This window comes from Bactrocera oleae, chromosome 6, assembly GCF_042242935.1.
Source record: "Bactrocera oleae isolate idBacOlea1 chromosome 6, idBacOlea1, whole genome shotgun sequence".
NCBI lineage: Eukaryota > Metazoa > Arthropoda > Insecta > Diptera > Tephritidae > Bactrocera > Bactrocera oleae.
Window position 1 is genome coordinate 50758594 of NC_091540.1, and position 241179 is coordinate 50999772.

A 241179-nucleotide genomic window follows, 5' to 3' on the forward strand; every position below is an offset into this window, starting at 1 on the left:
AGCGTCTTCATCAACGGCGCTTCCTGTTTACGCGCTTGATTTATGAGTTATCAGCGCATTGATGAGTTGAACGTTTACGACAACACTTGTGCGTGTGTGCGCGTGATGCGTTTGTGACGGTTCAAAATGGTCGAGAGAATAAAAAAAGTATATATGTAATTAAGAAAAAGAAAACAATACTTGAGGTTCCACTGCAACTCTAACTCTGCTGCCGTCTAAACCAACTGCATTGTTGTTTTTGTACTGACTGTTATACTACTTGGGCACTTCTGCACGTACTTTCCTGCATTTGCCTGATACAAATAGACACATATACTTGTACATACATACATATCATATACAGCGTTGCATAGCATGACATATGTATACTGCCACATATCTATGAACACACATATCCGTTGCGCTCGTTGGATAAATAAACAATTAATTAATTAATTGGAATATGACAGCTGGTGATTGGTGTGTTGATGGCTCTTCTTCATTTTCTCTTGCGTTACATTTTCGAATATGAATAACTTTACTTTGGTAATAAGCATTTAATGTAAGTGTATGTGTAAAGTCGCGTATGTATATATTCAATATATTAGCGGTATTAATTTCCATTTGCTTGCAGCGTTGAAATTGAGTTCCTGAGGTACGAGTATTAAATATTTATTAATATTCAATTAAATCGAGAGAAGGGAATAAAAAATCTATATACTTATGTATGTATATTAGAGTGAAACCAAAAAAAGTTTTATTTTTTGCTTAGCCTTTACAAAAAAAAAACATTTTTGTTTTAAACTCTTCACGTTTATATAAAATATACCGAATTTGACGGTTCTTGACTAAAAATTTATTTTAACGCTTAAGGAAAGCATGTGGTTATTTAAGACTTTTTTTTTAAACTCCAATAATGACCACAAAAAAATTTTTTAAGTTGATAAATTTTAATTGGCCAGAAAGGGGACTCTCCACAGCTTCTAGAACACTTATCAAACATCTTTTACGAAATAAAAATTTTAAGTCGAAAATATACTTTTAAACTGAGTACGCCGCCTATTGGTGTTAATAAAAAATTTTTTTTTTTGGCCAACAAATTTTTTTTAAATCTACAGATTTTACCTCCAGGTTAAGCCAAAAAAAAAAAAATCGCTCCACCCTAATGTATATTATATTTCAAATTTTTAGATGGTAGCATTTTATGGATGTTGTGTGCTCCTCATATGCATACATATAAAAGTGTAGCGTTGCCACGCACAATTATTTATACCAAATCTCCAAAAATCTTTTGAAATGAATAAATTTCCCATTCAAGAACTCAGTAATTTTGATTCCTCAGCATATACGGCTATATGCTATATTGCTCCAATCTGAATAATTTATTGTAGGGCACCTTTGCGATTCCGATCGTTCAGTTTGCATAGCACCTATATGCTATAGTGGTCCGATGTCGACAGTTCCAACGAATATGCAGCATCTTGAAGAGGAAGGGACGTTGGCAAAATTTCAGATCGATATCTCTGACATTGTTAAATCGACTCAGCTTTTACTTTACAGGATCTTCTTCTGAGAGCAATTCAAATCTGTAATTAAACAAAATTCCTGTTAACAAAAAATACAAATATACAAAATTCTGGAGCAATTTAAACTTTCCAATGCTCTTGAAATCATAGTACTATAAGAATAATTTAATCAAAAACTGTCAACTGTGAGTGTGTCGTGATGTTGGCCAAAGGTACATGTAAAATTAGATATTGTCTGCTACACCGGAGTGAACTAAAGTTTTAATAATTGGGGCGAACTCACGGCACTAGGTCTAGGGAAGCTCGGACATGAATGCGAGAGGAGCAAAATCACTTGTTGATTTCATTATATGATAAGATCTATTTATTTTTGTCAGAAGCAATACCTCATTTGTGTAACTGAAGTCTTGACCTCGCCTTCGCCTTCTGTAGGTATGAATATATGCAAATACTTATTATATCAGTTTTATTGTAGTTGACTTGTATTGCGGCAAGCTTGGATCAGCGCAACTGCGCAGTGTGGTCTTGGGCATGGAGCTACTTCTGGAAGCTTTTTTGAAAGTAAGTTCTTTTTTGAGAGCCTTCTTAGGAAGTGGGACCTGTTAGGGTGAAATTTATTTGTTTGTGCGCTCAAAGCTAGTAATGGAGTACTTGACGCCACTATGTAATGCAACAAACTACTCGTTGATTAAACTTGTTTGGGTATCTGATTATTGCGGAATCGCTGAAAATTACTAAACCAATGAGGTTATAAGAGAGGATACTCTTGGTGGAAACATTAATACCCTTTCTCCTTCACAGTCCAACTTTCAATAAACTACGGTTACAACAAATCGAATCTCATAATATCGGTAAATAAATTTGTTATATTTGTACGATTTCGTACGACGTCTCACTCCATGAATTTGCATCAGTTCATGGGTATAATTTCATTAAATGCTGCTGTTTTTGTAACAATGTAATCTATTTTCAAAGTCTAAAAAATGTAGTTGTGAAATATGAATACTTATTATACATTATTCGACGCATGTAATTATACCCTATGGAACTAGTCACTCAGTGGTTTAGATATCAACCTACAATTTTTCCTCCTCAAGAAGCTTCTTATTTGTTGGAACCGCCGATTTGGAACCACTATAGGATATAGCTGCCACTCAAAATGATCGATCAAAATCAAGTTCTTGTAAGTAAAACTTTCTTATTTGAAACGATATCTTCAGGAAATTTGGCATAGATTATTTTTAGAGACAACGCTAGAATTACCAAATCAATAGTTCAGATCGGACTACTATAGCATATAGCTGTCATACATCCTGATCGATCAAAGTCAAGATCTTTTCTCCTTACTAAGTAACCTTAATTCGACTTGAAGGTTGTTACCGTTTTCCGTTGGATGCAAACCGTTAACATGTTATACTTTCAGATTTAGCTAATACAGTTGCTATAAGCAACGCACCTGTAAAGGGTATTATAGTTTCGGCGCAGCCAAAATTAAGTTTATTTCTGGTTTTATAATTATTTATTTCAAAGTAGTAATAATATTTATATAACATACATACATGTCTGAAATAAATATTCAAATTTTGATTAAAAAAAACTACACGAATATAGTTAGACCCAATAATTATATATGAATAAACGATCAATTAAGAGAACATCCAAATAAATTTATTTGAACTCTATGTAATTTTATATACAAATATGTTTGTATAAATACAGTGCATCACCAAAATAAGTATGCAGTGTGTTTATCTGTTTTGTAATGCGAAAAAAAATCCTTAAAACTAATACTATTAACCTATTTTTTTATATTTTCAATTATTTCATATATTTATATTTCTCCAATAACAAAAAACCCAAACTTAAAGTAATAATTTTTCAAATTACAGAAAAGAACGTTAGCTTAAAATTACGTCACTAAAATATGCATGCACTAAAAATAAATTGCGAAAAAAAAGTTCTAACGGGTTTATTTTTGAGCTTTGATGGACGGTCAATATTTCGTTGAATAGCCTTTCGATTTTTTAATTGCACTCAACCTGGATGGCATGGACTTTACCAGCTTTTGGGTCACTGCAAGTGGAATCTTGCTCTTTGTTGTCTTCTGAAATTTCTTTCTAAATAATCCCACAAATGTTTGATAGGATTGACATCAGGAGTTTTTTTTAATTGTTTGGGTGTCTTCTAAAGAAGCCATTCCTTAACAATGCGAGCGGTGTGTTTTGGATCATTGTCCTGTTGGAAGACAAATTATCCTTCAAGTCTCAATCTAGCCGCACTTTCGTTCAAATTTGCTTTTGAAATGTTAAAGTAATCATATTTGTTCATTGTATGCTTAATGAACACAAGGTTAACTACTCCAGATGCTGCTATACATCCCCACACCATGAGCGACCCACCACCATGTTTTACCGTGGCAGTCATATTCCGTGGTTCAAGCTCAGTATTAATTTTTCTCCAAACTTTTTCATGTCCATCCGAGCCAAAAATATTGTATTTACTTTCGTCCGAGAAAATAGCAGAATTCCAGAAATGTTCGTCTTTATTTTCGTGCTCTTTCTCAAACTTCAATCTTTTTTGTCTCTTAGTGTTGCTTATGAATGGCTTTTTACGGACATTATGACCATGGTAGCCAGCAACATACAGTACTCGTCGAATAGTTTGGGGATTGCAGGTTTTACCAGTCTCGATTTCAATCTCTGTACCCCCTTTTGGTGCACTCTTCTTTGGCTTCATCTGTATCTTGCATGTTATAATACACCGCACGTTTGCATCAAATATATTTGGCCTCTTTTTTATATTTGTACATCTTTATATCTTAAACAAAAAATAACTATTTTATGATTTTGGAGCGAACAAATACTGTGTGCTAGTCAAAAACATACTGAAATGGTAAATTGCATACATACAAGTATTTATGTGACGTGATTTTTGGTTTTTACTGAGAAAATCAAACGGTTCTTAATAACGGAAAATGTGAATGACATCGATCTATCATAGGAAGGCGATGTTATGTATAATTGTTATTGTAAAAAACACGAAAAGTTTTATTTAAATTTTGCAATTGATATGACTTTTTTTACGCATATACATATGTACAAAGTATGCACTTATTTTTGTGATACACTGTATATCCGTATATGAAGAGTACGATTTGTTTAAAAGTACCAAAAACACAAACGGAAATTGCTCTAACAAATAACAAAAAGGAAATACGAGTGAATAAATATTTAAAACTATAAAAGCAAGTTCGTACAATGAATGGCCATGTAATGAGTTGATATCCACCAATATAAACCAGTGATTGAGTGACTGTGGCTCCCACAATAGTGACAACAACAACATAAACAACTACAATAACAATAAAGCACATGTGCACCGCAATCGATATTACTTAAGTAAATTGAGAAATTGCAGCCAAAACTGCTTCCGGAATTAGATATTATCCATGACAGGCGTAACACAACTAGCAGCGTAATTAGTGCAACGCGTCCGTCCGATAAATCAATCAAACAACCAAAAATCGAATGAAATGCTACAAATTCCGTATTGTCAAAACAACGGCCAACAATTAGTTTACCAAATTACATGCAACAACAAGCAAAAGTATTCAAATAACCAGAGTATCGAACAACAATCAACAACACCAACAGCAATCGCTAAACAGCGCACATGTGCATGGTGTTAGTTAGTACTCGCGTCTATTTGTTTTCCATTAACATATGATTACGCTTACGCTTTGTGGCATGAAAAAAAGGAGCGAGTGTGTTCCGTATACATTCACCTCTGTCCCACAGCCGTAATCGATCCGTATCCGCGTACATGAGGTTACAATAACATGACATCGCATACCATAACACGCATAACGGTTTGGCGGCCGTATAGTGGGGGCGTTGGGGGCAAATCTAAACATGCTCCTGCTGTCCGCTTGCACTCTTGTATTAATGGGCCAAATGGATCATCCTCTTTTGGGATAAAAATCGCGCATTAAATAGCTGCATCATATCAGCGAAGCCACACGCACATGCAGATACTCGCACACATACACATACGCGCGCTTTTAAATGATTTTCAGGAAAACTAAACGTCAGTCGCGCTGTCACTTTTGGAAAATTGCTGCGAGTAGTCCATCTGTGGTGTTTTATTTTATGCTTATTTGGCAGTACTAACTCAAACCTGGCAATATGCACAACACATACACACACATAAAAATATATACACACATACACACATCTCATACTCACACCCACCCCAAATGTGTAACGGCATCTGCATTCCAACTCCAACTAGCCACGCTGTTATTGCCGTTGTTATTGTTGTATGCTCTGGGAACCGTGTGTTTTATTTCAATTCGGTTGAACTGTTAAATCAACACACCATGGGGAGTACATCTCGTAAATTGTCAGTGATTGCCACTTTCGTGAGATTGCCACCGCTCTCGGCTCCCAGCTTTGAGTTCCCAACAGTGTAACCAATCTGCACATTCCGAAGCTTCGGGATCCGTGAAATTTCTCAATGTCATTTCAGAAATGCACAGCAAAGCAGTTCGCAACCATTTGTCAGTCAAGTATTTTAGAACTCGAACTGGAACATTTTTCAGTGTCACTCAAGTTGTTAGAAGCGGTATTGTGGTGTAGCTTTCTACATACAGTTATGTGAAAAATAATAAGAACAGTGGTCTGCAGTTAATGAAATAAATATGCATCCAGAAATGTAAGGGAATCAAAAGCAATTAACTAAGTAAATTTGTAAGGAACAAATTTAAAAAATTTCTACCCAGGTTTTGCAAGGTCCTATATATTATGTGCATTTTTTTATAATAATGTGATTTTAATATGTGAAAATAAGAACACCTCTTGTTGTACTTAAGAAAAATAAAATATTATATTAAATAAACGAAAAAAACAAAATGTTCATTAAATTTTGCTAATATAAGCTGACTTCGATTCGCCAAGCCAAGTAGCGAATCGAATAAACTATAACAGATGCTCAAACAAGCGGTCAGCACAACAATAATACGGGAGGTCAGGAAACCCCTTTCAATAACCAATCGGGAAATAAATTTCAAGAAAAAGTTAAATGTATTTTATTTCCATTAAAATATTGTAGACTCTGCCCTCTTAAACATATAGGATTACGGTCTGAAAATATGGTTTCTGATACAAAGACAACTATTGACTAGAATCCAAAGCCATTTCCAATTGTTCTAATTGAGAAATAAAAACAAAAAACTGTCACGCATAATAAATCTCAAGGATCAAATATAATTAACTCCCCAATGAACTTTCATTTGGTTCATATACATAATTAAATTCGATCAGAGAAGCGAGACCGATGTTGATAATGGTTTTTCAAGTATGGGCGGGGGTGAATATTTTAAACTGGACACGACATACTGACAATAATATATAACTTCAGAAAGCTTTAGAAGTAAAGAATCACGAAATTTGATATACAGCTCCGACTTTTGGAAATCACACATCATATTTGTATATATGACTCAATGTCAGCCAATTTTCATCATTGTTCTCATTTTAGATAGCACCTGATAATGATCACACAATAAAGAATAACCAAAGAACAGGTTCATATTTCTAGCATAACAGTTAATCTGACATTGCCTAGAAAGTGCCATCGAAATTTGTTCCAGGAATTGTAAAAGCTGATTGCTCACTTCGTGCGAGATTATAGTATGATTTTTTGAATTTTTCGAAAATCTTGACATACGTACATATACTCGTATACGACAGCATTTGATTCAAACGATTTTTCACGAGAATTTGAAAATTCTGTAGTAAGAGATTAGCGAATTTTTATTTCTTTCATTCGAAAATCATTTCAGGCTTTCATACAACTTCGATGATTTAAGATACTTACATGGGTGCATGTCAGGAATGAAATGTTTTAATGCCAATGTATTCGGTAGAAGACATATAAGACATGAAAAGCATTATAACTGTTACTCTGTTGCGAATACAATTGAAATACTCACAATTAGGCAATTTCGGCAATTGTTGCATTTCTAGGTGAATGCGCTTTTATTTTGTGCGTAGCATGAAGATGAATCTACAATCTCGGTGAGGGATTATTGCATAGCTGCCAAAACAAATCCCCGCTTGGGGTGCGCTCTCTGGCCTGTGAACTACTTAATCGTGTGCGAGAACAGCGTTACTTTTTTCTTCGTCAATTTGTGTCGGTGGTCGCCTTAGCATTAGCTGCTCAGTTGCCTGGTTCCATTACAATAGACCCATTTTATATTACGGCAGATGAACGTAAAGCACCGTTTGTGATGCAATCAAGCGCATGCAATACTTTTTATATAACTGGGATAAGCGTATGTAACCTTTGGATGAAATTTGCGAATCTTTATGCATATATTCGCTATTAAGATTATTTCGATATTTTAACGCATTTTAATTCACAGGTGGCGATCTACCGCAGTTTCAGTTGGGTGGTCTACAATTTGCCACCAGAAAATTGTCTTGTCAAACTTATGTATTGTGTTTGCTCAGTTGCCGAGCATAATTTGAGGTTATGTTTGGGGAAAGACTACTGCCATCAATTTACACATCCAACACTTCACATTATTGCTTATCGTTGTATGGACAATTGCGCTTACCTTCTGTGTCAACATTTGCGCAGGATTTACGCACACACATACTTTTGTACATATACCTATATATGTATATCAACTTAGACTGCATGCATTTGCACAAGTATTTGACGACTCCTTTTCGGTAATTTTCTTGATTCAGACTTTACCGTTGTATATACATACATACATGCAAATATGTAGCTTCGTGTAATTGAATATGTATGCATACGACGGCGGTCCGATAACGACTTGGCCTCACCCCCCGATAGTTCCACTAGTTTTGTTTTGACCGCGTGTGGAAGAGGCGGCGTCTGCGGATTTTAGGAAAAAACCTAAAGGAGACTATGTTGTCAAATTGATCGCCATTTTTTTCAAAATTTTCGTTTTAATTTTTTACTAACCACATATCGCAACGCCCTCGTACATGTAAGCGTGTGTATGCCCATCATGTGGGCGCAGTTCAAAGGGGCGAATCCAATTTCGTATTAGCATAACAATTGTTAACAACAAATCGCAAACAACCGCATGCAAGCAAACACACACAAACACAGTTAAATGCAATCTTATGCTGTTGCGAATACACTCCCATACATATGTACATGGAATCATACGTTCACACCAGTGAGATATAAAGTCTTATGGTAATCAGTTGCACCCTATCCAATAACGCTTTAGCTACGCAAGTACCAACAAAACCGTTAGTGTTGCCTCTTCTTTTGTTCCATATGCTATTGTTATGCAGAGTTTTTGTTGTTGTTGTTTTGAAAATCCTGCCTGCGGCCTGCATTTACATCGATATGTCAGAAACTACTTAATTTTATAAAAGTGCCAATGCCGAAGTACGTCAATGCGTCAGCCGAACAGTGTATTGATGCATGTGTGTGTGTCGGAAAGTTTGACGTCCCGTGAAAATTACTTCATTTATATGCGTGAAATTTTTGCTTCAAAGGTATTAAAATGTTATCAGCCCGGAGCAAACGTCTATTTTTTGCGGATTTTTACTTTATTGTTGCAAACTTTAAAGTCAGTCTTGGTAAACAAAGACTTGCTCTTTTAATTTGGACAGCAAGCAGCTGGTTGAGGTTTTGGAAGTTTTAATTTATTTAATCTTGGGAAGTAAATATGCCGAAACACTGTATTTAAAAAAGTTATGGATAAGTTTCTGCGATATTTTAAACTTAAATTATATATACTTTAAATTTGGTTTTATTTATTACTATGATTAGCATAATTTAAGAATTCCATAAATGTTTTTCGTTTACAATTCAAATCGAAAGTATAATCTCAAAATTTTATAACACGTGGCAACCACTCTCAAAAATATTTCGGACAAAAATCTTTTTTAAACAGTCTAGTAGTCTGTCTGTCTGTCTGTGTACTTCAACATATTGAAATATTTCAATTATTTAACTAACAATATTTAATAATAATATTAAGGCCACTTTTTTTCAACTTGAAGTCTCGATAGACATCTTTGTAGACTCCCAGCCTCTAGCCGAGTAATTTTTAGATCTTTCTGAAATCTAAACATATTGCTTAAACTTAACCACCGCGGGTGCTGAAAAAGTACTTTAGAATCTGATTAACATACTTATAAAATTGAATGGGACTTCCAATCTACCGGACTCGAGAACATATTCCGATCGCAAAAAAATAATATCGTTCGCTTCACAGCAAACTATGGCAAAAAAGCACTCCAAGCAAACAAGCGCTATGAGGAAGCAGTGACCCATAATATAAAATTTAACAAGTTATATGTATGTAATATAATATATTGCAACACAATTTAAATTTTTGCTGCTGGTAAAGAACTTGTTCCATGGATCAGACTGACGTTACTTCACTTGAGAGCTAATTAATACCTAATTACATCTCAAGCTTCCTCTTAATAGTACAATTTCTCTATCTATTTTCCACTTTCAGTGTCATTATCCACACTTTTGTCCCTCTGGATTTTTCTAGTAGACAACATCACTTCAATTTTTACTCTTCTTCCTAGTTATCACAGATATAAACCTTAAAATTTTGCAGTTTTTTTTACATTTTTAGGAACATAACTATACTAGTATCATAAATATTCCATAACAACCACTCTATTTACACACAATTCCATTAATAAATTGAGGTGAATTTAGTTGTTACCAAGTGTTTAAATACTAATCGAAATTGAGCACTTAAGTACATGTTTCAGATTCACAAATACCGAAACGATCATGTGGTCATAACATAAATCCAAAGGCCAATTAGAAGTGACAAGCGATGTCAAAGCGTATTAATTCGAATACAAATGTTCAAAAACAATTTTCAAATTCCCCCATTTCACTAAATTTATAAGAGCACACAGAGCGCAGTGCTTCACGAAAGTATATGGCAAAATCTATCCATTTAAAGTCGGAACCTACTTATTCATTTGGCTTAGTGAACGAACTTGACAAGAGACAAGACGTGTTGACAGCGTAACGAGACACGAAGACACCCGCGTAAGACTAATGGCAGGCGTTTAAGAAGGTAAAGAACTGTTAATGCAGAGGTTTTAAGTAAAATGGAGATTAATTGAAAAATAAGCAAGAGAAGGGGAGCCGTTCACGTGTCATTGTGTGAGCTGTGTCTTTTAGAAGTAGTAGGAATTTTCATTGAGTTACGCACAAACGTTAATTAGTTTAAATCCATAAAAAATATTGGATTTTCATTGAGTATGTGTATTAAATATATATAAATTGGATTCATTCAAATATAATATTAATAAAGGTTGAAGCAAAAACATATATCATATATACATGCATATGTACATAAAAACTTCTCGTTTTACATTCGACCTATTGGTTTTTGAAGTTTAAAGATTTTAAGTTACAAAACAGTTACAAGTTTGCACCCAAGTAACTCCACAAAATAGATGTCAAGGCTAGTCACATCTGAAGATCAAAATGACCAGCCTCTTTTTAAAATTTTCGGGGAATTTATGATGCAAAACTCGAAATACTAATTTCGCAGCCTTAGGAACCTTGTCATATGTCCTTTTTTACGAAACTCATATTGAAACAATATCTATAGCTATGAATTTCCCTCGAATATTTCGTTTTATTTGAAAAATATAGCCCAAGATAAATGGGCTGTGTTTTGGCACACTGCACAAATGGTAACTTTTACACATTCAATGGTATTTCATGGATATCTACTGGATTTTCTCATCTCCAAATAAAATTTTGATTATTCGTCCAGTGCCTAGACGACTATTTCCAATACGGATTTGGCACTAAAGTGTTTTCTTTTTCAAGTGATGTCCGTAAATTTTTAGTAATCGTCATCTAATGTTGAAAAAAAAATTTCAATAAAAGAGCGGAATCAGTATAAAGCCATAAAAGATGAAAGTTTTGAAACAAAAAGTCAAACCAAATTTGGAGAATGCATTTGATAGGCAGCAGTACGTAGCCTAATATAATATACATAATACACCCACACCGACTAACCACACCATATCTTTTCCATCTCTTCCATCGCATATTATTTAATTTTTCCATAATATTTTTATTGCTTATTCGCATATTTTCCGCCAATGCATTCACACCCGTCTGCTTAAGCCCAGGGCAATGCAATGCACAGCTCACCACTTTGTTGAGCTGAGCGTCGCTCCAAAGCGGCAAAGCGCGAAATTGTTCAATCAAACGTATAAGTGACGACAAGTACACCCATGCACATATCGACATGTCACATATTTAACAACGAGGTCTGGTGTTATACATACATATGTACATACAATATAAATGCATCCGAATGAACGCGTCGACAAAGTGCCATAAATGTCCGCTGGGTATTTGAATGGAAATTTAATTAAGCACTCATGCTGCCAAATATATCCGTGTCGTGTATTCCCCATTGACCACTGGAGTTTGACATGTGTTGGTCAGTAAGTGTCTACCACGAAAAGTGAAAATCCTCCAAGAGAATACGTGATTGGTTTGGAAGAAATTATATTCGGAAAAATCTGATATAAACAGAAAAAATCATAACAGAGAAGATATTAAATCCCATCCACTTTTATCTCATGCCATATACTACCATATATGTATGTATGTATGTATGTACTTCTATTTATATTAAAAGTACATGTGTGTATTTGTATTTTCTGTGAGAAAATTTGCAAATTTCCATAACCGCAAGCTAAATTTGCAAGCACGTTGGGTTTTGAAATAAAGAGCTTTTTTCGTACATTTGGAAAAGGAAAATCTATTTCTCATAAAAAGCGACATAAGCTGAAAATTAAAAAAAAAAATATATGATATATATATATCTTTATATAATATAAACATAAATAACCGCATGGATACTTCATACACTCTGTTGCAAAAGTATAAGACCGCCACCTCTTTGCTTCTATTCTGTGGATTTTTATGAAACTATTGTATTTTCTAGCGTGAGTGACTTTGGATTAAAAGTCGTAAATAATAATTTATTTAAAATATCTAAACGAAAGGCAATAACGAAGTTTTAGAAAGGATGGGCAGTTATTCTTTATTATTCTTGATAGATATTTTCAATAAATAATTATTTACTATTCTTATTGCAGAAAAGTCCGCAAAACAGAAGCAGAGTGTATACGAGCAGCTTTCAGTTTTAGAGATAAAATATCAGTAAAATTTTTTTAAAATTTAAAGTTTTTTTAATATTACAGCAATAAATTATAATTGATTATGTCATAAAAGTTTCTTAAACCCGGCTAAAAAAAACTATAAATCGAGTTTATATACACCAAGTCATAAGTTTGAGTATGTGCCGAAACATAACCTTACAATAACCATTTAGAACTTGATCATTTTAGGAGATGCTCATAAAATATTTGACTGTATAATTTATTAAAAAAAGAGAGGGAAAAGAGATGTTCAAAGATTGCCCAATTCCAAAAATATAAATAGAGAATAAAAAATTATTCAATAATCCTAACCGATCGTTCAGTTTGTATGTCAGCTATATGTTATAGTGCTCCTTTATCAGGCGTTCCGACAGTAGTGCAGTTTCTTGGTGAGAAAAGAGCTAGAGAAAAACTTCAGCTCGATATCTCAAACACTGAGAAACTAGTTCGCATATATATAGACAGATGGATGAACGGACGGACAGATCAACAAGCATATGGATGAGGTTGAGTCGACTCAACTCGTCATGCTGATCATTTATTATTTGTAAATATATGTATATACACTATATAGGGTCTCTGACGTTTTCTTTTGAATATTAAAAATCACTTACAAATTATGCGAAATTGAGTTTCAAAAAGTCCTTTCTGAAGTATTTAGTATAAATTAATATTATATTTTAAGGTGACTTAATGGAGCTAGCATTTACTTAGCTTACCTTACTTCTGGGTTTTAGGTATATACATATACATGTATGTATAAGAGATTTTTTTGTTTTTTAAATGTGTACACCACATATCTAACCATAATGTAACAGTTGTAGGAATTCTCACGGCACTGCAAAATATTAATCAATAATATACGGTCATACATACAAACCTGTTTTACCATTATGAATGGTACCTTCAATAGGTAGATATTTCTTCAAAATTTGCGAATTCAAGTACATAAAATAGCAAATGTAGTTATAGATAGAGTAAAGTACGAATTACAAAAAATTGTGTGTATGTTTGTTACTACGTATAATATAAATTATTGTAAATGCATGGCCTCCACACTCTTAAATTTCTTACATTTATTTCCATAATTTCAAGCACTTTTAAATGGTTTTTCCCAATCACCACTATCAACCAAGTGCTTTCTAAGATCCTCGGTTTAGATACATACCATATTCCACCTATTCTTTATATACCACCCAAGAGCAAAGAATGTTCAGAATTCTCAGAATGCTGCACAATTGAAACAATTAATGTTATATCAGTACGAAAACAATAACGACTATGGTTTATTCAGTTATATGTAAATATTCGTCCGAAGGCTAGTATTTGAGTCCCTCATACAAGTCAACTAAGCACAATGATCTCAGCTATTGTATGTACTCAAATATCAACACTGCACACAATTTTATAAAAAATGTCGAAGTTATGGCAGCCTTGCTTGGTCATCACTATTTCGGCTGTGACAGACTTTGTCACTTTATTCAAGGGAATTTTAACTGTGTTCTCCAAATAAGATCAAATATAGAATATATTAGAAGCTGTAGGAAAATAGTCGATAGGTTATGAAAGCTAGATAGGTCATGTCTCTCGGCATAAATGTGCCGAGCATGAAAGGCTTCGAGAGATTAATTTAACTCAGGTCCACTTTAGATTACTTAAAAAGAAAAAGCGGTATTTAATGGAGGTATGTATCTTGATTTCGATCGGTCATTTGTATGGCAGATATTGTAGTAATGCAGATGAAAAATTTTTCCACACAGGAACTTGATTCCGATTTTTCAGTTTGTATGGCAGCTAAAAGCAATAGTGGTCCGATATTGGCGGTTCCGACCAATGAGCAGCTTCTTGTAGAGAAAAGAACGTGTGAGAAATCGATATCGCGTATATACAAACAGCCGATCAGACGGACATGACTAAATCAACTTAGCTGTTTATGTTAATCATTTATATACATGTTTATATTTTTTTTAGAATCTCCGACGTTTCCTGCTGAGCATTACAAGCTTCGTGGAAAATTTTAATTTACCCTGTTCAGGATATAATGAAATGACAACCGTTTGACTACATGGTCATACTGTCAGTGAATTTGACATAGTAAAGACTACACATTAAAATTGACAATGAAACGATTGATCCGCAATTGAGAATTCAGTTTGTTGTTATTTTGAAGCTTATTTTTGACACGGAAATATTTATGAGACATTTATCTGAAATACATATACAAATATTTTTCTAAATCGTTCCGGGTATACTTAGTTCGATTGCGCTCGAACTTAGACTTCCTTACAAATTTAATTCTACCTTTCTCAAAACAATATCTTTATAGATATGCTTGTCTGATCTGCCTTCATATTTAGTTCTATGTGTAAACACTCCTTTTTCGTGACGTCATCGCCGACTCTTTTTAATCCTACAGCCACATCGTCTACAAATTCGTCGCTTATTCAATAGTCTGTTGTAGTAAAGTAACTGCATTCGATTTTCAATCACCTTGGGACAAGTCATCGCAGTCTATAGCCATACCCTCATAACAATTTCCAAGAATTTCTACATAAATTCAAATGAAATTGGAATTCCCTCTCTGCGTAGTCGGGGTAGGAGTGTCCATTTGTATTTCGAAACCGCCTTGCCGCATGTCAACTCAATAACATAATCTCAAGTGGTTACTCAAATGTCACCATTGCATAAGTGCACTATTTTTAGGCGACTCCTTATAAAACTCTAAAAAATGTCAAAATTATAGAAACCACGTCCGGTCCGCAAAGTCTCGATCGTGCCAGACAGCGCGGCGACAATTTTTCTGCCCCTCACTTCCTTCGAGCGACAAGTGGCATGCTCTACTTGCATGTATATTATATAAGGATTTGTGTACGCCCAAAATGCTTCTTCTTCATTTGCTTGTTTGTGTGTAATTGGTCTTTCGTTTCAATTATTTATGGCTTTTTGAATGAGTTTCTGTGCCAGTTAATCGTTTTTTGGTTGCATGGGTATACAGTTGTAAGAGGTCAGGCGTGTGTTGCTGCGCATGCGCGTCGAATTGTTAATGTTGTAGCAAAAAATCAAGGGAGTATTTGAAAGTACCATTGAGTACCAATAAATTTAAATCGTATCGACAATTAATGGACATAAATGTCAGTTTAGTTAAGCTCTGAAATATGACGCTTATTAGCACTTTGTTTACAGAATTGTATAATTTTGTATGTATACATATATATGTATAGTATATACAAACATATGTTCATAATAGCAAATTGTATGGAAGCTTAAAAATTTATTTTGCTAATTTTTTGTATAGTTACTTTTACAAAATAAAATTGCATCCGTAAATACACGCTTTTCGAAACTGCTTTCAGTACATACGTTTCCGTGACAAGTCCACTTTGTCATAGAACATTCATTACAAAATATGGATTAATAGTTTTTTAATATTACTATAATAATTTAGATCGATACCAAACTGAACTGGAAAGTTAATTTTCAAAACCGAAAAAGCTGATATGGTCTAATACACTTTTAAGAGGATACTCAGCAGCAACTTGGGCCTTAACCGAACATATATGCGCCCATAGACGTTTTCATTCGGAAAGTAACAGTATGTTCTGCTTGAAACCAAATGAATTATGAACATAATGATGTTCTGGACCTGCTCATATCAAATTCAGACAAATCAGACTATATCCTCCCAAGTTTGGATTTCAATAGTCACTTCCAGATGAGGATACCCTCGAGATGTAATTGGTTTTTTATGGAATAAAAATACAGACTCAACCTAAACCGACTGGTCCAGAATGAATTGACAGTAAATTGGTCCAGGAAAAATATACTTTCAGCTACTATAACGGAGTATTGGTCATTTGGAGAGCAATGGCTAAACATGGGTCTGCCTTGTCTAAGAACTTTTCCGCAGTTTAAAACGAGCAGAAGGTAAGTCAATAGTTTTCCACTTTCTCTGTGAATACCAAAATCTATCACAAACCGGATATAGAACACTTGAAATCCATCAGGATTCAAACTTTGAAAGGATATCTACAAAATATATAACGAACGCAACGATGACGACTATACATAAAACTGACGCATCTAGCGCTAATTGAGCCCGGTAGGGTGCACTCCAACCTACCTACCTTCCATAACAGTCTAGTTCTGTCCTCTTCAACATTTTGGGGCCCTGCAATACCTTTACTCACAATTTTTTGGAATTTATGTAGTAGTCATGCTCCAATCAATCCCAATATGAGACAGCATCCTGTCGCTAAGGATTTTCCAATGGTGTAATAATGAATATATTTTGAATCTATGTCACTATTTTTTTAGCTGTCTGTTAATATTTTATGTGTTTAATAGAACGCGTGCTTACCGCGCAATAAAAAAACTGTTCGCACAATATTAAAAAAGCAGCATTTTCGTTTTTTCACACCACAGAAATTCTAACAATAATTATTGATACCCACATGCTCCATTCGAACAATGAGAAATTCGGGCAATTTAATCCAAAACAAAGTTACGAAACAATATCGGCGCAGCTAAAATAATAATGTAGATCATTAAGGATCATCGCACGATCTGCCACCGAACAATTTGTATTTGGGGATGATGTTTCAATTAGTTGGTGGCATTTCATTTACAACTCGTGCATTTCCCAGTTGTTGATGTTAATCCGCGCCTGTGGCTTTAAAGGACTTTGTCTCGCGCAGACACAAAGGTTCTTACTAATGCTATCACATCAGCTGAGAGGATCAGTGAGTGCATTGCAATTGTTGCGAATTTTCCACAACACCGAACTGTACAAATATTTTTTCGGATCATGTGCGGGTATTGTGTGGTGTAGACAAAAATTACGTGAAGCGTCCTAATTTCCATTGTTGCACATTTTTTATCGTTTTTTAATAGATTGTTCATTTTTATTCTGATTAAATGCAGCTGGAAGATTTTGAAGGTTTTTAAATAAATGTCTTGTAGTGTTGTCTTTATAGATATGTATGTAATAATATATAGGTATTTGAATATTTATGACAGCTATTTATTAGGTCCTTTAGTGCCGTATTTTCTCCGATTGATCAAGTTTAATATTATTAATTAAATAATAATTGAAGTTTCTGACTGCGGAGCCACCACCGATCCAACAGTAAACAACAGCTCGAGATATAATAATATTCGTATTTTAATAGCGTCCTCATTATCATTCGTCACACCATGGCTATTAAGTCTTTAAAATATGAGGGCTTGATGACTTCCAATTTTTTAATTGTCTTTATAGAAAGTTATAGTTTATGTAAGTTATACGGGTCACAATTCGTTCGAATACCGCTTCCAGAATATACAAGACATCATGAAATCTAAGGGTTCGCAGTTCAAAAGTAGAAACACTGGCCCTTTGTGACGACAAAATTCCTCGCTACACATCAAGAGACCCTCATATCAACAGAATCTCATGATTCCGCGAAGCGTTTTGAGCGTACCACAAATTTGATAAAGCGACTAATAACGATTCGAGTCAATTCGCTCGACTCCGATTGAAATGAAAAATTTTCAACCTTAGCTCCAAATTAAATTTCGTCATATTACTTGTAGTTTCTGAGACCATCAAACACATACACCTACAAACAATTCCAACACTGTTCATGTTATTTGCCAACAATTTAACCGCATAAATGTCTCAGTTAAAATCCATATCTCAATCATTGGCATTGATGTGGTTACAAAGTGCCGACATTGCAGATTACGCCACTTTTCTTCCTTAGAATTTTCACACTTTTTCACAAATGTTTGCAAAAAAAACGACAACTGTATATTTATAAAGCTAAAGGGGCGTTTTGAAAAGCCGCATAATGAAGCATTTGACGCCTTTTCTTAGTCTAAATAACTTATCCCGAAGTCTATTTTGATTCACTTGCTCATGATCATATTAACCCGGCACAGTATTGGAGAGCAGACATTCCCATGACTAGTTTGTAAAGTAGTAGTTGTGTTACGATTCATTGTTTTTTTTTTTGTTTAAAGGGAAGCCTTTTAAAATAAAGGAAAATACATTCCTTTAAATATTGATAATGAGGAAGCTTTAAAAATATCCTTGTACATTATGTACATACCACATTTGATCACCGAGAACCGTGTAGCTGCCGCTGAATCAAAATTCTGGCCTATATGAAAATATAGCCAAGTATTTTTTAATGGTGAGTATTCTTCTACGTTTTTTCTTTAGTCATAGCTTATATTTAACTTGAAACCCTGCACTTCCATCTAACTGAATACTATAGCGCTGAAGTTATATCTGGCGATCATATATTTAAAAAATTCTTAGAAAACTACTTGCGAGAGATATTATTAACTACTATTCTCTCGGCGAACCAAAATAATGAACAAACGCATCGAATAATAAGATTTACGCGTTATTGAAAAATCGCTTCAAAAATTGTAGAACCATTTGAGAAAATGTATAGTTAATTTCAACCAATTATTTGTAGTTGAAGACCACAATTTTAGTAAACACTCAAAATTTGCCAGATTTGCACTAGTTCAACGTGATACCGGGTATACATTCATACCTTTTTTTAGTTATGTAAGTATGTACAGTAAGAATTGAGATTTTTATTACAAGTCGCACGATCGCTCGCATCATTTATCCAAACACAGCCATTCAACGGCTTTGACTCACTCGAGCGTTAAATAGCCAGCTATTGCGATTGAGGGCGATAGGTCGAGAGTGTTTGTAATTATGTATATCAACAGTTTGCCTGTAGCAAGCAGCGATCGCTAAAGATCAAAGCAGACTGTGTTAAGGCAACCCCTTCGCGAAATCAGAAAAAAAGGAAAAGTCGAATTAACACGGTCGCAGTAGACGGCACGCGTATGCCACCCGCTATAAGCACTTGTTCATGTATGTATTTGTATGTATATATTTCATGTATGTGTACCTATGTATATGTATGTTGTGAATATTTTCATACTCAATTTGCTTAACGGTATAATGCAATCATGCAGCAAGTTCGCGACAATCTATATATGCAGTTTATGTGAGCACCGAACTCCCGCATGTTTAAGGGGCGATGTCTCCATAGATGTGTGTTTGGATGACTGTGTGAAGCACAATAGAAGCGCCGACGCATAAACGTTTATAAATATAAATACCATAAGTCCATAAATTTACAACTTCATAGTATAGAGCTCGTGTCAGCTAGCAGTCGAATTTATGATTGCCCGGCGTCAATGTGGCAGCAGTGGATCATAGAGATCCACCAGTAGATCAGCGATCGAAGACGATCATTACGCGCTAAATTCCATACACATAAACACACACACTGCCTCGACTCTCCTACACCAGCACGTTTCGTGAATTCTGCGAATTCATACTTATTGCTGTTTTTCTATTAGCTCCTTTCCGCCGTTTTAGACACTTCACTCCAGAGCTCTTCGTAAATTTTCTTATTTATTCATTAAAAGATTTGCTTTTTTTAAGCAAAAGTGTTCTGTTTTGTTATTCAGTTTTTAATTTTTATTTAGCGATTTGAAGTGTGCCACACGATTTTCACCTTGAAAACGCTTTGAAGCGTAATGGTCCCCAACACCCACTTCGCGCGCCTGTCTTTTGACTTTAGGCCGCTAAAGAAGTAAAGTGTATCAATCAAAGGAAAAATCAATAAAAATCGTTTTTGTTTTGAAGAAAAATTCGAAAGATCCATAAAAAATTCCACTTAAAATGTGCGTTGTCTTTAAAAGTACAAACACAAGCGCGTATACAAATTAAATCACAGATAGCACAATATGCATATATACTTGTACATATATAAATATATGTATAGGTGTATAGTACTTGAATTGAAATTGTGCCTTTCTTTTTATTTTATTGCCGAAAATGCGGCCACAAACCACCAGCTCATTCATGAAAGTGTTTTCAAGCAGGTGCCACCAACAACCAAACAACTATTGTATTTATGTATGTATGTATGTATTTCGAAAATATACATTTGAGCGTACGAATAAATATTGAAAAATATACTTTAATACATTTACATATATGTTATGTGTGTATATGTGTGGCGATCGACCCTTTTTAATGTACCTGCAAACATTTCACACACATTGATTGACAGATTGGCGTTTTCCCATAGCCCACCTTTTCGATTTACAGTAAATTCTCTTGAATGAACGAATTTTTTCGAACGAATTCTATGAAATTTCTCTGTTGGCAAGTTGAAATTGTTTTGATTGTGCTAAAACGCTATAAACCGGATGTTATTTTTTGTAATATTTATTGGGCAAGTGCATTTTTGAAAATCTTCGGCAGAGCTTTTGCTCCAAGTGAAAGGTATATATTGTAGAATATTATATTATATAAATACGTGAACAGTAAACATATAAAAATATAAATGTGTGCTATGCTGGAGAAAAAATATTGAGCTGAAAAGCTTATATTTCTAAGTTAGGTTAAGACAGTAATTTAAGGTAGAGATTAATTGGAGAGAAGTAACCTTCAGTGACATACAAGTATGTACATGCTTGCAGCAAAACACTCCAATTGCCTTGTCATTGGAATTTTACAGCGATTAACAGCTATTTCTTAAAGATTTTTCTATGATATGAATTTACAATATATGCTGGATAATGTTTGCAATGTAAAGGACTGCACATTTTAATTCGAATTTGATGGTTAAACTTGAGATTGTCCAATGTTGTGCTTCCATTACTTAGAAGTTGGTTAAGAGATAGGATTGCAGATTACTCAGTTTCATTTAGTCTGAGTCGAAAATGATCCATCTAACATATAATTGGTGCTGATATTTTGTATAAAGTCCACTCTTTTTCGAGTTTTATGCCGTCGATGACGTCATAGAGAATAAATATATATTCTGCAAGCATCTGAACGACATCATCGACACTTGTGAATCTGGTTCATAAGACTATAATGCAAATTGTCGGTACTTGCGGTCCTTGCTTATGACAGCTTTAAATAAACCCTGATTTAGAGAATTTCAGCAAAATTTTTAACTCTTACGCTTATAAAAAAATTAATTTTATATATGCCATTACAATAGAGCACCTGTTGCAGCCGATGAAGCCCATAGCAGAACGCAAAAAACGAGTTCAAATAATAATGATTAGAAGATGTCATAAAACTAACTATGTAATCTGTGCAAGTTCTTTAGTTGTAACTCGATTTTGATTTAATTTAATATCATTACCTAAAAGCCCGTAAAGCTGAAAGAAGAGAGAGCTTTAACAATGAATCCACTTGAATTTTAATTTGCTCTCATTAATTGCTTCCAAAAGATCATAGATCGAGTACTCATTAATCCATACTTCCGTTTAAATTAAATCTTTTTCTTCTTAGTCATTGTCATTAGATCAAGACTATTATATGCCTAATACACAGTTGTTTAAGCATATAACCCTCTTTGGCTTGTCCCTCATGCCTATTCCCATATAACTTACTTCCTTATTTAATTTAAAGTAGGTGGCGTTTGCCGACAGACTTTGATTCAATTAATTATATTCTCCAATATAAAGAAGTTCTCTTCGTTTATGATATTACCTGTCATGTCTCTATCATTCTACAGAAGGAAACGTCGGAGATCTTATAAAGTATATTTGCATATAAATGATCGACGTGACCAGCTGAGTAGCTCCGGCTGTCCATATATGATATGATATGTCTGTATATATATATATGATATGTCTGTATATACATGAACTAGTCGCTCAATTTTCGAGTTATTGATCTGAATTTTTCGGAACCACTGATACCTGACCATTGTAGGATATATCTACCTTAAAAACTGATTGATCAAAATCAAGTACTTTAATGAAAAAATTTTATAATAGAAGAAAAAGCGTGACGAAATTTGGCATAGAATTTTGTCCAAAGTAACACTAAAATATCCAAACAAATTATTCAGATCGGACCACTATATCATATAGCTGCCATACAAACTAACATATCCAAATCAAGATAAAGACCTTCATAAAATATCTCTTGTACTTTTTAAGTAACATTAGTTCGATTTGAAGGTTGCTTATATCAAATAACATAGCTAGAAAGAAGTAGCAAAACCTTTTCCGATGGATGAGAACCGTTGCTTTAAGGAATGCGCCTGCGAAGCGTATTAAAGATGCGGTGCAACCAAAGCTGAATTTTTCTTGTTCATTTACCGAAACTTACTTTTTTAATCATTGCTGCTGTTTGATTAATTTAAAACTACGACAGTTCCCTTCGTTTATGACGATTCCTGTAGCAATTTTGACTATATTATTCTTAACCAATACTTGACTTACCTAAGTTTTAATACAAAATAATAATAATACAAAAACCTATCTTAAAGGCTCTTATATTTGTAGGAAAGCTTCAGCATTTTTAGCGCAATGTACTGAAGCTTATGGAAAAGCTATTTGAACCTATGACTTTTGAAATACATCCATATATTCAAAAAATCCCTATACATATACATATATATATATATATACATAGCGTTTGTACGAATTTCACAAAATTTTTATAATCACAGATGTAATGAAAATATGAAACTATCGCTCATAATCCATAAAACGGAAATTACCAAAATTAAATAAAGTTGGAAAGTTGAAAGTCAATCCAAGCTAAGCTTAGAAAATCCAAAACACTGCCAATTCAAATAAATTAAAATGCGGAAAATTCCCACTTGTCCGAAAGTCAAAACATATGTTTATGTTCGGACAAAACGTTTGGCATTTCGCAGTCGATTCTAATAGACACGCAAATGGCATTAAAATATGCACATACTGACCTCAGTACATGTAAGTATGTATGTCTGTATCAGGACAATGAAAATTTGGCAGTCAAATCCTTAAGCCATGAAAATAGAAAAACAGAAGATTTGTTTGCACAAAATGACCTTACAAATAAGATTCCCGCTAAGAATTGAAGTGTTGACCAAGCGGCCCAACACAGATACACATACATATGTACATATATGTGTTTGTACTTGCATAATCCACAGTTTTGCAAATGTGAAAACGATATTAATCCCTGCCGCTGTACAGACAGGATTCTTGGCAGCGGAAAAAGATGCCTGCGGCGTTAATTTTGTTTATCTAAGCGTTGGCGATCGACCGCAAGGATCTTCCTTTTAAGGTATCAATTCATATTTTAATATCGCATAAATATTTAAGCAAAAACATATGTACACATATGTATATATGTATGAATCTGCCCGCATATGAGTTCCATTTAACCGACATAAGGTGTGTAAGTCCACGACCCGGGCGCAACGTGACCACTGCTACTGTAGGTGGCTTTATGACTGTCTAATGGTGTGCTATGTGTCGCTTTGTCCCGCTTAAAGGGATTAACGAATGCCACCAATACGACGGGGTAAATAAGTACTTACATATGTACCTAGGTATCGGTATTCAATATAGGTATGTACGTGTATGTGTGACTTCTACAAATGAAAATGTTCAAATGAAAGGAATCAATCATTTTTTCCATCATCGTTTGATTGTTATGATTGCTTGTGATTGTAGTGAACTCCCGCCTATAAAAACTTACCAGTCTCTTAGGCCGATTTCTTAGTGATAAATAATTATAATTAATAGAGAACTGGCGTGCGGTTATGTAAATAATCCTTATTTCCTTACGTAGTCAAAAAAGTACTTTATTCATCAAAAGAAATAAAAGTCTGTGAAAATAAACCTTATTCTTATTTATACTATGAAGAGCGAAACTTAATATTTCCCACGAAGGATATATAATTGGTCAGTGTGACAAGTTGAGTCGATTTTGACATATCCGTTTATCCATGTCTCTGTTTTTGAGATATTCTGATACCGATCTAAAATTTTGCACACGTCCTTTTCCAAACCTTTTGACTACGGAGTAGGGGCGGGGATATACTTCAATAATCAACTCCACTTATCCATAATTTGGGTTCCGGGTCACAGAAACATGTTCGGTTTATAATTATGTTTTTATGTTTATAACCTACACTTTAGGTCCAAAAACAGTATATACAGACTTACAGCTAACACAACGGAGCACTGGCCTTTTGGGGAGCATGCGCTGAAAATGAGCCTGCTTTATAACAGTATTTGCCGCAGCTGCAAGCTAGAAGGAAATAAGGTAACGGATTTCCACTTTCTCTGTGAACGCCCAGCTCTATCTCAAACCCGACACAAAATACTTAGAACCCACCAGGCACCAAACCTTGAATAATTGTTCACAAAACCGTTATCATACCCGAAAGATATAGAGAGAAACCGGAATAGTAAAAGGGACTATTAAATTAGACCTGCAGGAAATTTTTCACATAAATTAATCGAAGCATTTATAACTGCAACAAGACGGCGTAAGAGTTTGAAAAATAATTACTAAATTTATTATAATTAATCCTCCTAATTACTGCATGTATTCTAATTAAACCAATGACTGAAACAATACAAAGTAATTAGCAACACATTTGGAATGCACTGCAACTGAATGACTGTTGAAGACTGTCTAAGTAGAGGGCAAAGGAAAACACTTGAACGTTTTCAATTCATAGATTTTATTATAACCTTCACGAGTATAGTAAATTCAAATGCTTTATTTCTCCATATAATAGTGGATCAGCGGACGACGCTCTAAAAGTGGCCGTAGAATTTCATTCAATAGCTTCTTGGCAGTCAACAATTTAACGCCTTTTCGTTTAATGCCACACACAAGACCGATCTGCGCGAACAATGGCACGATCGTTGGAGGTGAATGATGACGCTGCGAAAATTTATGAACTACCCTATTATCTGTTAAGAACGAAATAAAAACCAAATACAAATAAACAAATATCTAAGTAATGCCAGTACAGATCGACACACTTGGGTCTACATGTTTTTGTAAATACGTAAATACGGCGGGTGTCCCCAAAAGGGACTGAGCCATTGGGTCGATGAAGTGTTGCCTTCAATCCACTTCATGCCGAACAAGTGCATTTAAGTCCACAAATGACTGCAAACGAGTGTCGTGGCGATCACCAACCACACTAACACACCAACTTCGCGGCTTAGTCATCGTCATCGACACTGATCATAGTGATATGCGTACCGTTGTAACAGCCTAAAGCCCTCAGCAGTCGCTAAGGCACTTGTGCGGATGGATTGCATGAATGAATGAAGACCGTTGAACGCTTCAATGCTTACAAGTCGCTGTTGTGTGGGATGTGCTGCTGGGACTGAGTACAGGGGCAGGGGCGCAGTTACGCTGACACGTTGATGACTTGTCCCACTGACAATTAACGCATTCGTGCTATCAATGCACATGAATTGGCACAAATTTACCAAATTATTCAATGCTGTCATTATGTGCAACAACAACAGCAATAACTACAACAAGCGTTTAAGAGTGATCGTGCTGAAATGAAGTTGGATAATTTTTTGGATTTGTTTCTGAAAGTGTACAACTTTTTCTACACGCTCGTAGCGAGATCTGCTGCTTTGTTGAGCGAAACGTGATTCGGCTTAAATTTTCAGTTAAATAAGTTGCCAACCAAATAGGCGGTAATAATATGGCACTCGATCGAGCTAAGTGCAAGTGATCCCGTCTACACACTTCAGAGTGATCAAGCAAATAGGCTCTCACTTGCCACACCGTAGAGACGCAATGGCTGGGTTGATTTGTTAACCATCATACACATATACAAATGTACAAGTATAATCGTAAATATAACGCTCGCTTAGTTGAACTTCGAGCCATGAAGTGTCGCTGTCTTCGGTAGGATCCTGCCGCAAGCGAGTCAAGGTGTTTAACATAATCCTAATTCCGAATCTGGCAGTTTGGCTTGGGGTATCCGCCGAAGTGCTTTACGGCGCTCTTGCGTATTCATTCAGCTTTATTTTTTCCCCCACATTCAAGTCTTGCGGCAAAATGGTCAAGTGTGGCATTATCCGGATTGAGTGATGATGCAGAAATGAATTTAGACATTCCTATAGTTGCCAGAAACGTATATGGGCTTGTACAAATATGAAATTATGCAGGTATTTGCTATCGCGATGACCTGTGTGTTCACCACTAATGATTGATGGTTTCTCGATGTGTCAATGTATTTGTTAGTGTTCTTAAATATTGTGTTAAAAAATTGAATGCTACTGTCGCGAAGGCTTTGTTCAGGTCTATGCTGTCAAAGGACGTGGTTATTAGATAAATCTGTAAAAATCAACAATCTGCTTAGATCACCGGCTTAACTGGTACTCCTTCTGCTGCAAGAAGGTGGGCTAATTGATCGAAAGAGTTTTCTGAATTTTATATTTGTAATGTAAATGAATATAAATGTTTTTTTTTCTAGCACACAACTGCCGATTATGTTATCTAAAATGTCAGATGTTGTCGGTTTCAATCCGAAATCTCTTCCTTAGATTCCAGACACGCTAGGCTTTCTCAAGCAAGTGTCTACAGGGAAGTCGTCGTCTTCGAGTAAATATATTAAGCATGCATCAAGAGACATCTGAAGAGCGTTCTTTTAGCAGATCCATTTGCAATCAGTCTCGAAGGATTTGAATCCTTTAGTCGTGTTATCAAATAGCCCTGATTAATATTTGTGTATTTTTAAGATTGATCTCTAAAAACTACTAATGACTTTCGACCGCTCAAATGGTTCTTCGTCCACTTTCTTAGCACTGGAGAATATGGTTATGGTTCTCCTCTTCGAACCTTTGCCTTCTCGCGGAGACCCCTGTTATCACTGAAGAAGCTCTGGCGACCGAACATTCAGCGCTATAACATAGTATAATGTCGAGCACATCGAGATGTTGATTTACCTAAAGAACGCATCCACGCATCGCGGCCTTTTAGGGTTATGGGTGTAGACTACTGTGGACCATTTTATTTCGAACCCGATACTCATAAGAAAGACTCTCAAAAATGCTACGTTCGCGTCTTCATTTGGTTCACCACAAAGGCTGTAGAGCTGGAACTAGTATAAGATCTTTCAACGGGCTCTTCTCTTGATGCACTTAAGCGCTTTAAAGCCACTCGTGGCATACCAAGTTGCATATGGTCGGAGAAGGCTACAAATTTTGTTGGCGCCAAGAGCGAGCTGAACGCGATCTATTCCTAGTTAAAATCATTGCAACCAGGTTCACGCTTACTGCCTCAATAATGGAGTTTTATACCATCTCGATCAGCATATTTTGGTGGTCTGTGGGAGGCAGCTGTAAAAATGGCAAAAAAGCACTTCTATCGCTCTGTTGGTTCATCGCTTCTTGATTTCGAAGAATTACATACATACTAGGGTAGGTCAAATCTCAGCAGTAATTACTTTAAGACCGCTTGTGCCACTTTCAGATTAGGTGTTTTTTGGATGACAAAGCAAGCTTGAAGGTTTCGCAACGTATAAAACGCAGAAGTAGCAATCCTAATATCAAGATATATTGTTTTGGTTTAATCACCAACTACTACAAGTATTAAGGGGTTCATCCCATGTGATAGGCTCAAAAATCGATTTTTTTTTTTCATGAATTGCTTTCTTAACATGTCGAGAATAGGTTCCGAACTGATTTTTAAAAATTCGAAGTCGTTTTAAAGACACAGCAGTTAGAAGAAGCTGTTCGGAGCGCTGAGTTGTTAGACTTGAAACTTTAAACGCGTTTTTCTCAAAACTGTGTTTTTCAAACTTTCCTCTATTGTATCTCAAAAACGGCACACACGCTTGGTATGAACTTTTTCCCAAATTTTCGATTTTTTATAGTAAAAAATAAAATAAGGGACAATTCGCAACTTTTTTTTTCAAATGTCTACCAAAAGTCCAATTTTTAGTATATATACTAGCTAATAGTCCATTCCGTGCATCTAGGCTTACAGATTAAAACGACGCTAATCTTTTGTTTCAGATAAGCCAATCAGACGAAATCGTGGTGGAAGTACGAGCAAAATTGGGCTTTGGCTGAAATTTTCTTCATGTAAAAGTAATGAAAAACTCCCAGCAAAAACACTTTTTCAAACACAAAGTTCGACATATTTGAATGAAAACAATTATTATTGTTTACACTTTAAATTAATGATATACATACATACATAATGTACTGACAAAGAAGAAAAATTAAATTTTGGTTTTTTAATCCAAGATGTTTGGGATTAAAATTTGTATATTTGTTTTTTGCTTTGAATGAGTGTGAAAAAATGTCAATTCTAAAACAAATTATTTTCTTAATCTGCTTGAAATTAAAATTTTTCCTTTTTATTTGCTAATCCGGTATCTGGGATTTAATTTTTTTATATATATTTTTTAATTCGATGCCGCATTAAAATTATTATTTTTTTTAAATAAAAAATTTAATTCAATGTTAGTTAAATTTATTATTTGCATTATTGCAACCCTGATTCCAAAACGTTTCCCTTACAAACAAACGAGAAATTACATTTTATTATACGCATTTATTTGTGTCCACATCATTTCTTTTAGTTGGTTCGTAAGTATTTTTTGTATTTTATCTCTTGTATTAATACATATTTTGCCATTCCCAACCAAATAAAAATAACTGCTTTCTCTTTCATTGCAATAGCAAGCAATAATTTACTTTTTAAGTCTGAACAAAATGTAAACAAATCGAATGCAGCAACAAATTACATAATAACTATCAAATTGATTAAATAAATTTTGTAGAAATTTGAGAAAACAAGAATTGTGTAGCACAGTGCAATGGATAAATATTAAAAGCGTTCGGCCATTTAGCTCAAAGCGTGTTGTCTGCTTAACAATTACACACTACAATTTCATATACATACAGATACGAACGTATTTGAAGTTCATACAAATCTAAGTGCCTCATATATTTTAAATGAGTTAATAAATATGTATATAATTTTTTGCATAAAAGTATAAATTTATATATTAAGGTTAAATAATACAATATAATATTATACATATATAGTATATAAATATCGACCGCCACAAAGTGATTTTTTTAAATGAGAATGTACATTGTTAATATTTAATTTTTTTTTTTTTAATTTTTGGTCTCGTTTTCGAAATTTTTCATTTTTATTGTTGTTTTCAGTGGCAAATTAAGTGATGCAACCCATTTCAAACTGGAAAACATACATATACTATACATATTTTGTACAAATTGGCGAACTGACAATGGTTGCGCCTTCTTCAACACTTACGATTTCTTTTTCGTCTACTTCAATAAGTTCTAATCGATTATTATAAATATATTTAGACTTCCACGGAAAGTTCTTGCTTTCAAATATCACCTGAACTATTAAATATATGTATGTATGTTGAAGTTCGAAACAAACTTTAATTGCAACTTTGCAGCAGCGTGTGATAGAATGCAAAAACAAAAACACATTGCCAGCAAAAAATATTTTCTTTCGTTCACATTTGCAATTATTTTTTAAACTCGAATACAAGTATCATAACGATGATAAAAAGTATTACCGAGAGAACGCCGATCAATATGAGCTTCTTCTTGCGCAGTTTGTTCTGAAATTGGTAAAAACAAAAAATATTATTTTCAAATCTTTACTAAAAAAAAAAGAAAACACGTTAACTTTTGTTGCACCTAAGCTCTAATAACCTTAACAGATACAAAAGTTTCCATACAAAAGCATGATTTTTATATTATTATATAGCAGCTATATGCTATATGCCAATTTGTTCCGAGATTGCACTTTCAACAATAGCGCATGCCAAATTTGGTGAAGATATCTTTTCAAATAAAAGAGTTTCTGAATTTTTATCTTAATTTTGATCCTACAGTTTGTATTACAGCTATAGTGATCCGATATCGGCGGTTCCGACAAATTAGCAGCTTCATGGCGAAAAGAGGATGGTTCAAAATTTTAGATCGATATCAAAAAAACTAAGAGACTTGTTCGCATATATACAGACAGATGAAGAGACAAACGGGCATGGCTAAATCGACTTAGCTCAACATGTTGACCACTGATATATATATTTTATAGTGTCTCCGACGCTACTTTCTGGGTGTTACATACTTCGTGGCAAACTTAATATATCCTGTTCAGCGATAGGTGCAACCACTGACTTACTTTATACGAACTGGCTTTACGCAGATTATCAGCACCCTGTGATACAAATACACTAGTCTGCTCCACAGACGATTCGATCGAGTCGACGGTTAGACCTTGTTCGTATACCATAGCACCCAGTTTCTTGTAAATCTCATTTACGCCTACAATATTTTCCTGTATAATATAAGTTAGTATAAATTATAAGTTGAAATTTTCTGCTTTATTTTTTCATTTACCTCCAGTTCACGTATTTGTCGCTCTTGCTCTTCCAGCGCTTGCAAATCGATTTCTTCCTGCATTTGTGTTTGTTGCTGTGATTGATTCGATTTACGATTGAAAAAATTATCCTCGAAGAATGAACCGCTATTGTTGCTGCCACTGGTACCGCCACCGCCACTGCCACTGCTGCTATTCGTGCCCGGTGGTTTACTAATATTATAGCTGTGTGCACGTGCTTGTCGTACAGCATTCTTTTCGATATCGACCGTCTTACGTTGTACGCCCTTTAAGATTTATAAATGATTTTAGTTAATTTATATTAAAAACAATTATATATCGAATTATTTATTTAAAATTCAAAAAAAAAACTTGTAACAATTTTTTTTCAGATAACCATATGGCTAATGTCTGAAAATATATAATATATAAAACATGTTTTTGTTGTTGTATGTACTGATTTCTTATAAGATCTAAATTATGACGACGAAAGGTAATTAGAGCAAGTTTTTTGGGATTAAAAATTTAATTTTATTTATAATAATAAATTATGATTTTTGATTCCAAACATCTTCGATTGAAAATTGAGAACATATTTTTAAATTTTAAAATTGGAGTAACAAATGGAAAAAATATTTTTCAAATTAAAACGCGGTATGGTAAAGGACTAAAACTAATAGCAATTTAATACAAATAAGACAAAAATAGCTTAACTATGTTGATATTTTGTTAAAAATAAGCTTTCCTTTTCAAAAGATAATTAAAATGCTAGAACACAAACGTGATATAATGTAAATTCTAAAAAAAAATTTCTGGTTTTTTCCTCTATTGTGTGGTGTATTTTTATTTACGAAGTTACATTTTTCGATGTTCTCTCATGTGAATAAACTATGGTCTAATGAAATAATTTATTTGTTTATTAGTATAATAATTATCGCCAATATATAAAACACACAATAAAGATAGCAGCGAATTAAGTTAAAACAGATAGTGAATGAGTAATGAAGACCAAGTACAGGAAAAAAGCGATAATAAGCATAAACACAAACGTTGAAAACAATGAAACCATATTTGCTTTTTTAATAAGTATATGCAATATGAGCAACTGCTTCGTGTGCTTCTTGCTAGCATACATATGTACATTGCTTTTACCTGAAATGCTGTTAAAGCAGCAGTGAATTCGTCAACCAAACGATCACGTTGTATTTTTAAATGACGTTCTTTGCACTTATCCACCTCTTTTAAGTGATTATTTGTATCCGAAACCAGCTGATGCGTGTAGGTCATTATTTGATGTCTACATTAAAATAAAGAAAAATATTAAATTTATAAACTGTTGTTAAAGTAATTTGGTAAACTCACAGCTGTTTCTTCAAATCGGGTGAATCCTGTGGGGTATTAAATTGGTTGACCATACGTTGCATGGTAGACACTGCAATTTGTTTACACACATTAATTACAAATTTACTCCAAAAAATTTATACGTTATATTTACCATTTTGTAATATTTTTTGTATGCTTGTTGCAATAGTTTGGGCAAGTCGTTGAAAGTCGGTTTCACTGAAACCAGCAGTTTGACCAGCAACAGCACCGTGGCCACCGCCACTGATGCCATTCTCCATATGCTGCAAATCCATGCTCTCGTAAGTAGACACTGTGGTTGAGTGTTAGTTGACCAGCAATGCAATGAATATTATATGTAAGCGCGTACGAAACAAAAATTGCTTGCTTGTTTTGTTTGAATGGAAGCCTTGTCTTTATTTCTTTATTGCTGTTCCTTTTGTGGTGTACAGATAAGCTATTTAAAGCAGTTATGCTTTTTATAATTACACCTCACAATATTACGTCGCACACACCTTTCTTTGTTGTACAAAATTCAATTATGGTGGGGGTATTTCCTTCAAGACCACTTACGTCGCCCACTTTCTATATGTTTTTGCTTTTTGGTATCATACGACCACTGGTACTATGCTACTGCTGTCTTTTAAGCCCTAACTTTTAACAATCAATGCCAAATATTGAATAATCTTTATTTATTTTGCAACGCATCTACAATTTGCTGCATTTACAAGTTCAATTAACTTTATATTTGCAATAAATTCAATATAAAAGTGAATCACTGTCTATTATATTCAAGTTTCAATTTTTTACAGATGATAAAACTTTTTATTTTCTTTGCAAAAAACTTCGTCAACTGCCTACTGTCAATTTTGAATAGAGATACCATTACACCTAGTCCAATAATTCGTAACAAATAATACCTAATTAAAATACATATAATTTCGATAAATTGTTGTGTTAAATTTACTTGTACCCTTTTTAAAAAATAACTTGTAGAAAAACAAACTTTTGTAATGCTTAAATATAGATTTAGTTAATATTTGTACTTATATTTTGCAAATAAAATATTTTCCTCCCCAATTCAAAGTCTTCTGGCAATGCTTTCAAACTGTTATATTTGTTTTTTCCCATTCGTTGTCAATTGTCATCGTGACGCATTGACAGAATCATTAAATGTCAGCGATTTTTTTTCGTTTCTCGATAAAAGAAGGAAAAGTGCGTTGAACAAGAAATAAGGTGTGGTTGAAAAACATAAATTTTACTATTAGATTAATGCGTTAGATTATAAAAAACTGTTAAAGTTATTTGAGAAAGTGTAAAATTTAAAGATTAAAGTAACAGCATAATGGCAGGACGTCTACCGGCTTGTGTGATCGATGTTGGCACAGGGTGAGTGAGCGAACATTTGCTGCAAAAAAGGAGGTCGCTGGTTCATTGATCACTGTATGTGTACTTAGTGGTGTACAAGCGGCCCCCACCAAAGCGATGTAAAAAAGAAAAAAAACATGCAAATATACTCCATATTTCGCACATTTCTCATAAATTAAAAAAATTCCATTTTACAGCTATACAAAGTTGGGGTATGCGGGCAACAAAGAGCCGCAATTTATTATTCCCTCGGCCATTGCAATTAAGGAGACAGCGCGAGTTGGTGACACTAACACCCGGAGAATAACGAAAGGTGTTGAGGATTTAGATTTCTTTATTGGCGACGAAGCATTCGATGCTACCGGATACTCAGTTAAGGCAAGTAAAAAAAAAAATTAACGCAATGACTAATGATGACTAATAGCACCATTTGAGATAACACTACAAAGAATTCATTAATTTAATAATGTTAACTTCGCTTACAGTACCCAGTGCGTCATGGATTGGTGGAAGACTGGGACTTGATGGAACGTTTTCTGGAGCAGTGCATTTTTAAATATCTGCGTGCAGAACCGGAAGATCATCATTTTTTGCTAACTGAACCGCCGCTCAATACACCAGAGAATCGCGAATATACCGCTGAGATTATGTTTGAAACATTTAATGTTCCTGGTCTCTATATCGCTGTGCAGGTGTGTATATGTTTTGCAAGAAAAGGAAATGTGGTCATATATGAATGCATATTTGATTTTTTCTAGGCTGTACTTGCCTTGGCCGCGAGTTGGGCCGCCAGGCCTGTAGAAGGACGCACACTAACAGGCATTGTTGTCGATAGCGGTGATGGTGTAACACACGTTATACCTGTGGTATGTGTTCAAATGATATATATGTAGCTATGGTCGTTCAATTGCTAACAGCGACTTATTGTATTAGTGCCTTTATCTTATCTGAGCAAAATAGCATTCGATTTGAACGTTCTATATGTCAATATTTATTGTATTGTTAATGGAAAAAGTTGCTATACACAATTGAAACTTTAAGGTATAATTTTTTCGTATATTTAATACTTTTCAGGCTGAGGGCTACGTAATTGGTTCTTGTATTAAACATATTCCCATTGCTGGTCGCAATATCACCTCGTTCATACAGAGTTTATTGCGCGAACGTGAAGTAGGCATACCGCCTGAGCAAAGTTTAGAAACTGCCAAAGCGATTAAGGAGAAGCACTGTTATATTTGTCCAGACATTGCCAAAGAATTTGCCAAATATGATACGGAGCCGGGCAAATGGATACGCAACTATACGGGTACTAACGCGGTCACCAAGAATCCATTCAGTGTCGATGTAGGCTACGAACGTTTCTTAGGTATGCAATATATGTTACATATATTTATAAATGGTCAATTTGACATTAATATATAATTTTTTTGTACATATGATAGGACCTGAGATTTTCTTCCATCCCGAGTTTTCAAACCCCGATTTCACCACACCACTATCAGAAATCGTAGACAATGTCATACAAAATTGCCCGATTGATGTACGACGACCCCTATACAATAATATAGTATTGAGCGGCGGTTCGACAATGTTCAAAGATTTCGGACGTCGTTTACAGCGTGATATTAAACGATCCGTTGACACACGCCTCCGAATCAGCGAAAACTTATCAGAAGGCCGCATTAAGGTATATATAGCTGAAAATTTCATAAAACATAATACTTCTATGACACTTTTCCTATTTTTAGCCAAAACCAATCGATGTTCAAGTCATAACACATCATATGCAGCGATATGCCGTGTGGTTTGGCGGCAGCATGTTGGCATCCACGGTAATTTTTCTTTATTGCTAACACATATAAGGCTTGTCTATGCTCATATGCTTCTTTTTTAACTTACAGCCTGAGTTTTATCAAGTGTGCCACACAAAGGCTGCTTATGAGGAATATGGTCCAGGAATTTGTCGTCATAATCCTGTATTTGGCACCATGACATAATCATATATGAATCAGACTGTGCTCGCAGAATTGTTTTCCACCTCTACCTACTATGCAATTTATAAAATTCCACTTATTTTAAAATTTCGTTTTAAGTACGTCGTACGTGCAATTTGGCATCGTTTACGAAAACTCACAACGGTTAGCCAGATCAAGTTGAGATTAACGCACACATCAACTTTTTTTTACGGATGAAATGTTATGTGTAAATCTTCGTAATACAATGAAATATATCTGTGTAATGTTGCTAAGTTGTAATGTAACTCGTCGTATGTAATACTTAAAGTCAATAACTAATGATCAAGCCGCATTTTTTGTCGTATTATTATAATTAGAAAAGTCTTATTATTGCTTATTATAATGACATAAAAGATAATTATTTGAATAGTGCCGACGCATTTATTGTAATGTTGGCACTTTTATACACATACATATGTATTTACGCTCTTTCAGCTGCTGAGCGCAAGTGCAAGTGTTGCAATTGAGTTGAATGTTCATTTTTTCTACGAAGTTAATAAACTATTATATTTAATTGCATTATTTGCATTACTTATGCAAGCGTTGCAAGTGTATGTTATTCTATTATTAACCTAAATTTTCATTTTTATGATCAGCTATGAAAAAGTGAAACAATATAGTACGAGAAAGTATATAACTAAATATTTAACATTTTGGCCAATTACAATTAAATTGAATAAAAACTATTAATGAATAGAAATGTGCGAATACACTGAAAAAAATATATTGTGTGAAGAATGTGATTCTTTAAGAGAATTAAATAAAATCAATGTGAAATAAAAATGCAAGTTTCATTTATTCAATTGTGATTTATTTAATTCCATAATACAACGGTTTGTATAGTTATGCTATATTCCGTTGCTTACTGTAAACTGAAGTCAAAGGAAAAGTTAGTGCAATAAATTTAAAACGATTTGTTTTGAGAATTCCTAAACAAGATGTCGTTGATAATATAATAAACATAATAACTTGAATGCCAACAATTATGTCCCAGCATGGATTTTTTGAAAATACTGATTTCTTCAGGCCTTCAGTGTCCTTGTAGGCCAAAACAGGCATGCAGCATCCTCTGAATCGTTCAAGAAAAGCTGCTAAGCTTTTAGGGCTTGACAAACCAGAACCGAAATACAGAGTCGATTTCTCCACGTAAATAAAAATATATTTTTGGGGGGGTTAGTATTTATTTTTATTCAAATTTGATGTTATGATATTACCTTAACAAATTTTAGTTAGAAAACAGGACGAAAAGAGATTTCGTCAATTATAAACGTCACTCGCTATTTCTTTGAGCGCCGCTTCACACAATTTTCTTTCGAATGCAATTTTGCAATAACAGTACACTTATTTCATGTTATTTAGCTGTTTATAATATGTCAAAGTGACAGCAATTGAATTAAATTGCAATTTTAAATTCTTCACATAAATAGAATAATTATGTATGTTTGTATGTTGTATGTATATGAATAGTTATTAAAAGTGTTGTAATAAAGTCAATAAATTGGTGGTGCTGACGTTAAGATTAGAGAACACACATAAATTTGTTTGCGAGTTTATAATTAAAATGTATTTATATTTGTTAACAGTAATTCATTTATTTTTCTTTTACATATATTTCTAAAAGCCATTGATTTATGCATATTTCTTTGTGTACTTTAGCGCACGCATGTGTACTATCAAGTAAAAGTGCGATTACATTAAATGTTACTTCTCTTCCTTTCCTATTAAAGTATTAAATTTGTTTAGTTATAAACAATTTTTGTTCATAATTTTTCTTTTTATCAAATTTAAATTCTTTTTCTAGTTTATATACTTTATAAAAAGTAAGTTCCAAAAGGCTTTTCCATTCGACGGGTATTTGTTCTGCGTTTAAGAGGTTGTTCTCCGCTTGATTTTTATAAACTTTGATAGAAGTGAATTGAAGTAAAGTTTTTGATTAGAATTGAATTGAAGGGGAATTGTAGTAAGAATTTTAACAGAAAAGTAGAAAATTAAAGGGAAAAGAAGTAAAGGCGCGACACATCAATTCAATCAAAGTAATCACTAGTGTCTTCTTCGGAACTGCCATTTTCTTCACCATCAGCCGTCTGCATGGGCTCGACAATACGGAAATTTTGCAAAAAATCACGCATAGCATCTACGATATTTGTCAGCGATTGTGTGAGTTCTCGATACGAAGCGCCACCTTCAGGATTGGCGACAGGATCTAAAATAATTGAAAAGATAGATTAATATTTTGAAGCATTTCGAAATGTGTGATTAATTATGTAATAAAAACACATTTTCTGTTTCTAATTATAATGTTAAAGTTTTCCGTTATTTGAAAAATAAGCTTTCCTTCATATTAGGCATGCCAATGAGTTGATATCTATATATATCTGCTATATTTTACTCTATGAAAACTTCAATTTTTTTTTTGTTTTGCAATTAACACACCTTCACCTGCGGCATTTTCCAAATTCGCATTCAATGCTTGAAGATGGCGATCCACCTGCGCTACTTCATCATCATCATGACCTAAATTGGCTTGTGGTGCGGGCAAAGCATGAGCACGTTCGGCCACAGCTTCTACTGCGGCATTTTGTTGCTGTTGCTCACCACCACGATTATTTAAATTGAAGGTCGGCATCAGCGATTCAAAAAACATGAGAACCGATCGATTTGGACCAGTTGTTGGGCTGCTAGACGATGATTTTCTATAATATAAGAATATTATCAATAACTATTTCAATGAAAGTCGCTGCGCTAACAAAAACAGTGTGCATGTTTTTATATGTTTTCAGACGAACAAAAGAACTACAGTTTTTGTTTAATTTAAATGAAAGCAAAAGGAGATAAATTGATAATAATCACAAAACTCCTTTTGTTGGCGCAGGCACGATGTACATTAAGATACTAGAGTTTGACTTAAAAAGAATGTTAATCACAATGTATACGTAAAGATAATACAAAGTCATATTGCCGAAATACAAAATGTCAATGGTGCAACAGTAAAAATATTAATATTTTTTAAGGATATGTTGCAAACCAAATTATAAATGTAATTGTATAATTATTTATTTCGTTATTTGTCAAATGTCGGATTAAAATAAAATAAATAAATTCAATAATTTAAAAATTGTGTGCTTATGTCTAGTTTTTTGTTGTTGTTTTGAATCCATTATTTTCAGATTTGTTCCGAATTGATTACATTAATTTTAAACTATGGCAAATCAAAAAGTATTTCTATTTAGTTTTATGTAACTGTACATCTTTACTATACTGTACTGTACATAGTATACAAAGTCTAACATTACTTGTGTACAAAGTTTAAATACCGCACAAGCATTGTATCTAAACTTTGCATTATGATAAGGATTTATCCAATTGTTCTTGTGTATACCGCTCATAGCAGTTCATCGAGTCCAGTGGCGGCAAAGGGTCATACATCATTATCGGATCCTTCTCCGCGCTGAGGAATGGAGCTAATGGTACTTTTTCCTTATAATCCGATAGTATCACATGACGTAAAATGGGGCGTGGCGGCGAGACATAACGCACAGCACGCTTCTTATTGTAATCGTTAATTATTTCATCCTTTTTATCAACTAGATCCAAAACTGCATTAACATTATGCTCCAACCAAGGCAACATATTATCCACACGCCACACCACTTTGGCTCGACAGACGTATAATGACACAAGCTGATGCAGTGAAGGTGATTGGCTATGAAATAGCGAGGGAGAGAGAGTACAGGAATTATTACAATTTATACAAGGTTATGTTAATAAAAATTATCAAATTTACCTGCTAGATATCGAAGAGTTAAAGTAAGATGATGTTATTACACGCATATCTGTCTGTACAGATAATTCATCCAGAAGCATACGCAGCACTCCAGGAAACATTAATAGTGCATACTGCAAAGCTTTATTTGATTTTTCACAATCTATTAGAAATGTAAAAATTTAATTATTAGTACAAAATATTTATGGATGAAAAATTATATCCACCTCCTGATTGGCAAAATAATGCCAAAGCATATGAGTATGCCATATTTGGTAACTGAGATAAGTTGCGCGCGACATCATATTCCTCGTAGAATTTTATAAGCCATGCATATTGCTTGCTACGCAAAGCATAGTAGTCAATAATCAGTACAATAGCAAGCGGATCAACTTTCGGATTCATATTCAATATTAACTTGGAAATTTCAAAAGCGGTGCGACAACAAGCACGAGCTTCCAAATATTGCGAATATTTAAACAGCGTAATAAAGAATGCTCGATTTTCTTGACGACGGTAATCAAGGCGACAATTGCCCGATGTCAAACTGAAACAAGGATGTAGTGAGTACTCTAGCACAAGTACGGCTCGCTCAATAAGTTCAGCTGCTAAGCTATAGTTCTCTGTCATTTTACCTATACATGGAATTATTATAGATAAATATATATATATATATGATTTTTATATAAAGTTTATACGTTTGTGCATAAAATTTTCATATTCGCTTATCACTTACATAATTCACTTAGCTGTATTAAAGAATCCACGTGATATGGGCAACGCCTTATCAAACTAATAAAGAATTCTGAATCAGTGCGTTCAACTGCTTGCAAAAATAAATTTTGTATTCCCTGATAGTATGCGCTGTGTTCGAAAGCAAACCATTGAATTTTCTCTAAAGGATTAATGTGAGCACGGCTAGGGCCTGCCAACTGATCCGGTGGCTGTACAGCTTTCATCGAAATAACGTTTTTCGGGATACGAGGCCATGAATCTTTGGCAGTTACCATGTATGTACACTTCAATGTCGATTTTTGACGGCCACGTTTGTTCCTAAAGTGAGAAATAAAAATTATTTATATGTAGAAGGCAACAAATAAATAGTAATACTTACTCAATTTTAACAACTCGTTTACCAAATGTTCGACGCATCTCATTTTGTGGATTTAAGTGTCTTACTTCTACCCTCAGCAATGAATGATCGACCTCTATTTTAGGAGGTTCCAAATTTTCGTTTTGGTTTGTGGCATCATTTACTTTGCCGATAAAGGAATCTATATCGCTTAGGTATTTATCTGTGAGCTAGAATATATTTTTGAATTGAAAGTACATTTTCAGACTGTGTAATACTAAGCAATATTCAACATTTTAGTGTCACATATAAAAACTTCATATTTTTTTGTATTTATATCCCTTTTTATTTTTATTATGCTCGCTTACTTGACCTAGTGCACTAGTAATATCAGTTTGCAACGACGGCAGGCAGTTCAAAATAAACAATCATTCATTCACACTTTTCTGTTCTTTATCTTACCTCATTATCCTCACTGCTTATGTGGTTGCCGGTGTACTTTGTCTTCTTCTTGCGCTTCTTCTTCTTCTTTTGTTTGGCTGCACCACCACCACCTGCCCCACTTGGTAGATTTGCCGCCGTTGAAGCATGCTCCGTTTCGTTGTCATCCTCTTTAACTTCGCTCTCCGAGAAACTTTGTTGATTCAACTGGTGTGATGTAGGTGGCATTTAAATGTTATGTTCGAAAGTTAATGTGAAAATATAGAACGAAAATAAAAACAAAATTGATATGCATCAAAAAGTTTCCCTCACTTTATAGTGTCAGAGTAAAATATAACATTTGAGAAATGATATTTAGCACCAACACTTGTATATCGTATTAATAGCAGCTTCCATCCGTTTCTGTGACTAATCTTAAAGGTGTCTGTTGCTAGTTGTCGTCACATATAATTGTTGTGAATGCGTGTCATTTGTCTCTATACTTTGACGATTGTTACCATTCAGTTGCTCCATTTTTCTATCTGCTTGTGCAATGAGTTATTATAATTACTTACCAGGTCAAAGGGATTCAAGTGCTTTCCCCGTGTTGTTTCCAGCTCATCATCGTCCTCACTAAGTTGATCATCAACGTTGCTAACTTTGCCATCGATTATTAAATCCTTTTCTATACCACTTTGCAATTTCTTAAGTGCGCGAGATGACATTTCAAACTCTAGGCCTTCGCCTTTTCAAAATCTAGGTACTTCACAAATTGTTATTAACACGCTTTTAAAACTGTGTATACGATTTAATTGTTACTAATTTTTTTAAATTTAATTTCCAAAAGTATTTGTATATTTATCTTCTACTACATAACAAAACTCGTCCAAGTCAATGTTAAGATAATTTGCGTGTTTTGATTGCAACCGATGTTGAGAGAAAATCAATATTCTTGAAAATTTTGTTGCGACCTCGTCATCAGCTCTACACTTTATTTTACTTCGTCAAGAAAGATGTGATAAAAACGAAATGTTCCGAAAAAAGTTATGTGTGTTTCTGTTTACAAATTTTGAAGTTTACTAGTTGATGCCATATCTATTGAAAATTATTCGAAAGACTTTAGCGAACGCTGCAATCCGCCCATCATTGAACGTGAGCTTATTATCCCAAATATTGTATTAAAGAAATTATCTTACTTTACTTTGTTGTTATAGCATGTTTTTTTTCCCCCACTATAGTGTAATGTGTAATTGTAATAAAAACATGAAATTTAACTGACAAAACGATTTATTGATTCTTCGCATGCAAAAGCTATCATGCTATTAGCGATAAGCGGTTGCCGCCAGCGATTTATAGTAGCAGCTGATACGTAAAATAAAAAAAAACATTGTCACAATATATTTGTACATATTTTGTTGATCATAATAAAAAAGAAATTGATTATATTAAGATAGTTAAAAACTCTGTTCCTCATCTTGTTTAAAAATGGACGAGTCTAATGGATTAATTTATGGCTTAGAATTGCAAGTACGATGTTAAAAAGCATTAAAACAATATCGTTGAAATACATTTATTATGCTATTTGTTCACAAAATAGGCTCGGGCATTAACTCCTCAATACGGCGAAGGAAATGAGGTACGCTTTTTTATAGCGACCAACTCATTAAAACCTACAAATCAAGTTCATCTACTGGAGTTTAATGAGGAGCAAGCAAATGTAAAATCGAAGGTAAATGCATATAAAAAAAATGTCTGTAGCACCTCAATTTACTTCTAATCTATATAGATCTACGAACATTCGCTTGGTGAAGTGTGGAAGTTAAATAGTAGCCCACATGATGAAAATTTGATTGCCTCCTGTTACAATGTACTTAAAGGTTCACAAGTGCAAACACAAGCGGCATTGCTTGAAATGCCTGCTGAAGTGGATGAACAAAATTTAAAAATGGAATTTCTACCTTGGCAGCACGTTGAAATACTCGATACGGAGGTAAAAATTATTAAATACATGTATACAACTTATATTGATACTAGTTACTTTTAGAAATATGGTGATAAAGTGAAAACTGTTGAGTTTCATCCCAGTCAGAAAAATACTTTAGCTTGTGTAGTAGATGGAAAAGTTGTTATTTTTGATCGTGCTGAGTCACAGACTCGTGTTGTAGCAGAAGCTGCGGCATCAAATGCTCAGAAGAATTCACCTTCTTTTACAACAGGAAAGTGGTCCCATCATCATCAAGGTCATCAGTTTTTTACACTACATGATTGTAATGTGCGCTCGTTTGATATACGTGACACCCAACACTGTGCGTGGTCCATTGAGGATGCACATAATCAACTAGTTCGTGATCTGGATTGCAATCCAAATAAGCAATGCCATATTGTAACAGGCGGTGATGATGGTGCAGTAAAAGTTTGGGATTGTCGTATGCCAAAAGAAGCAGTATTTTCACGTAATGACCACGCTCATTGGGTTTGGTCGGTACGATTTAACACATTCCATGACCAATTAATATTATCGAGCTCAAGTGATTGTAAAGTTTTACTGACATGTGCTGGTTCGGTAAGTTCAGAAGCATCTACTGATGCACTACCTGAGGAACGACGACGTGTACTCTCTGATGGTTTATTACAAACTTTTGACCAACATGAAGATTCGGTGTATTGCGTCGAGTGGAGCAATGTCGATCCTTGGATATTTGCGTCTCTGAGTTACGATGGACGTGTTTTAATCTCAAAAGTCCCAAAGCAATACAAATATCAAATAATATTGTAAGTTGTATTTATTGAACTTATACTTTTTGTATATTGTTTTAGTTTAATCTTAAATAAAATATATTAATGTACTAAATTACCTAACACCATTGCCTATCCCGTGTCCTCAGATGTACAGTCTGATGAGTCATTCGGGTTTGTGGTTTCAATGGAGCATACACGTTTGATTAACTCGTTTTCAATGGGTTTGCCATTATCCACGGCTTCTTCCATTTGCACATATTCAACAGTTGTGCTTTTCTTTAAAGAATCTTTGTTGGTTTTCGAAGATGTGTCATCAACATTAGCATAACATTCCACATTTTGTTTCTCTATACTCGATTTGGAACTCATCGCTTCGGTCTCATCTTCTGCTTCCTCTGCTAAACTGCTTCGCTGTGGCTGAGCCTCGGCGTATGCTAAAGGATACTGTTGGCTTAGCTTTTGTTTTATGGAACGCACCTTCCTAAAAACATAATCCAGATCCTTTTTCATTTCGGTTAATAGTTTCACATGTTTTTTGAAATCATCATTCGCATTTTTAAGACGACTTTGCGATAACTGGTTACAGTTTAACATCATTTCATTCGTTTTTTCAAACCGCTGCAGCCTATATTTGTAATAACCAACATTTAGAGATTGCAATAATAGTGCTGGAATTTGACTCACATTTGCTTTTGCGCTCGTATCATAGTTTCAACGTCTCCTTGATTGACTAATCCAGCCAATCCTTGAATAAAAACTTCAGCAGCCGTATAGTTGTGGAATCCTTCAAATTCACTTTCGGGCGTAACATTCTCCGTTGCGTTACCATTATTACTCTTTGCGGAAGGAGATTGCACTCCTTGAAAAGGTTGAGCCATTGAATCCCGATGTCCAGTTTGAAAACAAAGATTTACTTTATTTTCTTTTACGTTATTTATTGATTTTGTTTTCACTCTACTTTGATAAACCTAACATACATGCACTGCCAGAGATGTTACTACATTTCAATTGGTTGGACACCCCACAAAGCAATTATAATCATAAACTATAGATATATTTGTTAAGTCGTGAATTTATAAGTATATCCTTTTAATTATTAAATCTCATATTTAAGTAATGTAAATATTATCTTCGATTTATTATTACTTAAAATAACTTTTTTATTTCTTTGGGCTTGTCAAGTTAATTCGCTAGTGCCCAGTAGGCGTCTCTGGCTGAATTGCTGAATTTGTCTCCTTTCAAAATCTCCATTTTGTTTATAACTGTCAATTTATACAGCGAATGCGAGAAGAAGTAAAATAAAAAAGTCATCAAATAGAGAAAACAACTTAGTTGCGGAAAAATTTATCACAACTAAAAAAAATATTTATTGGCGACGAAAACTTCAAAAAATTTTGCAGATATTGCAATCGTTTAAGCCAGTGCTTAAATTACATATATCTAATAAAAATTCCCAGTTTTCTAAAATATAATGGCTCAGAACATCAGTCCAGAGCATAGTGGAGTAGACTCTGCGAAACAAGGTGCCAACTCCTGTGCAGCAAAGCATGGGCATGCAGTTAGTAAACGGTATGGCTGATATCATACCCCCAATATATATATATATGTATATACTAATAATTGATATTTTCTCTGTTTATAATAGTCTCCAAAAAGAGTTGATGAACTTAATGATGGCAACAGAGAAAGGTATATCAGCATTCCCCGATGGTGAAAATATATTTAAATGGATTGGTACGATTGCTGGTCCAGCCAATACAGTATATGTGGGTCAAAAGTATCGTCTCTCGTTGGAGTTTCCAAATTCATATCCATACGCACCTCCAGCAGTAAAATTTTTGACACCCTGTTTCCATCCAAACGTAGATCTAGCTGGCTGTATATGTTTGGATATATTGAAAGATAAATGGTCGGCACTATATGATGTACGCACAATCCTGCTGTCCATACAATCGCTATTAGGTGAACCCAATAATGACAGTCCGCTAAATGCTCAGGCGGCAATGATGTGGGCGGATCAAGCCGAGTACAAAAAATACCTGGATGCCTTTTACGAAAAACACAAGGACACATAAATTCTTAAACCCTGGAATAATAAAAGGCAGAGCGTTAGACGCTTTAATACAGAAAAAGTACGTTACATTGTTCATAATTGTCGGGTCGTGGTGTTGTTCTCGTCAGAATGGTCAAAGTCAACGAAAAAGTGTCTTCGCTGTGCTGATTCATACAACACATTTATACATTATTAATACACCATCAAACTGCATTATTATGAAATTCATCTGTAATCGATTTTATTTTATAGTTTAAAAAGTTTCTACGATCTGTTGTCAGTTCACTGCCGACGCTGCCATCGTAAGCCTGTGAGCAACCACACAACACAAAACATGTTAAGTCGTTTATTAAGAGATACATATGCGCTATTTATAAGAACATTTTAAGTAGGTATAATTAAATTTTTTAACAATGCTTTCATGTAATTATTTGCTATTATTTAGTATTTAAAAGTTTGTTCATACTTTTACATGACTCAATTAACACAACTATTCTTATTTAGACTTATTCATATTTCTGTAAAACACACTTGTGAGGCGGTTTTATAGCGAAACAGTCAAATAGTTTAAAATCAACATGTCTATTTGTTATTTATTTGTTTAGTTTCATATTTGATTTCCTTTTCGTGGATTTTACATTTTAGATGTGATGTTCATTTATAGGACACGCAAAACAAGCGCACCTAGCGTCTAAGTGGAATACACAGTTAAATAATTCATGATGCCCATTATAAATTAAATTGCTAAATAAATAAATAATTGTCAACATAAAATTAATTGAAATAAAATGAAATGTATTGATTAAATAATAAATAATTGTAACGGTGATGACCAACTTGGAAATGAAGACATTAAAATAGAATTGTATATCTGCACGACAGCTGAATTGAACTGTTTTTTTTTTCTGGGTGATATCGGTGATTTATTTAAATCGCTTTGTGGCTGGACCTTTTATATGCCATTTTTGTAGTTTGTACAATCTTTTTGCACTAATTCTCGTGTTTTAATAATAAATTGCTCATGATTAGTTTTGTAGAGTTGCGCTGCTTCGCTATTCAACGGATCGTCTGGGTTAGGAGAAGCTAATAGTAATTGAATGGAGAGTAGCATTGACTCTAGTGTAATAGCAGGATTGTAAGAACCGGCTGGGGGCATACGTAACAAATCCAAACAAATCTTGCCCGCTATTTTAAATAAAATAAGTTATGTTTAAATCAAAAATGTCAATAAACTCACAGTTGTCTATGTTTGGATGATAAATGGGCGTAGAGAACTTGAAAGTTGGTGGTTGGAAAGGATATTGGGTGCCAAAACTTATCTTAATTTGGAATACGCCGCCTTCGTATGGTGAACCTGCTGGTCCTGGAACTCTCGCCAATAAGTTTGAGTAATCGTCCTCATTTGATTCCGGCGCACAAGAAATACCTTCAATCAGTGGATCTCCAATATAAAATGAGAATATTCATTTACTACACTCTTACCATGATCAGCCTGATTCTTCAGCAATTGTTTAAGTTCAATTGGGATTCTCATTTTTTTAATTTTAACATTCATATTATTATAGTTAAAATTTAGTTTTTAAATCCTTTTATAAACAGCTGATTAGATTTGGCGCCACAATGTAAGTAGAGATAAGCGCTTGGTTGAATCCAATGATAGTTGAATCGATTATTTAGAAAGAGAACGGATTTTTTTTTAAATTTAGGAACAAGGATGTTTTCTGATGAAACTTATTGTATAGCTTGCTACATCATGTATCCTTCTAACCTGTAGAATTTCCGCAAACAAAATTTATTCGAAAAGTGATTTAATAAATTTTGTTATTATTTACTGAATGCAACCGTGACGAATGAAAACAGAACACAGCTGTTCAGTTCAAGGTTCAAGAAATTTTCTTACCGGTGAAAAAACAACACAAAATGTAGAGTATGTGGTAAATGCGGTAATTTGTACACAAACCGTGTAAAGTAAATTAGGGCATTGTTATTAGTAGTGGGAGGGCATTGAGAATTACCGCCTCATCACCTTAAGTTTGCACATGGCCAAATCAAAAGGTGACGAGTGCACAACTTTGAAAAATCGACACAGGTAAAACGTTTTTGTTTGAGAAGTTTTCTGGTAATATTGAATTTCATAATATGTATTGTTTATTATGTGAGTCTTTGGAGTGTGAACATAAATTGTAGGTTTACAATAGTGCCTTTTCTTTTAAAAGCATATGTTTATGGAATTTAACGCATAACTTGCACAACATTTCAGTTACAAATTGTGAATTACGATTTTGATCACAACTATAAATTGAGTGTCGAAAAATATAAGAACGGCAATAACTTTGATCCGTCCACAAAAAAGAAAAAAAAACAATAGTTAAAATCAAAATATCTTTGTATCACATTTTTGTTACTTTGTTTGGTGACATCAGTTTTTTATAAACTGCAAATGCACTGCCATATAATGGTCTACGTACGCATTGTACTTACAACATTATTGACTATCACTTGTCTGCTGGGAGATAATTTTGTTGAGCTGACGCAACATCCTTTATTAAAAGCATTGGCCGATAATGCTACACACGCTATAATTGGTGCATTAACAGGCATTGCGTTCGCTGTACAATTTCACGAGCGTACCAGCAATTTGCTGGGATGGTTCCTGATATTCACCTGTTTCGCCGTATCTTCTTTGATTGATTTGGATCACTTTATAGAAGCGCGTTCATTGTACTTAGAGGTGAGAGAATCAAGTTTTAAAATTGGAAATGTAAATTACCATATGTATATTCAATATTACATTAAAATTCGCAGGATGCGACTAATTTACCACGGCGACCTTTTCTGCATTGTTCGAGTATAATTTTTCTACTACTCATATTCTACATATGCACAGCGAGTTTAAACTATTTTAAGACATCTTTAACCTTTGGAGTGTTGTTTTGCGCTTTTGTCACACATCATACCCGTGATGCCGTGCGTCGTGGTTATTGGTTTTGCCCGATTGGACATACTGGCCGCGTGCCGAATGTGGCTTACATTGTGATAACCGTTTTGACGCCACATTTGGTGGCATATTTACATGGCATTTGTCGTAGCGGACCAGTGCAATACTTCCTGGGTCAGTATATCAAGCTGAGCGATAATTATCGTGTTGGAAGTGGCGGCTACCGTTATATGAATGTGTAATTTTTTTAAAATTAATATTTAATTGTTAAAATTGTTGATTAGTCGTAACAATATACAAAAGTAGTTGAAATCAGGCGTAAGGTTCGTGGCGAACTTAAAACCAGTGATAGCACAACACATTTAAGCTTAGCTTATTTATCTAACGAATTATAAAATGTATAATAATTATCTGCTAATTATATATTTCTAGACTAAATAGTAATTTTATTATTTACATTTCAATATTTACTATGTAAAGAAATACAGAGTAGCTCTAGAGATATTTAGTACGTTTTCCACAGAAATAACTAGTTACACTATTGAACAATGAATAATACGCTCATCTTCCAGTCAAATAAATTTGACGAAACTTAAATATTTAAAATAATATATATAAACAATTAAAAATAGTGTATTCAATAGCAATTACAAAAGTGAACATGTTGCTCCACAAACTATATTTTACTTCGAATTAGATTGACTACGTTCAATGATATCCGTGACATTGTGATATATAAGACATTAAATAATACATATTTATATACACTAATACTTACATATATAACACTTTAGGCAATATTATATGACACGAATAAAATAATAAATAATAAAGTCAATATATACTATATCACAAAACGTAGTTTTCCATTTTTAACATAAAATTATAAAATCACAAAATTATTAATTGCTACGCAAAGTTTAAAAAACAAGTCTGAAAGTCAATACACATTTTAAACAAGTTTGCAATGGAGTATATGTATGTACGTATCTTTAATATATTTAAATTTTGTGATTCAATATATGGCATTAATTCAAAAAAAAAAGTTATCAACTTTTGTTTATGTAAATCAAATCAACAACGAATTATGATTGGATTTTCGTATAACGTTTTTAAATACAATGTATTGACATTTTCCACAAAGAAATTAAAGCTTGCCTTAAATAATAAATAAAATGCTTTTAAACTGAATGTGAATAATATGTACTTTCAATAATTTTTGTGTCTAAACATCAGATACTGGATACCTATTCCAGTATTGTATCTTTTATGTTTTCAGTTTTTTTATACTTTTGCAACATGTTGCTACAGAGTATAATAGTTTTGTTCAAGTAATGGCTGTTTGTATCCCCTAAAAGTAATCGGTTTAGATATAGAGTTATATTAATATAAATGATTAGGATGATGACACGTGTTGAAATTCGAGTGACTGTCTGTGCAAGCTGTAACTTGTGTAAAAATTGAGATATCCTAATGAAACTTGGTATACATGTTACTTGACATGACAGTGAGCTTGTAGATGGGCCTAATCGGACCACTGTCGCGCCCACAAAACGCCATTAATTGAAAACTTATAAAATGCCATAACTAAGCACTGAATTACGATTTAAATCTCTATTTGGTACAGGAGATTGCAGTAGCAAGGGGCACCTGTGGGCTAAATATTTTGAAAAAATGGGCGTGGCCCCGCACTCTAACAAGTTACATAGCTCCTAAACCACTTAAGCTACAATAACCAAATTCGATTAGGACAAATACCTTAAGAACCCCTACCGACAGTGTAAAAATAGATGAAATCGAATTAAAACCGCCGATATCGACCCTGTTACCTGTCAATTCCCACGACAGCCGAGTTTACGGCAATGGAATTGACCCGGATTTTATTCGGCCAAGGGCTGTTATTTCGGCGATCTAACCCTGTTTGGATCGGTAAGTTTTAGGTTAAGTTTGTGATCACTGCCAGCTGACCCATGCTGGCATTGGGTTTAACCCGAGCCCTGAGGAATTTTTCTGCCGCACATGCGCTAAAAGGCTCCATCTAAACTCCACCTCGGTTAGGTGCAATACATGCAACGGATGGCCTTAAGACACATAGGGAGTGGACCACGAGTTACGTGGCCCCATACCACCAACGCGCTACTGCGACACTAGTCTCTAGGGTCGTGTAAATTATACCCAGTTACCGCGACGACATCGACCGCAGAGATACTATCCTTCAGGACATATATATCCTATCAGACAATATTGCCCAACAGGATATTATCCGAACATAAGTCCCCTACTTCGTGGTAAAAACCGTTTGGTACTGAGCGGCTTAAACGCGCACCACGATCGGTATCACAAAATCTACCAAGAACACCTTTACCGCACCCATTTCTACGTACGTAATCGTTGGAGAACTTCAAATCCGTTTACACTGCACCCTACGACAGACAAGGCTGACCGGAACGGACCCGGAGTTATTCCACCCAAGGACTGTCAACTCGGCAGAATTCTGCCGCTACAACAACAACTACAACAACAGACAAGGCCAAACGATGTGTTACCCGACAGCTGCGCAAAATGCCAAGAGAGAGCGCCTCTTACTTTCATCGATAAGGAGGTTCGGAGTGTCATCAACTAGGCTAAACCATCCAAGTTCATTAGCCCAGATGGATTAAACATGTTGACGCTAAAGCATCTAGGCTCGACGGGAGTAAGCTACCTAATCCTGTCGCTGACCATTCTACAAATATCCGATGTATGGAATGTCGGAAGAGTGATCTCACTACTGAAACATGTGGAACCCATAGTAGTTGAGACACTTGAGGTCTTGCTACTCCCGACATTCACTCGTCACCTGAGTCTAGCAGACCATCAACATGGCTTCCGCAAAGTGCACAGCACCATCACAACATTTAGCATCATAAACGCCCAGATAGTTCATGACCTAAATCAAAAACTACCCTGTGAGAGGACGACCCTCGTAGGGTTGGACTTGTCAAAAGCTTTGGACACATTCAATTATACTTGGGGACATAAAACCATCCACGCTCCTTTCAGTGGTGCACCATGAGTAATCTGAGCGGTCGGCATCCGTAATGTTTCGAAGTCAAAACTCTAAATAAATAAGATTTAACGGGGGGGTTCCACAGGGTGACTGACCAACTGGACGAAGGAATACAGACTAGATCTTACCATTGCAGTCGATTGCGTTAAAATTCCGATTGTCAATAACCCTGCGATTTTTTCATCCTTGCAGTCGTCTGCTTGAAGCGCAGCCGTCTCTTAGGAACATCAAGAGGCCTTTCCTTGATTATGTCGACAACATCGAACAGTACGCCGATCAGATTTCAAACGCAACTAACTTTAGACACACACTGACCGCTATTCACAACGAAGCCATTAACACCTTCACCGACTCCCTCTCAGTGAATGGTGCACTTAGAGTCAAACCACTACACATTACAGACGAAGCGACCGTGTTGCCTTGAGGATCTAGAGTGACCCTTTTGGAACTTCGTTCTGGATACTGTAGCAAGTTAAACTTTTACTTATCCAAAATCGACCCCGACATTTCATATAATGTCCAGCGTCCAATGAGATCTACCTCGTCAAAACAGCATGTTTCCTGCGCCTACCGTTAGATGACTCCGATGTTAACCAACCCGAACCTGACCACCCAAGCGGGGATTAGATAACCTATGCAATAACAACAACAACCTTGTTACCTGTCAAATTGTGTAAATTTATGTAACCTCGAATGTTTATTTCGACCGGAATATTATTGTGTTTGTTTTTTTACTTATAAAAGAATAAAAGGTAGGCCACTCTGGACCCAATGAGCCCTGAATGCGCCATTTTGATGCACCATCATAGGACCTTTATAATATAGCTATCTCGTTTCATCAAACCATTCGGTGCTCTCAATGAAACTACTTATATCCGTTATGCTTTTTTGGACAGGCATTCAAGGTTTGCTGCCTATTGAGTTCCAAGCATTCTGTGTCTGGTTTGTGTTCGAGCTGGGAAAGTAACAAAAAGAAAGCGTATTATCTATATTAACAATTTTTTGTATGTACCATAAATAGGTGTACAATTTTTTAAAGTGTTTCTTTGATATAGATGAATGGAACACTTCAACATTTTTTGTATCATTTTTATTTCTACTGAGAAAAATCTTTGTGTGAATCGAAATATGAGAGAAATATTTTCTAAAAATGCTTGTTGGCGATTAGAATAGTCTCACTAGCGAATACCATTAGCCACCCGGACGTATGATGAACATCAATTTTGGCTATGCAAACATACACACATACATACAAACTACATAACATTCACAAATTCAATATAATTAGCAACTTAAAGAATATTTTCCAAATGCAGTTGGCGCAAAAATCGAAAGAAATAATATATGTATATGCACAGTACCTATGCATATGTATGTATGTAAGTGTGCTACTTTAAGCGTCAAATTCGAAATAAATGCTAAGTGCATTTGAATTTTGTTAATTAAAAAATCTGTCATAATAAATAAAAGGCAAAAGTATAATTGTTACAACAAAATTTTGTATATTGTACATATTTTTTTATTTACATTAAATTTTAAACGACATTTCCTACATTAGCCGTTAAAGTCAGCAAGGGGTTTCGTTTCCATCCATTTTTGGTTCGGCATATCATAATTGTTTCTATATCGGAATTGACTTTCGAACTATCTATTATAAAAACAAACAAGCTAATGGGTTTTGAAATGGCTTTATATACTTTAGATATTAGGGTCGATACCACCAAATTTGTTTCAAATTAGTTAAGTAACTTTTGAGTTATAAAATTTCCAGGTAGATAGTACCACGCCCATTGCCCAAAAGCCACGATCAGTTTTCGCCATTTGCAATATCAACTTACATATGTATGTAGGGTGGCACTGAGCACATTTGCATGCCATCATCAAGGTATCTCCAGTGGTACTTGCGTTAACGCTTGCCCGTAATGACGGACAGACATAGGGAAATCAACATGCAACATTTCTCGAGAGTATAAAAATCAATTTACAAAACTGTCATTGATGTAAAATACTAAAATAAATGTCAGTGTGTGCATCTATATGTATGTGTTATCTGTGCAAAAAGCAGCATCTGCCCGCAAATAATATTATCGCTCGTAAAAATAAATTTTGCAAAGCATTTTGAGTCTATTCGCAATGCATGTAAATGCATGAATGTATGTGTGTATGCAGGTATTCTCCCTTGAAAATAAACTGAAACAAGTAAGGAAAGGCTAAGTTCGGGTGTAACCGATATTTATTTATATACATTTAAATTTAATATATTGAGATGGTGTGGAAAAAGTCAACCAGAGGATAGGAATTCATTATATTAGGGATATGAGGCTTAGACCAAGACCAATGCATATAAATATATTGATCGCCAAACCATTAATAAAATTTCATAACTTTTAAGAAAACGTGTCCACTTAATTTCATTAAAATATCACACATTTGACCAACCTAAATGGTTTCAAGTCAGGTGGAAAGTCGGAAATCATTATATAGGATATATTGGAAGCAGAGAAATGGAAGGGCTGAGTGCATTAATTTTTGACATTGCCCAAGCATACTTGAGAACTTATTTTCAAGTAATTTTATAACTATATAAATACATATAAACATATATGTTTATGGAGTAAAGTCAGCCGACGTTTTAAAATTCTTATTATCAGTTATATGGGGGCTAGGCAAGTTTTGTCCGATTATATATATTTTAGGTACAAAAATTTACTGTTAGTATAAAAACAATATCTCAATTTTATTAAAATAACTAGCACTTTGGCCGATATACATACTCATATGTATGCGGTATAAAGTCACCCGGAAGTTCGAAAATCTTTATATTAGGTATATGGGGGCTTAGAGAAGTATTGATCCGATTCAACCCATTTTTGGTACAAGGGTATACAGCCATACTCACTGGGGCTTACTTATTTGGCGTCTAGGTTCTTGAAAAATTATAGTCCGATTTCGAAAATTTTTAGCCATAAGATGAAGTTGATGCCACTCATATCGTCCAAATGTGATACCGGCTCCTATAAGCCCTCGTGTACCATTTCGGATGTAAAATTTTGTGTATCTGGCGCATTTATTATGGCGTTATATTGGGAACCCCAGCAACCCCGCCCGCCAAAATGAGTTTCCTTGAGTGAATTCGGTTTTTGTAGTTTGAATGGTTTAAGAGATATGTACATTAAACTTATTAGAGGGTGGAGCGACGCCCATTTTTTTTTTAGTTTTTCAACCATTGATGCCTCTTCATAATGAAATTCGTCGTACTAAATAACAGCCTTGTTTCTTATTGTGGAACTTAGTTATGACACTTTATAAGTTTTCGTTTATTGGCAATTTGTGGGCGTGGAAATGGTCCAATTCCGCCCATCTGCAATACTGACCCTCCCTTGGTTCCAAAAAACACGTGTATCAAGTTTTATTAGGATATCTCACGGATGGACGAACAGACAGTCACTCGGGAATCAACTCGTCTCGTCATCCTGATCATTTATAAAACTATTATACTCTGTAGCAACATGTTGCAATAGTGTAAAAAGTTGGTTTTTTGCAACATATGTACATATGTATATTTTAAAACGAAAATGTCTCTTCTTTTATATACTCGTAAAACGAAAATCCAACAGAAAAAGAAAAATACGAGAAATTTTGTCAAAAATGTTTTTCTGTCAGAATTTGACGTTGTTGCATGTAACAAATGCATGACAGCGGTGCAACAATCGGTCGTAAAAGCAAAGTGCAATAAATTTATGGTGGGTATTATTACCTTTGTGGGCGAGTTGTTAATATTTTGCAGGAATACATTCTTGTTTTACTACAGGCAATAACGAAAATTTTACAAAAAGCAAAAAAAAAAAAAACTATATAGACAATCTCAATTTTTCGCCATTAAAAATATTTTGTACTTAAAAAATGTTCACTCCGCTGGTGCTTTTCCGATAAAGTGGAAACATTGGCGAAATGTTTATATTTTTGCATTTTATTTACCATCTTATAATACAAACATATATTGCAATGTTTTTGTATCAAATATTCAACAAGTAATTGTTATTGCGATTTTCATTGTTTTTGCTTTTCGCACGCGCCCACGACCGAATAAAAATATTTTTTGTTATTGTCCAGTCATAGTATGCTTGAGATTATCGCCATATATATATAGATATATGTATATATACTATTGTTTCTATAGGTACTTATGTATGTATGCACGCATGTTTGTTTTAAGGAGCACACCTAATGTGAAAAAAAATTTTTTTTTTCATATTTTGATAGAATCTACCCTCAAATAATTTTTGAGTTCCAGCCTTCTGAAGTGTAGTCGCTTAGTTCAATTAGTTTATCTTTCAACGTGTTTTTCTCGAACCTATATTTTTCTAATTTGCTTTAGTGATTACTGGGAGAGAAATGATCCGATCACTATCACGTCTTTTCTGCATGTTTCTCCATACAAAGATCTACCTTTTTCTGACCAAGCAAACCAAAAACGACAAAAAATTTAGAATATATTAATTTTTTTAAAACGACGTAATTTTGTAAATTTTTAAATTATTTTCAACCGTGACTTGTAATATATGTAAATACGCTCTTAAGTGAATTGATGTAATAGTTTTTATATCCTGAATAAGGTATATTAAGTTTTCGGAGACATATAAAAAATATATATAAATATCAGCTTGGCGCCTGAGTCGGTTGAGCCATGCTCGTCTGTCTGTCCGACTGCCTGCATTAACGTGAATTAGTCCCTCAGTTTCTGAGATGTCAAATTGAAATATTGCACACGATCTTTTCTCCCTAAGAATCTGCTCTTTTGTCGGAACCGCCGATATCGAACAACTATAGCATGTAGCTGTTATACAAACTGAACAACAAATATCAAGTTCTTGTACGGGAAAGTTTTTTATTTGGAAAGATATCTTCACGATTTAGCAAATTATATTGCCTATGTCAACGACACAATTTCTGACGAAATTGTTCAGATCGGACAACTATAGCATATAGCTGCCATACAAACCGACCGACACCTATCAAGGATATTATAGCTTGAGTGCAGCCGAAGTTAACATTTTTTCTCGTTTTTATATCCAAAAATCACTTTATTTAGGCTGTCAAACAAGGTATACCTCTTAATTTCGAGAAACAAAAAATTTTGAGACTGGTACACCTCTTTTTAGGTTCCTGTGAAGTTTCATCACTGATGATTGATGTTTGGCAACTGATTGTTTACGAGACGTATGGTTTGTTGGTTATTTTTATCATGAAAATAATTTAACCACGATTTTGCTTGAATTTTTGTGTTTCTAACAAAATTACGCTTACGGTATCGTTGAAAATGTTGCAGAAGTATTTTGAAGAGCTTAATTTATCATGAGTTAAAGTATTTGCATGGCAACAAGCATTCGGTGAAGGTCCATCCGCCTATGTTAAGGATGACAATATCGAAATAGGTAAAGAAAGAGTGCTTGAAAATCGTCGTGTTGGCATTGCAGATAGACTCAACACATTTTGGTTAATGTTTTGGGTATGAAGTGTGCCGCACCATAAGACCTTAAATTTTTGCAAAATCGACGCAGAGTAGAGATCGCTTTACAACTTAGCTGAGAACCATACATTCATTAAATGTATCATTACGGATGACGAGACGTTGTTTTATGAATATGTCGTCAAAACTGTCCAACAGCCTAGTGAATGGTGCTCCAAAAACAAGCCGAAACCCAAAAAAACTAAACATCACTGAAGGCACTAAGGCTAGGATGGCCGAGGCTAATAGCAACTGTATGAGTAATTCTATTTATTGTTGTCATGCTTGTACTCGCTCAGGACCCTATTTTGAAGGCGAAAATGCAGATTTTTATTAAAATACGTGAATTTTTTTTTGTCAGTCTGGATCAAATTGTTTCAGTTTGTATTGTCGTTGACCAATTTATTTTTACTGTAATTTCTAGTGCTAGGAAATATTGGTTAATCTATGCGATACATGGAAACATTTAATGAATCCTTAACAAAAATTAGGCTTTGGTGTAAATATTTGCGAGTTTGTCTTTGACCCTTGAATGGAGGAATTTAAATGCTATACCACAAAGGTATTGAGAAAAGCTATTTTCATAATGTTTTATTCAGGATATGCAGACTGCCAACAAGGCAAATTAGTAATTCTAGATTTTCTTAAGTAGAATAGAATAGTTGGTTGCCGTAACGAGCTTTTGGAGTAAGCCAGTGACAAAACGACACCTGCAAGTGATCCAACTATTTCAAAACTATAAATTAGACTTCCCGTAATGAATTTTGCTAGGACTCTCTTCTTGGTATCTTCGATATTCGATTTTATCTAGGTGCTAAACGCTGAGCTCTTTTTACCTGACAAACAAGTTTAATCCACTATATTTAATGGAGTTAGCTGATCAAGTAGCTTTTAACCGTTGGTCCTAAAAAAAATAAACTATCTCCAAATGGCTAATGAATTTTTATGTTAAAACTACTCTCGGAAATTGTAATATCACTGTTGATGTTGGATTCCTCCTTCTTCTTGGATGTTGCCGTTATCGCATAAGTCACTTTCAGCGAGTCCCCAATAGTCTGCAGAATCGCCAGTTCGAAACATTATGGCGGCCCATCCAGATGTATCCTTTGTCTTTCATGTATCCAAACAGTACTAAGTGCAGCACATTGAATACGAACAAGTCTAGAGGGACTGCATCCATTTCAAGTCACATCTTCGCTGGATATTTATGTCGATGTTCGTCACTCCGACTTATACGATTTCTACCGTTATTAACGTAGAGAGATGTAGGATAATTCTTTCCAATAAACTCTAAAATATAGTATATGTTTTTAGCTTAAATAATCCAGAAGTTATTTTGTAATTGTGATTTCTTAGACAATAATTTTTGGTGGAAATCAAACTGCAAAACAACAAAATTCCAAGCAACAAAAATGTGTCCTCTAGTCTAACACACAAAAGTACATAATTTTACACCAACAAAAATATCAACCAAATGTATTGAAATCCGCTGCACACCCGTTGAGTTTTAGTGATAATCGACACGACAAGTCATCAGTTGCTACTAACGGCAGACAACAAACGGCCAAGCAATGTTTTGTGCCACGATCGGTTTCTCAACAACAACAGGCATTAGCAAACCTAATAAACAAAAAAATCAGAATCATCAGCTCATTAAGCTGACAAATAAATGAACGAAAACCACAAAAGTGTCGCATTCTGTCGCAATATTCTGGGGTTTTATGCGCTTCACATAGCAAGGTAATTACCGGCTGCTGGCTGCTGGCTGCTGCCCGTCAGCTGCTGGTTAGTTGGTGGTGAATCGAACGCTTGGTGTGTGATAAACTACACTACTCAGTGTGTCATTGTGACAGTCGCGTACAAACTCGCACGCTCAGCTGACTGTTCGTTTGTCTGTCGGTTTTCGTGAGAACATTTATGAGGTGGCTTGTATTTTGCTTATAATTATTTGTTGCCAGTGTTTGGGAAAGGTTTTCCAGCGTTTTTCTGTTGTGATTTTACCGTTGAAAAGAAGTCTATACAAAAATCGCTATAAAAATAGCAACCGTTATAAGTGAATATATATATTTTACATTTTGTGTGTTTAGTGAAAAAAATCGATTTTTTAATTTAAAATATAAATTATTGAGTGCAAAGTTCGAAATTAAAAAAACCAACAAAATTTCGTCGTTAAATTCAAGTTTTGAAAATCTCACAATTTCGGATCAAGAGGAAGATCTCGAACCCATTGCAGTAAGTAGATAAATCCATGCAAACAAATATACATACGTGTGTGTAGGTATGAACTTAAATAATATATACATATACATAGAAAATGAAGTGTAGATCCTAATTTAAGCTGAAAATTGTATGCAAAATATATATTTACATTTTTTAAACAGAATTCATAAGAAGATTACTCAATTATTTGTGTTGAATTAGAAAAACTAAAAATAAAAATAATACGTTTTTAACGACTGCTCAAATGTTCGTACTAATTAGGTAATAAATTGGATGGATTGATTGAGTGCATTAATAAAAAATTTGAAGCTGTCATCAGCAGGTTGAGTTGGCACAATTGGTTTTTGTTTTCATATTTTGTATGAAGTGTGTTGGGTGTATGAATTCTCACTCAGGTCGTCGAAATTACATTCATATTATTATTATATATAATTATATAGGTATATAATTGAGTTTTACAAGATTTCCTGGATGCTTAGCTAAGCTTCTCTTTGATGCTAACCAATTAATTGAGTACACGTTATATATCAGATATGAAATGTGGATGTTTGCCGGTGACCGCTGAAGGGCCTGCCAAAGGCAGACTTTTTGATATTACTCAGGAACGAAGTCGAAACCTGTGTATTGATAGTCCTTATTTATAATTATTATAAACGTTGCGTTCATCGGTCGACGAACATATAACATATATGTATGTAGAATATAGAACCAGTGTCGTATATCTTATGTGAAATAACACAACGTGAACTAAAACTCGTTAGTAAGAGCGATATATGCTTTCAATTCAAAGAACATATCGGTTTAGTTTAAGGATATTTACTTGGCAGGTAATTTTAATTTGTATTAATTGAAACGTATGTATATAAAAAGCTAATTTGTTCAAAAATCATTAAAAATCTTTGGTCGCAATTTTTTGTAGTGTTAGTTAATGACATGTAGATAATTTAATAATACCTGGTATTTACCCGTGATGTAGAGTTCTTTGCACAAACTGACTGAGACATACATAACATTAGATGCTTTATATATTATTATAATCACATGTAATGTAGTTTATTAATAAGTACATACTATGATTTGAAGTACAGCTTAAGTAACACATATAGAAGCAAATATTTCCAACTTTGAAATATGTGTATTTTCCATATGCTTTTGGACTTTTATAGCAATATTAAAATATTACTCATAAATTATATGCTTTTCCGCACTGTAAATTCTTTATCAATTTACAGCAGCTACACAGATAATTAATTGAACCACTTAAGCGTTTTTGCGTTTATTAATTAATTACACTATTGCTGTGTACTGGAGTTCACAGCATATAACCTACTCGGATTACATGCATTTCTAAATAATAAATGTACATATGTACTCGTATATTAATGTGAAATAATATATAAAAATATATCAATGCGATCATATATGGAACTCCAAATAATTTTGTATATGCAATAAATTTCTAAACTATATTTGAGCATACAAAAATTTAAATATTGTTTTAAAAAATTCGATTTATTTTTTGTAAAGGAAAAATAGGAAAAAAAGTGAAAAAATGTTTGAGGCTAATACAAAATTTAAGGCATTATATTATATATACAATTAGATATACATATAGTAGATACTTACACGTTTTCTAGATATTTGATCAGCTTTTCATCTGTTTTGCTATGTGCTTTTCTCTGTTATTCCAGAAATAAACCGAAATGGTCGCATATGTTGGTAATATTATATAATTAAAGGCGTGGTATTACCGACAGAGAGGCGACCGATAATGGAAAACATATGTTAATACGAGTATATATTTATGAGTAAACATATATAAATTTCTTTGATTGGAACTGAATAATACGATTCAACTATAAGTTTGCACCACCAATACCAGTACCAGTACATACTATGTACACATATCATACTTTGATACTCAATTTTTATATTTGTTAAGACCATCAACACTTCCATAAAAATATTTGTAATAGTTGTTATTTAATTGGGTTTTTAATAGATGAATACAAAATATTTTCGTTTAAAAAAATTTTACGATTTTATGTGTTTTCCGTTGCTATGATCTTACATGCTAATCATTTGGTTTTTGGTGATGAAAAACCTGATAACAATTGAACTGTAAGATTTGAAAAGTTAAGCGAATTTCTAAAAAACACTTTCAAAGTCTTCACAAATCATTCTTCTTTGGTACCCAATGGTGAGGAACAACTGACTTTTCGAATGCCAGTATATAGATCTTAAAAGCGAGTACCAAAGCAAAATAAAAAACAACGATAACAGGTTCTCCTGTTATAAAATGTACATACATATGTATATTTGGTCTACAATTTTCCGAAAATTTTTATGAATCAAACTAAACTGATTAAAAATATGCTTACAATTAATCATTATCTATTTTTGTATATAAATATCATTCTTAATAAAAATTGTGTTATTATTAACAAGTAAGGAAGGGCTAAGTTCGGATGTAACCGAACATTTTATACTCTCGCAAAGTTTAATGGTATACTCGTTTGAGATTTCTTTGTGGATTGACTGATATTTTCGGTAGAAGGTCAACTATAGGCACTGGGGTCCACATATTTAGTACTTAGGGGCTTGAATAGTTTTGGTTCGATTTAGACAATTTTTGGTCACAACCCCGATATAATCATTGTTGCTTGATATGCATAGTAGAAAGTGAAAGAATCAGATGGAATTGAAAATGTTGATATATGGTTCCTATAAAGTCATCTTATACTATCCCAGGGATAAAATTTAATGTCTCTGGCGTGTTTAGTGCTTGATTTATCGCGCTTTTAGTATTTTTTAACAGTACCGTTATATGGGGAGTGGGCGGAGTTGCCACCCGATTTTCACACTGTAGGTATAGGTTCTAAAAACATTTGCTTCCAGTGAATTTTGTTATTATAGCATTAGCGGTTTAGAAGATATGCACATTAAACCTATTAGGGCGGGACCACGCCCACTTTTAAAAAAAAATTTTAACTGCAGATGCCTCTCCCTATTGTGATCCTGTGTGCCAAATAAGAGTCTTGTATCTTTTTGTGGAGCTTAGTTATGGCAATTTATTTGTTTGTGAATAATGGCGTTTTGTGGGCGTGGCAGTGGTCCGATTACGCCCATCTGCAATACCAACCGTCTCATGGTACCAAGAAACATGTCTACCAAGTTTCATAAAGATATCTCAATTTTTACTCAAGTTACAGCTTGCACGGACGGACGGACAGACAGTCACCCGGATTTCAACTCGTCTCTTCATCCTGATCATTTATATATATATATAAACCTATATCTAACTCGATTAGTTTTAGGTGATACAAACAACCGTTAGGTGAACAAAACTATTATACTCTGTAGCAACATGTTGCGAGAGTATAAAAATATACATAACAAGAAAAACGTTAACTTCGTTAAACTATAATACCCTTCACAAATACAAAATATTCCTTACAAGATCTTAGATCGGTCAGCTTGTGTAGCAGCTATGTGCTAAAGCGATCCGATCAGAACAATTTCCTCGGATTTAATTTCGTAAATATATCTCCTCAAATGAAAAAGTTGTTCATACAAGTACTTGTTTCCGATTGTTTAGTTTGTATGGCAGCTATGTGTTATATTATATATATATTATAGGTTTGCCGACTTTGTCTTCTGGGTGTTAAAACTTCACAAAGTTGATATAACCTGTTCAGGGTATAAAAATATAAAATAATTTTAATAACGTTATCAAGAGTATAAAAACGTTATTTTTCAATGAGCAAGAGTTCTTTTCAAATAAGTTCAAATAAGAGACTTCTATAATTTTATACCAATTCATTGTACAGAGTCAAGTCGCTGCATTGACAATAATTCTGACCATAGTAAGGGCTCTTGTGTCAGTTTATTTGTTTTTTAGGAGATATCTGCAAACATACGTAGATAGGCTGTCAATAGTGTGCTTAAAAAAACTAAAAATTTAGTGCAGTATATTCCTTTGAATTATTTTACTAAGAGACAATGTAAGAGGCAATACAATGTAACCCGATTATGTCACTTGTTTATTTTGCATTCAAGCGTATATATGTACATATGTATGTATATAATTTACAACTAGTGATTGCAAATAATATTTGGGTTATAAACATTTTCAGTTGTTAGCTTAAATGCATGACAATAAAAGCGTCTCGAAAATTCCCAAGCACACAGGTTCAAATGTGTGTATGTATTTTAAGTAAGATCTTGTAGATAAATAAAATATTGTATAAATACCATATGTAAGTAGTAAAATCACAAAGATCGAAAAATTAAAAATAAAGCAAACCAGAATATAGCAACCAATATATAACTGTATACCCCACTTAATTGGCATTAAATTAATTGAAATATTTTGATTTCGCCTAATTTATAATTTCTCTGCATATTTAGTTTATACTTGTGTTATTAAAAGGAGGCTTTTAATGAGGCATACAATAACCGTAAAAATCTAAACAAACTTTGCTATTAATGGCCTTACTATTCGTGTAATTGATACATACAACTTTATTCCGCCTTTAGAATTTCTTTTTTCATAAATCGTTTTGGTGTCGTGACAACTAAACTGGTTGAGCGGACGAGTGTAACAATAGACGGCTGGAGGCCCAGGCTTCCTGCGTTTGAATAACTCTCCCTCCTTCTTTCTATAAGTTCAATGAGAATATTATTGATACTATAGTAAAGTAAAGTATTTGTCAAGGCTGCATTTACTGGAAAAATAAAAAAAGGCCGATTTCAGTCGATATCAAGATTGGAAAGATAATAAGGGAATAAGTGGCAAAGGCGCTGAAAAATCGTGATAAAAAAAATTAATGAGTTATCTTTGTATTATGGAGAAGTACATGTAGAAGACATGAATCGCGAAATATGGGTTACGTACTTTCATAAAAGTTCTACAGATAAGAAACCTCAGCACACAAATTGTCCACCTGAAAGAGTTTACCCACGAGGATCCACCTCTAGCTGATAAGGTATTGGAAGTTTTGAAGCCTATTTACGAAAGCCTATCGGATGATTCACTGTTAAAACGTTGTTTGGGTTGCGAAACTCAAAATAATAATGAGTTGTTAAATTCTTTGATTTGGACATTTGCACCCAAACATATTCATGCCAGATCCCAGACAATTGAAATAGCTAATTATTAACCTGTTTGTATTTTCAACGAAGGTTCTATCCTATTTTAAATATGATGAAATTGATGGGAATGAAAATTGGTCTGAAATCCCATGGGTTTACTGTCAGGCGCAACGCAGTACGGATTCAACGGTCAGAGGTTCGAGATTCAGATGCGTCAAAAGAAGAACGAACTGCACGTTACCAGGAGCGAAATGATCAAATATATCAATATGAAGAAGTAGAGGAAGGCCCAATGTACGTAGCTGGGATGGCTGATTAGAAAATGTAACTACTATTCTATCAGTTAAGCTGCCTGAAACTCAACGTAAAACTTTAAACGCGTTTTTCTCGAAACGACTTTTTTCGATGCAGTCGCTACGATATCTCAAGTTCTAATCAACCGATTAACATGAAATTCGGCATGAATATTCTCTAAATATATCTCTATCTAGTAAACCAAAAAATTTAAAAATATTAATATTTTTAAAAAATTCAAGAAAGTTAAAAATAAGTGAAAAAGTCGATGGCGACGAGGTCGCGGTCTTTTTTCCCCCTTCACTTCAAGGACACAGAAGTTCATGGAAAACATTTTTTTTTAAATTTATTTTTGTAGTCCTTAAACATGAATAAATAAATAGTAAAAAAATGGATAGTAAAAATATTTATTGCTTTTTTTTATCAGCTCCCAAAATATACTCGAAATTCGGGCCGCTAGACTAGAATACCTCCTTAAGTAACGTTAACTTAAAGTTGTTTATGTCAAACAACATGGCTAGCAAGAACTAGCAAAGCCTTTTCCATTGAATACGAACCGGTGGCTGGTTACATTTTCAGATTTAGTCACATATAATATTGCTACATGAAATGCACCCGTGAAGGGTGTAATAGCTTAGGTGCATCCGAAGTTTATTCTTGCCTTTTTTCAGTTTGTTACCAAAATAACAAAAGTAATTGTTTAAATAGTTTGTATTGGTACTATTTTAATGATCACAACGACGTGATAATTCCGTATTATTCGATGAACTTGTGCACTTAATGGCCTTGGTTTGTTTATTTTGAATCATATTTTTGCTTTTAGGCATATAAGAAAATTAGGTACATGTTCCTAGGTAAGAAAATAAAATTTACAACTATGTATGTATTTGTATATAAGCACATTTCAGGTAATATTTTTAACCTATAAATGTCTCGGCAATTAAAAAATATTAAACACGCTTTAAATATTATAACCTAGCTGATGCTATAAACAATTACCTCATTTCTATATTATGGTCAATACAGTGTTTCATCCGCGACATCACCAAAAACGAAAACATTAAAAATTTATGGGGCCTAATAAAAAGTGGAAATAATGTGTCAGACGGCATACGTACAAATGTATAATGGAAATCGCTTCAAAGTTGTACAGAAAATATTTATCAAACATGAATATTACCGCTTATATCAAATATCTTCTTCGTCAGTTGTTCGAACTACGAGTACATATCTTTCAAATCTATTTATCTCACACTTCAGTTCGCGAGCATTACAAGAGAAACTTCAATATGATTTCTTTTAAAACATGGCGCAAGACTCTTGAGCCTAATTTAGGAATTCTCATAAAATTTAGGGTTCTCTGTTCACCTCTGTAGCGGGTAAAATTTTATCTAAAGTTACTTCATGATTCTTAAAAGAAAGCTTTGAACTTAATATTACTTCGGTTCTTATTATGATTTGAATGTTGGTACACGTAATTTACAGTGGTTTAAAAAACAAGAAAAAATGTTAAATTCGGTTGCACGAAAGCGAGAATACCCTTCACAGGTGCAATTCTTATAGTGACGGTATGCGTAGGCAAATACTTGTATGTAAACGTAACCGGCCAACGGCTTGCATCTAACGGGACCCCTTTTGATAGTCCTTTCTAGTCAAGTTGTTTGACATAAAAAACTTCAAGTAGTAGTAACAATAATTTACTTAATAAGGTATTGGGCCTCATTAACAGATTTTTATTCAAAAGTTCTAACTACAAATAATACGCAGTTATTTTAGATCTACTAGCGCGTCTTCACAGGAAATGGATTTAAAAATCTGTTTTCTGCAAAAACATCTTTAATGTACAAAAAATGATTTGACTTTGAATTTAGTCAAAATCGATTTGGAGCTTCAATAGAGGATCGCCAGCTTGTTTATAGATATAAAATAATAAATAAGCTGTTCAACGTCAACGATCTTTGAATCACTGTATATAAGTGTATTATTTTTGTTATGACGCATCTTTATCTTTTTTGTCCAACAAATTCTGTCCTATTTTTTAATTTTAACTGCAACTGCATGAATCTATAAAAAAGTCAAAACAAATTCACATTTTTGCCTGAAATAAATATTGACAATTTGTTTTGGCGGACTCTTGCAATGCGTTGGCAAACACATATGCATTTGATACTCAATATATATGTATGTACGTATGTATGTAATCATAACACCGATCTATATTCGCTTCACATTCGTTCTCACTGACGCGTCATGACGTCCGGACCTTTATTTGCCTGCTTTCATATTTACATAAATGTGCTTAAACAAAATTTATTTGTCTGTTTGTTTTTCGTTAATTTTATGTAATTATTGCTGATAAATGCTTGTACACATATACATACCTGTATGTACAATCTTGTTTGTAATAAAATTGACGCTAAAATGAAAATATTTTATATTCCATATTTTACAGTGCACATTTGGCTCCCGTATATATAAATTGGTATTTTGTACAGTTCTATATATTATATAATATTATATGTAGGTATATAACTCCATATTTATCTTGATTAGTTTTAGGTGATACAAACAAGTGTTATGTGAACAAAACTATTATACTCTGTAGCAACATATTGCGAGGGTATAAAAACAAAAGAAAACGGCCAACGGCTTGCGTCAAACAGAAAATGTTTTGCTAGTTCTTTCTAGCCAGCTGTTTGATATAAACAACTTTTAAGTCGAAGTGAGATCACCTAATCAAGGAAAAAATATCATTATTTTCATTTCGATCGGTCAGTTTGTATGGAAGTTATATCCTAGGGTGGTCCGGTATTGATGGTGCCGACAGCTTCTTGGTGCAAAAAAGACGTGGTTTTTTAATTAATACTTTCTTAGTACAAAATAACAAAGTTCCCAGAGTCAAACTTCAACCGATAATATCTTTAACCATTTAAGTTAGGTTTACGAAATAATAGTACTAAATCTTTTTTGAGGAGCATTCAATTTCTTATGAAACGAAATATGTTTTCAAGTAGTTGGAAGCGATATATGAATTTTTTGATCTGATAGACGGAGGACCTTTCCGTTACAATTGAGAGCTCATATTTGCAGAGTATTTTTTAGAAGTGTCTATCAACCAATTTTTCAGAGTACGAAGCGAAAAAAACATTTTTTTTTTACCCACCCTTATATATACATATATAAATATATATATAAATATATATATGTATATCGCGATTAGGATTATGTGAAACAACAGTTAGGTGATGTGGACCGGCTCACAATAATAGGTGTATCTTCTTCGAAATAACATAGTATACTTTCTAGATGAGTCATTTAAAAACTCATCGGTGCTAAAGCTTTGATTCAACAAACAAACTATTATACCATAGGTTTTAAAGATTTGGCACGTTTCTGCCTAAAAATTTAACCTAGGGTCCTTTTATATTTTGTTCCTCTTCAGCGATTCTAATTTTAGTGAGAACTGCAATACAATTTTTTTTTGCCTTCTTCTTTGCTAAATATTTAAAAATATTTTAAAATTCTGCTTTTCGATATACATATGTATACCTCACAGTATTTTATATTTACATTAATCTTCTAAAATACATTTAGGTTGATTTTATTTAAAAGATTTATTTGTTATTTCTTTAATTTTTAATTTTTTTGTCACAGATTTGACAATTATTTTTGTATTTAGGTGTTAATCACTGCTCGTATATTTTGAATAATTAATATCTACAACATATATTTTTTATTAAGCTACAGGTAGTTTTCCTTATTTATTGTCCGACAATATATATATATTATAATCCCAAAATCATATATGTATGTATTTCCAAAAAATCTTTTAACTGGATTAACATTTTGGCAAAAGGCTAATAGAGAATTCACAAAACATTGACTTCCGCCAAAAAACTTTGAGCTTATAACAACATATATACGTATGTTGAATTTGCAAATATCTAAAGCATACATAGATGAGTATATATGGATGATGTATTACAATACATACTTATAGGGTGTTTTGCTATGGACGGTGAAAGTTTTTAATTCAAATGTAAAGTTTTAATGCGAAATTGATTCACCAGCCTAATTCCATCCCAAAAACGCACGTATTGAATATTTCTGAAGAATATTTTACCTGATGAATACAGTGTGACATTTTAATTAGCATTTACAATTCTTCTTACAGAAGACAACTATTTGTCACATGTGTGATTTATAGTTTTTTGTAAAATTTCCTTTACAAAATTGTAGAACCAGTCTATAAGCCTCGTAAGCACACAAATGCAAAGGATTCTTTATAAGAACTTTGATCGGTCAATTTTTATGGCATTTACACGCTATAGTGATCCGATCTGAACCATTTCTTCGGAGATAGTACTATGTCTTAGACAATATTGTCAAATGAAAAAGATTTCCATATAAACACTGCTATTCTTTATTCTTCCGGAGAAACTTGATATTAAATACTTTTTAATAAAAAAAAAATTCAATATACGAGTAAATATTATATTTTGAGAAGTCTGTAAAAATTTCACTAAGAAGCAGTAGACATTAATCCATTTATTAGATACCATATCTGGGTGTTTTCGACCATCAATTATCATGTATTATTAAGAATGCTTATCTTACATTTTAAATAAGGTATGAAAATACTAATACGAATTAAAATCTTCTTTATGAATATTTGAAGTTCAGGTTCGAGAGGTGGTTAAATGGAATTTAGGCTAGACTTTGGTGGAGTTTAATCTATTTTTACACTAAATATGCCCTCAGAAATTTCTTTTGTTTGACAAATTTCTTGTATTTTATAATATACATAGCTGGTGCTATAGATTGCACCTTTAAACTGCAGATTATTATCCAAAAAGTTTGAAATCTTTACTTCCTTTATTTAGTTCCGTTGTCTCAAATGTTACTCGAGTCATCGTGTGCAAGGATGAATCTCACCATTCAGAAAGGTTCTTAATTGACAAACTATCTTTGCTTATTCTCTTAAAAGCAATTTCCAAAAACAAAATCCTTCCTCTCTCTTATCACTACTTTTTTGCAACATGTTTGATAATACAATTTAATATCAAATCGAATTCAACTAAAAAAAAAGTTTTGTTAGCTCTTTCTAGCTATGTTGCTTGTTTTTTTTTTTTTTTTGGAAAAAGATAAAAAATAAAAAAGTTTATCATAAAATAATGTTTTTTTGATCGGTCAGTTTGTATGACAGCTATATCGTATACTATAGTGGTCCGATATATCAGCATCTTCTTGGGGAGGAAAGGGGGTGTACAACACCTTTTAGGGTCTCCGACGCTTCCTTAGATTACAAATTTCGTAGTAAACTTAATATGCCCTATTTAGCGTACACCATACATAAATGCTTATAGTCTTCTATTGACTTTACAATATGCACATACCCGATATATCAAAGATTAACCCAAAAACAACACCCTTTAAATACCATTCAACTGTGCACAAGAACTTATTTATTAATTTATTAATACTTTATCACATTCACAAAGTATTTATAGCTAATATACACATCATATGATTCAAATGACGGCGTAAATTGCCAAATAAATTATACACATCACTGAGAAATGTAAAATTCGCGATGATATGCTCAGACCACACAATTTTTCAAAATACATTTAAAAATGTATGATATTAATTAAATAAGATGTGTTTTTTTTGGTGGCAGATATACTTGCATTTTATTAGTGTATACTTGCATATAAATAAACGAACCATAGATATGCAGATAATTTATATGTAGATACAAGAATTTGTATTTATTGTATATAAACATGTCCTTGTGCATGATAAACAATTTTATATTTCGAAAATAAATTACCTACATGTTATACATACATATATATTTAGGTATATACCTATGTTAATGTTTTTGTATAAGGTGCATAATCTTTCTTTGAGGCGTTTGAACTGTGTTGTTATACTATAGCAACATCTTACATAGAGTGAGTATAATAGTTGTATCCAAAAGCGATAACTTGAGTAAAAATTGACACTTAGGTGAGATAGATAATGTAGATGGGCGAAATCGCACCACGTCTACAAAAATAGGCTTAATGTCCACACATATTTCACAAACTAAAAATCTACATATCAAACACCATATCGATTAGTAAGAGAGATAATTAAAAATAATTGTTAAAGTGTACCAAATTGGAGCGATACCGTATGTATATCCAGTATTTAATTGCATAAAAATATCTTCTTAATTTATATACACAATATAAGACAACAGGAGGGCTTGAGAACTTTTGTAGGTGGGAGCCGGTAAAGCTATATAACGTTTTCGACTGTTGAATGTTGTCTTAATGCTATAGAAAGTGGGCGCAGTGAGTCCTTTATAAGACTCAGTTTAAAATTTGGTTTATCATTACTCATTACAACATTTTCAAAATTGAGCGACAAATTTAGGGGACTCACATTTCGCCTCCAATTCATGTTTCTGGCAGCGTTGTTCATAGGGTTATTGCACTTTTAAAAACAGTATTTTACCCACGTTGTTCCAGTGTTGTTCAGATATATATATATAAAAGTCCATGAGATACGAGCACAGTTATTTTAGAAAGCGGTACCACGCCCATTTTATATTATTTTAAGCCAAAAGGGCTTCTTGCTCCAGTGAACTCATGTGCATGACTTGAAAATGTTCAGCTTAATATGTTTATGGATTATAACAGTTTAAATTTGGATTACATCATTTTGTGGGCATGTGCTCTTATTGTGCCTATTTCAAAAACAGCCTAGTGCTAAGTTCTCACATACACGAATTATGATTTGAAAATACGAAGACTCCGCAGGTACACAAAAATCGTGATTTAAATTTGTGCTGTCAGAGTTGAATAGGGTATATTAAGTTTGTCCCGAAGTTTGCAACACCCAAAAGAAACCTCGGATACCTTATAAAGTACATACATATGTAATTGTAAGTGTAAATGATTAGCTCGACGAATTAATACGATGTAGTCATGTCCGTCTGTTTTTACGCGAACTAGTGGTCACAAATATTGCACACGTTCTTTGTCCTTAAATAGCTGCTCATTTTGTCGGAATTGCTGATATCGATCCACTATAGCACTATAGCATATTACAGACCAATCAAAATTATGTTGATATATGGAGCAAGTTTTTATACAATATATCTTCCGATACTTGGCAAGGGTTATTTGCGCAGGCAACGCTATGATCGCCGAATACATTGTTCACCACTTTAGCATTTAGCTGCCATTTAAACTGACCAATAACGAAACAAAAACGTTAAATTGGCTATAGTAATCACCTTGACAGGTGTAATTTTTATGGCATAAAAGCGTATAAAAAGAACTTTATTTTGACTTCGATCGGTCAGTTTGAATAGCAGCTATAAGCTATAGTGGTCCGATCTGAACAATATTTTCGCAGATTGCAGCGATGCCTTTAGCAATAATCCCCTGATCGTTGAGTTACCCTCTGGGTGTTAATAATATGCTTACATACAAATATTTAATTATGCATTCATAATAGTCCAAAAATCAACTAAATTGAATATTTTTGCGAATTAATAAAAATCACTTAATTCTTGTAATGTTTATTTTACAATGAACCCAATTTTCGTGGAAGCCATTGATGTATGTATGAAAATGTATACAAAATTAAAATAAATAAAATAAAATAAATCACACAATGAACCCACCTGCCATCAGATTTGGAAATACACTGCCACGACAAAAATTCGAGCACAAAGCGAGCTATAAGCGTGTACATTGTTGTAAGCAATTTGTCCATTATGATAAATGCCAATACTTGCATAGCCACCTTCAGATCTACACATTTATCTAATTAAAAAGTCTTCTCGACGTTATAAACATTAATTTTCCTTGAAAAGATTAACACATTATTACAAAATAAACGACTAAACGGGTGTAAATATAGTGAATAAATGTGTTATATGTGTTTAATAATACACAATGAGTGTCTATTTGTAAATTAGTGTGTGATGAAACATACAAAGTCTGGAGGGATCGTCAACGGGATTGATTAGCTGTAGTCTGAACACGAAAATACAAAAATAGACAATTCAATATTTATATCGCGTAATGTTTTCTCTAATGTCTAATTATATATTATATACACACAGATAATATAGTTGTATATATAAATGTATATTTATCTATATATATATATGTATATATATATATGCACATACACATGTTAGAATTTCGATCAGTTAACATTCATCGCCAATTTCCGCCTAAAGTTCGCATGAGCACAAGTTTCGCATGAAAACATTGAATTTGCTGGCGGTTTTCTTTACGCTATCCTACCCAATGGTGGAAATTCTCAGCGAAGCGAGAACATAGTGTTCTCTAAAGCTTGCTGTGCATATATATGGTGAACAGAAATTGTTATTTTTTTCAATGAAACAATATGAAGTAAAAATAAAATTACTCTCAAGTACTCAATTATTGTATATATGAATGTGCGTACATATCTGTTATTATTACATGTAGGTGTGTGTTGAAATACCTATACAGCTGTGTGAAGCAAAATATGAGCTTAATTTGTTTTTGCCGGCTTTATGTTCAGTGTTGCCATCTCTTCTGAAATTGAACCCTGCAGTGCATTTCTATACTGAACCCGATTAATATTTTCGATTGAAATTCTCGATCTGACACCTCAAAGCTTACATGATTATTGATATGTAAGCTATTATCAAAGAGAAAAATTTATACAACTTTAAAGTTCCCATATGTAGGGTATGTAGGTATATGTACCTGTGCCCAGTGACGCGGAAGTGAGAGCGTGACATGAAAGTGAAAGCAGGAAATATATATATATGTGGTCTGATCCTCGTTCACCAACCGACCTACCTATAATTCACTGCTGCAACTATTATCTTTAATTTAAGATTAACTAAATTTTCTAGCGTAAATCTCTTAAATTGCAAGCCAAAAGTTAGATAAAATTACGGTCAGATTTTGCGGTAAATATTGCTGCGACAACACTATCTGATTCGCTCAAATTACCGTTTGCTCTTTGTTTTTCTCAATTGTGTATCTTCAAATATTTATTTTTTACACACATGTGCTTACTATGCTTACCTACAAGTAGATACATACAAACATATTTACATATATTTTATTTGATTGATTAGTCCGTGCAATTATGAAACTTAATTTGAAAATTCAATTTGTAGGGGTATTCACAATATGTTACACATAATTAAAATATACTTAAAAAAAATTAAACTTTGAGTAGTTTTCGCATGAAACTTTTTTCTTTAGGTGCAACATGGAAACTTGAAAAAAAACTCTAAAGCGTTATCTAAGTTATGTAAAGAAACGATCGGTATAGTAGTTTTAAAGTTATGAGGGCCACCGATTTTGAATTGTGAGGAAAACGCTTTAAACTTTTAAAATCTGATGTAACACGCTCAACAGACAGGTATAAAAGTACTCATAACTTCGTCAATTTTGCTCCGATCGTCTTGAAATTTAGACATAACTCTTTTAAGTTATTATGCATTTATTTAATGCAACAAAATATTTAAAAGCCTTACTTTATTGCAAACTGGATCACACAATGAATGTTGCAACTCAATTCAAAAATCGTTTGGATATCGTTTGGTACATGTTTCCTAACATTTGACGCATAATTAGTTTTTTTCTGGTGGTTACTCTATTTTGTAAAAATTTCTACTACTTCGAGATGATTGATGGGATATAGATATATTATTAAAAATTTTATATTTCTTGAAACATTTATTTTCGCAATCACATTCGTTTTTCACATGTTTCTTGTAATAACGAACTTAAGTTTTAGAATTAAAAATAACCTTTAATGAATACTTGTTTGAAAGTAATAAAATATATAAAATCAACTAAAAACCCCTAAGGACTTTAGAATTTCCAAACAAAACAGTTCGATAGTTCGATTGGTATTTTATTATTTAAACTTATTATGTTTTCGCAGTAATAGGAGACATAGTGACTTACCATATGTTTCGTAGATTATTATTCAGTGATTCTAATACAATTTTGTATTGTCTCTTTTTCTTTTGTACCAACAATTTGGTTTTGGTTCATACATGTTTAACTTTTCATTTTTGTTTCCGACTCATTTTCGACTTCGCCATCACATTGTGCTTTTGTTTGTATTCCGACAAGGGGCGATCTCAATCTGTACCTAGCAATTGCCGCTGCCTTTTGTTGACGCTATTTGTTTGACTTTGCCGTCACCGTAGTGCTGGTGATCATTATTCGCCGTACAATTTCCAATCTTATTTCAAAATACGCTGCGAAACGGTTAGCATTCGAAAAATATAGCGCGTACTTTCGGTGCACACTTGTCTATTGAGTGCGAATATTTCGTCAATTCATTTCGTTGAATTATTCTCATAATCGGTTGTGTGTATTTCGTACAGAATTGTGCTAATTTCGAAAATTATATTATATTTTTTCATTATACACTGAATTTCTTATGTTTTACTATTTTTCGGTGTATGGCGTTCTGTGTCTGCATTAGTTAGCGGCTTAAAAGCGCCAAAGTGTAACAGTTCTATAGGAAAATCGTGATCAGTGGCGCACATTCCGCCATGTGTTTTTTATATACTTCCCTCAAACTTGCATAGATGACAGCGTAAGAACTGCTCATTCGTCGTCGTAGTCATTTAGTTCGTGAAAATGTGCGCGTTCGCGTCAAAACATTTAGGCAGCTGAAAAACTGCACTCCCTATAAACAATATCGATATCGTTATAATAAAATAAATTATTTGTATACATACCTACATACATTCATATGTATATTAAAATATGATATAAGGAGCACTGCAAACGAGTGCATATTATTTTATGTGCAATTTTATTGCTAATGATTGCAAATAAGATATATTTAAATTCATATATACAATCTCAAAATCACCATATTTAAAAGTGTAAAATATTGAGTTAGTTATTAGACGTACGTTAATAGAATTGAAATTAGTGGCTCTGTAAAAAATATTTGAAATTTTTACATAAAAAGGTCCAAGTTAGCAAGTACTTAATATATTATAACTATATGATTATATATGTAATATATATTGAAGACACATATATATAAAAATATATCCCAAAAAATTAAAGCTAACTAAAATATCGCTTAAAAATATAAAATATCTGTGAATAGTTTGCTTAAGTTAATTTGAAATTGAATGAGCCCAATGAGTGGTCTACGGCAGCAATTAAAGGTAAAAAATACTTCATAATTCTCTTTAGTTATAGTTATATACATACGAATATATATTATATGTGAATAGGTCGAAAAAATTTCTAATAACGAAAATTGTAATGTTTACATTATTGCAACAAAACAGAGCCTAAATTTAAATAATTTAATTTTATGATATTAAATATAAGGTCAAGTAAAATAAAAAAATAGTTGGTGTCACATCCGGAATTTAAGGTGGATGCATAAGAGCTTTCTAACCAAGCTCCTGGAGCTTCTGGCGAATTAAGAGCTTGGTTATATAGTAGGAGAACAGCTCATAGAAGATGACTACCTACCAATCCCACTAAACACATAATGAAACCTTCCTAATGCTCAATCCTGGCTTGGCCATCGTTTGTATTATCACCAGCAACCATTGGCTTGAGGAATGGATCGATTTTGTTGCTAATCAGCAGCGATTTGCAGTTGGAAATTCCATCCATAATGGTTGATTGATGGTGATGATAAATTCCTGAGGCATCCATACATCGACCTATTTTCGTATCCAACCGTATTTAAGTGATTCTAAACGGAATTTTTGTGTAATTTTTAGTTCCTGCACAATCAAATAGTGGTTACAATACGGTTAGACTCGACGATTTCTAATATGTTATCGATGTTTTTAATGATTGATTTTCGAAAGCATGGTGCACGTTTTGCATTAAAATTGGAATCGACAAAACCTAAATTACAGTATCAGGACAATAAGCACATTTTCAGCCGCATGGCTTGTGTTTTCGCCATTATCGTGAACTGTCAAATATGGCGTATTTTCTCTTTCTAGGTCCAACATGCGATCAACCAATACTTAGTCACAACACATTCATAAAAAAGTCTGAGAATATTTTTTAGTTCGATATATTATATTTCTAATGCTATATAGCGTAACTCGATCACACTTATTAAATGCGAGATACAAATGACTAAAGTCATATATTGGGAAAATAACGGATTTTTACTGATTTTGGACCTAAAGCTCTCGTATACCTATGTGGCACATATGCATGCTTATCAAATTGAAGAGTGCTAAGTCAAAAGTTTTTATTCACTTTTAAATTTTACTTACAAATGGCAGCCCTTTTCCATGCAACAGATGTATGTGTGGGTGTATGGGTTGAAGAGGAAATATGTAAGAGAAAATCTTAAATTATCTTAAAATTTCAATAATTGCTCATTTTATTTTGTTATATCAGAAAATTTGGAAAGCCGTACCTAACCTGAATATTAATATGATACGTAGTGTACTTCAAATGATCATATTTTAAAAGTGGGATTAAAACCCCTTTATTGGTTCATCTCCGGTATAATCGGTTGTTGTATGCTATATTCGTAGATGTAGTATAAACTAAATTAATATCTTCTACATTATGATATTTTGCTTTTTTTATATATTATATAATATTTGTTTTTTTTTTTTAAGTACGAAGTTTGGTTTTTATAAAATTAATAGTAAATAAAGATTTCTTGAATTCGAAAATGTACAGGAAAACCTTGGATAATAAAAAGTTTTGCTATATTTCCGATAATATGGTAATTCTACTTCGTCGTCTTCTAGAAATGTTTTTTGGAAGCATAGTTTCGAATATAAATCAAATCGGGCATAAATACGATCTTTGATAATAATTCGATCTTCTCATAAATAAAACAAATATAATAAGCAATCGGAAGAATGGTAAGGCAGGGCATATGGTAATAATAAGAAAACAAATAAAACTTTATATACTTTAAGATGAGAGGAGTTTCATATAAAAATTATTGTTTGGCGGCATAAAATTGATTTTTGGTTGAATACCTTTATAAGGCAAACCTTTTTCCCTTTGACAACATACGCTAATCCTAGTGAACTTATATATTATAGAAAAATTAAAATAGTTCATGAATTACACCTCAAATTTTTAATTATGCTCTAAAACTCAGATTGACATTTTATTTTAAAATAAGTTACAAATATATAAATATATACGAAACGTGGTGCTGGGGCTTCCTATTAAAGAATATCGGTAGAAAAACAGAGTTCTTAACATTCAAACGCCAAATTTCCATCTACATGTATACATTTCTTTCTTTGTTGATGTTTTATAAAATTTTTCTGATGGAGATCAGTTGACAATAGAGAATCACCGACCGTATTTCCGGCCAGAAAAGTTTCTCGTAAAATCTAATAACCGTAGAGGCGATTTAAAATTCGTAAATTTCTCAGTTTGTCGGTCGGATGCGAGTCAAACAAAAGAAATTGAACTTAGACGGAGTTTCAGCGAAATTCCGATGTAAAAACTTATTAAGCACTTAGATTATACATACTGTAATTGAATCTCATAAAAACTTTTTCTAAGTATTGAATGTAAGTTCGAATTACGAAGAATAATATGGAGGAAATTAAAAAGTGTGACACTAATACTACTTAAAATAGTTTTCCCTTCAATTTAATAGTGAACTTTTTTGTAAAGACTTAGCTTTTTATGTATATATATTTCCAAAGTCCGGAAATAGTGTTTAGATTGACGTTTGTTTATTACTTACATCGTGCACATTAATGTGATCAATTGATTTATTACCGTTGTTTTCTTATATGATATCTGTACAAAAAACGATTTTTACTTTCATCATACAGAAAACTTTGATCTGCTATACGTTAATGTATGAAAATATATATATATATATATCATATACTTGTACATATGTACAGGCAGACATAAATTTTATATGTCACCGAAATTGAAAACTTTGGGAGTACGAATACAAAGTTTAATCAAATGGTTTTTTAGCTATTTACTTAAATTTCAAACGGCTAACTGTGCCATTTCAGGCATTACTTTATGATCTTCAACCCTTCAACATTTCAGTTCTTACGCAAATATAAAAACGTTAACACAATATTTAATGGATAAACAAATTTAATGAGAATTTGTATACCATAAGAATGACAATAAATCTAAATTTTATCTAGGACCTTGGCATCGAAAGTTCAGTATGTTAGATGTATGAAAGCAGCTCAGAGTTGTATTTGACCGCTTCAAAAAAAGTTCATAAGATATGCCAAGTATTCGTAAAAATTGAAATACAAACATCAAGATTACTCACTTCAGTCAAATAGCTTTGTTTAAAAACGGAATTGAGATGAATATTCTGAGGATACTGAGGTTTTTGTTAAGAATATTCCTCATTTTTCGAATACTCGACTTACCAAATATAATATTTGGTTTTCAACCTCTGAACCTTCATGAAAAGTATAATCCAAGCTTCTTTGAGACGGTCAGGGGACTATTTATACCCGACGATCAGAATTCATGCAGTTAGCGGTTGTATGTTACATAGTATATTAAAACTATCGGTTTTAATAACCAATATTTTTCCAGTTAAATGAATTCATACTCATGTGTCATTCCAAAGCATAAATGGGAAAATATTTTTGTTTCAAATGAAAATTTGAAAATTCTAAAACAGTTTCTTCTCAATTCGAACTTCGGTAGCGTGAGGGATGCGTTTTAATTCTGTTGCTACTTTATGCTGTAATTTTGGTTATTACCGCTGATAAAATGTCTTACTTTTAGGTATTGAACTCAGTGTCGTCATTGTTGAAGAAAAGTCTCGTCTGAAACGATAACAAAAACAATTTCAAGAAGAAACTTAAAAAAAATAATGACATTTAAATCAATTTGTAAATACACTTACCGCTTTATAGACAATGCCGACACAATCATAGAGCTATTGAAATTCAAAACACACTCAATCGTGTTCATTTCACACGTTCATGGCCACAATGTCTGTTTACTTTGCATATTGGCATAAATAAACATCAATAACCACAAGTAGTTAAACGTGGATAAATACTTGTATGTATTTTTAGATATGTACTAATGGCTTCGTACATCTCCTTATCTAAATATCTAATTAACATATTAACGCAATAAATCGAATAATCCGAAAGCGCAATTTAATTTGGAAATTTAAAAGCGATTTATTAAAAATCACGATAAAGACACAATATTATTGTTTATTATTAATAAATAAGAATTCAATTAGCATGTAAGTGTGGAGTATGCAAATGTTACTGTAAATATATAACAATTGCATGTTAATGTCTTACACAAGCCAACTATATTGTTCTGTATTTAAACATTAGGCGAGATGAAATAAAAGAGCGTCGATTTCGTGTAATTTAAAATAAGCTCATTTCTTTTAAAACAAATTATTTTATTATTTACACATAAGTACATAGGATCACTATTAAAAAAAATAAACCGATTATAACTATCTTCTTATTTTTTTGGGTACCATACGAGATTTGTAATACGATAGATCTTTTGCTCTAAAATAGTCTCGGCGATTCCTTCCAGCGATGATTCTTTTCATGCCTGAGAAGGAAGCTGGAGCAAAATGCTTAGAATACGGTGGATGGAATGGGTGGATCATGCGAATTCGGCATCGTCTTCATAGATTTGTGACGGTACCCACTTTCCACCTGGGCTTTCGCCTGTCCAAATATTCATGAAGAGGATTTCAAACACTCTGTGTTGCTATCTTTAGAGTGCCAATCGTATTTAATGGTCATTCAAAATCATGTTGTGCATCCGAAACAATCTCTGTTGTACGCTTGAAGCTTGAAAAATGTCAGCAGTTTTATAGGCACCGAGTTTCACTTGTTATATTTGCTATTTATTTATGCTAAAGCTTATAAATTAGTGATGCCACCCTTTTTCAATTAATTTTTTACTATACTAACACATTTTTATAATTACTAGTTTACAAACTTTTTGATACAAATAATAAACTTATAATATTGTTTTTGTTTTAAACGAGCAAATTTAAGTTATATGTTTTTTCAAGAAAAAAAATTATTAAAAAGAAATTATTTTTCATGTATGAAATTTACAATCACTATATTCTATTATAGATATACTCTTTCACGAATTCATTGAATTGGGCTCGTTTGTAAATCTGTCGACGAAATTTGTTTATCTTTCTAATGTAAACAAATTAGTGTTCTTTGTTTTAGACCTTTCGAGTTTTTGCGAAAATTGTGTTATTTTATTTTTGCTTTAATTAATTTACTAAAAAGCAAGCGCAAAGAAAATTTTATAATTACACATTTAACAAAAAAGAAAATAGACATTAAAAAAATAAATTTTTGTTTACATTTCCACACAATGTTCCCAAATTCTGTTTTAATTTTTTGTTTTATTTAATTTTATTTCATTTAATTTTTTGTTTTAGTTATTTTTACTTCACTTAATTATCAACACAAAAATGAAAAAAAAGTTATCAAAAAGAATTAATAATTTTGAAATACTGCGTCACAACGCAAGCAAATTTAGTTATTTTCTTTTCTTCACACGCGACTCGAAATGTGATTTCAGTGTTTTTATGAGTTATTAATTTATTTACGCTTTATTTGAGTACATATACTTGATTTAATGTGGAATAAATACAAAAAAAAAATTTAAATTCAGCGCGTTTGTTTGAATTTTTATTGAAATTTATTCGCTCAAGTGTGAGTATATGGAGGCTTGCAACGTTAGAGAAGAACACACAGTCTAGTCGCTTGTAGATGTCAAGGTGCCAAAAGAGCTTTTAACTTCGCTTGTTAATATATCAAAACATTTGATTAGCTCATTTGTAGCATGTACAGTTTAATGTTTTGTTTTTATCGCTGTTTTAGTCGAAATTGAAATTTTCGTGTTTTCGATGTTTACAAATGCTACAGACAGTTTTCCTTTTTCAGCGCCAACAACATTTTATATGTACATACATACCAAATATACACAGATTAATCTCGGGTAGTACGAAATAGATATAAAGCGTTAATAATCGTGCATAATCGGTTGTTTCATAAAACGAAGAATACTTTGACAGATTTTGGGCCGAGTTTTTCCCCAAAAGTGTGTTGTACAATGTAATGTTAGCAGGCAAAACGGATTTAATATTTAATAAACGTTTTAGTTATGTCTTCAGAGTAGTTTTAGATATTTGGGCAAACGCCACAGTATAAAAGAAATATTTAATAGACCATTGCATGACAAGCGATAGAAAAGGTGAGAAATAAACTTATGAACATCCAAATGCTTGTCAGCAACTCGATTTACTTGATCTTGGTAGTCTTCAAGAATATATTAAATTATATATAATTATAATTATATATAATATAGCTCATAGGTATGCACATATGTGTGTAATTTAACTAAAATAAATTATTCTATTGTTTTCCTCAGTGGCGGCTATGCCAATTAATTTATTAAAAGACGAGACGAAAATGATAAACCCGCAATTAGTCAAAAGCTCACATGTTTACTAGAAAAATATCAAATAAAAGTGTTTTAAATGCTTAAATGCTTAAATGTAAAAATAATTTCGCCAAATATAAATGCACGAGCAGAATATGAAATGCTTATTTTGCGCTTAAACAAAATTAATTTTTTTATACCCAATGTACAATCGCAAGTGTATAATGAATTAACTTGTGGCAGGACAGGTCATCTGATAAAAATCGTTAAGCACGTTTTTTTTTTGAAACTGTAGTTTTCAAATCGGGCGACGGTGGTACTCGAAGACTATCCACCTGAAGTTCTGACTGTAGTTTCCCAGTATCATTATCCAGTACACTTCGTACGATTTTCTTGTATATACATATATGTACTCGTATGTAAGTAAAAAAGGCATATGCAGATATTTAAAACAATATATTATGTTCAAACCCCATGATTTGTAAGGCGTGCCTTGTCATGTCATAGGCAATGAAATATCGAAATTTGACTTCCACCGCTAATAATGACGAAATAATATTATTTACTTTTTCGCATTTTTGGCTGCCAAATGTAAAAAATTTTGGATGCTACTTAAAAATTTGTTTACCCAACAATTCTCATATTTATAACTCACTTAAGAAATTGAAAAATGTTGAAAGTAATTTTGAGAATTTTGTACCCAAATTGCAGAACAAGTCTTTAAAAGAATTTCGAAAGTATTTTGCAATAACGACAAGTTATTTCAATCACATATTCTCACTAATGATGCTACATATTTATATATGTTGCGCATATTTCCTATATCCACATGTTTATAAAATGTGTATAAAATTCGCAGTGTTTGTTAAGCCCAGTGCATAAGGCTGTATTTTAATTAAATAAATATTTTGAAATGTAATTTGATGGTTTATATAAAAATAGAAAATATAATTTTCTATAAAAACCGCTATAACAATCCATTATTTATACTCTCGAAACATGTCGAACAGAGAGACACATGTCGGTTGAAAAAAAGTTTTAAGATGAGCTACTGAAAGTATTACACTATTAAGATTAATTTGCCAAATACAAAAAGAAGCTCGAAACTCGGAGAATCTTTAGTAGTCACTCAAGCAGCCATTACAAAACGTTTAAAAGCAACTGAATACACTCAAAAGCAAGGAGATTGGATATGAACTGAAGCCAAAAAACGTTAGAAGACGATTTTGATTGTCAGAAATGCTGCTTAAAAAATACAAAAAGGAGTCGTTTTTACATGCAATTGTGAGTGAGGATGAAAAATGGATCCTTTAGGATAACCTGAAATAAAAACAAGAAAAGGCCCCTTACAAGAACTTGATTCCGAACGTTCAATTTGTATGGCAGCTATATAATATAGTGATCTGATCTGACCAATTTCTGTAGAGAATAATTTGTTGCCTTAAGCAATAACTCGTGCCTAATTTCGTGAAGATACCTCGTCAAATAAAAAAAGTTTCCATGCAAGCACTTTACACCGATCAGTTAATATGGCAGCTATATGCTATAGTCATCCGATCTATACAGTTTTTTCAGAGATTAAATTAATGCCTTAAATAATAATACACGCCAAATTTCATGAAGATACCTCGTCAAATGAAAGAGTTTCCCATACAAGCGCTTGATTCCGATTGTTCAGTTTGTATGGCAGCTATATGCTATAGTCATTCGATCTATACAATTTTTTCAGAGATTAAATGAATGCTTAAAATAATAATACACGCCAAATTTCATGAAGATACCTCGTCAAATGAAAGAGTTTTCTATACAAACACTTGATTCTGATTGTTCAGTTTGTATGGCAGCTATATGCTATAGTAGTCCGATATCGGCCGTTCCGACAAATGAGCAGCTTCTTTGTTAGAAAAGGACAGGTGCAAAATTTCAGATCGATAGCATAAAAACTGAGGGACTAGTTTGTATATATACAGACAGACGGACAGACAGACAGACGGACGTGGCTAAATCAACTCAGCTCATCATGCTGATCATTTATGTATATATTTTATAGGGTCTCCGACGTTTCCTTCCGGGTGTTACAAACTTCGTGGCAAACTTAATATACCCTGTTCAGGGTATAAAAATCATATACCAAACCTGAATCCGAGTATCTATGATGGGGGGATCAGAAAGGCGTACTGTATTATGAGCTCTTAAAACTGGGAACCGACTACACCTCATCATATTGAAGCGAGCAATTTCCGAAAAATGCCCGGAAATACGAATAGATACGAGTAACACGGTTCACACCAGAGCAGAGAATCAAAAATTGGCTTCATACATTCTAGGCTGTAAAGCCGAAATCGCCAGAAAGATGGGAAAATGTTATATCTGCAGATAAACAATACTGTGAATACCACTATTGTATGAATATAGTATGTTTCTCTTAAATATATTTATTTAAGTTAAAATTAAAAAGAAAAAACACGCACGAATATAGTTATAGACCCAGTATACGAGTATATTCTATATTCTCTAAATGGAAGAAATCACTTTACACATATATTTTCCCCTAGAACTCTGGCCAAATATGAGTTACCATAGGTGAGGCTGTTATGTTTACCGTTATGTGCGTTTGTATTGAGCTTGGTTGAAATCTGTATTCTCTTGAGACAAAGCTTTTGATGTTTTGTTGATAATATAAGTTAGAGAACTTTATTCGCGGTGTAGTAATTATTTTTTAATAATTATAACTTTTTTCTCTTCCAGATGCTGGGAACAGCATTGCTGGGGAAACGTATTACAAAAGTAAGTGTATAATTATTGACTATAATGGTTTTATGAGAATATAAATGTAAAAAGAAATATTACATATTTTTGATGTTAAATTTATTAAATTAATATTTTAATTTATTTAATTGCAGTCTGTGAAAAAGAAACCGTTTACAGAAGTGGAAATAAGCGGTAAGCACAAAATATTTATCTTCCCGTTTTAATTACAGAATATTTTTCATTTATTTCGGCTTTAATTTCATGGCAGTTAAATTGAATTCCTTGTGTTAACGGTTCAGGAAATAATTTATTTTTAAGTATTTTATTCAATATTAGTATAATGTATATGTTTCTATATACTAGTTAACTATATTTCTAAAGATACTATACATTTTTGTCAATATCGGTATTTCATGGAAGGTATGAATTTAGTAATATCATTTCGCTTTAAATTAGGATTACTGTGGCACCAAAAGTGATTTGAGACAACTAATATAATTATTTTTTCGGGTAGTTTTCAAATGGCAAAAATTGAGCTTTTTACGAAAGTGAAGATGTTGACACCAACTGACGATATAGAAATAGACGAGACAATTAAAACAATAGATATAGTCGAGTATAAGAGTGAATTACCATAAAAAAGGGTAATGTGATACTAATGACATATGAAAATCCCTAAATTATGCTCGCACTTTCGCACTCTTGTCTATAAATAACAACTGCAACTATAATATATACACATTTGATGCTATGCTACAGATATTTTTAGCCTATAATGCGTTCACTGCTCATGCTGCGGTTATTCACACTACACCTAAATTGTTGGGCACATATTTTGCCACTTTCTCTTTTATCTATCATATTTGCGTGATCATTAAAACTATTTACCCAATAAAATTAATATAGGAATAGAATCTCTGTAGCAAGTAAATGTGGACGATTTTTTAACGCTTGGACCGGCTATGTAGCTGTCATCGGATTGCACAACTATTTTTAAGCATTTATGCCCATTATAAGTGTGTGCGAGCATGTTTATGCGTTTGTTGATCGATCGCGGTGTGATGCGATTGCGTTGCCTATTCGCGTATGTGTACATTTGTATATTTTTAGACGTAGCACTATATTTGAAATATTTTTTTCGTACAGTGTTGTTGTTCCCACAGCGATCCTAGCTGTTGGTTGGCTGATTGTCACAAGAGTTATTATGTCACGTGATAAATTTAGCATTGCATCGCCTGCTATAAGCCAAACGATGCGCGATGCCTAGCGTTGATAGTTGCACCAAGTGAAACGGTGTATAAATTGCTTGTACTTATATATAAAATGCTGCCATACAAATGTGTGTAATACATATATTTCTGTAATTATTCTTCGCTCCTGCCAACATTTTGTAGTGACAGCGGTAAATGATTAGCAAAGGCATTAATTTATGTGTACTTACACTGGTGGTAAACACGCTTGAAGACATTACATATGAAACGGTTGAAGGTGGTCTAAATTAATGTAAAATTGCATATTAAGTGATCTAAATTAAAAAAACAATTCTTACGCATCATACTAATGCTTATGAAATTAAGCCTATTAATAAAAATTTTAAACAATATAACTTCAATTCCATTTATATAATATCCTAATCTTATGATTTTACCATTTCCCGTTACCGCGCAATTGCCCATAGTTTTATATCACCATTATCTCTTTCTACTTTTTAAAAGATTTACTCAATATGGTTTAAACGAAACCTTACTGTATAATCCACTAAAACATCTTTAAAGCAAAGGTAAGGTTGTGTATGAGAGATTAGAGTGCTCTTCCCATGTTACTAATATATTTTTTTCTCATCGTTATTGGCTTATGCCAGTCTGTATAATTTATAATCATTGTTTGTTCGATTCTCAGATGTTTGTATGATAAGTATTTGCCTTAGCATTATTCATAAAAGCTTCTTGCTTTGCTTCGAAAAAGGCGCCGTCTTATTGAATGTACTCGTATTAAGATCATGTCCAGACGTCTTACTATACCGGAACCGCCGTTAGTCATTTCAAAAGTTTTTATTTACTCTTAAAAAATTAAACATTAAATAACTACAACCAATATACATTTAATATATTGAAATATTTAAATTTTTAAAATGTATGAAAAATTGTAATTGAATTAAATTCTTATATTTAATAACTACTCGTCTTATACAAAGATGTCGTCAACTTTTTGCGAAATTATCGCATGTTACAAAAATCAAATTTTATAGAAGAGCGTTTTTGTTTTTTTTTTCAATTTGGCTTGGGACTTTAGTTTTAAATTTCATATCTACAACAATAGTCACCCAATGAAATATACCAGTCAAAATTTAATTTTTGATTTGTATACTGTAAAGTGAAAGACTCAGACGGAATTTAATAGTTCGATATATGATAATTAGACGTGGTCATCCGATTCGTCAATGTTTGCAGTATTTAATAGGAATGTTTGTGTAACCTCACACATCCTATTTGAGATATAAGATTTCACCTAAAGGTGGGCGTTGTCACTCCTCTTATCCAATTTTGCACACCAGATCTTATAAAGCCCTTTACCATCCTCGTTGTCAAATTTAATGCTTGTGGCTCATTTATTCAGTGAGTTATCGTACTTTAAGTAGTTTTCAACATAACTATTATATGGGGAGTGGGCGTGGTTATTATTATATTTTACCCATTTTCACAGAGTTTAAAAAGGTGCTAAAACAACTTCTTTCCTGCCTATTACGATCTCCTGTACCAAATTGAAGTTATGCATCTTAATTTGCTGCTTAGTTATGGAACTTTTCGTTTAATGGTCTTTTGTGAGCGTGAAAATGGTTCGCTTTCGCAAATTTGCAATACCAACCTCCCTTGGGTGCCAATGAATATGTATACCATTGTTTCATTGAGATATTTCAAGTTATTGCTCCCACGGAAAGACGGATGGACAGTCACCCGGATTTCAACTCCTCTCGCCATCCTGATCTTGTATATATATATATATATAACTCTATATTTATCTCGATTAGTTTTAGGTGATACAAACAACCGCTAGATGAACAAAACGTTATACTCTGTAGCAACATGTTGCGAGAGTATAAAAATGAGGTTAAGACTGCTTGTCCGGAAATATGTACAAATATGCCTCCTGAACTTACACAAAAATGGTGTATTCCATGAATAAAATACTGCACACCAGGATAGTAGGCAAAGCTGCACATACAAAGTATTAATTATCCTTAAAGAGTGTTAAAATGTCAATTTATGTAAACTGTGCAAGTTTTTTTTTGTCTTCAAATATGTAGTAATTTTGGATTTTTTTAAATTTTTAGGAGAAAACTGGATTTAGAAAAAATTTCAATTACATTAATCAAATAGCTTTTTCTCACCTTTGGATTGAACTCAAAATTTTTAAAGGTCTCCTAAACTATTAACTTTTTACTTTGAAGACAAATCATATCCCTGTACATGCTTTCATTGTTCATTGTACATACCTATGTGTGTACATATATGGCTATTGGAAAGGCGCTTAAGCCGAACAAGAATGTTTGAAGATGCAGATAAATTGTTTAAATTTCAGAGTACTCAGATCCAGAAAATGAATACTAAAACTATTAGATCTTCATTTCGAAATTTTAAAATTTTCATTTATCTCTATTTATACTGTGTGGTAAAAACTGAATATATGTTTATAAACCAGTTTGATAATGAAATATACAAGTATAGCACATTTAACCTACTACGTATATGAATAATATCGCTAGTCAAATAATGCGAGTGCAGATAAACATATTTATCTTATTTGCAAACTTGTGCATTAAATATGAGAGCAAATAAACAATTCTTCAATCTCACATCAGATACCGTTATGTGGCGACTCCCTCGTTTTATAATGAAGTCGTGTAGTAGCCCGAAGTCACAAGTTTTTGATTAAAAGTTGGCTATACAAGTATTTAGATATACTCAATGATGTGTGAAATAATAAATATGCAAAAAAAAAACAACAAAACTAAAACATTATTGTTAAAAGAGATACACATTTATTACATATCGTTTATAATTACAAGATTTAAATGTTAGTTCAAATACCTTAAAATTCAATTAGTACCTTTCAGTGGCTGTTTAAAGTTTGCAGAATTATCAAAAAAAAAACCAATTTTACTCACACAATAATGTAAATTGGTTTACTATTTTAATGCTTAAATAGGCCGTACCTGGTTTTTTAGGAGGAGCCAGCAAAACTTTAATATTTTTTCTTAAGGTACCGTGGAAATAGCGTCCGAAATGACGAAGAAAAAAATTGCACTTTTTTATGATAAGTCGAGTCGTTCATTACATTTACAGTCTTTCATAAAATAATCCCTAAAAACATAAAATCTCAAATTTTTTATGACTTATAATCTGTATGGGAAATATATATGTATGTATATACTTGTACAAGATATACGAGTTTTCTCATATTCTATGATCAATATATGTGTATTAAATATAAGATATGGGGAATATTTATAATTTACATATACACATACCGTTTTGTGTATGCTCTCTTAGCGAATACAGACATGGAAAAGCTATCTCTAATTTTTTTAAAAAAATTAACTGTCAGAATAAAATACGCCCACATAGAAGCCGCAAACTTATCCTTATTCGTTAAACTAGGGTGCAGTGAATATCGTAAAAACTGTTGGATGTATAATTATGCTTTATGTTTGCCGGAAGTTCATAATATAAAATTTTTTGTATATATTTGATTTTAATCTTTATTCTTAAGGCTTACGACAATAAAATAGAAGGAAAAGCTGTTAGCTGATTGTAAATAGTAACAATAGCCATGGTATTTGCACTACTATGCCACTATATTTATGTGTTAACTGGCAACATTTTACATAGAGTACTAAATATTTTTTTGGACCTCGAGGACACTCGATTTTTGCTCAAACGCTCATCCAATCAACGAACAAGTTGATTAACTATGGAACCAGATACATGCTATTATTGGCACCTATGTAATTTACAATTTTGTAATATATGAGCATTTACACGAAACATAACGATCTTATTCAAAAATACTTTAATTATTATAAAAGTACGCTATATGATTGAGGTCAAATTTTATAAAAATTGTTAGGCTGATTTGCGAAAAATACCATTTACAATTTACTTCTAAAATTGGCGTTTTGTGCAGCAAACTTAAAACCCACTTGGCCGTTTCTCTATGAATAACCTAGAAACAAGAAAAGACGTTCACAATCTAAGTGTTATAGTGACTCAATCTAAGCAATTTCTTCGAAGATTGCATTGTTGCCTTGCACAATAGCCCATGCCATATTTCGTGAATATATCTTGTCAAATACAAAAGTTTTCCTGACAAGTACCTTGTACTTGAAATCATTTAAAAATATGTTGAAAAAAAAATTAACAAGTAAGCAAGGCTAAGTTTGGGTACATTTTATATTCTTGCAACTTGAAAAAATCAAAGCTCGTTAAACTCCTTCAGGTGCTAGCAAACTGTATGGCATATTCAAAATACGAAAGAATAAAACATTCCTTATTCGATAAAATCATGAATAAACTACAATCAAATTTGGTATCTCCTTGACTTATATTGAAGACCATAAACTTTGACTCAGTTTTATTGTTTTATTTTAGTTCGCGTCAGCTAAAATTATAATAAAAACTCCTTCAAGGTGGGCGGCGCACACCCATTGTCCAATTTTTGTATCGGCTCCTATAAAGCTAACATTCAAAGTCTCCTACTTGTTCATTTAATAAGTTATCAAACTTTTAGTAATTTAGAAGATATGCACATTAAACCTATTATAGAGCGAGGCCACGCCCACTCTTTACAATTTTTTTTAAACTGAAGTTTAAAAGTTTAAAGTTTTCCTTAATGGGATTCGTTGTGCCTGTTATTTGGTATTGTATCTTATTATGGAGCTTAACTATGGTAGTTTAGCGGTTTTCCTTAATGGAGTTTTGTGGGCGTGGCAGCGTCAATCGTCAAGGAACATGTGTACCAAATTTCATCAAGATATCACAATGTTTACTCAAGTTAGAGCTTGCTCAGACGGACAGACGTTTACTTGTCACCCGGATTTCAACTCGTCTCTTCATCCTGATCATTTATATATATATAACCCTATTTCTAACTCGATTATTTTTAGATGATACAAACAACCGTTAGGTGAATAAAACTAGTACAAGTACTCTGTAGAAACCTGTTGCAAGAGTATAAAAATCTGTAAAAAACATACATATACTTACATTCATTTAATTCACCTAACTAGTGCACAAAAGTCTAGCCCGTTATTCCTCAATAATTTTATCATTACTTAAAAAACGAATCTAAATTTTCCAAGTAAGTACCTGTAATTTTAAAGTACCCGCCCTAACAAAGTTTTGTTCAATACTACATTGTCTCATGGCTTTTGCCCACATGTCCTACGCTGCGTTTACTAGAAACTGTGCTGGCGACGCATGCATGACTACGTCGAACGACCACTCGTGTGTTATGGGAAATAAATTATGATTGATTTATTTTAGTTCACAAAAAAAAAATGCAACAGCGATAAGAAAGTGCTGATAAAATTCACTTATAGAGAGTAAAAAAAAAATGTTTAGACTTAGAATAAAGGTTAGGTGTAGATATATGTATGCATGTTTGTATGTACATATGTATGTATATGAGAGTACTTAGTACAATATGTAAAGTTCGATTAGAACAATTGCTTTTTATGAATTAAAGACAATAAAAGTTGAAAAGAAAGTACCTTAACATACACAGGTACAAATACTTTACTACATACTATTATGTCAAAATAAATTGTTGAAGCACAACAGCTGGTTTCATACATATGTAAAGAAGTATAATTGTTCATATTTATTGCGAGAACTCGTGGCGAAACGAATGTCGTTTAGTTATAGGGGCGTATGATTAATCATGATAACAATGATATTGCTACTATTTATTTTTTGTAAAAACCCACAGATAATATGTGTAAGTATGTGCTGTATGGCATTTTTAATTTGAATTTGCGATTACGTCGCTGGCTCTGCCGCCCACAGGCTATCCATTGAACCAGGCAGTGAAATTGGCGCAGAAAATACTACTAAACAGTTTAAACTTTCAGAAAAAGAAACTGACCCTAAATGATTGAACCAGTTCATTATTAGTTTGTTTATATTTGTCTTTAACGATTAATGCCTAAAATTGTTTTAATTTAATTTTTAATAAAATATTTATTTTAACGATTTTGGTTATAGTTTTTTGTATCTATTTCGAACTAGTATGAAACTAGTATATTACTGATCAAAATGTGATAGTAAAATTTTGCATCAACAGGTAAAACATAACAGTTAAGTGTTTGGAAACTGGAATTGACTGACAGTCGGTTGACTAGTTGGGCGTCGGATTTATACTAATCGTAGACTAGTTCGTAAACAGTTGATTCACCGATTTGGATGAATTTTGGCAGAGAGTTTTGTCTCATTATAAAACGAAGTTCTGCCAAAGGAAAAAATTTTTCCTAATTGAAATTTTCACTGTTTTTCCGATTTTATGAGTTTATTTATTCGATATTATTACTAATTATTTTTAAGTACTATTAATATTTTATACGTTCTCTGCTCACGATGTAATTTTGTTTCATTTGTTGAACATTTTCTCTCACAACAATAACTTGCGAAAATATTTGGTGCGTAATTTTCTGAGACAAAGTTTGCACATGATAACTTAATTAACTGATATGTTGATATGTGCGGTTTTATGTACAAAAAATAAATTCCTCGTCGATTCCATATACCTATTAAATTAAATATTCATATTTAGTTTGGGTTTGATTTATTAGAAAATAAAATTAGTTAATTAAAATAACTTAAAATATTGTTGAATTTTAAGTGCTGTACAAATATTGATTTTAATTAAATCTAAATATACAGCAAAAAATCCCCGAAAATTGCGACCAATTAGTAAGTGTAAAAATATTTTGGTTTTCGAACGGGAATTTGCCGAAAAGTTCATAGGATATCTAACGGAAAGTGTCACTACAATTGAATCCATATGTTTTGTAGTTTGAACTCTGTGTGTTATGGAGAGACAATTTTTAGTAAACTTCGTTTACGCTATATATGTAAGCACGGAAAACGATGAATTCAATAGAGGATATTATGACAAAAGCATCGCCAAAAACAACTAATACTAAAGATGTTAAAGCAACGTATTCCCCATATTCATGAGTATTCAGAAATGCGAAAGCTTTGTGCCAAGTGAGTACCATATGGACTCACAATCAAGACAATGCATCTTGTCTCAAATTAGGTCTGTCCACAGAGCTAAAAAAAAGGCAAAGAAACAGGCAAAGAAGGGCTAATTTCAGGTGTAAACGAACATTTTAAAGTCTTGAAACATTTTAAGGTCTTGTAACTACAAAAAAGCGTTAGGTGAAAAAGACTATTATACTCTGTTGCAAGAGTGCTTTAATAATAAATACTAAAATCACATTTTGATAAAAAACAATTTTTTCTTTAAAGAGGTACGATACTTTAGTAATTTAAATTAAATTGAAATATATTAGATGACGCGAATTTTTCCAAAATTTCGATATATTTAATTACAAAAATCATTACTACTACTTGCTGATACAAATAAGGAGAACTCGCCGAATGGACGTCTCTTGGTCGTATAAAACTTTCGACAATTCCGGTGGCATAGAACCGACTGTCGTGGGTATTGGAACAAGTCTCTGCATCTCTCTTAATGTATTAGTATTAAAGTATTGTGAGTTAGTATTAAAGTACAGTGAGAGATAACTAAATTTTTCCAAAAGTTTAGGAATCAAGTCATTTATCCAGATATAAATATATATAACTAAAGGTTAAGGTGTGATACACGTTCGTTGGTTGTAGTAGGCAAATATTGTTTCTTCTTCATCGTCTCAAAGGGACAAGTGGTACAAAACTTGTCTATATTTTCGTTGCGAAATTGAGTTCACTATCATATTGAAGAATTCTTGACTCCCACAGCAAAGATGATTTATACGAACAAAAGTATTAAATTAGCCAAAGAGATTCGTTAGATCACTTTTAGATAAAAGTGCGCTGTGAGATCAGTCTAAGTCCTTATAATAACATTTTGACGAAATGATTAGTAGTTAAAAATATTTACTGTTATTTCTCTAATCACTCACTACAACATGCATCAATGACGATCTAATCAACAAGTAATTATAATGGGATATCCGTTCGCCGCCTGATAGTTAAATTAGTATTACAATAATCTTCTTTTTATTTACAACCATTTGTTAGTGAAATAAATTTCATGTGTGTGTGTATATGTGTGAGCGTGAATAGAATATTTACAGTATTTGACAGGCTGCGACAGCATGACAATCATAAATTTGATAACTTGCGAAAAACTATACATAAATACACACATATATCAACCATATGAATTTGAGTTTAATCACACCCACACTGATATTATGATATGATTAGTTTTATAACTTGACTATCATAAAGTTTATATCATAAAGTATATACATAAGTATGTAAATACATATATGTATAATTTATATTTAGGCATGTAAGTATGTATAATTATATTTACACTGCCACTCAGGCCGCTACCTATGATACGATCGTAACGCCTAGTCGCATGGGTCGGTCCACTTGGCACTTGACAAGCCTGCAGCCAACAGTTATTATTTCGACCACGAAATCAGCAAACGAAGACAGTCTTTATCTCGATATATATAGGTAGATAAGCAAGCGGCGCGGGTGTTGCCAAAAACAAGCGTATAATCAAACTGCCAAGCAGCCAACCTACACCGAACTTCTCACAGTTATAAAGAGGCGCATTGGCAAAACAACGTGATAACTGTTGTTACTCGATATTATATTAAAATTTTGTTTTGTCGGTTGTAAATTGTCGTGTTTTCGTGGAATAGCGTTTAACAGTAGTTGACGGATTTGAAGATCGGACAGAGTACATAAAGAAAATATATACGCATCAGCATAAAGATGTGCTAAAAGTGTTTGTTCGCGTATAATCTATGAAATCATTTGCACATAAGATTTAAAAAAAAATTAAAAAAAAAAAATAATAATAATTTTAAAGTTCCCGTTAACAGTTTAAAGATTTAATCTTGAACTAGTTAACCGTCTTCTGTCATACCAATTAAATAAAAAGGAATATAGTGATTTTAAAACTGGTTCACTAAATCCGTTATTTCCAACTGTCATATATTATATTGTATTTTTTCGAAATTCTTTTCCGTGTGTATAATTGACTCATCAAAGTTATCATAGTTGAAGACGTTTTGATTGATAGTTTATAATTATTGTAGAAATAACTGTTTACTTATATATTTGTTTATTATTGCGTAGAAGCCGAACGGTTAATTATTGTCGCATTTTACTGGTTATAACTTGCCGTTGAAGTGGCCAATTGACAAATATATCTCTCTCATTTAACATTGTTTTTGTTAAGTTTCATATTTTCGAGTTAAGTGTGACCGCTGTGATAACGGTGTATTTTCTGATAAGGTTTACAGTGTGACCGCATTTATAAATATGAGCAATGATGATATTTGTAAGTACTCAAATGCCAAATATTATTATTATTATTACATTAATTTTTTATGTACAGTTATTGTAGTATACTTGTAATGTATGCTTATAGGTATTACATGCTTATACATTGGGGTGATCCAAATTATTTGAAATATGTTATTTAATTATATCTATTTACTGCATAATTTAATATATTATTCAAACTGTAAATAAAACAAGAAAATAACTTTTCTTGCTGATCATTTATATATGTATATTTTAGAGGGTCTACGACGTTTCCTTCTGGGTGTTACAAACTTCGTGGTAAACTTAATAATATACTCTGTTCAGGATAGAATTAAATTAAATTAAATTTTTAATTAAAAGCTAAAACCAAAAAAAAATAAATAAAGTTTAGTAAATAAATTAAAAATTGAATTAATATTTATGACATAAAATACTTGTTTATTTATATCATTTAAAATGTAACCAATTCCTTATTTACTGAAGTTAATTTTCTAAAGCTCTACTCGTATTTCCACAATATACGTAATTTTCATCCTTTCGTTTGTTTACCTTCAAAGTATCAATAAAATTTTCGGTGAGACTACCTTAAGCATTTTGAGCTTTTTTATGTTTTCTTTTCACTCCTTCCCATTATTCATAGATTAAACGTTGCTTCAAAAGAGACTTCAGTAGTCGAGCGTTACTGGATGATTGGTGTAAGCCTTTTAGTTTAACGTACCCACAGAGAAAATAATCTAGACGCGTTAAATCGCATGAGCTTGGCGGCCATTTCTCCAAATTAACGAGTCGCAAAATTTTCCACGCAATGTGTCTATGTTTAGACGTGAATCATTAGGCAGTGGGTGTTCCTTGTTGGAAATAGAGATCGTCCGCGTCGACTTCATCAAATTCCGGAAAAAAGATCGGTCAACAGTGTTATAACGCTCGCTTTTGATGATAACGGCATTTCTTGTCTAATTTACGAGCTTAAAAATCACGTCATCCCTATTGGTAGACGCTATAAAAGCAAGCAGTAGTAATGATTAATAGTAAAAATAATAAAAAATGCTCTAAATTTTTTATATATGTACCTATTTAGATGCAAATTAAAAAATAAATGACCGTATAAAATGGCTAATTACTTTTTTGATAAACGATATATATATTTTATTTCTAACTTATTTTCTTTAAATCTAGTCCGACTATTAGATAACAGAAAATCTGGATATACACCGTAAAAATAAAAATTATACAAAAATGATGATTTATTTTAACGAAAACCTAATAAAAATCGTATGACATATTTCTTGTTAAAAATATGTCAGTTAATATTGTTGGCACATATTCATAATGGTAATGGGTACCGTCTCACTTTATTTTTCGCTAATCTGCATTTTGCACAGTATTTGCCTATCAAACTTTTTAATTATTTGTTACTTATCCGTCCATTATTTTACAAATATGGATATGAATATGTGAGATTGAGAGCTCCTATCATAGGTGCAGCTTTGGAAATAAAAAAGTTTTGTAAAAAAATTAAAAACAAAATCCAATTTAATGATAACACCTTAAAATGAGCTAGTATCTGAGGCAACAAATTATAGTAAATTAAATTATTATTTGAGAAATTATCATAAAGAAATAATTACTTTTCTATTTGTATAGTCTAGGTTTAGTTATAAAGTTGCAGATGAAAGATGAAATCTTAAAATAAAGTTTAAAATATTCTAAATCTTTTAATATTTCTGATATTTCGGTGGAAAGATGAAATAGTCACATTCTTGTAATATAAAATGAATAAACAGATGAATAAAATAAATTAAGAGACTTGTTCTAATATTTCATAGTAGTAGTAGTCAAAACTATTCAAAACTTGAATAGTGGCGGATCGAACAAACAACTGGCATAAATTCAATAGTGTGGTATAACTAATAATAATAGAAGAAAAGGGGTTACATCGCGTTAATGATGATCTCTCTCTTTTGTTGAATTTAACTGACAAACTTTCTTTATTACTTTCACATCTACACAAATCTGGAGACCTATACAAATTATTTATTTCAAATTTGTCCCACTGTTTGTGTTTTGAAGTATTGAGTTCATAGCTTTCGAAAAGCTTTTTATGTGCCCGAACTTTATGTACAGTGGTTAGAAAAATGTTGTCTCTAGAAGATTTTGAGACACATTTTTAAGTTCACAAGTCCCGCTTGTTTAGTGGCCAAGTTTTCACTTTGCAATGTTTTTCACTTACGCAACTAGCTCACTCGCATAAAAAAATCAACAAAACTTGGTTTATCCTCATTGTAATACTGTTAGTATAGCGTGGGTTTCTAAATAATGATAGGTATTTATTATCCTTATGGAGTAAAACAGCTTTTAAACTTTATTTTATAACTGCCTAACTCTTAAAAAAAATAAATAAATATGTATGCATCTTCATATTGATAAGTCTTGACGTGACAGAAAAAATCGGCCAACAGGATCATATTCATAGTATCAAAATCTTCATAATTATGGCATAATCTTTTGAAGGAGGATTTCGTTGCAGACGATTGTTATTTTAATATATTTCATTGTTGTCGTCTTTAAGAGAATTTTTTGAGGCAATACAAGCATATCAATGATTAGACCAGTTTTCACTTAGTTTGAGTAAGAGCTCCAATATTGCGACCCTAGTAGATGCTTCATTTATTCATAGCCACGTTTGTAACTTCTATGCTCTACAACAGTGATAAGAATGCTTTCCATGGTCAAAGCGACAACTGCTACAACAAAATCTAGCAGACGTATAATGTTTTCTGAATTCAGTACACACTTAGTACACGAAAGTTGAGCTCATCGTGATAAGATTCATATGGCGCCTTAAAGCTGCGCATAAGTTAAACCAAACTGAGTTTCGTGCTAAAATGTCTGCGTGTAACTTGGTTTGAACGTAGTTGTGGGTTTCTGCTCATGTTGACGCTAATAAATAACTGATAATAAGAATAAAAAAACTCGACAGCAACAATATTTAGTAGCTGGTGACAGCGAAAATGTAAGCTGACTCTTAATTAGCTTCTGCCGAAAATTTGTAGTCACACCCGACACTCATTTTTCTTGCTCAACACACTTGCACTTTTATTAGCATAAGCGAAGGCGTTGAAGCTGATGAGCGCACGCCTGAGCACATGTTAGACGGTTGGCCATATGAACGCCGTTGCGGGCGTACTTAATCATTTTGACGTGTCTAATTGAAAATTTTTTAGGCGACATGGTGTCTGCCTTAGTTGTCACGTAACATTTAATACAACCCAAACAGCGTTGCTTTGGCAGACCATCATGAAACTTATGAATAAGCATAAGTAAACTCCATCCTTATTAGTAAATATGTACTTGTATATATGTAGGTGAATACTGGTGAAATTATAAAATTCTCTTACTCATTGAAGTGCGCAAAACTTAATTGTAGTATTAGCTTAGCTCTGTTTTCACTTAATTAATCACTTCTTATAAATTTGTAGTCACTTGTTTTTGTATGTTTGTTGCTAGTTGAGATTTGTTGATCATATTCTGTAGTCGTGGTTGTCGCTGTGGGATTATTGTGACTTGACTGTTTGTTTGCTATCAGATTTCTGCTTAATTTATATAGGCGCGTGATTAATTATACACTTGAACAAGCGTAAGACAAAAGGTAAGCTGCTTGCAGTAGATATCGAAATACTGCGTTGGCTCAAGCTCAGATAGCTCAACAAAGGCATGAATTGTTATTGTTGCGGTAAAGCAAAGCAAAGCAGTAAAGTGAAGCAAATGAAAACAAAATCCGTAAAGATAAATCAGTATGATTTTACTAAATTATGCAATAAGCTCTACCAACAAGTAGTAAGAGTCAAATGTTATCTGTAGATATTGTCATTGTTCAAGTGGCTAGCGAGGGCAATAGGGTTTAAAGATGACATTGATTTACGATAAGAGTAACTTCACATTGTCGATATGCTGTACTACAGAAAATAATATGGGTAAAAAAAGTTGATAATTTTTACTTCGTCTTTGAGATTTTTTATAACCTACCCGAAACTTAAAACTGTGTGTTTTAGAAACTGCTAATATCTGAATATCTTAACTAATAAATACGTTATTATTAAGATGTGACTTAGATGTGTCCAATATGGTCTGCCCGTCATTTCTATATTTCACAAGTTTACTACAATTTGAAACATCAAAAGAAGACAAGTCCGCCAACTCTTAGTCTTCCCAACACACTTGTGAAGGCACGCTTTCCGTGTCGTTGTTGTAGCGCCAGAAATTTTTCTACAAACTATTCATTCAAATCTGTCTTGTTTAAAGGTTTACGTGAAGAAAACTCTAATTTTTCGATTAAACCCGATTCTCTAGTGACGTAGACTGATTTCTTTCCGAAGATACGCCAACTCAAAATCAGCCTTTATCCTAGGTCACCGCAAATAATATAAAATATATTATATCTCTTTCGATTTTTTTAAGTCGGTTCCATACCAAATGACATCACATATTGTCGTATATCATCATGCTAGTTAGAACTTGTGAGCACTTTGGTATAATCTTCCACTCTGGGAGCCCTAGAAGTTTTTGAGCAAAAATCGGCTCGGTAAATTGCTTTTGCAAAAAAGTATTCAAAAAGTTGTATTAAAGTTTGCAAGCTTTTATAGCTAAATCACCGCAAATCAATGATTAAACCTCAACTAGATGATGGACCACAACTAGAGAGTTTCAAACACGTCTTTTGCGAAGCCATAATTCACAGAGACTGTAATCATTATACCTAAATTTTATTTAAAAGTCGCGTAGTAATAATTATATATTGATTTTTATGACTTTCTTCACTGGTAATGATTAATTTTAAATAATTCATTAGTAATCAATACTTTTCTTTTAAAAAAAGAAATAAAATAAAATAAAACTCATATTCAAGTATTTTTTTTTTTGCTCAAAGGTATTGATTACTTATGATTTATAATAGCTTTACTCAAAATTAATCATTACCGCTAAGAAAATCATCAAAAAAAATCATAATCAACTATATCACTTTACTCAAAATGAAAAAAAATCCAACGAAATTAAAAAATCATGATGAAAATCTATACATCGACGCAAAGGATTAACATGTCGTTATTTTATTTTATACCCTGAACTGGGTAAATAAGTTTGCCAAAAAGTTTGAAACATCCAAAAGGACATCAGAGACAGAGAAGTATATCTATAAAAGGTCAGCGTGATGATGCTGAGTCAATTTAACAATATCCGTCTGTCTGTGCGTCTATCTGTATATATGCGAACTAGTCCTAAATTTTTTAGACATCGATCTACAATTTTGCACCCGTCATTTTCTCACTAAGAAACTGTTCATTATTCCGAACGGCCGCCATCGGAATACTCTTGCATTAGCTGCCTTACAAACTGAAAGCTCTGAATAAAGTATTTGTAAGGAAAACTTTTTCAGTTTAACATATACAATATTTTTACAAAATTTTGCAAGGGTTATTGCCCAAGTCAATGGTGCAGTGCAAGAAATTGTTCGGATCGAGTCACTATAGCATATAGCTGCCATACAAACTACCCGATTAAAGTTCTTGTAAGGAATATTTTGTATTGATGAAGGGTATTATAGCTTCGGTGCTACCAAAGTTATCGTTTGTTCTTGTTTTCTTTTTTTGTATGTTAGTTTTAAGTGACTGATTTATTCATTCATTATGTGCGATCTCTAATAATTCATCATATGAAAGAAAACCTTATATATCAACGAACATTCCTAAGCTCATTAAAAATTGGCTAAATCAACTAGTTGCTATACTTGATAATTCACCTGAAAAGTTGAAAAATGAGAGCCCAACAAAAAACTAAGCATTAGGGAAAGCATTGCGCAACTTTACTACATCTCCTGCGATTCAGATCACAATAATAACAAAAGGAATTTAGGACGATTCAAGTAAGAAACCTTAAAATGTAACGCCACATTTGGTAGTGGACATATTAAAACATTAATAGTGTTAAAAAAATAGTGCAAAAAAGTATTTTTAGCTTTGTCGAAATTTCACGCGAAAGTAAACTCATCGAATTTTACAAAAGCGTAGGTTAATTTCTTTTCTTAAATATTCTCCCTATATTCTCAAATTGGTACTTTTTAATATAAAAATACATATTAGTGAGAAAACAAAAGTTTTTGAACTAAATCAATTATTTGTAGATCATACATACACACACACATACATACCTTCGTGAAGCAAGCTCAAAAAATATACACACATACTTAAAGTATGAATTTGCGGACCAAAATAAATTTATACCAAAAATGCGAATTAACCAACTGAACGACAGTGATTTATGTGTTGCGTAGAGAAGATTGTTGCCACAAATTTATTCGCAAACACGAGCAGCAGCAGCAATGCAAATAAAATACTAACAAGGGAGTGATTTGCATTACTGCAAACGCTCTCACCATTTATGAAATCACGCACAAAAGTTTGGTTACGTATACGCCCGGTTTAACTGCTTACAATGGAACAAAGGACATTAGGGTGTTTTTTATATGCCAGCTTTATGCGATGACGACACGTGACTTCGTGTGTTTAGTGTCAGCACGCAGACAGAGCGGTTAGAGGACAATTAAAGGAGTTATCTTGATTTGCTACTGAATTCAGGGCAAGTGTAATTTAGACGAGGATGTGCGTATCATGTGAGAAAAACTATTTTTTTCTTTTTAAGTATGTAAAAAAAATTTTATTTACAAAATGCGTAATTTAATAGTCGTAGGTTGATTCTTTTTTATTTTTAGTAAAAAAAATGTAACAAAATTAGTTTTATAGAATAATGCTCACATATAAATAATTGTAAAAAAAAAAATTGAAATAAAAACTCTTCCGACCTTTTTACGACTGCTTACAAATGTGTTACCACGAATCGTGTACCCAAAATTGTTACACGTGTCTTTTTACTGGGCATTGCCTTATAACTTTGTTGGTTGCCCGTTTTATGGTCCACTAAATCGAGCAAAAAAACCGGTTGGCAGATTTTTATGCCCGAACTTTGTTTGCTGGCGCATGTTTGTTTACCACATACATTCATGACCATTCCGCCCGGTTACTGCTATACTTACAGTTACTTTGCTACAACATTGCCACAGGCTTTCGTTGGCATTGCATTGAACTTGTTCGTGCTTTTGGCAAGCTCGCAAGGGTTGTGTGTGCATGTGAATTTGGGTGATAAGCGCACGAAATGAATTTTAATGAGCGCATCACTTAACTTTGACTTTGATTTTATTTTATTCAATGGTATCTGTTTACTTAAGTTTCAGCCCATTTAAAGCGCATGGCTCATTAGGTTTTTGTTAAGCTTGTAGCTGTTTGCGATTAGTGCTTTATGTCTACAATTCGAATAATTAAGCCAAGACGTTGGCCTCTAGTTGATTATTCGCTAAATCCTCTATACCAGGAATTGTTTATATGGCTGCATGCATGTAGTTTGCGCATATTAAGAGTATGGTAGGTAGGTATGTGTTTTGCTTGGCATTTAGTTGCCAGCTTACAAACGATTGCTCGTTGCCATGTTGCAACTGTTGCATAAGCGCTGCCAACGATTTGTTTTCACTTAACATTCTGTTTTCATTTGTGTATGTTTTTGTGATTTATATCTATAGCATTCAACGACCACATGTTGTTAGAGTTACAAAGCGCCTGCGCAAACATATCAACATCCCCAAAATGCAAGTTTTCAGTGCGAATACTTACTCTCTTGTGCAATAAATTCTCTCAAAGCCCCTACTCTCTTTGCTGTTTTTCACTCTCCACCCGCTTTCATATTTCTTTGTTTTTGTTGTGCTGGAATATGATTTCACTGTGCAACTTTTACTCTCTAAAGATGTATAAGCATGTAGCATTTGTTGGTTGTTGTGGGTGCGAGGAGTTGAGTGGGGTTCGGTGGCAATCCACAAATTTCTCTGTTGACCATGTTGCTGGTTGCGTTGTTCGAATTTCTGCGGTATTCGCGTAATTGCGCTGTGGGGATGTAGCTACAACAAGGTCATTGGAAGTTATTCACAAAAGTTGCAAATGTGTGAGTGGAGTAAAATACGAGAGTGTAGATATACATATGGGCATATATTATATTATACATATATATGTTAATGTTTGCGCATGCAACATACTACATACAAGTATATATATATATATATTTATATATGATTTATCATACTGTTTGCTTATTCGTTGTTGTAGTGTTATAGGGGGCTTGTTCGTAACAGGGTGTTTCGATGTGAAATGAAATAACTTGTAGACTACTTAGGATAAAGATAATGAGTTAGAAGTGAGCCTAGTTATTACTGATTGATGAGTTCGTGTTTCGTTTTAAAGTAAATCTAGATAATAGAAATAATTCATAGAGTATATTTTATAACCAATTCAAGTTTTTATATTATGGTTATTTGAATGAATTGTATATTGGAGAAATCTTCGCAGCGTTTTCTGCTCCTATTTCGTGTAACTTAGAGGCTAAGGCAGCTCGGATAATTCGCAATTAAAAAAAAAATTAAAATATATATAATATATACGCATTATTTTCACTAACTCAATTTCAATTCAAGTGTTTATGTTTCAAAGTAACTTGTTTTTCTTTTGTACTACGTCCACTTTCAAACTATGTTAAGAGAATGTACTAATGACAATAGTAGAAAACAAGTTTCAAATAGTTTATGTTTTACAGTTAAGAGTTATGTTTCTGACTTTGTTTTACCAATTCATTGCGCAATAAGTAAAGAGCTAACTTTTGGAAAACCACACTTGACTCTTACTTTTTTATACGAAATTTGAGCTTTGATGCTTAATTAAAGACCGATTTTTTTTTTGTTTATCCAGCGACTTAGGTGGGTGCGGTAATAGTTAAATACTTTCTGTATGAGACATATACCAAAGAAAACCTATACGAAGCTCCATGAAGATATATTAGTTTTAACTTTAGTTATGATTTGCATTTCTGGCCATGAGGACGGTCGTTTATACAGTCATCTCCCATACTTGTATGTATGTAATCATGAGCCTAACTTAATTAGTTTCAGTTATTACAAAGAACCATTAGGCATACAAAATAATTAAACTCCGTGCAACTTGTTTCAAGAAAAAACGATTGAAGATAATAGAAAGAATTAAGTAAAATTAATAAATATTTCATTTACTAAACACATAAGTTTAAGTAATTAGCAAGGAAAACGACAGGAGTAGGGGTGCCTAAAACATTCAATTGCTGTTGTTATTTTTTCTTCTAATAAAACCTGAATTTCAGTACATATATACTTGTACAATATTTTCCTTTCGCTGTATCTGGAAAATTTCTTAATAGCGCCGATGAATAATGTGTGTTAGAAAATGATTGCCGAAATCAAAACATAAAATGGAACTTAATACTCAGAATAGTAAAATGTTTCAAGATAGCTTAAAGAAAACTAAAGACGCCCCCGATCAAGGGGAGTGAGAAGACAAAACTTAAACAAAGAGAAGGAAAAAAGAAAAACTATTCAATCCACATGTGCACAAACAAACAAATATCAGGGAGATTGTTAGATGGTAGCATTTCTGTTGGCGAAATTAGTAAGACATACAAACAAATATACTTACTGCACAGAGGTCGATTACGCGGCTCACAAACGTATTTGTATGAAAACCAAAACAATGAAATCACGTGTACGGAGAATTTTTTCAAACGAGCACAATAAGCATGACCAAATGCACTATTTCCAGGAAAGAGTACGCCACAGCGTATGAGAGAAACTGGAATTTTGTGAAATGAGTGTAAATCTATTGAACTGTTGAGAATGGAAACGCACTGATTAGAACAGCGTAACAAAAACAAAGAAAGCAAAAACAAAGCAAAATTAAACAAAATGAAAAACGAATCGTGAAAATCAACGAAAATAGAGGGAAATTAAATATGATAAATAATATTAATTTGTAAGCTCATATGGTAAATAAATGTGTACTCACAGAACATACACTTTGTGACAATTAGTGCAAAGGCGCTGGTGAGTTGCTGTAGGTTTGTCAACCGATAACGATGTGCATGCAATAGAAAGAGGAGACAAGAAAATACTATACCTACATACTTACATATATAAATTGGAGCTGAGCGCTTTGAAAATGGGTATGTATGGATGTATATAAACATTAGGGTGTCAGTTATTTTCAAGTAGATTTTTGTTTTTATCACCTTAAACTACTCGAGATAGATATGTAGTTATGTATGATCAGGATGACGAGACGAATTGAATTCCGAGTAGCTATCCGTCCGTCTGTGCAAGCGCTAACTTGAGTTAAAAACAAGAAAAAACGTTAACTTCGGTTGCGCCGAAGCTATAATACCCTTCACAAATACAAAGGCCCCTTACAAGAACTTGATTCCGAACGTTCAATTTGTATGGCAGCTATATGATATAGTGATCTGATCTGACCAATTTCTGTGGAGAATAATTTGTTGCCTTAAACAATAACTCGTGCCTAATTTCGTAAAGATACCTCGTCAAAAAAAAAATTTTCCATGCAAGCACTTTACTCCGATCGTTAAGTTAATATGGCAGCTATATGCTATAGTCATCCGATCTATACAATTTCTTCGGAGATTAGATGAATGCTTTAAATAATAATACGTGCCAAATTTGCTGAAGATACCTCGTCAAATGAAAAAGTTTTCCATACAAACACTTGATTCCGATTGTTCAGTTTGTATGGCAGCTATATGCTATAGTGGTCCGATATCGGCCGTTCCGACAAATGAGTAGCTTCTTGGTAAGAAAAAGACTTGTTCAAAATTTCAGATCGATATCTCAAAAACTGAGGGACTAGGGACAACTCAGCTCGTCACGGTGATCATTTATATATATACTTTATATGGTCTCCGCCGTTTCCTTCTGGGTGTTGCAAACTTCGTGGCAAACTTAATATATTGTTATTTTGAAATTGCTTGAAAATAAAAATTTACTTGTAAAATAGGGGACACCCTAATATACATATGCATCCTAATACATATCTATATAATATTTGTATATATGCATACATTCACTCGTATATTGGGGGTGTTAACGCACATGCATATAGTTACCATTACACACATGTACATATATATATTTGTATACAAAAAAAGTTACGAAAACAGAATTGCAAACTCGCTTGCGAGCGAAAATATGAAAATGTCAAAATGCGAAAACGAAAACGAAAGTAAATAGTAAATATGGCTACATGGATGTCACTACTCTGAATAAAATGATTGGAAGATGTGAACAAAAAGCGTGAGGCGACGCACTGACGAATGCGTCTACGACGAAGACGACCACCGCCACCAACACTTCAAACGAAGGCAATGGCTACTAAGAACGCGTTTCATTTGCACATTTACAGTTCAGTGTTTGAAAGACAACGCGTTCGACAACACGACTAAAGCGGAGCAGCAAAATCAAAGCTAAACAATACTGAGGCTAAATTTTCAAAATAACTTAACTTTTTTTTCGAAAAATTCTCTATCTCTCTACTTATCCCGCTATCTGGTTACCAATATAGTTCGACATAGCGTTTATTATCCAATTTTAAAAAGCAACTTTTGTAGCATTTTCTCTCTCTAAAACTGTGCTAATTCAAACATAACGGTTTTGCTAATATACGTAGTGATGCAACAAAACCGATAAAGTGTGGCGTAAAATTAACTGAAGCAAGTGACTCATCACTCTTGAGTAAAAATTCAAATTTGAAGTAATGTGAATTTTCAAAATACAAATATTTTAACAATCGATCACTAAGTGTAAGCGCTGTGAACACAAATAAAAAATAACAAACGCAAACACATACACACAGGTGCATTAAATAATTTCATACATGGATTATCACACAAATTTGTATTGAAAAATATTGTGGTTTGAAAATTTTTTGTTGCGAAATTTTGGCAAACACGTAAATTTTTATGATTAAAACAAAATGTGGAAAATTTTTAATTTATTTACCTTGCGATTTTTATGAATTTTAGCTAGATTTTGACGGCGGTGGACAGATGTGCCGGCAGCCAATATTTTGCTGCCTTTGGCAGTGGCGGCGTTCAAGTGGTTTTATACTAGAAACAGTTAGCCGGTAAAATAGGGCTAAGATGCGCATATAGAATTGTTAGCGCTTATATATCATAATATATATAAATAACTATGTGTGTGTTTTGAACTTAATATTGCGCGCACGTAACTTTTAAACAATACATACATATATACAGGTACAACTGAAATTCCTTTTCTGTCGAGATTACTTGCTTTCTCAACGCCGCAAACTTTATAATTGACAGATTACAAGGCAAAGTAAATTCATATGGTATATACCTATATATATATATGTATTTAACAAATACAATAGTAAATATATATATAGTATATAAATAATAAAAACAAAATTAGTGTATTCAACAGAAATTAGAGCACGTCCTTCGTCACGTAATAACGTCATCCGCCCCTACGTGGCTTCGTGGTATGCCACCTTCATAGCGGCATTGCAATCATAGTGCGACCATGCTGACAATAGCCAATGCAGCATCAGCGCCACGTATCATCGCCGCAGCCAAGCTCTAGCCGCTGTTGCCACATTGTGCATGTTGCCACGGCACTATGGCCACCTTCTACTTCAGTTTACCGTTGGGTGACCTTCTATTCATGTCATTCAATGAACCCTTGCCGCACACACAAGTTCGCCATTGCAAAAGTTCTACTGCATTGATTGCTTGCATATATTGCAAATATATTTGTGTGTGTGTTTGCCATAAATATGCATAAGTGTTATATACAAGCGCGTTTTATTTTAACGTCGCTGGTGTCTTGTTTTAGCTCAATATTTCATAATATTATACCAATGTGCCTGTTATTCAACGGCATGCAATGGGCAAGTGTTTATAGTATGTATATATGTAGTAAAAGCGGTCTTTAATAATGCGATTAAATAGCAATTAAAGCTAAAAATATTTACAATGTAACAAGTTTTATATAAATTAAAGAGTTTCACATCGACATCCGATATAATTTATTTCGAAAATGTTTTCAAAATATAATATTACACTTCTATTTTTGCTCGTTATGGAACGTTAATGGTAAAATTAAATACGAAATTTTTAAAGAAAAATCAGCATTTGAAAATCTTAGTAAGCTTTGTTATAAACAATATTATATAACGGTGTAAATTTTTGGTTGACACATACAATTTTTTAGCCTCCAAATTGTTGTTTCAATGTTAACGCTTACAATTTATAATTTAGGTTTATATTAATGACACATACTGTTATATATTTTTCATTTAAAAATATGGAACTTAATTTTGATCTTCTATTCTATAATATGTTATCGAAGAATTAGAGAGGTTACCCCAAGCAACTCTATATTATCTTGATATGAAACAATCTCTTAACTTACATCCCTGTATCTAGCATTGCTATAAAAAATGTGTTTTAAGGGACCATATAAAAATTTTAAACGAAAATTTCAAATAAGTATTTTATGAACTACAGCCTGTTTTAGTGCAGTCTCTCAGTTCAAGCAGCTCCATCAGTTTATCTATAAATGCTTTTTAAAACCACATTTTTTGTATCTTTTGCGGTGATTACTCGAAGACAAATGATGAGTGTTAAATTTGTAAACTACTTGCACATAATTGTAGTAATAAGAATTTCCACCGATCTCATTTAATATTTTACTGTTATCAAAGCTATACACAATATAAAGGATTTTACTAACTCAATCATATCTCGACTCTTTCATTGCTCCCAATGTTCAAATTTAAAGCATTTGAGGCATTAAGTGCGGCCGCCTACGGTCAGGATTTCGATTTATCCTTTCAACCAAACATCTCTCACTCTTCACAAAATGCATAGTTGAGATTTATTTTTTTTCACTAATTTCTATTGTCGGCTTGCAGTTCGGGTGAGAGGCCTTATGAACTTGAGTAAGTAGCTTGTACAAAAGAAAGACATTTAATATGATATTATATGCACGAAGTGTGATACTTCTTTATTGCTATATCTACATAAGTTTTAACAATATATGATACTCCAATGTGGTTAGGAATCATATTGCCTTTTTCATTATGAAATAAGAATTTTTAGCAGAAATTAGTAGCAGGTCTCTTGTTATTGAGACTAGAGATATGATATATTTAGTTTTAATATAAATATAAAATTAGAATTATATTAAATAACTGTTTTAAGCTTTTCAAAAAAGCATATGTAGTTTCAGCTCTTGCTGTAAAACAGTCCAGGTCATTGAACAAATATATTGTTGTAATCGAATAATCATACTTTTTTCATCCCATGCCCTAGATATCTAAATAATGTTAAGGAAGTAATTTTCTCAGTCACTAATAACAAAAATATGCAGAACAAACTAATTTGGCATTCCTTGTTTGTTGTATTTACTAGCAATATATTAGAGTTCAGGGTCACCAAAATCATATATTTAAATTTCGAGAAACTTAAAATTTTTTTATTTTAAATGAATAATAATTTCAAAAAAAAAATAAACTTTCAAAGTATTTATATACAATATATAATATTAAAAGCAAGAACGAAAACTCTTCCCACCATTGAGGTGCTGGTAGCCAATAAGTGCTAGAATTACTGGGTCAACAGCCGCATATTCCCAGCAATTAATTGCGGTTAGCAAAATAGCACAAGCCGTCAGCACACTTACCACTGCCAATAATAATTTTTACAAAACAGTGGCGGTTCTTGGAATATAACATTTTATTATACTTTGGTGTTGTTCTTCGCATATTTCATTTTCTTGTGTCACTGCCACATGCTCTCTACGTGCCCCAATTACTTTGCACCGCGTAATTATAACATTAATGCCAATAGCACCGCTTTTCGATGAGTTGAGTGGGGCGAATATAAACACACACATATCTGTGCATACACAGATCGACACGTGCAAGTGAGAGCAACAAGAATACAATAATTTATATTCAATTAATCGTAGTGCGAATTGAGTTCTTGGTATTATGAGCTCTACAACTATTACGAGGCTATAAGATCTCAAGTCATTAAATGCTTATACCTTATACATATTTACATAAGCATACAGAAGTGTATGCACTTGCATACGCCTACCGTTTTCGATTTCGCGATATTTTTTGTGTATTTGTGTTTGCGTTTGGGTGCGTTTACTCTTCGTTGATCATCATCTACTTCTTTTGTTTTTAATGCAAATAAACGCCAAATCACCTAAATTATACTAAGTCACACACATTCTTTTATATATAGATATAGAAATTTACGGTTTTTTTAGTGAAAGATTCGCAGCGAGTGGCGATAAAATAAGCTGAGCGCCACGCCGTAGCTAAATGACCGTCCATATCAAATAGCCGAAAAGAAGAAACATTGCAATGAAAACAAACAATTAGTTAAAAAACAACAACAACAAAAGTAAATTGACCGCAAATAAGCAGCGTAAATTCGTTTATGCTAAACGTATTCAAATATAAAATATCGAAAACATTTATATACACACACATACATGCAAACATTTGTACGTGTGTAAAGAGCCAACTGTGATTTGTTGTGCAAGGTGTATACGAAGCAGCGAAAAATACTCAATGTGAGTCATAGTTTTCTGTGCTCTACCTGCACCTATCCAATTAAATTCCAGCACATCCACCCCTGCTACCTAACGCTCCTTATTTGATTGTAACGTTCAGTTCAGTTCTCGATCAGCGTTTTGCTTGTCGGCTGTACGGCATACACCCAACCCAAGTACTCGTAGTTGACCAGCCAGCGTACCGACCTAGTCTACACACAGGCGAAATGGATCATCGAGCTGTTGCCAGTCAAGTGCGAGGTGAGTCGTTTGTCTGCGGCGCTTTATATATATACATGCATGTAGCTGTAGTTAGCTGTTTGATATTGTACTCATTTAGTGTTTGCGCGTGGGGAATACGCCGCGTATGAGTGACATATTATTTCATATACATATTTGCGCTGTTATCTACATATTTGTTCTATATACATAAGTACGTATTTAATATTATTAATTATTTTGTGCAAACAGCTGTGCTTCTGTTGTTTACTATTTTGGTAGGATTTTTTATTTGGTTGCCAAGTGCTATACTTGTTGTGTTTATGTTTTCTTGCATACAATGTTTTCATGAGAGTTATACAGTTATGTAAACATGCAGCTTTTTAACTACGATTTCCTTAGAAATGTTTAATAATTTGAAAAAAAAAGGAAACAATGTTCTACTGTACATGTGTATGTCACTAAACTCCTTCTAAACGGCTTGACTGATTAAAATGAAATTTTTTGTGTGGATTCGAAAATGAAATGTTGGAATTTACAATTCGGTTCAATTTACTATATTGCACTATACATTTAATTAACTTTCAATTTATAAATTATTTTACAGTAGATTTCGGAATTTTTTATATTGAATCCGAAATACTGCGCCACTGTCGATGTATGAATTTTCAAGCTACTCAATGAAACGTATATTTTCAAATTTGCGACATAATTACACTAATTATGCTTATGGCTTCGTAAACTATAAAACTTCAACCGCAAAAAATGTATATGTTGACTAATTTCAAAATATGTTGCGTGTTCCAGGAAAACCATAATATGTTTATACAAATATACCCCTCAGAGGTTAACAAAAAATATTGTACATCCAATGGCATTACGATAAATTTATCTTTTTATAAATTAACAAAAAAAACTGTTATAATTAAAACATGCATCAAATGGTCGAAATGTGATAAATGAACATATAATGATGAAAACATTGTAAATCAAGACAGTCTACATTGTTACAGTTGATGCAAAAAATATTGAAATATACGAATTAAATACCTGGATACAGAGCAACGTCTGTCGGGTCTGCTAGTTTATTATAAATTAAATAAATTCGAAAATACAAATTTCTCAATGAAATTTCCAGAATTCTTTTTAGATTGTATCGTCTATAAGATGAAAACAGTTTTATTTTATGTCTTTCCCAAAACCACACCCATTGCGTAGTGGTACATCTCTACATAAGCTTTAGCAATATTTGATGCGTCGATTTCGCTGGAATTATAGTAAGTTTTTCAGAGACAAAAGTTTTTAGAAAAAGTTACACCTAGTATGCTTCTTGTTATAGAGAGTAGAGATACCAACTATTTCGTAGATATACCTACTAATAACAAAAACAAGGAGAACAAATCTATCTTTTCTTATATTAGAGCAATATATTTAAATTTCAAAGAACTCTAATTTTTTTTTTGAGTTTGGAATGAGTAATATTTAATTTTAAAAAATAAACTTTGGAAATTTTTATATAATATTAACTTAAAGCAGAAAATTAAAAGTAAACGTTAACTAATTTTTTAGTATATATGGTATATATTTTCAATCCTTCGAATAGTTGGAAAATATGGTATATAAACTGATGGCCCTTAAGTTAGAAATAGTATTCCAAGTTTTAATTTTTGTTCAAGATTTATATTAATCTACAACTCAAAAAAAAAATACTCAAATATAAAATTTGTAATCGAATCTTCGGGAACAAACAAACTGAGCCATAGTAAATTACAATTATAAAATGACATAATTATGAGGATGTCGTATTAAATCGAATGTTTCAAATAAAATTAATTAGAGGTGTAGAAATCAACAAGGCACAAGTGAATACATAAGTTACTGGTCACTTGAAAAAGCATAAAAGTAAAGACACTGATGATTTTGAGAAATTCCTTGACTGACCTTGACGAGGAAATACCTTACCAGATGAAAATACCTTAACACATACGAGTGTTTTATTTTTATAACAATAATGTGGAAATTGGTTTTATGGAACAAAAAGAGATTCCTGTAAATTTTAAATCGTCAAGACCCAATGAAAGGCATCTTTCACACTATTTAAGATATAGCTTTGTTTGCTGTACAATTATCAAAGGCAATTTGAACTTTTTTATGCAGTGAGCAGTACTTTAACACCTTCTCCTCTATATTTTAGCAAGCGTTTCTATTCTAAATAAATTATCGCATTGAAATTAATTTTATTAGCATTATTTTATAATATATTACGTCATTAAAGTATTATCTTTAATTTCTCACACACTTAATATATTATACTGCTTAATAAATATTGATGTCTAATGAAGGCGTTTAAACGTTAAGCGTTAAAAATAAAGCAAATGTACACAAATAGCACGTTTATGTTTCAACTAATTATCGTAAGCATGAGATGGTAAATTTTATTTTTAATTTTCTTTAATAAACCATAGGTGTGAAATAATGGAAGCCAAATGAGCTTTAAAAGCGCATACCAATTTATTTAAGTTTTCCCAAATTCGCTCACGAAAAGAATAAGTAAACTAAATGCCGAATAACAGCAAATAGAATATGTTGTAAGCGAGCAAGACTATTAAGCAGCCAGTCTTCAAAGCGCTTAGCTTCAATACATATATATATATAAGTTTATATATTCCATCATTATGCTTATCTTTCTATATTTTAATTCCCTCTTTTCGCATAGATTTGTATAGGAGTTTCTTATACCCTTAACAGGGTATATTAAGTTTGCCATGGAATTTGTAACATCCATAAGAAAACGTCGGAAATATTTGATATGGGATCACTATAGCATATAACTGCCATACAAATTGAGCGGTCGGAATCAAGTGCTTGTATGCAAAACTTTTGTATTTGACGAGATATCTTCACGGAATTTGGGTTGGATTATTGCTCAAAGCGTCAGTGCAATCTTCGAAGAAATTTCCATGATCGGATCGCTAAAGCATATAGCTGTTATACAATTTAAACGATCGCATTCAAGAAATCTTTTGTATTTGTGAAGGGTATTATAGCTTCGGTGTAACCGAAGTAAACGTTTTTTCTTGTTTTTTTTTTTGCGATAAGCGCACGTACACATGCCATTATTTACATATAACATATATGTATAGAGTATATATTTTTAGAAGTTATTCGATTGAAATCGAGTATCTTATCACTTGTATCCAACAGCATAAGAGCAAAACACTTTAGACTCAAAATATGATATACCATATGCAGACGCCCACATATATATCATATATACATGTATCTACATATGTACGAGTATACACAACTATGCACATATGTACGTGATATAAAAATCAAGAAAATAATATGGCACATTTTTGGCATCATATTCTTCGAAAAATTATCATACTGCAACATAGAGAAAATATTTGTAATCGGATATATCTGACAACTTTTATTACTCGCATCAAATTAAGTATAGCGGTATAAAAGTAATCACCAATAACAACAACCAATTTCGCTTTATCAGTGTAAATTTATGCCGCAACAAAACTTGAGCCAAAAATTTGCTACCAAGAATTAAGCCGCAGGGATGTCTACAAAAACATTTTTTGATTGAAGATATCGAAAAAAAGTGCTTAATAATATACTTCATATATATGTTGACTGTGTTTTGTAACTATTCACTCACAAAAACGCTTTAAAATGTTTGAATTCAATAAATCTGTTAAAAATATACCAAATTATTGTTTTTAATGTGATAGAATCTAATATTAATAATAATATTTACACTGGAGATAGATATGTGAGACATACCTTTCTTCATGGCACGGTATGTATTAAGGACCCGCTGCATTTGCAGAGAAGAAAATTTAAATGGCTTTTGCTCCTTCCACCATTATACAAATATTTCCCGTCATAACTAATGGCCAAGAGTTGAACTTTTAAGCTTTTATACTGTACTGAATGGGCTTACAGCGTTTTCCAGCCTCTGTGGCAATTTGTGGATTCCATCCTAAAAGAATTGTGCCAACCAAGAATGAATCAAGCAAATTTTTTGTTAACTTCAAATACTTTTTTGGCCGCCAAGGACGTTCTTTATCTTTCAAGCCAAATTATCACTTTTCGCACCATAAACTTCTTCCAAAACTATATGACTTTCGGCTGAGGTTTTCTTCATGTTAAAGCTCCTTTTTAGGCCCAAAGTTATATATATTTAAATGAAAAAAAAAATGTTGTAGTATTGTATAAATGATTTTTTAGGAATACGCAGAATTTTGTAAGAAAAAAATTTAGTATTGTAGTTTTCGAGTTTCACGCGATCTCCGGCGGCGTTAAGAAAAGGTCCTCCGCTGCTGAGGGTTTCGGTCTTCTCCGTGGATGAAATTAAAAACAAAAAACTTTCTACTGGAAGAATAGAAATTGGCCTACAGTAAAAAAAAAAGTATTGACAAAATAGCGGCGTTTAAAAGAAATTGAATTTTGAATTCCGAATGAAGTTTTGAGAAAAACGCTTTTAAAGATAAACTGATGGAGCTTAATTGAATTTAGCGACTTCACTTAAGAAGGATGTAACTCAAAAACTATTTTAGATATCAATTTTTATACCCTGAAGAGGATATACTACGAAGTTTGTAACACCCAGAAGGAAACGTCGGAGACCCTATAAAATATATATTGAGCCATGCTCGTCTGTCTGTCCGTTAATCTGTATATACGCGAACTAGTCTCTCAGTTTTTGAGATATCAATCTTAAATTTTGCACACGTTCTTTTCTTCCATATTTAAGCAGCTGCTTATTTATCGGAACCATCGATTTCAGACCACTATAGCATATAGCTGCCATACAAACTGAACGATTGGAAAACTTTTCATTTGACAAGATATCTTCACAATATTTGGCATGGATTACTATCTAAGGCAATAATGCATTCTCCGAAGAAATTGTTCAGATTGTTTCACTATCGCATATACGAAGCATAATAGCACTATAGTATTTTCCTTTGAACACACCTTGTACTTAGCTGCCAAACATCCACATTTTTTATTTGACGACGGCTTTGATCCTGGCAAATTGCAAGAGCATGAAAAGATCGGTTACACCCGAACTTAGCCCTTCCTTCCCTTTTTTTTATGTTTTAAACTAAAAGTTTAAATTAAGCTAGCAGTGTGTAAAAATCCCCTTTTTTTAAAAAAATTGTAATTTTTCTAATAACAAAAGAAACTTTTTTAAGACATTCATAAGAAAGTCAACACTTGAAGTTTAATTGATTGCAATGAGTTTTATTGGTGACTATGACTGTTAAAAATTAAACCTTAGTTTCTTCGCCTTTATTCAAACTTTAAACTTATTATCAACTCTTTAACAATGCACCATTTTACCAATAACATAGATACCCACGATTGCATGCACAAAATGTACACATCCTTTTTTAATTTATGAAAAACCACAAACACGTAAATAAATACTATTTAACAGATACATAAATATATTGTAGTAATAGAAAATTGCATTCGCCGAGCGCAACCACATAAAAGATATGAAGTGTGATTTTCTAATTAACGCTGTTCGCAACACACTTTTGTTATGAAACAGGTTTGTTAAAAATTACAAATTGCAAAATTGCGTACATGTGTCTAACTTTGAAAATTGCTAACACACAATATTTCCCGCCAAAAGCAACAGTGGAAAAGTGTTCGCCGGATGAAGACTCAGACTCACGGTCTGATGGTCAGAAAGTTTTACGATTCCTTGTCCTGTTGCAAATGCACGAGGGCGCGCGTGTGTGTGTGCACACTGTGGCTAAGTATAGTTTTGCACAAACATCAGATACATGTTTCTGATAATGTGAATGAAACTAATGCATGCACATAAAGTTTAGCAACAGTTAGCGAATTGCTATGACTCTGGGTGAAATAAACTTGTAATTAACAGATCCAATTAAGTGGTGACACGGAGTTAAATTTAATTGAAAAATTGTCTGTGTAGGCATTCTCATTGGATAATTATAGGGATACGCTTATTTCCTAATACAAACTTAATGCCATATTTTATGAAAAGCATATTTGCACTTCACGTTTACTGAGAATATTATATGTACCAATCATAAAGAGTTGGTGAGTAATTTCTTAGTTTTGGTTCTCAAAAGTTTTTAGGAGGTATTTCATTGTAGAGATATGAATTTTAGGTAATTTTTAAAGTGTCGTAAAAAAAAGGCAATCAATATTTATATTATGGATTTCTCAAAAACTCAAAAAATTGGCCCATGATTTCAAGCCTCCTAGTCATCGATAAAAAATTACGATAAGGAAAAAAAAATGTTTGACAAAATGGCGTCTGTTTGAAAAAAAACGATTTTTTTTTATAATTTTTTTTATTTTCTCGTTTTTTTTTTAAATAGTAAAAAATGAAATTTGCGAAAGAGGCTAGTTCATACTCGAGAGAGGTCTATAATGAAGGTTATCTGAAAATTTCAAGTAAATCGGCCCAGTAGAACTCGAGAAATCGTGAGTATCGTATTGAAAAAGTCTGATCTGAGAAAAACGCATTTTCGCGTAAAGTCTTTTGTTCGATTAGACCCAGCCGAACTAGGTTGGAGGCCGGGTCAGTAAAATGTCTATATCTCCGAAAATATTTTAAATTTTCAAAAATTCTCTCGTAGACATATTCTTAAATAGTTAAACTTTGAAAATATGAAAAACTCGATTTTTTAAAAAACTATGTAGTCTTTTGCAAAAGGAGATTGATGTTTCTGAAGCCAAAATTACTTCACCCGCTTTATGGTATGGACTTTTAAGTCATTAATATCTTGATATACTCAGTGTTAATATAATAATATATATATATAATTATACACTAATATTTGCTTTTAAGGTAGCTAAAGTAAAACTTACTGCATAGAATTGTCAAGTATTTTAATATGCCTGTTGAATCCCTCACGCCAGCCGAAATTCTAATTTGGCATTTTTCTTGCCAATTAAAATACGTTTAACATGATTCCAAATGTGGTTTCTATTGCACAAGTTTACTTCATAAAACAGAGATTAGGGATGTTTATTTAGCTCGCTTTCTCTAGAGACTAACCAGCGGCAGTCCATTTTTATACCCTGAACGGGATATATTAAGTTTGCCACAAAGTTTGTAACACCCAGAAGGAAACATCGGAGACCCTTTAAATTTATACATAAATGATGAGCATGATAAGCTGAGTTTATTTAGCCATGGCCGTCCGTCTGTCCATCCGTCTGTCCGTCTGTCTGTATATATACGAACTAGTCCCTCAGTTACAAGCTATCGATCTGAAATTTTGAACCTGTCCTTTCCTCACTAAGAAGCTGCTCATTTGTCGAAGCGGTTAACATCGGACCACTATAGCATATAGCTGTGATACAAACCGAATAATCGGAATCAAGTGCTTGTTTGGGAAACTTTTTTATTTGACTTAATATCTTCACAAAACTTGGCATGAGTTATTTCCTAAGGCAATAATGTAATATCCGAAGAAATTGTGTAGATCATATGACTAAAGCATATATCTGCCATACAAACTGGATAATCGGAATCAAGTGCTTGTATGAGAAAGTTTTTTATTTGACGAGGTATTTTCATGAAATTAGATCGGAATCAAGCTCTTGTCAAAAACCTTTGTATTTTTGAAAGGTATTATAGTTTCGGTGCAACCGAAGTTAAGGTTTTTTCTTGTAGAATATACTATAATAAATGAATAAATAAGACTCAACAAAAACTCAGTGGATTTGATGTATTTCCTAATTTTTCCCACTCTAGTTGCTCTGTTGCGGCATCTCGTCATGATATAGTTTCAATACAAATAAATTTCGAATGTGGAAAACATTTTTGAAATTAATTAGAGTAAAAAAAAATTAAAAATATATACTCGTATTTGGTAATTAAATTCGATCGATTTCAGTTTCTATTCAATTATATTAAAAATACAAAATTCAGGTGTTTAATTAAATATAGTAGAATATATAAAGAGCAGACTTATAGCACTTGGAACAAATATTAACCAGAAATACTTGTTCTATATTAACACAATTAAGCCAGAAAATTTATGAAACAATTATACAATATATTTTACTTTTTTTGTGAGATAAATAGCAGAAGCCATTATTCCAATAATTGACTTTAAAAATTTCTCTATCAGAAGTTTTAGTTTCACCTCATTTTCGCACTAGCCACACCTTGCACCGGCTCTAACCAGGACTTTTTAAAAGTAATATAATAAAGCTGAAACAGCAAATCGTTAAACCAATGCGTTCAAGTCACGTTCAGCAAAGCATGCAGACTAGTTTATATAATATAACATTACGCCTAAGGACCGGTTGGCAGTATAAACTGAAACTACATAGAACTTTTAATGCCATCACTTGCAGTTTACAAAAATGAAAACTTTTGCTTATTTCTGCAAATAAAATGCAATCGTAATTTGTTTAAGCAAAAGCATTCACTGCTATTGCCTTTGCTAGCGCAGCGTTGTTGTTGCTGCTGATGGCAGTTGTGCTGCAGGTAAGAGAGCAGTTTGCGGCACCCATTTGAGCTACTTTAGAAGTATTTATGACTGCCGTGCCAAACACGCTGCCTTCTTAGCGATAATGGTACAATTTCATTTGCAGCGCAAATAACGAAAGTTTTATTAGATTTCATACAAATAAAAACATAAATAAATGCGTATTGAAAGTGAAGAAAATGTGAAAAGAATGCAATGGAAATAAGGTAAAGTGAAAAAATCTGGACGGTGAATTTGAAGTCTCGAAAAAAGGGTCGAGGGAATTTTTCAAAAAATTAATGCTTAAATTTCAACCCATAGTTTTTTATATTCCATCTTAAGTGTAAAAGTGTTTAATGCAAAATAACTTAAATATCCCGAACTTATCATCCTAATTTAAACATAATGTTTAAACTTGTTTAATTATTCGTCGTCTTATATAACTTTAGTCAACATAAACAGCAAAAACAAGCTTCCTTTATCTTAATTGAACTGAAATGTTGAGAACTAAAATATACCACTGTGACAGTTGAGTACCCCGCAAAAAAATATCGAGTAATCTTTAAGAAGAGTACTCCCAGATTACCCCTTATATGGTACAATTTGGAATTAATTAGTCTACAACATATACCTTTAGCATACAATTAGATACTAACTAATCGGAAACGAAAAATTGGGCTGAATTTTCACGTATTACAGATTCTCATCATAAAAATGTACAAATCAGTTTAATTTTCAAACTTTTAATTTTAAAGTATTTTATAGGATCTCAGCTTATAATTAATAAAAAAAAACATTTATATTGCATTTATTGTTTTCGTTTATTAATTGTATAAAAATACACTAGTGTCATTACATGCCTATTAGGGTGGGGTGTAAAAAGTTACTAGACCGTAAAAGTAAAGCACATGCTGAAAAAAAAGGAATAGTTCGTTCCATAAAAAAAAGAAAAAAAAAAGAAAAAAAGAAGGTATTAGTCAAACGTTCCTTTTCGTCGAATCGCGGACTTATTCCGGCCTTTTCATCGTTAAAGCATTCAATAAACATGAATATTTAACCGTCATAAACTTTGTTTTGGCTAGATTTAGAATTATACAATTATAAAATAGCAAGCCCCCGAAATAAATTTTGTTGTCTTAAATTGTACATTGAAGTCTAAGTAGTTTGGTCTTGCCTATTATTCAAACTACTGCGGCTAATAAAATTCAACCAGAGCTACATAAATAGAGTTTTGATAAAATAGTGTATCGGCAGCTCTACTCAAATTGTTGTTTATTAGTGTCAGTTAAAGAAGAGTGAGTTACAAATTTCACAAACAATATTAAAAACTTTTACAAATCTCTTAAAAAGTCAACAACAAAAAGTTTGCTACTCAATGAACGCATATGGTAAAAGTTATAGTAAAATTTACGACAAGGAATATAAACAAGCTAGAGCTGCCCGAAGGTGCACACTAACCCAGAGCGCTACATTCGTAAATAAGTGTTAAGAGTCATATTAGAAATTACTTCTGTTTTGAAACTATAATTGCTGCCGTTAAATTAGGTTAAAGCTATAAAACATGAAGCGTTGCTCATAAGCACAAATGCAATGGTTCTCTCGTTTTTCTTTGCGCGGTGTCACACGAAATTACCGCACATTTATTGATAGAAATTATAATTCAAATGCAAACAAGAATAATACTACGACAAATTCAGAGCACGCAGTGCTAAAGTTTCATCGATTTGGCATTTGTACACGTATTATATTATATATAAATATATGTAACATATTCTTGGCTCAGACATGTTGTCACAAATGTTGCAATACCGTGTCATAAGTAGAACGTGTGAAAAGTATGAGTATCAAAATTTTCCTGACGACGCAACATTGATTTCCCACTTTGATATTCGATATTTATTGCGATTGGAAAAATAACAAGAAAAAGCTGCCATAAAAGTAGACATATTCGCAGTGAGTGGCAGGTGCTGAAATTACAATACATGTAAATTATTTGAAGAAGATACCTGTAATTTTGGACTGTATGAACACCGAAAAATTTATACACTTATATAGGTATATACAAGTATATAATATGCATATTATATGTGTATATTTAATGGGGTTAGAATTATAGTAAGTATATCATAATAAAATAGAAATATAAAACATTTTTAAAATCAATGCTAGGCAGAAGAAGTATGAAAGATATAAGTTCAGATGTAACCGAACATTTTATACTTTCGCAATTAAAAACATCAAATGTGGGAAAGTACTTACCGGTGTAGCAACACTTTATATTAAAGTATATTAATCAGGACATAACTTCTCATTGTCCTGACTTCTTCCAATTTAAGCAAGAGGATATAGTGTAATTAAAAGAGGCTAAGGGTACTATTGAAGTGATTTTACACATTTTTCGCACAAAAGAAAGCTATTATCATTGAAAACGTTTCACAAATTTCAATCCTAGACCTCCAGATTGACCGTTATTTTCGGTAAGAAGTCAGCTATAGGTTCTGGGGTAAACAAATTCGGTATCAGGATGTTTGAAAAGTTGTAGTTCAATTTCAGCTATTTTTTGGCGTAAGATGAAATACCATGTGGGCATTATTTGTGCAAAGTTGTATTATGATAACTTCATTGATGTTTGATTTGTATACTGTAAAGTAAAAGAATCAGACGGAATTTAAAAGTTTGTTTGCGAAGTAGGCTTGATTGCTATCCATCCCTATCATGCCCTTGGCGCCCATCACGTATCACGTATATCACTTTATCTTGCGAGATTATAAAATGTTCGGTTACACCCAAACTTAGAGCTTCATTGTTTGTAACTTTTGATTTAAAATTTTTTTCTTGCTGATGAGAATTATATAAAGCGTTTTATAATCTGTTTTTTCATTTATTTATTCATTGCAAATAATATTGTTGACAACAGTTCTCTTCACTTGTCTGAATTGCATGTGTGCATGAGGGTGTGTTAACGTCATTTTCATACAACACTGACCTCGCGTGGCAGCAGCCTTGCATTGACAATCCGCAAACAAAACTTACATACTTACAAATTTATATAGTTTTGTGCTAAATTCCCCCATTTAACACAAAGAAAAATAATATTCGTAGTTATATAATGAGAGTTTACAAGTTGCTTCAAGCGAAGCCCTTACAAACACTATATCATACTCATTTTTATCTTTCTGCCAAAGTTGGTGACGTTGATGCTCATTTACAAGCCCCACTTACACACATACACACACACACACAGCACTTAAGTGCGATAAAAACTCGCAAGAGACACTCTGTCGATATATAAAAATTTACTATTCCACAAATGTGTTTGCGGCAAAATGTTGGGCTCGTCTTGCCACAAAGTGTACACGTATGTATACTTGTATGAAAAAGAAATTACAAATCACTGTCAGCATACATAAATAAAAATGTGTCTTGAGGTTTCGTCTCGTTGAAATGTAATGTGGACTTTAAGACTTTGCCACTGAGCTTTTACAGTTATAAATATGAATGTATGCTTTGTTATGTAAGAGTGAAAATTTTGTTAAATAAAGGCGGAAATAAAAAGCGCAAGCGCCCTTGACCTACTGACGTTTGATATGATACCCACGCATAATAGGTAATAAAAAATAGAATAATAAAGCAAATGTGAAAGCAAACAAAATATATGAAGCTACGTGTTGCTCAAAGGAAGCAATAATTCTGACAATGTAGATATAAAGTTGAGGATTGGGTGTAAAGTATTAGCTAACAATGAAGTAAGCAATTTTTAAGTTGACAACGATGTAAAATTTTCACTTGCACTCAAGTCAGTAAAATGATGTGTAATCGGAAAACTTAGAAATTATAAGAATTAAATTATATCACGGTGACGATTCTTAAAGGGAGCTTATAAGAGGTAAAGAACAAGTATTTCATATATTGTACATATATAATATTATATTAAAGAAATTACCAACATTTTGAGTTCTAGTTTCCACATTTTTAGACACTTACTATATATTTATTTCGATATACATATTGTATTTTTTTAATTGAATGAAAATATATACAGGTGGCAACTCTTCTCAGTAACATTTTCATCTGAAACCGTTTTAAAGCCCCTTCAGATCGATAAGCGGATTCAGAAGTCTCATTATCTTGTGATTTTTTTGTTATCTCAAAACAATTGGCAGCTCTTCTCAATAATATTTTTATCTTAGAATCTTGTGATTTTTACTTTAAAGCAAATGCCAATCTTTTAAATTGTTTTAAACTATTCGAGGGTTGCACTGAAGAATCCAAAATATGTTTATATTGTTTCAGCTTAGTAACTGGTGGCACTCTATTGAAGTATACGACGGAATTTAGGTCCTCAAATCGTTACAAAAAATATATTCAGAGATATGGTTACAGAAATCTGATTTCCATAAATTCAAAGAAATTTCCGAAAACGTTGTTAATTGATAATGTAAAGTTCAAATTTGTGTACCTTATACATTATGTCACACAAAAAACCACATGCGTGTCATTTGTTAATGCATCGTGTCTATAAGTGGTGTGAACAAACTATAAACTTTAATTACCATCACTCTCCTTTTACACCACAGACACTTTTAATTCGTTGCGCTATGCACGATTTTATTACAACCATCTAATAGTTATGCATTAGCTGTGAGTTAATTATGTGCGAACATATCTGTGTAAAGGTCGAGGTCAGTACAAGTATATCAACATAGACCGCAGACAAAGTTTGCGCCAGCAACTGTTTGGTACGAGCAAAACTAACATCCAGTTTGTTACAATCCCTCCAAGTAAACAGTTGATTGGTGTGGGTAATTATTTACCGTTAGTTACTCAAACAGTACAAGTACAGATATGTGTATTCATATATGTTTTTAAGGGTGTGCTGCTCGTTGATCGATTTGTTTGTTGTCTATCAATGTGTGAACTTGTAACTATCATTACATTGTCTGGCAAACAAACATGCACATACATGTGAGTATACTTCATGCACATATGCATTTACAATAACGCGGGGGTGAGGAAGTAAGGAAATTCATATATTGTGGACATTCAACTTTGCATTTAATAAATAATTTCTTTAGAATTAGAAGAATAAGTGTATTCACGTGTTTGATTGCTTAACACAATTTAAATAAAATTAAATAAGTGTTAAATACTAACAAAAATTTAGTATAAAAATGTAAGGTTATTTCGCCCTTTCTCTGCTCGTTATCCTTGCGCACTGCTCTCTTTGTAGAAAATTTACCTGTAAAAGCAATAACAAAGTTATAGCTTTCAATTGATACAAGAAAGTATAAGCATTCCTCATTAAAATGGTATAACCGCTATCTTCAATGCTTCCAAATTTGAATGCACAGATTTTATATCTGTTTTACGATTCGGAATGGCTCATATGACAAACTCCTCTCAAAAATTAAAATACAAGATTTTTTCAAAATTTTAAACTTGAAATAAAGCAGAGTATTATAGTTTATAGAAAACGTGAAACTCGAAATCAAAAGGTTAATAAGGCTATAAGTGAAATTTCTCCATAAAAGAAACGCAATTGTTTATGCGATAGAGGATATGATTGCTCATGGTTACAACGCAAGTGCTGCCAGTGTGTTTGAACTAATATAGTTTGTTCGATTTGCTACTCCCCAACGTTTGGCGAATCGAAGACGGCTAATATCTTTTAGAGTGACTTACGAATACACTAGCAATTTTCAACCAGAAAATTGAAATAATTTACACTTTGGTATCGCCGAGTTATGTCACCTCCATTTCTCCCTTGATCCAGTATCTTAATTGATCTATATTAAGAACTTTATTAATATCTTGTATCTTAATGGCATTCTACCTCAAACGAATTTTTAGAGTATTTAATTTGCGCTCAGATTTTTATCACTTATTTTAGTAAAAAACTTATCATCCAAATGGTAACTGTTGCCTTCTAACTTGTATCAAAATGTTGACCGCACCTTTTGGCAGACTTACTCAGTTCATAATTTTGATGTTCACTTATTCGGCTGGTTCCTTGATAAATACTCAATCAATTCATTTTCTGAATTAAAAGATTATGAAAAATTTACATACACCAGAGCGACTAACTACAATTTTTTTATTATACAATATGTCTGTTTTTAGCTTTACGTCAATTCATATTTAGTTTTCTGGTTCTAAAATAAAATATGTATGGTTAAATACATTATGTACCATATATTACCATATTCTGTTTTATATTGTAATTGGTTCACTCAAATTTTAAAACAATCAATCGAAGTTTGGAAGTACAAATTTTAAAACAAATATATATATATACATATATGTAACAGAAAAGAAATTAAAAAATGATTTTCAAAATCTTAGAATTTTGTTCTTAGGAAATATTTTTTCTTTAGCTCATACTATGAGAATACTATCTGATCCTCTATCTCTAATGAAGAAAGTAAATTGGCTTTCAAAATTCTATAAAAAATTAGATTGGCAAATAATAAATAGCTATAACCTATTACAGCTAAGAACTAATCTATGACTATCATTCTGAGCGCCAAACCTAAGTGAACTATATGACACACAACTAGAACCATACCACTAAACTACATTAGAGCTAAATATTATATTATATTAAAATTTATGTTTAAAGAGTATCAGTAGCAGTATATCGCAAAACCCAAGCCAAAACATTCATAGTTGGAACTTTTATATTTTTACATTGTAAGATTTCTAAACTTTGCGTTATTATAGAATTACACATTTAAAAAACCTCTTATAAAAAGCATCAATCCGTATACCGCTACTTACTCTGTGCATATAGTTAAAGCCGTTCGTACAACAAAAACGGAAATGGTGATATTCGACATTACCAAACAATAAATCTTTGATAATCTCAACTTATACGAAATAACTTAATTTGCATGCGCATTTGATTGTTGTAAATAAAAGTTTTTATACTCCAACCAAGTTGTATTTTTTTATTGTCATAAATAACAGTAATAACAATTTCGGTCTGCTTAATAACTGAATATTTAAGCTTGAAAATATGTGGCAGCGTATAATTCTTCGTTTTAGCGGGATGTTTGGCTATTAATCCAGTTGATGTGCGTCGTAAAGCAGTCCAAATGGATTAGAAAGAGTACACAACTACTTTTATAACAAAAGTTAAGTGCTAAACTCCAAGAAGTCATTCATGTACAGTATGTACGTGCTATAAGAAACCAATAAAAACTAAAACTGCAGCTTCTGGCGATATTATTTTTCAACAAAAATTATGATTTTTGTGCTTTCTTAGTGATAATTTACATTGCTTGATTTTAATTGAAGAAAAAAATAAAGGAATCAGAATAAATCCAAAATTATCGACCTATCGGAATATAATTATAATTAAAAAAATATTCAAAATTAAGCTTGGCTCTAAACATGATTAATTATAAAAAAAAAATGGTATTCAGCAAATATTTATTGTAATTTAAGTTTCTCAAATATAAATACTGCCTATTTATTTATTTTAGGGGCTATACTATAATACTAATTAAGTTTTTGGAAAAAAATGTGTAATTGTGTGCTTGATTTCAGTGCTATTAAATTTACACTAAATATATATTTTATAACAACAGCTTTATAAATTTTAAAAATATTATAATTTTGTTTCTTAGCCACAACTTTTCGTCTTGGTCTTTAATCGGCTTACTACAGGCAGCTGACCTCCCCATTTAACCTGTGGCAAGTCTCATTGGGAGGAATTCACAAGAAGAATTGCGAAATAATAAAATAGTACAAATGCGTAGTGGAAAAATGTAATAGCTAAGCGGTCCAACGACCCAAGTTTTACGCAGTAAACCAAAAGTATGCAACGCGACGGAAACATTAAAGTTAGAAATGTCGAAATAATAAAATAAAGGAAAATGATGTATTAAAAGTGGAAATGCCGGCGCGACTGACATATAAAACGAAAGTTTAGCATAAATAAATATACATTTTGCATGCAATTAATATGGCTATAACAACATCGCCCAAAACATTCGCGTGAGACTACAATCAAACCATATTTGAATATTATTCGTACTAATGGCTTAAATGTGTGTAATGAACTCAAATGGTAACTGCATTGACTACATTGCCCAAATTTCACTCGAAACGTCAGCTGATAAGTCGTTAACGCTAAAACGTATAAATTATAAGCAAACGCTCTTAATGCAGGCGATGTTAGAGAAATACGTAACGGCACACAAGAATAAGGAGAAGAAATATAATGAAACATTGCAAACATTTTCTTCATTTCGCACTTTCACCAGCGCGAATTAATTGAATGTATGCATGTGTGTGTGATACCATGACTATGTTGAAAGAGTTTTTTTTTTTTGAAATATTAAGAACTACATACATATATTCTAGGAGAATGTCTGTGCCTGCAAAGAATAAATTCCAACTACCCACATATCTTTTGTACATTTCCGATGTAACGTATACGCTCTGTTGGACCAATTTTCGTAGCAGCGCACGTGTACATGGCTTGAATAATAAAAACCACCCATTTTTGTGGAAGTGTCTTTATAGCTTGATATAAAGGCTTAAGTGCAAATTCATAGTTAAATTATTATTTTATATTATAAAATGGTATAATTGCTATGGAAGTTCATATACTATGAGAAATTGTATAATTGCTTACCAAGAGTGTACAATTTCCTGTAGAAAAAAGTTATGAAGTACGTTTATAAAATATATCAGGAATCATTTTTGTGTATTTCTGCGAACGGAACTTATTATACTTTAGAAGCTAAGCTCAACAATTATCGAAAAGGAAAAAAATCATCAATCTTTTCGGGTGTTTTTTCATGTAAAGAAATTCCTAAAACCAAACAAAAAGTGAATTTTGGGTTTGTTTTTTCTCATGTTTTATAGTGTTCGCTTCTTATATACTTCTTTATATTCTCTTAAATACCTTCATAATATTAATTCAATAAAACTTTTATCATTCTCTTTCTTGCAGATTTGCGAACTGCATTCGATCTCTTAGATAGAAATCGTGATGGTCGTGTCACAGCAAATGAGCTGCAATTTATGTTAAAAAATCTTGGCATAAATGTACGAGACGAAATCATACACGATCTCATACGGGAGGCAAGTCATTCTGGTGAGTACATAAAATTCTCTTTCAAATTTAGTTGCAAAATAGTCAAAATCATCATGCTGAGAGTAAAAAAATTCGAAAACTCGTTCACATATATATCATGGTTAAGAGTCATTAGAACTTAAGGAGCAAAAACTCAGCCTTGAAACATTATAATGCTTCCTAAATGAATACAAATTTATACAAGGAAAATACAAAAACGATCAATAGAGAAAAATCTAGCGTACAAATGTATACAAGGTGCGTTCCAAAGTAAACAGGACTTTTAATAAAATAGACAGAACAAATGGTTTTATCGGCAAAATCAGTTAATTTTATTCAAAATAGTCTTCTTATGCTTTAATGCAGCTTTTTGCACGGTCCAAAAGCATGTCGAACGAGTGTTTAAGCTTGTTGCCCAGTATGGCAAGCCTTTTGAATGGCCTCCACGTCTGCATAACGCTTTCCTTTCATCGGCAAATGCATTTTTCCGAAAAGGTAGAAGTCGCACGGTGCCATATCAGATAAATATTTGGTCAAATAATCGGCCACAAGCGTCGGTCGATGAGACGGCGCATTAACGTGCAACAAACGCCAACTTCCATCTTCGCGATATTCGGGCCGAACACGTCGAATACGGCGCACCAAACGCTTCAAAACTCCAAGATAGAATACCGCATTAACGTTTTGGCCGGGTGAAACAAATTCTTTGTGGACAATAGCCTTGGAATCATAAAAACAAATCAGCATCGTCTTCACTTTTGTCTTCTCCAGGCGCGATTTTTTGGATTTCGGCTCATTTCTCATTTATGTCTTCACGACCACTTTGAAAACGTTGAAACCACTCATGCACTCTACGGGATAGGCAATCATCGCCAAAACATCGACTGTGTACTTTGGAACACACCTTGTATAGTAAATCAAATAAGCAACGACATTTTTCCATATTTTCATAACTAAAACCAAAGATGTGCTTCCATTGCTCCGATCTTCAAGCTGTGCTAATGGCACAAGCTAGAAATACTTGCATCAAACTTGTAATGTGGCTTGTGAGACATTCTATTTCTTGTAGAAGTGGGCAAGACTATGTCCATTTTCCATCCTAATCTTCAAATTTTAAGTTTTGGTGTTATTAGATAACCATTGGTGGCTGTCATTTATGCTGTTTTCAAATTCTGTGTTTATGGTAAGAATACCAAGATATTTGTGAATATTTTCTTTTCTGATATAGTTTGGTGAACCCTTCAATGCTCTAAGTATTTTTGACTGAAATTTCTTTATACATCAATGTTGGTTACACAGGTTCGACCTCACAGTTGAATACGATATGGAACCTATACATTCAAAAGAACCATGTTATTAAGACTAAGTTTTGAAGTCAGTTTTAATTTACTGCTTTTATCTTCAATCTTTTGGAAATCGTGAAATATTTCTCATTGAAGCCTTTTAAAATGTATCATAGTAATGTGTATATATTTTATACCCTCAGAAATGAGGGATTTCAGCGAAGAAAAAACTGACCGACTTTTAAAAAGGGAGATTTTTAAACTTGAGAATTTTCAATTGAAAATTAGGAACATTTTCCGATAATAAATCAATGTAAGGTGAGAAATCTATATTTTAAATCAAAACAAAAAAACACGTTAACCTCGGTTGCACCGAAGCTAGTATAATACTCTTCACAAATATAAAATATTCCTTACAATAACTTGATTTTGATCGGTCATAGTGGCTATAGTGACTCGATCTATTCCTTTGGAGTTTGGAGAACAATTTCCTTGGAGTTTATACTTGTCTAAGAATAACCCATGACATATTTATTGAAGCTATTTCATCAAATGACAAAGTTTTTCATACAAACACTTAATTCCGATCCCAGTTCACGGTATACAAACGTCAGTGCGTTTGAGACATACAAAGGTTAGCTTACCACAAATTTCGTGAGAGAAAAATATTTTAGTTAAAGATAAAAATTAAAAAAAAACGGTAATTTGAATTTTTAAATTTTGTGGTTATGTGGTATTAACACACAAGTTATATATCATCTTGTTATTACCCAAATTTAAGTTTTGTCCATAGGACTTGTAGTTCTTCAGGAAATCCATATAAATCGGTTTTTACACTTAAAAACTAAACCACCCTCTCCATTACACTTTCCGATCACAAATCGCCCGCAAATTATAATTTTTTCTTTCATTTTTGTTATAATCTCTTTATTTCTCAATGAGTTTTATCATACTATTAATTTTTTTGTTTTCATAAATTATTAACCCTAGCCTACAAGTATATTATAAAATCATTCCATACCTATAACACATGTCGCTCAACTGAACAAAGAAGTAGCCTTTCGACAGTTCGTATCTACGAGTTTAAAAAGTGATAAAGGCATTTCAATTATTAATAGCGATAAAATATCTAAAATACTCCAAAATAGTTGTAACACATACTTTAGCCAAAAAAGTAAGTAATGCATTACTCTTAAAGAGTTATTTCAAAAGCACACATTTTTTTCGAACTACTTGAGTCATATAGTATATCAGTTTACACAAAATCTTATAAGTAATACATTACCAAGCATAACAATCCCCCACGAAGTAGTTAACGAGGTGTTAAAGGTACATAGCTGTTCTCTTATATGCTCGTATATGCCTTTTCTTCTTTGGTGCAACAGTACCCTTCACTGTCACTTTCAGATTGTTGCTTGGTAATCGTATTCTCATGCCATTTTATCTTACTCACTGATGCTACAGATTTTATGATGCAATTTGTTTGCATTTCACTTTTTGTGGTTGACAGTTTTGCAAATTTATGAGTGCTCAGCGTAGCAAGTTCACATAAATATCAGAATACACACATACATATATACCTACGTCTGCAACTTAGAATCACTCGCTTGCAGCTAAGATTCATATATTTAAGCAAACTACTTATTTAAAAGCATTTGACAACATTTTGTGAAAAATTTATGAATAATTATAAGTGTTGTTTGCTTGTTAATGACAATTACATGTATTGCACATACATATATACACCTATGTATTACTTGTCGTTCACAAAGTTTGTCCGCACTTAGGAGTATACTACGAATTTTGTTATAATTTTTTGACAACTGGTTAGCTTGGCTAAAAGTTGCGTGTTGCAATAAAATCTAAAATAATGACAATTGCTCCTTTTTATTATTTTAACACATTGCGTGTCCACATGACTTTTGTGTCAGATTTAATTGACAACAATAATGATAACATTTTGATTATGTAAATTTCATAAGAGTAATAAATGTCATTGTGTTTAGTTGAATAACCGAATTACTTTTAATTGCTTTCAAGTACTCTTTTTTGTTATTACTTTTTGTTTTTTTGATGCTGCAAGAAATAATTTCGAAAGATTTTTGTTCTCTGCTTCCTTAAAATTAAATTTCTAAGAAAAATATAGTGAAAATTAATAAAACTAATGAGATAAATGACACAAAGATGAAAGTTGAGCCTGAAGTTAAATCAAATGGTTACATCAAATTTTTTCCTTATCACAATATTTTTTTTTAAATCATACAACTTAAAAGATACTCAAAGATAGTTCTTTAGTAATTCTTAGATCCTATAAAGTATATGTGTTTATAAATAACAATATATAACGATATAGCCGTGTCTGTCTATCCGGCTGTCTATATAAACGCCAAGTCAGTCTTTAGTTTTCGAGATATCGGTCTTAAATTTTGCACCTTACTTTTTCTCCCTAAGATGCTGCTCATTTGTCGGAACTGCCGATGTCGGGTCCCTATAGCTTACACTTGTCAGTCAAACTGACGATCACAATGAAGTCCTTGTACGAAAATTTTATTTGACGAGATATCTCCACGAAATTTGGCATGAATTATTGTCCAAGGTCACGCTTCTTGTTCAGATCGCACGACTATATCATATATGTAGCTGCCACGCAAACTGACCGTTCAAAATTAAAATAAAGATCGTTTGTTCTTGTTTCAATATGTTCCGAGATCATCTTTTAACGCCTTTGGTTGAGGTAACGAGTATGTATATGAGTATATATATAAGTTATAGGTCATCATAAAAAACTCTGCTTGAATGATTTTTAATTTTCAATTATTATTAGATTTCAATACATACTTGTATTTTAATCGTTAAGCGGAATTTTTTCTCCAATATCTTATGTATAAGTAATAGCTCGTTATTCATACGCCATGTATTCCATCGAATTTATGCAATGCTAAAATGCCTAGATTAGGAACTTTTGAACTCTTAACCATGTGGCAGTAATGAGTTTACCACAGCAATGTCGGCAGCAGATGCTAAAATATTTTAACCTCACAATCTCAGCAACTAATTATTGCCCGCGGCGGCGAAGTTTGCATTTACAAAGGCTGAAATGGCAAAACAATTTGCGTTTCACTTTATAACATTTTGGAGAAGAATGCGCTATGAAAGACGAGCAGAAATGTCGGAAATTAATCTTTCAAAAGTTAAGATTAATTCACAACAACTTCAAAAGTGGCGGGCTCTGAAATAATTTATAGGTAAAATAATCTAAATATTGAATTAAAATATATATATACATATATATTGAATAGAAAAGCAAGCGCTGCATATCTAGAGGTGTCTCATAAATATTTTTTGCTTTTATATCGCCACCGACATTTTCCAGTTGATTGATTTATAAATTGCGTCTTCTTATTCCCTCGCTCCATAAGCTTTCGATTGGCAGTAATTTTTGTCCCTTAGAATGTCTGTCACCCAAGATGCATGTGGAAATTGAATATCATCGGTAAACATATTTATAACTTATATACATACATGTAACATGTACACGATTGTTGATATGTGTGTATATGTATGTACATATGTACATCGTTCAACAAATAAAGTTCAAGCATAGAATAATGGCTGTTGTTGACATCTGACTGTTTTAAGGTTAAGTGACAGTGTTAACACCAATGCCCAAACCAAACATACCGACATTATTGTCCACACATGATTAAGTACTTACTTTAATATTGAACGATACAAAAAAATTGAAGTAAACGAATCGTAATTAAAGTAGTGATTTAAAAACTGTCAGTTCTTATTATTTATTTTCTGTGAAACAATTATAAGGTGGATATTAATGAAAACAAAAGAAATTTGTAAGCCCTGAACAGGGTATATTAAGTTTGCCACGAAGTCCAAGAAGGAAACGCCGGAGACCGTATAAAATATATTTATATGTATATAACTGATCAGCGATTATGCCATGTTCGTCTGTGTATATATATGAGAACTAGTCCCTTAGTTATTGCGATAACGTTCTGAAGTTTTGCACAAATCTTTTTCTTTCCAAGAAGCTGCTGATTAGTTTTAACCACAGGTATTGAACCACTATAACATATAGCTACCATACAAACTGAATGATCAAAATCAAGTTCTTTTATTGAAATCTTGTTTATAATTGCTCATATCTGTAAAGTTTGTTGCTTATATTTAACAATTCATTTATACTACAAAATTATTGAATTAAAAAAAAGCAAGCAAGTGGCAACCGTGCCTAAAAATATTTTTTAATTCTAACTATAACTATGTATATTGAATTTTTTTTTACCTCTTTAGCTTTATAACCTTATATCCACACATTAGTTTTGGATTTTACTTACAATTTTTTCAAATGGATGGCAGCTTTTTCCGACATATATCACATGAAAATATGTCCTTAATATAATTTTATCTCATGAATTTTAGTAAAAAAAATTAAAATAAACTTTTAGTTTTGATATACACATTGTAATAAATCATTTATCTTTTCACGTTCATTAAGTTAAGGTCTCATAAAATATTTTTTTAGACTTTTTAATGTAGTTAAGTTGTATAGCTACACCAATTATTAAATTTTTGGTTTAAAATTGTGGCAACTCTTTAAAAAAAATATCTTCGAAAAGTAACTATCTCCACTTATTTAGTTTGATGATTCTACTGGAAACATACCATATGTTAATTTTATTGATAAAAAATAAAAACAAGTGGCAATACAATTCAATATTCGGAGAATTAAATGATTCTGAATACTAGCCGTCAGTTTCCGTTGTAATACTTATTTTGTTCTTTGATTTTCGAATTAAAAATTAAACACTCCTATTATTTTATCTAATTAAATGCCATCAAATCCATTGTGGCCCCACTCCAACCATCAGTAACCAAAGGTAACTCAATTCCCGTGGCAAATTTCATTTAGTAGTTATAAAGCTACACTTATCTAGGAGATGCCATCAATTTTCGTCTATGTACTAACACAGAAAATAAATTTTGACTAGTGGCTAAACAGTCGAAAAAGTTCATTTTGTGTTAATTTGCTTTGACGATATTCAAACAGTGTAAGTGTTGATGCAGGGGTACTTACGTATAAAGTCATAAATGAACACATATATATGTACATTAAGGTGTCCGTTATTTCAGTGGGCATACGCCCCTGAAGTTTCAAGTTTTGCCCAAAACATAAGATTTTAACGTAAATAAGCTCTTTATTTTCAAATTGTACCTTGCCTAAATCATATTCTTTTTATGTGAGGCTCAGTAATTCAAAAAGTGAGCAAGCATACAGTACCTTGTCGTATAAACAACACAGAGCTTATAAAGCACATGTATAAATAATCAATTAAATTGCCTTCCGATTCCCTACTCTCTCGACACCATGAAAATATGGCGGATTAGAGTAGTTTATTAAAAATATATCTATATTTTAACATCTACGGAATTTTGTTATTTTTTATGTTACATATATGCATTTCTATACATATCTATATATAATATAAAATATGAGTGCTCCTTTCTCTTTGTATACACTTACATGTATCTATATTTGTATACACTCTTAACATCATACTGTTATTCATATTCTCAACACATGTGACCGCTTTGATAGAAAATCATCCTCATTGAAATCGTATTCACAGCACGTTCGGGGTTAATCGCCACGCAAGTGTTAAAAGGCATTAGTTATTCCATATTACAATAACATAACTTGCAAAATATATATTTTCAGATATATATGTAAGTGAATTATTTGTGCGCATATGATACTTATTTATGTCCCTGGAAAGGACTTGTGTAATTGTGCCTTATATGTGTATGCTTATTTATATAATTACAGTTTATTCACTTCAAAAAAACATTTTCGCGTTGCGGTGGCTAATGTATACAGAGCACCCAAGAGGAGGGAAAATCAGGACTGGAATTCTCAGGGGAGTCCAGTGTTTTACAAAATTGTTTGCAAATTTTTTTCTCCAACAATTCACTACAATTGTTCCCATTATATATTACTTTATTTCATAATATTTGCTTGTAATGTTAAAATTTGAAATTATACTTCTCAGTGGTCATCTTTAATTGAAAAATTAAACTTTTTGAGATTAGCCTCCCTGTTTCTTCAGGATGCTTTGCCCGAGTTATCATATACATATGTACTCGTGCACATGTAACATCAATAAAAAATAAATGTGGTAAAATGAAACTTATTTTTTTCAAAATAATCTATACTAATATTATAAATGCGAAAGTCCGTTTGTTTGTTAAGCTTTCACGCAAAAACTACTTAACAGATCATCATGAAATTTTGTACATATACTCTTAGAGGTGTCAGAATGAACATAGGATACTTTTTATTACAAAATTTATAAATTTTTTACGGATTATTAAAAAAATTATTTTGGCAGATTATATATGTTTGGAAAATAAATTTGAAAATTTTGAAATTGAAAAAAAAAAGTTTGGCAGAAATGATTGTTTGTCGAAAAAATTAAAAATGAAAGAAAACATAAATGTATAAAAAACGTAAATCAGAGAAATAACACAAATATGGATTCGATGCGAGCGAAGCCGCGGGTAAAAGCTAGTTAAAATATAATTTCAATAAATTGATGGATCAGGGGGCCCTCACCCTATAACTACCCGAGCCCCGGTTTTCTCCCTACGGCCTTGGGTATATATTACACTTTAAATAACAAACGAAATGATGTATTTAATAGGTTAGTATGGTGGGCTAATAGGCCACGCGCGGTCCTTAATTTATGAAAATGTTATATATAAATAAAGACGAAAACGGTATTTCCTGTATAGGGATCCAAAGGATTGAACTCGAAGTCTTACCGGTTTATTATTTACGAATTACGAAGTCGGAAAAGAAATTTCCGGTATAAGAACCCAAGGGAATGTACTTGAAGTTTAATTTTGAAAATGATTCATGCAAATATTTTTCAATTAAAAAAAAAAATGTCTTTTCCATTTGGCATTTTACTGAAAAAATTTTGAATTTTGAAACAATGCTTATGTTTAGAAGTATTTTTTTTTATTTATGAATTGTTTTACTTTTAATACAATTGAGATATAAACTAGTCTACCTTCTAAGTTGAAACAAACTGTGCACACTGTGCTAAATTGTAATAAAATCAGTTCAGTAGTTTATATGAGGAGATAACCCCAAAGAAAACGTGACACGTAATTTATATTGGTATACATATGTATATGTACATTTGTAAATAAATAAAAAACTAAAAAATATATACATAGAGAATATACTTATAACCTAAAGCATGAAAGATAAACACATTTCGTTACAAATCGTCATTAATAGATTATAGTCTTTAAGGCTTTATTTCTTGAAGAAGGACAAATTGAAATATCATAAATCTTTGCAAAGATATCACAACAATATCCTTCAAAAGTTTTGATTTAACACCAATATAAGGAGTGGAAACACAATTCTTTTTGATGACAGAGAAAGTACAGTAATATGAAATTGATTTTTATTGCTGTGTAAGAAATCAAAAGAAGTTCGACAGAATCGGTATATTGCGTTGGATGGCATAAGAACTTTTCAGTCTGACTGCGATCTAGTTTCTTAATTTAATTGTATTTGATTCCACAAATTATTCATATAGTGAAAGTAGTTTAATATTATTGCCAATAATTTTTTTTTTATAAACATCATAATTTATATTTTTTACATACTAATAAGAATATTCTATTAAAGTTTTCTTCGGCCACTAATGTAATCATCCAGTAATTAGTTAGGTATGTTGACTTTTTCAAAGCCTCTTTTGTTCTAAAGCTTTTAGAACCAATAGACACACCGCTTTATGTTTTATACCCTGAGCAGTGTATATTAAGTTTGCCACAAAGCTTGTAGTACCGAGAAGGATACGTCGGAGACCCTATAAAGTATGTATAAGGATCAGCGTGACGAGCTGAGTAGATTTAGCCATATCAGTCTGCCATACAAACATCAAGTTATTGTATTGAAAACGATTTGGGTTAAGAAGTTATCTTTACGAATTTTTCCATAAATTATTGTCTATAGCAACGCAATAATCTCGGAACTATTTGTTCTGATTGGACTACTATATCATATAGCTGCCCTGCAAACTCACTGATTAATATCAAGATTAAGAACTTTTTATACCCTTTTATTCTATAAAAAAAAATGCACCTGCAAGGAGTATTATAGCTTCAGTGCAGACGAATTTGACGTTTTTTCTTGTTTAAATTAAATAGCTAAAGAAACTCGAAATTATAAACCTGTTAACTGTTGAATGTGACTTGATTCCGACCAGATGATGATTTTATAATAATAAGTAAATATACATAATGTATTATTAGAATAATTCAAAAAAAGTTGTATAGACACATATAACTATTCTTTCTCTATTCAATTTTCCATTTTATTGTCAACTATTTTTTATTCATACCAATATGCATTAAAAATTAAGATGGGCAAAACAACTTGTGCAACAAATCAATGCGATTTTTGCAAATATTTAAACTATTTAAACTTCTATGAGTTCAACAACTAAAATATAAGAGCGAAATTAGCACGCGTGGTAGTGTTTTTCCGATGCCTCGATTACGTCATCTGAAGTAGCTCGCGCCTACATCGCTAAAGTATGGTATACATATGGTATGTATGGTAAGCGTTACGTTGCGTTGCGTTTTTATTATTACCGCGCTTGTGTCGCAGCACAATTTTCGAACTGCTATAATCACATTTATCCTTGGCAATTTGCAAAAGCTGCCATGCCGTGCTGGTGGCCTGTTGCCTGCTTTGCGGCAGCCTAAACGTCGTCAGCTGTATGACGCATATTTATGGTAAAGTGGGAAGGCGTGAAAATTTAATTTTCGCTTTGAACTTCGTTATTACGCATTTGAATGCGTCACAATTGACATATATAAAGAGTATACATTTTTCAATTGGCTCGAATTTAATTAGGCGTTATTGCCTGAACTACTAGTTGTATATTTAAGTATATTTATGTAAATGTTCAATATGTCGCTAACAATCCGCAATCAATTATTGATCCTTATTCCGCTGTTTAACACGTTCATATTGGATCTAGCGATCATAATAAAAAAATAAGGTTAACTTCGGTTGCATCGAAGGAATAATACCCTTCAGAAATACAAACAATTCTTTACAAGAAATAGATTTTGAACGGCCAGTTTATATGGCAGCTTTATGTTATAGTGACTCGATCTGAACAATTGTTTTTTTGCGTTGCCTTGGACAATATGCCATGCCGAATTACTTGAAGATATCTCGTCAAATGAAAAAAAAATGTTCATATTGTACAAGTACTTGATTCCGATCGTTCAATTTGTATGGCATGATCTTTCACCATTTGAAAATACCTTAGAGTATTTCAGAAAACAACAACAACTAACAAAAATCGAAACGTTATGTCCTCCATTGAAATTCGATATATATTTAATTAGCGAACTATTAATTAAAATATTATGACGTAATAAAAGCCCACTTTTTCCGCTTTAACATACAAGTAGCTTCATTTTTATCGGCTTTAAAATTTATGACTAACTCTTATTTATACAACTATTTTATTACGAAAACGGTTATCTTTCGCTTGTACTTTTCTTTTGTAGATTTTTGCGATAAAAATTAAAAAATTACCCCGTAATTATATTTAAGTTCACACACTTCAGCATTTTAGTTGCAAAAAAGCCTGTTATATAAACTGGCTTTTGTAACGCACACGCATCTACGTATTTATACACATACGCTTGATTAAGTTAAAACGCGAATAGCCATGCAATTATGTGCGTCTGTATATGTGAGTACGCTTGTATAGGCAAGGATTTGGTGAATGCTTTTATCCTCTCGAAATAGTTCGTGCATAAAGCACTTCCTTGCATGCGTTGCTTGTATGAATTTGAGTAGGCGTTGCTCCTAAATGTATACATACAAGCGAATATACTTATAGATTGAGGGTGCTTTGTTAGAGGTAGAGACCTATATTTCAACCAAAATAAGGAAAAAAATTAGATGTATAAAATTTTGGTTTTATAAGTTTAAAGGTTTAATGACATTTAGTCGACCTTAAATTATCTCATTACTAAGGGGTCAAATAATAATTTCCAAGACTTCAATGGCATATATCGGTCCACATAGACTATTAACTTGACGTAACTCCACAAAAGTTATTCAAATGGTGTCACGTCACATTATCTATGTGACCAGTTGACAAGATTACAAAAAGATAGTCCTATACAGTAAGTTTTTATACTCTCAACAGGGTATATACGTACTAAGTTTTCCACAAAGTTTGTAACACTCAGAAGGTAGAGAAGTTGAAGGTCTTAGAAAGAATATACGTAAATGACCAGCCTGGCGAGTGAAAGTTGATTTTACCATATCTGTCAGCCACGTCTGCCAAGGCTGCCACAAGGTTGAGTTCAGACTACATAGACATATAATAAGTATTAAAGGTATAAAATTTTCCAAAAAAAAATTTTTTACCTAGTAATACTCGTACTCCTGCACTCCACAGGGTTCCACTTTCCATCTAATATCTAATAAGTTTATCTCTCATAGCGGTCAAGTAGTTGTGAGCTATACAAAAGCCTCTCGAAAATTACCAAAACCGTGTAAGACAGGCTTTGCCAAAAATTTAGGGAATATATGTATGTACTATATTATATACATATGTATTGTACATTATATACATATATATTGGGTCTATAACTATATTCGTGCAGCTTGTCAAGAGACAGAGTAACTTGATTATTATTCCATTGTTCCAATATTCCGAACACGCGTTTTAAAGCAACTGGCCTTGTGCATCTTTTTCAGCATGTTTCACATATTTGAAGTATAAAAAACAATAATTTATTCACTCAAATATGTCGAACTTTGTGCCTGAAAAAGTTTTTTTTACGTGTGAAGAAGATTTCATTACTTTAATAGGAAGAAAACCTTAGGCGAAAGGCATCGTATTTTGGTGGAAATTTACGGCAAACATGTTCTTGCTGAACGAACGTATCAAAAATGGTTTGAAAGAAGTGATTTTCTGGCTTGGAAGGCGAAGAATGTCCTGGGCGGCAGCAAACAAATGTTTTAAATTGAGGAACTGGAAGCATTACTCGATGAAGATTGTTGCCAAATGCAAGGAGGGGACGCAGAATCTTTGTGAATTTCTCAAGCAGTTATTTCAAAAGGTTTGAAAGCATCCCAATACATTCAAAAACAAAAACAAATATGAATTGAGTCAAAATTTACAAATTTCCCAAAATTTTAATTCTACTTTAAAAAAATTTTTAACCCACAGATGTCCCTCGCTACTGTGATCCATTGCACCAAATTACAGTTTTGTATCTTAATTAATTACTTAGTGCTTTATATGTTTTCGCTTATTTATTCCGCCAATCTGCAATAGCCCTTAGGTCCCAAGGAACATGTGTACGAAATTTTATAAAGATATCTTAATATTTACTCATTTTGTCGCTTGCACGGATGAACAGACGGATGGAAAGTCATTCGGAATAGAACTTGTCACATCATTCTGATATATATATATACAATACCGTATCTATCACGATTAGATTTTGAACCGTCCGGCAGCTGACTTTACTTTATATACTATATAATATGTTTATATTTATTTATGAAGTTGAAGTTTTTCGCTACATTTCTTAATATAAATTTATATTGACTCCATAAAATTCAATGAAGTAATGGAAATCTTTTGAAAGGCTATGAAGGTGAATACGTTCGCACATGATGCAAATGTGTGCGGCCATTTATGCAGACAACCCAATTAACCGCTATGTACAAATTTTCAACCAAAGGCTCAATTAAGCTGTCAAAATATTGCAACGTGTGTCAAAGAATCGGGAAATACAGTATATGAAAAATAATATTAAACATACTTATTAGAATTGAGTGTGTGGGTTCCACTAAAGAAAGTCTTATATCGATTTATTCTCACTAAATCAGCAATAAATAGATACATGCTTTGAATTTTTATGTCTACAGTAAATAAAATATTCCAATTATATAATATATAAGCACACATACATATGTATATGTACAAGGAAATATTTACATGTGGTTTTATAAAATACATATTCGCAAAATATTAGCCACATACAATCGCAAATTCAACACCTGCCTGAAGTGCCAGAATATTACGTATACGCCACGGTGCCTCTACTTACACGACCACTAAACTGAAAAGTTACAAGTGAGAATTGAATGCAAATGCTATTAATGCAACAAGGCGTGAGAAACGAGAATGTCAGATAAGACACTGAGCTCACAATTGAAAATAAACAACGAAATTAATACAGCGAAAACGCAGTTAACCATAACGTACACGACCCCAAAAGAAAAGAACGAGATATATGGAATAAGGTCTCACACGGAAACCGTTGCGTCTTTCAATATAATGCGCAGTGTTAACAGTTATTCACCATTAAAAACTGTTTTTTACAGGGGTTTCCAATAAAAGTGATATGATTAAAAAAAAAACACACTAATTGCTAAGCAAATTCAAATGCTTTTTTATTTAGTATGAAGTACAATCGATACATTTAAGTTCTGAGTTGAAGTTGAATTCGATGAACTAAATTTCTGAGTAGTTTTTCCACTAAATCAAGTCGCATGCTTGTAGTTTGAGGCAGTCCCAATTCTCGACAACATCTTGGAATCGACAAATCGCGATCTTCAGCAACACTTGCTTGAACGGCAGCAATATTTTCATTACTTCGAGCGGTTCTTTCTCTTATTGGGCCTTGAACATCATGTAAATAAAATGTACGCTCGAAATTTTTAACAATTCGATGAATAGCGAGCACAGGTGGACGATTATTACGACCATAAAATGGCAAAAGCACACGAAAAGTTGTAATTGAAGAACGATTATTTTGATAATAAAATTGAATAATTTGTAAACGTTGTTGCTGAGAATATCTTTACATGATGAAATTCTAAACATTACTAAATACAATTAAAAAAAAAATAAAGAACATGATATATTAAAAATAGCCGAAACGACATTTAAAAAGCATATCATCCCTATTGGAAAACCCGATATATCTCTCTGTGCACTTGCATACATACATACATACAATGAGATGTATGAAGCATTGGTTTTTGTGTTGGCGGCGCAAACAACGAAATGCAATTTCAACAGGAAGTGCGCACATAACGGCATGTGCACAATTTTATGTTGCCGAACAAAGAGCTCAAGCCAGTACACAAAAACACGAGAAAACAAAGAACAAATGTACACAAAACCAACAGTATTAGTATGGTAAAGTAAAGCGTGAAAGCTGATAAATAGTTGAAATGTGGGGGTGACACTCCTAGCACATTGGATTTCATAGTTAAATACTAACATACATATTTTTATATAGATAACGGAGTTGTGGTAGCTTAGTGTGTGTAGTTATTTCTGCAAAAAAAGAAAAAGAATTTACAATTAAGTTGAAATTGTGTGAAAGTAAGAAAATGTGCAAGTGAGGGAAAAAAAAACACGAAAAAGAAAATGTCCGTCGTATAGTTTTTGAAAAAATGTGTGAAAGGTATACAGTCTACTTGCTTGGTATTTACTAAAATATCTATATTCTATATATTCGTTTGGTAACTGTAAATGAAGCCTGACATATTTTTGAGTGTGGATATTGGAGATGAGTCCTTACATAAGCCACATTCACAACAGGCAATGGACTGTAAGCTACCGAAGAACGCCCACACGAGCGCAAAGTTATGCGTTAGTATAATCAGGTTTCGTTTTGCAACGTGCTTACTCCGTTCTTTTATTCTGTGCATTTTTTACGGTAACCCACTTGTACTTCCTTCCGCTTACAATGCGCTAACGAAAAATAGAATAGAAAACTTAAAGAGAAATTGCCGAAAAGCACGAAACCTCTTCAATTTATTTGATTTAATTTTTTTTTTTTGTGCATTTTAAGAACTCTGTTTAAAGTCAATCGATGGTACAGAGTTGCTCGTATATCTGCGTTGAGTCAAAGAGAAAAGATTTTATAAATTAGCAAAAATAGCACCGGAAATTAGCAGCAAGCAGTGTGGGTAACTTTTAGTGCGGCTATGAGGTTATGCAACTGTATTTATTTTATAGTTTCTAAAGTTGTGTGGTTTAATACACTTTTGTCTATACACTTTCAAAAAGTCATGCAAGGATTTGGTTTTAGTGGCATTTGTATATAATGTTTTAATATATTTTTGAGAAATTATATCAAATCATTATTACTTTGAAGTGGTTTAAAAGCGTTTTTTATTTTTTTAAAACTATATTTATTTTTCACTTTAATGTGCTTTAAAATCATGTTTTTAGTATTTTAAATCATACTTATTATTCAACCTCACGTATTTTTTTCACTTTCTTTAAGGATGCCTTTGAGTAACTTTGTTATTCAAATGACGTTTATGCTTTTAGCTGCATAGCTTTAGGGGCATTTTTAGATAGTATATGCTTGTATTCGGATAGTAGCTGCTTTTAGCTAAATAGCTCTATAGTTGTTGTACGATTTTGTACGCAATTTTCACAGTGTGTGATAGGAATGGCTGGGTAACCTCACATACCAAATTTGGTGGAAATTTGTTTGATAGTTCCCGAGATATATATAATTTCACTTAAACGTTGCTGGTGCCATGCCCATTTTACAATTTTTACACCTCCTCCTATAAAGCTCTTCCCTATTATCTTGTTTGTGAAATTTAATGCTTATGGCGCATTTATTTCGTGAATTATCCCACTTTTAGTAGTTTTCAACATCAACATTATATGGGAAGTAGGCGTGGTTAATATCTGATTTCACCCATTTTCACAGCGTATGAAAATGTGCTAAAAGGACTTCCTGTCAGCAAATTTGGTTGAGTTAGCTTTAGCAGACCATTTAGGGGAGGGGTTACGCCCGCTTTTAAAATAATGAGAAACTGTTTTCAAATTATTGCATTGTCATCGGTCCTTGACACGTGCGAAACCTCACTTCATAATGAAGCAGACACATATTGAATAAAATATTAGCTAATTTAAATGAACTGTTAATAATTTTGATCTTTTCACATTCCGGATAGTTCTCCTGCAGCTCAGATGGTTGATGGTTGCAGCTGTTGCCTGAAATCATAAAACCCAAAGACCCAACACTTAAACAGTTTATTTAGAATTTTTTGCATTGGATCTAATAACGAAATTGGGGAAAAAACTAAAAATATATTGAATATAACAAAGGATTTGTAAATAGGAGAATCACAGGCATAACAAAATTTGTCTTCAACAGCAAACAATTATCAAGTTTTAAGATAAAAGGTCGCAGAAGATTCAATATTTTTTTCGGAACACTTGTTTCTTCGGTCCTGGTATCGAGGGATCCATACGAGATGAATGTGATTCATGGTTGCTATGCTGGATTTCTATACCAAACACCAATACCTCTTCTTTCAACTAATGGACTTCATTTAAGGTTTGAAAATGTCTGTGAAGATATAAATTCAGGGATATACTCGTAGAAAATAGCGTTGAATATCTGCAATATGATTCAAATTCAAATTTTTATGGAAAAATTGATATTCAATTAAGCCCGGAATTCTCTTGCAGTTGTTTTTCATCAATAGGTTTTATTTCATATTGGTGTCGATATACCATAGATCGTTTGAATCTCGAGCGATTATTTGTGTTGGTATCAAAATTCGTCTCTTCTTCAAAGCCAGTTAAGCTTAATGATGTAATTCCTATGTTGAAATATTGAGTGCAGCCATTTTTGAAGAATTATGTCAGAGAGCCTATCAAATATCAACAACTACATATACATACATATATCGAATGACTTATGCTGCATAAAATCAATTTCAGACTTGTTTTTAGTGCTAGAATACCAAAACACAAATCTTAAATTAACAATAGTGGTACCTAACTTTAAATCTCAAAACCCAAACATTCTTATTAATTTTTAGTCGAGTGAAGTAAAGCAAAAGTACTAGGGGACTTTCTTAATATTTCCAAAACGTTCATGCAGCCGAAGTCGATGTTTTTTCCTGTTTAGATATGTTTTTGGAATTACAATTTGGAACTTTAGAACCGGACTTTTAACTTAATAAGGGAATACTTTGTCACTCTTTTATCAAAGCTTTTTATGCTTCGCTCGACAACATGTCTATCAAGTTACCAATAACTATAAATTCGAATTATTCCAGCTTCTTCATTATTATGCTATACGCCCAAGTGTGTTGTGTATGTATGTTCATATCACACAAAACAACAATGTAGGAGAAATGATTCATCAATTATGCGTAGCATGCATCACAATATGTTCAATAACAATTGACGAGGAGTGTAGAAATTTAATCAGCAGCTACTTTATAGCAGAACAGCCAAAGAAAGTGCGAAAGATAAAAACATTGAAGCGCAATCCTAATACAATTTGCTGTTATGCATAACGGTATATGTATGTGTTCGCGTGTCGAGCTGTTCATAAGTGCACAGATAATGATTTATAACAGGCACAAATTACGGTTGATAAACATCATACGAGAATACTATACCATGCGTGCATACATACGTATCTACATATATAAGTAGCTGCAAATAATATGTTGACGTTAAAGCTAATTCTTGTTGTCTGTAAACACACATACATACATATGTACATGCATGCACAATGAGCTCATCACGTAAGCGCTTCATGCACCCTGATCACAAATACGGCTTTATTTGTCGCTACACAGGCATTAGCATGTATCATTTTCACATTAAATATGCATCAAAAATCATTCAATTAGTTTGCCGCGTAGGCAACGATTTGTAATCAATTATGCTGCCTACAAACAGACATTTTCCCATGCGTAAGAAAACTGGGACAAGAAACTTAACAAAAAGCAACATTTAAATGCAGTTATAGACAACAATGACAGTGTCAGGAAATAGGCCACGGGTCATGACGCCGGATATAAGCAAAGTAAATATACCAAAAACAAATTCATTTTGGAATTTGTAGACAGTAAAAATTGGAGGTCAATGAGAGCGCTTGACTTTTGATGCCATACACAGCGCTATTAAAGCGTAAATAAAATTGTTTTTGAGTGTAGCTTTGGTATAGATTTTCATCCATGTGGTATAAGTAACAATTCAGATAAATGAACCATTGCCAGATCGTAGAGGCTACGTAATTGGAATGATCCTGAATGTATGTCGAAAAACTGTTCACCTGGCAATGTTCCACGAAATCAAAAGGGTGTTTTTTGCGCGAGTTAAGGAAAGTATTACTTATAAAATTATATCACCAAAATATCCTAAGTAAACAAACATCAAAACAACCTTATGTTTTAGTAAACAAAATATATCAAAACAAACTTAACTTTTAATGAAGATAATTTATCAAAACAAAATTACATAAAATACCATAACACAAGCTAATCATAGAACAAAGGAAATGTATTAAAACAAACAATATGTTATACTTACATATGTATGTAAACAAACTATCAACTAGTTATAAGTAATCACACTAGTTAGTATAGGTAAATAGCAGTGAGATCTATGTAACAAGTTAGTCTTTAGGATATTAATAAAGAGTGCAGTGCAGCTCAAAAGTATATTTTTTTTTAATGAATCATGTCGTGTAAACAATATTAACTCGCAGCTATGACGAACGACAACAAATACAGTAATAATATAAAAATTATTAGAGAAAAAGATTTTTTATAACCAAAGATGGAAAAACCACGAAAAAAGGTTATCATAAAAAATACATACATATGTATTGTAATATTTTGGAATGCGTGTCTCACACTTGTATCGTTTCCATCAGAAACACCATCTGATCAAATTTGACCCGAACTGGTTCATTTAAAATGCGTGCGTGAGCAAACCGATAAATATTTTTTACATTAATATAACATTTTTTATGTTCTTATGAAGTTAGATCTCCTTAAGTCAATTACTGTATCTTTCGTAGCTGTTTGTTTACAATGCTTACAGTTTGACTGGCGATCACCGATTAACGCAAGTTTCGGTCAAATATTGTATTGGATTGTAAATCACAATGAAAAAGTAATGAATTATTAATTCAGAACTTAGAAATCCTCAATCCAACATGTTTTCTTTTCCTCAACGTTAACTATCTTGACATTATTAAGAACAATATATTTTTTTCTACAAATTCCAAATGGACTAATAATCTTACATCTTTTCTACGACTAAAATAGGTATATTCCTTTGGTAATTTTGTGGCTTTTTATGTACAACTATTTTAGAATAAAACTTTTACTTTATGGAAACCAGTAGTCTACAGATGGCTCACTACTGAGTGGGAGCATTATAGTACAATACAAAGGACTAAAGAGAAGTTATAGATTTTAGACAGAAGCTTAATAACCAACAAGATCATGGCACCTAATTTGGCCATTACCTCATTCAAACCATCCAACGTATAGAACTTAGAAATTTTAAATTGAATTAATTTTTCGAGCTTCGAAGAAATTTACATTTTCGACAGACATCTACATTCTTAACGAAAACTAAATCTTTGCAGAACCTTCATATGTGAGTTGCATAACACACCTATTATTAATTTCACAATTTTTCTTATGATCAGTCTTTCAGAAATTTAATTGCATATATACATACGTGCATATATACATGTATACCGTCATATTTTTTAACACTGAGTTAAAAAGGCGTTCACATCCTCAAGGCCTCTGCGCCATATTCACAATAATTGCAGTGCTTTAGTTTTGCCCATAAATATCCATAATTTAATATATTATATAAGTATGTACCTTTGTACCTCTATGTACATTAACAAACATTTGATTTTTTCTAGTATTTTACGCCCATGCAATCGCTTCTACTGACTTAATAGCTCAAACGTACGTTTTTGGCAACATTTAAACTGAACGTCGCCAAGATACGCCCACAAAGATTTTCTTGATAACAACGACTCAACTAACATTTGCGGTTTCGTGAAACACTCGTGCATATATTTACTTATAAGTCTGGCTACACATGTATGCACATTGTTAGTGGTGGGCATAGCAATCAGTTAGGGATTGCATGGTTTTTGGCTGCCTTGCAGACATAACAGACCTTCCTCGCCATGTTTACATATACATATATGTATGATACATGGTATGTACATAATGGTGGGCCGAAAATCCGTTTTTTTAGAATTTTCATTATTAATACCGAAAATATTTTTCTTTGAAATGAGATTTTTCAATATGGTATTAATTTTTCTAGATGAAAAATGTATCTGATCTTATTATTTTCATAGGGAATTCTATTTTCTACTGCATAAATGTAAAAACAATTTTTCTAGAGTTGATTGTTACTGAAATAACGACCATTTCGTTATAAGGTAAGAAAAAAATTTTTCAAAAACTTTTAACTTTAACTGGATTTGGCAAGTCTAAGATGTCGACCGAAAATTTTTTTTTTTCTTGAAAATATTTTTTTTTTACAAATAAAAATATATTCGGTATTAGAAATGAAAATTCTAAAAAAAACTGATTTTCGACCCACCCTAATGTACATGTATGTATGTGTGAGTTTGTGCATTTGTTCCCATTAGCTTGTACTTGTTAAAGCGGCATTGACAATGGCAATGACTAAGCCAATTTCTGCTTTAGCCTTTCACTCGGTTTCATAGTTAGCAGTTTTTTAATAAATAATAAACTTGGCAGCATGACAAATCTACGATAATTACCTTGGAAAAATTTCGTTTGTATTTTGACTTCAAGATCAATTGCTTGCATTGATGTGTGTAAAACAGCTGGAGTTCAAGTATGATAGGGAAATAAATATATATAAATAAAAATAATAAATATATTTACATCAAAAAAGAAAGAACAATAATTTCGGCTGCCCCAAAGCTATAATACCCTTCACAGATAAACAGACAAACGGAGATTGCTAAATCTATTCAGCTTATCATGCAAATCATTTATATAAATATTTCTTAGGGTCTCCGAAGTTTCGTGGTGGATGTTACAAACTTCGTGGCAAACTTAATACATATGTATACCCTGTTTAAAAAAATGAAAAATTACACACGCAATATTATGTAATGAACTTCTGTCATTCATATGTTAGTGCAGCCATTATTACCTTTATCGACTCCCTTCCGATGAATAGCGTCCTTAGAGTCAAACCACACTCTATAGTGGAAGAGGAGTTCGAGTTTCCCTACCTGAATCCTGCTCGAGAGATTGTTACATATAAAACTCCTACTTACCCAGATTACACCCAGCAGATCAAACTTATTGAATTATATGCTTAGTGAAACCTACTACTACTTCGATGGACATTGGCTTATGTTTTCCCTTTAGCAGGTAGTGTAGGTAGCCACTACAACAACATGAACTCAAACTGCTTATACATTCCTTCATTACTTTACTATATCTCATCACTCCTAGCCAAGGTTACGAATAATGCAATAAAAAGTTAATTGAATTAAATTTTAATCCCAAAATACAAAAATAAATTTTAATTCCAAATACCGGGTTGAAAAAAAATGCTATCACTAACACGTAATTCAGAATTAAGAAAAAAAATTGTTTTAGAATTAACATTTTCGAACAGCGTGTTCTACTATTTTAAACTCGCATGGAGTCTTCAATACTCTAAAGCACTGACCGGCAAACATATACGTCCAAATTAAAGAACAAAATGTTCAATTTTTAAACAGAAACATCTTGGATTAAAATTAAAAATTTAATTTGTAATGCCAACAAGTTGTTTAAGGCGATACACCGATTATAGCGATCTTCGAAGGTATATCACTTTTATAGCCTCAGCGCAGTCTCAACGTTTTCCTCCTCATTGTAATTAAAGTTCTTTCCGATCGAACATACTCTTCTTTAGAAAATCGAAGAAAATCGCATACAAAAATTTAGGTGACATAACTCAGGTAGCTATTGATTCAACTCCAAAGTGAACAGTTGGAGTCAAAAATTCAGCAAAAGCAAAAAAAAAGCATTTCGATAATAAAAAGATAGCAATTGCTAACATTGGATTATAGTTAGTATTGTATTAATATTTCAACATATGATTTTAAGAGAAAAAACGTTCACTGTCGTTGCTTATGAGTTATTTAAATGATTAAGATTGTGATTAAATTTCTACAAAGTCATATAACTATACCACATGGTGCCCAAAAATAGATACCGCAAATACATTCAAGTCCTTACAGCATTGCGTCGAAAACAGACTTTTGTTGCACTTTGAGAAAGTCATGTGCCACGCTTCCTTACCAAACCGTGAATGCTTTGGCTGCAACTGACAATTATTGCCACAACGACATTGTACTCAAGGTTAATGCCAGCTAACCAGTGAACAGTAAAACGATTTACAGTTGCATATGCCAAAAAAACACAAATACAAATATCTGTAACAATAATAATGGCAAAAGTAGAATGAATGGCTTTAAAAAGCATTAAAGACAAAGCGAATAACCTCAAGACTTACTCACTAAATGTACGCGTGCGTATTCATACATATATGTATGTGTGTGATATCGTTTATTACTTAAAAAAGGGCTTACCATTGTTTCAATATTACATTTTTGTTGTACTTTTATTTTACGATTTTCCAGTCCTTTCTCGCCTTTTGTCTAAATTTCAGCGCAACTTTGTGCTTTTCGCAACAATTTCATTTCTTAAAATTCCCATTCAAAACCACTTGAAATGCGAATCTACACACGTACGCACATACATATGTATATGCATATAATTTGCAATGTTTCTATGCCGCCTACAACAATAGCTGCATCTAAGCGTTGTATGGAATTCAACCAAGCTCTTTTGCCATTTCCGGTACTTATATGTTACAAACAGCTTTACTGCTACTAAGCCACCTGCAGACCTTCACTCTTTCCTAAATTTCATAATATCGCCAACATAACGACGTCGTCAGCAGCAGCTCCATTGTTGCTGCTGCACCTATTACATAAGCATTTCTAACAAGTTGCAACACACCTACTTGCTTATACGCGTTTAACAAATAACTGTTTGCTTACGAGGTCTACTGCACATGTATTTAAAAACGAATTAGAACGAAAGTAAAAAATGACAAGCTTGATGTTAACCGACAGATTGCGAGTCACTTATACAAGTGTTAGAGTCCTACCCAACGTTTATAGAGAAAAGGTTACGTCAACTTTGAAATCATATGTTTGATGACGAAGTGGATTCAAAATTGTCGGTTACCATAGTGTTTTTTAATACGTTTTTGTTCTTTTACCCTTGAAACAGCTGACAAAGACTTGTAAGCAATTAATAATAGTTTGTATGAGAGATGTTATGAATGTCATGTTTAAATAAGTCAAATCCGTTATAAAATTGGTAAATTCGGTTTGTACACATTTTCTTTATAAGATCAAGTGCGTTTCTGAAGCGGTAGATCTTTAATTTTTGTAAATTCCGCTTTTGAAATTTCGAAACGAGAATGTACAGCGGGATGTTGTAAACAAAAATATGGACAAAATTCGTGATTGAATGTTATGAAAAATTTTAAATAAAAAATTGTGCACAACTTTGCCGAACTAAAGGAGGTGTAAACTAATACAGTGTACAAAGTGGATAAAAATATATTTATGGCATTATATAAGGATTTCACAGAAGTACCTATATGTTTATTAAGAGTAAATACAGTAAATTGTGCTATCAATAAGTGTATGTACCGAAGAAATCGTTGGTAATATAGAGAAGATCACCTTACCATTAGAAAAAAGAAATTATTATATATTATGCTCAAATGGGTATACGTATCCTTTCAGTGACTTAGAACCAAAAATTCGATTACAAAAATGAATTAATGAATTATTTTTAAGTTCTTCTCACTGTAATTATGACGATGTTGGTTCAATGACGTCAACGGTTGTCGTAACCTTGTATTCTATGAACATTGTGTACTACCGGTTTGCTAATTATGGGATACATTTCAAATCTCTCAAGTTGAAAATAGCTTTCTGGGCAGCGATCTGAGTCTTGTTTCTTCAAATTTTTATCTTTGCATCGCTAGCATTTGAGTCCTATCCATCTTTTCCAACTGAGAATGTTGTGGAGCTGGTGGCCCGTGGTCTAGTATAAATCCGGGATCGTTCCGGTTAATGAACTGTAGTGTGTGAACGGATGGATATTTATTGCTCACCCTCGAGTGTTATTTTATAATTCACTTTATCATATTCTCAATTTTTGGACAATTTTTTCGTACCATTGAACGATATTGATTCGTCTCTGAATATTCTATCTGGATCCAGAAAATTTTGTTGGGTTTCTTGGTGTTCGTCAAGCCCTAAACTGTTATTTTTGGTTTCAAATTCATATTACGATTTTGTGCGAATATATGCGGACAGACCGACGGGTATGGCTGGACCGACTTAACTCGTCACGCTGATTAATTATATATACATATACGAGTATGCAAATATTTAATCGGGTCGCCGACGTTTTCTTCTGGGTGTCACAAACTTTGTGGCAAACCCTGTTCAGGATATAAAAATTCGCTTTCATTGTCTCAAGGTGAATAGAACCAAAAGGAGTCCATGTGTTTTGCACTTACATATGTATGTACTTAAGTATTTAAATTTGCTATTCAATCCGCTACAACCCTGGTATTTTTATATACATACATACATACGCAAAGTACTAATATGCAAGCATATTTGTAAGCCCGTATTTCTTTGATTTTATAGGGCAATATGCAAATGGTTTTTCTTCCTTATCCCCTTTCTGCTTTCATATCTATACTTTTTTTTTTGATACATAGAAGAGACTCACGCGAGTATACTCTCGCCTACATACTCGTATATGACACAGCTATTTGTGTATACACGGTGCGTTCCAAAGTAAACAGGACAAAAGTAACAACGTAAACTCTAGTGACGCCATCTATATGTCGACTAGTGCGTTAGAATCTGCTATCCTTTATCGACTTCCATTACAAATTGCATGACATTTCATCTATTGGAAGTGAAGTTATTGCGTTTTAAGTGTCAGTATGTTTTTGTCATCGGTGCCAAAATGAGCTTCGAACAAAGAGGCAACATTAAATTTTGTTTTAAAATTGGTAAAACTTTTACCGAAACCTTTCAATTGATGAAAAAAGTTTATGGCGATGATTGCCTATCCCGTAACAGAGTGCACGAGTGGTTTCAATGTTTTCAAAGTGGTCGTAAGGACATAAATGAGAAATTAGCCGAAACCCAAAAAATCGCGCCTGGAGAAGTCAAAAGTGAAGACAATGCTGATTTGTTTTTATGAGTCCAAGAATATTGTCCACAAAGAATTTGTTCCACCCGGCCAAAACGTTATTGCGGTATTCTACCTTGGAGTTTTGAAGCGTTTGGTGCGCCGTATTCGACGTGTTCGGCCCGAATATCGCGAAGATGGAAGTTGGCGTTTGTTGCACGATAATGCGCCGTCTCATCGATCGACGCTTGTGGCCGATTATTTGACCAAATATTCACCTGATATGGCACCGTGCGACTTCTACCTTTTCGGAAAAATGCATTTGCCGATGAAAGGAAAGCGTTATGCAGAAGTGGAGGCCATTCAAAAGGCTTGCACCGGCACCGATTAAAAAATTTGTTCTGTCTTTTTTTTAAAAGTCCTGTTTACTTTGGAACGCACCTTGTATTATTACTATGGATTTATGTATATCTTTATATACATACACAAACATAGTATATATATATATATATATACATTGTATGAACTACTTTTTGTGCTGTCACACTATCGTTTTGTCATTATATTTAGTTCCTGTTGTTGTAATTGTACCCATTACAGCTAAGCTGGTCTCACAGTATTCAGAAAACAACAGCGCTCTTGCTCTGACGTTGAGTGAGTGCTCAGTTTCATAATGATTTAATGACTAAAAGATGAGGAAAAACTTGTGAGGGAAAAGTGTTTTTAATAGCCGCAAATATGCGTGGTTGTCAACGAGTTATTTAAGAAACTAGAAACTACGAGTATTTATGTATGTATTGTTCTATAAGCGCTATATTTGGGATTAAGCGTAAAAATGAAGGTTTTTATTTAAAGAATATATGAACTATAACATAGTATCGAAATTTTTATAGTATAATAGGGTTATAGAGACAGTAACACAATGAAAATTATACATCCAATCCTCAGAGAATGCTAGAGAAACCTTCATTAAGATACGTTTAAGTGAAAAAAATCTGAACATGACAAAAATTTATACTAAAAGCTTTCAGGATCTACAAAAATAATTTTCGTAAAGATTGTATGAAAATTCTTTCGTTATCAAATTGTTTATCGCGAATTTCAGTAACTAAAATGAAATAAATGAAATTTTTTCTAAAAAAAAACAAAGCGTAACAAATATTTCCACAATATCCCACTTTCTACTAAAAACCAATAATCCTTTAAAAACTGCAATACATACTGCGCAATATGTAAGTTGTGTTCAAAATATCGTAAAGTATAAAACTGTACTGTTTTAAATTAACTCGGCAAAGATATTGGAAAATCACGGTAGAGCCAACATAATTCCCGATTCTTCCTAATTATAATCAACAAAAACAAAATAAGGCGGAGTAAATATAAAATTTATATAACAGCTGACTTGTATAACAGCTGAGATATCGCGCTACATGTGACATTACATTTGTAGTGTCGGTCGGAAAATGAGCTTCGAACAAAAAACCAATATAAAAAAACTTTTACCAAAACTCATCAAAGGATGAAACAAGTTTATGGCGATGATTGTCTATCCCGTAGCCGTATTCACGAGTGGTTTAAACGTTATCAAGAGGGACGGGAGGACTTGGAAGACGACGAACGTTCGGGCCGGCCAAAAGATGTTATGAACGAAAAAAACACGGAAATTGTGCGTGAATTCATTAAAAAAGAGCCGAAATCATCGCTTAAATATATGGAATCGGAATTATCAATATCCGCAGCGTCGATTTATAGTATTTTGACAGAAAATTTGGGCCTCAGAAAGGTTTGTGCTCGATTTGTCCCGCACACTTTGAAACACCACGAAAAATACCTCAGAATTCAACATTCAAAAGTCATCATTAAAGAGGCCAAAAAGGACCCAAACTTTTTGTTCGCCTGATATGGCACCCTGCGATTTTTATTTGTTCGGAAAACTACATTTGGCCATGAAAGGAAACCGCTATGCTGACGTTGATGCCATCCAAAAGGCGACGACCGCCATTCTCAACGCTATACCGACAAATGACCTAAAAAAGTCATTCGATAACCTTCTTGAACGTGCAAAACGTTGCGGAAGGAGACTATTTTGAAGGCGACCACGAGCTACAATGTAAACTGTTACATTTTTTTTTTCAAAGTGCTCAAAAAATCGAAAATCGAAATTATTTCGCAGTTCGCTACTGTAAATAATGGTTTGGTAACTAAGAATCTTGGTATAATACTACCTTATGCTATTGAGGCTCATTGTTTCACATTTTTATGTAGAAAATATTTCTAACTTATACTGTATATTTATTTTATTCTTAAGAGCGCCACAGAATTTTTATTAGAGCAAACTTAACATTTTTTTATACACTTAACGAAAAAGCAAATATTTCATAGATAAATGCATATTTCTTTAATTACCCCTGCAAAGTGATATTTAATTAATTCTTATCAATTTCATCTTGTTTAATATCATTCGCAGGAAATGGGTTAATCAACGAGGCTGAATTCCTGCAATGGGTGGGACGCATTCAAGCGTTACGTGATGAACAGCAGCAGCAACAACAACAGCAAGAAGAAAATGCAAGCAAACCAGAAGAGAACGATGATGTCACCGAGGATTTAATCGCCGCATTTAGGTGAGTTGAGGGAATACGAGTACATAAATGCAACAAACTCTATCATCTCGCTTTTATACCGATTCTTAGAATCTCGTCCGAGCTTAGTATTAATTAAAGGAGGGTCAATAATAAATAAGGACTAAAGGCTTGTATGTTATCAGGCGTATGGCTTCTGCTAGAACTGGCGATGTTAAAGGGCTCGCTTTAATGTACAGTTAAACAAAACAGAATATACACGTATAATATTGTATACATATGGTATATACATATTGTATATATACACGCAAACATAGTCAATTAGAACTACCTTAGTTTGAATTTATTATAGTTGACCTTTATATAGTCACCATAAATGCGCGGCACTAAGCCACAAATGTTTTCTGACCGACGTTATTTCTCTCCTGTGCTGTCAGGACCAGAAATTTTTTAGTTTTATCGCCGCTATGCAATTCTAGACAAAACAACCGGCTTAAAACACACTATAAGTAAGCCAGTGTAATATATTGTAGGCAGAGATATTGCCGTTTCTTTTGTTTAGCTATGGTTTGGCAATAAATAGCATTTTCCGGTGACTTGACACGTTTGTGTAGTTGAAGCAGTACCTTAATCCATAACTTTTCGAACTGTTAATTATTGAATTTTTACTACATATACATACATAGTTACATATATATATATGTATTTAATAAAATTGAAATTGAACGAAAGAAGTAAAATTTACAATTACTAAGCATATAAAAAAACCAAGAAAAGTGCGATAACAGCAAAACTTTGTAGAAACATTGCTTCTCATTTATGTTATGATAAAGAAGTAGAAGAAATTATACCTCGAGAGCAAAACTACAGAATTTATTTATGAATTGGTACCACCCTTTGAGTACAATTTCATATCTAAGAATATACGCGACTTTTTCGAGCGAAATTGGCATGGTTTGAACAATGATAACGTGGAATGTACACCTTTTCCCCCTTGGTCGGGTTCGAGGCCCATCCAAAGTCTCTGCCGTACTCTGGTAAGATCTCACTGCATTTGGGCTTAAACTACAGTCATCACGATACTCCCCAAAGGGCCGACCGCAATAAGCAGATTGGAACGAACTCCAAGAGGTCCCCATTGCACCAGAATTTAGTCTCTGATCAAAGCTTGTAACTGGAGCTACTTCCAGTTGAGCCGAATGTTACAGTTTCGTTTATTTTATTCAAGTGTCTTTCAGCAACCTCTATGTCATAGATTCTAACCCTATAGTGAACTTTAGATACCATTCAGATCCTTCCAGATAAAAGTATTGAGAATGTATAATATGTCATCTTAATATAAGCTGATAGTTCGATCGCTATATATACTCATATAGGTAAATACAGTTTTAACTTAAATAAAAATTAACTCGATTTTCATTTTGTTTCACAGGGTATTTGATCGTGACGGCAATGGCTTCATTACGCGCGACGAGCTGCAAACCGCCATGGAAATGATTGGAGAACCCCTCTCAGAAACGCAACTCACACAATTATTGGCCATAGCCGATTTGGATCAAGATGGCCGAATTAATTACGAAGGTAGGTCAATTAAGCATACAAAGAATGCGATACCTAAGACAGAGTTTCACTTGTATATGTGTGTAAAACGGAACATTTTGCAAGAAAAGTTGCATGCAGTAATTTTACAGTGCATTAACCTAAGCACGACAAAGGTCGACTATGACGCACATTGCTACAACACGAACACACTGAAACAAACGTGCTCATATGCAGAAAATAGCAGCAAAATACATAAAGTAACATAGTTATGGTATATGTATATGCGTTTGTGGGTATTTTTGCATATATGTATATACATATACCTATATAAAATGTGTTTATTGAATAACTTTTAAGATCTTAATCTAAAAAGTTGTTAAAACAAATTGGCGTTATTTTTACCACCCTTGCCATGTTGGGGCTTAGCATAAAATAAATTATTTTATTAATACTTATGCATATTTATTTATTAGTGTGGATATCAAAGACTGACGAATATATATATTTAAACAACTGGTATCAAAATCTGAGCATACGAGGTTACAAAAATTGGCGATTTATTTCAAAACATAGCACAGTAACATTCGGCTCAAGTTTCTGCTAGTCGTTCTATACTTCATCGACAGTCTCGAAACTTCGCAGCAACTTCTTCAAATTGCGGTTGAACGACTTCAAAACTGTTATGAAATCATCTTACGATCATCCATCGCGCCGAAAGCTTTCTCATTTCATGCAGGATATGGCCCTTACCTTTTTAAGTATATCTATCGACGGTCTGCCAATACGAGATCGTGAACTTTTGTAACATTATCCTTTCTAGTAGCCATGCTCGAGGTACCTGGGCGTGGCTCATCAATACCCGGCGTGCGACCACGTAAAAACTCATTGAACACCTTTGTTATGGCTGATATTGAAGGAGAAGAGTTTAAGCTTGCACATTCGGTCAAAACAAAACTACTTCAACAGTAGTCGGCTATGAAAATGTACTACGGATAGTAAATATCGTACTAAAGATTCAAATAGATTTATATAAATAAATATGATGATCCTGGCACAGAAATACAGTTACAAGAAATACTTTTTGTTATAAAATATCCATTTGTATAGCATAAAAATACTTTAAAATAAAATTTCGTTTCAATAAATAGTATATTCAACATCTCTAAATGAGCTTTCACTTTCACGCTCTCAGTTCGCTCCACTCCTTTCTATTTATAAGATTTTTGCGTATGCAAAAACCAAAGCGAGATAATTTGTGCTAATTATTATTGCACAAATTATGAAGTTAATGAACCGACCAGTGTCTTTGGTAAATATGTACAAACATAACAGTACACAGACGGCACCGACACTTGTTTTCTATAAATAAGAGCCTGTGAGCAGATGCTTACGTACATATGACGGTAATGTGCTGAAGAGAATTCTTAAAACAAACAGCGGCAATTACACAAACATACATACATATGTACAAATCCACACAAATCAGCATAACACTAATGATGTGAAGTAAAACATTTAAACGCGGCCTTTTGATGAACGGTTGAATGACATCTGACCCTTGCTTTGAGTGCTGCATGTTGTCAAACGTTGACGGGTGGCGCTAGAGAGGTTACTAACCTTAAAAACATGTTCGTGTAAATCTAGATATACATATGTATATGCGAACGAACATTTGTGTAACTGTTTTTAGGGGGTAATACACATTTTATAATGCTCTATTTGACTGGCATCTTTTCTTAGGTTTGTAATGGCTTTAAAATTCGGTTCTAATTAACGCTTTTTATAATCACTTCCCAATATTAAGGAACCGAGAAGTGATTCATCGTTTAATGAAATCACACGAATTTAACAATTCATTTCTTGGTGCTCTTAAATCTGTTCAATCGGACAAATACTACCCTATAGTAATTTATTTTTCCTTCCGACAAACGAAACTTTTCCAACCCTTGATTTATCGTTTAATTATTCGATATGCACAATTCATTGTATAAGGTATATGAGGTCTAGACCAATTCCATTCTAATTCAGCGCTAAACCACATAATTATTATGAAAACTTGTCCATTTAATTTCATTAAAATATCACACATTTTGACCAACCAGAACGGTTTAAATACAGGTGGAAATCATTTTATGGGGTATGTTGGGAATAGAGAAAGGGACGAGCTGAGTGCATTGATTTTGACAGTGCTCGGATAAACTTGAGAACATATTTTGCAGTATTTTATATAAAAACAATATTCACTGACCGACATATTCGGCATAAAACTTATTAGAGTAACGAAAATCATTATAAGTAGTGTATGGGAGTTGGGGGTAGTATTTTATCAATATATGCCAATATCTCTTACTTACTATTAACATGTCACAGGCTAATAAAACGCTCCAGGTGCGAAAATCCTGATATTAGTTATATGGGGGCTAGATCAAGTTTTCGCCCAATTTTATCCATTTTAGGCAGAAAAATACACTGTTAGGAGTAAAATACGCTCTCTCATTTTCATTGAGATAGTTTACATATTGACCGATATACATACTCATATGTATTTGGTGTAAAGTCACCCGGAAGTTCAAAATTCTTTATATTATATTAGGTATATGAGGGCTAAGGAAAGTATTGACCCGCTTCAACCCATTTTTAACATTCAGACATACTATTATCAGGAAAGGATTCTCTCTGAATTTCAATTATATATCTCACACATTGACCGATATTTTCGGTGAAAATTTAACTATAGGCATTGGGACAATTTTTGGTTATAAAGTAGCACATAATTGGTACTTTACTTGTATACTGGAATCTGAAAGAATCAGATGGAATTATAAATTGTGATATATATAGGAAGTAAGCGTGATTGAAGTCCGATTTTCATAATGTTACATACTAGTAGGAATGTGCGAATAATGTTATATACCAAATTTGGCTGATGTCGGTAGAGCAGGTCCCGAGAGATATGATTTCATATCTTAGAACTCATCCTTACTTTTTTGCCAAGGAACATGTGTTACAAAAACCAACCAAACTCTTATACTCTGTAGCAACATTTTGTAAGAGTATGAAAAAACTGCAAAGTATTTAAATACGCGTTACACATTTGAGAAGAGGTCTGATCATTATTGAGAATCTGGAAACATAGATTACCTGACATCTAATAGTGAAGACAGACTTTTTGAGAAGAGACCACTGCTTAGTCTAAGAGAAGCTAAAAAAATGTTGTTTAAAATGGGATTAGATATACATATGTCCGAGATCTGGCACCAAACGCAACAGTACTGTAATCAAACTCCTAATACCTAAGATGTCAGACTAATATAATAGGCTAATTGGGAAACGAAAATGTTATTTTTTGAACGCACTGCGCATGGGATATACAAAATTTGAATTGATGAAGTCTGCAATTACCTCCCAAGAGACGATTTATGTTTGTTTCTAACTGATCGCTGTAGATATTTTGTCTAAATTCAACTTAAGAAGTTCGCTCTTAGATTTTAGAATATTTTTGTGCGATATTTGTATTATATATCAAGAATGACAATATTGTGACACTTAACGTCATAAACGGAAAGTAATTTCCTTCTTTTTCCATCAAACGAACTCCAATACAGTGACGGATCGAAACTGTCGTAATCTATATGAATTGAACATTAATTTTTAATCCAAAAATCGGAATTAAAAACTGGGTATTTAATTGTTTAATCCGAAAATCGAAATTAAGAATTGGAAATTTAAGTTTTAATTCCAGAATCAAAATTTAAAAAGTCATAAAATATTTTTTAATTTGAAAATCGGAATAACAAATGAAAAAACATATTTTTAAAATCAAAAACTGAATTATTTTATTAAAAAAAGTTTTTTTTTTACAAAGATGACAAGTATAATATTTTCAGATATTTCATTTTAAATTCAATCAATTATTGTTTTTTAAATTTGCTTAAGCAAGTATTGCTGGGATTTTGGGGATTGACATATTTATCGGTTTTTCGGAATTAAAATATTTTGTTTTAATTTTTCAATCTGATTTTTGGAATTATAATTTTGAAATTATTTTTAATTAACGTGTATGGGATCACAAAATATAAAAAATTTATTTTAGTGTTAAATCAATTAATTTTACTTCCTTGAGTATATACTGTATAATCCAAAACCTTATAAAGGAAATATCCATTTATATACGTACGTTGATCCACAGAAAATGGAAGAATTTATACAAGTAGTTAAATTCGAGTTTTTTCACTCAAAATTGTGTGTTTAAAATTTTCCAAGATATTTTGCCATATTGCTTTTTATATATCTATACATTTCTAAATATCGGTTTTTATTCTCTTTTCTTGCAGAATTTACGAGACTTTTACTTTAAAGTGAACACCCATAAAACTGAGCATACTTACAAATATTAGCGAAGCAACAGCAAGCAAACTACAATGTCAACAACAAATATATGCAAAACTTTATATACACATATATATATCTACAACAGTGCAGCATACTCAAGTTACATAAGTACTAAGCAGAAATATGTTTAATAACGAACTCTTCTTGGCAAAAACGAAAAAAAAACTAAATAAAAACATATTTTGTAAGTTTGTGCGTTTATCTGCCGGTCCAGTAGCAAGCTAAGCAGCAACGAGAGGATGGTGCAGCAACGAGAGGATGGTGCAACAGCAAACAAACATACATCCATAGGTGGTATATGTGTGGCTGTTGGAAGGGAGCCATGAAAATCACAAAAGATTAAAATTTTAGTTAATAGGTTGTTAATTTAAATCATTAAATTTATTTATAGTTTCACATATAAAAAACACCAACATACAAACAATGATAAACACATATACATATAGTTAGTTTAAGTTAATTTTTAATTGTAATAAAAAAGTACAGTAATGTGAAGGTAAATAGAAGCGTTTTTAATGAAATTAAGATATTGGCATTTTGTTATAAAATTATGAATATGAAATTAAATTAAAATTTAACAATTTAATTATAAAGAAATATAAGAAATTATTCAATTATAAAACCTAAATTAATGGCATTGAATTTTACAGATTCGTAAGAAATATACAAAAACAAAAATAATTCGTATAAGTCTGAGCGCGAGAGTGATAAATTTTTGTGTTAAGGGTGCTGCAATAATTAAGTCAAAATTCAGTTATGTGAAAGCTTAAAAATGTGTATTGGAAATATAAAAAACTGTTCAGATGATGATTGATGTACCGATGCATGCTAAAATAAATAAGAAATATATTATATATTCAACAAAATATAATGAAATTTGCAGCAAAATTAATTAATATTTACAAGTAAAACTAAACAAAATGAAATTTTCCATATTGTCTTATCACAAAAAAAAAACACTTGAATTAAATCTTAAAACTCTTACTACTACTATATTATCCGTTTTCTAAAGCTCTATAACTCACATTTGTGTATGTATGTACTAGTATATGACAATGTGTACATACATGCAAGTTATATGTATACATACGTATTCGTATGTTATCTAATATGTGCATTATTACTTAGCTTTGTTCAAAACAAATTTAATTAAATGCATACAAATAAATATACAAGCATAAACATACTTAATCCTAACAAACATTCATACAAATATGTTATGTATTTGGAAATGGCATAGAAATTAAAAAAGGAAATAATATTTTGTAAAGTTATTTGAATAAATAAAAATGAAATAAAATTAATTGTTGATTATAAAACAACAGAAATTTCTATTTATTAGAATGTTTTTCCATTTAACTCTAAGTTTACCGTTAAGTACTCGTACTTAATCTACAAAAGAAAAATTTAAATTTTCGAAAAATTACAATTTATTTCGCGAGTTAGTCCAATATTAACCTTCTCATTCGACTCAAATTTATCTCCAGCAAGTGATTGCGTCAATAACTCTTCGAAAACAAAATAAGAAAAAACTTTAACTGCAGTTGCACTGAAGCTATAATACAAATTTCGTAAAGGTTTTCAGTCTAATGAAAAAGATTTCCATATAGGAACTTTATACCGATCGATCAGATTGCGTGATAGCTATATGCTATAGTGATCCGACATCGACAGTTCCGATAAATCTGATTGGAGAGAAAGAGCCGTGTGCAAAATTTCAGATCGATATCTCAAAAACTAGTTCGAGGGTATAATGAAGTTACATGAAGCAAAACCTAAAAATGCGGTGGATAGCTCAACAGATTAGACTAATTTTGTCGTGGATCGGCGACGGTGTGAGCCGAAGTGTTGTCATGGTAGAAGAACGCTTTTTTCAAAACTTTCTTGTCAGTCCATGTCTTTTTTGCAATTCGATATCGAATCTACCCAATAATTCGGGTAGGTAGAGCGCTGCCTTTCTCCATGTAGTTGATGTAGATCACACTTTGGAAGTCCCAGAAATCGATGGCCATCGCCTTTCTCGCTTAACCGTATCAAACACTGCATTAAAAAGGTCTGTGATTGTGCTTTTTTTCGAAGTGAGTTCACGCGACACCCATCTCTCCGACAGATATCTCATGACAGCTCAGCTGTATCACGCACCTTCATTATCGGTTTGCCAATACAAGATCCTGGGTTGGGACGTATCGCTACAACCCGAATACTTTATACATTAATAACCGTTTTGTTGGAGAGTAGCGAATCGAACAAACTATACCAGTTGTTCCATCAAATTGACAACACTTGCGGTCAAAGCTTTTGTCAACATGTTCTCTTACACATTCGCAAAAGTGTTGCGCTTCTTTCTTTGGTTGAGAAATTTCTTCCGCATCTAAAAATATATTAGAGAGCTTCTATTTAAGGACTAGGTTTTTTAATCAATAAAAAACTATTTATTGTTTGGTAGCAATTTATCTATTGAGTTATTTACAATAGTAAAGCTATTCTAAAATATGTAAAACATAAACTGGAAGCATTGAAGTTGTCAGTTATACCACTTTGCATACTCTTTGGTATAACGGCTCGCTACTTTGTTTTTGCATTTTCATTTAAATTTTTAGACAAGATAACTAAGCGCAAAATTAAGAAGCAAAGTATTAACCAAATACAGCTACTTCAGGGATACGGTTATATTGGAGATATTTCATTGCTTGACGCAGTTTTTAGAGTATCTACTGTTCGGTTCCGCCCTATCTTAACCCATCCTTATTTGCTTTTTCTAAATTGCTTTCGGTCTATAAAAAATCGTTAGGACAACAAAATTATTCTGTGTAGAACTTTTCGAGACTACAAATATCAAGAGACGGAGGTAAACTCTTAGACATAGTTGCACAAAAGAAACTAAAAAGAGAATTAACTAAAAGAGAAAATTATACATAAACACTTTAATGACCTGTGCACATAAAGTCGTTTTTATTCCATATATACAAAAACGAAGTTAAAAATTTAAGTATCGAATGTATCAAGCTACTTTGTTCTGAACTCTGCAATATTACAATATTTAGGAAAAATGAATAGGCAATCAAAATATTTCATGTTCGAAAACGTCGTATTATGTGAAATAGACATCAAAATTTGCTTTTAATTTCTGTTAAATATATATTTTCGAGTGCGTTGTTTGCAGACAAACAAAAATTCGCAAAATATATTAATCCATTAATATTTGTATAAAAACTGCAAATAAAATTGCAACGCCGTGTTTTAAGTGTAAGTTAAATACAAAAATAACAACTAAAGTCAGCAATGTCCGACGAAAAATCTGAAAAAAAGGAATTTGATATTGAAGATGAACATTTGGAAAAAATTGAAAGATACAAGGAACCAGAAAAACGTTTCCCGGCTGGAGAATCGGTAAGTTTATAAAAATTAATATATTGCAGAAGAGGTAAATTATGCAAAAAACATATGAAATATCTAAGGAAGAAAAACACTACATTCTACAATCAACTTAAATTAATAAACGTACAGTCAAGAAAGCAAGAATATACATACATATATAAATAATATTATAATTATAATAAATATCTTACTATTTCTAATACAACGTTAATACAAACATTTACCGCTGACTGGACAACCACAATTCATTCTATTCAGTTTACTGAACATACCTTTCGTTCTGACGTAACAACCACACTTTGACATTTATATCGCATGTACTACATTTTTTTCCTCCGCGGAAAATTTCTTTTTTTAAGCCGAAAGTAAAGAAAGTGCGTGTGGTTTTTCATCAGTTGTGTACATATATGGCGGACTAGGAAAATCGATTATATTTTCAACTAAAACGCAATTGTATATTCATGCGAATATAATCTCAAACTGAATAAATTTATTACCCGGGTGATCCTCGTGTTTTTGTTTCGGTTATTTTATATTATCTCAATATTTCCGTGCTTTACGAAAGAATTTTACCTAATTGATTAGAAGTGACTGTCACTTGAGAATAAATCAAGCTGTGCTTTTAAAATACAATAAAGCATATTTCCAAGTATACATCCATTCTTCCACACATACCGTAGAACGACGTAGGACTACGTCGTGTAAAAAAATAGCAAAAGTGGATTCCGTAAAGATTGAAGATTTAATGGATTCTGATCCTGATATCGAAATCATCGAAAAGGATAGCGGAATGTCATCATTGGGCGGAAGCAAGGACGAAACACCTGAAAGACGGGCAATTGAAAAGGCTGTAAGCAATTGAAAACAATGACGCAAAGAACCCAAAGAAATATTCAAATTTCTTATGTGCTTTTGAGAAACTTTGAAAAAAAATTAAATAACCATGAGTACCATCATTTGCAGTATTTTTCCATATTAAAGAACCCAATATGTTGTCAGTATATTTTTGTATATACAAATAATTGTGCCCTTCTTTTTTGTTACAGACGGCGCCTAAAAATTCAGACGATGAAAACTATGACGACGTAAGTTGGTTAATTGTGTATATATTAAAGCTTCCTTCAAATAATTACTGAAAAATCGATCATGTTTACAGCAATCATTCGCATAACCTCACTTTGATTAGGCAATCATACTGTAGATACGTGCACATAAAACGTTTAATTTAATTAACTTTTATCAGAGGCTTTACACATTTGGTTGTAACATAGACAACACTGAATTTTAGCTCCAACTTTTGTAAAGCTGTAACTATTTTTTTTACAATAGTTTTTGAAATATGTTTATAATTACAGCAAAATCATGCAACATTTATTTTGCAGGAGCCAGATGAAACTCTAGGCGAACGACTTTGGGGCCTTACAGAAATGTTCCCAGAACCGGTACGACGGTTAACTGGCAAAATGGTCGATCTTACAACCACCAGCATTAAGGGTCTTTATTCATTTTCGTGCAATGCTTCCTGGATCTTCTTTACGAGTTCAGTTATTTTGTTTGCACCCGTCATATTTGAAACGGAACGCGCACAAATGGAAGAGATGCAGAAATCACAGCAGAAGCAAGTGCTACTAGGTCCAGGTACGGCGATGGATCGTGCTGGTCCACCACCTTCGTTACCACTTATTCGTTAAATTCGTACAACTTCTACTGATAAATTTGTAAGAAAAGAAAGAAAATACCCCGCAAACCGAAACAATTAATCCTCTTCAAATTAATCAATAATAACAATCGAGGAAGAGGAAAATTCCTGTAACACGTTCATCGTTTATTGATAAACAAAAATGCAATTTTCTTGTAGACGTAAAATAAAATTAATTACTATTGAGAATAATTAATATTTTTTATATTAAGCGGAAACTTTATCTATGTATAATAATATAACTGCTAATATTAACTTACTAATATGGAGAACAGATACAAAAGGATAGCAAATTTTGGCAAAATTGAAATTGAACCATCCAGATATATGATAAAAATTACTAAACATAACGACAATGTTTAATTTGGGCGCATTAATATTTATATTGTATTTATAAAAAATATTTAAACGAAAAATACAAAAATATAAAAATAAGGTGCTAACGGTGCAAAAAGGGGTAATGAAATTCGCATTTTATGTTTTTCGGCGATGGCGGCCCGTCGGATACTTTATCCCCAGCGCATTCGATAATCTCTAAACAATTTCAAAATAAATTGGTTGTTATATAATTGTATGTATATGACTAATCAATTTTATGTCACTAGAAATACGGTGCAAAAAGGACTAACGAAATCGGCATTTTGTTTTATTGGCGACTCGAATTTTATTAGGCGAACGTTTTATGCAAAAACATTTGAATCCAGAGGCAGCGTAGATTGTCGCATAACCGACGCCATTACTCCTTCGCTGTTAGTTATACGGATATTACTATTAGTTCGTCGATATTTGTGCCAATACTTTTTATCATCCATTGCTGAAATTACATAAATTTTTTGATCATTTATCGGCGGTGGCGGCTCGTCAGATACTTTACCCCCAGCGCATTCGATAATCTCTAAACAATTTCAAAATAAATTGGTTATGGTTATATACTTTTATGTATATGACTAATCAATTTTATGTCACTTACGTTTAATTTCAGATGGCCGTGGCAAAATGCTAGGGGTTGTTACGAAATCGTATCCCTCAAATAATTTTTTAATTCTAGCCAATTCCAATGATTTAAACAAAGAAAATTTATGCCGTTTTTCAAAGTCGTGATCTCTAAAGAAATGTGTAATGCCACGCGGTACCGTTTTTGTACTGTTGAACGACTGCAACCACTTTGATGTCACAATCGGTATGCCTTTGGCCATTGCAATTAAAAACTTTAGTGTTCGATTACCTTTATCCATAACTAAAACATCCGCATCAGTGGGATCTTTTGCCACGCACCAATTACCTGGAAATTAATCATAATAATGAAGAGTTTTAGTTATTTACATGAAAATACTAACCTGGTGAATTTTCTACCAAGCTTTGAAATAACTTTGGTTCAACCATAGTCATTGCAACTTGCAAGATGCGTGCCTAGGAGATAAAATTAGGAATTAATAGATGGTTATAAACATTAGTAGTATACCCTTTCATTACATTGCTTCTCAATTTTTTGCTTTCCTCAACTGATGGTTCCCTCCTCAATTTTTTGCTTTCCTCAGCTGACGATTCCCCTACACTACGTTTGCGGTTATGATCTTTCGTAAAAGTTTTAGATTCCGATTCGTTAATAGAATTTGACACATTGACTGAAGTTTTCTCATCCTTACTACCGGAATTAAATTTCCCCCGCTCTTCTACTTCTCGAGTTTTTTTTTTTGATGCACTACGCGATGAGGATGTTGATTTTATCGACGTAATACTTTCTTGAGAATCGGTTTTGGATCGTGAGCGAGTAATTCGTTCTAAAACAATACTTATGATAAAATACACTACTAAACTAAATTTATTTTCACTCACTTTTGGTGATTTCTGTTTCATCTGTGTGCTCGATTTTCGCCAATTTCGCTTGTGTAGGTCCAAATGTTGTTGAACAGCTAGCCTTATCGTAATCCACATCACTAGTTCTGGACTTAAGCCGCGTTATTCGTCTCGTAGGTGCCTCCTCAATTTCATTTGTTTTTTTACCTTTTGATGAACATTTATTTTTACATTCATTGACATTTTTGATGGGCTTTTTATGTTTATCAATTTTTGCTACTTCTTGTTTGTAATCAACTTGTCGTGTTCTTCTTGTAGACTCTGCTGCTATTTCATGTTTGTGTTCATCTTTTTGTGAAATATTTTTCGTTAACTTGTTAGGTTCTTCACTTTTTTCTCCTTCAACGTGGTCAATGTTTCTTCTACTATTCCCTCGATCGCCTGAAGAGGGTTCAACCTTTTTATGAGTCTTAGACTTGTCCTTAGCGGACTTGTTGGTTAACGGTGGTGAACTTTTTTGTTTCTTTCCAGATGATTTTACATCCAATTTCTTATCCGGTTTTTCCAAAATCACATCTTCCTTACTACTGCGATCTTTTTTAACATCAGAATGATCTTCATGTTTAATCGCAGGACTTTTTACCGGAACATATTTCGTAAGACACTGTTTTTCTTTAACATTACACAGTAATTTATCAAAGTCTGTAGAATCTTTTCTGGCGTCAAATTTGTTTAACTCAATTGAATCTTCCTCTGACTCCGATCCAAATAAGCTACGTTTATGAATAGATGCTTTAATGCGTTGCTCAGAAAGTGATTCAAATTTTTCACTAATCCACTTAGGTGTACATAAGAGCGATTCTTCAACTTCCGATTGGGAACTGTTTATGCTAGAAAAACTTCCTTTACCTCCTTTATATATTTTACTTAACTTTGGCTTTTTGAAGCAAGCTTGTTTTTCTTCTTTTTTTGCAGAACCCTTATCCATTTCATTGGTAAAATCATCATCACTTTTCGCCGCTTCCTTAGCTTTATTTGAGGTTAAGGTTGAATTGGGGTTTAGTTTCACCACAGGCTTAATTGACTTATAATTTGATTCTGTTTGATCTAAGCTTCTATATTGCTTCACTGAGTCAAGCAAATTACTTGTAAATATTTGTGTAGGTGCCAATAAACTAGAATTCTCAACATTCTTTTCAATTATAGATGTTGCGCTTTTATCACTTGATTTAGAAATGAAGTTTTTCTCTACAAAATTTCCTTCTGCAAAAGGTAAAACAATTAGTAATATACATAATAAACATATATGTATTTATTTTACCTTTAACCGGTGCGAAAACCTGTGTTTGTTCCAAACTGAAATCTGGGTTAGCAATATTTTCTTTTCCGCTTAATGATGATTCTTCGGTAGTTGTGATGGGACCAATCACTATAGTCTCTGGTTGCTTTGATATAGGCACAAATACCTGTGTGGCCATCATATCAACCTCTTCCGCATATCCGTCACCACTAATTACTTCATTTTTTTTACCTTCAATGGAAGTAATATCTTTTCCAACATTTTCAAGCATCGGTTCATTAATATTAGACTGCACATTATCTTGTACCAATTCTGCTAAGTCCAAAAAATCTGGAGTACAAACAGCATCCCAATCAATTTCACCATCACACTTATCAGTTTTAGATGCATCTAAAAAAAGTTTATTTCGTTTAAGTCAATATTTTGATTTAAGTACTTATTGTACTACCTTCATTAATATTCACATTCAGTGCGATATCACTCAATATGACTGGTTTATGTTGAATATTTGGTATTACCAAAGAGTGAATCATTGCCTCATCATCATCATCTTCTTCAAATAAGTTTTCATTGAAATCTTGGGTGCAGATACGAATAAAATCGCCAGATTTTTGTAAATTTGAACCCAATTCCGACGCTTTATACGATTGTTCGGTTCTAGAAGGCCTTTGCGTTTCTGGTATAAAAGATTCGTCATAGAAACTCTTTCCATCATATAATTGGCTTCGTGAAGAACTTAATATACTTGAGTTTTCAAGAGAAACTCTCTGTTTTATGTTTTGAGTTTCAGGAATATCAAAGCTATCATTTCTAGTATCATCCAAAAGTGACACGTCAGGGGAACTAAATAAGCGAGTGCTCGTATTAGACAATGTAGATCTTGGAGCTCTTTGAGTCGGCGGCAGAAATGGATCTGTGGAGTTTAGAATCTCTACTACCTATAAATTAAAATTGCTTTATAATTGTGATCACTAGCATCAAAATATGTTTATACTTTCCTTCAAGCTGCCATTTAATTCACCGAAGCGCAATTCAGTATTCACATTTATATTTTCCTTGATCATCGGATTCAAGCGTTTGTTATTCACAAAAGTTCCAAATGCACTATATAAATCAAATATATATATGTTACTGTCGGAAACATCGACAATGCAGTGTTTTGTGTCCACACTCTGCAAAAATAATAATATAATTTTTTAGAAATTTTCCTCTAATAAATTTTACCTGTGATTTTAACGGAATGTCCACACATTGTTTGATGTTTTCTCCATCTTTGCAACATCCAATCAAATATAAATTTCCTGACATCAAATCGTATTGATTGGAATCGACGTCCAGCGTCCATTTCTAACTCCGAATAAAATAAAAATATTAATTAATCGGTAACAAAAAAAAGCTAAACATTACCTTTTCTGACATTTTCTGTTAACTGCGCGCCACGACTATAGTATTGATTTTATTTATTTTTCTATTTTAATGAAATATAGAAAATAAACCCCGCGCCAATCTAATCAAAAAATTTTATTTATAAAGATGATAACAAAATAAAACGAAATTAATCGATTATTATTCCTATGAACTAACTGCATGTCGTCACACACTATCATATTAGGGGTGTCCTTGCAAATAATTAAAAAAAAAGGATATAGAGAATATATATTTTATAGTAATTAACAGGTTGTATTTGCATATGAAATAATTTTTATCTAATAAAATAATTAACAACTCTTATAATTTTGTAAAATATTTCAATACATCCCACACTTTTTCAATAATCGACTAATTGACTCAAAGTGACCATACACCACATACACGTATGTTCAATCGTTAAACTTTTCTCTGTGTCCGAAATATTCAATAAAATAATTATTTAACAATAAAAATTACTACCCGTGCTATTACTAATTATTAACTATTATCGATATTTATATTATCGAAATGAGTTTATCGAAGTTTATAAATTACCAATCGCTACATTGCACTTCTCTATATTAACTAGACGTTTTTGACTTTTCCTTGCCAGTGAAAGAAAAAAATCTTATATTTGACGGAAGTTTATAGATTTATAATATTTTAGTTTTTGCATTTTCTACTGATTTAACAACCGCACTCAATTGAAACATAGAAAAACTAAATTGTGAAAGTTACTACGTCAACATACGCGATTGAATTGCCAATTTGCAGCGATTTGTGACTTGAATTCAGAAGAAAAAGTAATATGTGCATTTTGAAGGTGCGTAACAAGTTTAAAATAAGAAAAAAATCAAGAAAACCAAAAAGTGTAAAAGTTATTTCCAAAAAAGTGCAACGTAACAGAAGTATTAATGATTATTTGATTTAGAAAGTCATAGTAAACGAAAATAAAAAAGTGACATATTAGTTTCATAATGAGATCTCGTAGGCTTCGACAGAGCTAATGCATATAACCCTGAAAAACTGAGATTATTGCCAGGAAAATATTCTCCTATGTTTTCAACTAATAGTAAACGTATTTTAATCGATCATATACCACTCCCCTATGGATGAACTTATCTCATTATTGATCATGCGACAAACTCGGGCCTGTAATAGCAATAACAACACAAATGATATTTTGGAAGTCTCCTACATTTGCCCGACCTGCTCTACTTCCTTCTACATCCTCACCCTCACTTTAACTTTTGAGCTGGCATTGGCCTCACACTCGCCCTATATAATTACAAATAAAAAATACCAGTTTATTTGGTTGGCTCTTATACGATGGCCGACGCACTTCTTCTTTTTCATATTTATAAGGAAATTCCATTTTCAAAGTGACTATTCTCCCGTTTCCGTTTTCATTGCTTTTGCTCAACAGTGACAACAACAAAAAATTTAATTGTGACGAAATAGATAATTCACTTAATGTGGAATAGCTGTGGACAGCAGATTTATGTTGCAGATCTTTATTGTAGTTGAAGCAACATAACGGCAGCGCTGTCGACAACATATATAAGTACATACGTTCATGGTGACGCGATGTAAGCATTCGTGGCTATTATTTGTTGTTTTCTTTGCCATCGTCAAAACATCTAACAAATTTTCTTTGTTTCTGCTTGCACTGCTTACGTACACAAAAGCAAAGTAGTCGCAGTCACCAATGCCGTCGTCGCGCTGCCATTAACCATCTGATTGCTGCGTTAAACTATTTGTTGCTTTTATTATTACATTGCGAAGTACATACACAACGTATGTATATATGCACATACAAATATTTATATATATAAACATATATATACACCTGCATATACATATATATTAGTATATACATACAATACAATGCTTGTTGCTTTCTACTGCAATTAGTTACATTTAATCGCTTATGACATATTCACAATTTGAAACTCAAAAATTTTCTATTTCAAAAAGATATCAAATTAAAATTTTATAAATAGTTGCATTAGCGTACGCATCTTCTGCTGCTGCTCAGGTTTTTCTATGGAGGCTGTCGCTGCTGACGTTGACAATGATTTTCATTTAGTAAACTATTTTCCCTTTCATTTAGTTTAGTGTTCAACATGTAGTTTTTTCCTTTTTAGGCCTATTATTTGCTAATTCATTGAAAATTAAGTTTTGAAATTTGATGCAGTTTATTTAAAATCATTTGCATTTATGGCATCAATAGAAATTAATATGGTAATTCTAAAAATAGTTCCGTAAGTCCAAAAATACATTTTTAACGAGAGGTGAAAAAAGATATGTACATTCATGTCTGTGTACATATTTATGTGCAATTGAAAGTTTCAAAAAGTATAATTACTTTTTAAGCATTTGATAAAAAATATATTTAAAATAACATAACATAATTGTATATATAAATTGTAATATATAAATATGTACATGCTGATGTGTCAGTGTTAAGCATTATTTTTTAACTGTTGATTCAGAAGATACATTTAAATATAAACCTTAACATAACAAAATGTTATGCGCGTAGTGAGAATTGAATAGATAGATTATGCGTTATTTGTATATTTTTATCAATATATCCATTTGCCCTATCATTTCACAAAGTATTTAAATAAAGTTTGTTACTTTAAGTTATTATTACTAACCATTTTGAAGTAATATATGCATACGTTTGTTGATTTTACTATATACAAATATATTATATTATTATGCAATAATTATTTACTAGATGCTTTATATATTTTTATGCTCATATATTAGAACAAATATAAACATTTTTTTTTGTTTTAATTTCAGAATGCCGATTCAGGCGCCTTCATGGACAGATTTCCTCTTCTGTCCCATTTGTTGCAATGAGTTCGCTGTTAATCATCGTCTACCAATAAGTCTGGGATGTGGTCATACCATATGTCGCCAGTGTCTGTCCACGTTACACAATCGACAATGTCCTTTCGATCAAGTACATTATTTTTTAACAGTTTTCTCTCTATATAGTTTGCAAATAACATTTTTTACATTCTTTAGACTTCCATCACAACCGATGTCGACAATCTGCCTATAAATAACGCTCTACTTCAGTTGGTTAGCACTAACACCAACACAAGTACCAACAACAATGCTGGAAATATTAGCGACAACAGATATAGCGGTGGGGGCAATGAAGGGGCCTCAGGGAATGACGGCGAAACGAACACATCCACCAGACATACTCCACCTAGTGTACGTCAGCTAAGTTCTGAAGATTTAAAATGCTATAATCTGGCGAACAAATGTATAGAAAGTCTGGCACTATATCTAAAATCTCTTGTTACTAATAATGGAAATTTCGGAAGTCCTCTTTCGCGTCCGATGCAACGTAAACTTGTATCTTTAGTCAATACTCAGTTGATGGAACGTGAAGGACGGGAACGTGTTTTGCGAGCTGCTCGTTCATTAGGAGAGCGTACTGTTACGGAACTAATTTTGCAACATCAAAACCCCTTGCAGCTAAGCTCAAATTTATGGGCGGCGGTACGCTCTCGTGGTTGTCAATTTTTGGGTCCAGCAATGCAGGAGGAAGTTTTAAAGCTGGTTTTGCAGGCTCTTGAAGACGGTACGGCATATTCGCGCAAGGTGTTGGTAATGTATGTGGTACAAAGGCTAGAACCACGTTTTCCACAAGCCTCGAAAACTAGTATTGGTCATGTTGTACAGCTTTTATATCGAGCCAGTTGCTTTAAAGTATCGAAACGTGAAGCAGATTCGTCACTTATGCAGCTGAAGGAAGAGTTTCGTACTTACGATGCTCTACGACGCGAACATGATGCTCAAATCGTACAAATAGCCACTGAAGCCGGTCTACGCATAGCGCCAGATCAATGGTCTTCCCTTTTGTACGGCGACACAGTGCATAAGTCACATATGCAAAGCATTATTGACAAACTTCAAACGCCGTCCTCATTTGCACAGTCCGTACAAGAATTGGTTATAGCTCTACAACGCACCGGCGATCCGGCTAATTTGTCAGGTCTAAGAATTCATTTGAAACATTTAGCCGGTATTGATCCATCAATAGAAAGTCCGCCTTCATCATGGCAAGATGTAGCTAAAGCATTAGAATCTGTGCATGAAGTGGTAGTGGGACTAGTGGAATTCGTACAACATCATGGCAATCGGAAGCTACAAGAATGCACAACGGGTCAAACGAGTACGAATACTAAGTATAAAATAAGTTTGTGTCGAGATTTGACAGTGAGACGAAATTGTCCACGCGGATCAAGTTGCACTTTTGCACATTCTGAGGAAGAATTGGAAAAATATCGTGCTAAGAATCGTAAAAATACAAAGCCAGGTAGCAACGTTCCCCACTCTGTAATAGGCCCGATAACTGTTGGCAGTGCAAATAGTGCAAACAATGGAAAAAATGACTTTTCGTCGCATACTCATCCACATAACCATGGACACAATCATCACAATCCCCACGCTATGGTCATGCTGCATCCCGGAAATGATAATTCCGCACCAGCCTCAACGGCTACGTCACCATTAAGATTTGATAGTCTACAATCTATGCATAACAAATTACCTCGCGGCAGTTATGGTGATGCCTCATCATCATTACAAGCGCATGGTACACCAGGTGCACATCATCACATGCGTTCGCTGCATCATAGTCCGATTCCCCCTAATAGCGGCCAGGCAGTGCCTACACCCCCTACCGCACATCGTTATGATGCATCTTCTTTTGGTTCAACATTAAATTATCCCGTATCGACTACTGGAGTACCACCACGTATGCCTCAGGTTATGTCAAACATCAATAGTTCACCAATATCAATGCGAAATTCTAGCGGCGGTGTACTTTCATCAAGGTCTTTTTCAAATACATTGCAACCTCCGACAACACATACTCATCCTCCCTTACCTCCAAATATACCTACCAATAACCCACCGAAATATCACAACAATAACAATGTGACCACATCTTTGGGCAGTCCGCTATCTAATAAGGGAATTTATAATGCAATATCTTCAGAATTCTACAATACACCGATCATGGGTACGAACACACGTTCATCCTCTATATTTAGTAGTAATCAAACTGCTGCTGCTGGCGTCGCCGGAAATAGTGGAGGTATAAATGGAAAAAATAACGCAGATATAAAGGGCAATATTGTTCCCACGGACAAGCTCAGGTTAGCCCAAATTAGTGGCATGTGGGATCAGCAGCATCATCAGCATATGCTAAATGCATCAACTACCGCCGAAATATTAAGTGGAACTAGCGGAATTGGAGGTTCACCGTCCCATCAGTCTACAACACTCTACCCATCTAGTGACACAGTATCCATATTTGGTAAGAAAGTCAACAATGTCAACATGAATCTTAATAAGACACTCAATGGCCTTGCCATTGGTGATCAGTATATGTTTAAGAATGATTACGGCGCAAATACAGTTCTCCCATCATTGACTGGCCTAGCAAACAACAACAAGGATAGTTTAATGTGTAATGATTTACCAACTCAACGATCATACTGGAATGCGCATAATAGCAATATGATTAGTGGAGGTAACTTTGCCGATAGTACGCAGGAACGTAATACTATTGGGCATAATATGAGTATAAATGCGTCACCTGGACAATTTCGTGATCGTGATAGTTTCGTTCGATCCGATTCTATATTGGATGACGATGCCGCTACTTTTGAGGTGCCTGCAACATCGGCTGGCATGGGCAGCAAATTTGGTCCTATCTGTCCAATGTACAAAGGACATAGTAGTACGGCCGCCGAAGTGTCCCACACTAATACATATCTAGATAGCTGGAGTAGTGGCGATATTAGAAATCAGTCGGCTAATAAGGAACACCCATTGTTGGAGCGAAATTCCTCTGGCGACATCAACTACTCAGTATTTTCAAATGATGCCGAGAACAGTCTAGCATTGCAATTTCGACAACAATTACAGCGCTCTGCAAATGGTCAGCAGCAGATTCAGTCACATCAGCAACGTCTACTCCAAAATCAACAACAACAACAACAATCGCACAGACCAACGGCATTTGATAACTTTAATAGCATGCAAAATACTCTGCTGTCTGATTTGTCATTCAATCACAGCAGTTTAGAGAGGGATCGCACTTCCGCAGGCGAAGAAAGAGTAAATTTCGAATTAGGCTATAATGCGTTTCAAAGTATGTTGGCCAGTGCAGACGGTAATGCTAATATGGACATAAATAAGGTTGGCACAACTTTTTTTATTTAATATTCTAGATATATAAGTATGTAAATGGCTGGTATTATTTAATTATAATCAATATAGGGTTCCTCAATGTGGAGCAGTAGCGCGAAATCGGTGGATGCAACTTTTTGGAACGATGCGCTATCCAATGCGGCTGCAAAAACCAAGGAATTGCAGCTCCAACGGCAACAGCAACAATATCAACAATTGCTGAGCAAAGGTCGAAACAGTGAGGAAGGCAGCATTGATAGCAATCGCATGAGAGATATTGAGCAAGAACTTTCGGAAATCGTAGACAAAAGTTGGTCAAATGCCGATGACAGTGGTATTAAGTTGCAGTAAAACGAATGATATTGCAGGTAAGATAGGAACAGATTACAAAAGCAGTGTATAAACCGATGAAAACGGAACAACTGAAGCAAATGGAGGCTCTTTAAAAAAGAAAAACAAAAATGAACAAATGTGATCATAAATTGTTTCCATAATTTATATGCAATAGTTTTGCAAAATTATACGAAGTGGATAATAATCATCGGTCAAATATTACTAAGCTGAGCAACGTAAAACATTCACAGACACTGATCCTTTTCAATGAAGGTGTATAGTAACAAAAATAATACAATTTAGATACTTATGTGTTTTTGAAAAATAACAAACAATTATCACAAATTGCGAGGGCCAAATAACCCACTGCTGATGTCACGACATTGTAAGTGTATTTCTTTTTTTTAGCGAATTTCTTGCGTTGGAAACTTTCTGTGTTCTGTATAGTTTAGAAAAGTAGATAGAAGACGGCTCTTCTTCGAATTAATTGCAAATTGCAATAATTAGATGTGAGCCTATTTGTGTATATCGTGTAGAAAGCGTGTATAGAAATGTAATGCGCGAAAAACGACTAATTATTAATTATAAATATAAAATTTTTTGTATTAGATATTCTTACAAGCGATTATGAAAATGAATAGCGATACTAACAATTCTGAAGACGTGATCAATATGAAACTATATTTTATAAACATTTAATGAGAACAAACTCAAAAATAATATATAATATTTTTGTATAAATGCAATCACTAATCGCATGATGTCGCTTTATGCAGCCACACTACTCTACTCTTCTTTTTACATATACATAAATAAAATGCCCATCAGGAAGTATATAAATAAATAAATAACAAAATTAACAAAGTAATATTTATGCGACAGCGCATTAGTGCTTGGCCCATTGCTTTTACTTCTGACTGACATAGAAAACGTCACTATTAACTAAAATACATAAATATACAGAACAGCGTCTTCGCTGAAGTGAACTTATTTTCCTCTGGGCAAATTAACATACACATAAAACACAATATTATAACAAAGAGTACACTTAATATAATTAAATTTAAAATTATTATATACAAGCATATATCTACTATATATTATATATTTCTTAAAGAAATTTAAATTACGCTATTTTGCGATGTAAGCTGAGATCATAATATGACAATGATAATTTTTTGATGAAATTGATGTTTTTAAATAATTACCTTTTTGTCTGATAAATGATTATGAAATAGAAAATTTATACATAACAAACGAAAAATAATAATAAAAAAACGATATGTATATATAAACTGATTATGTATGTATATGTACTATATTTGATAAATATCGACAAATGCATGAGCAAAACGATGTTGTTTGTTTTACATTGCTTTTATCATTCGTTAATAGTCCTGTGCGTTTAGAATTCTGTTTATTGCTAGTTCGATTATGATTCTGATTCTAATTGTATTTGTAATTGTTACCTATTCGTAGGCGTTTAAAGATTGCTCCTATTTATTATTATAAATATGTATGTAGAAAATGAAATAAACTATGTAGTTGTAATATAACTCAAATTAAATATAAATAACATGAACATAAATACAATTTGCTATTATGCAAGCTTATATTTCTCCTTGTGTGAATTAAACAAGCTGTTTGGATTAAAGCATACAATATGTTCATGTATTTGTGTATACACAAACATTTAATATTATATATTAAAAGTCGTGTGAAAATCACTCAAAAAACATAATTGATTGATTAAAATTCTAACTAATGTTATTGACCATGTTAAAAAATATACTGATCTTTGTTACTATTTCCAAAAATTAATCAATAGTTAGTTCAAAGTTGATGAGGTTACGAGTTTTCTATTAACCAGATGACAATGTAAGACCACAACATACAAACGGTCTAAAAGTGTTTTAAGCGGCTTTGTTTTGTGATTTTTTTCTTTTTAATTTAAATTTTATTTTGGTTTTCAACTAAGCAAAAAATCAGAAGATATGGATGTATTTTTCATGATATAAAGAAGTAAAAGTTTTAATTCAAAAATTTTTTTTAAATATGATTTATGAAACTGCTTGAGATTGTTGCTTATTTGCACTTGCTAGACATTAATATATTTTTGGGTTAGAATACTGTAAACTCAAAACAAAACATAAAATATTTTACTTCATTTTATAATAGTTCTTGTTGAACTTCATTATCAACCTAAATATGTATGTACATTTGTGTAGAATCGCGCCAACTTTAACGTGTTATTTGTGCGTTCATATATTTGTATTTGCAACAAAATGGAAAATGAAAACATGTTAAAGAAAATATTAGAAATTGAAATATACTTACTTAGAAGAATTTTTATAAGAAAAATTATCTATAACCTATAAGCATGTATGTGTAGTTTGCTAAATTTCGCGAAATATAATAAGTGTACACCGTCACAAACAATTATTTTAATTTTTTTACATGGATTTACCCATAGTAATAACTAAGCTCAAAGCTCTACAGTGCGACAGCTGCAAATGTACATACATATGAATGTAAACATATTATAAATTCTAAAATTTGTAGTTAAATTTTGTTGTTTATATACTATATTGCGTGTTGAGTTCAACAAAATAAAATGTCAACATCAACTTTGAAACTAAGTATTCAATTGATAAATCGTTATTTTAGCAAACAGCCGCATTAAATTTGCATATGTATGTATAAATCCGTATATGTTTAAATGTGCACCTTTTATTGCTAATAACGAATCGTTGTACATAATTTAATAATTTAAACTACATGTGTATTCAAGATACAAGAAATTAATTATTACTCAATTGGGATCAACACTTGAGGCCCTTCAAAGTAGTTTCTTTGATTTTCGTTATTTTTAACTTTTTTTTTTATAAAAAATCAACAAGTGTATTGTGAATGTAGTATTTAATATAATATATATTTTAGTATATTATAATAAAATAATGCATAGTTAAAAGAGATGAGTGCAAACAAATAAGTGGTGAAAACCATTAATGCTAACGCATATTGCTTACTAAATAGTCGATAGTAAATCTATTGATTAATTTAATGAAACTGATATTCATGAGTTTTGTGCATACATACACGTATGTATGTATATGTACACTTAACAAAAACACCAAGATTGAATTGAAATCAAAGCACTAGAAATTCAAGTTTTATTCCACAGGCTGTTTTATCGCACAATGTGCTGCCGTATGCGTTTTTTTTTTATACAACCCTAAGAATATTTTAAAAAAGAAAGTGAAATTTTGCTTAATTTGTAAATTATATTTAGTTTTGTAAAACTATATTAATGTGTAAAAGTACCCATTCTCACACATTAGAACATAACCTTGATTACTTTTTTTAATTAAAAAATAACAATCACATTTACTATAATGTAAAAAATATAACAAAATATTATTTGTACTTAATATCAATAAATACATTTTTTCACATTTACAGAAGTTTGTTTCACAATGAACAACAATAGTATATATATTTTATAGCAACTTGTTGCTAGTAATAATAAAATTTTAAAAGATGTTCCACTTCGCCTTAAGTTTGCATGCTTTGTTTTTTTTTCTGCGTACGGCGCACGTGCAGTGTGGTGTAGATATAACTTAAACCCAATGGGTTCATAAAGAAATAAAAAAGTAAATATGATTTAAAGCATTAAAAACACTTAACTTATTGTTTTAAATATACAATGAAAAAACAAAAAAACATTTACATACACAAATTTATATTTAAATATACAAGATACTGAATGATTGTTGAGAAGAACAAATCTACAACAAGGTCAAGGGAAATGTAAATGACTTTAGTAATTTATAAAGAAATACAATGTAAATAATAGTTGAAAACATACAATACAACACAGAACAAATCAAAACAACACAATAATAAATAATTACAAATGGAAATGCATTGAACATTTTCAAACTGTGCATTTCTATCTGTACTGCAATTCATAGAAAATAAAATAGTTTTATCAACGCTGCGGAATTCTTTAATTGTACGTTAGCTGTTCAAGGTTAAGACACTAAAAGTGCATTTTTTTTTGTAAAAGAAATATGGTATTTCAGAATTCAATACAATTGATGTTAAGAAAAACACTCTGAACTATTTTATAAATATGTTTTAAAGCATACGATATGTATGTTTTTGTTTTACGATCTAACAAAAAAATTTATTTTAGAAATATGTATAACAATCAAGTCTACCAACATATGTATGTATTACTTTAGTTTTTTTTTTTATATGTACAAAAAACATAAAAAATGTATTGCATAATTTAACAACAAAAAAAAGAAAATATATACTGCAAACAATTCGAATTAAACGAAAATACGACGCCTTTATTTAATGATTGGCGATAAACATCTAATTTTGATCATTTCAAATTTGATTGTTAAACAATTTGGTACAGCAAAATGCTAAATTTGTCCCTTAAGACTTGAAATGTGCAATAATCAAAAATTTTACTACAAAAATTACATAACTAACTTTTCTGTTTACATAAAAATTCATATCTGTTATCAAATAAAAACCAAAAGGAAGCATAAAACATAATTAATTTATTTTTATTTTCTTAATCAGCATTATTAAACGTTTTCGTATGTTTTTACTTCTTAGATATTTAGTATACATATTACAAAAATATTTCTAGCAATCTGGATGCTGTGTAGGTTTTTTGGCGATATTTGGCTTCTCTGCGTTCGATTTCGATCAAACTTACGATCGATTAATTTGTTTTTTTCCAATTCTTATGCAATTATTTTATTTTTCTAAAAGGTTAAGCTTCTTTGACTTGTAAGGGCGAAAGTAGAGACATCAGCACTTATTTAGATCGAAATCCTCATGTTTTTTTTATTCTCCAAAGATTTTATTCCAGCAAAACTGCTCTACACTATTTCTTTCTACAACAACAAATCCACATTGGGGCAGCGTAAATTTATGGTGGCCTGAATGTATGAAAGTCTTTAATGAATTTCTACTTCGTTTTCAAAAACAAAGATACTTGGAGAGAATTAGTAGCTATTGGCAATTGTGCATAATATTTAAATCCGATTTTTTTAATTTGAAAAATCTATTTGAAGTTCTTTTAATCTTATACAACCCAAAAACAAACAAAGTTCGCTCAGGGTGTATGCTTGCTGTTAAGGGAGTAAATTTGACCGAATGTTTTTGAGTTGTCCTTCTAGCTACCAATGTTTCTGTGCCTTTTCTATATTCCTGCAGACTGCGGTGTTGTGTTGAAAAATTTATATGGTCTTAAGTTATTATTTAAATTGCACACTCATAAGACAACTGAATTAATAACAGTTATCAACAGTTGTTGATAAATATGAACAAAACCTCGAAAATATTGTTAACAAATCACATTTTTCAAAATATGTGATTGCAATAGTTTAGATGTTAAGTTTGTAGTAAGTGTGCATGAAAACAAAAATAAACAAATTGCATAAAATTTAAATATGTGTAAATTATAAAAAAAAAAAACTGACTTGCGTTATGTAACGTAAATAACTAACATAAATATTAGAATAAAATTGGAAAAAATTTCAACTTGTGATGTGAAATTTAGAGTTAACATAAGCTATTATAACAAAAAGCTTGGGAGAATTTATTGAAATTTAATATACGAGTATTTATAATTGTAAGTGAACGAAATACATATGGATGTGAGGGTATGATAATTTTCGCGGCGGTGGCACCCAACAACCACCAACAACAACAATTGGAAATAAAAACAAAATGATATGAATAAAAAGTGAAAAGAACCCTCTGCATAATTATATAAAAAAATTACATTTCAAATATATTTACATATGTATGTATGTATGTCAGTGTGTAGCCGCCATTTCTATTGTAATATTTACATAACATAATTGTGTGTGTTTTTCTTCAACAACAAATAAATGCAACCGAATAGTTATCGATATTGAAATTTTCGAAAATCACCTAAAAACTATTAAAGAATATAAAAACATAAATAACAATTAGTGTTTAAATTACATATATATTTATATGTATTTATTAGTTTGAACGTACATACTGTTAAAACGATGATTGATGTGCTCTCTTTGATATATATACACATACATATATGAATAAAGTTAATATCCACTTACGCATTTGTACTACACATACAAACTCATCAAACCATTGCAAAGAGTTAATTTTATCTTTTGTGAATATAGTTACAAAAATGTAGTAGAAAAGTATATATTAATGCATAATAATTAGGGTTTCCGTTTTTCTTCTTTTCTTTTTTTGCAAATACCCCCTGAAGTTTCAGTGTTTGCCCTAAAAACGGATCCAACGAAAAAAAGCTATTTACTTTCAATTTAAACTGATTGGATTATTGAGCTACAATTAGCACAAGTTCGGGTTGAAATTGCTCAAAGTCAAAAACTCTGTTGGCCTTTCTTTTCAAATTTTCAAAATGTAGTATTCTCGTAATGCATGTGTACTTCCCACAGCGATAAACTTACATTAATGTTATAACACCTTTCAGAAAACGTACATTAATTGTAGAGAAAAGCATGATAGCCCGTTTCCACCAAAGTTGGAGCTGGCTTTTTATCCGACCAAAGGCTGTCAACTTGACAGCATTCCTCAAAATTACTTATTGAAATGTTTTCTGACAATACAAAAAGTCTGGTAGTCAGCTAGTAAAAATCATCTAGATCATATTACTACAGCATGCATATAGTTTCCTTGTAATCGTTCAAATATGCTGATGTCTTTTATTAATTTATTTAAAACAGTAAAGTTATATAGCTTCGGCATATTGCTGGAAAGGCCGACAATTTACTACAACTTAAGGCTTAACGGATTAAGCATGTTACTTTCAAATTAGAATCACACTCGTTTATGTTGCTCAGACAGAAACTTTTATACCATAGTCACAGTCGATAGTAGAATACACAAGACAATCATTTCAAAGAATATGAAACAATGCTTGCAACAGTTTTACACAACAAATACTAACTGAATTCTAAAAAAAGTGAATAAAAAAACACAATAATGAGATAGATGTCACATGTTCATAAACTAAAGCGCTTGATATATTTATAAGAAAAATATTGTTTTTTTTTACCTATTTATTTTTGGGGCTGTGCGATTATATGTTATTTTTTCAGTGCTTAATATTTTCCACAACTGTACTTTTTTAATTTTTATTATTTATGCCAAACATGTGTTTCATTTTGTTCAGTAAGTAATGCATAATTACAAGGATAGCTTAAATTTGCCACAGTTAAAAAATAATAACTTGATTTTGGTTATAATGTAATTAAAGAAAATATAATCAAATTAAATAAATGAAATATTTATGAATGTTTAACAAAGATAAACTTAATTAGTTAAACAAAAAACAGCAGAAATATTTTTGTTGGCAAGTTGTAATGTTGTACAACAATATTGATTTTCAAATTGGCATTTGCCATTTTTACATTATTACATAATTAACTGAAGAATTGTTTATTATTATTATTATTTAAAATAATTTTGCTGAAAAAAAAATTAAACAACCGACAAAGCAATTCAATGAACAAATATTGGCACAGCCTTATTTTATTTTATTTTTACAAAACGTAGATACATTTAACTACAGCGGCTTGTATTAATTAAACAAGTGCAGCCATTAAATTTAGGGATTACTCTGTGTACATTACTAAATAACAATGTTTCCATGAAGCTAAGCAAACAAGTGAGCAACTCAAATATAATATTAAATTTCTTATAATGATAAAAATAGATTAACAAAGCAAAAACAAAAGTCATGAAGAAATTGAAGTAAATCAAGAGTCTGTAAACGATCAAGAAATATCCCACTGAATAGCATGTATGTATGTATAAAATCAATTGTAGATACGCTGTATTTGGCATTGTCGGAAAACGATTAAAAACCAATATATTTAATAGATATATAGACCCAACTAACCTTTATGGAAAACGTATACACTTTAGATTAAATGAAAATTATTACATAAGTGTCAAACACAATTAGGCATGCTTTTGTGTATGAAAAAAATAAAATACTAAAAATTATTAATATTAAATTTGCTTCTTGTTAGAACTTTGAAATGAGAAAATTAATTCAAAAAAAGCATATGTACATACATTTGTAATAATAAATACAATTCATTAAATTACGAATGGAGTTTTTCATACTTTCTCGATGTCTAAAATATTGTAAACGATTTACATACATATGTGTATGAATAGTAAAAAAATTTAAAAAATGTTTTTCTCAAAAAAAATTCTAATATTTTGTTTATGTCTAGAGTTTTAAGCACAACAATAATTTTGAAATAATGAAGAAAATCCAAATACGAAAATTATAATAATCTCAAAAAAAAACCAGGTTGAATTAAATGACTGCAATCATTTAAAAATCACTCATTTAGGTATGTATGTATGTATGCTTAAGAGTTAGGCCAATCTACATATATACATATGTATATGGATGTATGTATTTATGAACTTAAGACGTTTAAAATTATACTATCATGTGATAATATGACATCATAAGTGGAAGTAAAGGCAACAACAACAAACATCCAAAAAATATTTGCAATAATCGAATCGTTGCTTGGTTATTTTCAGCTGCTAACTGTATGTTACATTCCGTATAGCGTACGTATTGTTATATATTACGCTGTATATATGTATGTACATATGTACATATAGGTAAAGTGGAAACGAATATGCAATTGCTGCACGAGGCTTTGACACAATAGTTGTCAAATGGCTTTTTGCTAATACAAGATATGTATGTATGTATGTATGTATGTATTTGCAGTATTATTGTATAAAAATGTACACTACTAAAATTACTACTGATTATATTAATCACAATTACTGTATGCATTAAAGAAATTATGCTAAATCACAATATATTTTCCTTCGTTGAAGAAAAACATAAGTTGTTGAACGATTTTTTTATAGCGTTTTATTGGAACTTATATAGATATTGGGAGTACATAGTATGTATAGTACATAAATTATATATTGTGTGGTCTTTTACTCCAAACGAATATTCGTTTTTGCTTTCCGCAAATGTATAATATTTAGAATTCTCAATTTTAGTTTTTATATTTTTATATATGATAATCTAATTTTTAATGTTATTTGTTGCGATTTTTATATACATATTGAGTACGGATTAAACATATGTACGATTTTAAATTCAAATTATATATTTACTGTGTTATTATTATATACTTTTTTTTCAAGCTGAAGCATACACTAAAATCTAATTTTTAAATATATCCTCGGGTAGTGCGGAAACCACACCCAAGTTAACTGTCAACACAATATTAGTGTCGCCATCTACGCCACCACTACCGTTATTATCGCCCTGTAGTATATTCATATTATCTGAAGATGTTGTCGCCGGATTGCTTACATTATGTTCATCCGCCACGCGTTCGTGTTCGCTAAGCATATCAACGGCGGCATTAAGGGCGCAACATCATTTGTCCCATAGACCCAACTCCCGCATCTTGGTCTGAAAGTAACGTTCCAAAGAGTTAGCGCAACGATAATATTCAGTTTCCGGTGAATTGTAGAAACGGCAATTTGAGAAAATACGCGCCATATCGGCCATAAAGAGCCGACGTGTCACATAATATCCTTGCTTAAGGCGTTCACCCATAGTTTTCAGGTCCATCGGATATTTAATGTGATCGTAATAGTCGGGTACTTCAGCAGCTGGTACTGGACGTAGGAACGGCCAGGCGGCTTGATGCTGGCGCACCGACTGAAGTACAGCAGTGAAGGATGCAGCTAATTTTTCTGGATCGGAAGACTCTTCCAGCGGGCGTGAAGTGCGTTGTGCACGCATTTGTGGTTTCCAACCGATCTCACGTAATCCGGGTATCGATTCAACTGGTATGGAACGTAATCCCTCCTTGAAGCATGTTAAACCAGGACGCACTTTTTGCACCTCATTGTGGCGTTGTGCTATTAATTCTTTCAGAATTTCGCTCTGCTTTCTTATAACTATTTTGTGGAGCAAAAATATATATTTCAATAATTATTAAAGTTGAATAAGAAGTTAAAGACTTTTGAAATTACCAGAAATAAATTGTGTGTTCACAATGCTTGGGTGTAATTCACAATGCATTAGCGTAGCACCATCATATTCTTTTATGAAACCGGCATAGACTGGTCGAGCTAATTTAATATCCTTGGAGAAGCCTTGCTTTTTAAAATAACCAATAGCATCACAGTCAGCATAGGTCAGTAAATGTCTTATGCCATGTTTGATGCTGTAGTCCTTTAAATGATTCATTAAATGTGTACCGTATCCCTTAACTTGTTCGGACATGGTGACGGCGCAAAATACTATTTCGGTGAAACCCTGACTAGAGAAAGGACGAAAGCATATGCCACCAATGGGTTGATTTTCTTTTATAAGTGCCAGTGTTTTATGTTTTGTGTCAAACACTAGCTGACTTATGTATTCACGTGGCATTTCGGGCAGTTGATAGGCAAATACTGCTTGCAGCCCAATAAGCCAAAATATTGTCTGTTTATCCACTTGCTTTGTTAGGGAATTTCCGACTACGTGAAACTCGATAGCTCGTTGTTGTTCTTCTGCTTTAACATTTTCATCGCGGGAGACATTGACCGGAAATAAGATTTCTGATTTATTTATAGCCTTAGATTCGGAAATAGCTTTCAGAGCACGCACAACGGTTTCATCAGAAAGGTCCTCATACTGACAATCACTGAAATGTAGATTTCCAATAGATAGATTAGATAGAGAATGTAATTTATGCTACATTTTTATAGTTCTATTCAAAACAATCCACTGTAAAAAGATTTTATATTATACAATATGCGAATGACCCCAATTTAAAAGTTTTAAGTTAAAAACAAAAAATTAAATTTAAATTATTGCATGAAAAGTTCGCCTAAAAGCATGTTTTGAAGTTTTTCGTTATAAATTGTGTGCCAACTTTCTGCATTTCGCACAGTACCGCCAATCGAACTTGATACTCACAAAACAAAAAAAAATACTTAATATATGAAACGAAATAACATAATAGTTCGTACAAAGTATTCGTGTCGGCGAAAAAAAAAAAGCAATTTCATTGGTTGCCGACTATTTTGTGGCACTATAAACATTTTCTTTTCCAGTTGTCAACAAAGCAGCTTACTTTACGGGCGTGCACGAGCGGTCGCAATCAGCCCATTGTATCGTGATTCATATTGAGCACATAAAATATGCATAAAGAAAACACATTTACTGCATTTACTTTTACCATTGACTTGACAGCTACTTTTTATTGAAGTCTAAAAATCCTTTATCGTTTTTTTGTGTATGCTTATACGTACTTAATTTATATACATCTGTTAATCGAGTATTGTGAAATAGAAAATTACACATGCACGCTTAGTGCTCACAGTCTTTCTTGAAAAAAAAAAAAAAGAAAACATACATATGTGTACAATAAAACACTTAAACTTATTTTCTGTTATTTCCTCGATTTACCATCTGCAAGTCACAGTTTCAAAAATTACTTATAGATTTATATATATGGTATATGTACATATATATTCTCTGTAACGAACATGCCACCAAGAACTTACCCACTAACACGATCAGTGCTTTCCTTTTTGGCTCTTTTATGTGCGGGCTCGCCAGTGCCGGATCGCTTACTTCCAGTTGCCGCTCCAGTACTTGCTTCTTGCTGACGTTTACGTTGTTGTATTATAAAAGCTGTTGATGGACGAAAACCTTGATCCCAAATCGGTGAGTCATCTTTTAGTAGTTCAGCTTTTAGCGCATCCAAAAATTTGGGCATTTGAGTTATAATTGAGCGCTTATCAGCTGGAAAGCGGTCTCGTTCGGAAGAGCATTTATTTCTTAGCTGCTCAGCCATATACTTAAATATGGTACGCAATAAGGTGCGTCCAAATACTAGCGACGTTTCAAAATGTCGCAATGAATTGCAAAAGGCGGGTACATGACAAAACACTAGCCACCGCGTATAGTTAATTTTATACGTAGACGCATCTTCATGTGTTAGTCCAGAGCGTCGCATCGATGGCGGTTCAAAGTTGTAATGATTTAAAAAATTAAGAAATGTTTTTGCCACCTCAGTCATTGTTTGCAATTCAGTTTGACTTAAATGGTTGTACTTGTAAAATACGAATGATGAAACGGCTTTTGCAATGCATGGCGACTCGAATGGCGGATCGCCAAGTGGTCCACGAATAACAGCTTGTTGACGAGTAAGGACACATTGACGCAGGAGGCGAAATAGATACAGATAAACTTTCTTAGTATCCTCATCTTCTACACGTTGCATTGACATGAACAAATTTTCCATATCTATAATAGCACCCAGTAGATCATTCATTTGGGAACCGGATATGCCATCCAGATGTGCAATATGACTTTGTAGCGAGTGTCTACAGCTGCGACATTCTTCGGTGAATTCGGGGCAATATGTTGATGATTCTACATCCCGATGACGATTTTCCTGAGGAGTTTTCCATCCGGTACAACGGCAGCATTCGCTCTGGCAAGCTGAGTACATAGACAATTTAGCCAATTTCTGGGGAACAGGTAAGTTAAAAACTTTTTGTTTTCGCAATTGAATGCGTTGTAAGCTATTTTGACGTGTTCCTTCCGGAGGACCACCATTACTACCGTTTGCGTTGTTACTTGGAGTAGCGTTTACGTTTCCGGATCCGGATGTTTGTTGATTATTTGCAATATTCGAATTGCCCCCTCCACCATTGGTATTACCACCCCCATCAGTTGCATCTTCCTTTAGTGTTATCAGTGCTCCGCCAGACATAACAAATCGATTCGACCTATTTCAATTTGTCAATCTGTTTATTGACTGTGGTTACCAGTGCTTTGGAAGACTTTGACAAAGTGCAATATCCCGACCAGCAATTTCACAATTCAGAAAGAGTGTAAACAAAGACAAAAAGTCGTTTGTGTGAATGTATTGATGTAGCTGCCGAATATAACTTCGGCAAATTTTATTTCCACCGCAATTTTCTAATAAAAGTCTTAATGCCACGCTTTGTTTCCTGCGTCTTCTTATGTTTCGCACAGGTTTTTGCTTTATAGAAAATTGGATTAATTTGAATTTCTTACTTTCTATGTAATTAATATTTAATCAACAAAAATGTTTATTTTAATTTCGTTTCACAAAGGTAGTTTCCATTTATTTTGACACACACGAATCTGAAAAACGAAGTGAAATGATACGGTATTGCCAGTCGCAAAATTTATATATAGAATTATTATAACAGATTGTGAAATTACATAAAATAACATTTATACATTAATTAAGAATAAGGTACTTATGATTTTTCAATTGCATGTTCAATAAATTTAAGTTTATATACACGTAAAAAAGTTATGACTCTATATTATATCGTCGATGTCAAAATACATTGTAATGAAATTGTAATATCCTAAATGTGTTTGTTTATTCGATGGTTTATTGGGACATATATGATTCTAAGGGACAAAATAAAGCGCCAAATACATCATCAAATATGAAACTATAAACAGCAATAGATGTTAAGATGAGTGGTAGTGATTGTTTGGAAGTGCAATTCTCTGCGAAATGCAGTTTAAAATCGTCTGATAATGAAAATAAGCCTTTGGAATGTGTGCCACTGCTTTTGTTGGACGTGAAACATTGCACCGCCTCTACACCAACAGTTTTTCAAGCATTTGATGGTAAAATACTTTTTCGTACAATTATGGCACATGCACGGATAGTGGGTAAAGTGATTCCGAGTAAAAAGAATGGCCACTATAAGTTCGAAATTGATGACAACACCTCAATTTTGCCCTTGTTTATTCCGAAAAAAGAAGCCGATATTTTCGAATTGCAACGCTTGCGAAATGAAGTATTTACAAGAAAGACGGTTAAAGAGCATAAAGATATTTTAACTGCATTAGAGAATCTGCTGAACAAAACTAGACAGCAACTTAACCCATCGCGAATTTCCGTGGGCAACAAAATATTTGTTTTTGGAAAGCCAGATTTGTTTCGTGGCCAAGTGGGCATTTTCGGCTTTAGTTGGGATATCGACATCGGTTCCGATAGAGCTATGGAATTGGCCTACAAAGATGAAATAATTGAGTGGTATATGAAGGTATATAAAAAATGAAAGACATAAAAAGTTTAGTTTAATGGTTTGTTTTTAATGATCGGTTTACTATTTTTATTATTTAATGGTTTGTATGTTTAAAATTTAAATAAAAAATATTAATCCTCGCTTATTTCAACTTGTTCTATTATTTTCCTTGTTCTTTGTCATATATCGAATTTGTTACATCTAAATAAATCCCCACTAGAAAAAGAACAATAGAAATCCTAAAGTCGCGCCAAAAAACAAATATTTTATGTAGTTTTCGCACGAATTGCAGCACGCTTGCCAGTAACAGCTTGGAAACCAGATTTAATGCTTGCTACGGAACATCTAGATCCGCAAGATTCGCATTGCAGGAAGAACAATCTGGTATCTTTTTGCAGTATAGTTTCGGGAGAACGGCAGGTGTGGCAGGTCACGTACTCTTTGATATAACGACGTAATACATTTTCTATCTGTTTAGGTTGGAAACGACCTTTTATAATAAGCTGTTGGTTTCCGTCCATTGAACCGCTGGTACCCAATTCAGCTAATAAAAAGTCTAACAAGTGTTTTGGCAAACGATGAAGTGTTTTTGCAATGTCCATAAAGTTTGCAAATGAAGTCTTCTTTGTGCCGACACGCAATACTTGTGGAGGTCTCATGACAAATTTTGGTTTACGCCCAGCTGCCATATCTGGATTTTTATCGAGGATGATTTCGAAAACGCGTTTTAATAATTCATCATATGTATAATCGCGATTTGAACCGGCCCATGATGAACTGTTATCGTCAACTGTGTAGAAAAAATTACCAGTATTAAATTGTTATACTATGCGAAATACAATTGAAATGCTTACCATTTTCATTACCCTTGCTTTTATCTTCTTCATCTTTATCGGCAAATAGTTCATCCAAATCCTTCTTTTTAGTCCTCTTTCTCTTTCTGGCCGTTGAAAAGTCCATATCTAGGTTGATATCGTCTTCTTCTGGTTCTTCTGGTTCTTCCAGCACTGCAGCATTGATTTCTTCATCTTCTCCTTCTTTTGCGGATGGCAAAGCACCTTCGAGTTCATCTAAATTAAAAGGTTTCTTCTTCTTTTTCTTTTTCTTGCCAAAACTTTCTAAATTCAAATTATCTTCTAAATCAGCTGCCCCGCTATCCAGTGGAGCGTCTTCTTTAGGCTCCTCTTGTTTGCTACCATCATCAATACCAAGTGCGGCGTCAAGGACGAATGTCTTCTTCTTTTTTTTCTTTTTTAACAATGTTGGATCAAACCCCTAAATTGAAAAATAAGAATTTTTTAACAATCACAAATTCGGTGTGCACGTAACCTCAATGCAACAAAAATGTGTGATACTAAGAGAAACTTACACGTTTCACAACCAAATCACTATCACTTTTATTGCTCTCACAGAGCTATACAACTTACGTCTTCAGCATCCATTATTGTAATTTCAATTAAATTAATTGTTTGTCTTTTTAACGTTAATAGAAATTTCTTTTAAACTACTTTCTATAAATATAAGAAACTCGAATATAGTATTGCATCAGACAATCCTATCCCCGTTTAGCTGACAAGGCAAACGATGTACTAATCGTTAACAGTTTACATCGATGTTAATTTGTTATTTATCGACTTCAATGCAGACATTATTTAATCGATACTTTTCTCAACAATAGCAGTATTCATAAACGGTTCGAATGTTTTAATAATTACAAAAGTATCAAGTACGGATATAAAAAAATCAAAATATCAAACGGTTCGAATGTTTTAATAATTGCAAAATTATTAAGCACGGGTATAAAAAATCAATCAATCAGAATATAATGCGCTTTTAATCAATTTTATGTTATACTTTTTGGAGAACAGGAATTTTCAAAATATATTAAGGGTTTAATATTAGAAGTGATTAAGAGTATACTTTGACAAAAAACTTAATGGATGTACATTAAATAGTAATATTAGTTAAAATGCTTGTCAAATTTAATGCTTAAGTAATAAATATACTTCTAAGGAAAGGATGCGATTTTAACAAGTATTTCATAAACTATTTCCTAAAATATACGTATGTATGTGACATATCTTATGATTTCTTCACATCGCTGTTAAATTAAACTCAAACTCTTTTACATTTCATCTGCGCGGTGCACAAAAATATATCATTTTATTAGTTAAATTTTACCCTTATTCAACTTTTTTTTTATTATTTCATACAAAAATAGGTAATAAAATTTAGATTTTCGAACATATGTAAATATTAATTTGAAACCGAGAGCAATTCTAACCATCAAATAAATTTCCGATTGAAAAGGAACGTAGAATTGCGGAGCAGTAATCTGTTACGAACAAGAGCACATAGCATGTTGCCCGATCATGAGTAACTCGGCACCTTACGTATTTCCTTATTGGATCCTTGTCAGCAAACTACGGGTTTTGGGCTACAAAAGTCTTCGCTTGTGAACGCAGTCTAACTTAAAAAGAAAAACAGTTTCAAGCATAACTACCCAGCAAGTCACAGCTACAGAAACTCCAATGCAATGAAAGAACTTCCGCGAAAACTAACATATACCCTCCGTAGAACTCATAAAGCGTTTGAGTATGGCAGGAATGAACAGGTACACAAGAGTTTCGGTTAGAATTGTCACTTGCGCTTTAAAAAACTCATAGAAACTTTAATAGAAATCTCTGGTAGCGTTTTTGGGTAATAACCGTTACCTGGCTGGCTCTGTAGTCGATAAAGAGTACTAACATTTTTTGATTTGATTTGCACATCTTTTTTGTGTCTCTGCACCAAAAATACAGGGTTGTCAAAAGTTTTTGTTGTCGCGGTACAAAATATTTCCCAATTTTGAGCTGGCAGCTCTTAACCGGAAGTAAATTGCGGGAACAGAAATGTTATTTGATAAGCCTACACCAAAATAAATAGTCGAGTGTCCCCGATTAGCCGGAATTGATTCTTGAAAGCAAAAAAATATTTATCTGTTAATCCTTGTGACCTTTGTAATTGTAGCGGCATCATTCTTTCTCAAATAATTTTCGCAATTATTGATGGATTGATGGGTCCTAGTTCTGATATATGTATGTACATAAATCCACGTCTTTTCGAGAAACTCGACTACTGTGGAAATGGTCGTTTTGGATTAAATGAGATATGCCATAGAACATTTTGGTATACGAATATGTTTCGTTGTTTTATTAACGCATTTTCATACTTAAAATAAATTCAATTCACAAACGATTTCGCGCATTTTCCTATTGAAGGCGAACACAGTATCTGACTAAAAAAATAAAAAAAGCACATCACTTCTTGAACATATGTGTGTGTATGTATATTCAGTACATAGCTAAAACTTAATTCCTGCATACATAAATACATATGCATAACTTTTACATATAATTTTTTTTTTTAATTCAAGGCAGTTTCACATTACAAAGCAAATTTAAATGCATATCTGAATTTGTTACATTTAAATAAAAACCACTAGAAAAAGAACAATAGAAATCCTAAAGTCGCGCCAAAAAAACAAATATTTTATGTAGTTTTCGCACGAATTGCAGCACGTTTGCCAGTAACAGCTTGGAAACCAGATTTAATGCTTGCTACGGAACATCTAGATCCGCAAGATTCGCATTGCAGGAAGAACAATCTTGTATCTTTTTGCAGTATAGTTTCGGGAGAACGGCAGGTGTGGCAGGTCACGTACTCTTTGATATAACGACGTAATACATTTTCTATCTGTTTAGGTTGGAAACGACCTTTTATAATAAGCTGTTTGTTTCCGTCCATTGAACCGCTGGTACCCAATTCAGCTAATAAAAAGTCTAACAAGTGTTTTGGCAAACGATGAAGTGTTTTTGCAATGTCCATAAAGTTTGCAAATGAAGTCTTCTTTGTGCCGACACGCAATACTTGTGGAGGTCTCATGACAAATTTTGGTTTACGCCCAGCTGCCATATCTGGATTTTTATCGAGGATAATTTCGAAAACGCGTTTTAATAATTCATCATATGTATAATCGCGATTTGAACCGGCCCATGATGAATTGTTATCGTCAACTGTATACAAAAAATTACAAGAATTAAATTGTTATACTATACGAAATACAATTGAAATGCTCACCATTTTCTTTATCCTTGCTTTTATCTTCTTCATCTTTATCCGCAAATAGTTCGTCCAAATCCTTCTTTTTAGTCTTCTTTCTCTTTTTGGCCGTTGAAAAGTCCATATCCAGGTTGATATCGTCTTCTTCTGGTTCTTCCAGCACTGCAGCATTGATTTCTTCATCTTCTCCTTTTGCGGATGGCAAAGCACCTTCGAGTTCATCTAAATTAAAAGTCTTCGTCTTCTTTTTCTTTTTCTTGCCAAAACTTTCTAAATCCAAGTTATCTTCTAAATCAGCTGCCCGGCTATCCAGTGGATCGTCTTCTTTAGGCTCCTCTTGTTTGCTACCATCATCAATACCAAATGCGGCGTCAAGGACGAATGTCTTCTTCTTTTTTTTCTTTTTTAACAATGTTGGATCAAACCCCTAAATTGAAAAATAAAATTTTTTTAACAATCACAAATTCGGTGTGCACATAACTTCAATGCAACAAAAATGTGTGATACTAGTAGAAACTTACACGTTTCACAATCAAATCACTATCACTTTTATTGCTCTCACAGAGCTATACAACTTACGTCTTCAGCATCCATTATTGTAATTTCAATTAAATTAATTGTTTGTCTTTTTAACGTTAATAGAAATTTCTTTTAAACTACTTTCTATAAATATAAGAAACTCGAATATAGTATTGCATCAGACAATCCTATCCCCGTTTAGCTGACAAGGCAAACGATGTACTAATCGTTAACAGTTTACATCGATGTTAATTTGTTATTTATCGACTTCAATGCAGACATTATTTAATCGATACTTTTCTCAACAATAGCAGTATTCATAAACGGTTCGAATGTTTTAATAATTACAAAAGTATCAAGTACGGATATAAAAAAATCAAAATATCAAACGGTTCGAATGTTTTAATAATTGCAAAATTATTAAGCACGGGTATAAAAAATCAATCAATCAGAATATAATGCGCTTTTAATCAATTTTATATTATACTTTTTGGAGAACAGGAATTTTCAAAATATATTAAGGGTTTAATATTAGAAGTGATTAAGAGTATACTTTGACAAAAAACTTAATGGATGTACATTAAATAGTAATATTAGTTAAAATGCTTGTCAAATTTAATGCTTAAGTAATAAATATACTTCTAAGGAAAGGATGCAATTTTAACAAGTATTTCATAAACTATTTCCTAAAATATACGTATGTATGTGACATATCTTGTGATTTCTTCACATCGCTGTTAAATTAAACTCAAACTCTTTTACATTTCATCTGCGCGGTGCACAAAAATATATCATTTTATTAGTTAAATTTTACCCTTATTCAACTTTTTTTTTATTATTTCATACAAAAATAGGTAATAAAATTTAGATTTTCGAACATATGTAAATATTAATTTGAAACCGAGAGCAATTCTAACCATCAAATAAATTTCCGATTGAAAAGGAACGTAGAATTGCGGAGCAGTAATCTGTTACGAACAAGAGCACATAGCATGTTGCCCGATCATGAGTAACTCGGCACCTTACGTATTTCCTTATTGGATCCTTGTCAGCAAACTACGGGTTTTGGGCTACAAAAGTCTTCGCTTGTGAACGCAGTCTAACTTAAAAAGGAAAACAGTTTCAAGCATAACTACCCAGCAAGTCACAGCTACAGAAACTCCAATGCAATGAAAGAACTTCCGCGAAAACTAACATATACACTCCGTAGAACTCATAAAGCGTTTGAGTATGGCAGGAATGTACAGGTACACAAGAGTTTCGGTAAGAATTGTCACTTGCGCTTTAAAAAACTCATAGAAACTTTAATAGAAATCTCTGGTAGCGTTGTTGGGTAATAACCGTTACCTGGCTGGCTCTGTAGTCGATAAAGAGTACTAACATTTTTTGATTTGATTTGCACATCTTTTTTGTGTCTCTGCACCAAAAATACAGGGTTGTCAAAAGTTGTTGTTGCCGCGGTACAAAATATTTCCCAATTTTGAGCTGGCAGCTCTTAACCGGAAGTAAATTGCGGGAACGGAAATGTTATTTGATAAGCCTACACCAAAATAATTAGTCGAGTGCCGATTAACAGGAATTGATTCTTGAAAACAAAAAAATATTTATCTGTTAATCCTTTATGACCTTTGTAATTGTGGCGGCATTCATTCTTCCTCAAATAATTTGCGCAATTATTGATGGATTGATGGGTCCTAGTTCTGATATATGTATGTACATAAATCCACGTCTTTTCGAGAAACTCGACTACTGTGGAAATGGTCGTTTCGGATTATTTTAACTGCCGGTGCTGGTTTGACCAAGCGTTTCAATGCTTTCGTGTCGTTTTTCAACGATTAATATTTAAGACTAAATTTTTCAACTAACATTATTTAATTACTGTTTTCAAGAGTACCACAATCAAATGAGATATGCCATAGAACATTTTGGTATACGAATATGTTTCGTTGTTTTATTAACGCATTTTCATACTTAAAATAAATTCAATTCACAAACGATTTCGCGCATTTTCCTATTGAAGGCGAACACAGTATCTGACTAAAAACAAAATGAAATAAGCACATCACTTCTTGAACATATGTGTATATGTATATTCAGTACATAGCTAAAACTTAATTCCTGCATACATAAATGCATATGCATAACTTTTACATATAATTTTTTTTTTAATTCAAGGCAGTTTCACATTACATAGCAAATTTAAATGCATATCTGCAGTACAAAAAAAAAAAATAAAACAATAATAACATGTAACATAATAATAAACGTTATGTAGAAAATAAATGAAATAAATGATTTCTTCTATCTACTTATTTTAAGGAAGGCATGTACATGTAAGTAAATTTTAGACATTTTATCGTTGTGTAGCAAGATCGTTAAAAAGTCCGCTTTAAAGGCAGATTTCAGATTGAAATAGTTTTTTAAGAGAGAAATATGTAAAACGTTTAGATGTGAGCGCTTATTATCTTTCCAGGATGAATAAGCTCAGGCCCAACGCCTCCAGCCAGCTGTTGCACTAGAATTCCCACTTCATATGCAAGGCTTTCGGTTTCCTAAGAATAAAAACGAACAAAATTGGTTAATGCAATTATAAGTCAATACTTTTATGCTTTTCGTATTATGTATTTGTTTAACTTACGTTTTTGGTAGCTGCTTCTGCATAGACACGCACCACATCTTCTGTACCTGATGGTCTTACGAATGCACGGCCTCGTTTGTAGTTGGTTACCATTTTGTCTATGGCTTCTTGCAGGCCTACTGGTGTAGCACAAACACGTTCTGCATCGGTTGTTGTGATGACATTACGATCTTGAACTTTTATTTTCAATTGGAGATTCGGCAAATCATCGTACGTCGCCAACCAGTCTTTAACGTCCCAGCCTTTTTGGTTCAAAATTGTTTCGACCAGCAACATATCCGATATGGCATCACCCACGGTTTCATTGATGAGATCTATCACATGTAATAGTGTTTTTGCGTCGACATTGGTTTCGGATGCCGCTTTTATCAGACTCTTAGCATTTTCGCTGAAAATAACAGTGCCATGTCCGTTAGCCTCAAAATATACACCAATATCGTATTGCAGCGCTTTATGATGCAGATGCTTAACACCAGTTGCTACACAAGCCACTGGCACTTGCAACGTATTGGAAATATAATCCGTTGAACCACCATTAGCATATGCAGTTTGCACTAAACCCATACTCAGATCAAGCCCACAACGTTTTACCATATCCATAATATAGTCTGCAACTAAAGTAGCGATGCGGTCACCATCCAATAATCTAAATTGGTTCTTATCATCGGTGAAGAAGTACACTACGCGATCAGCATCACCATCTACGCTCACACAACGGGTAAATGGTTCCACAATTGGCATACCTATGGGCACTCCTTGCTTCACTTTTACATAATCAGCACCGCAGTTTTCATTAATTTTTCCATCTCCTTTATTAATTACATCCACTTGCAAAGAATCATGCATACGCTTAATAAATTGCAACATTTTACGTGCACCTACACCATTAGCACCATCGAATACCAATTTATTGCGATAATTTCCATTTTCTAATTTGTCACCGCGTAAAATTTCAAACGCTGTGATCAATTTTCTATAGTATCCCTCCTCTGTTGGCTGGCCATACGCACCTCTAGTATTAGCAGCCACTACAAAGAAGTGTAACATTGGCGTCGTCACAATACCAAACTCACGCACATTTCCCTTCAGCGCAATTACGCCGTCAGCCACAGCCTTTAGCAGTCGTGGACTATGGTAGCGATTATCCATACCGACAAATACATTGGATGATGAACCTACGTCGATTTTATTATCACTTATAATTTTGGCAACATGTGCTTCGAGTTCGCTGTCCTCAACATTAGCCAAATCAGTAGCAATGGATTCCCAGCTGGCTTCTAGCATTTCACCTTTTGGGTCAACTAACTTGACACCATTGTCCGGTTCTGGATTGTGAGAGGCAGTGACCATTACACCAATCACAGCGCCGCCACGAATTCGAGAACGCAGTGTCGCCAAAACGCCCATACGATACATAACACTGTCCAGGAATTCGGCTCTGAAACAAAAATTTTCATTAAATGCATGTTATATGTGTATAGGTATACATAGAACTAAATGAAATTTAATAATTAACTATATATTGTACAAAACTAACATATAAACATACATACATATATGATTGCAATTATTAAAAAGTTTATCAACAGCACTGTTGTTGCACTGTTAACAACAAAAATAATTTACTGATAACAACCACATACAAACCTACACACTTAACACAGCTTTATTTGTAATAGCAAAATCTATTTGTGCAATAATATTATATGTATAACTTGTAATCTGACTTCCTACATATACGTTCTTTCATATGCATTTACATATTATAATAAGCACACATCTCAATACATAAGGAAGCATAGTCTTAATTACGCTCAGGCAATTAAGAACAGATTCAAGCACATATGTATGTATTTATGTATATTAAGTGCCAACAAGTATGTAGGTATTAGAAGACATCTCAAAAAAACACATAATATATAAACAATGGTATCTGTAAGCGATTTCCCTTCATTTGTGGTTAATGGAACAGTTGTTTACCTTGAAGTTGCAAATGCATTAAAATACAAAATGTTCCAAGAATATGGACACAATTTGTATTACCAATGATGAAAAGTATTTATTCATTGCAAAATAAAGTGAAGGGAGCTGCAATGTTTCGCAGGTGATTCAACCCCTGCAATACATAGCAATGTGATTCACCTGTAAACAACGCCCCAGTTTGTGGCTACTTGGCTCCAATAGTTTTTGCTTTAATAATTCAGAGAAATTGGCTTAAAAAAAACAAACAATTTTCACGGATATATATATTATATATACATCGGTACATATGTATGTACACATATAAAGTGTAAGAAAACATAGGTTGAGTTTTGAAGGGGTAATTTGCCAAGTTTTCCATTTTTTCCACAATGTCTTTGTAATATATGTATGTATGTATACAATGAAATGCCGTGCTTACTAGCAATAATTATTTGTATACATGTACATATAAACTAACATACGTGCTTTGACCTTTAAGCAGGTCGGCTGTTACCATTTAGACTAATGAACCGAGTTCACCAGTTTTTTGGCGTGGCTTCGTTTGAGATGAAGTAAATGCTTGTTTGCGATTGTTATACCAAATAAAATTCGGTACAAAAAAATCTATAAATAAAAATTTGACGTGGGAATTTGAGGGAGGAGGCAGGCATGCATATGCATACCTACATATACATATATAATGGTTTACGCGGTTGGGTTTAATATATGAATACACAGTGGAGCATTGGGAAGTGCCATCACCATTAATAAAAAATATGTATCCACAAGCACTTTACCTGTATCAGTCCATGTAAAAAAGTTTTTAAGCAATTGTAATATTAATACATAATTCAAATTCCACTTACTTGCCACGAAATCCCGCCGTGCCATATTGTATTGGTGCTGACGACTTCTTTGGATACATTTCCCTTGCAAACGCGTACACGGTTCTTAGGTTTATGGACATTTTGTTGAGTGTTAGTTCACTTTGATTCGAAACACCAAATGCAGAAATTCAAGTTATTTGCCACGCCACACAACAAAACGCGTTTGCAGACAAAAGCACGGCACCTGCAGAGAGTAAAACTACAACAATGTATGTTGTCTTAAAACCGGGAAGACTTGATTTGGAATTTGTCAACAATATTTTTTGGGAAAAATTTAATATATAATCAATTGCATATATTTGTATTAACGGCCTCCTGCTGTTTAGATGTGGCACACCATCTTAGTGATAGTGTGAGAAAAAGTGCTTCTCTTTCTTTGCTTTATTGCTTTTTTACGGTTTTCAATATACATTCACTTATTTTTTGAGAGCTTACTTTAAAATATTATGAATGAAATATTCAACTTGAAAAGTTCGCGTAAAAACAGGCGATATTATCTATTAAAAGCTAGAAAATGACCAAATGTCAAAATATCAGAACTGTGAGAATAGCTCAACACCCACACAGCGTAAAAGTTATCATGTAAAATCGATTACGATTACGATTACCAAACTTAAAATCTAAGGTCTTATTTTAGAATAGATTATTGTTTTAATATCTCATAATAAAAAGAAAATATTGATAATTTTGCACATATTTGTTTATATAAAAAACATTTAAAATAATCTGTTATAATATATCGTAAATTTAGTTAAATTTCTTCCAACACTGTGATAGCGTCAAACAGTTGCTGAAATCGACTACTTCCTTCCCTTTTAAAATACGTTGGTTTTAGTATCGGAATTTAATTTGTTTAAATTTAAAAAAACAAATTCTGCAAAGTAAATCTAATGTTGGGAAAATTTTCCATATAACTATTATCGACATTTCATTTACACAACAGTCAAAACTACATAAACGGAATGAACCTCATTTTATATTTAGCCAAGGACTGTTGTCTCGTCAATGCTATTGAGTTTTGCTTACCGGTAAAATTTGAGGAATTCCTTATACCGCTAGAAAACCAAATATACGTTGTTGTTGTTGTTGTAGCGGCAGAATTTTGTCGAGCTGACAGTCCTTGGCCGGAAAAAATCCGGGTCCGTTCCGGTTACGTAGACCCGACTGTTATGGGAACGGTGACCAAATATACGTATTACGCATTGTTGCTTCTGCTTATATACCCTGAAAAGGATTTATTAAATTTGCAACGAAACCCTGTAGGAAACGACGGAGACGGATATTGTATATATATACATGACCAGCAATTTGGCACACGCCTTCTTATCCCCAACAAACTGCTTATTTGTCGTAACGGCGGATATCGGATTACTATAGGATAAAGCTGTCAAACAAACTGATCGATTCAACTCAAGTCCCTGTATGAAAAACTTTTTTACTCACGAAATTTGGCATATATTACAATATTATCCCAAGCATCGCTACAATCTCCGAACAAATTGTTTTGATCGGACAACCACTATATATATATATATATAAGAAGTTAACATTGTTTCTTGTTTTTGGTTAATAATAAACCTAACTATCTGACATTCACTGGGCTTAGCCATTAGCAGATGTCCTTAGTAAAGAAGGTCGATAAGCTAGTTGAGATTAAATTACGATATTCGAAAAATTTACTGAAAAGAAATATTCGCTAAGTAAATGACATTAGCTAATATAATAGCTAATTCGATAAATAAATATTAGCATATAAATCATTCTTAAATACTGCATCTATTTTCAAAATCTTCGCAAAAGAGCATTTCTTTATTATATACTTGTATTAGTTACATTTATGTAAACTATATATGTATACAGTTGTGTGTATATATTTTGTTATAAATATAAAAATTGGACGGTTTTCTATATAAAAAATTTGGACGGAATGTTTCAATATAAGGCACTAATTATCAAAGTATAAATATTTTCAATTACGAACTATTCGAGAATACATATGAACAAGCTGCTTATTTCACATACAAAAATGTGTAGCTGTAATATAATCTACCTTTGTGCTTATGTTGCAAAATGCACTGCGTACATTATTTTGTAGAAATGATGCCATATAAACGTGATAGCTCACATTTTTTGTATGAGTACTTCTTTAACAAGTCATACCTTCATTATACTTAGCCTAAGGTATTTGTTTTTATAAGTGTCAATTTTTGAACTATTTTGGAATTATTTTAGTAATATTGTTTAAAAAATAGTAATTTTTTTTAAAATACCTAAATGAAAAATGAAATAATTTGCTTCTCAAAACTCTAACCGAAAAGCACATATCATAAAGAGAAGTGGTACGGAAACCATTAATTGCGCCGCACCAGCATAACAATCAGTGATACGTCGAGCACGCATAAAGTTGCTGCCCAAGTAGATGTCGTATTGACGTTGATTAGGCGGTATGACGCGTAGTTGGCGTGTGGCGTCTTGGAAGATTAGATCGTAAAAACCCATCGGGGAAGAGAACATACTGAAGCTAAACGTATCGGCGTTTTTGCGACCGTACAATTGTTGAGCGTAGGTTAATAAATTAATGTATGCATTAATTTGGGTGTCATTGTAGTTGACACCACCACGCGTAACAATCGCATTTGCCTTAACCTTACCCAAATTACATTTTTTGTAGTCATGCAATTCAGCGCGAGTACCTGTAATATTTTTTGTTTTTAATTAGGGTTAGGATACATTTTTCGGTTATAATTTACCATCTGTACAAAGTAGTTCAAAATCGTCGTTGAGCGTATTTCGAGCCCACCACTCTTTACGTTTGCCACCCGTACTCTCCATAACGGTGGTGTGCTTCATAAAGGCTACATGACCGCCGCCTTCCACTAGACAACGGAATGCACCGGTATGACCATAGTAATCTTCAGATGCATCACGTCTACAATAACGATAGCTAGTGCCATGGCAGAGATCACACATGCTGTCGTAGGGTACGCCAGTGTTATATTCATTACTGATAGCGCCAGGTAAACAAGACTTCGTGAAGTATTCAGCAGCAGCACGTATTGAATCGCAACCGTATGGGCGTATCCAACCGTTTGATATAAGGAAGGCCATCGGATAGGTCCAACCAGCAGCGGTGTTAATGCCTGTGTGACATGTGTACTTGCCCTTTAAATATGTCAGCTCAGTGTCCGGATCTTCTTCCTTCGCGACGGCTACAACATAATACTCCGGTTCGCCCAAATTGTAAACTTCAGACATAAAAGGAAACAAGTCATAATTCAAACCACCAGTATATACATCGCCAGCATCAAATACGGCGATATCAGCTTTTCCGGATTGGATCCCTTCCATGCACTTAATATGCGAATGCATCTTTTTGCATATCAATTCAGGTTTTAATATTTGCGCTTTTAAAGCAATCTAATGGTATAAGGATGTGATTTATTCAAAAAAAAAAAATAAAAAAATTTAAAGGAAAGGATATCTACCTTCATTTTAACACATTTTTCAAGTTCTGGATCGGATGTTACACATAATGTCATACTGGGTACTGGACAATCCCGTATGCCATAGATGTAAGTCGTTGTGCTTTGTAAATATTTGCTGAATGATTGATCATCTTCCGGGATTAATACTAATGATCGTGCAGAATCCTGCAATTTAAGCATTTGCCATAAATATATAATTTTAAAATTTGCTTATGGGTTTAAAAACAAATAACTTTTTTTTAAACAGCTAATTAGATTGAGAACGCACCTGAAACATAAGGTTGGCTTTGCCGTGTCGACGTGACTCAAATATGCGGAATTTTTCATATAGAATAGTTTCATTCGTACCTTCCGGGTAATTGCGATCTGTTGTGAAACTTGAGTCTAAACGATCATTGCGGAAACCGTTATTAGCACCATCGTACTTATCATAGGGGTTTCTGTTGTATGTATTGGAAGTGTCGTATGGGTTATTTGCATTATAAGGATTATTGCTATTTACTCCGTAAGTGTTGCTGTATTGATCTTTGTTATTAGCGTTGTAATTGAAATTATTTCCTGCTTCACCATTTAATCGTCTATTTTGTTCATTCGCTTCTTCACGCAGAGCATCTGAATAAAGTTCAACCACACGTCTCAAAAATTGCTGAAATTTCTTTCGTTCGAATGAATTCCGTGCAGAGGATGTGACGACTGCATCGGAGGGAATAACTCCCCAGTTGCATTGGCGGTATTCGCTGACAGGCACCCGACGGCCATCTCGACAAAGCAGTTCGAAACGATCAGGCGATAAACTACCTTTATTTTGAAAGAAAGGATCGAATTAAAAAGAAATAAATATATGCATTTATATTATCATCTTACTGAATTCGTTAGTTTGCAACATTTCCGAGACTGTTGAGTCACGTAGAAAAGCCACTTCGCCAGCTTCGAGGAGACAACGGAATGCACCATCATAGCCGAAGTAAGGATCTCTCGCCGAACATCTACCACCAGGTATTTTACCTGTACACAGCGTACAAAGTCTGTGACAAAAAATATATTAAAACTTTTTTATAAGTGTGCAGAATAATTTGTAAAGCGCTCACTTATCAGAATTATCGCCAATCGGATTATATTTGTTGATCAATGAGTAAACGGCACATGAATTATTAAAATAATTGGCAGCGGTTTTCACTTGGTTGTTACAGTCAACCACTTCCATGCCTCCCTCTCGTTGCAACTGCATATAAGAAGGCAGTTAGCGTTAATAAATATTTAAAATACAGCACCAGTTTATTCCAATTACCGTATATATGGGCACAATCCAACCGGCCATGCTACCGACCCATGGGAAGCAGGCACGTTTGTTCCGCAACTCTCTTAAACTGTAAACATCTTGCAAAGTATCCTTTTTGACAACAGCGACAGCATGATAATTTGCCAGACCTCCAACAAACTTCTCTTGCATTATTGGTACTAAAGAATTGTATCTACCAGCCGTAAAAACATCTCCTGCATCTAGTGTTGTTACATGTGCTTTCTCATGATCAATATGGTGAATACATTCATCCGCGCTGTAACCCAAAAAACATGTCAGATTCAAAAAAGCTTCATCAAATAACGCTCGATCTCGTTCAATGGCAACAGTTAGGTTCTGACATTTATATTGCTCTTCAAGAGATTTTGTGCACCAAATCATGTTTTTAACTTGTCGCTCATGTTCATAGTGATGTTGAGCATCTGAGAATGAAAGAAAATTTTGTGACTTTCGGAAAATTTTAATTCAAAATGAAAAATTGTATAAAAATCTTAAGTTATAATGTAATTAATATGTATTAAAACATTATTAAATTAAGCAACGCCCCAATAATTGTTGATTTCTGAATGCGTCACCAAAATTAAGCAGTTTAACTTTCACACCGTATGTTCTTTGGATCTTACCTATATCCTTCCCTTGCAACAGGTATATAAATATGCTCAGTAAACATATTTGCAACATTTTGAGGTAGTTTTCAATACTCTGCAATAAATATTAAGAAGTAAAAATTTTGTTTACAGCAAATAATGAAATGACACACCCAACAAAATGTTTAGAATGGCGGCAGTGCCAAAGCAAATACCAATGACAAATAACGACAGCGAACGTCAATGCAAGAAAATTGAGTGCATGTTTAGGTTCAGCTTTAATAAAAAAATATATATATATATATATATATATATTATTAATTTATAAACAAATTGCCTTAATTTGCATATTTAATTATATGTATATACTATCCATTAACTATTTTTTTTTAAATATCGTAGTTAACACAGCTGCTTGGTCTATCAGCTATTTTACTATAGTTTTAGTTTACTTATGGCAACACTATTACTTAGGGTCAGCTGTTGACCGGTTATCAGTTCGCCCAATTAGATACGTGGATTTGCTGAGAATAGTTAAATTCTGATTTTATCCATTGTTAACATTTTAACAATTTTACTTGATTTAAACATTTTGCATTTAATTACCTCAGTATTTGTGTAATCAAAATATTCCTTGTGTAAAATGTCGACAGCAAATTTACAAAGAGATGAACTCTTATTGCTTTTTGATGTGGATGGTACACTGACCTTTCCACGCACCAGTATTCAAACAGAATTTGAAGCATTTCTTTACTCAAAGGTGAAGCCACGGGCGAATATTGCAACTGTTGGCGGTTCTGATTTGGAAAAAATGTTTGAACAGTTGAACGGAAAAAAAATACTTGAGGAATTTGATTTTCTCTTCCCTGAAAATGGCTTGGTGCAAATTGATCATGGGAAAGAAGCTGGAAAACAAAACATAATACAACACCTTGGGGAACCCATTTTGAAAAGCTTTATTAATTTTGTACTGCATTATTTGTCTGAATTGGATTTGCCAATTAAGCGTGGCACCTTTATAGAATTTCGAAATGGTATGCTGAATGTTTGTCCAATGGGTAGACAATGTACGCGTTCGGAGCGTAACATGTTCGTTGAATACGAGAAAAAACATACAGTTCGTGAAGATATGATTAAAATACTTCAAAAAGAATTTGCTGATGTCGATCTACAATACAGTATTGGTGGCCAAATCAGCTTTGATGTGTTTCCAAAAGGTTGGGATAAAACATATTCCTTGCGATACATTGAAGCCAACTACAAATTTAAAGAAATACACTTTTTTGGTGATAAGACTGAACCCGGTGGCAATGATTACGAAATTTTCATTGACCCACGCGTGATATCGCATAAAGTCGCTACGCCTGATGACACGCGTCGTATACTTACAGAATTGTTGCAAATATCCAATCCTTAAAATGCATTTTATTAATGTTTTCCGTTGCTTGCTTCTTCTAACATTTAATAATTATCGTGTAATAAATATATAGCAAAGTATTTTTCTAGATGACTTACAAAGACGAGAATCTATGTAATATCCGAGTTTATTAATTATTGTAATTAACAGTTAATCAGTTTCCATTCCCGTATTTCCATCGGTCTCGTCATCACTGTCGCTATCACTTTCAGAGCTGTCATCGTCATTCTCATCCGAATCGCTACTTTCACTGTCAACCCAATCATGCGCATTCATATCGTTGGGAATGATAGATTTCCATTCTTCTAATTTATGCAAATCCAATGCATAAAAATCGTTGAATGTGTATTGCTTATTATCTTCTTCATAAAGCCCACCATATACGTATAGCACACCTTTGGATACGCATAAACCAGAGTTCATGCGGGGCGAGGGCACATTCTTCGGCCGTCTATTTGGAAACAAACTGGGTACTTTCGGTAAAGACACATCACTACTTGCACTGGGACCGGCTACTGTAACGGTAAAGACACCATCTGTACTTGTAGTCCCTGTCGAGTTTGTAGCCACTTCCATTTCGACATCCTTCGCCGTCGTCTCCTTGTTTTTCTTGTTAATGATCTTTTCTTTTTTAGCAATTTCTAATAATCGCCAGGTTTGCGTAGTTAAGTCCAATGACAAAAGCTCATCGCCGAACTGCCCTTTTATATTTTCCTCATCTTCATCTATGTCCATGACACCACCAAAACAATAGGATTTACCATTAGGAGCCGTGGTACAACTAACACTACTTCGTGGTAGAGGTCTATAACCGCCAGGTTTTACTGTAACCCATTTAAATTTAACGTTGGGGTTGGTCTCTGCAGTACAAAATATTACAATACATTGTTAGAAAAATAAAAACATTAACAGTATTTACCACAAGTTTACAATAAAAAACTTACTATCGGGCACAAGTGAGAACATATCTGTGTGTACTACACCACGATCCGCATCTTTCTTAATTGCTGCTTTTGAATAACCACCCCATACAAGCACTTTGCCATCAGGACAAGAAGCCATACAACAACCGGAACGCGGTGCTGGTACAAGGGCACCACTTACGTCCACCTTCAACCAAACGTATGATTCCAACGAAAATATGTGCACATCATTAAAGTAGCGGTAAGATTGATTATTATCGTGGAAGCCTCCAAAAAGAAATAAACGTTTTTTGTTGGCAACCATTCTATGGCCGCTACGGGCACTTGGTCCATTTGGTGCATTCACTTTTTCCCATGTTCGCGTTTTCATACGCATCACCCAAAGATCTTTATAATGATAAAATTGTAGCTGTGACGGACTGGCATGCTCGCCACCGAAAACCTTAAAAAATACATATATATTTTAGAATACGGAAAATAGCCTATTTATAAAATTTTACCCATAATTGGCCCCCATCCGTTGCTACGGCCACCATTTGATGACCGCTGCGTGGTGCTGGTCCCGCCGGTGATCGCACTTGTTTCCATTCATTTTTCGCAATATTATAGAAGAATAAATCATTGTAAACGCAAACGCGTTGACCATTATAAAATTCGCCTCCAAAAAGTATGAGCTCGTCCTTTTCGGGATGCGCAACCAAAGTGAAATTTGATCGTGGCGTTGGTGGTGGACAAATCTCTTCCGTGACGGTTTTACGCCGTGTTTCCTCAGCCTCTAATTTAGCTACAACATCTGCTATATCAGTCTATAAATGTGATTGCGAGATAAAGCTTATATTACAATTGTTTACTATTTACAATAACATACCTCACCAAGTTTCTCTAACATACGTTTCTGTTTAGCTTCCAATTTCTTATCCGTTTTCATTGCCGTCTTTTCAGCACCTTTACCTTTCTTCTTATTCTTATCCTTTTTACCCATAATTAATAAGTTATATATAAAATTTTAATTACTGTAGTTAAAATTATTAAAGAGTTTTATAAAAAAAAACACCGGTTGCACGTGTATGATGCAGGGTTGCGTTTTAACACAATTCTCTTCTTAACAACGCAAGTATGCACATTGCGTTAGATAACTTTGGAAATAAGATTTTTTTTATTAATTTGTCTAACTTTTTGAAAATTACTTTATTATAGCTTTTTTTTATGTATTGACCTATTATTAATAAATCTAAACAACAATTTTTTTTACAAATAGAGTGGTGTCGACTTTAAACGAGACGATAAGTTTATAAATTGACACGCGTTTTGAAGCAGGTAATGATTAATAAATATATATTTGAATTTTATTTTCAAAAAACAATTGCTTCAACGATTACTTGCTTACAAACTTTCTTACTAATATATATATAATATGCTTGATTGAATTTAGCAAAGTCACAAGCCAATTTCGTTTTGTCAACAGATGTCGCTGTATATTCATGCTTGGCCGTAAAAACAAAAAAACTTGAATAATTCCTTGGATGCGTGCGGTCACAAGCCAATTTTAATATTATGATTAAGTAGTTTTAAACTGTTAATTTAAAAAACAAAACTTTTGTTTTTATCGTTGTTTAGTTTTTTTTTCCTACTTAGGTATAAAGCGTACCACAAGTTTTAAATTAATTATTTCAAAACGATTGTTGCATATTAGGAGCTTTTGCATATTCCATATCCTGACGCATTCAAATGAAAACCCAAAATTTAAAAACATGTTTATAAAAATATTTATTTAAATTAGACAGGTTTTGTATTTTTTTCATGGCTTTAGATAGCATTTGAGTAGTATACAAGCATATAATTAAATCATATTACACATATACACAGAGCCTAAGTAATAGTGGGCTTTAAAGATCCGCTTATTTTCAAAGTTCCCTATATACATATTTACATAGATTTCAATATTGTGGAACTTGCAAACTTCCACTGCTCGTCGAAGTTCGACCATTCATCGACCAATTCGAATCAAAACCATAAGCACAATCCGAGTCCGAATCCATTAAAGTATCTGATGGTACACAGCCAAGTGGTGCTCGTTTTTGGTTAGGCGTTGTTGGCATACTGCTATAGCCAGCAACTAGATTCGTACTGGAATTTGACGATGAAATGGAATCACGTGGAGAATCAGTTACAAGCGACGATGGTACGGATGAACGCATTGCCGGTGTCGTCGTGAATTTTTGCCTCTTTTTTACAAGCGAATCGATATTTTTCGGTGGTGGCATGACTTCTTTGTCATCTTGATCATCTTCATCATGATGTTGTATATTATCAGCCGAACCCCATGATTTATGTAATTTCTCAAATTTTCTCTGTAAACTATTCATGTTGATCGGAACGCTACCCCGTGAGCCTATATTATGCTTTTTGTTATTACTTTTACTACTAGATTTGCTGCCAATCGTATCAGTGCCTAAGGGTTTGGTCTTCATCGTCATCGGATTCCGTGTCATACCAGCGGCAGGATGATGACGATGATTTTGCAGACGGTGTTGGTGAGACCGCTGGTGATGGCGACTTGCTGCTCCCGTTTGGGAGAGTGTGTGCCCATTTCCCACTCCCAAGAAGTTGCTGAATGCTTCGGTTGTCTTCTTCACTCGGACATTCAAAGAACCAATCCGAAGGAAGCCGGAATCTTTTTCCGCTGTTAAAAAATTAAGACAAAAGTTAGTCATATAGAAACTACAAACGTTTTTATTAATTTCAAAATTAAATAAGCATAATTTAGTTGTGTCGGACTGTTTATAGGACCTATTCGAACCATTATAATATGTTGTAAGCAACATGAACACATCAATCCATGCTATTGTAAGTTTGAGAGACAATGACTTTTAATTGATGCCTCAACAAATAAGCAAATATTTTGTCGGCGCAGGGCTCCCAATATATGTAAGATGACAATTTGCAAAAAAATTAAGAAATCGGTTTATCTTAAAATAGATATAGAAGTATTTCAGCGAGAGTAGGTTCAAGCGACCCCTAACGTGTGAAACTTTATACACGTCCTTCTCTCCCCAAGAAGCATCTCATTTGTCGGAACGGCCGATAACAGACTTCTTTAGCATATAGCTGCCATACAAACTGAACAATCAAAATCATGCCCTATGAAATGACTAATATATATGTATGTATACATATACTATATAAATAAGCACTAAGTGCTCTGATTTTTGGCTAAATATTCTGTATATTGCAAATAATATTGAGTAATATTATATTTGTAATTTTATTTTTTTCAATATTAGCTTTAGGGTAACAGTTGTGATCCTAAACATTTTTATGGAATATATCTATATATTCTACATAGATCTAAATTAGAAATAGATCTAAAATACATATTAATGGTTTAAAAAATATTTGAGCTCACCTGTAGTTTTTTTCTTTGCCTTGATTTCTGTAAGGATTCGAAGGAAAAGCGACATTTTAGTTGAATTTATAACATTTGATATAATGCCAAATTTTAATTAAAGGTTAAGCGAATTTACATGCAAATGCTGAGTCTTACTACATAAATACATACTTATCGCGGTGTGCTCCAGAAACAGACGGTTTAATGATATAAAAGTGCAAGTATGGTAAAGTCAAGAGAGTAACAAATGCGTGCAACAAAATTTACTAAAGTAAAAAGTAAACCAAAAAGTACTTACCGTTAGAGAAATAATACAAAAGAGGTTTTCCGAACGCAAAGCTAGTACCAGATAATAGAGATTCTACAATATCTACAGCATAAATTAAAGCAACGCGCTACTAAAACTAAATAAATTTAAATACATATATACAAAATATAATATATAGTTTAAGGAATCAAATACAAAATACAATTTTTAGTGTCAAAATCTAAGTATCTAAAAATTTGTGCAAAATACAATTTATTAAAACAAATGACACAAACATAGAACACGTAGCAAAGAACGCAAATTTAAGTGTCAAAATAAAAAACGCATCACAAAATGTCATAAAAAAGAGAAACGAATAATAATTTCAAATATAAGGAATGCAAATGTAGGAGCTGCGTTAGTCAGCGCTTGCTTCAATCGCTTGATCAAATAAGTCTTGAACTCTTTTACGCCGGCTAGGCTTGGTTGCACTAGGTTCAACTTGCCTCCAGGAGTTAAAGGTGCCACCAGCGACGCTACCACTTTCGATCACATGTTGACGCATCGCTTGAATTTCTATATAAGATTGAAGCGACGACAATACAATATATTTAAAATATTAGAAATTAGAAATGGTTCAAAAACATTTTTGTTGTTGTTCCTTAATGGGTAAATGTTTTGCGCAGGCCGTTATGAATAGATGTACAACATTTTCTTGAATACAAATGAGTACATAAAGGATGCAAATGGGGCAATGTGGGTGTTGCGTTTGTGAAACAAATGTGATGCTTTAGTTGTGGTTTTTGTTTTATTTGGGTACATAAAAATGACAATTAATTTATTACTTGCGGCATTATATAGACACCATGCAATTTGCGCGTATAATAATATGCCGTAGATCTCAGCATTCTCCGCTATGAGTGCGCGCATGAAGAATGAAAAGTAAATATAAAGATTAGATTTAAAATTACACACAATTTTATATGCCTGTGTATGTGTAAATTTAGTGATGGTCAGAGTAAACGTGTTTTTAAAAAATGTATTCAAATATTGCCTTGGAGCAGTGGAACCAATTGATTAAAAATGCAATTTAATTAATTTAAAAATTAAAAAAAAAATAAAAAAAAATTAAGTACAAAAAAAAGTAATTTTTTAACAGATTGGATGTAATCCTTTATGCATTTGCTATCGCTAAAAGTTACCTATTCCTTCTGAACTTTTTTACTTATGTTAGAACACATGGAGAAATGGAACATACTTGGATACAATAATTTTGCTGTAAACCTATTTTTGTATGAGGGGAACAAAATCAATTAGAAATAAATACAAAAAGTATATATATTGTTTTAAATAAATCAACAATTTCAATACTTAATGCTAATTAAAATTATTTAATTACATATATCTGCATGTTTAGAACTATCCATATATACCCCTTTTCGCGTGCCAATTACTCAGCTATTTTACGAATAAAGTATTGCTTGGGAAAAATTTTTCGCGTATTTTGATCAATATATGATGTAACATTTATGTTCATTCTATCACCATATGATACAATTTAGCATTTTTTTATATTCCTGCAACAGAGAGTACAATAGTTGTTTGTGCACCTAAAACTAATCGAGATTGATATAGAGTAATAAGTATATATTGTATATACCTATGTATAGCAGGTGTACCGGAATGAAGTGAGCGTTAAGATCCAAATGTGTTGGTAGAGAACATTTTTTGTGAACGAACCTTAATTTTTTTCTGTTTGGTTGTCATGACATCTGTCAAACATATATGTATGTATACCATAGATGATCGGGATGACGAGAAGAGTCTCATAAACTTATAAAATGCTATAACTAAGCTCCAAATTAGGGCACGAAACTGTAATTGGATGCAAGGCATCGCAGAAGTGAGAGTCACGGGTGAGCTGAAAAGCTTAAAGAAGTGGGCGTGACCCCTTAATTCCAAAAACTGTACGAGTTATGTTAACTAAACATGCTATGATACTGAATGAAATTGGTCTAAATCTTGCTCTAAACTTCATATCTCTAATATATTTGCTTCCGATTATCTTGTTGACCTTTTCCTGATATATAGTGTATATTAAATTTTTATTTGAGTTTATATCTCATTAGAAGTAATTAGAATTGATTTTAAAACGTAGTAGAAACAAAACGTAGTAAGGCAACTAAGTGAGTCTATGACCTATAATAAAGATACCAAATATGATTGTGTTCCAGGCATGGTTTCATGGAATAATGAATGTTGAATTCTTATGTAAAATTATTTAATAAAAGTTTTGAAACATATGAAAGTATTTTCCCGGTTTTGAACCTTTTAGATTGCGAGAGTATAACATGTTCGGTTACGCTCGAATTTAGCCCGTTCTTACTTGTTTTTAAATGAATTTGGACGCTAACTTTATTCGCGTGATATCGGCAGTAAAAGCAATCAAAGTTCCGTAAGAACCATCTGAAGCGTAGTCCCGCCATAAATTCGAATGAAATAGTTTTTAAAAAGTTAAGAGATTGGTTTTTTTGGGTAATAATAAAGATTCCGAAAAGGGTTTCTGTTTTAAGAGTTTTATTAAATAAAAAAAAATTATAGATATGTCATCCGATATATCACTTCACTTAAAAGCGACTTGGCTTAATTTTTGTTTGCATTATAGTTTTTTTTTTCAAAACTGCTGACTTTATATTAGATATTGGATAAGAAGTCTTAAGAAAATACGTAAATTTATTTACCTTCAAAACTGCTGTATGAAAACCTTAGCATGATTGTTTAAGAAATGTTGAAAATAAATTAATTATATAAGCGCATAAAGGATATTTTTTTACTAAAATAAAAAATAATAAAATTCGAAAATGAAAATAATAATAAATTTAAATACTAAAAAGACTGTTAAAAGCATTGTTTACTACATAAGTAAATTGTATTATTATTGTTATAGTATATATATGTATATGTATTATTTAGTAACATGTGTTTGTAATAAAATTGCAGTTAAAAATCATGCGTGTAATAAAAAATATAATACAAATAAGGATAAATACATAAGTGGTTACTTTCTTCCGGAAATAAATTTGGGTTAGAATAAAAAGTTAGGTTAGGTACGTTAAGTGAAATAAAACTGTTTTCCATAAAACTAATATAAAAAAATTAAAAATGTCTAAAAATGGTTAAAAATTAAAATTAGCTAAATAAAAAATTAAAATAAAAGTGATTTTTTTTAATAGCAACCAAAATATTATGTAAATGCCACAATAGTCATAAGCCAGGTGGGGAAGTGTGCAGTAGTTTTATTCCGCAAGCAGCTGATTAGTTACAGGCTTGTTGGTAGTTTGGGTGCCAGCGACTGCAGCACGCAAAGTTTTACGAAAGAAACTCTCCTTACGCCGTGGCGTAGTGCCTTTTTTGGTAGGTTTTTGATTTTTTTCCGAAGATTTGGGTGTTGCACCGCCGCTACCACTGCCACTGCCGCCACTATTGCCACTTTTACCACTAGCACCACTAGTTATCGAAGCGCCACCATCAGCACTCGAACGACGCTCTGGACTACCAGGCGATTTTATATTATTATTGTTATTGCTTTTATTTAGCTGAAGATTGAGCGGTGAAGTGGGTGGCGATAGCATTTCACATGGCTCTAGAAGATCTTGCTCTAGCGTAAATAAAGACTCGGCCATTGCCTTTTTCGGACGACGACGGAAAGTCGGCGCTGTAGCTGTCATAAGCGATTGCGCTCGCGAGACAGTGGCAGACTTACTCTTCGACGATATTGTCGCATAGGCTTTCGGTATGTATTTTTTGTTGCGTACACTGCTACCGCTGGCACCTTTCAAAAGCGTGCGCGCCCAGTTGTTATTGTTGGGTTCAATTTCATGCATATAGTAATCATTGTAGTACTCACTGCTGAAGGTTGACGGTGAGACGCTGGTGCTTTGTTTGCTGTAATCTAAGGGTTTGTTGCCGCTCCAGTCCGTTAGATCCCGATTGGCCTCTGTAATAATAATTTTTGACAAAACAAACAAAGGTGTTATCGTTTTATTTGTATATACATATTTATTTGTGTAATAGCTCCAAATTGATTGGGGGGTGCGGACTTTATCGCTTTAGCACTTATCACTTCGACTACTTGGGTAAATGTTTAAATGTTTGAACGTGCCGCCCAAAAGCCTAAATTATCTAATAAATTCGTTAAATTGTCAATAACCGAAAATTAATGCTTTTGTTGGTACCATCGCCTCACATATGAACATATATCGAACTTCCGCCTAATATCATTAGAAACACTCGTGTGTTTCTTCAATATTCTAACATATCTATAACTGATATGATTGACGATCAACAAAAATCATTGTCGATTACTAAGCAAATATTGAACTTTTAATTGGGTAATTAAAAGAATTTCCAGTAATGTGGCATTAAGGGCAGAAGTATGCTAGGATGGTCAGATAACCGACAAACATTAACAAAGATGATGAAAGAAAAATGCCTACTTGGGGACATAGATATATAGATTTAAATATTTGACCTTATCGAACGGTGTCTTATATTACTTCAAATACATATCGACTTTAGAATTCGTTGTTGAATTTCATATTTGTGGCATTCTTAGTCTTCATTGTTTCTTTAAATATGTTTTTTATCTGAGTTAGTTGTTACTGTATCGGTGGTTTGGAGAGTTGAAGGTTAAAAAATATCTGTGCGATATAAATGTTTTTTTTTTTGTCATAATGTTTAACAGTTTTGTTCTGTGAAAAAAAAAACATATTTAGTATTAATTGTCTATAGATTACGAAAAATATTTAAACTTACTACTATCTTGTAAAGTACTGAATCCCCGAGTTTCACTATTAAATATTTGTATATTACTTGTATATGTAAAGATGAGCGCTGATTTTATGTTATCTTTCTCAGACTATAACACAAAAATCAGTAAAAATGCCTCCAAGTCACATACTACCCAACCGTTATCAAAATGTTGCACGACCATTACAACGAATGCATTACTATGTAGATTATGTCGAAGAATAAAACCATATTTTCATTTATAAAAACTTTTTTCATTGTTGCGATATTTCAAAGGTCTCAGCGGAATCGCTGGAGACTGTAAAGCCGATGAGCTTGCTAGAGACCTTTCTCCAATTTAATCGCAGTTGGAAAAAGTTGGTATTCTGCTGACTTCTTGTGCTTTTTCTGACTACTTGCTCTTCATTTCACTGGACACTGTCCAAAAGGCTCACATACGGTGAGGTTAGTTACATATCTTGTCAGACGCAAATTGCTAAGGCTGTAGTGTAGAAGGTGAACTGGAATCATCTAGACACTTTCTTCTCAACTATCCAGCCTTTGCCAGACTAAAGTTGAAACATATCGGCGAGCACGCTTTCGGCCGACCTGACGAAGGGACTGGGATTGATATTAGACACCTTAACAAAGTTGTGGTAGACTCAAAGCGCTTCGTCGATCTATATTGGGAAATTAAAAAGGATCAGCGTTCACAGCTGTGTGTATCCACGTTACGTATGGTGCGAGGATCAGCCCGAGGACCAAACCTTAGACTTTTCACCACTTCATAAAAAGCTTAAAAATAATATATCAGCAGTTTGAACAATTTTTTGGTGAATAGAATAAAAATGCACCGTTCAAATGGTAGGTGAAGATAGTCTCTATAACCAATCGAGCGCTAATAATAATGTTAATAACTTGAAGGTAGTCTATGTACTAAGGCGGCAGTATTCGTAATTTTGTGCGACTGATTCGAAACTTGAAACCGGCTTTTACCTTAAATAATAACTTATTATAAAGTATGGATAAGTGATAAGCCCAGATTTGAAAAAAATAAGGTATACAGCTTAAGCCGATTTAACCAATTTTGTGGTATTGAGACAGATATATTACATTAGTAGACGTTTTTAATTAAGAGACTGTGATAAACTTACTGTAAACATTGACGAGCAACTCAAAAACATCAGCCCTACCGAATTGCATTGAAATGTGTAAAGGAGTGTAACCCTAAAAGGAATAAAGGAAAAAATCAAATTAAAATGAAAAGCGCAATTACAACAACTATTTTAAACAATGAAAAGGCTTAAAATTACAAATAATAAAGCAACCAAAAACATATGTATGTACACACAACAAACATAAATATATACATATGTATGTATCCATGTAAATACGCAAAATTAAAATCCTGACAAATTTTAAGTCAACCGAAATAAATTTTTGAGAAGCGATGCGAATTGGCAACTTGTACAGACATATGTATATAGATACAAACGAACATATCGCTTATAGGTGTGTAGATATGTATTTATGCTTGTTTGCTTTTGCGACATGTCTTCGAGCAGAAATTGTGAATCAAGTTTGTTGCATTTTAAAATCTCGTCGAAATTGACATTGTCTCGACCGCTGTTGTGTAACATTTCATTTCATTTCATTTCGATTCAATTCATTTGCTGCAGCAATTTCAAATCTGTTACACGATTTTCGTTATTTTCAATTTCACAGCGAATACGAAATTTTACAAGTGGCAGAAGGAAAACGTTCTAACACACATACATACAAATACATAAAGACACAACGATTCAAACTAGTATGCGTATCGGAAATAGTATGATACGTTTTTTGTTCTTAAAACGCCTCCTGAGAGGTGGTAGGTATATGGAAAAGGGTTGTGGTAACATCCTGCCATTTCGATGATCGAACAGCAAGCAAGTGTCACATTTGGCGTTAAAACAAAGAGGAAAGTGACTGGCAGGCGCAACATTTCAATTGAAAATACTCTTTCAATTTCGCGCATTTTAAAATGGAACAAAAAACGCAATGTATTGTGAATTAATAAAATGTGACTTCATTTTGCATGAATTCATCTACATGTGTCACTGTAAGACATATTGGTTTCGATATAAACTCGGCTACCTTTGCTCCCTATAATTTTGAATAAATATGTTAATGTAGGAACATCTTATTAAAAATTGCGATTTTAATATTGAAATTAAGTTATATGCTAAAATAATAAAATCATTTTTTTTGTTTAACAAATTCTTGCCAAATGTTAAATTTTGTTTCTTATACATTTGTATAAATACGCAAAAAGACATATAAAATATTATTGTTAGTTATTTAATAAATATTTAAAATCAATTTGTTTACTTACGCCATTCTGTAAATGATGATCAGGAAATTCGCATAAATTGGAAATAGAGAATAATATTTGCGTTATTAGTTGGAAATTTTAATATAATATTTGTTTTTTATATCATAGAATTAATACACAATTTAATTAACACGAACCGATCTCGCATTCACGTCCGCTTTGTGTGTGCCCGCTATTAATTTTACCACGTCCTGGTTATCATGCTTGGCAGCCCAATGCAATGCAGTCTAAAAAAAAAACAAAAAAAAAATGTTATATGAATTATTTTTTGCTAAACAAAAAAGTAAACTTTTATATTATGTGTTTTTTGAATCAATATTCACTATCTAGCGTATTTTTGGACCGACTAATATGGCTATTCTAAGAACAATTTCTTAAGTTTAGTCTAAGTGAAATCAAAAGCATCTTTTCCATGATGGTCGACAAAACATGAATCTACTAGTATACGCCAGATACCAAGGAACAGAACAGTGGACTTTACCTGGAAAACCGGCTTCGAAGAAGACGAATGCTGTCTTATCGAAAGGAAGGATGATGTTTACCGTTTTCTGGGATTTACAAGGAGTGATCTTCATAGACTACCTAGAGAACGCAAAATAGTCTTAAAAACGGTGTTAAAACAGTGCTCTGCTACTATGAGAACGCATCGGCTCACACTTTCGTAGTCTACCATGAACAAATTGGTCGAATGAAGCCACAAACTGTTGTCCTATTCAACGTATTCCACAGATTCGATATGCGATTTCTATTGTTTCAAACTTGAAAAAATCACTCATCGATCAGTTATTTAAGTCGAATAAGAATGTTATTGCCGTCACGTAGTCCTATTTAACAGACTTTTAGAAAATGTATTTTTAGATGAGTCAAAGAAGTTGATGCATAGTTGGGTCAATTGTACCAAACTAAAAAGAACGTTCTCGTCTCTTACTCAGCATCAAGTCGTTTAGTTCCGACCTTAAAAGGAATATAAATCAAATTTGCGATCCATACAAAAATACCTTTTCAAATCAGTGAGTTCCAATAAGAGTTTATTATGCCTAATCGTTGAAGCAATGAACCGTTAAATTGGATATAATCTTCGAAAAGTATTTATTTTATTAAATGGGCTATTCTCAGCTAAAAACAATAGCCAAAGTCAGAAAGTCTAGTGTTAAGAAAAATGTGTATATGTGACACTCATAGGTCGAACAGTAGTCGACAGATGGAAGGAAGATGTAACTAGCATATAAGATAGATATACAAACATGCATACACGGCTGTAGCAACGATATGGTGCGTCCTGTCGACTGAGCGGACAAAGTGTCTCGATGCGTGTTAGCAACAAAAATTACAAGCAGCTAAACAAATCGTTGAACAAAATAATACGACGTGCCATTAACAGGGACGAAAAATAAATTGCACTGAAATAGTGTAGCCTCTGCACTAAGCCATTATGCGAGTGAATGCGAGTGTGTAGCAATGTAGCAAAGTTTACTAAACTAACGCATACAATCAAGTGGAAGCTGACCGAAGACAGGAAATCTTGTGTGGAAAGTGGTCGCCATTGCCGTGGGCATTTGCTTGCCGACTTTGAAGGTCTTTGAACGCCTCTCGAACAGTATGGCATTGCCGATAACAATGGCTGGCTCCGACCGTATCGCAACTGACGCATCTGTGCCTTTTTGCCCTAAATGGCCAATCTGCTCCACTTCAGAACACATTTGTTCGGCCATCAATTGAATTGCAACAGATGAGCTGAGGTGGCGGCACTGAATACCGACTATTGACGCTGCCACTGTTGGCCGCTCGAATATCGGTGCATTGAGCACTCTATTCATTGGTAGACCCGGAGACATCAGCTGCAGCAGCAGCAACAAGAGCAGTAGCAGCTAAAGCGAAATAAATAAATTGCCTTGCATAAGTGAATTCTTGTTTCAATTATTTTCATGTTAACATAATAATTTAGCAAAATAAAATGGTTCAGGCAAGTTCGTTGTATTCGAAAGACACATAGCCGATGTGGGCAAGCGGTGTGAAGTTAGTTTAGTTTTGAGGCTATTGGTAAGCTTTCCAAAGAATTGTCTCCTCCACAATGTTCGTCGTTAGCTATGCAACATGGCATACCAATGCAACAGATTGTTGCTGCAACACCTTTCACATACATACATATGTTGCACATCAGAGGAGAAAAGAGCGGTTGGGAATAAGGCATCACGCTGAATTCTTGGGAATTTTCGGTTGAGCAGTGGTAGCTGGAACGGCGGCCAGCAGTCGATCGGTGATTGTATTGTTTTGATCTCATCGTCACAGTGGCCGCTGAGTTGCAGTATATCCAGATCAATGCTGCTGTAGCACCTGTGGTGGTTGACTTGGCTTAACCGCTGACTATCGCTTCATCTGCTTGTCGTCGGCATTTAATCTTAACCCATTGTCCTACTCATCTTTCAACGCTTGGCCAACGATTGTTTGGTCATTGGCTTGGTCGGTCGGTAGGTTTTGATTTTTACGGCCATTGGCCGCTGTCGTTGTCGGTGTTAGTGATGAAGACAAATGTATTTCGGCCAAAATTAATTTTAATATATATATACGTTTTTTAAATAGCTGAGCTTATATGTAAAGATTTTAATTTTCCCAAGCTGGCTTCAAATATTTCACATATATCTTACAAACAACCACTACTACTGGAGACTATTATCGGTTCGGTATTTGGAAAGCTTCGTTGGGTTTAGCAATTGCATTTGGTCCCAAACTCAACGATATGGACTTAAATGGCCGATAGCGCCACCATCGCAAGAGAAATTTACTATTATAACGTCTCGTACACCACAGTAGAATCCGAGAAGGGTATGGCCGGGGATTTTAGAAAAATGTATAAAGAGCAATATCGGTCGGTGATTTCATGTTTGTTTGGAAAGTGAAATGGCGCAGTGAAATCAAAGAATGTTTGGCTGCTGTATATAGTAACTCTTCTCCATCGATATCATTCGTCAAAAACGGTTACTACGGAGGTTAACGTAACTACAGATTGGAGGTATACGAGAAAGTTGAGATCGAAGACATCTCAAAAGAACACGCAGGTTATACTCTGCATAAAATATTGGGCATGAGAAAGCTGTCCGTACAACAAGCTTAAGAAGATTGTCCTATCGGCCGGAAAGGATGGATGCCGCGTTCGTCTATTCCGTACAACAAGCGCAATTATAAGACCACTTCACAGTGCTGTTTAAACGGAATCCGAAGGAGTTTCTTCGTCGTTTTGTGACCATCGATGAAATATGGATCGAATTGACAGAGCGAAGTCGAAAAAGTGCACTTCACGAGCTCCGGAGAAGGCGAAGATTGTCCTATCGGCCGGAGAGGTGTTGTTACCGTTTTCTGGGATTCACGAGATGTGATCCATATCGGCTGCATATTTTGAGATTTTTATATATTCTGTAAAAAATTGTCTTTTTAACGCTTCTATGTTACTGAAAAACGTAAACGCACAGAGTTTCAAACTTCTGTTGTGTTGTTTCCACCAGAGGGTATAATTCTATATATAGAATTAACATAAGAAACCAAAAGGGTTTCCCATCGCCCAAGCTATGCAAATCTTTGCCGAATTTTATATTTTATTTTCAAGTACTTTGTCTGTATCTTTTTGCTATTTCCATTGCAGCCGCCTGCGATGTTTATCAGCAAGTCGCAATCTTTGCCATCTTGCAGCCAAACAAAGGATCTGAGTAAAAGTAGCAGCGAAGCTTGTGCAAAGGAATTCACTTCAGGAGATTTATAATGATTTTGTTTAAGCCGTAAAATGCTAACAATTCTATATCAGCAACCAGACATACATACATAGTATATTCATAGTTGCAAGTATGTGGTAGTGGCCAAAAATATTTAAGAAGAAAAAAAATGAACAAAAATATAAAAATACCGAAATATTTGTGTATTAAAAAAAAATCAACAACGAATTTGGTTCGAGTGTCACTTATCGCGTTTGCAATGCATGTGCGAAATATGCCGAGCATTTGCGACTCGATCACGATTGAAATGAATGACCAAATCGAAAGATATTTCGGAAAAAGACAGACAGCAGATGCTACAAGTGGAAACGGTAGTGTTTCTAGTAATAATTCGCTGCAGATTATTTGTAAACATGTATTTATGCAACCAATTGTTGCACATACATATACTTGTACGTATGTGGTCGCGTTAAGTACTTAGCTTGAAAAATAAAGAACCGAAGGTTTTTAATAAGCTTGTTTTTTTGTCTTAGCGATTCTAAAACTTTTTTAACTCGTCCCAAAAATTTCTGGAGGTTTTTAAAAGCTGCAATTGGTCTCATGGTTGCATTTATTGTAAAGAGTGAGCAAACGCGGTGCCATAAAAGTCGAAACAGCTTTCTCGTGCCCAATATTTAAAGTAGTCTATTACCAATGCGGTTTTTTGAGACGCCTACTGTCTCAGCTATCTCGCGCATATTTATTCGGTACTCGTCTACCAAAGTATCTTTCCTTGACTAAAGCTGAATTTAATATAAGTTATGTGCACTGATGGCATTTATCGGCTTCGGTAGGTGTAAATAGATTAAAGTCCACAAAAAAGTGTACAATTTATAAATTCGAATATTTTCTCAATTTTTGGTGATATTACGGGTTCAAATAGCGTCGAAAAGTTCTGTTTCTAGTATCTAGCAATTATAACATTTTATCTGTCTATTTATTTATGCCATAAATAGAAAGAGAATCTCAGTTCAGCATTTTACAAATACATCACATATGAAATATTTATTTTTAAAAAATATATGTAGGTATATGAGGCAAACTATAGCAATCTTATTTTAATTACAGCTATAAAAATGAATAATATAAATTTTTAAAGCTTTTTCTCAATTTATTACCCGTAACCCACTTCAAGCAAGTGTATCCCCTTGCCAATGCATCTTCCTCCCACTCAACATTGTAATATCACCGTATTTTTTCACTTTTGCTACTTGCAACATGCAACAAAGTTAAAAATAAAGGCAAACAAGAAGGAAAATTCGCCAAATTATTAAGGGACAGTTTTATATCTTATCGGCCAGCCCATGGCTCGCGGCAATGAAGTGACAACGACATAGTACTTGCATTTTGTCAACTGCTCATTCGGTTGTGTGGCATGACAGCGTTGCATTAAGTACTCGGTGGCGGCGGCTGTTGCAGTTTGGTACTACTACTGCCAGCCATACGACATGTTTTGCGCTGCGCTTATTGCCAGATTAATGGCAGCTGATAAAGAAATGTGTAAATTTCTACCAACTTGTCGTAATGCAATTTTTTATTTGCGCATTTGCTTACAGCGCGCTGATGTTGCATGTGGCAAACCTGTTAGCAACTCAGTTGCGCTATTGCCGCGCTTCACCATTGCGTCGCTTAATCAACAAGGTGCCAATTAGCGAATTGTTTGTGTATTATTAAAATAATAATCAGCTGCACCGACTTTCATACATAAATGCTGTGGCAGTGACAGCGCTGCGGTTGAACCTGGCACAATTGATGCTCCACGCGTTACAAATGTTCATTGAGTGCGACTTAATGGCATTTTAACACGCGGCAAATTGATGCGCCATTAAGTTTGGGTTAAGTAAAAGAGTGTAATAAAATCGGTATTTCGGGCAAAATATTAATTTGTTTTGAAAACCATTTGTTTGATGTATTATAGTTGCTTAGATAGATAATAGATAACTTCGAATGTCACATCTATAGTTTTAATTTTGGACATTTAAAACATGTTTTCTTATGATATAATATCTTGTGTCTGCACTAAATGTTTTTGTTTATTGTAGTGAAATTTAAACTATTAATATTTTTCTGTATGTATACCGAATATATTTGAAAAAATTTACCAAAATTTTAAACGTGTTTTTGGTGTCGGTGATTAATATTTCTCTAAAATGCCTGGGATATTTTCACACGATCTTATTAGATATATTTATTAGGTAATCATGGAAGGTATACGATTTTTGAAAATAATTTAAATTTTTTAAGCCACTCTGAAGTGTGCATTTTTTCACAAATACCTTTTTTTGTTTGAGGCCTCCATTTTGTCAAAAATAAAAATTTACACCAGTATTCTCCTATAATTTTAAAACATTTTGTTTAATATAACGGTAATTTCTGAACACAACTCCCTTAACACAAGTTGCCTTGATACATATATACGTTAACTTTTAGTTCAGTCGCCACGTGTGTGTGAGCTTTGTAGTCATATACGTTTTGACTTGAGTAAGAGCGCAACGAAAAAATAATTTCAAAGAAAATTTTGTACTTTCAAGTGATTAGTGCGAAAGTAATAGTAATTAATTTGTGCTGAAAATTTGGAATCTTCATCATTATTACAATTTAATTTGATGTAAGTGTTGATACAAATTTGTTTTTATGAAATAAAACTTAAATGATCCCTTGAGGAACCATCAGGTGCTCATCAGTGTACGCACATACGCAAATTTACTGCTTAAAATGTGGTATATATCTTTGTTTATCGTCACACCATACTACTAGTACAGCATACAACTAATGTATCTTTTACCAGTTTGCTAACAATTTTGATCAAATTTCAATAAATTCCTCAACAGAAAAAAACTAACACCCTGCAAAATCTAAAATAATAACTTTTAGGAAAAATCGTAGAACAAATGTTGTTTGTAACCGATAATTATAATATAATACATATCAAAATATTAAATGTATCGGCGTTATCAGGCTTTTAAGGGTTCAGACAAATCGTTGATTTTTCTCCAACAATACAACTTTATACAATTGAAGCATGGTCTACCTAGTAGGTTTTTAAGATAGCGTAAAACATAAGTTCCTATAAAAGGTTACCATTAAATGTAGCCAATATATGTATGCATGTTTGTAGATACCCCGCATTTAATGATAACCACATAAGTACTGTGTACAAATGAGTAAAATTTTATGTTTGCTAAAGCCATGCGGGTGCAAACAAATTTGTATTATTTTTTGGCTTAGCAAAGCAAATAATTCAGGTACATAATAGCAATGACGACAACTAGTCAAAATAATCGGCTGAACAAATCAGCGACAATCTGCTTTGGTAGTGACAACAAAAAAGGACAAATAGACTTCAAAATTCGAATTCATACACTCACAAATGCAATTACTAACATATATTGAACTATGCATATGTATGTGAGCAAATACGAAAATGCAATTGCAACATTGAAAACAAAAGCTCAGGCAGCGCCATTTGTCCGCTGCGAACTCTGGCGTATTCGGCGACATTTGTAAAACAACGAAACAAGTTTGTTCGACATAAATGCGACAAAATTTGCGCGCAGTTTGTCATTTTTCTGCAAAAGCAGCCAAAGCGATGGGGCGAGGGCGGAGCTCGGCAGACTTGAGGCGTTGTAAAGCGATGTGGCAAGCAAATGGTTGGTAAATGAGTGAGTGCACGAAGGCGGTGGCGGTCAGAATCGTTGCAGCTGCCCTGCGCTTGCTTATCATACAAATATATATGACGCAAGTGACACGCAAATGTGGCTGAGAACAAAAGGAACAATGGAAATGCAAAAGGTATAATAATAGAAGCAAGGGGGCGAGAAGTCGAAGGCATGTCGCTTGCTTGCCTTAACTCGGTTGGCGCAATAAATCAGTGCGGCATCTTATAAATACATCAACACTGGGGCAGCACATTTATTCGCACATCATTATGCCGTTATTTGTAGGGTTCTACGTACATACATATGTATATATGTGCTTTCAACAAACGCATCAATCTATACTTTCACATACCAAGGCATACAGTTACAGTTAATAACAATTGAATTTATGATTGCGCATCGTCTGACGCTTACTTGCACCCCACCCACCAATTTTGCGACTCAACCGAGTCGGTAAGTCGAATGTGCAGCCAACAAGCGAGGCAGCGCAAAAGCAAAGCGATTGTCAGAGGCAACGAAGCATGCAACGCCTTGGCGCCATATACTTGCACTTTGTTGCATAGCCCAGGCTATGACTGCAACTGGCACTGCTGACGTTGATGGTGGCGTGAATTCATAAAATTCGCACTTGCCACAAACACACACACACACAAGCGCATAGAACCGCAGATGCCATAAATTTTTACACAATAATATTAATATAATCTGGCGCTGATTGCAGCTCATCACTCAACAGATGTTGTCGCTGCTTTGCTGTTGTTTTGCACGCTGCACATTTTGTTGCTTGCCATTTATGCAGCAACCAAAGCACAACAACAGCATTGGAAGCGAATATTTGTGGCATTCTCAGTGTGCAACTAATTAAGCTATTCAGATCGCTGAAGTTTGTGCTTTTTGTTGCCGCTGTTGCAACTGTTATATGAAGTTGCTGCGCTAGACTTAATTTAATTAGCGTTTGCAACAAGTTTGCATCCCAAACGCTTTGTATACAGCTAATAAAATAGTTGTTGCCTTTTGGGTGCAATAAAAAGTGGTCTGCGAATGGAATTTCTCGTACTGCGATTAACAGTGTCTTAACTCTTTCACAGATGGGGGATTGGCGCTATTATGTATCCAAAAATGTTCTAGATTATAAAAATTAAAAAGGTTAATTATAAAATTCAAAGGACCGTTTTCTCAATGTCTGGTTAACCAAAACTTTATCAGCACCATGTTAAAAAATGGTTTTCTCAATATCTGGTTAGCAATCATCTATCAGTTAAGTTCTGGTAAACTTTACCGAAGGAAGGATTATTGATTAGTTTTTAACCAGAACATGAAATGACAGCTGTCAGCTGTAAAATCTGGCGTTCAGACGGGGACTCTTTTGTCGCTCATTATCATTAAATATTATGCACATATAAATATTCCTTTGAAACCGGGCGCTGTTGCAACCATGAAAGGAATTTCAAAATGAAAAGGAATGCAGAATTGCGTAGCAGAGTCCTCGGCTGAACATGCACTTACATGGCTCATGAAGTTTACACAGTTTTGCATGTTCACAATGCAAGTTTTGTGAAATGTTTTCCACACGCATTCACAATAATCAAACTATCTGTAGGTAAGCTAACCACAACTTGGTGAAAACGGTTCTGTCAGTTAAAGCTACCAGCGGTTAAGGATAATATTAACCAGTTATTGAGAAAACGGCCCTAAAACTGTACAAACTTTGTTTATTTGATAACTTTAAAAAGCTGTTTTATTTCTGAAGAGTACAATTTATGACAGTTTTCATATCCTGAACCGGGTATATTAAGTTTGTATAAATTTTTATAGTAAGTTTTAAAACTTTTTTATTTGATAAAATATCTTCACAATATTTGGCAAATATTATTGTCCAACGCAACGCCATAATTTCCAAACAAATTGTTCCGATCGGACCACTATAGCATATAGTTGCCATTCAAATTGACTGATCAAAATTAAGTCAAGATCTTCATAAAAGATCGCTTTTCTATATTAAGTGACCTTAATTCGACTTGAAAGTTTTATATATCAAATAGGTTAGAAAACTAGCAAAACGTTTTCCGTTGGCCGATTACGTTTTCAGATTCACACATAGTTTTATAATACATATGTATACTAGTTATTTTTCGAAAATATATATTTGGAAAATATTTTTAAAAATGACTTATACTATTAGTGTAACTATAATTGAAGGAGGAATGAAGAGCTGAACTATACATGAAAATTATAGTATACTACAATTATTATATTTGATTGATATTTTGTGGATCTGTGGATGGAATATAATATAAATTAAAAGTCCGATTTCATATATGGGTGAAATTTAGAAACCATTATAAGGTGGTAAGCTAGAAAGAACTACGAAGCATTTTTTCGAAAATCATCGTCGCTATATACTTATAATTGTCTAAGCAAATCATAACATACTAAGCAACGCCATACGCCGTTCGCAATCTATAATCCAGTATTTTTAATTTTGGTAATAGGATAGTTTTATATTATAAATGCACATAATATATGAAAGGATTAAACAACATTAATACTTACATACTAGTCCATTGCAATATTTCATGCCGATGTTTTGAAATGTCCATTCATTCATCACGGTGCAAATTCACATTAAAAGAAAGAAAAATAATAAAAAATAAATAAATCTTGTATATTATATAAGTAATTATTTTATTTAATATGTTACAGGAGTGGAGTGGGAAAAAACAAATACTATGAAATAATGTGTAAGTAAAAAATGTATAAAAATTTGAATTGTGTTGTATGTTGTATAAAAGTTAATAAAAATTGCATAAAAACGTTTACTGACTAACCGAATTGGAAATGATCATATAGGTCTCATAAGTAGGAATATGGAAATGGTCATCTAGATATGATTAATAGAGACCTCTACAAGCTGGTTACACTAACTTGGAATAACATTTTTGAGAGTGCTTGAAATGCAAAAAAAAAAACAAATTACTGTCGACAAAGTAGAGGTTTTTGAAAAATATGTATGCAATTAGAAAAAATATCTACTGCCATCTACCAAGCAGAATTGAATAAAAAGAGAGACGGGAATATGGAGAAAACTGCTATTCAATTAGACAACCAAGCAACGTTACTGACTTTAACATCAATATGAGGAACGTGTCTAAAACTTAACTTGACTTTAGCCAAACAAAAAACAAATCTACACATATGTTTTAAGAGGGTTTTGACTTACACATTAGAAGACTGATTCTGTGTTAGTTGGGAGAGTTTGTTGGATCTCTTTACACCTACTTGCCAGCGCAGGTAAAAATATCCTTTTTATGTCAAAGGTAATATACGAAATCAAATCAGTGTGGTTTTCATTACAGTGAACCTATGACCGTTAAATTTAGTGGGTCAAAGAACAATTATGATATATATCTATATTAAGAGGAGTATTTGGGGTATCCTGTAGGATCGGTTACAAATGGAATGTTGTATTGAAGTCAGCGAGATTAAACGATCTAAATTAAGAGTATAGGCGGATGGGTCTGGTGGAAAAACAAAAGGGGATGAAATATTTTATGTCAAATGCTTGGATAACCATTGACTCTCATTTACCTTGAAATATTGTAGAAACGAATTCGACGATGGGTTTACGAAACTTTTCGGGAACAACGGAACGTAAAGGAAAGTTTGATTTTTTGCACACTTTCCATGACGTAGGACACACACTGGCATATTAATAATTAATAAAATAGAAATATTACGAGCGAAACTTCGAATCGCCGACAAACAAAGCGACAGCAGTACACTCGTCTACCGCTTCTAAATAAACCAAGATAAGAACCAGAGTCAAACTCATTATTAGTCAGGATATGAAAGGGATACAACGCAGGTGAAATGTATGTGTTTTGCCTGTATTCGATCGCAACCAATAAAGGCAGGTATGTGTGCTGTAATTATCTGCTAATGCACATTTGTAAGTAGCTCCATATTACGCGAGGCAGATAATGCCGCAGACGGATAGGTTGCAAGGCTCGTTGTTGGGGCAATGCTACAATTATTGAGGTACTTTAGTTACCATTACAGGCAATATGATCCTGTTAACAACATCCTTCACTCACACGGCGACGCAAATGCCGCTTTGAGAGTAGCCCAGCGGACAGACAACAAAGTGGATGGACAGTTGCCACAGAAGTGAAGTGAAGCCAAGTGACTTCAATTGGCCAGGGGACGTTTGTTTTGGACGCAGTTGTTGTTTTTGGTTTTGTTGTTGTGGCAGATGTATTTATGAGGTACTTGCAATAATAAATGTCCTTGCCGCATATTTAAGCCAAGTTCAAAGCAACAAAAATGCAAGCTTAAGTGCAATGAAAGTCAAGAGTGGAAGTGAAAAAGGAAAATGAGCAGCGTCGGAAATAAATTGCTTTAATGGTGCCAAGTATGATAATGAGGGTCATGCGATATCCAACGTCACCGTTGGGATGTGTGTGGTTCGTACCTTTTGCACACATACACACTCGTGTCAAGTCGAGTCTATGTAAAGAGACTAAGCTAAAATTGGAGGAGTTGGTTGAAGAGTGGTAAATAGGGAGCTGTAAGTTGTAAGTGGCAGGCTTCTGCTTTATTTATGCGCTGCGGGAAACGCTTTGTGGTAACTACTTTTCGCGCGAATCGGCGTTGATATCAAATTTGTTGTTGCCGTCGTCATTGGGTGCAGGGCATTGGTTGTGTGGCAGTTGCGAAGGTTTGCTGTTGTCAGTTTGATGCAAAGTCGCTCGAAGGCGTTTTCGATCGAAATTTGATATTTGGCTGATAAGAAATGTGCCTGCGGTTATTTGTTGCTTTGCAGTGTTGGTTTATTCGTGGTTACCGTTGCACGAATGCCATACAAAGGCGTTGTTGCATACAGTTAAGGAAGTTTACGGGTCCTTAAATGCAAAGTGGATACAGGAGTGGTAATGTTAAGGTGAATACGAGGATTTCATTCACACATTGGAGGGAAATGTTTATGCTTCATATGAAACAAGGGTTACAGGCTTATGATTTAGTAGTGTATTGGCAAACTAAGAATTATTAAGAACACTTAATAAAATAACAGAAAAAAATTATACGCTAAGAAGGGCAATAGTCAGTTTAAAATACGTTTATTAAAGCTTTTTAAAAAACTTCTCAGCTTTTTTACGCGGAGCTTCCAATACTATAATAAATATATTATAAGGCATTTTAACTTAATATACATATTGGAAGGACCTTTCCGGTGGTCAAAATTTTGAAATAGTTAGGATCTCGATAATTAGATAAAATAGTGATCCGATTTAAACAATACACAGCTTCTTTGGTGATCGATATATGAAAAACTGATAGACTTCCTCTTGTGTATACAGACGCAAATGGCTGAATCAACTCAGCTCACCACGCTGAACATTTATACATGTATATATTTTATAGGATCTAATATACCCTGTTTAGGGTATAAAAATTAGGCGAGAGACACCATGGCGGTAGTCAGATCCTTAAAAAGCTCTCACCATCAAGTATTTGGCTTATGTTTTGTAAGTGGTTTATATATCATGCATTTCTACGAAGAAAAAATGCTCAACGAGGACCTGTACAACACTACCGAACAACGATGAAAATATAAAGAGACTTCTATTCATTCAGAGAAGGTTTCGGATATTTCTAAAGCCTGAAATATATCTCGGTTAAAGAAAAGCTAGCGCTGGACACTAGTTTCTCGACCACAAGAATAGAAAGGGTAACAAACTTTACTTGACAAACTCGAGACGAAGACTTTACAGAGTCCGCTTGGTACAATTAAAATAAAACTTCACTTATAATTTAAGCAAACTACGCATCTGTAAACCAATCAAGTAGATTTGCGCAGAGTTTGATGAAACAAGAAAAAACCCGCTTGTAAGTAAGTTACTAACTATTTGGAGAGCATGTTGAGAGAAAGAGGCTTCCAATACACTAATCTGTGGCGGAGTTGTGACATCGAAGAATGCAAAATATTCTGAACTTAACGTATACTTGACCCTAGCAAGTATCTGAAAAAGAGCTTGCAATACTAGTAGGTATTAAATCTGGAAAGTTTGTCGATGCTTCATGGTTTACCTCCAAATGCGAAACTTTAAAACAAGGTCAATCAACTAAGAATATTAAAACATAGAAGAGCTATTTAAATACAACAACCATCTTAAATTGTCTCTAAATGCTCATTGATTCAACTTCAAAAACACTGTACGGTACGTAAATAACGTGCTGCAGTTGCTAAGCAAGCCACAGCCATTAATCGTCATTTGGAAAATGTAGTTTAGGATCACACTTACTGATCGCGCGTTCGCTAGCCTAGCATGTGAAGAGAAACACCGCAAAGCGGTCTAAATTGTCGACAACTGTCGGCGCTTTCACGCCCATCACGACAGACGCACCCGCTCTACAAATAACAACAAACATAATTGTTCATTGACTCTACTCTACAGTAGCTAACGAGTAGCCAAAGGCAGCCCGAAAAGAAGGCAAAATAACAAAAACAAGAACTAAAACGAAAGACAATCCACATATTTGCCACAGATAATGATCGACGCAACACGCCCACAACTATTAGCTAGTATATGGGACACGAACAAACATACATACATACAAATACGGATGCGGATACAATGTGAAGGGGAAGAAATGCGGAATAGCAGAATGACAACATAGACATTTCAATTCAGTGCACACAAATATTTGTCTAAATGAAATGCGCACACAAAGGCAGTCATTAAACAATTGCAGAGCACTACATAGCTGAAATTTAATTATAGAGCAGTAACCACAGAATCTAATGAGACTTTAATTAGATGAAACATGCATGCACAAACAACAACACATTAACACCCTTAAAGTAGCGCTATCGCTATATATGAAAAAGAAAAAAATTAATATAATATATACAAAAAATTCTACTTACACCCTGTGCATTAGTTTTGTTGTATGTTGCAATATTGAAGGCATTTTAAAGTGAAATTAAATGCGCACAGAAAACAAGCATATCAACAAACAGATATAAGTTTAAAGATAATCCATCATTTTGGCGAGCAGCAAGCGATGTCCGTCCGTTGCATTCGCGCATTCGCGCGTTTGCCATTCATTTGTCATTCCATGCCGCAGCGAACGACGTCAGTGTGGTGTCATTGTTGTCATTATTTTTGTTGTAAATGATGGTGCAAATGATCGGCGATCATTAAATGTTCAGGTGTTTTCAGCGTTGTAACGCAGTGAGCGAGTGAGTGTGATCGTTTGTTGGTTGTTGTTGTTGCGGTGTTTGTTCGTTGCAGGCGTTGATGTGACGATTTATTGGTATTGATGATGGCAACCGCGGGTTTGCGGTGCATTGCAGCGATGTTGTCAATTTCCAGCAATTTGTTTGCGAACAAGCAGATGTTGGCGCCGGTTTGGTTTGCAGTGGATACATGAAAAGAACGAAGTAAGCAAAGAAATGATTTATAATTAATAGCGAAATCTTCGAAAGCAGAAATTTATTTAAATGAATAAGGTATTTTTAATTGATAATCAATTAAAATTAAAAGAAAGTCATATATGTACAATGTAGTACCCAAGAGCCTTTGCTTTGCAGCGTTGTTCAAAATTTTTTCAAAATCATTGCTTCTTGAAGCAGTATTTTACTTTTGTGAAGGGGGCTGGATATTGAATATACCACTTATTAGGTATTTAAACTGATTACGTATATATCAGTTAGTTCTTCTCCACACTTTCCTTGTTGAAACCGATACTAGAGTTATTGTTATTCAATTAAATTTATTTATTTTAGAATGAAATACAATATTTAACTTGGCATCTAAATGACATATGGAGTCTAAACTTCATGCGAACGTAAAAAAGGCATAACCTTCCGATCCAACGAAATTTTTTTTATCGATTCCGTTTACGCGCGCAGTTCAAATGGACCATTCCGAGTCAAATTCGAAATTTGAAGACAGTGAATAGTTTGAGATAGCATATATTTACGATGATGACAGATTTTTTACAGATTGTGGATTTTATGCAGAAAAATTTTTAGATTATTATTTTCACTGACAAGTTGAAAACTCGAAGTCATATTTCGGATCTAATGCTTCTTTGTCAGATGCAAGGATAATAAATAATCTTACTTACGATAGAAAAGAACATTTTTTTTAGCTTCAAAAATATTTATAATTATAATTTTAGATGTTCCTTCTACTTAGATGGCTCTAAAATCTGCTCCCTTATTTTGTCAACTTTTTAATGCGTAGTTTAGGTGAACATATTTGGTTACCAAGAAAAGCATATCCTATTATTTATTATTTTTACAAATTACATACAAATTTTGGACAACATTCTCTAATAAAGTAAGGCATTTAGTTGTTGTAAAAAATATTATCGGAAATGGGAAAAAACAAAGACGATGATATTTGATACCTAAAATCTTTGCTACAGGATTAGTTTCTTTTTGGATTCGTTTAGTGTAGGTTGAATTTTCTATAAGTTTTTCGGATACAACTTCCGGAACTTTCTTGGCTAAGATTTGAACCTATGAGCAGCTCAAAACAATACTTAAACTCAACGCTGTAGATACAGTTGTTGAAAGCACAAATCACTCGATGAGGGTCTAAAACAGTCTAAACTAACTGAGTAGAGAAAACCTTCGTAACCTCTATTATATTTTCAGTAGTACTTAAGGCCTGGAATAGGCTTAACCTAATGCGTAGAAAAAGGCTTAAAAACCGTATTTAAATTTTCAGGAACACCAAGCCGTTTTGAGGTTAAATTGTTTTGAATTAAGAATGGTACTAGAGACTAGTCGTTTATCAAATATTGTATAGAAGACTTGTAAGCGACTAAATAACCCTAATTATTGGTATTAATATACGGTTATGTTTAAAGAAACCCGTTAATTACGTAAAATACGACAACACCTGTTCCTGTTCCTGTAGCTAGTTATAGCTCTGCAGCAATCTTATCAGTTCAATCACAACAGCATACATATTTTCACAGATTTACTCGTATTATTAACAACTGCTTTGGCTATTATGCCGGCTAATAATAATAATAACTCGTACTTATTATGGCATTTAAAGATCGAAATCATAATTTCTTGTCAAAATATGTACACATTCCCAAGGTACTTTTCGCTGTTAACACACTCTTATTGCATTGACCTTTCTTCCAAGCTATCATTTACGGCTAAACAGAAAGCCACCCTCATAGGCCATTGTCACTTATGAGGAGCAATTATTTTCTATTTATTGACGCGATAAGACTTAATTGATTAGAAATTACATTTCCGCTTCGCATTGACATCGGAACGCCTAACGCACCATACACCGTGGCTAAAACAACTTGAGCATTCAACACACTATTCTCAAAATAATACTTATAATTTAGGCCAATTCATGAGCTGTAGTTAACAACCAACAAAAAAAATAAAGAAAAAAACTTGAAAACAAGTAAAAGTGAATACTGAAACTGAGCTGCGCAAAGCTAACGAACCGACTAACAACATCAAAACCACGTCAAACCATCAGCCAAAACAATCCAACTGACGGCTGACGTGCTTATCGCTGGCAAACGATCTAAATGACATATTAAGCGCAAAACAAATGCACGCGCGGCAGCGTTGGCGGGGACGGTGACGGTGACGCCACAAAAGGTCACTTCGGTGAGCTGCCGCTGAATTGTGTGCTTTGTGTTTGCGCGGCTAAAAATCACCAAATTACGCGGATTATTAATTTTAGTCGAGCAATTGTGCAGCGAAGGGGTCCTAAATATAGTACGCCTCAAACAAAGGTTCTGTATACATATGTGTCACTTGACTGTCGACGAGTTTGCACGTTCGTTTGTAGGCGCGTCCTTTCAATGCTGCACGGCGATCTCGCGACGATAGACAGCTCGCGGCCATGTCATTTTACAAGTTGTCAAAACTTGTCATTTAAACGACAATTGAGCTTGTTTACTTTAATCATCCTTGTTAGTATCATTATTTTTACTCTGTGTGCACTTAAATTTTTTATTGCTGTACATATTAGTTCACAATGAACTGTTACGAATGCGAATATTTAATGAGCAAACGCCCAATAATTTTTTTTGAACAAATATGATAGCCTTCGGCATGCTTTTGCGCCAGTTTTTGTAGGCGCGCGTCCTGCAGTTGTCCTGTTGCCACCGTTCGCGCATGCGCGGTTGGCAGGTGTATATCGCTCACCACTCTTAATTAGGTTACTTATAGAGTCAATTGGTAAAATACGTTTGCAAGCAGCTATTGCATTGGAAATTTTATTCGTCTTAACTCGTCTGCATTTCGGTAGGATTCTGACAAAATTTGTATGCCCCATTCAGGTTATCGCCACAATGATTTATTGGCTCTTCAAGCGCGTGCTATTGATCAGCAGCTGTGTGTCATCATTTATTCTCACCACAAGCAAGTGTGGCTGTAGAGCTTTGCTAGACTGTTTCTTGTAGCTACGAGCGCACTGTCTACCCTTCAGTTCAGTTGACGTATCTTAGCGTCAGTTTTGATATTTTTTGAGCGTTATTCGATATCCTTAATTGCTTTCATAACTACCTCCTGCCAATTGGTATTGTTGACGGACATTGGAGAGTGGCGTGTTGAGGCGCTTATTTGTCAGCCGCAGCGATCGATAAGCATTCGCACCGGGCAGCTGGAAAGGTGAAAAAGAAATAATTGTAGCTTGCAGCATAGCACAGGCTTTCCATGTGCCTTAACTATACTATGTGTGTATAGAATGATCGCCAAGCGGCTCAGCGCGTGTCAGCAATTGTTCATCGCCAGCTCAACAGGTGATGGCATCGTGGCTCTGTGGCATTATTAAGTTGTTAAACTATGTTTTATAACTCTAGTCATGTCAGAAATTACACAGTGGGTTCTACCTGTTGTATAGCGGTTATTCATATGTGTTATAAGTTACAGTTAAAGCGCCTAAGGCGTGATTCGAAACATATCCTTTGCAATTAAGTTCAAGTCAACAATAAATATTTTGTTGTAACTTTATACTTGTGACGCCATGCTTGTTGATTTATTGCTTCAGAGCTTTGACGAAATCTGAAACAAGGATAAGCACGTAAGGAACCTAAACCTTAAGTCAAAAAAAAAAAAGAACTGCTAGAGTTTATGAATTTAATTTTGACAATGTTCAATAATTTTATTCATACTTGATTTTTGTATATCGATATCTGCCAAAATTTATGCGATAAGGGTTAAAGAACTAGATTGAAAGGTCTAGAAGCAAGTGATTATCTACATTATACATTATTTCCGACTTAAAGTTAAGCTAAAGATTACCTCTTATAAAGGTAAAATCTCTCAATCTATATTTCCTATTGGTATCAAGCGAAGAGAAGAAACAACGGTGGGTATTTGGCCACAGTGACTTAAGAAACTCTAGTGGACAATTTGGGTTAAGGATTCCTGCTGAAGTAATCGTCTGTGGTGATGGAAATTTGCCCGGCTTCACATAACTCAAATGCTTATGTGTATCGGGATAAGGGCGAAGGATAGAGAAGTCAACGAGACGAGAAAAATTTTAAGAGCTATCAAAAACCTTATAGGTAAAGGTGGAAAATAAAGCGTGAGCCGGTTGCATCGAAGCCATAATAGCCTTCACAAATAAAAAAAGCAGTTTAAGTGGCAGCTATATGCTATATTAATTCGATCTGAACAGTTTGTTCGATTGTTGGTGCCATTGGCTTGCACAATAATTCAAGTCAAATATCGTGACGATATCTTGTGAAATAAATAAGTTTTCTATACAAGAACTTGATTTTGATCATTCAGTTTGTATGTTATGGCAGATATATGCTATACTAGTCCTACCTAACTACTATCGGCAGTTTCGAGAAATGAGCAGCTTCTTTGGGAGAAAAGAACGTGTGTAAAATTTTAGATCGATATCTCAAAAAGTAAGGGACTAGTTGGCGTATATACAGACAGACAGACAGACGGACATGAC

General features: G+C 33.1%; 21 protein-coding genes across 38 annotated transcripts; 9 read left to right on the forward strand and 12 right to left on the reverse strand.

Moving 5' to 3' along the window:
• Positions 1 to 29079: 29079 nt before the first annotated feature.
• On the reverse strand, positions 29080 to 33094 carry Syx7 (syntaxin 7). The gene is made up of 6 exons (XM_014239437.3): positions 32416 to 33094; positions 32283 to 32352; positions 32073 to 32217; positions 30941 to 31207; positions 30723 to 30878; positions 29080 to 30153 (listed from the first exon to the last, which is right to left on the reverse strand). Exons 1-6 carry the CDS (start codon positions 32555 to 32557, stop codon positions 30058 to 30060), a joined length of 876 nt encoding a protein of 291 aa, XP_014094912.2. The 5' UTR covers positions 32558 to 33094; the 3' UTR covers positions 29080 to 30057.
• A 327-nt stretch (positions 33095 to 33421) lies between these two features.
• Arp3 (Actin-related protein 3) lies at positions 33422 to 36158 on the forward strand. Its single transcript, XM_036359165.2, has 8 exons — positions 33422 to 33650; positions 33827 to 34007; positions 34115 to 34321; positions 34388 to 34495; positions 34704 to 34995; positions 35072 to 35316; positions 35378 to 35461; positions 35531 to 36158. The coding sequence occupies exons 1-8, from the start codon at positions 33607 to 33609 to the stop codon at positions 35624 to 35626; spliced, it is 1257 nt and encodes a 418-aa protein (XP_036215058.1). The 5' UTR covers positions 33422 to 33606; the 3' UTR covers positions 35627 to 36158.
• Positions 36159 to 37181: 1023 nt separating this feature from the next.
• Positions 37182 to 41932, reverse strand: Nulp1 (Nuclear localized protein 1). 3 transcript variants are annotated; one of them, XM_070111133.1, is made up of 9 exons: positions 41475 to 41932; positions 40942 to 41127; positions 40522 to 40709; positions 40144 to 40460; positions 39635 to 40042; positions 39429 to 39570; positions 39024 to 39347; positions 38084 to 38337; positions 37182 to 37847 (listed from the first exon to the last, which is right to left on the reverse strand). In XM_070111133.1, exons 1-9 carry the CDS (start codon positions 41622 to 41624, stop codon positions 37669 to 37671), a joined length of 2148 nt encoding a protein of 715 aa, XP_069967234.1. In that variant the 5' UTR covers positions 41625 to 41932; the 3' UTR covers positions 37182 to 37668. The 3 variants fall into 3 exon arrangements, with proteins under 3 accessions (XP_069967234.1, XP_036215057.2, XP_069967235.1); XM_036359164.2 differs by having other exon boundaries at positions 38078 to 38337; positions 41475 to 41929; XM_070111134.1 differs by lacking the exon at positions 37182 to 37847 and having other exon boundaries at positions 38205 to 38337; positions 38938 to 39347.
• Positions 41933 to 42269: 337 nt separating this feature from the next.
• LOC106620816 (EARP-interacting protein homolog) lies at positions 42270 to 43750 on the forward strand. Its single transcript, XM_014239439.3, has 4 exons — positions 42270 to 42426; positions 42497 to 42628; positions 42686 to 42889; positions 42944 to 43750. The coding sequence occupies exons 1-4, from the start codon at positions 42385 to 42387 to the stop codon at positions 43673 to 43675; spliced, it is 1110 nt and encodes a 369-aa protein (XP_014094914.3). The 5' UTR covers positions 42270 to 42384; the 3' UTR covers positions 43676 to 43750.
• On the reverse strand, positions 43665 to 44673 carry LOC106620817 (kxDL motif-containing protein CG10681). The gene is made up of 2 exons (XM_014239440.3): positions 44323 to 44673; positions 43665 to 44263 (listed from the first exon to the last, which is right to left on the reverse strand). Exons 1-2 carry the CDS (start codon positions 44514 to 44516, stop codon positions 43768 to 43770), a joined length of 690 nt encoding a protein of 229 aa, XP_014094915.2. The 5' UTR covers positions 44517 to 44673; the 3' UTR covers positions 43665 to 43767.
• A 239-nt stretch (positions 44674 to 44912) lies between these two features.
• vih (ubiquitin conjugating enzyme vih) lies at positions 44913 to 46578 on the forward strand. 2 transcript variants are annotated; one of them, XR_001330852.3, is made up of 3 exons: positions 44913 to 45207; positions 45284 to 45770; positions 45944 to 46578. XR_001330852.3 is itself a non-coding variant. In XM_014239443.3 (2 exons), exons 1-2 carry the CDS (start codon positions 45110 to 45112, stop codon positions 45711 to 45713), a joined length of 528 nt encoding a protein of 175 aa, XP_014094918.1. In that variant the 5' UTR covers positions 44913 to 45109; the 3' UTR covers positions 45714 to 46578. The 2 variants fall into 2 exon arrangements, 1 of the variants encoding a protein (XP_014094918.1); XM_014239443.3 differs by having other exon boundaries at positions 45284 to 46578.
• LOC106620820 (ubiquitin-conjugating enzyme E2 T) lies at positions 46466 to 47492 on the reverse strand. 2 transcript variants are annotated; one of them, XM_070111137.1, is made up of 3 exons: positions 47174 to 47492; positions 46929 to 47132; positions 46466 to 46876 (listed from the first exon to the last, which is right to left on the reverse strand). In XM_070111137.1, exons 1-3 carry the CDS (start codon positions 47244 to 47246, stop codon positions 46644 to 46646), a joined length of 510 nt encoding a protein of 169 aa, XP_069967238.1. In that variant the 5' UTR covers positions 47247 to 47492; the 3' UTR covers positions 46466 to 46643. The 2 variants fall into 2 exon arrangements, with proteins under 2 accessions (XP_069967238.1, XP_069967239.1); XM_070111138.1 differs by having other exon boundaries at positions 46929 to 47117; positions 47174 to 47485.
• An 80-nt stretch (positions 47493 to 47572) lies between these two features.
• Positions 47573 to 49829, forward strand: LOC106620818 (transmembrane protein 267). 3 transcript variants are annotated; one of them, XM_036359166.2, is made up of 3 exons: positions 47573 to 47780; positions 47908 to 48422; positions 48497 to 49829. In XM_036359166.2, exons 2-3 carry the CDS (start codon positions 48132 to 48134, stop codon positions 48869 to 48871), a joined length of 666 nt encoding a protein of 221 aa, XP_036215059.1. In that variant the 5' UTR covers positions 47573 to 47780; positions 47908 to 48131; the 3' UTR covers positions 48872 to 49829. The 3 variants fall into 3 exon arrangements, with proteins under 3 accessions (XP_036215059.1, XP_014094916.1, XP_069967236.1); XM_014239441.3 differs by having other exon boundaries at positions 47952 to 48422; XM_070111135.1 differs by having other exon boundaries at positions 47573 to 48422.
• A 9225-nt stretch (positions 49830 to 59054) lies between these two features.
• On the forward strand, positions 59055 to 164242 carry Eip63F-1 (Ecdysone-induced protein 63F 1). Of its 5 annotated transcripts, none has more exons than XM_036359157.2 (7): positions 59055 to 59419; positions 85000 to 85038; positions 85155 to 85194; positions 128806 to 128949; positions 156866 to 157022; positions 158413 to 158561; positions 162857 to 164242. In XM_036359157.2, the coding sequence occupies exons 2-7, from the start codon at positions 85000 to 85002 to the stop codon at positions 162877 to 162879; spliced, it is 552 nt and encodes a 183-aa protein (XP_036215050.2). In that variant the 5' UTR covers positions 59055 to 59419; the 3' UTR covers positions 162880 to 164242. The 5 variants fall into 5 exon arrangements, with proteins under 5 accessions (XP_036215050.2, XP_036215049.2, XP_069967237.1 ...); XM_036359156.2 differs by lacking the exon at positions 59055 to 59419 and adding an exon at positions 75854 to 76010; XM_070111136.1 differs by lacking the exons at positions 59055 to 59419; positions 85000 to 85038; positions 85155 to 85194 and adding exons at positions 94798 to 94983; positions 95385 to 95589.
• A 1746-nt stretch (positions 164243 to 165988) lies between these two features.
• mge (translocase of outer mitochondrial membrane 22 homolog mge) lies at positions 165989 to 168183 on the forward strand. 4 transcript variants are annotated; one of them, XM_070111351.1, is made up of 3 exons: positions 165989 to 166304; positions 167339 to 167377; positions 167648 to 168183. In XM_070111351.1, the coding sequence occupies exons 1-3, from the start codon at positions 166197 to 166199 to the stop codon at positions 167981 to 167983; spliced, it is 483 nt and encodes a 160-aa protein (XP_069967452.1). In that variant the 5' UTR covers positions 165989 to 166196; the 3' UTR covers positions 167984 to 168183. The 4 variants fall into 4 exon arrangements, with proteins under 4 accessions (XP_069967452.1, XP_014098245.1, XP_069967453.1 ...); XM_014242770.3 differs by having other exon boundaries at positions 166001 to 166304; positions 167675 to 168183; XM_070111352.1 differs by lacking the exon at positions 165989 to 166304 and adding an exon at positions 166573 to 167142.
• mu2 (mutator 2) lies at positions 166591 to 173072 on the reverse strand. Of its 2 annotated transcripts, XM_070111350.1 has the most exons (11): positions 173054 to 173072; positions 172496 to 172595; positions 172313 to 172435; positions 172083 to 172260; positions 171537 to 172022; positions 171110 to 171478; positions 169828 to 171051; positions 169465 to 169772; positions 169329 to 169401; positions 168962 to 169273; positions 166591 to 168886 (listed from the first exon to the last, which is right to left on the reverse strand). In XM_070111350.1, the coding sequence occupies exons 2-11, from the start codon at positions 172505 to 172507 to the stop codon at positions 168672 to 168674; spliced, it is 3300 nt and encodes a 1099-aa protein (XP_069967451.1). In that variant the 5' UTR covers positions 172508 to 172595; positions 173054 to 173072; the 3' UTR covers positions 166591 to 168671. The 2 variants fall into 2 exon arrangements, with proteins under 2 accessions (XP_069967451.1, XP_069967450.1); XM_070111349.1 differs by lacking the exon at positions 173054 to 173072 and having other exon boundaries at positions 172496 to 172619.
• Positions 173073 to 173081: 9 nt separating this feature from the next.
• Positions 173082 to 183634, forward strand: roq (RING finger and CCCH-type zinc finger domain-containing protein roquin). The gene is made up of 4 exons (XM_014242773.3): positions 173082 to 173321; positions 175313 to 175475; positions 175541 to 178738; positions 178820 to 183634. The coding sequence occupies exons 2-4, from the start codon at positions 175314 to 175316 to the stop codon at positions 179078 to 179080; spliced, it is 3621 nt and encodes a 1206-aa protein (XP_014098248.3). The 5' UTR covers positions 173082 to 173321; position 175313; the 3' UTR covers positions 179081 to 183634.
• Positions 183635 to 187998: 4364 nt separating this feature from the next.
• On the reverse strand, positions 187999 to 192304 carry Gcn5 (Gcn5 acetyltransferase). Its single transcript, XM_014242765.3, has 3 exons — positions 190673 to 192304; positions 189152 to 189807; positions 187999 to 189076 (listed from the first exon to the last, which is right to left on the reverse strand). Exons 1-3 carry the CDS (start codon positions 191887 to 191889, stop codon positions 188547 to 188549), a joined length of 2403 nt encoding a protein of 800 aa, XP_014098240.1. The 5' UTR covers positions 191890 to 192304; the 3' UTR covers positions 187999 to 188546.
• Positions 192305 to 192464: 160 nt separating this feature from the next.
• Positions 192465 to 193340, forward strand: ver (verrocchio). Its single transcript, XM_014242768.3, has one exon. The coding sequence runs from the start codon at positions 192635 to 192637 to the stop codon at positions 193226 to 193228; it is 594 nt and encodes a 197-aa protein (XP_014098243.1). The 5' UTR covers positions 192465 to 192634; the 3' UTR covers positions 193229 to 193340.
• Positions 193242 to 194783, reverse strand: LOC106625920 (eukaryotic translation initiation factor 2 subunit beta). Its single transcript, XM_014245742.3, has 3 exons — positions 194623 to 194783; positions 194050 to 194470; positions 193242 to 193985 (listed from the first exon to the last, which is right to left on the reverse strand). Exons 1-3 carry the CDS (start codon positions 194635 to 194637, stop codon positions 193462 to 193464), a joined length of 960 nt encoding a protein of 319 aa, XP_014101217.2. The 5' UTR covers positions 194638 to 194783; the 3' UTR covers positions 193242 to 193461.
• A 1575-nt stretch (positions 194784 to 196358) lies between these two features.
• LOC138857680 (eukaryotic translation initiation factor 2 subunit 2-like) lies at positions 196359 to 198039 on the reverse strand. The gene is made up of 3 exons (XM_070111222.1): positions 197876 to 198039; positions 197315 to 197723; positions 196359 to 197250 (listed from the first exon to the last, which is right to left on the reverse strand). The coding sequence occupies exons 1-3, from the start codon at positions 197888 to 197890 to the stop codon at positions 196727 to 196729; spliced, it is 948 nt and encodes a 315-aa protein (XP_069967323.1). The 5' UTR covers positions 197891 to 198039; the 3' UTR covers positions 196359 to 196726.
• Positions 198040 to 199738: 1699 nt separating this feature from the next.
• Positions 199739 to 203862, reverse strand: nst (phosphoglucomutase 3-like protein nst). Of its 3 annotated transcripts, none has more exons than XM_014242774.3 (4): positions 203738 to 203862; positions 203282 to 203486; positions 200454 to 201891; positions 199739 to 200367 (listed from the first exon to the last, which is right to left on the reverse strand). In XM_014242774.3, exons 2-4 carry the CDS (start codon positions 203380 to 203382, stop codon positions 200260 to 200262), a joined length of 1647 nt encoding a protein of 548 aa, XP_014098249.2. In that variant the 5' UTR covers positions 203383 to 203486; positions 203738 to 203862; the 3' UTR covers positions 199739 to 200259. The 3 variants fall into 3 exon arrangements, with proteins under 3 accessions (XP_014098249.2, XP_036215048.2, XP_069967198.1); XM_036359155.2 differs by having other exon boundaries at positions 203282 to 203501; positions 203738 to 203837; XM_070111097.1 differs by having other exon boundaries at positions 203282 to 203818.
• Positions 203863 to 205079: 1217 nt separating this feature from the next.
• Tsf2 (transferrin 2) lies at positions 205080 to 208951 on the reverse strand. Of its 2 annotated transcripts, XM_036359154.2 has the most exons (9): positions 208848 to 208951; positions 208711 to 208789; positions 208076 to 208509; positions 207876 to 208009; positions 207652 to 207812; positions 207056 to 207585; positions 206788 to 206952; positions 206053 to 206719; positions 205080 to 205995 (listed from the first exon to the last, which is right to left on the reverse strand). In XM_036359154.2, exons 2-9 carry the CDS (start codon positions 208766 to 208768, stop codon positions 205601 to 205603), a joined length of 2544 nt encoding a protein of 847 aa, XP_036215047.1. In that variant the 5' UTR covers positions 208769 to 208789; positions 208848 to 208951; the 3' UTR covers positions 205080 to 205600. The 2 variants fall into 2 exon arrangements, with proteins under 2 accessions (XP_036215047.1, XP_069968347.1); XM_070112246.1 differs by having other exon boundaries at positions 208711 to 208852.
• Positions 208952 to 209152: 201 nt separating this feature from the next.
• Positions 209153 to 210171, forward strand: Pmm2 (phosphomannomutase). The gene has a single exon (XM_014242764.3). It carries the CDS (start codon positions 209318 to 209320, stop codon positions 210089 to 210091), a length of 774 nt encoding a protein of 257 aa, XP_014098239.1. The 5' UTR covers positions 209153 to 209317; the 3' UTR covers positions 210092 to 210171.
• LOC106623306 (kelch domain-containing protein 4) lies at positions 210170 to 212102 on the reverse strand. The gene is made up of 4 exons (XM_014242763.3): positions 211883 to 212102; positions 211515 to 211820; positions 211036 to 211456; positions 210170 to 210951 (listed from the first exon to the last, which is right to left on the reverse strand). The coding sequence occupies exons 1-4, from the start codon at positions 211994 to 211996 to the stop codon at positions 210242 to 210244; spliced, it is 1551 nt and encodes a 516-aa protein (XP_014098238.3). The 5' UTR covers positions 211997 to 212102; the 3' UTR covers positions 210170 to 210241.
• Positions 212103 to 212756: 654 nt separating this feature from the next.
• On the reverse strand, positions 212757 to 222036 carry LOC106623303 (uncharacterized). Its single transcript, XM_070110931.1, has 5 exons — positions 221812 to 222036; positions 220592 to 220664; positions 218557 to 218646; positions 214421 to 214447; positions 212757 to 213697 (listed from the first exon to the last, which is right to left on the reverse strand). Exons 2-5 carry the CDS (start codon positions 220638 to 220640, stop codon positions 212952 to 212954), a joined length of 912 nt encoding a protein of 303 aa, XP_069967032.1. The 5' UTR covers positions 220641 to 220664; positions 221812 to 222036; the 3' UTR covers positions 212757 to 212951.
• Between the last annotated feature and the right edge of the window lie 19143 nt (positions 222037 to 241179).

What these genes read in the sequence shown, in the direction of transcription:
- Syx7 (XM_014239437.3), bottom strand. Translation starts at nt 32,557, where the DNA reads ATGGATTTGCAGCATATGGAGAATGGCATCAGTGGCGGTGGCCACGGT. An exon ending in CTGCTTTAACAGCATTTCAG is followed by an intron (nt 31,208 to 32,072) that starts GTAAAAGCAATG and finishes TAAATCTTAAAG; the next exon opens with GGCGTACAACGTAAGACGGT. An exon ending in GTAAAGCCAGTTCGTATAAA is followed by an intron (nt 30,154 to 30,722) that starts GTAAGTCAGTGG and finishes TACCAATTTCAG; the next exon opens with AACAAACTGCGCAAGAAGAA.
- Arp3 (XM_036359165.2), top strand. Translation starts at nt 33,607, where the DNA reads ATGGCAGGACGTCTACCGGCTTGTGTGATCGATGTTGGCACAGG. An exon ending in TAACACACGTTATACCTGTG is followed by an intron (nt 34,496 to 34,703) that starts GTATGTGTTCAA and finishes AATACTTTTCAG; the next exon opens with GCTGAGGGCTACGTAATTGG. An exon ending in TATCAGAAGGCCGCATTAAG is followed by an intron (nt 35,317 to 35,377) that starts GTATATATAGCT and finishes TCCTATTTTTAG; the next exon opens with CCAAAACCAATCGATGTTCA.
- Nulp1 (XM_036359164.2), bottom strand. Translation starts at nt 41,624, where the DNA reads ATGTCATCTCGCGCACTTAAGAAATTGCAAAGTGGTATAGAAAAGGAT. An exon ending in TAAGCAGTGAGGATAATGAG is followed by an intron (nt 40,710 to 40,941) that starts GTAAGATAAAGA and finishes AATATATTCTAG; the next exon opens with CTCACAGATAAATACCTAAG. An exon ending in AACTCTTCGATATCTAGCAG is followed by an intron (nt 39,348 to 39,428) that starts GTAAATTTGATA and finishes GCTATTTCATAG; the next exon opens with CCAATCACCTTCACTGCATC.
- LOC106620816 (XM_014239439.3), top strand. Translation starts at nt 42,385, where the DNA reads ATGGACGAGTCTAATGGATTAATTTATGGCTTAGAATTGCAA. An exon ending in TTTATGGCTTAGAATTGCAA is followed by an intron (nt 42,427 to 42,496) that starts GTACGATGTTAA and finishes TTCACAAAATAG; the next exon opens with GCTCGGGCATTAACTCCTCA. An exon ending in AAGCAAATGTAAAATCGAAG is followed by an intron (nt 42,629 to 42,685) that starts GTAAATGCATAT and finishes TAATCTATATAG; the next exon opens with ATCTACGAACATTCGCTTGG.
- LOC106620817 (XM_014239440.3), bottom strand. Translation starts at nt 44,516, where the DNA reads ATGGCTCAACCTTTTCAAGGAGTGCAATCTCCTTCCGCAAAGAGTAAT. An exon ending in ATACGAGCGCAAAAGCAAAT is followed by an intron (nt 44,264 to 44,322) that starts GTGAGTCAAATT and finishes TTACAAATATAG; the next exon opens with GCTGCAGCGGTTTGAAAAAA.
- vih (XM_014239443.3), top strand. Translation starts at nt 45,110, where the DNA reads ATGGCTCAGAACATCAGTCCAGAGCATAGTGGAGTAGACTCTGCGAAA. An exon ending in GGGCATGCAGTTAGTAAACG is followed by an intron (nt 45,208 to 45,283) that starts GTATGGCTGATA and finishes TGTTTATAATAG; the next exon opens with TCTCCAAAAAGAGTTGATGA.
- LOC106620820 (XM_070111137.1), bottom strand. Translation starts at nt 47,246, where the DNA reads ATGAATGTTAAAATTAAAAAAATGAGAATCCCAATTGAACTTAAACAA. An exon ending in GAAGAATCAGGCTGATCATG is followed by an intron (nt 47,133 to 47,173) that starts GTAAGAGTGTAG and finishes TTTATATTGGAG; the next exon opens with ATCCACTGATTGAAGGTATT. An exon ending in TCATCCAAACATAGACAACT is followed by an intron (nt 46,877 to 46,928) that starts GTGAGTTTATTG and finishes TATTTAAAATAG; the next exon opens with CGGGCAAGATTTGTTTGGAT.
- LOC106620818 (XM_070111135.1), top strand. Translation starts at nt 48,132, where the DNA reads ATGCACTGCCATATAATGGTCTACGTACGCATTGTACTTACAACATTA. An exon ending in CGCGTTCATTGTACTTAGAG is followed by an intron (nt 48,423 to 48,496) that starts GTGAGAGAATCA and finishes TAAAATTCGCAG; the next exon opens with GATGCGACTAATTTACCACG.
- Eip63F-1 (XM_036359156.2), top strand. Translation starts at nt 75,975, where the DNA reads ATGAGCCCAATGAGTGGTCTACGGCAGCAATTAAAG. An exon ending in GATTTAATCGCCGCATTTAG is followed by an intron (nt 157,023 to 158,412) that starts GTGAGTTGAGGG and finishes TTTGTTTCACAG; the next exon opens with GGTATTTGATCGTGACGGCA. An exon ending in TGGCCGAATTAATTACGAAG is followed by an intron (nt 158,562 to 162,856) that starts GTAGGTCAATTA and finishes CTTTTCTTGCAG; the next exon opens with AATTTACGAGACTTTTACTT.
- mge (XM_070111351.1), top strand. Translation starts at nt 166,197, where the DNA reads ATGTCCGACGAAAAATCTGAAAAAAAGGAATTTGATATTGAAGATGAA. An exon ending in GTTTCCCGGCTGGAGAATCG is followed by an intron (nt 166,305 to 167,338) that starts GTAAGTTTATAA and finishes TTTTTGTTACAG; the next exon opens with ACGGCGCCTAAAAATTCAGA. An exon ending in ACGATGAAAACTATGACGAC is followed by an intron (nt 167,378 to 167,647) that starts GTAAGTTGGTTA and finishes TTATAATTACAG; the next exon opens with CAAAATCATGCAACATTTAT.
- mu2 (XM_070111350.1), bottom strand. An exon ending in AAATGGCAGCTTGAAGGAAA is followed by an intron (nt 172,023 to 172,082) that starts GTATAAACATAT and finishes ATTTATAGGTAG; the next exon opens with TAGAGATTCTAAACTCCACA. An exon ending in CTTGGTAGAAAATTCACCAG is followed by an intron (nt 169,274 to 169,328) that starts GTTAGTATTTTC and finishes ATTAATTTCCAG; the next exon opens with GTAATTGGTGCGTGGCAAAA.
- roq (XM_014242773.3), top strand. Translation starts at nt 175,314, where the DNA reads ATGCCGATTCAGGCGCCTTCATGGACAGATTTCCTCTTCTGTCCCATT. An exon ending in GACAATGTCCTTTCGATCAA is followed by an intron (nt 175,476 to 175,540) that starts GTACATTATTTT and finishes TACATTCTTTAG; the next exon opens with ACTTCCATCACAACCGATGT. An exon ending in CTAATATGGACATAAATAAG is followed by an intron (nt 178,739 to 178,819) that starts GTTGGCACAACT and finishes TAATCAATATAG; the next exon opens with GGTTCCTCAATGTGGAGCAG.
- Gcn5 (XM_014242765.3), bottom strand. Translation starts at nt 191,889, where the DNA reads ATGTCTGGCGGAGCACTGATAACACTAAAGGAAGATGCAACTGATGGG. An exon ending in AGCACTGATCGTGTTAGTGG is followed by an intron (nt 189,808 to 190,672) that starts GTAAGTTCTTGG and finishes TCTACATTTCAG; the next exon opens with TGATTGTCAGTATGAGGACC. An exon ending in GAACACACAATTTATTTCTG is followed by an intron (nt 189,077 to 189,151) that starts GTAATTTCAAAA and finishes TCCACAAAATAG; the next exon opens with TTATAAGAAAGCAGAGCGAA.
- ver (XM_014242768.3), top strand. Translation starts at nt 192,635, where the DNA reads ATGAGTGGTAGTGATTGTTTGGAAGTGCAATTCTCTGCGAAATGCAGT.
- LOC106625920 (XM_014245742.3), bottom strand. An exon ending in AAGCAAGGGTAATGAAAATG is followed by an intron (nt 193,986 to 194,049) that starts GTAAGCATTTCA and finishes TTTTCTACACAG; the next exon opens with TTGACGATAACAGTTCATCA.
- LOC138857680 (XM_070111222.1), bottom strand. An exon ending in AAGCAAGGATAAAGAAAATG is followed by an intron (nt 197,251 to 197,314) that starts GTGAGCATTTCA and finishes TTTTGTATACAG; the next exon opens with TTGACGATAACAATTCATCA.
- nst (XM_014242774.3), bottom strand. Translation starts at nt 203,382, where the DNA reads ATGTCCATAAACCTAAGAACCGTGTACGCGTTTGCAAGGGAAATGTAT. An exon ending in ACGGCGGGATTTCGTGGCAA is followed by an intron (nt 201,892 to 203,281) that starts GTAAGTGGAATT and finishes TTTTTGTTTCAG; the next exon opens with AGCCGAATTCCTGGACAGTG. An exon ending in CAGAAGCAGCTACCAAAAAC is followed by an intron (nt 200,368 to 200,453) that starts GTAAGTTAAACA and finishes TTTTATTCTTAG; the next exon opens with GAAACCGAAAGCCTTGCATA.
- Tsf2 (XM_036359154.2), bottom strand. Translation starts at nt 208,768, where the DNA reads ATGTTGCAAATATGTTTACTGAGCATATTTATATACCTGTTGCAAGGG. An exon ending in GTTGCAAACTAACGAATTCA is followed by an intron (nt 207,586 to 207,651) that starts GTAAGATGATAA and finishes TTCAAAATAAAG; the next exon opens with GTAGTTTATCGCCTGATCGT. An exon ending in AAAAATGTGTTAAAATGAAG is followed by an intron (nt 206,720 to 206,787) that starts GTAGATATCCTT and finishes TTATACCATTAG; the next exon opens with ATTGCTTTAAAAGCGCAAAT.
- Pmm2 (XM_014242764.3), top strand. Translation starts at nt 209,318, where the DNA reads ATGTCGACAGCAAATTTACAAAGAGATGAACTCTTATTGCTTTTTGAT.
- LOC106623306 (XM_014242763.3), bottom strand. Translation starts at nt 211,996, where the DNA reads ATGGGTAAAAAGGATAAGAATAAGAAGAAAGGTAAAGGTGCTGAAAAG. An exon ending in TGTTAGAGAAACTTGGTGAG is followed by an intron (nt 211,821 to 211,882) that starts GTATGTTATTGT and finishes TCACATTTATAG; the next exon opens with ACTGATATAGCAGATGTTGT. An exon ending in GTTCTCACTTGTGCCCGATA is followed by an intron (nt 210,952 to 211,035) that starts GTAAGTTTTTTA and finishes TTTGTACTGCAG; the next exon opens with AGACCAACCCCAACGTTAAA.
- LOC106623303 (XM_070110931.1), bottom strand. Translation starts at nt 220,640, where the DNA reads ATGCAATTCGGTAGGGCTGATGTTTTTGAGTTGCTCGTCAATGTTTAC. An exon ending in GTTGCTCGTCAATGTTTACA is followed by an intron (nt 218,647 to 220,591) that starts GTAAGTTTATCA and finishes TTATTATTACAG; the next exon opens with AGGCCAATCGGGATCTAACG. An exon ending in CTCACCGTCAACCTTCAGCA is followed by an intron (nt 214,448 to 218,556) that starts GTGAGTACTACA and finishes GAATCCTTACAG; the next exon opens with AAATCAAGGCAAAGAAAAAA.